The following is a 288,358-nucleotide window of genomic DNA, read 5'->3' on the forward strand; positions in this document are numbered from 1 at the left end:
TGGCCTTCATAGCGAGAGGATTTGAGTATAGGGGTAGGAAGGTCTTACTGCAGTGTACAAGGCCTTGGTGAGGCCACACCTTTAATATTGTGTACAGTTTTGGTCTCCTTATCTGAGGAAGGACATTCTTGCTATTGAGGGATTGCAGCGAAGGTTCACCAGACTGATTCCCGGGATGGCAAGACTGACATATGAAGAAAGACTGGATATACTAGGCTTATATTCACTGGAATTTAGAAGAATGAGAGGGGCTCTCATGGAAACATATAAAATTTTGATGGAATTGGACAGGTTAGATGCAGGAACAATGTTCCCGATGTTGAAGTCCAGAAACAGGGGTCACAGTCGAAGGGTAAGGGGTAAGCCATTTAGGACCGAGATGAGGAGAAACTTCTTCACTCAGAGAATTGTGATCCTGTGGCATTGTCTACCACAAAGTTGCTGAGGCCAGTTCGTTAGATATATTTAAAAGGTAGTTAGATATTTTCCTTGTGGCTAAAGGGATCAAGGGGTATGGAAAGAAAGCAGGAATGGGGTACTACAGTTGCAAAAATGATCAGCCATGGTCTTCTCGAATGGTGGTGCAGGCTCAAAGGGCCGAATGGCCTAACCCTGCACCTATTTTCTCTTTTCTATGTCAAACAAATGAAAGACTTTTAAGAGGCAGAGCATGGTGAGGGGAATGCAGGCACGAATGGAAATAGGAAAAGTTGGCAAAGTGGAACAGAATCCAACAGCCTGAAGATGAAAAGGCAGGCCAAACACCAAGGGTGCAGTTGCCCCTACCAGCACAGTATTCTGATGCATCTTCAGTGCCAGCTTGGTGTGTTGGCTTTTTTTTTAGCTGTTTACTTCATTTCTCTGGGGGTTCCTCTGATCCTCTGCTAAAGTGAAATCATGAGAACCACCATATCTGTTCTTTTTAAATGTGGTAAAGTATCATGAGACAATTGGTTGTGTTGCCAACGATATGCAAACAATTGATGTATCACATAAATGTCAAAATATTTAAGAGCCACAGGATATTTAGTTCACAACACTGTCATAAAACCATGTCCAATTCATTACCAGTTTGCTGTGGCTACATCCTGCCTTGGCTGTGACCCAAAGCTGATTGTGAGTTGGCACAACTATGTCAATAGTGCTGAATTACGTCAGTAATCGACCAATGGGTGATGTCATCACTTTACTTTGAATGTACTCGTAGTTTTTCCAGGGTGCAAATAAAATCTTTAACAAAACAAAATGTATATATAATTTTCTTTGTCTACACCATTCTTGTCACAATCCCACTTATGCACATCTTTATTTCTTTCATCAAACATAATTTATCTCAACTCATTCATTTCTATGGTGGGATGGTTCACATTGTAGATGCTTCCATATATGTCAGTTTGGTTGCAGTGTGTTGCCATTCTTTTCTCTGTGCAAAATGGACATTTATAATATTAAGCTACTTCACAATTATTGGCTTATGAAACAAATATCTAAAAGGTGAAGTGTTCCAAAATAGTAAAAATTCATATTTTTAAAAGGCATTGCTAAAATCAGGTTGCAATCAAACATGAGGACCCCAATTTTCATTTCTTCTTCCCCCCCCCCGTCCCCCCCCCCCCACACACACACACACTTTCACAGCTATTGGATAGGTACAGTGTGTACAAAATGTGCTTTGCCTGACCTGACCATTCCTAGATCTGGTGGACCAGGTCGTCAACATGGCCTGATTGCAGTCCCATTATAGGCTATTGCACGTGGAAACAAAGCCAGAACAACATAAGAACATAAGAAATAGGAGCAGGAGTAGGCCATTTGGCACCTCGAGCCTGCTCCACAATTCAATAAGATCATGGCTGATCTGATCCTGGTCTCATCTCCACTTACCTGCCTGTTCCCCATAACTCTTGACTCACTTATCATTTAAAAATCTGTCTCTTTCCATTTTAAGTATATTCAAAGACCCCGTCTCCACAGCTCTCTGGGATAGAGAATTCCAAAGATTCATGTGGCCTCAGAGAAGAAATTCCTCCTCATTTCTGTTTTAAATGGGTGACCCCTTATTCTGAAACTATGCCCCCTAGTTCTAGAAACCCCCATGAATGGAAACATCCTCTCTGCATCTATCTTGTGGAGCCTGCTCAATATCTTCAGTTTCAATAAGATCATCTTTCATTCTTCTGAACCCCAATGTGTATCAGCCTGACCTACTCCACCTATCTTCATATGACAAATCCTTCATCTCCGGAACTAACCTCATGAACCTTCTCTGAACTACCTCCAATGCAAGTATATCCCTCTTTTAAATAAGGAGACCAAAACTGTACGCAGTACTCCAGGTGTGGTCTTACCAACGCCCTGTAAAGTTGGAGCAGGACTTCCCTACTTTTGTACTCCATCCTCCTTGCAATTTAGGCCAGCATTCCATTTGCCTTCCTGATTAATGCTGCACCTGCATGCTAACTTTTTGCATTTCATGTACAAGAAGCCCCCAGATGCATTTTGTGATTGCACCCGATTAAAATAATAATTTGCTTTTTTATTTTTCCTGCCAAAGTGGATAACCTCACATATTCCCACATTATAGTCCATCTGCCAAATTTTTGCCCACTCACTGTGCCTGTTTATATCTCTTTGTTGATTCTTTGCGTCCTCCTTACGACTTGCTTTCCCACCTATCTTTGTATCATCAGCAAATTTGGTTACATTACACTTGGTCCTTTCATCCAAGTCATTAAAATAAATTGTAAATAGTTGAGGCCCTAGCACTGATCCTTATGGCACACCACGAGTTACAGTTTGCCAACCCGAAAATGACCCATTTATCCCGACTCTCGGTTTTCTGTTAGCCAATCCTCTATCCATGCTAATATATTACCCCTAACCCCATGAGCTCTTATCTTGTGCAGTAACCTTTTGTGTGGCACCTTACCGAATGCTTTCTGGAAATCTAAATATACGACATTAACTTGTTCTCCTTTATCCAGTCTGCTCGTTATATACTCAAACAACTCCAGCAAATTTGTCAAACGTGATTTCCCTTTCATAAAACCATGCTGACTCTGCTTGACTGCATTATGATTTTCTAAATGTCCTGCTATTACTTCCTTAATAACAGACTCGAGCATTTTCCCAATGACTGATGTTAGGCTAACTGGTCTATAGTTTCCTGCTTTCTGTCTCCCTCTTCTCTTAAATAGGGGTGATACATTTGTGGTTTTCCAGTCCGCTAGGACTTCTCCAGAATTCAGGGAGTTTTGATAGATTACAACCAATGCATCCACTTCTTTTAAGATCCTAGGATGCATGCCATAAGGTCCAGGTGACTTATCCACCTTTGGTCCCATTAGTTTGCTCATTACGTTATCTCTACTCATAGCGATTTGTTTTAAGTCTCCCTCCCCCCCCCCCCCCCCCTCCCCGCCACCCCCCACCCCTGGCAACAACTCCTTGATTGTCAATTATTGGGATGTTTTTACTGCCCTCTACCGTGAAGACCGATACAAAATATTTATTCAAAGTCTCTGCCATTTCCCTGTATCCCATTATTAATTCTTCAGTCTCCTCCTCTAAGGGACCAACATTTACATTAGCTATTCATTTCCTTTTTATATACCTGTAGAAGCTCTTACTGTCTGTTTTTATATTTCTTGCTAATTTACTCTCGCATGCTATCTTCTCTGTCTATCATTTTTTTTTTAGTCGTCCTTTGCTGGTTTCTAAAAATTTCCCAATCCTCTGCCTTCCACTGTCCTTTGTTTTCAATTTGATACCAGCTTTTGCTTCCTTAGTTAGCAAGGGATGGTTCATCCTTCTCTGAGCATCTTTATTTCTCACTGGAATAAATTTTTGCTCAGAGTTATAAAATAGCTCCTTAAATGTTTGCTACTGTGTTTCTACAGTCTTACACTTTAATATATTTTCCCAGTCCAATTTAATCAACTCCGCCTTCACACCTTTATAATTACCTTTATTTAAGTTCAGGATACTAGTTTGAGACCTAGCTTTCTCACCCGCAAACTGAGTTTGAAATTCTACCATGCTATGCTCACTCTTCCCAGGAGGATCCTTCTCTAAAAGATCATTAATTAATCTTGACTCGTTACACATTATCAGATCTAAAATAGTTTGCTCCCTGGTTGATTCTACAAAGTATTGTTCCAAGAAACTATCCTGCATACAAGTTATGAACTCTTCCTCAAGGTTACCATTGCCAATTTGATTTGTCAAATCAATTTGCAAATTAAAATCGCCCATGATTATTACTTGACCTTTCTTACAAGCCTCCATTATTTTGATTTATACTCTGTGTCACAGAGTGGACAGTGTTTGGGGGCCTGCAGACTACTCCCACCAAACACTTATTTCCCTTATTACTTCTTATCTCCACCCAAACTGATTCTACATTTTGATGTTCTGAGCCAATATCATTTCTTACTGCTGCACTGATCTCATCCTTTATTAACAGAGCTACCTCACTCCCTTTTCCTTTCTACCTATCCTTATGAAATGGCAAATAACCTGAATATTTAGTTCCCAGCCTTGGTCATTGTTTGTATGTAAACATTATAACTGTGTAAGACTTGCCATCAGAGGACGCACCTGTTGGAGGACCAAGGGTCACCTGCACACCTCATGCATGTGAGTATAAAAGGTTTCTGCCATGCTGCTTTGGCACACTCAAGTTTTATTAAAGAGACTAAGGTCACATCAGTTTAAACTTACAGTACTCAGTCTTGTGGAGTTATTCTAAACATAACAATTGGCGATGAGTAACAGATCACGAACTTTCACGTGGTTATGGCTGCCATTGATATTCTTGAGCGATTTGTAGAGGGTGATGATTGGGAAGTCTTCATTGACTGTCTCAATCCAGTACTTCGTGGCCAACAACTTGGATGCGGACGATAAAGCGATCAAACGCAGGGAGATTCTCCTCACCATTTATGAGTCTACAACATATGGCCTCATCAAGCATCTGCTAGCACCGACGAAACCTACGGAAAGGACATATGCAGATTTGTGTACGTTGGTTCGTGAAAACCTCAAGCCGAAGGAGAGCATCTTAATGGCCAGGTATTGCTTCTATATGCACCATCGCTCCAAAGGCCAGGTCGTGGCGTGTTATGTTGCCGACCGAAGATGCCTTGCGGGACCTTGCGATTTTGCTGGATATTTGGGGGAAATGCTGCGGGACTTTTTCGTGCTTGGCAAGCTGCTGTCTGCTGAATCCTCAGACCTGAACAAGGCCATCATGATAGCCCAGGCTTTCATGTCCATAAACAATAATACTAAACTGATATCTTCTCAGCATTGAGGCTCACAGGCAAGGACTGTTCATAAAATAATGCCATTAGCAGGCAGAACTGTACATGGCAGGGCCTACACATCTGCAGCTGCAAGACCTAGGATGACAGAGTCCACCGTGGGGCGTGAATGCGAATCCATTAACACCATGTTGTCGCTGCGGGGGTAATCATAGAGCCCATCAATGTCGATTCAAGCACTATGTGTGCAAAGGCTGCGAAACAATGGGGCACCTCCAGCAAATGTGCAAACGTGCTGCGAATCACCACGTGGCAGAGTCAGCAGAAGATGGTCGATCCAAAGCGGATCACGCAGAACGAGTAAGAGAGGCAACTCGACCCGAGGCTGAGGAAGAAGTGTGTGGGGTACACACCTTCACCACCAAGAGCCCTCCTATAATGCTGGAAGTCAAATTAACTGGCATTCCAGTTTCCATGGAGTTGGACACGGGGGCGAGTCAGTCAATTATGAGCCAGAAGGCTTTTGAGAAACTGTGGGGCAACAAGGCACAAAGGCCCAAACTGAGCCCGATTTATACAAAGCTGCGCACTTACACCAAAGAGCTCATACCAGTCATTGGCAGTGCGGAAGTGAAGGTATTGTACGATGGAGCCGTGCATGACTTATCACTGTGGATTGTACCAGGCGATGGCACAACGCTGTTCGGCAGAAGCTGGCTAGGAAAGATTCGATGGAACTGGGACGACATCAAAGCAATGTCTTCGGTGGATGGCGCCTCGTGCGCTCAAGTGCTGAGCAAATTTCCCTCGCTATTTGAACCAGGCATCGGCCACTTCACAGGCGCCAAGATGCAGATCCACCTCGTCCCTGATGCACGGCCTGTTCATCACAAGTATAAGGGGTGGTTTTTAGGGGGTCAGCTTTCCCTTCTGACCTTATATGAGTGGTTCCGAATCGCTCCCACACCCTTGGTTCTCGACCTTGGAATTATGAAGGGACTTGGACAGACAATCGGTTTCAAGGTCGGAAGCAGGTATGGCTTTATTGTGTTTTTAAAAAAAAGTAAAAAGGCACACTTTTAATAACACTCACAGAATAGTAATACCAATACACACTGAGGGGTACAACACATTGAATAAAATGTCAAGTTACAGCCTGTGGGGAAAAGAATACAGCTTAAACTCTAAATGGGGTAAAGAGGAGAATGCAGATACATTTACACAAGTTATCCCAGCCTCCCCCCTCCCAATTCCACTAACTAAGTTATACCCCTGGGGATTCAGGGGCTATGCTCACCAATCCCTTTAGACAGTTGCCGGTGAATCGCGGTTTCGGGGTTTGCTGCACTTGGCCTTCTAGGCGAGCTGCACCCCGGATAGAGGAGAGGACTTCGGACTGCGTAGTCTTCGGTTGGGGTGCGTCTTTTGATGCGGTAAGTTGCGTTTTGGATGTATAGGGTAAGTACCCATTTTCTTTGGTTCGGAATAGTTTTAGTTAGTCCCTTTTAGTAATTTATCACCCATTGGGTTGTTCAGAAGTAGATTGTAGAGTGGTTGTCAATTTGGTTGCTGACAACCTTCCGTTTCGTGGGCCACGTGCTCGGTCAGTTCTTGATGAGTTCTGGTAGTTTCCTTCACAACTCCATTTCGTCACTCCGGCTGCTTGTGTCTCTGTCTGTGTTCAAGTCTGTGTCCTGTAAGTTTCTGAATCTGTGTCTTTTCAAGTCTGTGTTCTGTTCGAGTCTGTGTTCTGTTAGTTGCTCCTTGTAAAACTAGGGGATAGATATATCCCCAAAAAAGGCTTCCTTATCGCCCATCAAATCTCGCTCCGCTCTTTGTTTCGATTGTGCAGCCCAGCTAACTGAAACTTGATTAAGTGGTTTTAATCTGCCGTTAATAGGCTTTTCGAAGTTGGTGAGTTCTTGTCCATTGTGCTTGTCTGGCCTGAGCCAGATATTTCTATTACTGTTGAAAAGGTGTAGGAATATGTATGAGACATTTGGGTCCTCTGGGTGGGGTGGATAAACAGTTCCCAGACAATTTGATGAGCTCCAATGTCCAAACTGGCCCTTTAGAGATTGATCCCACCCCTTTTTTTGCAGACCCAACATTCATCTTTTTAAAAATCCCAAATTTGATTAAAGTTCGTAGTTTCTTCCATGTGCACTTTAGGATTTCAAACTTTCTGGTAGATCGTTCCAAATTAAATTCCCTTTCTTATGAGTCCAAACACTGTGTGTTGGGGGGCGGGGAGTCTCCATGAATGCATCCCCTTTTATCCCCTGCAGGCTTGTCTCCCCCTTTAAAACTCATTTGTGTCCCGAAGGTTTTCCTTCCATTTTAAAAGTCCAGAAAAGGATTCTTCTCCTCCGCAAGGGAAAGGTACAAGGAATCTTTGCGAAATATTGGTAAATTCTACACAAGGCTTGAGCAGTTCCATATATGATGAGGGAGAAAGTTGAAATCGAACTGGACAGACTTCAACGAGAGGGAATCATATCACCAGTTGAGTTCAACGAGTGGGCCAGCCCAATTGTTCCGGTGTTGAAAAGCGGTGGCATGGTCAGAATCTGCGGAGACTACAAGGTAACGATCAACCACGTCTCGTTACAAGACCAGTATCCACTCCCCAAGACAGATGACCTGTTCGTAATGTTAACAAGGGGGAAGTCGTTCGCCAAATTCGATCTAACCTCCGCTTACATGACACAGGAACTGGCTGAATCTTCGAAAAGGTTGACGTGCATCAACACGCACAAAGGACTGTTTATATACCACAGGTGCCTTTTTGTGATTCGCTCGACTGCTGCCATTTTCCAGAGGAACATGGAGAGTCTGCTGAAATCGGTTCCACGCACCGTTGTGTTTCAAGACGACATCTTGATTACCGGTCGTGACGCCATCGAACACCTGCACAATCTGGAAGAGGTTCTAAGTCGACTAGATAGAGTGGGATTCAGGCTGAAATGTTCCAAGTGTGTTTTCCTGGCGCCGGAGGTCGAATTTTTGGGGAGAAAGATTGCGGCAGACGGCATCCGATCCACAGACTCAAAGACGAAGGCCATCAAGGACGCACCCAGACCACAGAATGTGACAGAGCTGCATTCGTTCCTGGGACTCCTCAACTATTTTGGTAACTTTCTACCCAGGTTAAGCACTTTGCTGGAACCATTGCACATGTTGCTACGTAGGCGTGACGACTGGGTTTGGGCTAAATCTCCAGACACAACCTTTGAGAAGGCCAGTAATCTGCTATGTTCTAACAAGTTATTTGTATTGTATGACCCATGTAAACACTTAGTGCTAGCTTGTGATGCATCTTTGTACAGGGTCGGGTGTGTGTTACAGCAAACCAATGTATCAGGCAAACTGCAACTGGTTGCATATGCGTCTAGAAGTCTATCTAAGGCTGAAAGAGCCTGTAGTATGGTCGAGAAAGAGGCATTAGCATTCGTATTGGAGGTTAAGAAAATGCACCAATACCTATTTGTAATCCGGTTCGAGCTTGAAACCGACCACAAACCGCTCATTTCACTGTTTTCAGAAAGCAACGGTATAAACACCAATGTTTCAACCCGCATCCAAAAATGGGTACTAACATTGTCCGCTTTTGACTGTTATCCGCCATAGACCAGGCACCTAAACTGTGCTATTGCCCTCAATCGGCTTCCATTGCCCACCACCGGGGTGGAAATGGCACAACCCGCAGACTTGCTTCTGGTCATGGATGTTTTTGACAGCGAGGGATCACCCGTCATGGCTTGCCAGTTCAGAACTTGGACGAGCCAAGACCCTGTGCTGCCACTAGTAAAAGTTGTGTCCTCAATGGGAGTTGGTCGGCTGTTCCAGGGGAAATGCAAGATGAAATTAAGCCGTTTCACCGACGTAAAGATGAAATGTAAATCCAGTCGGATTGTCTCTTATGGGGTAATCACGTGGTTTTGCCAAAAAAAGGCAGGGAAATGTTTATATGCGATCTACACAGGACCCACCCAGGCATAGTCATGATGAAGGCTATCGCCAGGTCGCACGTTTGGTGGCCCAGCATTGACTCGGATTTGGAGTCATGCGAACACCGATGTAACACTTGCTCACCATTGAGCAATGCCCCAAGGGAGGCTCCACTGAGTCTGTGGTCATGGCCTTCCAAAGCGTGGTCGGGATCCACGTAAATTTCGCTGACCCTCTTCTAGGAAAGATGTTCTTCGTAGTAATGGATGCTTACTCTAAATGAATTGAATGTGTAATCATGTCATCCTGTACGTCCACTGCCACCATTGAAAGCCTCCGGGCCATGTTCGCCACCCATGGCTTGCCCGACGTCCTTGACAGTAACAATGGACCGTGTTTCACCAGCTCGGAATTCAACGAGTTATGACCCACAATGGCATTAAGCATGTCAGGTCTGCCCCGTTTAAGCCCGCATCGAACGGTAAAGTGGAACGGGCAGTCCAAAATATTAAGCAGAGCTTCAAACGCATGACGAACGGCTCCCTGCAGACCCGGTTATCTCGGGTTCTGCTCAGCTACTGGACGCGACCCCATTTGCTTACCGGGGTTCCCCGGCGGAATTGTTATTGAAGTGAGCACTCAAAACCAGGCTCTCCTTAGTCCACCCGGATCTTAATGATCATGTGGAAACCCGGCATCACCGGTATAACGTGTACTACGATCGCGCGGCTTTATCGCGTGACTTTGATGTAAACGACCCTGTGTTTGTCCTTAATTACGGTCATGGTCCCAAATGAGTTGCTGGCACTGTTTTGGCCAAGGAGCGGAATAGAATGTTTATTGTCAAATGATGTAATGGACAAACGTGCAGAAAGCATTTGGATCAGACCAAACTGCGATTCACTGACAACCAAGACCAACCTGAAGAGGACATCACCATCATCGATCCACCAACACACACCCAACCAGCAATCGACCTCGCCGTCAATCAAGAGGATGAGCCCACCATGCCCAACAGTCCGGTCAGACCAACCGCGCTGCAGTGCAGCAATGGCCCGAGCAACTCGCCCATGCCAAGGTTCGAACTCAGGCGTTCAACCAGGGAGCGAGGGGCCCCGGACCGCCTCAACTTGTAAATAACTTGTAACAAAGACTTTGGGGGGGGATTGATGTTATGTATGTAAACATTATAACTGTGTAAGACTTGCCACCAGAGGGTGCACCTGTTGGAGGTCCAAGGGTCACCTGCACACCTCATGCAAGTGAGCATAAAAGGTTGTCTGCCATGCTGCTTTGGCATTCTGGAGTTTTATTAAAGAGCCTAAGGTCACATCAGTTTAAGCTTACAGTACTCAATCTTGTGCAGTTATTCTAAACATAACAGTCACCTTGCAACCACGTCTCTGTAATGGCAATCAGATCATACCCATTTATTTCTATTTGTGCCATCAACTCATCCATCTTGTTTTAAATGCTTTGTGCATTCAGATATAGAGCTTTTAATTTTGTCTTGTGTGTATACGCTCTGGTTATCATTATCTCTATCGTTACCCTGCACTTTTGCCTTCTCCTTTCTCTTTGACTTGTAAAATTTCCTCTCACCAGATCCCTTCCACCCCACCGCCCCTGCCCACACTAGTAGGTTTAAAGGCCTATTTACAGCCCTTTTTATTCGATTCACCAGGACACTGGTCCCAGCATGGTTCAATTGAAGACCATCCCAACAGAACAGCTCCCTCCTGCCCCAGTACTGGTGCCAGAGCCCCATGAATTGAAACCCATTCCTCCCAGACCAATCTTTGCGCCACACTTTCATCTCTCTGATTCTGTTTACCATCCGCATATTTGCTCGTGGCTCAGGTAGTAACCCAGAGATTATTAACCTTGGGGTTCTACTTTTTAATTTAGTCACTAGCTGCTCATACTCAGCAGAACCTCTTTCTTTCTTCTACCGATGTCGTTGGTACCTACGTGGACCACAACAACTGGATCTTACCCCTCCCACTCCAAGTTCCACTCCAGCCTAGAGGAGATGTCCTTAACCCGGGCACCAGGCAGGCAACACAACCTTCAGGACTCACGTTCTCAGCTGCAGAGAACAGTATCTATCCCCCTAACTATACTATCCCCTACCACTAACATATTTTGTTTTACTCCCCCAACTTGAATGACCCTCTGTTTCAGGGTGCTGTGGTCAGTTTGCTCATCCTTCCTGCAGTCCCTGCTCTCGTCCACACAGGCATAGCTATAGACCTGGGTGACTGCAATGGGGCCTTCTAGATTTTTGTTAGAAGGCAATAGCCAGAAGGCCAGACAAGATCCATGGGAAAGGGATACGAGTTTCCTTCTCGGACCTCTCTTACATTGCTGTCTATCTCCTTCAGATCCTCATCTGATAGGGGTCCATGCCCAACGTCTAACATCTGCTTCTTCCATTGCCCTTCTGGCAAACGAAAGGCAAAGCAAAGCAAACAGTCAGGACCTGTGGACAGCAGATTTGTGCTCCTCTTTTGTTACTCGGAAATATTCCTGCTCACTTGTGCTGTGTCTTACCTAGTGCACCCTCAAGCTAAGTAGCTGCAGTATGGGTAGATCAACGCTAAAGTAAATTTTATAAATTTAGACAGCTAGTTGTAATTATTTTTTGAATGTTTTAACTCGAAGTGAATGGATAGAGAAATCACTACCTATATATTGTGAAAATCTCTACAAATGTTCCATTGTCTATGGGCTAAAGAAGATGGGATTACACCTCACAGCTCAATGAAAACTGATGTCTCTTGTCATAAAGCTCCTAATCTCTGTCTGCATACAGACTGATTCTCCCTAATCACACTTTAATAGCATGAATTTCAGTTCAAGCTACAACATGAGGATTGTGTTTTGGGTTAAGCGCACGGATTGAAAATGCTGAGAAGCCAGCACGTCATTTGGATTAGAGAAACTTCAAATCAAGGTTAACATAGCAACAACTTCCCACGGAGCTGTAGATTTATCGTAACTGAATTTGAATTTGTTACTGCCTCAGTTTCAAGCTGCCTGTCAGTGGCACTATTTATTTACTCCATTTGCTGATGTAATATTTGTTGTGGTAGGTGAACCAGGACCAGAACCGGTTCTTTTTAATTTGTTATTCTGTGGGCGAGCTGAAAACGATAATCCTGTTGTATTTTGGGTTTGGTGTACTATTTTTGCCGCAGTCCTCAATTCTGTGAACATAGTGTTTAACCTATCAACATTTCACTTCGAGCTCAACATTTTTAAAATCATTCCATTTTTCCCATAGGAAATGAAGAGTCCAGTTCTGCCTATATTGCAAACACAATTTTTTTTAATTGTTCATTTGTCAATTTTCCCCATTAACTGAAGGCACTGATTCTTGCCTGGGACAGATTTGAGGTGCCTGCAGCTCTCTGGTACCTTGCCCAAGTGATCATTATTCTTGTGTGAGCCGAGACAGTTGACAGGTTAGTTGCCCATTGAGCACATCAATGTGCAGCCTGATCCTGTTCCCACCATAACTTTTTAGAGATGGTAGTCACATTATAGCAATTATGAGGAAGAATTTTGGCCATTTTCTTTTCTTTTTCTGGTCCGGAGACTCTAAAGACAATCGGAGCACCCAACTGTGGCACTGGCTGAGATCACAAGATCAATACAGATGAGAAAAGTGATTCAGCCCATCTTAGAATAACAGTTGTTCACCCCATCATAGTATCCAACCTGCTTTTGAACAACTCTTACGAACAATGATGGACAGCTAAAGACCATCTGGTCCATCGAGCCTGTCCCACACAATTGCGATACCTTGTGTATCACAACTTAAACACTCCACCCCACCCGCTACCCTGTGACCGTGTGATCTCCTGGGGGAGGCAAAAAAACAGATTAAAAAACCCAGACCAATTTGGGAAAAAATCTGGGAAATTCCTCTCCGACCCATCTCGGCGATCAAAGTTAGTCCAGGAGATCACTCTGGCCATTAAATTCGCTTCTGTAAGAGTTAATCTCTGGCGCAGCCAGAAACAAATCCAGCTTTTGCTTGAGGGAGTTCAGTGAATCTGCATCCATCACACAAGAGGGCAGCTTGTTCCCAAGGTCTACTATTCTCTGTGAAAAGAACTACCTCCTGACATCTAACCTAGACCTAGCTTGTTACAACTTCAATTTGTGTCCCCTGGTCCTGCCTAACCTATTTAGTTGAAATAAATGGTCAGCTGGAACACTGTCTATTCCCTTCATTATCTTATAAACCTCAATCATGTCCTCCCTAAGTCTACGCTGCTCTAAGGTAGAATCCCAACTCTTTTAACCTATCAATAGGCCCAAGTTTGAACTGGCCATTAGAACGGCGCACCTCCAAGCTTTGGGCCTATTTTTTAGAATGAAAAGTGCACCTAAAAATACCTCACTATTCTGAAGTGTCTGCAGGCCTCCATTCCAGTCGCGCAGTGCAGCTTGAGCTGCAGGGGGCGGAGCTATCAACATGCTGTGTCTACACAGCCAGCATGGGGGCGGGGTTAGGGCCCAGCGTGTCTGAGTGCCGGCAGCGTTGCGCATGCACGTTGGAGCGTGCGCGCATGCGCAATGGCACAGAAACATTGGCTGGGTGAGCACTTTCACACCCCTAGCCCCTGGCCAAAAGGCCAAAGATATGCTGCTGCGTGCTTTAGTGAGCTGCTCGGTGATCAATTTCCCGCCCCTAGCCCCTGGCCGAACAGCCGAAAATATGCCACTGTGATTTAGTGAGCTGCTGGGTGATCAATTTCCAGCCCCTGGCCGAACGGATAGGCGCTGCATCCTGCAGTAGGTGAAGTAGGGACTTTAATTTTTTTATTTATTGATTTGTTGATTTGATAATTTATTATTGATGGTTCTTTATTTTTAAAAGTGAAGGTGTTTAGTGCTCTCTCTTCCCCACACCCCCCCCCCTTCCCTCTGCCCCCCAGTCATGAGCCCAGTCTCCCAATGCATTAAGATCTGCCTGAATCAGATGAGCCTCTTCTACAGTTCTAGCACTCGCACAGATCTTGGTATCATCTGCAAATTTGCAAATTGTGCCACCAACCCCTGAATCCAGATCATTAATAAAAATAGTAAAAAGCAACAGTTCCAACACTAATCCCTGCGGGATACCACTGGTGACCGGTCTCCAAACAGATCTAAATCCATCTATAACTACTCTCTGCCTGCATCCTGCTAGCCACTTCTGTATCCAGCTCACTATTTCCACTAATACCAGAGGCTCCGATCTTATAGAGAAGCCTCTTGTATGGTACCTTGTCAAAAGCTTTTTGGAAATCTAAGTAGACTTTTAATGTTTGCATTACAATATACAATATATTTAGAATATACATCAATGATTTAGATGAAGGAATTGAATGTAATATCTCCAAGTTTGCAGATGACACTAAGCTGGGTGGCGGTATGAGCTGTGAGGAGAATGCGAAGAGGCTGCAGGGTGACTAGGACAGGTTAGGCGAGTGGGCAAATGCATGGCAGATGCAGTGTAATGTGGATAAATGTGAATTTATTCACTTTGGTGGCAAAAACAGGAAGACAGAATATTATCTGAATGATGACAGATTAGGAAAAGGGGAGGTGCAACAGGACCTGGGTGTCATGGTACATCAGTCATTGAAGTTTGGCATGCAGGTACAGCAGGCGGTGAAGAAGGCAAATGGCATGTTGGCCTTCATAGCTAGAGGATTTGAGTATAGGAGCAGGGAGGTCTTACTGCAGTTGTACAGAGCCTTGGTGAGGCCACACCTAGAATATTATGTTCAGTTTTCGTCTCCTAATCTGAGGAAGGATGTTCTTGCTATTGAGGGCATACAGCGAAGGTTCACCAGATTGATTCCCGGGATGGCAGGATTGACATATGAGGAGAGACTGGATCAACTGGGCTTGTATCCACTGGAGTTTAGAAGAATAAGAGGAGATCTCATAGAAAGATATAAAATTCTGATGGGATTGGACAGGTTAGAGGCAGGAAGAATGTTCCCGTTGCTGGGGAGTTCCAGAACCAGGGGTCACAGTCTAAATGTAAGAGGTAAGCCATTTAGGACCGAGATGAGGAGAAACTTCTTCACTCAGAGAGTGGTTAACCTGTGGAATTCTCGACCGCAGGAAGTTGTTGAGGCCAGTTCGTTAGATATATTCAAAAGGGAGTTAGATATGGCCCTTACGACCAAAGGGATCAAGGGGTATGGAGAGAAATCAGGAAAGGGCTACTGAGGTTGAATGATCAGCCATGATCTTATTGAATGGCAATGCAGGCTCGAGGGGCCGAATGGCCTGCTCCTGCAACTAATTTCTATGTTTCACTGTTTCTATCTCCCCTACACTACCAAAGAGGACTATTCCCAATGTTGATTGCTTTGTAGGTGAAGAGATTCTTCCTGACATCTGATGTAAAATTTGCCTTTTGCCCTCTTGTTCTATTATCACATTTTTATCATCATCAGTGTTCTGGGTTCTCTGATTTATATGGGGTCTCATCTCAAGGCTGAGAAGTTCAAGTTTATTAAAATGTATCTGAGATCAGGCTTTCTGTTGAGCTAAGCAGATATGTGTCTCGAGTGGAAAACTGGAGTCTTTGGTCTGTTTAGCTTTGCGCTGCACCGGGTGAGAACAGAAACCACAAGTCATACAACTGCAGCAGCAAAGTCGTTAAGCTAATAATTACAATCGTACATTGTGCATTCATATTTCACTCAATCTTATTATAAATCCTTTTTGCTATATGAAGATTACATTCTGTGGTAATTGCCTATAATTGTGGTGTTGTCAGTTTTACACTTAAATGATTCAACTTTGCCTAAAATCAGATTCAAGGATATGCTGAATAATTACTTCTGTTAAATAAATCTCCACTTTCCATGCTAGCAGGGGTACACACTGGTTTATATAGGTTAATCTGTTCTGATAGATTGGAAAATGGATCAGCTGCTTTCCTGTGGTGTAATCAGAATAACATTTATGGTATCTTATTCTATTTAATATACAGCATTAACCTCCATGTTTGTGCTGCAAATTGGTTCAATGAGGAATTACCATTAATTCCCAAAATGGATTGTTCAAATCCATTACCAGTATTTTATTGCCTTTTTATAATGTTCCTACACAGTACAATGCCCTGACATGGGTCTGCATTTGATTAACTTCATTCTAGCTTCATGCACAAAATGTGTTGATGGAGTAAGTGAGGATTTTTGCAGGATTACACATTTATATGATTAGCAGTTGCCAACGATAATACTTTGCTTATGTGTAAAATAGAACAATAAGATAAAGATCAATTGATACTAAAGTTTACTTGCACAATAATGATGGATAGGTTGAGAAGATTACTTAAATATTAAATTAAATTCCATCAAAAATTCCACTCCGCACCAGCCAACTGCTGCTTGCCACCTGTTTCAGACAGCAGATGATATGCAGATGAGGCCAGGATTTAAAATTGCCTGGGCCTTATGCTGCCAAGGTCGGGAGTGGGTTTGGTGCTCGCCTCGCCTGCCCTTGGCCATCTGATTGCCATGCCCGATTAAAATTGTGACTATGTGTTAAAGCCCTGGAGTGTTCAACCCCTAACTTCTGGCTCTGGGGCCAGAGAGCTACTAATTGAACCAAACTGAAAGTGAACACTTTAGGCTGATTCTACAAACCTTGCTCTTGTCCAGCAAGACTTTGTGATGGGAGCAAAGCTTCTCGTTTTTATCCTCTAATTTTTTTGAGTGATGGATTTTGGCAGAGCCTCCAGAGTTTAGTATTTGGGAGATTTACATAAAATAATACATAAATCAGATGCTGTATTTAGCAGTGATCTACAAGTTGCATTTCTCATCTCCAATATGATGGGGGACCTGTCTATTCAGAAGAAATTTTGTATTTTTACTCAATGGCTGAATTGGTTTTGATAATGAGAACTGTTTGAGATATTCAGCATATAATTCAACCCTGCTATAGGGGGTCTCACCTTTTAATAACTTGTCAAGGCCACTTGGGCAAATACTAGAGAGTGCTTAGTGTCCATGGAACTATATGTCAGTGAGGAGTTAATGAGGCCGAAATTGCACACCGCTGGAAATGGGGTGCTCCCACCCCGTTTCTAGTGTTTTCACCGTCGCGGTGAACGAGGTAGCCTCTTGAACGAAATTCCACTTTTTGGCTTTTTTTTTCAAGCGAACTGGTAGTCGCTCATAATAGGGGTGGCTATATGGTGGTGAGCACACGAGAGGGGCAGAAGGTGGGGCAGGGTGTAGTGTCCATTGCTGTCAGTCATCAGCATAGCACTGATGATGTCATCATGGTGCCGCGTCGCCATGGCTCTCCCCTTTTAATTAAAGAGAAGAGCCTGCGCGATTTTTAAAGTTCGGTCGACTGGGCCACCAGGGAGGGTTACAGCTGGGCCAGCAGCCTGGCACGCAAGCGGGGATGCCAGGCTAACTGTTGATGGCCCGGCCGAACCCGGGGGCATAATTGTCAGGCCGATGCAGCAGTCGGCCAACACAAAAAATGGCAACAGCAGCAGTGCGTCCTCCCCTTTAACGGGAGCTGCACCGCCATTTTAGAAGGCCACAGTCTCGCTGCACCATCTCAAAAAGCAGCTTTTGGCAACGCCTGGCTGGAGGAAGATTTTCTCGGTGGAATTTTGCCACCGGTGGGAACATCGGCGGTGCACATTCTGATGACGCACTTAGGACGGATCGGCAGCAGCCGAACAGTAAGGGGGAGCGGGATACCGCAGGAATGGAATTTTGATAGTGGTGGCCGTTACACGAAAAGTCAGGGACCATTGCACTCTGCAGCATGGCCGCCGATTTCCGGTGGTAACAGGCCTTAAAGAAAAGGGCAATTTCGGCCCCAATACCTTCACAGAGGAGAGAGAAACTGGTGGAATGTTGGAATAAATAAATTGACAAATGTTAGGGGAAATATTGTACAGGTTATTAATGTAAAGTCCTTACTCGACAGCATGAAACCACACGAGGCACATTCCAGGGACAAGGCCACTCTGTGACTTCAACTCTTTTTTTACAGGACTCCAGAAGTGATGACCCTGCGTGGGATCTCCCTTTTATGTACCTGAGTGATCAGGTAAGGAGTGTCTCCCACAAGTTCACCCCCTGTGGTCAAGGTGTGCATCTAAGTTGAGTGTATACAGTAATACAGTGGTGTTACATTGTAGTTACAAACATGACATCACCTTCCCCCCCCCCCCCCCTCCTCCCCAAGGTCTTATTGGGATCATAGGTTTAGTCTTTCAGGTGGTCTACACTCCCTCATGGAGCTCCGCAGTTGGGGCTCTGGTTGTTGGACACTGACGTGAGTGTCTGTCACCTGTGGTGATTCTGGCCTGTCCGGGCTGACCTCAGGGACTGTGCATTCCTCCGATTGCTCTTGTTCCTCGTTCACTGGCGTTAGTGTGAGCTCCATCTCATGGTCTTCTTCAGGTTCCTCCTGCATATCTGACCATTATTGACTTTTACCACGATGACCCTATTCCCCTCTTTGTCAATTACAGTACCCTCAAGCCATTTGGGCCCCATGGCGTGATTGAGGACGAATACAGGATCCTTTATTTCTATACATCTCCCCCTTGCATTACGGTCATGGTACTCGTTTTGTGCCTTACACTTGCCCTCAACTATGTCGGTCAGGACTGGGTGGATGAGGGACAACCGAGTTTTGAGTGTCCGTTTCATAAGTAGCTCTGCAGGGGGGACCCCCGTGAGTGAGTGCGGGCGGGATCTATAGGCCAGCTGGAGGCGCAATAGGTAGCATTGTAGGGAGGGTCCTTGAATCCTGAGCATGCCTTGCTTAATGATTTGGACTGGCCATTGGAGGCCGGCTTGAACGGCGCAGTCCTGACGTGGTTGATGCCATTGCCCGACATAAACTCCCGGAATTCATAGCTCGTGAAACACGGGCCATTATCACTAACCAGGATGTCCAGCAAGCCATGGGTTGCAAAGATTGCAAGTAGGCTTTCCATGGTGGTAGATGACGTGCAAGAATTCAGGATGATGCACTCGATCCATTTCGACTACGCTTCTACTACAATGAGGAACATCTTCCCCATGAACAGGCCCGTGTAGTCAACGTGAATGCGTGACCATGGCTTGGTGGGCCAGGGCCACGGGCTGAGCGGGGCCTCCCTGGGGGCATTACCCAGCTAGGCACAGGTCGTGCACCTGCGAACACAGTGTTCCAGGTCTGAATCAATTCCAGGCTACCAAACGTGTGACCGGGCAATGGCCTTCATCATCACAATGCCTGAGTGCTCGCTGTGGAGTTCCCTGATGAATGCTTCCCTGCCCTTCTGGGGCATGACTATCCGGCTGCTCCATAGTAGGCAGTCGGCTTAGATGGAGAGCTCATCCATCCGCCTGTGGAACGGTCTGACCTCCTAAGGCCTTGCTTTGTGTGCGGGCGCCCAATCCCCAGTCAGGACACATTTATTAATCAAGTATAGGAGGGGATCTCTGTTTGTCCAGATTTTGATCTGGCGGGCTGTGATGGGGGAGCCTGCGCTGTCAAAGGCATCGACAGACATGACCATCTCAGTGCTTTGCTCAGCTACCCCCTCGATGGTGGCCAGTGGGAGCCGGCTGAGCGCGTCAGCGCAGTTTTCAGTGCCGGGCCGGTGCCGGATGGAGTAGTCATAAGCAGCTCGCGTGAGGGCCCACCGCTGTATGCGAGCTGATGCGTTTGCATTGACAGCCTTGCTGTCTGACAACAGGGATGTGAGTGGCTTGTGATCCGTCTCTAATTCAAACTTCCTATCGAAGAAGTACTGATGCATTTTTTTTTACACCATAGACACATGCAAGCGCTTCCTTCTCGACCATCCCATAACCCCGTTCTGCTTGAGAGAGCGACCTGGAGGCATAAGCCACAGGTTGCAGCTGACCCTCAGCATTACCCTGCTGCAACATGCACCCAACCTCATAGGACGATGCATCACATGTCAGAACTAAATGTTTACAGGGGTCGTACAGAGTCAACAACTTGTTTGAACAAAGTAGGTTTCGCGCCCGATCAAAAGCCCGTTCCTGACAGTCCCCCCCAAAACCAATCGCAACCCTTACACAGGAGCACGTGTAGCGGCTCCAACAACGTGCTCAAGTTCGGCAGAAAGTTCCCGAAATAGTTCAACAGTCCCAGGAATGAACGCAACTCCGATGTGTTGCAGGGCCTGGGTGCTCGTCGAATCGCCTCTGTTTTGGATTTGGTGGGTTGAATCCCATCAGCAGCAACCCTCCTGCCCAGAAACTCAACCTCAGGAGCAAAGAACATGCATTTAGACTTCTTGAGTCGCAGGCCTACCCGGTCGAGTCGGCGTAGCATCTCCTCCAGGTTGTGGAGGTGTTCCTCGGTGTCGAGACCCGTGATGAGGATGTCGTCCTGGAATACGATCGTTCCCGGAATGGATTTAAGCAGGCTTTCCATGTTACGTTGAAAAATCGCGGCCGCTGATCGAATGCCAAATGGGCACCTGTTGTACGCAAACAGTCCCTTGTGCGTGGTGATGGTGGTCAGTAGTTTGGATTCGTCGGCCAGTTCCTGGGTCACATAGGCTGAAGTGAGGTCCAACTTGGTGAACAGCTTGCCGCCTGCCAGCGTGGCGAAGAGGTCCCCTCCGCTCTTGGGAACGGGTATTGGTCTTGTAGGGACACCCGATTGATGGTGGCCTTGTAGTCGCCACGGATCCTGATGGAGCCATTCGTTTTTAGAACGGGAACGATGGGGCTCGCCCAGTCGCTGAATTCAACAGGCGAGATGATGCCCTCTTGCAACAGCTGGTCCAATTCGCTCTCGATTTTTTTTCCCGCATCACATACGGCACCGTTCTGGCTTTGTGGTGCACTGGCCTGGCATCCGGGGTGATGTGTATCACTACTTTAGTGCCTTTGAAAGTCCCGATGCCCGGTTGGAATAGTGACTCGAATTGTTGTAGGACTTGTGGGCACGAACTTCGCTCCGCCAAGGACATTGAGTGAACATTCCCCCATTTCCAATTCATCTCGGCTAACCAGCTCCTCCCCAACAGTGCAGGACCATTGCCCAGGACAATCCAGAGTGGCAGCCGGTTCACTAACCCATTGTGTGTGACAGCCATCATTGCACTGCCTAGCACCGGAATGATTTATTTGGTGTAAATCCGTAATTGTGTCTCAATACATTCTAACTTGGGTCTACTGGCTTTGAGTGGCCATAGCTTCTCAAATTGCTGAACGCCCATGAGTGACTGGCTGGCCCCAGTGTCCAGCTCCATGCGTACTGGGATACCATTCAACAAAACCATCATCATCATTGGTAGCGTTTTGGTGTATGAACTGTGAATTTTCGTCGCATGGACCCACTGAACCTCTGTGTCCATCGATTTGCCCCAAAAGTCATCCTGCCCCACAGAACCCTCTTCTGGTCCACCTGCCTCATATATTAGACTGGTTGCAGGTTTTCTGCACATTTGAACGAAATGGCCACTGAGATTGCAGTTTCTGCAGACAAACTGTTGGAATCTGCAAGATCTGGCTGAGTGTTTTCCCCCACACCTCCAGCATGAGTTAAAGTTTCCATTGTTGGTGAAAAAGGGACTATGGCCAGGAATTCCGTGCTGACTGTCCCTTTGACTGCTCTTAAGTACCCTATTAGTGGGTGTCAATGGCCCATCCCGGGCCGCATTGTCCAGTGTGATGGCGTGAACGTCCATGCAGCCTGTCATTGTCTCTGTTGAGGTCCTGCTCTGGTGTCTATTGCTGCCTGGTAAATGTCGGACTGCCCCTGCCTGCCTGCGGGACTCTGAGTAGCATTGATGATGTTGACTCCCTGATCCATCGCCGCGTTAGAGGTAGAATTGCGCACGTAAATCATTTTCGTCTCTTCCTCCCGAGCCATGAAAGTTTGAGATAACAACGCTGCCGCTTCCAAGGTCAAGTCCTTGGTCTCAATTAACTTGCGAAAAATTCCCGCATGACTGATACCCTCGATAAAGAAGTCCCTTAGCATCTCCCCCCTGCAGGCATCTGTGAACGGCAGAGGTCCGCTACAAAGTCCGGTATGCTCTGTCCTTCACGACGTCGGCGGGTGTAGAATCTGTGTCGAGCCATGGGTATGCTGCTCGCTGGTTTGAGGTGCTCCCCGATTAATTTGCAAAGCTCTTCAAAGGTTTTGTCCGACGGCTTTTCGGGTGCCAGTAAGTCCTTCATGAGTGCATAAGTCTTTGACCCGCAGCTGGTCAGGAGATGAGTCCGTCGCTTGCCGGCCGCTGCATCCCCCAGCCATTCTTCCGTAACGAAGCTTTGCTGAAGCCTCTCGAGAAATCGTCCCAGTCTTCCCCAACACAGTCCCGTTCCTCTGTGCGACCGGTGGCCATTCTCGTGGGTCGTGAATTCCCGTTTCTCGTCGCTAATGTGAAGTCCTTACTCTGCAGCATGAAACCACACGAGGCACATTCTGGGGACAAGGTCACTCTGTGACCTTAACTCTTTATGACAGGACTGCAGAAATGATGACCCTGCGTGGGACCTCCCTTGAAATACCTATGTGATCAGGTCAGGAGTGTCTCCCACAAGTTCACCCCCTGTGGTCAAGGTGTGCATCGAAGTTGAGTGTATACAGTAATACAGTGGTGTTACATTGTAGTTACAAACATGACAGTTAACATTGCAGATTAGAACATTTACCACATACTTCATATGGCCACTGGATGCAAAAGTCGCAGGTAAAGTGCGATTAAGTAAAGCAACGGTTAGGTATTTGGTAAACTGCAATTATGGGGCCGAAATTGCCCCTTTCCTTAAGGCCTGTTACCATCGGAAATTGGCGGCCATGCTGCGGAGTGCAAAGGCCACCGACTTTTTTGTGTAACGGCCGCCGCTCGCCCAATTGACCTGCCACAGTTTCCCAGCGGTGACCATCACTACACCTCTTTCCCCCCCCCACTTCCACCGCGCTGCTGGCCAGCACTCCTAAGTGCACCACCAGCGCATGCACTGGCGAGGTCCTGGGCCGGAAGCCACATTTCGCTATAAAAATGGTCCGACCGCTCGGCGATGCCAGGAGTTGTTGTTTTTGGGTGGTGCATAGTTCCTGATGCACACCGCCAGTGTTCCTTAAAGGTGTTTTGCTTTTTGTTGGATTGTGTCGGCGAATTTTTCCCCGTGTTTGAGAAGCAGTGCGAGGCTATAGTGCGCGCTTGTTTGCGAGTGCTGGAGGCGCCTCCACCTGCAGAACAGGGAGGTGACTTTGAGGAGGCGGGGCTTGGGGAGGAGTTGGAAATGGGGGCAGTGCTTGCAGGCACATTGCCTCCTGCACATTGTGCGTGCTGCTGGGACACCCAGGAGAAGGCGGCATTGGGTTCAACGGCTGCAGAGGCAGCGGGAATGGGCCGCATCAATCATGGCGGCCCAGCATGGAGAGGGCCAGGGAGATGGCAACACACGGGAGGTCAGAGAACTGCCACAGGTAGGCCCTCAGCAAGGGCATCCTCTAAGGAGGAGAGTGAGGTACGCAGACCCCCCACACCAGACACTAGGCCAGCAGGACAGGAGGCAGCGTAGTCAGATGCTGGGCAGCAGTAGCCAGCAGAGCAACAGGGAGAAGCCAATGAGGCACAACACAGAGCAAGATGGCTGCACAGACGTGGGGGTCTTTCATCACCAATTCTCATACAGGGATTTGAATGATGATCAGTGCCTGCACAGACTACGATTCCGCAAGCTTGTAGCGACGGAGCTCTGCAATCTCCTGCAGGCAGACTTGGAGCTGCAACACAGGTGAGGACAGCCCCTGAGTGTGACATCCAAGGTTACTATCACCTTGAGCTTTTATGCAACTGGGTCCTTCCAAGCTGCCACTGCGGACATCTCCAACATCTCACAGTTTGCAGCCCACACATCGATATGGGAGGTTACGGATGCTCAGTATAGGAGGAGGATCGATTCCATCTCCTTCCCTATAACCAGGGATAAGCAGTTGGAGTGGCATACTAGATTCCTGCACTTTGCAGGCTTCCCCTGGGTCCAGGGGGTCATTGATTGCACCCACGTCATTCTCAGGCCACCCAAACACACCCCCGAGCAATTCCGAAACTGCAAGGGATTCCACTCGCTCAATGTTCAACTGGTTTGTGACCACAACCGCAAGATTATGCAAGTGGATGCCCGTTTCCCTGGCAGCAGCCACGATTCTTTTATGCTGCGGTAGGGCAGTGTGCCACGTCTCTTCACTGGTCCCAATCAAGATTACGGCTGGCTCCTCGGTGACCAGGGCTATGCACTGAGCACTTGGCTCATGACTCCTCTGTGCAACCCGAGAACTGCTGTGCAGCATGCGTATAATGACAATCTCTCAGCCACCAGGGCCAACATCGAGCACACAATTGGCATTCTCAAGCAGAGGTTCCATTGCCTGGACCGCTCAGGGTGTGCTGCAGTACTCGCCTGAGCGTGTCTCCATATTCGTGGTGGTGTGCTGCATGCTCCACAATCTGGCCATCATCGGGGCACGGCCATTGGAGGACGAGGCAGCAGTGCCAGCTGCGGAGGAGGAGGAGGAGGCCGCGCATGAGGAGGCACAAGAGGAAGTGCAGGATGCGGGTGGGCAGCCACGTAGGAGGTGGCATCACCAATGGCAGCAGTCGGATCTCGCGTAGTATCCAGCTGAGACTTCTTGAGAGCAGCCACATTCTGGAAGCCATCCGAGATGACAGCGGTCAGACGCTCCCTGGTCTGTTGCCCAAAGTGCATGAGCGCATTCGGAACTTCCATCGCAGCGGCCATCCTGTCCGAAGGAGCACAGTGACACTCGTTTCCTTGCACCTGTGCTGCGATGGCAGCTGTCATCTCGGCCAAGAGATGCATCATCACAGCTGGATCTGCACGTTCACTCTGGGAGTCCACCATCGTCTGCACACTGGCAGTGATGGGCTCCATGGTGTGCGCAGAGCTGTCCACAATGCGGGAGGCGGACTCCTCCATGCTCCTGACCACTTGTAACAGCCTCTCGGCCACCCTTTGCATTGCTGCCAAAAACTCGGATTGCATGGCTTCCTTGTTTATCAGCTGCGCACTCTTTTCCCCACCCCCCGCCCGGGAGAGATGGCACCTGAGGTTCCCTTTGCCCTTCACCCGCAGCCCGCTAGGCCCTGGTGCTTCACCCAGTGCAGATACATCTCCTAAATCTAAGGTACCCAACCGCGGACTCCCAATATCTGAGCAGGTGCATGTGACTGTAGAAAGCAGTGACGGTGTTGCTGGCACAGCTCTTCCCCTCTCCATCTCCCTCATTGGACATGCCGCCAAGATCATCCAGGGCGTCAAGTGAGTCCACCTGACTGTGGCTGCAGTCGCGTCAAGGGTATCCGTTTCTCTAATGCTGACACTCGGGGTTTCATCTGCAATCACAATTGGGACAAGGGGTGTCGTGAGGGTGAGGTGCTGCGAAGCACCATGCAGCTTGCACACCAGCATAAGCAATAGCCAGGTAGCCCATTGTACTGTCAGGGAGAGATGCCATTGCACAAAGGCCTTCACTTTGGTGCCCATGCTTCCCCCAGCACCATCGGAGAAACTAGCAGCCACAGGGATTCCAACCAGCCGCTGCACCCTCTCCTCCAGATCAGTGAGTTCCACATTTTATGACTTGCCTCCACCAGTGGCTTGTTGCTGGACATGGTAGCGTGCCACCTTGGCCTGCAAAGCAAAGAAGGGTTGATAAGTCGGAGTTCACAGAGGTCTCCGTAATTAGTGCAAGTGTGGATCCATTACATGCAGCTGTGAATCTCCCATGGTGAATGGAGGTCTCTGAAACCTCCACTGTAAATTCCCACCAGGCATTTAGGAAGACATTCCTAACTGGTCTCCCACCAGTATCAGGGAAGAGTACCACCTCCTTTCCTCCACAGTGTAGGGTGTTTGTTTTGTTCACTCTACTCTGATTCTTAGACCTCGGAACTTATAGTTAGAGGGAATGGACAACAGATGGCACAACATTTTAGGCTTAACCCAGTGTTCATTTTATGAAGCAACAAAAACCGACTAAAAACTACAGGGCTAGACTGCTAAGAGAAATTTGACTTTAGACATACAATCACCATTCCTGGCTGTAGCTATTATAGGTTCGTGGTCCTTGGTTCTGTGACCGGTTGATTCTCCTTCTGTCCATTCTATGCAGCGCCTGTTCCTTTCGTGTGCGTCTGTCTCTTCCTCCTGCTTCTGTGTTTCTTCCTGTGTTCTCTGCTTTCTGTTTCTTCTTCCTGTGTTCATATATTTATATCCATGATTTGAATTCAATTATCGATCCGTTTAACTGGTTGGTGATGAGGTTGAATGGCTCCTAATTTGCACACGGAGTTGACAATGCAAAAGATATTTCCTTATGCTGAATGCTGTTAGCCCAAAAATTTGCATTTCGTGGGGGTCCTCTGTTGTTACAGACTTGATGTCTCCAGTGGCAATTTACCCCACCCCGGTCAGTCAAGTTCAGGGCCTCATGTAACAACTCCATTGTTGTTATGCATGAAGTCAGTTTTGGTTCCTGACCACAGGATGTCCTTAATTGTCCAGTTTAATTCCAAAGCTTGTATCAATCAATTTTTAGTTCACTGTCTGCATTTTTCTGAAGATTAGTAACCTTACAATATCGCTACTTTTAATATCTCTTATAATAAACTCAGATATTATTCTAGGTGGCGTTTTCTTTTTCATTTTGGGTGATTGCAGCCTTCAGTCAAATCTCCCCATTACATTTCTTTTTACACACACAACCCAATGTCTTTACAATACAACAGTGTTTCTTGCAACAAAACCACGTTTGGCCTTATTCTGACTTCGGTTTACCATTTTTACAAACATTTCAGCCTGGGTTTACTTTTATAAACCTTCCAGATTCCCTTTTCTCATCCTTTTTTTTAATTTACAGGACAGGACAAGTAGATACACTATTATCAACTGTACAATTACTAATGTGTGTGATACGATTCGAACCCGCGGGGGGGGGGGGGGGGGGTTAGCAGATTTCAATATTAAATCTCAGATCCCATCGTAGAGGAGCCATCATTTCCTCGATTTCTCCCCTTATCATTCTCCTGGTGTAAAGTGTAATAATGTTTGTGGGACTGCTTGATGTTCTTTAACAGTTCAGGGGATATTGTATCCAAAACGTGATGTGTATTCCTGGAGGTTCGGTAAAGTACCGTTGACTTATGTGTTTGTGATCTGAAATACGAATTATCCTTTCTTGTGCTACTTGTGTCTTTACCTGGGGTTTGAAACAAAAGGTAGAATCCCTCACTGGACACCAAGTGTTCTGGTGTATTCATGGGTGACCTGCTTATATACTGTGCTCCCAAGGGATGCTGGGATCCCTTGGGACTCCAACAGGTGGGCCTTCTGGTGGTCAGGTGTCATGCAGATTACAAGGGGTTAAATACATAACATCACTCCCCCGTGAAGTCAACAGTACACTTATTTACAAGGTGAGATGATCTGGGGCTTTACGCTCCCTTGTCGATCGTCTCGGTACAAATACGGGTGTGGGTGGGTTGGTCAGTTCTTCACTGGGCTGTTGGGCAGCCGGCCTTGACGGGCTGCTGGGGATGGTGAGTTTGTTTTTGTGGTTAACTATGATGTCAGTTGCCACGTGTGTGTGTGTGTGTGTGTGTGTGTGTGTTGGAAGGTCAAAGGTGGTGGTGTCCTCTTCGGGTTGTTCGTAGCTGTTGGTGAACCGCAATTTGATTTGGTCCAAATGTTTTCTGTGCGTTTATCCATTGGCCAATTTGACCTGAAACACCCTACTCCTGTCTTTGGCTATGGCCGTGCCAGCGAGCCATTTGGGACCATGTCCATAATTGAGCACAAACACAGGATCATTGATCTCAATATCGTGTGACAAATTTGCGCGGTCATGGTACACACTTTATTGATGCCGCTTGCCCTCCACGTGATCATGGAGATCAGTGTGGACAAGAGAGAACCTTATTTCATGAGCAGCTCGGCTGGGGGAACTCCAGTGAGTGAGTGGGGTCTTGGTACTGTAGCTGAACAGCACGCGGGACAACCGAGCCTGCAGGGAGCCGCTTTGAGTACTGTTGAAGGGGGATGACTATCAGGGGAGGGCAGCAGCAGCCAAGTTCATGGCACCGTGGCTGGCTCTGCTGCACAGGAGGGCAGGAAAAAGAGTGGGAGAGCGATAGTGATAGGGGACTCAATTGTAAGGGGAATAGATAGGCATTTCTGTGGCCGCAAACAAGACTCCAGGATGGTATGTTGCCTCCCTGGTGCAAGGGTCAAGGATGTCTCGGAGCGGGTGCAGGACATTCTGAAAAGGGAGGGTGAACAGCCAGTTGTCGTGGTGCACATTGGTACCAAAGATATAGGTTAAAAAAAGGGATGAGGTCCTACGAGACGAATTTAAGGAGCTAAATTAAAAAGTAGGACCTCAAAAGTAGTAATCTCGGGATTGCTGCCAGTGCCACATGCTCTTCAAGTAGGAATCGCAGGATCGCTCTGATGAATACGTGGCTTGAGCGGTGGTGCAGCAGGGAGGGATTCAAATTCCTGGGGCATTGGAACCGGTCCTGGGGGAGGTCAGATCAGTACAAACCGGATGGTCTGCACCTGGGCAGGACCGGAACCAATGTCCTAGGGGTAGTGTTTGCCAGTGCTGTTGGGGAGGAGTTAAACTAATATGACAGGGGGATGGGAACCAATGCAGGGAGACAGAGGGAAACAAAATGGAGACAGAAGCAAAAGACAGAAAGGAGATGAGTAAAAGTGGAGGGCGGAGAAACCCAAGGCAACAAACAAAAAGGGCCACTGTACAGCAAAATTCTAAAGGGTCAAAGTGTAATAAAAAGGCAAGCCTGAAAGCTCGGTGCCTCAATGCGCGGAGTATTCAGAACCCAGGAGAGGGCTCTGAGCTAGTTAGTGTGGGTGAGAGCTCAGATGAACAGGACCCCAAGAAAGAATGCAAAATGCAGGAGGCAACAGAGCAGAGCAGCACTGGGGTAAGTGTAAACCACAAGGTGATAGGAAGGGACAATATGTATGAATATAAAGGGGCTGCAGAAGGGGTCAGAACTAAAAATCATGGTTTAAAAACTAGTATTAAAACACTCTCGCTAAACGCACGCAGCATTCGAAATAAAGTAAATGAGTTGACGGCACAAATCATTACAAATGGGTATGATTTGGTGGCCATGACAGAAACGTGGTTGCAGGGTGGCCAAGACTGGGAATTAAACATACAGGGGTATCTGACAATTTGGAAAGATAGACAAGAAGGGAAAGGAGGTGGGGTAGCTCTGTTAATAAAGGATGATATCAGGGCAGTTGTGAGAGACGATATTGGCTCCAATGAACAAAATGTTGAATCATTGTGGGTGGAGATTAGAGATAGTAAGGGGAAAAAGTCACTGGTGGGCACAGTTTATAGGCCCCCAAATAATAACTTCACGGTGGGGCGGACAATAAACAAGGGAATAATGGAGGCATGTGAAAAAGGAACGGCAGCAATCATGGGGGATTTTAACCGACATATCGATTGGTAAAATCAAATCGCACGGGGTAGCCTTGAGGAGGAATTCATAGAATGCATACGGGATTGTTTCTTTGAACAGTATGTTACAGAACCTACAAGGGAGCAAGCTATCTTCGATCTGGTCCTGTGTGATAAGACAGGAATAATAAACGATCTCCTAGTAAAAGATCCTCTCGGAATGAGTGATCACAGTATAGTTGAATTTGGAATACAGATTGAGAGTGAGGAAGTAGTGTCTCAAACGAGTGTACTATGCTTAAACAAAGGGGACTACAGTGGGATGAGGGCAGAGTTGGCTAAAGTAGACTCGGAACACAAACTAAACGGTGGCACATTGAGGAACAGTGGAGGACTTTTATGGAACTCTTTCATAGTGCTCAACAAAAATATATTCCAGTGAAAAAGAAGGGCGGTAAGAGAAGGGATAACCAGCCATGGATAACTAAGGAAATAAAGGAGAGTATCAAATTAAAAACCAATGCGTATAAGGTGGCCAAGGTTAGTGGGAAACTAGAAGATCGGGAAAATTTTAAACGACAGCAAAGAATGACTAAGAAAGCAATAAAGAAAGGAAAGATAGATTACGAAAGTAAACTTGCGCAAAACATAAAAACAGATAATAAAAGCTTTAACCGATATATAAAACGGAAAAGAATGACTGAAGTAAATGTTGGTCCCTTAGAAGATGAGAAGGGGGATTTAATAATGGGAAATGTGGAAATGGCTGAGACCTTAAACAATTATTTTGCTTCCGTCTTCACAGTGGAAGACACAAAAACCATGCCAAAAATTGCTGGCCACAGGAATGTGGGAAGGGAGGACCTTGAGATAATCACTATCACGAAGGGGGGTAGTGCTGGACAGGCTAATTGGACTCAAGGTAGACAAGTCCCCTGGTCCTGATGAAATGCATCCCAGGGTATTAAGAGATGGCGGAAGTTATAGCAGATGCATTCGTTATAATCTACCAAATTCTCTGGACTCTGGGGAGGTACCAGCAGATTGGAAAGCAGCTAATGTAACGCCTCTGTTTTAAAAAAAGGGGGCAGACAAAAGGCAGGTAACTATAGGCCGGTTAGTTTAACATCTGTAGTGGGGAAATACTTGAAGCTATCATTAAGGAAGAAATAGCGGGACATCTAGATAGGAATAGTGCCATCAAGCAGACGCAACATGGATTTATGAAGGGAAAATCATGTTTAACTAATTTACTGGAATTCTTTGAGGATATAACAAGCATGGTGGATAGAGGTGTACCGATGGATGTGGTGTATTTAGATTTCCAAAAGGCATTCGATAAGGTGCCACACAAAAGGTTACTGCAGAAGATAAAGGTACGTGGAGTCAGAGGAAATGTATTAGCCAGCCAATTCTCGATCCATGCTAACAGAAAGCAGAGAGTTGGGATAAATGGGTCCTTTTCGGGTTGGAAATCGGTGGTTAGTGGTGTGCCACAGGGATCGGTGCTGGGACCACAACTGTTTACAATATACATAGATGACCTGGAAGAGGGGATAGAGTGTAGTGTAACAAAATTTGAAGATGACACAAAGATTAGTGGGAAAGCGGGTTATGTAGAGGACACAGAGAGGCTGCAAAGAGATTTAGACAGGTTAAGCAAATGGGCTAAGGTTTGGCAGATGAATACAATGTCGGAAAATGTGAGGTCATCCACCTTGGGGGGAAAAAAACAGTAAAAGGGAATATTATTTGAATGGGGAGAAATTACAACATGCTGCGGTGCAGAGGGACCTGGGGGTCCTTGTGCATGAATCCCAAAAAGTTAGTTTGCAGGTAATCAGGAAGGCGAATGGAATGTTGGCCTTCATTGCGAGGGATGAAGTGCAAAGCAGTGAGGTCCTGCTGCAACTGTACAGGGTATTGGTGAGGCCGCACCTGGAGTATTGCATGCAGTTTTGGTCACCTTACTTAAGGAAGGATATACTAGCCTTGGACGGGGTACAGAGACGATTCACTCGGCCGATTCCGGAGATGAGGGGGTTACCTTATGATGATAGAGTGAGTAGACTGGGTCTTTACTCGTTGGAGTTCAGAAGGATGAGGGGTGATCTTATAAAAACATTTAAAATAATGAAAGGGATAGACAAGATAGAGGCAGAGAGGTTGTTTCCACTGGTCAGGGAGACTAGAACTAGGGGGCACAGCCTCAAAATACGGGGGAGCCAATTTAAAAACGAGTTGAGAAGGAATTTCTTCTCCCAGAGAGTTGTGAATCTGTGGAATTTTCTGCCCAGGGAAGCAGTTGAGGCTAGCTCATTGAATGTATTCAAATCACAGATAGATAGATTTTTAACCAATAAGGGAATTAAGGATTACGGGCAGCGGGTGGGTAAGTGGAGCTGAGTCCACGGCCAGATCAGCCATGATCTTATTGAATGGCGGAGCAGGCTCGAGGGGCTAGATGGCCTACTCCTGTTCCTAATTCTTATGTTCTTATATTATACTAATGCATGGTGCCACGCGTTACCAATAGTTTACACATTACAATGGTTCTCTTTTTCATGCATAATAGCAGTACACAGCCTTTTCTCCACTGGTTACACATTCTTGAATTGGTCGGGAAATTTTAATTTTAAAATACCAAATATATATGATTGCCTCATGTCTGGAACTAGAGGTTTTTCACACAATTTAAACCAACCAAAAATTCACCATGGTCAAAGGAAAAAATCTGGTTTTCACAAGTTAATTGACCTTTCTAACTCCAATTAATCCAAACCAATTTCAAACGAACCAGTGCCAGTTGAAAAAAAAAGACAGACTCACAGACAAATACACATCTACCTGTTTTTAACTTTACCATTCACACTGAAGCATCACACACACAATACATTTCATAACTTCAAACATCCATAGTAGAAAATGTTATGTTTTATTTTCTTAGATTCATTGAAATGCTTTTCTATTTTTTTTGTCTCTTAAACAAACGGTTTATTACCGTAAACCCAACACTTTCCTGCCATGCTTTGTGCTTCCTTTTGGATCCCGCAGGGTCCTTCTGCTCACCTTGTTTTACTTTTTCCTGCAGCACCTTACTGTCAGCTTTCAGATTTCGAAAACTGCTTTTGCAGCTATTGAGAAGGTACTGGTTCAAGTTCACATCCCCCAACTTCAGGTTACCTTTCCAAAAATACGCCTAGCTTCTATTAACATCCAGTGGACTATCCATGGAGTTAATGGAGCCTAAATCCCGGCTCAATGCTGCCAATTCATTCTCATCAGTTATTGATTGGTCCCGGTGCTTCGGGAGCAGGCCGACCCTCACTATTCTGGATCCCATCACTAGGCTCCTTTCTCTCCTCACCCCAATCTACCCCAACTTCCCCCGGTGTCATAAGACAAGCATACCCTTGGCCCCGGATAATACTCGGGTCAACTTATTGATTTTTTTCATTACAGGGTCCCTGATCGGCCTCTTCACATACCCAATTTTGATCTACCCTGTCTGCCACCGTTATATCATACACCTTTATACCTTCAGCCTTGTCAGCTCTCTCTGCTAGTCGGGAATTTTCTTCTCGAAGAACTTGCTCGTTGAACTTAGCCTCGGTAACCTGGCACTGTAAATACTCGGGTAAGTGATTCTGCGCCATTTCTTCCTTCCTACTCTGGTCCTGCCTTTCTTTCTTGGAACTGGCTAACTCGTCTTTTAACTTTTTATTCTCCTCCTCCAGCTTTTCTACCTGTTCTCTTCACAGTTGTGCCTGCTACATGAGCCAAACCGCTTTCTCTTTTGACCCTTTGTGGTTGCTACTGACTGTCCACTCTGCCGCATTTTCCTGTGGATCCCCAGAGTGCAGCATTTCCCGTGCTTTGAAATGTCCAATTTGTTGCACATATATGCAGCTACCTTAGCCTCCAAGGACTTTCTATGACTGCTCTTAGCCGCGGGCTCTACCGCGATTTGCTGCGGTGCGTCCATTTCCAGTGCCTCTGGCTGAGAAATTCTCCCTGACTACCTTAGTCTCCCCTGAGACCACCTCGCAGTGACCTGCGGTTCCTGTTACTCAGGCATCTCTTTGGCTACCCTATTTGACCCAAGACCACTCCGGTCAGCCAGAGACTGTTTCTCTCCTGGTCCCCTAGTCGCCTTTGAGATCACCCTGAGACCTCTGTTCGCAGACTACCCACGACACCTTTTTGGCTTTTCTCCATGACTACCCCAGTCAACCGGGATTCCTCCAGCCTATCCGAGACTGTTTCCTTCCTCTGGCTGCCCGTGAGATTAAAATGGTCTCCCCGAGACCCCTGCGCAGACTACCTTCGACTTCTTTTCTCCGTGTCTACCCTAGTCAGCCCGGGATTACTCCAGTCTGCCCAAGACTATTTCCGTCCTCTGCTGGCTGCCCTAGCTGCCCCTGAGCAGATAATTTGCACAGACTGCCTGCGATTTCTTTCCTCCGTGGCTAGCCTAGTCGACCTGAAACTACTCCGGTCTGTCAGAGACTGTTTCTCTCCTGGTCACCTAGCTCCCTTGAGAAGATAACTTGCACAGACGACCTGCGACTTCTTTTCTCCGTGGCGACCCAAGTCAACCCGGGATTACTCCAGCCTATCCAAGACTGTTTCCTTCCTCTGCTGACTGCCCTAGCTGCCCCTAAGAAGATAACTTTTTGACTACCTGAGCCAACCTTAGACTTAACCAAGCCTCCCTCAGGGTTCCTGCCCTGGTTTTGTGTCCATGATCCTTTTCCCAATGCCGAGGTCCTGCCACGGTCGGCAATTCTGTCGGGTGTTTGTTTTTCACTTTACACTGATTCTTGGACTTCGGAACTTATAGTGGGAAAGGACAACATGCGGCACAAAATTTTAGGCTTAACCCAGTGTTCGTTTTATTACGCAACAAAAACGAACTAAAAACTGCTGAGAGAAATTTGACTTTAGACATCCAATCACCACTCCTGGCTGTAGCTATTATAGGTTCGTGGTCATTGGTTCCGTGACCGGTTGGTTCTCCTTCTGTCCGTTCTCTGCAGCACCTGTTCCTTTCGTGTCCCTCTGTCTCTTCCTCCTGCTTCTGTGTTTCTTCCTGTGTTCTCGGCTTGCTGTTTCTTCTTCCTGTGTTCATATATTTATATCCAGGTTTTGAATAAGTTTCCCGCTGTGCCGAAATTCGATTATCGTTTTGTTTAACTGGTTTAGATGAGGCTGAATGGCTCCTAATTTGCACACGGAGTTGACAAAGCAAAAGATATTTCCTTATGCTGAATGCTGTTAGCCCAAAAATTTGTACTTCATGGGGGTCCTTTGTTACAGACTCGATGTCTCCAGTGGCAGTTTACCCCACCCTGGTCAATCAAGTTCAGGGCCTCATGTAACAACTCCATTGTTGTTATGCATGAAGTCAGTTTTTGTTCCTGACCACAGGATGTCCTTAATTGTCCACTTTAATTCCAAAGCTTGTATCAATCAATTTTTAGTTCATGGTCTGCATTTTTCTGAAGATTAATAACCTTACAACAGCTTCCATCAGACTTTCCAGCTTAGCATCACTGAAGTGGCTAGCCCTCCTCAAAGGACACCTGCAACCATTTATGCTTAAACAAAGGGGACTACAGTGGGATGAGGGTAGAGTTGGCTAAAGTAGACTAGAAACAAGGACTAAACGGTGGAGGAACAGTGGAGGACTTTTAAGGAGCTCTTTCATAGTGCGCAACAAAAATATATTCCAGTGAAAAAGAAGGGCGGCAAGAGAAGGGATAACCAGCCGTGGATAACCAAGGAAATAAAGGAAAGTATCAAATCAAAGACCAATGCATATAAGGTGGCCAAGGTTAGTGGGAAACTAGAGGATTGGGAAAATTTTAAGCACCAGCAAAGAATGACGAAAAAAGCAATAAAGAAAGGGAAGATAGATTACGAAGATAAACTTGCGCAAAACATAAAAACAGATAGTAAAAGCTTTTACCGATATATAAAACGGAAAAGAGTGACTAAAGTAAATGTTGGTCCCTTAGAAGATGAGAAGGGGGATTTAATAATGGGAAATGAGGAAATGGCTGAGACCTTAAACAATTATTTTGCTTCCATCTTCACAGTGGAAGACACAAACCATGCCAAAATTTGCAGGCCACAGGAATGTGGGAAGGGAGGACCTTGAGACAATCACTATCACTAGGGGGTAGTGCTGGACAGGCTAATTGGACTGAAGGTAGACAAGTCCCCTGGTCCTGATGAAATGCATTCCAGGGTATTAAAAGAGATGGCGGAAGTTATAGCAGATGCATTCGTTACAATCTACCAAAATTCTCTGGACTCTGGGGAGGTACCAACGGATTGGAAAGCAGCTAATGTAACGCCTCTGTTTAAAAAAGGGGGCAGGCAAAAGGCAGGTAACTATAGGCCGGTTAGTTTAACATCTGTAGTGGGGAAAATGCTTGAAACTATCATTAAGGAAGAAATAGCGGGACATCTAGATAGGAATAGTGCAATCAAGCAGACGCAGCATGGATTCATGAAAGGGAAATCATGTTTAACTAACTTACTGGAATTCTTTGAGGATATAACGAGCATGGTGGATAGAGGTGTACCGATGGATGTGGTGTATTTAGATTTCCAAAAGGCATTCGATAAAGTGCCACACAAAAGGTTACTGCAGAAGATAAAGGTAAGCGGAGTCAGAGGAAATGTATTAGCATGGATCGAGAATTGGCTGGCGAACAGAAAGCAGAGAGTCGGGATAAATGGGTCCTTTTCCGGTGGAAATCAGTGCTTAGTGGTGTGCCACAGGGATCAGTGCTGGGACCACAACTGTTTACAATATACATAGATGATCTGGAAGAGGGGACAGAGTGTAGTGCAACAAAATTTGTAGATGACACTAAGATTAGTGGGAAAGCGGGTTGTGGAGAGGACATAGAGAGGCTGCAAGGAGATTTAAATAGGTTAAGCGAATGGGCTAAGGTTTGGCAGATGGAATACAATGTCGGAAAGTGTGAGGTCATCCACCTTGGGGAAAAAAAACAGTAAAAGGGAATATTATTTGAATGGGGAGAAATTACAACATGCAGAGGGACCTGGGGGTCCTTGTGCATAAATCCCAAAAGGTTAGTTTGCAGGTGCAGCAGGTAATCAGGAAGGCGAATGGAATGTTGGCCTTCATTGCGAGAGGGATGGAGTACAAAAGCAGGGAGGTCTTGCTGCAACTGTATAAGGTATTGGTAAGGCCGCACCTGGAGTACTGCGTGCAGTTTTGGTCACCTTAATTAAGGAAGGATATACTAGCTTTGGAAGGGGTACAGAGATGATTCACTGGGCTGATTCCAGACATGAGGGGGTTACCTTATGATGATAGATTGAGTAGACTGGGTCTTTACTCGTTGGAGTTCAGAAGGATGAGGGTGATCTTATAGAAACATTTAAAATCATGAAAGGGATAGACAGGATAGAGGCAGAGAGGTTGTTTCCACTGGTAGGGGAGACTAGAACTAGGGGGCACAGCCTCAAAATACGGAGGAGCCAATTTAAAACCGAGTTGAGAAAGAATTTCTTCTCCCAGAGGGTTGTGAATCTGTGGAATTCTCTGCCCAAGGAAGCAGTGGAGGGGAGCTCATTGAATGTTTTCAAGTCAAAGGTAGATAGATTTTTAACCAATAAGGGAATTAAGGGTTACGGGGAGAGGGCGGGTAAGTGGAGCTGAGTCCACGACCAGATCAGCCATGATCTTATTGAATGGCGGAGCAGGCTCGAGAGGCTAGATGGCCTACTCCTGTTCCTAATTCTTATGTTCTTATGTTCTGATCTCCTCTGAAAAGTCAGACCGAAGTCAAGACATAGCTGTAAAACCTGTCCTTTAAGGCCAGGGAGCAGCTACAATGTTAGGATCAATTGGTTTGGAGCCAAATGCCACTCCGCTGCCACACTGCTGAAACCGGACCATAACCCCAGTCATTTGCACACCGCTCCGTTTAGACGCTGAAAAAGCAGAATGTCGATCTTTACACCACCCCCTCCATCTCTGCGGTAAAGGATGCTCAAATGCAGTGGGTGCACCCCGTTTTCAGAGGAGTGCAATTTCGGCCCCGATATCATTCCATCAATCTTCAGAAAATTCACCCTTCAAATGGCACCCCTTATTGCATAGTGTCATATTTCACTTGCTCATTTTACTCAAGTAGCCACCTTTACTAGATCTCAACATGCCAATTATGTTTTGGATTGTGGGCCACCTTTCCATTGTGGACTCTCATCTACTAGGAACTATACCTGAGAAAGGGCAAATTATATTTACTTAAAATCCTGGAGCCAAAAGAGGAAGAACATGTATTTCACCAGGTCCAAGAAAGAAAGAAGTTAGGATTTCCCTGGAAAAAACCCCACTATCACAGGAAATTACGGGCCAAAAATTTCAGTTGGAGACGTACCTCTGGCCCGCGAAAGAATTACACTCCTACCGGATGTCGACGAGGCTGAGAAAACTTGTGGTCTGAGGGTTGTGAGTGGGACGACAGCATAATGGCTCACGGATCTCAGGGACACAGGCGGTGCGAAAGCGTACCTGGGATCACGTGGGCCTGGTCTTCGAATCACAAAACAGAATTTGATTTTAATCATTTCCAAAGGGAATCCCATAATGAGATGTAATGGAATCTATAAATCTGATCGAATTACAATTTACAGAATTAAAATTTAAATCGTGATTAGCCTTGCTCCATCAACCTCGCTAACAATGTAATTTTTTGATAACATTCAACATCATCAAGACTCTAATCCAGGCCAATGTTTGCAGAAACTCATTTGATAGTGTATGTTTATAAATTCCAATATGACCATGTTTCAGTTATGCCTGAGGTATCCCCTTATGCTACTGCAAATAGGCCCTGCACCTATTGGCATCAACAGAGAGAGAGAGACAGACAGAGACATCTGTGCGAAATTGCTAGCCAGTTGGTGGGCAAATAGCCTAACTCTGCACCAGCAATTATTTTGTTGTGGCCTGCACGGATGGCCTGTTAATGCGTACTTTGACAGACTGCAAGTTCCGGCTTTCCCGCATTCGCAAGCGCATGTGGAAATCCCGAACTGGCGATGGATTTCAAAGGAAGTATGGCGGTGTAGTCTGAGAGTACGTCGCCGTGCTAACCACAAAATCTGAGCCCCAATTATCTCACTCTCTGTGTCTCTGTCCGTGTGTCTCTCTGTGTCTGTCTCTCTCTCCGTTTCTCTCTCTCTGGCTAAGTGTCTCTCTCTCTCTCTCTCTCTGTCTCTCGCTCTGTCTCTGTCTCCCCTTCTCCCACCCATCATCCCCCAACCACCCTACAACAGTTGCAACTGTCTGCATAGTCCTGGGTATAAATCTTGAAATAGAATCTGGCAAAAATATAAAAATCGTGCTACAAGCCTATCAAAGATGTGCAATTTATCTGAAAAGTTTGAATTGTGAAAATAATATCTGTTTATAGCCTCACTTGGGAAGTGAGTTGAGAGCACTTTGCTCAGTTGGACGGTAGCAGTTTATATATAATTATCTTTTGGATGAAGTTCTCCCTTAACAGTTCCTTATTTCCATGGTAACTCAAAAAAACAACAACTCCAGATGCTCAAATCACACTTTAATAAACTTGGCTTTATATCGGGCTTGATGCAAACTTATGTTATTGTTGTGGCTATATCCACTTGTACCTAGGCGTACATTGTTGCAAGTGCCTTAAAGGCATCTTAGACCACTGAAATTATTGAAGATGGAGGCAAAGGATGGTTGAATTGGGCTTGGATCCAATTCCTGCACAAACTGTGTGTGTGTGTGTGTGTGTCATCTCCTGTTTTACATTGTATCGCATCGCAGCTGTCCAGTTGTTCAAGACTGTGTAACTGAGCCGTACACACTAACAAGGCTCTAGGTTTGATCCCCAGTCTCTGCTGAGTTAGTTAATCTTCATTAGCATGGCTAGCGGTAGTATAACTAACTTCCATTCCCTTGGTTTATGGAGGGGGAAAATACATTGGGACTCTGACTTCGGATCGCCATCACCTAACCCAAGATGGAGTGAGGAAGCATATAGGGGATAATTTAACTTTTGGCAATAGTATATCAGATCAGTCGTCCGTTGTACACATCTCTCCTGAATTTTCAAATGGAAATAAAAATCAAGAGAGATGTATAACGTCCCGCTAATCATATCACCAAAAGTTAAAATTACACCGCTTGTCTGTTCCCTTAATTTGCTGTGGTTTATGGATTCACGATAAGGACAGAATGGGCTCGACTGTGGTTTTCAACCCCACCACCATGCGGTTGACCAGGCTGCTGACAATGCTCTGTTTGGGCTCACACATCAATAAGATACCAGAGGGCAATCGTGTCCATGGAATGATGCTGCAGTAAAAAGCAGCATCTTCAAGAGAAGAGACGAGGAGGGAGGAAATTATGGCATACAGGAAACAGAGAATAAGTAATTTGGACTTTCAAAATAATTTTCTGCAGTGCTACTTTTTGTCAATTTAAATTCTCACTTTATAGTTTTGTCATAGATTTAGAAATATGTGTTTTGATAACATAACAGGCTTAAAATGAGTCTCATTCTTAATATGTGAGACTTGACAGGTCTGTCATCATGGTAGATATCAGAATTCCAGTAATTTTAATCCTTTTTGTACAACAGCATATACTTCTGTGCGTGACAAAACAAAACAAAATGTGAGGTATTACATTTTGGAAGGAAGAATAGGGAGGTCATTTATTACTTGGGGGGTGAGAGCCTAGGTCGGAACGAAGGGATCTCAGAGTACAAATGCATCAATCACTAAAAGTTGCGACACAGGTTAGCAAGGCCATTTTTAAAAAAAGCAAACCAAGCACTAGGCTTTTTTTTTTAAAAAGTACAGAAGTGAAAAGTTGGTAAGTTATGCTGAACTTGTCTCGAATCTTGGTTAGACCACATTTAGAGTAACATAGAAACAAAGACATTTTCAGCGCAGAAGGAGGCATTTTGACCCATCGTGTCTGCGCCGGCCGACAAAGAGCCGCACGGCCCTCCGTCAGCAGCCCTAAAGGTTACATACAAACCCATGAACAATAACGGCAAGGCAAAGAGTACCCAGCCCAACTAGTTTGCCCCACACCACTGCAACACCCCTTATACTCAAAACATCTGCACTCCACCCCAACTGGAGCCATGTGATCTCCTGGGAGAGGCAAAAACCAGATAAAAACCCAGCCCAATTTAGGAAGAAAAAAATCTGGGAAAATTCTTCTCCGACCCATCCAGGCGCTCGAAACCAGTCCAGGAGATCACCCTGGCCGTATTCTATTCCCTGCGGTACTTACCATTATATATAGTACTGTGTATAGTTCTAGTCACCATATTATTATTTAGCAGCATGGGCCAGCCCACACTGCGATATGTGTGTACGCTAGGTCCATGCAGCAGAGCAGGTCTCCAGTCATCTTGGTTTAATCCTTGCAACTGGATCAAGACCTAGCTCTGTCAAGCCCATGTGGTGGCTGGTGTATAACGGTCACCACACGTTAAAAAACAAACTTCACACACAGGCATCTTCCACCCCCTCAATTGGAGTTCAGGACAAGAACATCGGGTCCTTCATCGAAACACCTGTGAACTCGTGGAAGCAAGTCATCCTCATTTGAGGGACCGCCTTTGATTATAAAAAGGATGTAGAGGCACTGGAGAGGGTGCAGAGAAGATTTACAAGGATGATACCAGAAATGTGAGGGTATTCATATCAGGAAAGGATGAACAAGGTGGGTCTCTTTTCTCTCGAAAAAAGAAGGCTGAGGGGTGACCGAAAAAAGTTCTTTAAAATTATGAAAGGTTTTGATAGAGTAGATAGATAGAGAGAGAGAGTGTTACTAAAAGCCATCAATATAAGATAGTCACCAAGAAATCCAACAGGGAATTCAGAAGAAACTTCTTTACACAAAGAGTGGTTAGAATGTGGAACTGGCTACCACATGGAGTGGTTGAAGCGAATAATATAGATGCATTTAAGGGAAGGCTAGTCAAGCATATGAGGGAGAAGGGAATAGAGGGTTAGGCTGATAGATTTAGATGAGGAAAGACTGCAGGAGGCTTGAGTGGCACATAAACGCCGGCGTAGACTGGTTGGGTCGAATGGCCTGTTTGTGGACCATATATCCTATGTAATCCTATGCAAAAATCTTGTATTCAGCGTGATGTTCGATAACCTTCATATTTTAATTTCTGGAATTAAATCTACTTATTCTACGTGGGACATGGCATTTCCCTATCAACCCAATATTCTTCGAAAAGCTTGGGTATTAATATCCCATGCTAGTTTTATTCCTTTTTGTGAATCTCATTCTGCATTATTCTCAGCTGTTCGTCAACAAAGTGTAAATGATATAAAAGTAGATGTAAATAAACTCTAGTGGATAAAGCCATTACATGGTACGCCACAAAGCGATATAAACCAGAAAATCCCAAGTTTAATTTCCAGTCTATGCTGTTGGATTGTGGAGGGTACGCAATGGTTCAGTATTGAAACCACTTCTATTTTTCATTTACAGAAATGACTTTGATTCAAAAGGCTGGATTTTCTGGGAAGATCAGTGGGCACGATCGGTCGTGGGTCGGGTGGGAAAGTGTTTTTTTTTCCCTCAGGAGGTCAGGACCCCGCTGTGAGCCCGCCACCATATGCCTTTCACTGATGTCATGGTCTGTCAGCACTGAGCATCCCAACACGCAGGGGAGAATTCACAGCAGGGGATCCCAATTCAGGACCCGCTGAGATTTCCAGCATTTTCTGGTTTTTTTCCAGATTTCAGCATCCGCAGTATTTTGCTTTTGTATCAGTTAATTTGGCAATTGTTTAGAGCCACTTAAGAATGAATTTCAGCTCACCTTCTTTATTTAACAGCTCGCCCATGGGGTCCTCGCTGGCCGTGGACTATGTCTGTCAAGCTGAGGCCATTGAATCAGCTGTTGAGTTGACAGGTTCAAATGTAAAGTCAAAGCTCCCACCTTACAGAGATATCTTCCTTCAGCCACAAACTTTTCCTCTCTGCATTTCCACAATAGATTCACCATGCTGCAAGTCTTTACACAAGACTCCATCCAGTCTGACCTCATTACTTCCCTCACCATTGACCGATCGCTTCTGTCATCTCAACTTCACCTGCCATCTATTCCATCAGCATGGGTACCCTTTATATTCTCTCACCTTGGTCCTCAGATTCCCACCACGATCAGCTCCAACACCAGGCAGACAAGCACCACTACCAACAACACCTATCTTTGCAATCAGCTGATGCTGCACATGGCATCAGTACCCGACCGCATTGCTGCCTGGGAGGCCAGGGATGGCTCACCATGGCCAGATTTACTTCAGTTGATGCTATGCACCCTGGATGCCACATGATGTGCCAGGTTGGCACCACCCCACACCAACACCATAAAGCATCCTTACAATGCCCAAGCCATTCCTTTCACAATCATTACCACTGTGGGGCGGTTACCGTTATGTCTCGCCATTCACTGAAACTCACTAAGCCACTTCCCAATGGTGCACACAAATCTGTCCAAGAACGCATACCTTGAAAATAAAGGTTTCAAGGTTTGACACCACATTAACAGAAGCTTTACATGAACAGTGCATACAACACCCAAGTGTCTACCCTTGTGTGCTATTAATTGGTGTGATTGCACTAGGATGAGTGTGAGGGGTGGCTAGTGGGATGTGGAAGTGATAATTTAGATAGAGAGGGTTGCGTAGAGGTGCAAGGTAAGTTGGTGTGAGTAATGATGTGCAGGAGGAGGGTAGGGAAGCCAGAGTGATGAACGGCACAGCAAGATGAGGTTGAGTGTGGCTTTGTCCTTACATTTTGTGATCTACTCAGATCATTGAAACTTTTACGGTACCGCAGACGGGTCCCCATGACTGCGTCCCTGCTTGTGGCCTCCTCTGCAATGTGCAACCAGGCTTTATTGGTGTCCCGGAGAGGTCGCTTCCACCCATTGGAAGGGAAGAGGACCTTCCTGCATGCTCTGACTCCCTCCATAAGCAAGGGAGTCATGGGAGAGCCTGGGTGCAGCCCTGCACCTTTGTGCAGTCATTCAGTGTTGCAGCACCTTAGTGCTGTAGAACACTGACAGCACAAATGTCCAAATAAAGTTGGCCATGGTCCCTTTAAGGAAACTGGCTGATAACACGTCATCAAATGATGTCACCAGACCCGTTTCCTCTAATTGGCTAAGAAGCCCAATCTCTGGAAATTCATATCAGAGGCCAAGATGGAGATAACAGTGGAGTCAGGATCGGCCACCAACGTCACCTGCCATGAACCTGCCGACGTCAGCAAACTCACAGCTAGTCTCAAGACAAATTGATTAAATTTGCAGGTGATGCCACGCTAAGAAGAGCAGTTGATTCTGGGGAAGAAGCTAGGGGAATGCAAAAGTGTCCAACAAAATATGAAAATGAGAAGACCTCCACTAAAAGGTGTCAAAATAGAATGAGCTGATCGTAAAAGAGATCAAGAGTTCGATTCCACATTCAATAGTGATGATTTTCAAATAGGGCACACAGCAGCCGGGCACTGGGTGTTTGCTACATCTGCCTGTTGATTCCAGTGAGGGGCCTGAACCATTTTTATGGTCGGCCTTCATCTAACTATTTTGTGTGAGCTTCCCGTATTCCGCTAGTGCGCACACAGCTGAGGGCTTGGAATTGGGGGAGGAGTACGGGGGAGGGCGGGGTGGAAGAAAAAGGCAGCCGACAGCAGACCTGAAGATTTGTATGGGGCCAGGAGGACATAAATGCTCCTCTTGGCCCACAAAATTTATTGTAAAAATATTTTTGGCCATTTGCTCATTGTGTTCCCACAGGCTTCATTCCTACATTCCATCTGCCCAAATGTCTCAGCCATTGATCAGCTTTTTCAAAATGTTATGGCTTAAAACAGCATTATTATGTTTATTAAATGAAAAGTTAAAATTTCACACTTACAATAATATAAATCCAAACCTAGCATTGACATTATTATAGAAACATAGAAACATAGAAAATAGGTGCAGGAGTAGGCCATTCGGTCCTTCGAGCCTGCACCACCATTCAATAAGATCATGGCTGATCATTCACCTCAGTACCCCATTCCTACTTTCTCTCCATACCTCTTGATTCCTTTAGACATAAGGGCCACATCTAACTTCCTCTTGAATATATCCAACGAACTGGCATCAACAACTCTCTGCGGTAGAGAATTCCACAAGTTAACAACTCTCTGAGTGAAGAAGTTTCTCTTCATCTCTGTCCTAAATGGCTTACCACTTATCCTTAGACTGTGTCCCCTGGTTCTGGACTTCCCCAACATTGGGAATATTCTTCCTGCATCTAACCTGTCCAGTCCCGTCAGAATTTTATATGTTTCTATGAGATCCCCTCTCATCCTTCGAAACTCCAGTGAATACAGGCCCAGTCGATCCAGTCTCTCCTCATATGTCAGTCCTGCCATCCCGGGAATCAGTCGCGTGAACCTTTGCTGCACTCCCTCAATAGCAAGAATGTCTTTTCTCAGATTAGGAGACCAAAACAAGTAGCAAACTCTATTAAATTCTGCTGTTATCCTAATTAACGCTTTTCGTTCTGGTGTATTACATTTACCCAAAGTTATTATCCAACATTCAAATGTATGGTAAGGGCAGAGAGGGAGGAAAAAAAAGCAAGTAAAAATTCCAGATATAAAATAAGTCAAAAAAAGGTTTAGTTATGATTTGTTAAAATTAAGATTAAAAAAAAGAGAAATAAAATTGAAATTGGAATGTCAAAATTGGAACATAGGGCAGGCACTGGTAAAGTGTTAATGGGCCTGAATTCACGCTCCCCTTGGGCGCGTACGAGGTGCGCATGTGCCCGTGGGGTCCCCACAAGTTCCGGGTTTACACATGCGAAGTGCGTGCGCCTGAACCTGGAACTTGCGATTTGTCAAGAATTCTCTTGATGGATCGCAGGCCTCCAAAACTAAAGGGCCTCCGCGGAAGGAGATTTGCACAATGCCTGCACAGCAAACGTCCTTCAAATTCTTACGCTGATTACGCCTGCTTTTATCAGTCATAAGACTTTTAAAGCACAGAATAATAAATTTTTTTCAATAATTTATAAGTAATCAAAATAGAATTTAATTAATTATTTGAAACAAAAAGGTAATTTTTTGAAAAATAAACGTACATATTTTAAAGGGTCTACATTTTTGTTTTAAATAATTAATTAAATTCCATTTTGATTAGTTATAAATATGTAATTAAAAAAATATATATCTTAAGTGCTTGTGTGTTTTGGGGGGTATTTCCATTCATACTTATGGATTGGAATCACCATAAGTATGAATGGGAATACCACTACTCTGATAGGTTGGGCCGGCACACGTGATCCCAGTGATGATTATGAAGTGCAGACGATGCTGGGATACGTGGGCCTCTACGCAGGCCTATGTTGAGGCCCAGGACCGAAAGTCTCCCTTAGAAATTTTTACGGTCGGAGGCATCATCGCCCGCGGGAAGCCTCCGACCGCAAATTCTGGGCCGATGCTTTCATAAGCAATTGCCCGGAATTTGTGGTCAAGGGTGAAGCAAAGGCGTTATCCGCTGGTCCCAAAGTAAGCTTTGCACAAAGATCTTGCAATCTCTGTCGAAGTTCAGATTTTCCAACACGTAATTCAAATCAACGAAGTATAGTGGGAATACTATAGTGCGAGCTGCTGGAACGTCAACAAGCTATCTAAGCAGCCAATCAAAATGCAGAATTCTCACAGACAGCGAACCAGGAAGTGAGGAAACTGTTACAATTTTAAAAAAATGTTCGAGATAAACAAAGCTTGGGCCTTTCACATGGAGCAAAGGCAATCCTGAAATAAAAATGAACAAACATGTGATTTTTTAAAACATTTTCTTAAATTTTAATTTTTATTCAAATTGGTAAATTTGACACTGTACAAAATTAAAATTTGTTTTTCAGGGCCTTAACCTTTGTTTAGCAGTTAGTACACTGTCAAAATCCCTGTTAAACATCATCATCGGCAGTCCCTCGGAATCGAGGAAGACTTGCTTCCACTCCCAAAGTGAGTTCTCTGGTGGCTGAACAGTCCAATACGAGAGCCACAGACCCTGTCACTGGTGGGACATTACATTCGTCGAGGGAAGGGGTGGGTGGGGCTGGTTTGTCGCGCACTCCTTCCTCTGTCTGCGCTGGACCTCTTCATGCTCTTTGCGTTGAGAGTAGAAGAACTCAACCCCCTCCCGGATGCACTTTCTCCACCTCGGGCGGTCTTCGGCCAGGAATCTCCCAGGTGCCAGTGGCGATGTCGCACTTTACCAGGGAGGCTTTGAGGGTGTCCTTGTAACGCTTCCGCTGGCTACCTTTGGCTCGTTTACCATGAAGGAGCTCGGCATAAAGCATTTGCTTAGGGAGTCTCGTATCTGGCGTGCGAACTATGTGGCCTGCCCAGCAAAGCTGATCGAGTGTGGTCAGTGCTTCAATACTGGAGATGTTAGCCTGGACGAGGATACTGATGTTGGTGCGCCTGTCCTCCCAGGGGATTTGCAGGCTCTTGCGGAGTCATCGTTGGTGATATATCTCCAGCGACTTGAGGTGCCTTCTGTACATCGTCCATGCCTCAGATCCATACACAAGGGCGGGTATTACTACAGCCCTGTAGACCATGAGCTTGGTGGTAGATTCTTCGGGTCTAACTTTTAATGGGGTATTTAACAGCCGAATGACTACAGCAGAGCCAAGCTTTACATCAGTTGCCGGGATTTGAGAGATTTCACTGATTGCCAGCCCTTTGTGGAGGCTGCCTCAGTGCAGCTTGTGGAGGAACAACAACAAACAGCTTTTATTTATGTAGCACCTTTAACGTAATAAAATGTCTCAAGGTGCTTTACAGCAGTGATATAAGAAAAAACAGATAAATTTGACACCGAGTCACACAAGAAAAAATTACCGCAGATGGTTAAAGAGATAGGTTTTAAGGAGGAAAGAGAGGGAGAGAGGTTTGGGGAGGGAGCTCCAGAGCTTAGGACTCAAGCAGTTGAAGGCACAGCCACCAATGGTTGAGCCATTATAATAAGGGATGCTCAAAAGGGCAGAATTTGAGGAGCGCAGATATCTCATGGGGTTGTGAGGCTGAAAGAGATTACAGAGATAGGCCATGGAGGGGATTGTAAACAAGGATGAGAATTTTGAAATTGATGCATTGCTTAACCAGGAGCCAATGTAGGTCAACGAGTGTAAGGGTGATGGGTGATCGTGACTTGTTGCGAGTCAGGACATGAGCTGCCGAGTTTTGGATGACCAAGTTTATGTAGTGTAGAATGTGGGAAGCCAGCTAGGAGTGCGTTGGAACAGTGAAGTCTGACCGCAACTTCAGGATTTCTGCATTAGGCTGCGCATGAGCAAAATCCCAAAGTTGCAGTCAGTTTCAAAGACGAAATGATGGCAAATGCTGCCAGTTCGCTGTCATCAAGACCGCCATTGTTTTAGACATGGACTCATACAGAGATCATTGAGCCTGTGCTGGCTCTTTGAAAGCGCTATTCAATACCGCTACTCTTTCCCCAAAGCCCCGCAAATTTTTCATATGCCTGTGTAACTTTACTACGACACATTGGGGTAGAATTTGCGGTCGGAGGCATCCTGCCGACAGATGTCTCTGACCTGCAAAAAAAAATCTACGAATTTACCTGGTGATCCCGGAGGTTCGGCAGCTTGCAATCTTGGGCCTCTATGCATTGGCCTGCGTAGAGGCCCATGTAACCCAGGAGCACATGTGGTTCGCAAGCACCCCGGGATCATGTGAGCCGGTGCAACCAATTAAAGCAGGCGGATCCCTATTCATACTTTCATGGAGAGTTCTGTTTTTACGGAGCTGGCATAAGTATGAATGGAAATATCCCCCAAAATACACAAACACATGAAATAAAACATTTTTTAAAACACATTACATATTTAAAATTAATTAAAATGACATTTAATGAAATATTTTTTCAAAAAAATAATTACGTTTTTTAATGTTTTATCAGGGCTAAAAATAAACTTACCTAAATGGACTTGGTTTTTAATATATAAATGAGTGAAGAAAGCATTTTTTTCTATATTTTTAAACTCTTATGCTGGTAAAAGCAGGCCTTACCAGGCATAAGAATTTCAAGAGCATTCGTTGGTCAGAGGTCTTGTCTGACTAAAACAGTGAAATGTACCCCAGTGAAATAGAACCCTGCCTTTCATATTTGGGAGCTGGGTTCAAATTCAGCCTCAGTTGAAACTCAAAGGATTCTTAACATCACTTAACTCGAGATTCGCCTTTTATCACTCCCTCCCAGTTACTCAATGTTACCCTGCCAGCATGTTCAGAGAAACTTCAGTCTCTCGGACCTTGTGGTTTATGATATCTTCTGAACCTCTTGATTAGATTATAGCTTTTTAATTTGCTCTCACTTAACCATGCATGAAAGAATGTTTATTTTTAATACAAGAGCAAAGTTTTCCTTTGAAACAACACTGGGACTGTTCTGAATGTAAATTCAATACAAACTATTTACATTTCCCAAGGAAGCAAATGTTTATTTTTGCACTCTGATATCCATCATAAGTGACTCACATGGTCGCTTATAACCTGAGTTTTGTTCTTTCTGGTGTGGACTTTGTTTTGTGAGGTTTGATAAGTTCTTGTCTGGCTAAAGCAGTGAAATGTACCTGAGTGAATTAAAACCCTGCCTTTCATATTTGGGAGCTGGGTTCAAATTCAGCCTCGACTGATGGGATGAAAGTTTCCTTGACTGGCTCGAATGTATGAAAGGGCTAAAATCCCGGCCTCACCAGGTCTGTATGAAGTGCGGACGGACTCAGCAAGGCCTCGCAAAAGCTGGTTTTCGGGGTGCAATGCGCGTGCACTGAAAACCGGCTTTTCCGATCTGTTAAGATTTGTCTTGACAGATCAAATGCATCCCGCAGGAAGAAATGCATTCGTGCGGGTGAGATTGGGCTATTTGCCCAACTCATGCCCAGCGAATGTTTTTCAAACTCTTATGCCTGGTGAAAGTAGCTTAAGACATATAAAAATTACATTTAAAAACACATTTTTATGTTTAAAAACCCTGTCCATTCAGGTAAGTTCATTTTAAGCCATATTAAAACACATTTAAAAAAAATTCCAAAAAGATATTTTTTTCGAAAACATTTGATTTCTTGGTGACTATCTTATGTTGATTGCCTCTAGTTTTGCTCTTCCCCACAAATGGATGCACTCTCTTTCTGTCTACTCTATCAAAACTTTAATAATTTTAATGACCTCTATTAGGTCACCCTCCAGACTTCCCTTTTTAAGAGAAAAGAGATGTAGCCTGTTCATCCTTTCCTGATTGGTATAACCTCGCATTTCTGGTATCATCCTTTATAAATCTTTTTTGCACCCTCTCCAGTGCCTCTATATCCTTTTATTTTGGCAACCAGAAGTGTACACAGTACTCCACGTGTGGGCTAACCAAGGTTCAATACAAGTCAAGCATAACGTTTCAACTTTTCACATCTATCCCTCTAGAAATAAACCCTCGTGCTTGTTTTGCTTTTGGTATGGCCTCCTTGACGTGAGTCACTACTTTTAGTGATTTATGTATTTATCCCTTTGCTTCTCTTCCCCATTTAGATTCTTATTTTCCAAGTAATATGTAACCACCTTATTTTTCTCACCAAAATACAATTCTTCACACGCGTGTTGAAATTAATATGCCCTTTCTGTAAGTTTATTAATGTCTTCTTGTAATTTGTTGCAGTCCTCCTCAGTATTGGCCATCCAACCCCCCAATTTGGTGTCATCCACAAATTTAAAAATTGTGTTTTTGATTTCAAAGTCTAAATCATTAATATAAATTGTGAACAATATTGGTCCCATCACTGATCCTTGTGGAACACCATTTCCCACCTTCTCCGACTCTGAATAGCTACCCTTTACCCCTGCTCTCTGCTTTCTGTCTTTCAGCCAGTCAGCTATCCATTCTGCTAATTGTCCCTGACTCCGCATGGCCTGATCTCATTCATTAGTCTATTGGGCGAGCTTTTCCCCAACAAGTTTTGTTGGCGCTACTGACCTCAAGCACGCCGATTTTGCACGCTGGAAACGGCGCCGGCAAAAACCCACCCCATCCTGGCCGCTGCGTGCAGCCCCGGAGTCCTGGCGTCGCATCGATGTTGAAGTGGGGGGGGCGGAGCCAAATGCCCGCGCCGAAAACACTGCCGGCACCCTCACGCATGCGCTGTGGTGCCGGCCCCGACGTGCGCGCATGCGCAATAGACAGAGAGAGAAAGAAAACTTGGCTCCAACAGCTGCAACTTCCCTCCCCTAGCCCAGGCCAAATGGCTTCACACACAGGCCGGCCCACTGCCTTTCCCGGGCAGACCTCCCCGCCCACATTCAACACAACTCCAGCAGCTTCTCGGGTGGCTCAGCGGGCTCTCCCACCCCACTGATTAAACACGCAGATCCAGCAGCTACAACTTCTCTGGTGCTTCTTCCCTCCCCTATCCCAGGCCGAATGGCCTCACACACAGGCCAGCCGGCTGCCTTTCCCGGGCAGACTTTAAAGATAAGGTAGTATTTACTTCTTTTTTTTAAATTGTATTTTATTAGTTTGAGCTTTTCCTTGATGTTTGCTGCTTGTATGTTGAGGTCCTCTCCAGTTCACCTCCCTCCCCTATCCCTGCCCTAATGCCTGTTGAATGTGCGCTGCTTTTTCTTAACTGCCCACAAGGTTTTTCAGATAAGCTGACCTCAGTGGATCTGGAGTACTTTTTTGCTGGCCAAAGTGACATAAATGTCCAAAATTGACGTAAGTGTCTGGGAACGCCCCCTTTTGAAAACAAAACGGACCTAAAAAAAATCATACCGAACTGACTTACTCTGGAGCAAATTTTTTCGGCAAAATGGCATTTTCTAACTTGCGCCAGAAAAAACAACTTACCCCCCCAAAAATTGATGCAAGTCATGGCCAAAATTGAGCCCATTATGTGGCATCTTATCGAATGCCTTTTGGAAATCTAGATAAATTACATCTACTGCATTATACTTGTCTACTCTATTACTGCTTCAACGAATTCAATAAGGTTGGTCAACATAAGAATTAGGAACAGGAGTAGGCCATCTAGCCCCTCGAGCCTGCTCCGCCATTCAACAAGATCATGGCTGATCTGGCCGTGGACTCAGCTCCACTTACCTGCCCGCTCCCCATAACCCTTAATTCCCTTATTGGTTAAAAATCTATCTATCTGTGATTTGAATACATTCAATGAGCTAGCCTCAACTGCTTCCTTGGGCAGAGAATTCCACAGATTCACAACCCTCTGGGAGAAGAAATTCCTTCTCAACTCGGTTTTAAATTGGTTCCCCCGTATTTTGAGGCTGTGCCCCCTAGTTCTAGTCTCCCCAACCAGTGGAGACAACCTCTGTGCCTCTATCTTGTCTATCCCTTTCATTATTTTAAATGTTTCTCTAAGATCACCCCTCATCCTTCTGAACTCCAACGAGTAAAGACCCAGTCTACTCAATCTATCATCATAAGGTAACCCCCTCATCTCCGGAATCAGCCTAGTGAATCGTCTCCAAAGCTAGTAAATCCTTCCTTAAGTAAGGTGACCAAAACTGCATGCAGTACTCCAGGTACGGCCTCACCAATACCCTGTACAGTTGCAGCAGGACCTCCTTGCTTTTGTACTCCATCCCTCTTGCAATGAAGGCCAACATTCCATTCGCCTTCCTGATTACCTGCTGCACCTGCAAACGAACTTTTTTTTGGGGATTCATGCACAAGGAGGTGTCCTTGGAGATGGAGCACGCGGTGTCCACTGGTACGCTCGCGGCCTTCCGCGAGAGGTGGGCACCGGAGGGACTGGAGTGCATCATCACGCCCGGCAACCAAATTTTAATTTGATTTTACGTTTTAAAGTTTAATTTGTTTTCATTGCCGGTGCTTTTAGTGTCCCCCTCCCCTTTTATAGGGGGCACTGGAAAAATTTGATTTTAGCGCCCCAAAAAAAAAAACCAAAAAAAGAAAAAAAAGGAAGAAAAAAAGGGGCCTTGAAAATGTCTGCTGTGTCACCCAGGCGGGTGGCATGGTTTTAATGTTTATGTTTATTTTCAGGTAAACTCAAAAAAGTTTAATGTACAAGGACCATCAGCCGGTCCAGGCAGCGGGCGGTTGAGGGGATCGTTCAACCTGACTGCCTGTCTCTCTTCCGCTCTTACATCCGGTCCAGGGTGTCCTTGGAGATGGAGCACGCGGTGTCCACCGGTACGCTCGCGGCCTTCCGCGAGAGGTGGGCACCGGAGGGACTGGAGTGCATCATCACGCCCGGCAACCAAATTTTAATTTGATTTTACGTTTTAAAGTTTAATTTGTTTTAATTGCCGGTGCTTTTAGTGTCCCCCTTCCCTTTTATAGGGGGCACTGGAAAAAATGTGATTTTAGCGCCCAAAAAAACCCCCAAAAAAAGAAAAACACAAAAAAAAAGAAAAAAAAAGGGCCTTGTAAATGTCTGCTGTGTCATCCAGGGTGGGTGGCACGGTTTAATGTTTTTTGTTTTGCAGATAAACTCCAAAAAGAGTTTCATGCACAAGGACCCCCAGGTCCCTCTGCACCGCAGCATGTTGTAATTTCTCCCCATTCAAATAATATTCCCTTTTACTGTTTTTTTTTCCCAAGGTGGATGACCTCACATTTTCCGACATTGTATTCCATCTGCCAAACCTTAGCCCATTCGCTTAACCAATCTAAATTTCTTTTCAGCCTCTCTGTGTCCTCTACACAACCCGCTTTCCCACTAATCTTTGTGTCATCTGCAAATTTTGTTACACTACACTCTGTCCCCTCTTCCAGGTCATCTATGTACATTGTAAACCGCTGTGGTCCCAGCACCGATCCACTAACCACTGATTTCCAACCCGAAAAGGACCCATTTATCCTGACTCTCTGCTTTCTGTTTGCCAGCTTATTCTCGATCCATGCTAATATATTTCCTCTGACTCCGCGTACCTTTATCTTCTGCAGTAACCTTTTGTGTGGCACCTTATTGAATGCCTTTTGGAAATCGAAATACACCACATCCATCGGTACACCTCTATCCACTATGCTTGTTATATCCTCAAAGAATTCCAGTAAATTAAACAAACATGATTTCCCCTTCATGAATCCATGTTGCGTCTGCTTGATTGCACTATTCCTATCTAGATGTCCCGCTATTTCTTCCTTAATGATAGCTTCAAGCATTTTCTCCACTACAGATGTTAAACTAACCGGCCTATAGTTACCTGCCTTTTGTCTGCCCCCTTTTTTTAAACAGAGGCGTTAAATTAGCTGCTTTCCAATCCGCTGGTACCTCCCCAGAGTCCAGAGAATTTTGGTAGACTATAACGAATGCATCTGCTATAACTTCCGCCATCTCTTTTAATACCCTGGGACGCATTTCATCAGGACCAGGGGACTTGTCTACCTTGAGTCCCATTCGCCTGTCCAGCACTACCCCCCCCTAGTGATAGTGATTATCTCAAGGTCTTCCCTTCCCACATTCCCGTGACCAGCAATTTTTGGCATGGTTTTTGTGTCTTCCACTGTGAAGACCGAAGCAAAATAATTGTTTAATGTCTCAGCCATTTCCACATTTCCCATTATTAAATCCCGTTCTCATCTTCTAAGGGACCAACATTTACTTTAGTCACTCTTTTCCGTTTTATATATCGGTAAAACCTTTTACTATCTGTTTTTATGTTTTGCGCAAGTTTACTTTCATAATCTATCTTTCCTTTCTTTATTACTATGTTAGTTATTCTTTGCCCTCGTTTAAAATTGTCCCAATCTTCCAGTTTCCCACTAACCTTGGCCACCTTATACGCATTGGTTTTTAATTTGATACTCTCCTTTTATTTCCTTGGTTATCCACAGCTGGTTATCCCTTCTCTTACTGCCCTTCTTTTTCACTGGAATATATTTTTGTTGAGCACTATGAAAGAGCTCCTTAAAAGTCCTCCACTGTTCCTCAATTGTGCCACCCTTTAGGCTGTGTTTCCAGTCTACTTTTGCCAACTCTGCCCTCATCCCACTGTAGCCCCCTTTGTTTAAGCATTGTACGCTTGTTTGAGACACTACTTCCTCACCCTCAATCTGTATTGTAAATTCAACCATACTGTGATTACTCATTCTGAGAGGATCTTTTACTAGGAGATCGTTTAGTATTCCTGTCTCATTACACAGGACCAGATCTAAGATAGCTTGTTACCTTGTAGGTTCTGTAACATACTGTTCTAAGAAACAATCCCGTATGCATTCTATGAATTTCTCCTCCAGGCTACCCCGTGCGATTTGATTTGACCAATCGATATGTAGGTTAAAATCCCCCATGATTACTGCCGTTCCTTTTTCACATGCCTCCATTATTCCCTTGATTATTGTCCGCCCCAACGAGAAGTTATTATTTGAGGGTCTATAAACTACGCCCGCCAGTGACTTTTTCCCCTTACTATCTTTAATCTCCCCCCACAATGATTCAACATTTTTTTCATTAGAGCCAATATCATCTCTCACAACTGCCCTGATATCATCCTTTATTAACAGAGCTACCCCACCTCCTTTCCCTTCTTGTCTATCTTTCCAAATTGTAAGATACCCCTTTATATTTAATTCCCAGTCTTGGCCACCCTGCAACCACGTTTCTGTAATGGCCACCAAATCATACCCATTTGTAATGATTTGTGCCGTCAACTCATTTACTTTATTTCGAATGCTGCATGCGTTTAGGTAGAGTGTTTTAATACACGTGTTTTTTAACCATGATTTTTAGTTTTGACCTCTCCTGCAGCCCCTTTATATTCATACATATTGTCCCTTCCTATCACCTTGTGGTTTACACTTACCCCAGTGCTACTCTGCTCTTTTGCCTCCTGCCTTTGGCATTCTTTCTTGGGGTCCTGTTCATCTGAGCTCTTATGGTCTTGTGTAATTTGGGCAAATGAGCAGTCAATTTTCACACAACAAGGTCCCATAAACAGCAATGAGATAAATGACTGGATAATTTGCTGGGATTGTTCGAGGGATAAATATTGGCCAGGGCACAGGGAGAAATCTTGTATTCTGTCAGAGAGTACCACAGGATATTTTATATCCATCGGAGAGGGAAGACAGAACCTTGATTTAATGTCTCTTCTGAAAGATGATGGTTCCAATAACACATCATTCCCAGAGTACTGCACTGAAGTAGAACTCTAGATTATGTGTTCAAATCTAAGGAGTAGCCGTTGAATTATTGATCTTCTGACTCCGAGGTGAGAATGCGACCACTGAGCCAAGACTAACACCTTGGTGCAGCCACAATGCTAGCTGCCAAATGTTGCAATGAAGAGTGATGGGAGGGGGAAGTAACTTTCCACCAAGTGCAGACTAATTCTGTTTATTGCACAATTTGGGTTATTGTGTTATATTTGTGCTGCTATTCGTGAACATTTTGACAGATTTGCAGACGAGTAGAATTTTTTTAATTGAAAAATCAAAGTGAAGAACCAAGCCAAGTACAGAGAAGAAGAATTATCCAATAGACATTTACACATTTTTTTATTGACAAAAGAGAAAGGGTTGATGGTGCAGGGCTCCATTATATAGAGTGTACAACACAGAAATGGCCCAACTGGTCGGTGTGGTTGTTTATGCTTTACACAAGCCTCATCTAACCTGATCAGCATAACCACCTACTATTGCTTTTGCCCTGATGCACTTATCTCGATTTCCATTAAATGCACCTATGCTATTACATTTAATTGAAAAGAATCAGAGAAATGACAAATCAAGCAGTAGTAGTTTGTGATGCCAAAGTTGGGTTGTGCAAACCTTGTGGATTCGAGACACAAGGAAAGACTGAGGGAGGCAAGGAGTTTCAATGTTTCAGTCCTGCAAAAGGATGAATTTTGAGTGTGATAGATTTTGATTTCAACACAGTGAAATTCAGAAAGACATACCAAGAGGGAGAGGAGGTATACAATGACCATCGTAGTATTGAAAAAAATGCAGAGTGAGAGGGGATGAAGGCTAGATGAGAGTTGGATCACCTAGCATTTGTTCAAAAATATAGTGCTGGCTAATGTCTCTATTACAATCTTGCTCATGTAATAAAATACTGCTGTAAGTTTTCTGCAAATCTACAAATCATTATTGGAAAAATGGAGCAAAACACACTTAAACAGAAGTTTTTGAATAATTGCCTACAGCTTTATTTTTTATTTTCTTCCCTAGTCTCCTGGAGGAACTGACTGTCGTTCCACTGGTCAAGGGCAGTTAGGGATGGGCAATAAATGTTGGCCTTGCCAGCGGCGCCCACATCCCAGAACAAATTTTAAAAAAATATATATAATCTAAGTGGCTATTCTTTGAGCAAAAATTTACAGACTTATGGTAAGCTTTGCAGCTGAACTCAATCGTGCTTTCATCTAAAATCCACAGACAAGTGTAATCAGGAACAGGGACCTTGGTGGCTTATTCTCATTCTGTCACCTAAAAATAACCAATGCTCGTGCCCCGGTTGTTGCCTGGGTCTTTTCATCAAAACAAGGCAGCACCTTTGCCATTGAGGGAATAGATGCCTACACGTGTTCCCGAGTTGGCCAGAACTCCTTTTTTGCCAATACGGTACTGTTAATCTTTTAAAATTAATACGGTAGGCAGTGTTAAAATTATCCTTTTGAAGTCTTAATAAAATGTTCTAGATCTTTAGCCTGAAGTGTCAGCTGTGATAAACCAGAGGACCCACAGCAATTTGCCTCCTGACTGGAGATGGCCACCCAAGCAGTGCTCTAAACAGCCCCGGTGCCTGCCCTATGTCTGTAAATTACCCTGCTACTGGGAAGTAGGATGGGCTCAAGGGCAATGGCAAGGGGTAAGCAGGAGTTTCTCCAGTCAACTGCCTGTCCTCGTTCCAACAGAAGAGAAAATGAAGATCTGCAGAAATCCTGAAAGCTCTGAGATCATTCAAAATAGTTTCACCTTCATGGTAGAAGTATAATTACAGAAGATGATCAAGAGCTTCAAGGTTGCTTTTCTAAGAGAGACATTTCACATCATAAATTGAACCTTCGTTAGTGAGTGGTGCTCTTGATGATTTGGAATTTGTTTTAGCCTTACAAGGCTGATGGGAGAGAAATAGGACCCCACTGTGCCCGTATTTCGGGTGCAGAACAGTGACCAAAAGCACCAATCTCAGGGGGCCTGAGATAGGTGTGACCACATGTCAAGTTGGGCGATTTTTCAGGCATCCCTGGCAGCTGCCCAAAATCTTAATGAGGGATCTAATGACTGTTTTAGGACCTCTTGGTGGAAATTGTATTGGCCTCAGTACAATAGGTGTTGGGCCTGTTCCACTCGAGTGTTCCTGCTGTGGATGTGCCTGACAAGTGGCTGCCACAAAAAGTAAGTAACAATTAAAAAATGTAAAAATAAATTAAATCTTGATAAGGACCAGGAATGCTCCTCTCAACTGCACAACACTTTGCTGCTGTTTGCTGCCTCCCTTTTTCCTTCACTTCAACCATGGGACTTGTCTTCAGCTAGTTGTGACAAGGCTGGTGGCCCAAATTGGAATGCTGGCAATAGGCAAATTGCCTCTGGCAGTTCAACAGGCACCAGCAGCTTGTCCAAATTATTCAAATGAGGCCTGAGGCACAGTTTTGGGCCTCCCGATTGGTACGTGCTCTACTACGCCCAAAAATGGGACCAAACAGATTCCGCACCCCCCTCTGTCAAGATATACTCACATAAACAAAAACGCGTTAGCCTCATACTACCAACAAATACTTAATGCAACTATTTATCAGGGCTATTAACTTAGGGTCAATATTGATTATTGGACAGAAGTTGCTTTCATATCGAGACTTTCATATCCTCAGGATGTCTTAAAGTGTTTCACAACTGATCAATTAATTTATGTGGGTAAACTCGGCAGCCAATCTGCGCATGGCAAGTTCACAAAAAATGAATGAAATAAAGGACCAGTTAATGACTGTGTTGGTTGAGGGATAAATATTGGGCTAACTGAGAGAACTCCTCTACTCTTCAAATAGTACCAGGAGAACTCTTGTGTCCATCTGAACAGACCTCAGTTTAAAATTATATCAAAAGGAGGGTACAAGCATGATTACTCAAGCAGTTACATAATGACTGTTCAGTTATTGTAAAGATGAAGAAGCTGGCCAGAATTATATTAGGTGGCCAAACTTTGATCAATTAATTGATGGCAAAACACCGTAATAGATGTATGCCAAAAACTGATCATCCATATCTTTTGCGTTGAAATGGAATTGGAGACAATTGATTTTCTATAAATGTTATTTGCTAGATGTGGGCTTCCTTGGTTACCAGTCAAAATAACATTCCCAATTTCCATGTATTTATGCAATAAATGGAAGCAGACACATTGGGGCTGAATTTGCGGTCGGAGGCTTCACGCAGGCGGACGCCTCAACCTGTAAAAATCTACGAACTTAGCTAATCGTCCCGGAGGTTCGGATACTTGTGCTCCTGGGCCTCTATGCGTAGGCCTGCGTGGAGTCCCATGTATCCCAGGAGCGCATGCGGTTCGCAAGTGCCCCTGGGATCATGTGGGCTTGCCCAGCCAATCAAAGAAGGGCATCTCCATTCATATTTATGGGAAATCGGAACTCCCATAAATATGAATGTGGATCACATTTTAAAAAAAATACCTCTACACATCAAATAAATTAAAAAAACATATTTAAAATTAATTAAGATGGCATTTAATTAAATATTTAAAACAAAAATTTAATTTTTGAAAAAATAAATATACATGTTTTAATGGAGCTAAAAATAAACTTACCTTATTATAGATGGTTTTTAATATATGAATGATAAAATTTTATTTTTCTGTTTTTTTTTAAAACTCTTGGGGGTAGAAATTCAATACAGCCTGGTTTGAGGCGGTTACACAGCCTGGTCGCTAACTTTAGTGCCGGGTGATGTTTACCATTTCCAACTGGGGCATTCAGTTTTAGCGCCCCAAGAGGGGAATGGAGCATGAAGGGAAGCATTCCACACTCCTCTTCGGGCATTAACCCTAACTCCTGGGGTGGTAGCACGGAATTACAATTGAAGTTTTGGCGCTAGTAAAATCAGCATCCGAGCGCCGAAAGGGGAGGTCTGATGGACTACCTGAAGACTGGGGGGAAAAAATGGACCGGAGCTCCTTTGCACACTGTTGCACACCAATCAAGGTGCAATAAGTGCACAATAACTAAATGGAAATTAAAAAATCGCAACTCATGGACACCCACCTGCTCAGCTGTCTCCTTATCGCCCCGGGAGGTTAGGGGAATGCCTGCTTTCCCTGTTGCGATTAGCGGCAGGAGCTAACCCAATGTAATTTGCGACCACGTCACTAATGGGGCTTTGCATGTGCATCGATGTCACCAAGTGGGTGCCGCTGGTGAACCTCAACTGAAGTTCCCGGGAGACATTGTCAGCACAGCACTCAGTCAATAGGCCTGCTTTTACCAGGCGTAAGAATTTCATGGGCATTTGCTGGGTAGAATTTGGGCAAATCGCCTAACTTGCCTCCCGTGGAGGCCCTTTTCCCGGGGATGCATGTGTTCTGTCAAGAGAATTCTTGACAGATCGTAAGTTCTGGGTTTTAGCGCATGCTTGCTATTGAGGGAGTGCAGCGAAGGGTCACCAGACTGATTCTCAGGATGGCAGGACTGACATATGAAGACTGGATCGACTAGGCTTATATTCACTAGAATTTAGAAGAATTAAAAGGGATCTCACAGAAACATATAAAATTCTGATGGGATTGGACAGTTTAGATGCAGGAAGAATGTTCCCAATGTTGGGGAAGTCCAGAACCAGGGGTCACAGTCCAAGGATAAGGGGTAAGCCATTTAGGACCAAGATGAGGAGAAATTTCTTCACTGAGAGTTGTGAGCATGTGGAATTCTCTACCACGGAAAGTTGTTGAGGCTAGTTTGTTCGATATATTCAAAAGGGAGTTAGATGTGGCCCTTACGGCTAAAGGGATCAAGGAGTATGGAGAGAAAGCAGGAATGGGATAATGAATCATGATTAGCCATGATCTTATTGAATGGCGGTGCAGGCTCGAAGGGCCGAATAGCCTACTCCTGCACCTATTTTCTATGTTACTATGCCTAAACCTGGAACTTGCACGCCCCCCTACAGGCGAGTGTGCAGCTCATATGTGCCCGTAGGAGCCGCAAATTACGACCCATCATGTTCGCTGAACACTTTTCTAAAGGCATGTTACCTTTTTATTACAAAGGGTTTAGAGTATAAGATCTTCTTACCGAAGGAAGGATATATTTGCCTTAGAGGAAGTGCAACGAAGGCTCATTAGATTGACTCATGGGATTAGGGGATTGTCCTATGAGAAGAGATTGAGTCGACTGGACCTATATTCCCTAGAGTTTAGAAGAATGAGCAGTGATCTCATTGAAATATATAAAATTCTTAAGGGGCTTGACAGGGGTCGCTCAAAGGGTTGTGAACCTTTGGGATTCTCTATCCCAGGGAGCTGTGGATGCTCAGTCGTTGAATAAATTTAAGACGGTGATCATTAGATCAGTGGATACGAAGGGATTAAAGAAATATGGGGATAGGGCAGGAAAGTGGAATTTGAGGTAAATCAGCGATAATCTTAAATGGCAGAGCAGGCTCGAATAGTATACTACTGCTGTTTCTAATGTTCTTGTGTTCGATTCCACATCCAGCAGATGAATGAAGGGATTTCCTCAAACATGCTTCTGGAACGGAAAGATGAAATGCTGCAAAAGGAGCAACAAAATGTCTTGCTAGTTTGTCAGATACCTTGGGCCCAATATTTACGGGGTTGATGGGAGAGGCCGAAAACGGACGAAGAACCCGGCAAGGCCAGGGATGCAGCAGGATGCTCGTTATCTGTTTTTGATCTGTTCCCCGCCTGGCAGCCAGCCAAATTGACAGCCTGGCCAGTGGCTCGGCGGGAAAACCAGGAGTAGGAGGCCATAGCCGAGACCCTTGGGAACAGACCCAGGCAATCGGGGTTGGGGAGGACTGTGGTTGGTGGAGGCTCGGCGATCAGGGCTGGGAGAGCCAAAGGTCAGTTATCGGGGTTGTTGGGTGGGCGGGGGGGAATGGGGAGGGATGTGAGGTCAGCAATTTGGTGAGGAAGAGAGAGAGGCTGCAGGGAGGCAGGGGGAAGAAGTCAGCGATCGGGAGACCGAAGGCTTTCTTGTGAGACCTGAGGAACACTCCTGCTGAGGACGCATTCCCTGTATTTAATCTTTAAGCCCCTTCCCCCGTCCATTATGGAGAGGCTACTTTTGATGCCCTTGTCTATCACAAGTTTCACTGCAGTTGTACATTTTGTGTTCTTGTATCAGTTTATTAAAATTGGGTGTCAAAAGAGCTTGTCTGATGGTTGAATTGGTAATTGAGCTGTGCAGAAGGAAGTTACAAACAATTCATGCAAATTAATGTGTGCCTCATTTCCAGAAATTACAGTACATTGCTGTAGGTGCAATCCAAAGTGAATCCCTGAGATTCAAAGTTTGATTTTTGAACATATTCACTATATATTTGTTCAAATGTCATTCATCCCACATTATACCTAACTGTTATATCTTATTAAAATGTGCCTGTGTCAAATATTAGGATATCCAAAGACCCAAAACTTCCAATAGATGAAAATGGAATTCACCTGTAATCTCATAACTTTTTCTCTCTGTAAGCTGTCCAGGTGTTAAGCATTGCCCTGCTGCAACACGCACCCAACCCCATAGGACGATGCATCACATGTCAGAACCAATTTTTTTTACAGGGGTCGTACAGGGTCAACAACTAGTTTGAACAAAGTAGGTTTCGCGCCCGATCAAAAGCCCGTTCCTGACAGTCCCCCCAAAACCAATCGCAACCCTTACGCAGGAGCACGTGTAGCGGCTCCAACAACGTGCTCAGATTCGGCAGAAAGTTCCCGAAATAGTTCAACAGTCCCAGGAATGAACGCAACTCCGATGTGTTGCAGGGCCTGGGTGCTCGTCGAATCGTCTCTGTTTTGGATTCGGTGGGCCGAATCCCATCTGCAGCAACCCTCCTGCCCAGAAACTCAACCTCAGGAGCTAAGAACACACATTTAGACTTCTTGAGTCGCAGGCCTACCCGGTCCAGTCGGCGTAGCACCTCCTCCAGGTTGTGGAGGTGTTCCTCGGTGTCTCGACCCGTGATGAGGATGTCGTTCTGCAATACGATCATTCCAGGAATGGATTTAAGCAGGCTTTCCATGTTTCTTTGAAAAATCGCGGCCGCTGATCGAATGCCAAACGGGCACCTGTTATAAACAAACAGTCCCTTGTGTGTGGTGATGGTGGTCAGTAGTTTAGATTCGTCGGCCAGTTCCTGGGTTAAAAAGGCTGAAGTGAGTTCCAACTTGGTGAACAGTTTGCCGCCTGCCAGCGTGGCGAAGAGGTCCTCCGCTCTCTGGAGCGGGTATTGATCTTGTAGGGACACCTGATTGATGGTGGCCTTGTAGTCGCCACAGATCCTAACAGAGCCATCCATTTTTAGGACGGGAACAATGGGGCTCGCCCAGTCGCTGAATTCAACAGGCGAGATGATGCCCTCTCTCAACAGCCGGTCCAATTCGTTCTCGATCTTTTCCCGCATCACATATGGCACCGCTCTGGCTTTGTCGTGCACTGGCCTGGCATCCGGGGTGATGTGCATCACTACTTTAGTGCCTTTGAAAGTCCCGACGCCAGGTTGGAATAGTGAATCGAATTGTTGTAGGACTTGTGAGCAAGGACTTGTGAGCATGAACTTCGCTCCACAGATGACATTGTGTGAACATCCCCCCCATTTCCAGTTCATCTCGGCTAACCAGCTCCTCCCCAACAATGCGGGACCATTGTCCGGGACAATCCAGAGCGGCAGCCGATTCACTAATCCATTGTGTGTGACAGCCAACATTGCACTGCCTAGCACCGGAATGATTTCTTTAGTTTAAGTCCGTAATTGTGTCTCAATACGTGCTAATTTGGGTCTACTGGCTTTAAGTGGCTATAGCTTCTCAAATTGCTGAACGCCCATGAGTGACTGGCTGGTCCCAGTGTCCAGCTCCATGCGTATGGGGATACCATTTAATAAAGCCCTCTGCATCATTGGTGGCGTTTTGGTGTTTGAACTGTGAATATTCGCCACATGGACCCGCTGAACCTCGGCGTCCATCGATTTGCCCCAAAAGTCATCCTGCCTCAAAGAACCGTCTTCTGGTCCATCTGCCTCATATATTAGTCTGGCTGCAGACTTCCTGCACATTCGAGCTAAGTGGCCACTGAGATTGCAGCTCCTGCAGACAAACTGTTGAAATCTGTAAGATCTAGCTGAGTGTTTTCCCCCACACCTCCAGCATGAGTTAAAGTTTCCATAGTTGGGAACAAAGGGACTATGGCCAGGCATTCCGCGCTGACTGTCCCTTTGACTGCTCTTAAGTACCCTATTGGTGGGTGTCAATGGCCCCATCCTAGGCCACATTGTCCACTGTGATGGTGTGAATGTCCGTTCAACCTGCCATTGTCTCTGTTGAAGTCCTACTCTGGGGTCTATTGCTGCCTGGGGAGTGTCGGACTGCCCCTGCCTGCCTGTGCGGCTCTGAGTCGCATTGATGATGTTGACTCCCTGATCCATCGCCGCGTTAGAGGCAGAATTGCGCGCGTATATTATTTTCGTCTCTTCCTCCCCCGCCATGAAAGTTTGAGCTATCAAAGCCATCGCTTCCAAGGTCAAATCCTTGTTCTCAATTAATTTGTGGAAAATTCCCAAATGACCGATGCCCTCGATAAAGAAGTCCCTTAGCATCTCCCCCCTGCAGGCGCCTGTGAACTTAGAGGCTGGCCAAACGCCGGAGGTCCGCTACGAAGTCTGTTATGCTCTGTCCTCCACGACATCTATGTCTGGGCATATGTATGCTACTTGCCGGTTTGAGGTGCTCCCCGATCAATTTGCTAAGTTCTTCAAAGCTTTAGTCCGCCGGCTGTTCGGGTGTTAGTAAGTCCTTCATGAGCGCGTAAGTCTTTGGTCCGCAGCTGGTCAAAAGATGAGCCCTTCGCTTGTTGGCCGCTGCATCCCCCAGCCATTCTTTCATAACGAAGCTTTGCTGAAGCCTCTCGACAAAATTGTCCCAGTCTTCCCAACACAGTACCGTTCCTCTGTGCTACCAGTGGCCATTCTCGTGGGTCGTGAATTCCCGTTTCTTATCGCCAATGTAAAGTCCTTACTCTGCAGTATGAAACCACATGAGGCACATTCTGGGGACAAGGTCACTTTGTGACCTTATCTCTTTATTCACAGGACTCCAAAGATGATGACCCTGGTGCGTGGGACCTCCCTTTTTATACCTATGTGATCAGGTAAGGAGTGTCTCCCACAAGTTCACCCCTTGTGGTCAACGTGTGCATCTAGGTTGAGTGCATACAGTAATACAGTGGTGTTACATTGTGGTTACACACATGACAGTGATGCTATTGCAGAAGAGTACCTCCCCCCTTGCCCTAATTTCATGCATTCGAGTCTTCAGTGTGTTATCAGAAAGGCTGGGGAAGACCTCGTCTCAGTAGCCACAATATCTTTCAGTGTTCTTCAATTAAAAATCTAAGCAGTGAATGAAACCTTCCTTAAAGAGGTGCCTCCCCGCTTTAAATAGGCCTCAGAATCATGCTGATAATTGACCATGGCAGGTGCAAGGGCTGGCCAATTCCTGTTGAAATTGGCAGGGCACCCCATCAGTCAACTGGAAATGAGGACGGGGAGTTAAAATTGCCCGGGCCTCACACCAACAATGTCATGGGGGGGTTTCTGCCTCCTCTGCCCACTCCTCTCCCTGGATTCACGCCATGAGTTCAAATCGGCCTTGTTACTTTGAGAACAGCTAAAACTTAAGAAAATTAGCAATTCCTCTTAAGAATTCACAAAAAAGCCATCTCATTATCGCGTGTATATGCTCTCTCTACATATTCTTTCAGCAGTATGTGTCTGAGTTAAACATCATATCCACTGTCTTCATATCTGTAGTGCACATCTCTCAGAACATATATAAAAGTACATTTAAAAATATGTTCTGAGTATTTTGAAGTGCATCTTTTGTTTGAGATCTAAGAGGTCGAAATTGGGTTTTGTACGATGCCCGTTACTGCCGGCAGTAGGCATCAAATGACCGACAAAGGCCTACCATCGTCAGTAAGCGGCGTTGATGCCTAGACCTAAATTGAGTTGGCATTTTGGCAGAGGCACCGAGAGGCAACATAGCGCTGACTAACGCCACCTGCATGGTGACTTCATCCAGCGTACAACGTCTCTTTGATACCTCTGTCGCGATATTTGCTTTGTACGGCTGCCGTACTAGCAGACTGCCATATAGCCGGGAAAAAGTTGTCATGAAAGAAAAGATCTCAGACAGAATTGCCCAGAAAGGAAGGTAAGTTTTTCTCTCTCTTTATTTCTGCATGTTTTCATTAGTTTTAAGAGTGGGGAAATGTGTGTGTGCATCAGAGAAGTTTTAGTTATTTTTTTTCTTCCCGTTCTTTTTCTAGCATGGTGGCAGCCTCCCGTCGGGTAATTCAGTCGGCCTCCTGAGCTCCTGCCCGAGGATGAATGTGCAACGCCACTTTTTAGCACTGCTCTCTCATCTTCGGGCGTAAAAACTGAATTTAGCACTTTGAGGCGTGCCTAAAATCAGCACTCAGGCAGTGACATCGCCTCAAAAACGGCAGTATCCAATTTTGAGCCCTAAAACCTTTCTGGCATATGAGCGTGACTTCTGAAGCAAGCCGAGTGATTTTTTGATTGTTTTGAAATTCAAACTAATGACGTTTAGAGAACAATTATATCATTTGAAGGTTCATGGTATAAAGGATGTTGTGCTTCTGTGTGAATTATTATTTCTGCCTTTTATTGGAATGATGCTTTCAGATGTTTGAAAGAACAATTGGAAAAACCTCATTTATTTTCAAAGAAGTTTTGCTCATTAACCTCTGTTTGAGACATTATATGCAGAGAACATTTCAAAAAGAAACGTGGTTGGTGTCCATCTTCAAAGATATTGAATATCTAAACACTGTTCTCCTTACTATTTTAAATCGGAGCTCTTATAAATCAAATCGGAAAATGAAAACTGGCAAATGTCAAAAAATCCTTGCAACGCAAATCATTTTTTTAACTGTGAAAGGCTCGGTGAAATCACCGGCTCTGCGTATCAAATTATTAAGGGACTAGTTGTATTTTTTGATATGGAGATGAGATGTGCATGCTTAAACTGGTATTGTGGCATTAATCTCATTCACAGCTCCGAAGTAATTAGAAATTAATAGACTGTAGTATAAGAATATTCAATTCAGTATTAGGTCACTTTGATGTAGAAGAATAAAATAATTAATTCAGTTGTCCAAGGCGTTGGATGTCACAAACTGCATGCATCGATATACAGGCAGGATTTAAAACATGATGGATTGTAGAACGGCTGCATCCTGACATCTTTTCTGTTCAAATACAAATTTCCGTTACTGCTTCAAATGTTGGGAAGAGTGTTCTGAAATGAAATATTGTAGTCAAGGCTTGAAGCTATTAAGCTATGAAAATGAAAATATAAATAATTACACACTGTAGATTGTCATAGTGATCCACGTATTGGGAGCATTGTGGAATTTGCTTAAACATTTCAATTTTATCGCAGCATATAATAGCATGGACACCAAATCTGTTATCCATTGGTTTGGAAATATACAAAAGGTAGCCACAGGTTTTGACATATTAGGATTAGAAGGTGCATTCTAATTGAATCATCATCTTTGACCATATAGAATAAGACTTCAAGTATAGTGTTGTCACTAGGATTTCAGTAAAGCATGAAGCAGTCCTATTGGTACTTTTTCCCAGTAAAGTGTAACAGTGCATGTGTAACATTTCATTTGTTCCAGCGGTGAAAAATATGTAGTGGTACACTTTGTTATTCCAAACTTGGGTTGTTTTCACAGAGAGCATTTTGAACTATAGCAAAGTGAATTGCTGATGTACTAATGTCAGTCACTGGTGGTGATGGGAGTAATTTCTGATATGAATTAAGAAAATCTCAAAAGCATTTTCATATAACATTAACATTATTGACTTAAATGCAATTTTTCCTTTAATGTGTTGATACTAATATACTGAGTAGGCCAAGTGACTGAAGTTGAAATATTTGCCCCAAGTATGGTTTTATATATTTTATATCAAAATATCTAATAGGATTTACAACTGTAAGACTGTGTGAGGAGTGCAATTTTGTTACTTTTGTGTTGCTGTGAAGTAATTCCAGAATTGGGCCTAATCTGACAGCAAAATACATCCGCTTAAGGACGTTTCATACCACTTGGGCTTGACATTCAGGGTTGATAACTCTGGTTGGCCCTATTCCTGGAGATGTCATCATGTGACCTCCCACTACAAATGACCTGCCCACACACTTCCGCCATCGATTGCCTAAAAAGTCCAGCCTCGTGCTTTCTCCCACCAACTGGAAAGCAAACAGACTCTTCATTACCCGATTGGATGATCCTTGACTATCTGTCAAACTGCTTTCCTTCTCACCTCCAATATCTCTTTAAACTAATAATAAGATATTCAAAGAAAATGAACATGGGAACATAAGAACTGGAGTAGGCCATTCAGTCCCATGGGCTTGTTCCACCCTTTAATTGAGATCATGGCTGATCTGTATCTTAACTTGATCTACATGCCTTGGCTCCATATCCTTGTATACCCTTGTCTAGTTGTCCAGCATCAATCTCTGATTTAAAATTATTAATTGATCTAGCATCTATTGCTTTTTGTGGGACAGAGTTCCTCACTTCTATCATGCTGTGTGGAAAAAGTGTTTTGCAACTTCTCTGCTGAATGACCTGCCACTAATTCTAAAGTTGTGTCCATTATTCTCGACACCCCCAACAGCAGCAAACGTTTCTGTCTATCTACCTTCTTAATTCCATGGAAAAATTCTAAAAACCTCAATCAACTTACCCCTTAACTTCTAACAAGCCTAGTTTATGTAATCTCTCCTCAAAATCTAACCATTGGAACCCTGGTAACAGTCTTGTGACTCGACTGCACCCCTTCCAAGGTCAATATATCCTTCCTAAGGTGCGGTGGCTAAAACAGTACAAAGTTTTCCAGAAGCTGTCTAACCAGGGCTTTGTTCAGCTGTCACAAAACTTCCTCCACTTTATATTCTAACCCTCTAGGCATAAAGGCTAACATTCCATTAGCCTTTTTGATTATTTTGTGTACTGACTGCTACATTTTAGTGATCCGTGAACATGGACCATTAAATCTCTTTGATCTCAACTTTTTTTCGCTTGTCATCCATGAAAATAATACTCTGATCTCTCCTTTTTTTTTGGTCCAAAATTCATACTCTCGTCTACACTACTTACGATACCTCCAATCTTTGCCATCGACAAACTTGGATATCTAAGTCATTCATAGATATAATCAATAGTTGTGGCCACAGTGTAGGACACTGCTTAGCACCGATCTTATGGCTAGCATCCGGCCGTAGGCAACTAGGGTCATACAGCAGTGCCTGGTCTCCAGTTGTCTTGGACCCCCTTACCACTGGATCAAAACCTTGCTTTGCTAAGCCCGTGTGGTAGCCAGTGTGCAACGGCCACCCAACGTTAAAAGAACTCATGCACAGGCACCTTCCATCCTTCAAAATGAAGTTCGGGACCTGGAACATCAAGATCCTCATGGACAATTCCAACAATGGCAGACCGGAAAGCCGCACCGCCATCATTGCCCGGGAACTTAAACGCTTCGATGTCAACATTGCCACCCTAAGTGAGAGCCAGCGGGCAGGAGAAGGCCAGCTAAAAGAACAAGGTAGAAGTTACACCACCTTCTGGAAAGGCAAACCAGAGGAAGAACGCCGCCTCCATGGAGTCGGTTTTGCCATCAAGAACGAGCTGGTCGACCGCCTCAGACTCCCCCTGCGGGATTCGCAAACGTCTCATGACTCTCCGACTCAGCCTATCCCGAAACCAGTGCGCCACAGTTACCAGTGCATACGCCCCAACACTCAACGCAACAGATGAGGATAAAGTGGGATTTTACTCCAGCCTCGAACAATCCCTGTCCCATGTCCCTCCGGACGACAAAATGTTACTCCTCGGTGACTTCAACGCCAGAGTCGGAAAGGACACAGACCTCTGGGGAGGCGTGATTGGGAGAAACGACTCCAGTGGTACCCTGCTCCTGACAAAAAGCCTAGAATACGACCTTGTCATCACCAACACCTTGTTCTGCCAGAGGGACAAGCACAAGGCATCGTGACAACAACCTCACTCCAAGCATTAGCACCTGCTCGACTACGTCATCATTCGAGCAAGGGATCGCAAGGACGTACGCATCACCCACGCCATGACCGTAGCCGACGACTGCTGGATGGACCACCACCTAATCCGTTCCGTCATCAAATTCAATATAGCCCCAAAACAACGATGCAACAGAAGCAGTGCAGCAGAAAAATCAACACCGGGGCACTCAAAGACCAAGCGAAGAGAGCCCTATATAGCCACCGCCTCACTGCTAACCTGCCGATCCTTGATGACCCCAAGACGCAGAGTACCCACAGCACTTGGTCTGCCTCCAGGCCACCATAACCAGTGCCTATGAAGGGACGCTTAGTCATTCAACCAGGAAACACCAGGACTGGTTTGATGAGAATGACCAGGCGATCCAAGAACTAATAAACTGCAAGCACAGGGCATTTCTGAACCTAAAACAGCAACCCAACTCTGGAGCAGCAAGGCAGTTTTACAGACGGCTTAAGGCCAAGGTCCAAGAAAAACCAGCGACCTGAAGAATAGATGGTGGGTGTAGAAAGCACAGGAGATTCAGCAGCTGGCTGACAGCTGTGATGTGCGAGGATTCTTCACCGCAGTCAAGTCCACCTCTGGCCCAAGCACCTAAGACCCCACCCCAGTGCTGGCCAAGAACGTGGAGACACTCATCAAGGACACCGAGGCAGTCAGGACCTGCTGGAAGGAGGAAATCGAAGATCTCCTTCATTGAGACTCTGCATTTGACACGAGTGTCCTCGACTCCATCCCGCAACATGCTACCCACCACCATCTCAGCAAAACCCCAGCCCTGCACGAGGTAGAAAAGGCCATCCATCAGCTCAAGAACAACAAGGCATCAGGAGGAGATGGAATCCCCGCTGAGGCACTAAAGTATAGCGGAGAGGCACTATTGGCATGAATGCATGACCTCATCTCTCTCATCTGGAAGGAGGAGAGCATGCAGGGAGATCTGAGATGCAGTAATCGTGACCATCTTTAAAAAAGGGGACAAGTCCGACTGCGGTAAATACAGAGGAATCTCCCTGTTGTCAGCCACTGGGAAAGTCATCACTAGAATCCTCCTCAACTGTTTTCTCCCTGTGGCTGAAGAGCTCCTCCCAGAGTCACTGTGCAGATTCCATCTACTGGACATGATCTTTATGATGTGACAACTGCAAGGAACAGCACCAACCCTTGTACATGGCCGCCTTTGACCTTACAAAGGCCTTTGACACTGTTAACTGCGACGGACTATGGAGCGTCCTCCCGTGTTTCGGCTGCCCGCAAAAGTTTGTCGCCATCCTACGCCTGCTCCACGACGATATGCAAGCCGTGAACCTGACCAATGGATCCACCACAGACCCAATCCACATCCGGACTGGGGTCAAGCAGGGCTGCGTCATCACGCCAACCCTCTTCTCGATCTTTCTCACTGCAATGCTCCACCTCACACTCAATAAGCTCCCCGCTAGAATGGAACTAAACTATAGAACCAGTGGGAACCTGTTCAACCATCATCGCCTCCAGGCCAGATCCAAGACCGTCCCATCCTCTGTCATCGAACTACAGTACGTGGATGACGCTTGTGTCTGCGTGCATTCAGAGGCTGAATTCCAAGCCACCGTCAACATCTTCACCGAGACCTACGAAAGCATGAGCCTTACACTAATCATTCATAAGACAAAGGTCTTCCACCAACCTGACCCCGCCACACAGCACTGCCCCCCCATTCGTCAAGATCCATGGTGCAGCCCTGGACAACGTGGACCACTTTTCATACCTCGGAAAGCTATTATCAGCAAGGGCAGACATCGACGGCGAGGTTTAACACCGCCTCTAATGCGCCAGCTCAGCCTTCGACCACCTGAGGTAGAGAGTGTTCAAAGATCAGGCCCACAAATCTGGCACTAAGCTTATGGTCTACAGGGCTGTAGTGATACCCGTCCTCTTGTATGGCTCAGTGACGTGGATCATATACAGCAGACACTTCAAATCACTGGAGAAATACCACCAATGATGTCTCTGCAAGATCCTGCACATCCCCTGGGAGGACAGATGCACCAACATCAGTGTCCTCGATCAGGCCAACATCCGCAGCATCGAAACACTGACCACACTCGACCAGCTCTGTTGGGCGGGCCACATTGTTCCCATGCTCGACACAAGACTCCCAAAGCAAGCACTCTACTTGGAACTCCTACATGGCAAGCGAGCCACAGGTAGGCAGAGGAAACATTTCAAGGACACCCTCAAAGCCTCCTTGATAAAATGCAACATCCCCACCGACACCTGGGAGTCTCTGGCCAAAGACCGACCTAAATGGAAGAAGAGCATCCGGGAGAGCGCTGAGCACCTTGAGTCTCATTGCGGAGAGCATGCAGAAAAGGAGCTCGCCACCCACCCTTTCTTCCAACGACTGTCTGTCCCACCTATGACAGAGACTGTAGTTCCCGTACTAGACTGTTCAATGATCTGAGAACTCATTTTTAGAGTGGAAGCAAGTCTTCCTCAATTTCGAGGGATTGCCTATGATGATGGTGGGACACAACTTGAGTACCTACTCATTATTCCTACTCTTACTCATCCACTGCCGAACCAGGCCAATAACTTGCGTTCAGTTCCATGAGCTTTAATTTTAATTAATAGTCTCTTTTGTGGAACCTTATCAAATGCCTTATAGAAGTCCATATAACCTACATCCATAGACATTCCCCTGCAGTTACTTCAAAAAATTCAATCAGGCTTGTTAGAAATAACCTACCATTTGCAAATCCATGTTGGCTCTCTCGAATCTGCTCAAATATTTCGAAGTACTCAGCCACTCAGTTTGTAATTATAGATTTCAAAAATTGCCCACAACAGATGTTCGACCAACCGATGTATAATTTCTTTGTTTCCCTCTCACCTTAAATAATGGAGTTACATTTGTAATTTTCCAATCTAAAGGGATAGTTCCTGCATCGAGAGAGCTTTGGATGATTATGGCTAAATTAAAAAAAAAAATTTTTTAATGCCCCTTTGATTTTTCACCTGGGTTGCTCGCAACAGTATCCTGGATATTGATCTTTAATTACTGCAGAATGCAAGAAAATCCTTGAAGATCCGAAAGGCAATTGTAGTGACATTGCATGAAGTATAACTTCAGTTTTGATTTAAGCTAAATTTAAGAAGCATTTAAGCGATTTATTGGACCTCAAAATGTTTAAAATTTACCAGCTGCAAGAGTACAATTCCAGACAGGCAGTATAAATCAAGAGTTTCTGGTAGCAAAACAATGCACAGTATCACTGCCGTCACATAAAAAACATTAAAAATCCAACTGTGTTTGTACACAGGGATTTATTCCCCAAAATTAAGGAAGATCCTATGCAATGTTTAATGTTTAACTCGAACAGTGTGCAGTATAATTTCATAAAGAGGAATTGTTAGACCTGGAATGAGTATTATATTCAATTGGATCCATCTGGACTAGGGCAATAACAAATACCTGGCTGATACTAGACAAAAACAAATTACTGAAGAAATAAAGAGAAAAATAGTTAATCTGAAACTGAAACCAAAACAGATGGGAATACACAGCAGAACTGATGGCATCTGAAATATTGAGCCAGAATTTACTGTAACCAGTGAGGGAACAGCCTTTGCTCATAACATTTCCATGTATCTCCTTAACCAATCGGATTAAAGTATTGTTAATGAACAGTGCAGTCTTTTTATATTCATTCCTGGGATATGGACATGCTGGCATTTTTTCTCCATCCCTAATTGCCTTTGGGAAAGTGATGGTGAGCCACCTTGAACCGTGTGGTGAAGGTACTCTCACAGTACTGTTAGCAAGGGAGTTACCAGGTTTTTGACCCAGCGACGATAAAGGAACATCATCAGAATGGTGTGTAACTTGAAGGGGAAATAGCAGGTGATAGTGTTCTCATGTGCCTGCTGACCTTGTCGTTCTAGGTGAGAGAGGTCGCGGGTTTTGGAGGTGCTGTCGAAGAAGCCTTGGCAATTTGCTGCAGTGCATCTTGTAGATGGTAAACACATTGCGCTGGTGGTGGAGGGAGTGAAGGTGGTGGAAGTGATACCATTCAAGTGGCTGTTTTGTCCTGGATGGTGTTGAGCCTCTTTAATGTTGTTAGAGCTGCACACATCTAGGCAAATGGAGAGTATCTTTTCACACTCCTGACTTGTGCCTTGTAGATGAACTAGGAAGTTAGAATAGAGATTCAATGTCCAGGAGAAGGATGAGCCGTCCTGTCATGTATTCAACTGTCATTGTAATCCATGTATAAACTGACCTAAGTTGTACACTGTGGGAACACTGACCACTCGGTGGTGAACTTGTGGGAGACACTCCTAACATGGACTTTGAGGTATAAAAGGGGAAGCTCCAACCACCTTCATCACTTCAGTGCTGGCAAATAAAGGTTACTGGTCACAGAGTGACCTTCTCTCGAGTATGGGCCTCGTATGTATTTACTGTATAGTAAGGATATATAATTGGCGACGAGAAACTGGGATTTAAACCATGCAAGCATGACCATGAGCAGCACAGATGAGAGGTACTGTGTTGGTGATGATTGGGACGATTTATTGAGAGACTACAGCAAAGTTTCGTCACTAAGGAATGGCTGGGACAGGATTCAGCCGACAAATGCAGGGCTCATCTCCTGACGATTTGTGGATCCAGGACATACTCCCTGATGAAGGACCTTCTAGCGCCAGTGAAGCCGGTGGACAAGACTTTTCAAGAGCTCAGTAAGTTGATCGGGGAATACTTTAAACCAGCGAGGAGTATGCACGTGGCGATACACCAGTTTTACATGCACCGGCGGCGAGAAGGGCAAAGCGTTCCAGACTTCGTGGCAGACCTCCGGCGACTGGCGAGTCTATGTAAGTTCCCACATGCATGCAGAGCGGAGATGCTGCGAGACTTTTTTATTGAGGGCATCGGGCACGCTGGGGTTTTCAGAAAACTGATTGAGACCAAAGACTTGACCCTGGAAACGGCGGCTTTGATGGCCCAGACATTTACATCCGGGGAGGAAGAGACCAGAATGATGTTTGACAAAAATCTTGGTTTAAATGCAGCAAATGGACAGGGAGTCAACATTGTTAACGCGGCACACAGTTCTCCAGGCAGACAGGGGTAATCGGACATGCCCGAGCATGTAGTCGAACCCAAAGGGGGAATTCAACAGAGACAATGGTTACCTGAACGGCGATTCATGCCATCGCAAGGGACAATGTGGTCAGTAATGGGGCCATCAACACCTGTCAATGGTGCGTTTAAGGACAGTTACAGAGACAGTCAGAGACGATTGACTGGTAATGGAACTTTTGTTTCCAACAACGGCTCATGTTGGAGGTGTGGAGGCAAACACACAGCCAGAGCTTGCAGGTATCAGCAATATACTACAGAAATTGAAACTTCAGCAGTCACTTGGCGCGTATGTGCAGGAAGCCCACAGCAGGTTGATGTACGAGGAGGACGGACCCGATGTAAGCCCTACGAGGCCAAATGGACACTGGGGAAATCACTGGAAGCTGAAGTTCAGCGAGTTCATGTGGAGCACATATGCATTTCATACACCAGGACGCCACCGATAATGATGAAAATGCTCCTCAGTGGCATCCCAGTATCAATGGAGCTAGACACGGGGGCCAGCCAGTCCCTGATGAGTATCAAACAGTTCAACAAGTTGTGGGCGTCCAAGGCCAGGAGACCAAAATTATTGCCGATTGACGCACATCTACGGACATATACAAAAGAGATCATTCCGGTGCAAGGCAGCGCCACGGTAGTCGTGATTCACAAAGATTCGGAGAACAGGTTGCCACTTTGGATTGTCCTGGGGGATGGTCCCACACTGCTGGGGAGGAGTTGGCTTGCTGTCATGAACTGGAAATGGGGCGATGTCAATGCAATTTCTTCTGTGGAGCGAGTATCATGCTCACATGTCCTGAACAAATTTGACTCTCTATTTCAACCCGGCATTGGAACTTTCATGGGGACCAAGGTAGTGATTCACATAAACCTGGACGCCAGGCCAGTACACCACAAGGCCAGAGTGGTGCCGTACATGATGCGGGAAAAGATAGAAGGCGAATTGGACTGCCTGCTGAGGGAAGGCATCATCTCACCAGTCGAATTCAGTGACTGGGCAAGCCAGATTGTGCCGGTGCTCAAGGCGGATGGGTCAGTCAGGATATGTGGCGATTACAAGGCCACCATCAATTGGGTGTCACTCCAAGACCAGTACCCGCTACCGAGAGCGGAGGACCTCTTTGCGACGCTATCCGGTGACAAACTTTTTTCAAAATTGGACCTGACCTCAGCTTACATGACCCAGGAGCTGGCGAATGAGTCGAAGAAGCTGACCACCATCACAACACACAAGGGGTTGTTTGAGTATAACAGATGTCCGTTCGGGATTCGTTCAGCCGCCACGATCTTTCAGCGAAATATAGAAAGCCTCCTCAAGTCGATTCCAAGGATGGTGGTTTTTCAAGACGACATCCTCATCATGGGTCGCGATACTGAAGAACACCTCCACAACCTGGAGGAGGTGCTATGCAGACTGGACCGGGTAGAGCTGCGACTGAAAAAGGCGAAGTGTGTCTTCCTAGCTCCAGAGGTAGAATTCCTGGGGATGAGGGTAGCAGCAGACGGGATCAGACCTACTGCGTCCAAAACTGAAGTGATCCAGAGAGTACCCAGACCCCGTAACACGACGGAGCTGCGTTCGTTCCTGGGGCTCCTGAACTATTTTGCTAAGTTTCTTCCCAAATTGAGCACGCTGTTAGAACTGCTGCACGTGCTCCTACGCAAAGGTCATGAATGGGTCTGGGGGGACAGCCAGGAAAGAGCTTTTGATAGAGCATGCAATTTGTTATGCTCCAACAATCTGTTAACGCTATATGACCCATGTAAGAAACTTGTTTCAACGTGTGATGCTTCGTCCTATGGCGTCGGGTGTGTGTTGCAGCATGTGAATGTCAAAGGTCAGTTACAGCTGGTAGCTTATGCCTCCAGAAGCCTGTCCCAGGCAGAAAGGGGCTACGGGATGGTAGAAAAGGAAGCGCCTGCATGTGTATATGCAGTAAAAAAAATGCACCAGTACCTGTTTGGCAGGAAATTTGAGTTGGAGACAGATCACAAACCCCTAACGTCCCTTTTGGCCGACAACAAGGCCATAAATGCAAATACATCGGCCCGCATACAGAGGTGGGCACTCACGTTAGCCGCCTATGACTACATGATTCAGCACAGACCAGGCACTGAAAACTGCGCCGATGCACTCAGCAGGCTCCCACTAGCCACCATCGAGGGGGCAACCGAGCATGCTGCTGAGATGGTCATGGCTGTTGAAGCTTTCGAAAGCGAAGGCTCACCCATGACAGTTCGTCAGATCAAAGTCTGGACAAATAGAGACCCGTTACTGTCTTTAGTCAAGAAATGTGTCCTGAATGGGGACTGGGCAGCCACGTACGGGACATGCCCTGAGCAATTTAAACCATTTCACAGGCGCAAGGATGAACTCTCGATTCAGGCCGATTGCCTACTATGGGGAAACCGCGTAGTCATGCCCCAGATGGGCCGTGAGGCGTTCATCCGAGAACTCCACAATGAGCACCCAGGCATTGTCATGATGAAGGCAATTGCCAGGTCACATGTTTGGTGGCCAGGGATAGATGCAGACCTGGAACTTTGTGTTCGCAGGTGCAACACGTGTGCCCAGCTGGGCAATGCGCCCAGGGAAGCCACCCTTAGCTCCTGGCCCACCAAGTCATGGTCACGCATGCATGTGGACTACGCAGGTCCTTTCATGGGAAAAATGTTTTTGGTTGTAGTAGATGCCTACTCCAAATGGATAGAGTGTGACATTTTAAATTCAAGCACATCCTCTGCCACGGTAGAAAGTCTACGGGCAATGTTCGCCGCCTATGATCTACCGGACGTCTTGGTCAGCGACAATGGTCCATGCTTTACAAGCATTGAGTTCCAGGACTTCATGGCAGGCAATGGAATTAACCATGTCAGAATGGCACCATTCAAGCCGGCCTCAAACGGCCAGGTGGAACAAGCAGTGCAGATAATCAAACAGGGGGTGCTCAGAATCCAAGGGAGTTCCCTACAAAGTCGTTTATCACGCCTCCTGTTGGCCTACAGATCCCGACCACACTCGCTCACGGGTTCCACCCGCAGAGCTGCTAATGAAAAGGACGCTCAAAACCAGGTTATCCCTCATACACCCCACCATGAAATAAATTGTTGAGAGCAGGCGCCGGTCACAACGTGACAACTATGACGGGAATGCGAGGGCGCAATGTATTGATGTCAATGACCCTGTCTTTGTCCTCAACTACGCTGCAGGGCCCAAATGGCTCCCAGGCACTGTGATTGCCAAAGAGGGGAATAGAATTCTGCTAGTTAAACTTACCAATGGACAAATCTGCCGCAAACACGTGGATCAAACAAAAAGGAGGTTCAGCAACCCCATAGAAGAAGCAGAGGAAGAACACGATGTAGAGTTCACTCCAACACAGGTGACCGAACACCAGAACCAAGTGGAGGAGCGCCCAGTCACTGTGGGCAGTCCGGACAGGCCTGAGGCACCGCAAACAGCAGATACTCAGGCCAGCGCCCAACAACCGGAGCCCCAACTCAGGCGCTCTGCGACGGAGCGTAAACCACCAGAGAGACTTAACCTGTGATTGCAATAAGACTTTTGGGGGGGAGGTGATGTCATGTATTCAACTGTCGTCGTAATCCATGTATAAACTGACCTAAGTTGTCCACCGTGAGAACACTGACCACTAGGTGGTGAACTTGTGGGAGACACTCCTAACCTGGACTTTCAGGTATAAAAGAAGAAGCTCCACCCACCTTCATCTCTTCGGTGCTGGCAAATAAAGGTTACTGGTCACAGAGTGACCTTCTCTCTCGTATGGGCCTCGTGTGCATTTGTACTGTATAGTAAGGACATATTACATCCGTGGCTAACAAAGGAAGTGAAGGATGGTATCAAATTGAAAACAAAGGCATACAATGTTGTGAAGAATAGTGGAAGGCCAGAGGATTGGAAATTTTTAGGAATCAGCAAAGGACGACTAAAAAAAATAATAGAGAAGATAGTTTATGAGAGTAAACTAGCAAGAAATATTAAAACAGACAGTAAGACTTCAGGTGCATAAAAAGGAAGTGAGTAGCCAAAGTAAACATTAGTCCTTTAGAAGATGAGACTGGGGAAATCGTGTTTGACAAATTTGCTGGAGTTCTTTGAGGATGTAATGAGTAGGGTGGATAAAGGGAAACCAGTAGATGTTTGCATTTGGATTTTGAGAAGGCATTTGATAAGGTGTCCCATAAAAGGTTACTGTACATGATAAGAGCTCACGGGGTTGGGGGTAATATATTAGCAGGGGTAGAGGATTGGCTAACAGAAAGCAGAGAGTCAGGATAAATGGTTCCTTTTCAGGTTGGCAAACTGTAAGTAGTGGGGTGTCACAGGGATCAGTGCTGGGGCCTCAACTATTTACAATCTAAATGACTTGGATGAACGGACCAAGTATAATGTAGCCAAATTTGCTGATACATTGATCGGTGGGAAAGCAAGCTGTGAGGAGGATGCAAAGAATCAACAAAGGGATATAGATAGGTTAAGCGAATGGGAAAAAATTTGACAGCTTGAGTATAATGTGGAAAAATGTGAGGTTACACTTTGGTAGGAATTTAAAAAGAAATTATTATTTAAATGGGAAGAGATTACAAAATGCGGTGGTATCAAGGGATCTTGGGGTCCTTGTACATGAAACGCAAAAAGTTAGCATGCATGTACAGCAAATAATTAGGAAGGTAAATGGAATGTTCACCTTGATTGCAAGGGAAATGGAGTATAAAAGTAGGGAAGTCCTAATACAACTGTACAGGACATTGGTAAGACCACACCTGTGTACAGTTTTGGTCTCCTTAATTAAGGAAGGATACACTTGCACTGGAGGCAGTTCAGAGAAGGTTCACTCATTTGATTCCTGAGATGAAGGGGTTGTCATATGAAGAAAGGTTCAGCAGGTTGGGCCTTTACTCATTGGAGTTTGGAAGACTGAGAAGTGATCGTATTGAAACATTTAAGAGTCTGAGGGGGCTTGACGGGGTCGATGCAGAGAGGATGTTTCCCCTCGTGGGGGAATCTAGAATTAGGGGGCATAGTTTCACAATAAGTGGTCGCCCATTTAAAATGGAAATGAGGAGGAATTTCTTCTCTTAGGGTTGTGAATCTTTGGCATTCTCTATCCTAGAGCGTGTGGAGGCTGGGTCATTGAATGTATTTAAGGTGGAGATGGACAGATTTTTTAATGATAAGGGAGTCTAGGATTATGGGGAACGGGCAGGGAAGTGGGGCTGAGCCCATGATTCGATCAGCCATGATCTTATTGAATGGCGGAGCAGGCTCAAGTGGCCAAATGTTCTGCTCCTGCTCCTATTTCTTATAAGGTACTGTTTTCCTACAGCTTATGGTGGAGTGGAACATCTCCGACAACAACTTGCCCGATGTCCTAGTCAGCGACAATGGGCCGTGCTTCACCAGCGCTGAATTCAAGAAATTCATGACCTGCAATGGGATCAAAGATGTCACATTTGCCCCGTTCAAGCCCGCATCCAACAGCCAGGCAGAACGGGCAGTTCAGACCATCAAGCAAAGTTTGAAATGTGTGTCGGAAGGCTCCCTACAGACCTGGTTGTCCTGAGTGCTGCTCAGCTACCACACCAGACCCCACTCACTCACCGGGGTTCCCCCAGCTGGGCTGCTCATGAAAAGGGCACTTAAAACAAGGCTTTCTCTTGTCCACCCTGATCTCCATGATCATGTGGAGGGCAAGCGGCATCAACAAAGTGTGTACCATGACCGCGCAAATTTGTCATGCGATATTAAGATTAATAATCCTGTGTTTGTGCTCAATTATGGACATGGTCCCAAATGGCTCGCTGGCACGGTCACAGCCAAAGAGGGGAGTAGGGCGTTTTAGGTCAAATTGGCCAATGGACAAACGCACAGAAAACATTTGGACCAAATCAAATTGCGGTTCACCCAACAGCTACGAACAACCCAAAGAGGACACCACCAACTTTAACCTTCCAACACACACACAAGTGGCAACTGACATCACAGTTGATCATGAAATCGACTCATCATCCCCAGCAGCCCAGTAAGGCCGGCTGCCCAGCAGCCCAGTGAAGAACTGACCAACCCACCCACACCAGCATTTGTAGCGAGACGATCGACAAGGGAGCGCAAAGCCCCAGATCGTCTCACCTCGTAAATAAGTGTACCGTTGACTTCACGGGGGAGTGATTTTATGTATTTAACCCTTTGTAACCTGCATTACACCTGACCACCAGAGGGCCCACCTTTTGGAGTCCCAAGGGATCCCAGCATCCCTTGGGAGCACAATATATAAGCAGGCTGCCCACGAGGTACCTGCACTCTGGAATCTTATTAAAGGAGCTAAGGCCACAATTGCTCATTACATACAGTACTCAGTCTCACCATTTATTATGTGTGTAAGAGACAGCACCTTCCATTTCCAGTGGCCCACTGCAACTTCCCCGGGGCGAAGCCTCAGCATCCGAGGCCATATGTGTGAGTACACATTGCTGGCCAGCTTCAGCACCGTCACTTCCCCATTGGACTGTGGGGCACTCAGAGAGGATGGCAGCAAGCAGTGTTTGCATGGCATCACTCTGCAACTGGCTCACTGAGCCTGAAACGCAGCAGTCTGAGAGATCATGCCAACAATCATTGACATCATGACATCACAAACTCCTTGCGTGGCTTGGACCTGTGATGCGATTGCTGCTACCACGTCAACCATGGCATGCACCATCTCCTATGGGACTCCACTGTTGCTGGTTGAGTTCATCTCCCTCTGTAAGCAGGCAAGGATGGGCTCGACGGATGGCTGAGATGCACGGGCAATTCTTGAGATGGCCTTCCCCCAACCCCAGAGCAAGTGCATCCATACTCTGCGGGACCTTCTCCAATGCGCACCCATGAGTTTGTGGTGCATTTGCATGGTTTCCTTGGACAAAGCCTCCAAGTCCAGGTCCACATCTAACTCTCTCTCAGCAGGTCTCCGGGCCCAACTCAACTCCAATGAGCTGCCATCTGAGCAACCCCTCATGCTGTGTGATGCTGTAGGCCACTAGGGCCAGGAGCCTCAGACTCTTCGAACCCCATGAATTCAGGGTCTTCGATTCATGTCCCCACTCAGTGGGACTGATGGAGTGTCCTGCTCAGTTAACAAACTGTCTTCCCTACCCTCATGATCTCCCCCATCGGCTGATGTCGACGGATCACAATCAGGCTGGTGAACTGAGCCTTAACTTTGCAGGTGGCTTTGTGTAATGCCTGATTTAGCACCCCCTTTCCCTCTTGGTGCGATTCAACCAAATTTCTTAGTTGGAGGCGCAAACTTTTGCAGGGCGCTATACTTACCGCCCCACCAGTAATAACACCTCAAAATGGGTGGCACCAAATTTCCAGCCCAGAATCTGCATTAACCTTTTCAAGTACATCACATCTTGCAACTCACATTCTGAAGTGCAAATACCCAGTACTCCAGTGTACACTGCTGCTAATTAATCATAAGAAGCTGTCTGTTTTATTCCTTATCCTTCATGATGTGATGGGTAGTACACTAATATATGCCTGTCAACATTGCATGCTGGCTTTTTCCACAAGGAACATATTGCAACTTTAAACAAAATTGATGTAAATTAATTTTGTCACTGAGCATTTTGCCTATTGGTCCCATAAGAAATTTTGAGGTTAATTTCTTTGTTGCTATGATGTTAAAGGGGCTTAATTCATCGGAAAATATAAGTTACCTGGGCTGTGAATTAGATCCATTAGCCAAGTAGGAAATATTTCAGAAAGGTTTCCACCGATAATGTTGGATTGGTTTCAATCATTGAGCACGGCAGGAGACCTAGCTAAATAGGTAATGCAATTAGTATAGTTATCACACTGGGGAAGGGGAGAGAAGTGGTTCTAATCCATGATGGTAGCCTTAATTGGTAGCTTGATGAGATAACCTTTGACAGAGAGCTGAAGAAGAGGTCAGAAGTTGAGGCTTTGGCGTCTTCTTCAATGTACAAACTAAGCAATCTGCAGCAGATTTTGACTCTGGAACAGTGAGAAGCAGAGAAGTCTACTTTTAGTGTGATTCAGTCAGTAATACTGAGTTAGGTCCATATGGAAGGGAAAGTTTCTAAGACTTGCATGAAAATCTTTAAAAACCTCTTCCACTTTAACAGCTTATCGCCATTAGATCTGTTACATTAGCTGTCCGATAATAACTGGAAAACATCCCTCATTCTAGTCTTCACCAAGTAAAAATTTAAATTTTGTTTTACAATAAACTGGTGCGATATTCACATGACACGCAGGTGACTGGAGGAGGCATACCCGTTAGCAGCAGGCCATAGTGCTGTTGAGGAGGCACTTTTGTTGTGGGAGCTGGCAAGACTGCTAGGTCAGTGTAGGATCGGATTCATGGGGCTCAATCTATACAGTCATTCTGGCATCGTAAAGCAGCAGATGGTCAGGAACATCCTCACCTTTAACTGTCTGCTCATTGTCTGTGCATGTCCTGTGTGAAATATTGTTGATGGTCCCTAGTTTCTAGGGTATAGATCCATAGGGGAAAACTGATCTTAATTTGGCAATCTCACTTGGAGAGGCCTCAGGATGGCTTATGTTAAAAATGTGAAAATTTCACTTGATACAGTAAGTTTGGAACTGAAGTACACTGTTGGAGCAGAGCAAATGGAACTTTACTTTGCATCTAAGCATATTATTCCTGATCTCGGACTGCTTGATGCTAATGTTGGGCACTCAAAATGGAGTTTTCCATTCCCCAGCATTAATCACCTCTCACCTGGTGAGCACAAAAATAAAGAACTAGTCTAAGATGGCTAAAGGTGTATCCCCAATTCAGCTGGGAAGTTGCAGATACAACTCAGAACATTCCAGCTTATAGCAATATCTGTGACCTATAACATAGAGGAAATTGGCGCTGGTCATCATAGTATCCTTTTTTTAAAGAAAGACTATGATGGAACCTGAACCTGTGCTGAAGGCTAGAGGTGAGAGAGCAGTCAAGAAACGTTTACTTGTATCCTGTCCAAGATTGGAAGAAAAGCATTGGAAGAGCTTTATTGTGGTAGAAGGCAAAATTTCAATGATACTTTTGTAAGAAATGCGAACAACCAATAGTTATATGAAGGATTCTATATTGTCAGATTGGATGCACTGTTTCTAGACACATTTCTGATGTCTTAAGGAAACAACACTCATTTAAATGTGGCATGACAGATAAGAGTCAAGTCAGAACTAGAAGAAGAGATGGTAAAGAATGAGGAATGAATGTGATTTAGATCTGTGCATGCAGATCTTGAAATGAATGGAAGGGTTAACTCCCAGTAACAAAATCATTACTTGCCTATCTTGGTACAGGCAAAGTATGACATAAAGTCGGTCTGGAGTAGATCTAAACTGGGAATGGTCTGTCAGCTTCAAATATTGCTAGAACAAACAGAATGGTGAAGGACGTGATCATGCAAAATTGCTCCATTCTTTATTCATCAGCTGTCCTGTCAAATTGCCACTTGGCTGAATTGAAAATTCAGTTTATTCAAACAAATAGACCTAAGGAAAAAGAACTTCTGAAATGAGATTAATGTCACCAGACAAAAAACATGGTATGGTGAAAATCCATTACAATATTTATGCCATCTTATTTGACCTGACTTTGGATGAATTTTAAAGCACGTTGTGCAGTTGCTTTTGATAGAAATCCAGACATAATCTTGGTCACAGCCTTCTCCGTAGCTGCCTGGCTTTCCACTGAAAAGCATTGCTTTTTATGGCAGCATCTAGGAACCCCTCCACTTAAGGGGCTGCATGGAATGGAGTGTAAAATATTAATTGTACTCCATCACTTGAAGCTGTGGTTCTCTTCTGTGTGTCTTTGTGCTTCCATGAAAAAGAAAAAAAAGAAAGACTTGCATTTATATAGCACCTTTCATGACCACCGGACGTCTCAAAGCGCTTTACAGCCAATGAACGACTTTTGAAATGTCATCACTGTTGTAATGTGGGAAATGCAGCAGCCAACTTGCGCACAGCAAACTCCCGCAAACAGCAATGTACTAATGACCAGCTAATCTGTTTTTGTTATGTTGCTTGAAGGATAAATATTGATAAGAACACTGGGGGAAAACTCCCCTGCTCTTCTCCGAAATAATGGCATGGGATCTTTTACGTCCACTTGAAAGAGCAGATGGGGCCTCTGTTTAATGTCTCATCTGAAAGACGGCGACTCCAACAGTGCAGCACTCCCTCAGCACTGCACTGGAGTATCAGGCGAGATTTATGTGCTCAAGTTCCATGCTTAGCTTGGTCTCTCAAAGCTGAACTCAGATTATATTACCGTGAAGCCAAAGTAAGGAAAAAAATTCAAATATTACTAAACCATTACTTTTTCCAGGAGGCCATTCTTGTGTCCAAAGGTGGAGTAACTCACTGCCAAACTATAAATCGGGTATTTCAAAAAGCGAAACAGTTAAAAGTTGTGTGTAAAGATGCAGTGAACATAGGCCACTGATGCATGGGTAGCATGTCCCCAGATATCCATTATGCACTGCCAGTGGACAAGGCAGCATGCTGGCTGTGCTTCCTCTTAAATTAGCCCCTCTGTTTTACAGCAACTAAACAAAAACTCAAACACCAATTCTATGTCTGGGGAGGCACTTCCAACACCTTTCTCATACTCCTGGACAGGATGAAAATAAAAGCTTCCGATTTGGTAGACTGTCACTCTCTTATTTCTAGGCTGTGACTCAGCCGTATCAGTCTTTCCTCTTTTTTAAAAAAAAATTGGTACTATGATGGTCAGTGCTGTTCTGAACTTTCTTCTCTTGTACTTTTCAAGCTGTGATTATATCATCCAATATACTTTTTCATCTTCCTTGCTTCCTCACTTCATTAAAATCAAGACTCATCACATAGGGCTCAATTTTCCCATTCTCTGCGCCGTTTTTTTGGCACGTGCCACTTTTTTTGGCCTAAATTAAAATATCCACGTTTCCCCAAAGATTGTGCACCAGCGTAACTCAGTTATTTAAGATTTTTTTTTTGTTTAGTTTTTTTTTTGCTTCATGTGGGGCATAACCGGATGTCTGCGTCAGGTTTTAACATTTATGCAAGTTTGGCCAACTTACATTTTTCCTAGGATGGCGTATGTGACCACTCCCAAAAAACTTTCTGGACACTTAAGAAAAACCAGCGCACATTAAAAAATCGGCGCAGAAAGACGCCATTGTTTACAGGTGAAGTTTTGGGGGGAGTCAAGAAAATATTAAATATGTATCATGAAACGTAATTTTTTCAAACTTAAAATACAGAAAATAAAAGTCGAATGCAATTATTTAATTTTTGATTTTTTTTAAAGTGCCACGTCACCACTGAACATCTCTAAACTAGGCTTGAGGGTTGGAGTGTCGGCCGGCAGAATTGATCTTTCGTCCGGGCACGGGCCCGGGACTCTGCTTCAAAAGAAGCCTGGGGGGGTTGGGTGGGGTGTGGAAGCCGAACTGAAGGGATGAGAACCCTTACACTATGTAGCAGCATCAAAAGAAGCCCCAGGGGGTTGGGGGGGGGGGGGCGGGGTGTGGGTGTTTGCCGATCCCCTGTGTCCGTGTGAGGGAGCGATTCTGCTGGTCGACCCTCGAGCCTGGTGAGGAGACGTTCGGTCGGTGGTGGGGTGGAACTTTGAAAAAAATCTAAAATTAAATAATTGCTTTAGACTTCATTGTCCCAAATGTCCTCATTTGAATGCCTAGCTTCCCGAGATCTGTGAGTTAGTAAAAGCAGACCTGCAACCTAGAAGCGTCTGGAGGACTGCTTTGTCAGTTGAAGTGAAGGTCACAGCTGCACTTTCATTCTACGTATCTGGATCGTTCCAGGCCACAACAAGGAATGTGTGCACCATTTCTCAACATGCAACACATGTCTCATTCGGCAGGTGACTGCTGCACTATATGCGAGGAATTACTATATAATGATCCCCATGACTGCCCAGGCAATGTGTGAAAAGGCTGTGGGCTTCTCAAAGATTGCTGGCTTCCCCAAGGTACAGGGCTGCATTGACTGTACGCAAATCGGCTTGCAAGCACATTTGGAGGATTCCGAGATGTGCAGGAACAGAAAAGGCTTCCATTCCGTTAATGTGCAGCCCGTCTGTGACGACATGCATCGCATCATGTCAATTGATGCAAGATAACCTGGGAGCATCCATGATGCGTTCTTCCTACGTGAGAATGCTCTATCTGCCATGTTTCAGCAGCAGCCAGAAGGACAGAGCTGGCTGCTGGGGCCTCGCCACCTGGCTCATGATGCCCCTATGTGTAACCCAGATGGAAGCTGACTGGAATACAATATGTCACACACTGCGACGCGCAGCATAATAGAGAGGACCATTGGCATCTTGAAACAGCGTTTCCGATGCCTGGACCATTCCGAAGGCTACTTGCAATACTCCCCTGAGATTATTGGTCAATTCAATTTTGTGTGCTGCATGCTGCATAAATTATCCATCATGTGACAGCAGCAGCTGGCAGTAGAAGACCCACTTGAGGTGAGAGTGGCTGATGATGAAGAGGAACATGCAAATGAGGAGAGGGAGGACAACGAGGAAGCCATGCAACTACTTGAACCCGGAGCATGATGGAGGGCCTTCGTGCCCCTTTTAACTGAATATGATCACGATCACAAATGAAGTAGTACTCGGTAAAATAATGGGACTAAAGGCAGACAAGTCCCCTGGACCTGATGGCTGACATCCTGGGGTCTTAAAAGAGGTGGCTGCAGAGATAGTGCATGCATTGGTTTTAATCTACCAAAATTCCCTGGATTCTGGGGCAGTCCCAGCAGATTGGAAAACTGCAAATGTAACGCCCCTGTATTAAAAAGAAAGCAGGCAAAAAGCAGTAAACTATAAACCAGTTCGCCATTGGGAAAATGCTAGAGTCCATTATTAAGAAAGCAGTAACGGGACATTTGGAAAAGCATAATACAGTCCGGCAGAGCCAGCATGGTTTTATGAAAGGGAAATCATGTTTGACAAATTTGCTGGACTTCTTTGAGGATGTAACAAGGGGGTACCAATGGATGCGGTATATTTGGATTTCCAGAAGGCATTCGATAAGATGCCACACAAAATATTACGGCACAAAATAAAAGTTCATGGGTAGGGGGTAATATATTAGCATCGGTAGAGGATTGGCTAACTAACAGAAAACAGTGAAAATGGATCATTTTCCGGTTGGCAAACAGTGACTAGTGGGGTGCTGCAGGGATCAATGCTGGGGCCTCAACTATTTACAATCTATATTAATGACTTGGGTGAAGGGACCGAGTGTAATGTAGCCAAGTTTGTTGATGATACAAAGATGGATGGGAAAGCAAACTATGAGGAGGACACAACAAATCTGCAGCGGGATATAGACAGGCTAAGTGAGTGGGCAAAAATCTGGCAGATGGAGTATAATGTGCGGAAATGTGAGGTTATCCACTTTGGCAGTAAAAATAGGAAAGCAAATTACAATTTAAATGGAGAAAAATTGCTAAGTGTTGCAGTACAAAGGAACCTGGGGGTGCTTGTGCATGAAACACAAAAAGTTAGCATGCAGGTACAGCAAGTAAGCAGGAAGGCAAATGGAATGTTGGCCTTTATTACTAGGGGGATAGAATATAAAAGCAGAGAAGTCTTGCTACAACTCGACAGGTTATTGGTAAGGCCAAACCTAGAGTACTGCATACAGTTTTGGTCTCCGTAATTAAAGAAAGATATAGCTGCTTTGGAGTCTGTTCAGAGAAGTTTCACTAGATTGATTCTGGAGATGAAGGGGTTCACTTATGAAGATAGGTTGAGTAGGTTGTGCCTATACACATTGGCGTTCAGAAGAATGAGAGGTGATCTTATTGAAACATATAAGATAATGAGGGGGTTTGACAAGTGTAGCAGAAAGTATATTTCTACTCCTAGGGGAAACTAAAACTAGGTGACATGGTCTCAGAAAAGGGGGCCGCCTATTTAAAACTATGAGGAGGAATTTCTTCTCTGAGGGTCATAAATCTATGGAATTCTCCACCCCAGAGAGCTGTGGTGGCTGGATCTTTAAATATATTTAAGGTGGAGTTAGACAGATTTTTGAGCGATAAGGGAGTAAAATGTTATGGGGAGCGGGCAGGGAAGTGGAACTGAGCCCATGATCAGATCAGCCATGAACTTATTGAATGACGGAGCAGGCTCGATGGGCCAAATGGCCTACTCCTGCTCCAATTCCAAGTTCTTAACGATTGCTCGAGCCTTGCGCCAGCAGCTCATCCGTGAACGCTTTGCTGCCTGAAGGCTCAGCGGCAACTATTCCAAATGGACCATGTTTACTGTTTGGACCTGTTCCATAATGTTGTTGTGTTAATGGAACAAATAATGGCAATGATTCCTCGTTACTTCAAAAAGTTGTGTTAATAATGGAACAAATAATGGAAATGATTCAGTTATAATTTAAAATATATTTTATTCAAAAGTTTAACAAACACTTGTTTGTACTTAACTTTAATAAAAATATTCTTGTATGAAACTCTAAAGGTTTCACTTAAGATCACTTACAAGCTTTAATATCATTTACAAACTTTTAATCTTGTTACATAAATTACAAAAAACTTTTAACTTCAGAACAGTTACAAAAGTAGTACAATAATAATAACAACAACAGCTGCAAAGAAAGGCTGCACCCATCTCTCCTCCAACTTATTCCAAAACCGCCCGTTGCGCTTAGTCTTGTTGACTCCACCTCTGCCCGCAGGCGGTGGCGCAGCGTTTCTCGAGTTGATACCAAGCTTTTTCTTTCGAACATCTCAGGTAATGCGCACTTCTTGATTGCGGGGCAGTGGCAGCGGGCAGGTGATAATGTGGAAGGCCCGGCAGAGGCTGGTCTGGGGATTGGAGTGGGAGTGACAGTTGATTCCGTCAATGGGCGCAGGGTCTGTGCATGTTCCTTTATTGCAGCAGCTAACTCCGAAATTACTTCCCTCATGTGCCCTGACAGTGTCTCAACTACCTCCAACATTCCCTCCCTCATGTTCGCCGACAGTGTATCAGCTACCTGTGATATTCCCTTTCTCATGTTCCCGGATAGTGTTCCCATTTATCTTGAGAGTGCTGTTACTTCTTCCAACAGTCCTGATATCTCATCAACCTACTGATGGTGTCCAGGAGTGATCATGTAAGGTCAATGCTTTCCGCATACATTGCCATCATCTGAACCACATCTGTTAGATCCTGCACCTCAGGAGAGCGCTGTCGAGCTCTCTTTCCCCTCCTCCCCTGGGTGTGGTTTGTTGCATCCCACTGGGACCCGCAACCTCAGACGTTGGGGCCCTGCTTGTGCCTCGCTACACCCCAGTGGAATCCCCAGCCTCGGACTGTGAGAAACCATGGAATATCCCAACACTCGTACCACTCAGGAAAGGGCCTGGCACCTCAATGGGCAGCACCCGCACCTCCGCTAGAGTGAGTACAACATTGTGGGCTTCATCCGTCACCTCCCCCTCCCCCTCTCCCCCAAGCTCTTGGTTTGGAAGATATTCTCCTCTTCAGGCTCGTTCGCGTTTGAATCTTCTGCATCCGCTTTGGCCTCAAGTTCTGCAAAATATAACAGAACAGACAAATGGTTAGCAGCAGAGGAGGGGGCAGGGTGGCATGAGAAGGCGCACACATTGCAAGCAGCAGGCTCATTTGAAGGACCATGATGAATGATAGCACATTGCAACAACCAAAGCATAGCTGATGGAGACATCCCCATGAACCAAAGCATGGCTAGTACTTAACATTTAGCAAAGCCAGACTTTGGAATTTGCAGGACTTTCCCTCTCCCAATCTGGGCCCAATTTGTACAGTGGTGATTGATTTCTCCAGGCAGGACCCATCAAAGCAGCGATCCTGTCTTCCAAGTGTGTCAGTGGGTGCAGATTTACTGGGCCTCCTCCTGTTTGAGTTCTTTCCCTTTTGTTATGTGCCACCTTCCTCTGCAAAGATGAAATGTAACTTTTTAGAGCGTGTGTCTTTCTGCTGGGTGGGACATATACAGATGGTCACATTTACAATTGCAATTCCAGTGAATAAATTAAAATATTACTTGCACTAACTACTTGACCAAGGTTCTGCCACTTCTTTATGTACTGGCCTCTAGACCTTGGGGTGGTCACCATTGCACAGTAATCTTCTGCAAGTTGGTTCCAGCATGTCTTCTTTTCTTTTGGTGAAACTTTTATGTGACTTCAGCTGGTGTCCAGTTCGTGCCATCTGGCTTCAATTGCAGTAATTAGTGCCTCCACTTCATCCTGAAAAAAATTCTTGGTCCTTGAGCCGCATTGCATACTGTATTGCAGCTCCAATTTTTCCAATGAGAATTAAAGTTCTCAATTACAACTGGCTCTTTAAAAATGTCTGAATGCAGACTGTGAGGTGTATTGGGCATGCGCGCCCATAGCAGTCACGTCAAAAACTTTTTTTTGGGGGCGCATGTGCAGAAGTGGGGGGCATCGTTTTCTCGATGCAGACATTAGGCTCCACTCCCTGAAGCTAAAGGACAGGCTGCGCAGTGCCAATTTCAAAAAATAGAATGAGGAAACTTGTTTTTTTTTGGTGTAGTCGGGGTAAAAAAAAACGGGCGTAATTCTTGCAGAACGCAAAAAAACAGCATTGGGGAAAATTGAGCCCATAGTCTCTTGCTCTAATACATTCATTTCCAAGATATTAAGACAATGTAACTCCTTGTGTCTTTTCATCCTTTTACATTCCTTAGGCTTTAAAAACTGTGATGCTGTTGCTTAATATTACAACAACTTGCATTTATACAGCACCTTTTAACATGGAAAAAAATACCACCGTGCTTCATAGAAGTGTTATCAGTAAATAAGTCACACTGATTAATCATGTCTTCTACTCTTTTCACCTCGAACTGTGAGCCTCGGTCCTTCATCTTTTTCTCAATTAAAAATGACACATAAAAAGGAAGTCTATGGTCATTAAGATCAAAGAAAGCAAGCCAAGATCAAATATTTCCCCTAAGGAAGAAATTAACTGGCAAGTTACCTCAGTCAGTTCTCTCAAATCTCCACGCGGGTGCTTAAAGTAGCATTACCTTCTCATTCTCTAAGATGGGCCATGATGGTGGGCTAATCAGAGACCTAAATGATGGGTGGGGGGCAGTGATGGGGGAAGAAGAGGGGGAAATAACTTCTAAATTTCAAACGCTAAAATGTATGTTCGCCTTTTCTTCTTGGATTTTCTGTACTCATTTCCTTGAGATGCTGGTTGTTGCTTGGAATACTGTTCCGCTCGTGTCCACTGCAGTCCAGCACCTTTCCCAAGGGACCATTCTTGTTCCTGAAGAGTGAGTATTACCAGGCTTTATTAAAGTGTAGGGCATCACAGTGAAGCCCAATTATGTTCTCATCCAATTTCCACATATGTGCACTTTCCAGCAGGGATCACTCAGGATATCAATCAGGGAACTGTAACTTTGACTGAATTTTCCTTTCCTTATTCCAAAGAATCTAAAGTCAAATGTAGGGCCCTAACTGCACTTTAGATTGAGATCAGCTAACTCAGAACTGTACTTGGGATCTTCTGATATTCGTGGCTCAGGACTACAGCAGTGAGTATCTTTACCCATTGTCGGGTTTTCTCTTTCAGTGGGCTTCAAAGGTCAAGAATCAACCGAGACTTTGGAATATATTTTATTGACATTAAGACATAACAGTTTTTCCAGTTAACAATGTCATACAATCTTATCTGGGGAGCACAACTTGGAGCAAGAGTGATCAAAGATCAAAGAAGACACAAAGATTAGTGGGAAAGCGGGTTGTGTAGAGGACACAGAGAGGCTGCAAAGAGATTTAGATAGGTTAAGCGAATGGGCTAAGGTTTGGCAGATGGAATACAATGTCGGAAAATGTGAGGTCAATCACCTTGGGGGAAAAAAAAACAGTAAAAGGGAATATTATTTGAATGGGGAGAAATTACAACATGCTGCAGTGCAGGGGGACCTGGGGGTCCTTGTGCATGAAACTCTTTTAGGGAATCTTTGAAATGCTGCTGTAATAATTGCTTGCAACCAGAGCCACAGAAATTCATTTCATCCTCAAGTATAAATTGACAAATGTGATGGCTGGGAATCGAACCCAGGTCAACTGCTTGGAAGGCAACCATGCTTACCACTGCACCACCATCACACAACTTCCTTGTGCATGAATCCCAAAAAGTTAGTTTGCAGGTGCAGCAGGTAATCAGGAAGGCGAATGGAATGTTGACTTTCATTGCGAGAGGGATGGAGTACAAAAGCAGGGAGGTCCTGCTGCAACTGTATAGGGTACTGGTGAGGCCGCACCTGGAGTACTGCGTGCAGTTTTGGTCACCTTACTTAAGGAAGGATATACTAGCTTTGGAGGGGGTACAGAGACGATTCACTAGGCTGATTCCGGAGCTGAGAGGGTTACCTTCTGATGATAGATTGAGCAGACTGGGTCTTTACTCATTGGAGTTCAGAAGGATGAGGGGTGATCTTATAGAAACATTTAAAATAATGAAAGGGATAGACAAGATAGAGGCACAGAGGTTATTTCCACTGGTCGGGGAGACTAAAACTAGGGGGCACAGCCTCAAAATACGGGGGGAGCCAATTTAAAACCGAGTTGAGAAGGAATTTCTTCTCCCAGAGGGTTGTGAATCTGTGGAATTCTCTGCCCAAGGAAGCAGTTGAGGCTAGCTCATTGAATGTATTCAAATCACAGATAGATAGATTTTTAACCAATAAGGAAATTAAGGGTTATGGGGAGAGGGCGGGTAAGTGGAGCTGAGTCCACGGCCAGATCAGCCATGATCTTGTTGAATGGCGGAGCAGGCTCGAGGGGCTAGATGGCCTTCTCCTGTTCCTAATTCTTATGTTCTTATGTTCTAAATTCTTGTTCTGGGAGACTGGACAGGGGACTAGTTCTTTGCCGACTGCCATCTCGAATGTTGCCTGTGGTCTTCCTGAAAATTCACTGCAAGACTACATGGTTTATATCTTTCCTTTCTAAGTCTATTGCTGGGCAGAACAAACTTCTTGTTTCTCTTTCATTTCTCACAGTCCAGCAGCACAGCTGACTTAGTTGTTCCCTTGTTCCCTGCTTATCTGTCACTGTCCTTGAAAGATACAGCATTACAGTGATTCTGCCATACATACTTTCTGAAGGGAGTTTGAGCAACAACAAGTCCAGAATGCTCTCTGATTTTTGGCCAAGCTGGCATTACCCAGAGGCCTTTCTTCAATTGGTATTTCAATACAATTCTCTGTTCCTCGGTCAGCTGACAATCTAAATGAGACTATCTGTAATTTTGTTTATAATTCTGTGGGCTACACATGAGTTATTGTTCCTCTGTAGTTGATACTTTTAACTCATTATGCACTTTTATCAAGTATTAATTTGGATAATCCAGGGTTTCAAGTCCATTACTTTGCCCAGCTTACAGTTCCTGGGCAAGCATTGCTTTGACTGTTCCCACTCCCCAAGCCTTACTTCGTCCTCCTTAAGATCAGGCACCAAAAAGTCCATTACAAAAAACTCAAAATCCTTCAGCACAGAACCATTACTGGAGCATGTGTGTGAATTTATTCCTCACATTTCCATAATTATATTCAGAAACATTTTACAAAGTAGGTTTAAAGTTCAATAAAAATTATGCCTTATCCAAAGCTCTAAATAGAAACAAAATGTGAAGGTTATTATCTGAAGTAATCATTTTACAATATGAGAAGCAGCAAAGGTAAATCAGGAGGTGATGTGACCACAACATACTAATTTAATTGTTGTTTCCAGGCTAAATGCTAACTAAATCTAATTAATTATATTCTGAGCAGCATGCAATTTCCCTTGTAGTATTGTTTAGAAATAACATCAGATATGAATAATAGCAAATTAGACAACATAAACTTTGTAGTAAAAATAGAAACAGTATTACATCCACGATCCATTTTAGTGCTGCTGCTGTTACACAGCTAACCCATTAGAGCATAAAATTGATCACCTTGCTGATGTCACAGCCTGGGTTGCAATTAACTGCAATGGAAAATTCTTCTTTCAAGCAGCTAATGATCTTAATTGTGAAGAGCTTCAAATGAATCCTGCTGAAGTCCTGAGTGGACTGATGCTGTGGTAATATGACTGGTCTGAGCCGAGTAGATGCAGAGTGTGAATGCAACCAGCAACACACCTGTTTTACTGCCTGGATGTGAATTATACTCTGTTCACCAGAAGAGAACTCTTCTCCCAGAGAGTAAGGACTGCATTTTCCTCTTAATTACCACTTGCAAGTGGCTCTCGGTGGGAGGGGGAATGAGGTGGAAAAACTGCATCCTGTTTTAAAAAAAAAAATTAGATACTGAATCTTGAAGGCTTAAAACTACACTAGAGTTATTCAATCCCAAAAATTGTCATGTCTCCTATGTGAGACCTGCCGGGAACCCAATCAACTGCATCTAAATAGGGTAAAGTGTGTGTGGCTAACCTTTAGACCATCCCAAATAAGTATGACCACTTGGAGTTACAATAAGATATCCATGAGGCAGATAATACGTTGACAAGGCTATTTTATCTGCTGCTACTGAAGGTTTGTGGTACTTTGCCTGGATATCAATCTTTGGAAGTTCAGTCAGGACTTTGCCTGTTAGTTTCACTCGGCTCTGGTTGAAGTATTGCTTTGCATTGGGGTCATTGATTTTCCAATAAGAATCCTTGTATGAAGATAAGGAGATGGAAAAGATTAAATTGGAGGCTCTTGGAATGATGCATCACAGAAGGCATCTCTTCCCTATAGATACATATTACTTACCAGGTTTACAGGCCAATGAGATCATGCTTATAATTTTCTGACAGATAGTGCCTCAAAAGGCTACATATTCCTTCTAGATGATATTGGGGAAATATGCCAATTGGATGAAGACCTGCAGCCCACTTTCATCTGGCGAACAGCTTTATCTTTATTCGGCAGGGTTACCACTGCCTTGAATTCTTTCTGATGAGATCCCTACAGGCAGTCTCACTTTTGCCACATTAGTCAGGCAGCTGCGCACCACTGCATCAAGAGAGTAACTATTCAGCAGGGCTGCATAATTTGTATCTTTCTCAAATGGAAGCAGACAGAGAGAAGAGCTCTACAGACTCGTAGGTTTAGCATAGGTGCAAGGAATGATTGAAGAAACATGTGCCATTCAAAGCTCCATATGATAACTTCCTCCATTTTATGAATAGGAAAAGTTTCATTCTACTAATGTCCAGCTGGTGTACAATGCTGGTCACCATCATTATGGTTCGGGTCTCTCACTGACAACATTGGGCAGCCATTGCATTTGCTCTGCCCACCATCCGCTTGATGTATGTCAAAGATTAATATCAGGACTATCAAGTCAAGGAACCACACTCTTTCTCCCCATCCCTCTTCATCTCTCCTTTTATCTTTCTTTCACCCCAGTCTCTTTGACTTGCACATATAAACGCAGTCTCTCTTGCAAACAACCTTTTTCTCTGACCTTCATTCCTCTCTTACCTTACCTTCAATAATTTTGAACAACTTGATTGGAAATAGCTAGAAGTTGAGGAATAAGTATTCCTTAGATCAGCTGATTGAACCTTACTACAAACACAAAAGCAAAATACTGCGGATGCTGGAATCTTAAATAAAAACAGAAAATGCTGGAAATCTCAGCGGGTCAGGTAGCATTAGTAGAGAGAAATAGAGTTAATGTTTTCGTCGATGATCCTTCATCAGAAGTGGTGAATGTTCGAAAGAACAGATTCTTGAACAGAGTACTGAAAGAGGGAGGGGTTAACACTCTATGCTTCCCATGGCAGCTGGTAATTATCCTGCCATTCACACCCCGTCTAAACTAATATTTTTCTAATTTCAGCCATTACATCTCAAGTCGACCATCATCTCTATTGTCACTCAAATCTCTCCTGTCTTCCACCCTTTCACAGACCTTCCCTTTTGTTCTTTTCCTCTTCCCCTATCAGTGCTCCTTAAGAATATGTTCTTTCAAACATTCGCCAGTTCCAATGAAGGATCATCGACCCGAAACGTTAACTCTGTTTCTCTCCACAGATGCTGCCTGAGCTGCTGAGATTGAACATTACTTTTGTGTCCTGAGAAATTAGGTGTACTGCACATACTCAGAGTGCAGAATCCAAATGCAACCCACAGCATCACAGATCTGGGCAGAACTATCAAGTCAAAGGTGAAACTTTTGGCAGAGGATGAGACCTTCAAGTAAAACTTTAATGAAGGCATTAAAAAACACTAGCAATCCAGGGGCTGGATTTAATCATGTTATTGTAAAATATGTATTTTTGGAGCTTATTTTGTACGTTAAGAATTTTAATTACTGAGGAAAAAATTGATGTCTTCAAAATGTAAAAATCAATGAGCATTTTGAGGGAATCATTAAGATCTAGTGCCCAAATGGTGCAAATATAGCGTGATAAAGTCTCACTGTAAAATAGTGCTATTGTGCATCATACACTGTCGCATTTAACATTGAAAATGTCTATCACAGAATAGGAGTAACTATTGGAGTAACCAGTACTTGTAAAGAGTTTCAATGAAGCATGCATTCCATGTACAAAATTTAATATGTATATGTAAACAAAGTAGATGGATTGGAGAGAAATTGATTAGCCCTTACCTATACATCGCATAAATGGATATTTTGATCAAGCTAGAGGGTGGGTTTTGTAGTCAGGACCAAAAACAAAAAAATTAACAAATATTTGCTGAACTTGTACCTTTCACCAAACGCATCTATTGTTGCCAAAGAGATCCGACTTCTGTACCACATCTGAATTCCATATTTTATCCAACCCTCACCTCCTTACTTGAATGGTGGTACAGTCGATCCAGGATTTCCTGCCTATAAGTTAACACTTTCTTTGTTATTCTTGTTTGTAAATTTTCTTTTACAATTTAATTAATAGGTTAAAATAAGTCTGAAATGGTAGAAGGCTACTCTGCCCATCAAGCTGTCTCCTTGCACAGTTCATTTCATTAGAGGGATAAATGAAATGAGCCGACGAGTCCTTTCTTGTCGCTGACTTTCTTGCATTATGCGTAATTTACCCAACTCATAGATTCTCCCCACCAATTTATATTCTCCTCAAGGGAGGGTCTGTGAAAATATTCTCTGATGCCCAAAACAAGCAAAGGCTATTCTGCAATTGGTTCACTGTCTTTTCTTACAGAACATTGGTCATCTTTGCAAGAATTGATGTTGGTTTCCTTGTTATCTTCGGCGAAAAAATATGTTGCAAAGTGGCTAGATGCAGTTAAAAGATTTGACAGTGAATATTAGGACACTGATTGGTTCTGTACATTCCTAACTTAAGTGTGTAAATGAAGCTAGAAGACATAATGACTAACATCTGATAGTGAAATCAGATTAGCACCAGTTCCCTGATTGTAATCAGTTCATAAATAAATTGAAAGATCAGTCTTTCGACAAATTTCTTAATATTACTCGTTAAATATTCCATCGCATGACTCAAAACTCATTAACACAGAAAACTATAGATTGATTGGTCAGCAGCAAATCAACTAATCAATGAACTGATATAAATATGATCAATTTACCATGGTGATGCCACTGCTTTTCCTTCATGCAGTGTGTGTTGTCAATCATAGACTCTCTCCACCCATTTATAATCCCCCCCAGGGGAGGGTCTGTGTAAGTATTCCCTGATCCTCAAATCAAGTAATGGGTATTCTGCTAATGGGTCTCTCTTGCAACTCACTAACCCTTATGTAATTGTAATTCTAGGGTATTTTAATGAGCTGCTCTCTCTTGCAGTGTCTTGCCACACTTCCTGTAAGTGGACCTCGCATTCACTAATGAGACAAGAACTGTAACCCTTACAGTTTTCTGGTCCTGCAGAGACTTTGTACCATTTAGGACTCTTGCAATCCGAGATCAGTACTGCCCACAGCACTCCCAGCCATTCTGGTAGCCGGTTTTATGGATGCACCAAACTTGAGCTGGGTTCGGACTTCAAATTAAACAAGAAGGTCAATACAAAAAGCAAATGTTGAAACGTATAGTGAAATGTGGTAAAGTGATTCACTACATTCACTGCTGGCCGGAGCCAAGTTAATTGTCTCCACCTAGTCTTTGATCAATTTTGGAGAAAGGTTCCTAAATAGGCATTAGGCCCCTCATTAGCATATGTAAAGGGCCTAATGTCTAAACTTTAAGACAACTGCCAGGGATTCTTGAATATCACCAGAGCTGACATAGGTTTTTAAGGCACCCTGTGAAGTGGGAAGTTGCCCCGCAAAATTGGACTTTGCTGTGCCGACAAAAAGGCGAAACACTGACCACTGTCTAACAGTGCTAAATGATATATACTTCAATGCAAGGAGTCTATGGAAAAATGCTGATGAGCTAAGAGCACAGATAATTACTTGGGAGTATAATATTATAGCTATTAGTGAGACATGGCTGAAAGAATACTTTGCATCTGTGTTCACAAATGAGAGGGGCGATGCAGACATTGCAATCAGGGAGGAGGAGTGTGAAATATTAAATGAAATAAATATAGTGAGAGAAGAATTAAAGGGTTTAGCAGCTTTAAAGATCAAGATGTTGAATCAATTTGGGTGGAGATAAGGAATAACAAGGGAAAAATAAGGGGTGGGTGTAGTCAAGAGGCCCCCTAACAATAGCTACACTGTTGGACGGAGTATAAATCAAGAAATAATGGAGGCTTATAAAAAATGAAGGGCAATAATCATGGGTGATTTTAACCTTCATGTTGATTGGGCAAAGCAAATTGGCCAGGGTAGCTTTGAGGAAGAGTTCATCAAGTATATCCAGGATAGTTTTCTTGAACAGTACGTTGCAGAACCAACCAGGGAGCAGGCTATCTTGGTTCTGGTACTGTGTAATGAGACAGGATTAATAAATGATGATCTAGTAAAAGATCCTCTCGGAATGAGTGACCATAACATGGTTGAATTTCAAATTCAGTCGGAGGGTGAGGAAGTTGGATCTCAAACCAGTGTCCTAAGCTTAAATAAAGGAGACTACAAAGGTATGAAGGCAGAGTTGGCTAAAGTGAACTGGGAAAATAGATTAAAGCGTGGGACGGTTAATAAGCGGTGGCAGACATTTAAGGAGATATTTTTATAACTCTCAACAAAAATATATCCCAATGAGAAGGAAAGACGATAAGAGAAGGGATAACCATCCATGGCTAACTAAGGAAATAAGGGATGGTATCAAATTGAAAACAAGGGCATACAATGTGGCCAAGACAAGTGGCAGGCCAGAGGATTGGGAAAGCTTATAAAAAATGATAGAGAGGGAAGATCGATTATGAAAGTAAGCTAGCATGAAATATAAAAACAGATAAGAGTTTCTAAGGTACATAACAAGGAAAAGAGTGGCTAAAGTAAATATTAGTCCCTTTGGAGGATGAGACTGGGGAATTAATAATGGAGAACAGTGAAATGGTAGAGACATTGACCAAATATTTTGTATCGATCTTCACGGTAGAAGTCACTAAAAACATCCCAATAGTGGATAATCAAGGGGCTATTGGGAGGGAGGAACTTAATACAATCACCATCATGAAAGAAGTAGTTCTCGGTAAAATAATCGGACTAAAGGGGGACAAGTCCCCTGGACTTGATGTCTTACATCCTAGGCTCTTAAAAGAAGTGGCTGCAGAGATAGTGGATGCATTGGTTGTAATCAACCAAAATTTCCTGGATTCTGGGGTGGTCCCAGCAGATTGGAAAACCGCAAATGTAATGCCCCTATTTTAAAAAAAAGGAGGCAGACAAAAAGCAGGAAACTATAGACCAGTTAGCCTAACATCTGTCATTGAGAAAATGCTGAAGTCCATTATTAAGGAAGCAGTAGCAGGACATTTGGAAAAGCATAATTCAATCAAGCAGAGTCAGCATGGTTTTATGAAAGGGAAACCATGTTTGACAAATTTGCTGGAGGTCTTTGAGTATGCAGTGAGTAGAGTGGATAAGGGGGAACCAGTGGAAGTGGTGTATTTGGATTTCCAGAAGGCATTCGATAAGGTGCCACATAAAGGTTACTGCACAAGATAAAAGTTCACAGGGTTGGGGGTAATATATTAGCATGGATAGAGGATTGGCTAACTAACAGAAAACAGAGAGTTGGGATAAATGGGTCATTTTCTGGTTGGCAAACAGTAACTAGTGGGATGCTGCAAGAATCAGTGCTGGGGCCTCAACTATTTACAATCTATATTAATGACTTGGACGAACAGATCCAGTGTAATGTAGCCAAGTTTGCCAATAATACAAAGATGGGTGGGAAAGCAAATTGTGAGGGGGACACAAAAAATCTGCAAAGGGATCTAGACAGGTTAAGTGAGTGGGCAAAAATTTGGCAGATGGAGTATAATGTGCGAAAATGTAAGGTTATCCACTTTGACAGAAAAGCAAATTATAATTTAAATGGAGAAAAATTGCAAAGTGCTCCAGTACAGAGAAACCTGGGGGTCCTTGTGCATGAAACACAAAAAGTTAGTATGCACTTAGTAGCAAGCAATCAGGAAGGCAAATGGAATGTTGGCCTTAATTGCAAAGGGGATGGAGTATAAAAGCAGAGAAGTCCTGCTACAACTGTACAGGGTATTGGTGAGGCTTCACCTAGAGTACTGCATTCAGTTTTGATATCCATATTTAAGGAATTGCATTGGAGGCTGCTCAGAGAAGGTTCACTAGATTGAATCCGGAGATGAGAGGGTTGACTTATGAAGAAAGGTTGAGTAGGTTGTTCCTGTACTCATTGGAGTTCAGAAGAATGAGAGGTGATCTTATCGAAATGTATAAAATTATGAGGGGGCTCGACAAGGTGGATGCAGAGAGGATATTTCCACTCGTAGAGGAAACTAAAACTAGGGAACATAGGGCTGGATTTTCCTTTTAAATTATTCCCACCCGATCCTTAGTGGTCCGCTGGTGCACACTCCCGCGGTTTTCGGGTGCTCCATTTTGGCAGCGGTAGAACGGTGCGGGAGCGAAGTGCAGCGGGTGGTGTGCGACAGAGGAGGTCTATCAACTCAGGAATCTTCGGTTTCCAAGTTGTGCGCACGCGCGGCTATCAAGCTCCGCCCCCATGAGAGGCACCGATGAGAGGCCAGAGACTGCCGGCCTGAGATCGCTGTCGGGGGGGGTGGGGGCGGGGGGGGATGCAAGAGAATGAGATCGCTGTGGAGGTGGGGGGGGAGAGAGATCGCTGTGGGGGGGGAGGGGTGAGATCACTCGAGGGGATGAGACAGACTGGGAGGTGAGATAGACTGGGGGCGGCGTGGTGAGAGAGGCTAGGGGGAGGAGAGACTGGGGTGGGGCTAAGAGAGACTAATGTGAGTGAGACTAGTGAGTGAGATAGACTAAAGGAGTAAATATGCTTTATTAAACTATTTATATTATTGCCTAACACTAGAAAATACTACAATCCATTTAAAAATACATCAAACTTTGAACAATTATAAAGATCTGTATAATATTAAACAAACCTGTCAGATCTGTGTCCATACTGCCCACTTAAGATCCACTTAAGATCCAGTAAAAGCTGCTTTTTCAGGACAGTATTAAGGTTCGGTGCTAAATGGATCTTAATGATGAAACTTCCTATTTTGGCGGTAATATATGGGCGGACAATATCGAATACCACTCGGCGGTAATGACTGAAATTTACCGCCGGGTGGTAAATGGGCGATTTGAGAGCAAACTTGTATTTCTGGGCAGTAACTTGGCAGTAAATGGGCCATTTGAGAGGAAACTCAAGCCCATAGTCTCAGAATAAGGGGCCACCCATTTAAAACTGAGATTTGGAGAAATTTCTTCTCTGAGGGTTGTAAATCTGTGGAATTCTCTGCCCCAGAGAGCTGGGTCATTGAATATATTTAAGGCAGAGATAGACAGATTTTTGAGTGATAAGGGAATAAAGGGTTATGAGGAGCGGGCAGGGAAGTGGAGCTGAGTCCATGATCAGATCAACCATGATCTTATTAAATGGCTGAGCATGCTCGAGGGGTCAAATGCCCTACTCCTGCTCCTCTTTCTTATGTTCTTATGAAAGTGGATAAATCCCCAGGCCCAGATGAAATGTATCCCAGGCTGTTGAGAGAAGCAAAAGAGGAAATAGCAGAGGCTCTGACCATCATTTTCCAATCCTCTCTTGCTACAGGTATGGTACTGGAGGACTGCTAATGCTGTACCTATGTTTTAAAAGGGAGCAAGGTATAGACCGAGTAATTACAGTCAGCTTAACCTCGGTGGTGGGAAAATTATTGGAAAAAATTTGAGGGACAGAATAAATCTTCATTTAGAAAGACATGAATTAATCAAGGACAGCCAGCATGAAAGGGAAAATTGTGTCTGACTAACGTGATTGAATTTTTTGAGGACATAACAAGGAGGGTCAATAAGGGATAGTGCATTTGATTAGTGTATATGGATTTTAGCAAGGCATTTGATTAGGTCCCACATGGCAGACTGGTCACAAAAGTAAAAACTCATGGGATCCAAGGCAAAGTAGCAAGTTGGATCCAAAATTGGCTCAGAGGCAGGAAACAAAGGGTAATGGTTTTGTGACTGGAAGGCCGTTTCCAGTGGGGTTCCACAGAGCTCAGTGCTGGGTCCCTTCTTTTTGTGAAATATATCTATGATTTAGATTTGAATGCAGGGGGTATGATTAAGAAGGTTGCAGAAAGCTGTGGACTACAGGAAGATATCAATGAACTGGTCAGGTGGGCAGAACTGTGGTCAATGGAATTCAATCCAGAGAAGTGTGAAGTAATGCATTTAGGGAGGGCTAAAAAGGCAAGGGAATACACTTTAAATGGTAGGACATTGAGAAATGTAGAGGAACAAAGGAACCTAGAAGTGCATGTCTACAGATCCCAAAAGGCAGTAAACCAGACAGATAAGGTGGTTAAGAAGGCCTATAGAATACTTGCCTTTATTAGTCGAGGCATAGAATACAGAGCAGGAAGGTTGTGCTTGAACTATGTAAAACATTAATTAGGCCACAGCTAGAGTACTGCGTGCAGTTCTGGCCACCACATTACAGGAAAGATGTGATTGCACTAGAGAGGGTACAAAGGAGATTTACAAGGATTCTGTCTAGACTGGAGAATATTAGCTATGAAGAAAGATTGGATAGGCTGGGATTGTTTTCTTTAGAACAGAGGAGGCTGAGGGGAGACCTTATTGAGGTGTATAAAATTATGAGGGGCCTAGATAGAATGCATAGGAAGATACTATTTCCCTTAAAAGAGGGAACAACAACCAGGGGCATAGATTTAAAGTAATTGGTAGGAGGTTTAGAGGGGATTTGAGGGGAGTTTTTTTTCACCCAGAGGGTGACCATAAGTCCAGGCCTCTCTGCTCATCATAAAATTCGATAACGAAGATCGGGCAAATGTTTAGTTAAGCGCCCTACCAAAAAAATGATTTAAATCCCAAACTTCCCATATGATGGATGTATACAATTACACAGCATGCTTTTAAAAATAGCTACCACACTAAAATTGGTCACGAGTTCCATCTGTAGCAACAGAATCAATTATATGCTTGCCGCCTAACTTCAAGTGTCCTTGCTTGTTCAAATTAAATAAAAATCCATCTAAAATGCTGATGCATCTGTCCATCATGTTACTATATTTGTTCTACTGCAGCTAGTGTTGGTTCCTGACCACTTTGGACACATCTGCTAATCCGAATAATGTGCACCGGTGAAAATTGGATTTGGTGTCCAGCTGAGTTCCTGGAAAAGCTAATTAATTTGATCATTCTACACATTTTAGTGTTTAATTAAAGCGCCAAATATCTTGCTAATTACTGCATCATGCTTTGATAGAAAATATAAGATTGTGGGGCTTCTATCGAATTTTCACAAATGCATCAACAAATTTTGTGGGGTTCATTTTGACTTTTGGATGACCAACCAGTCGGTCGTCCACACGCAAGTTGAAGAAGCAGCTGTGAGGATCAGACCTCCTTTATATCAGGCCGGCGAGCTGCGGGCGACAAACAGGCATCCCAATGCAGCTCACCAGATTGTGCCTATCAATAGCAGCCTGCCCCCAGCCAGGAGCAACAACAACTTGCATTTATAGAGCGCCTTTAAAGTCTCAAGTTGCTTTACAGGAGCGATTAGTGCGACAGCAAGCCACATAAGGAGATATTGGGATAGGTAACCAAATGCTTGGTCAGGAAGTAAGTTTTAAGGAGTGTCTTAAAGGAGGAGAGAGGGTAAAAGGTGGAGAGGTTTAGGGACGGGATTCCACAGCTGGAGCCTGAGTAGTTGAAGAAACTGCTGCCAATGGTGAAACAAGAAAAATTGGGGATGTGCAAGAGGCCAGAATTGGAGGAGCACAGAGATTTTGGAGGGTTGTAACAGGAGGTTACACAGATAGTGAGGGCTGAGATCATGGAGGGACTAGAAAACCAAGATTAACATTTTTAAATCGAGTTGTTGAGGAACCGGTAGCCAATGTCGGTTAGCGAGTTGTGGATTAACTTAAATTTATGGAGGGGGCAAGGTGAGAAGCCGTCCAAGAGAACATTGGAATAGCCGAGTCTAGAGGGTAATGAAGGCGTGGATGAGGGTTTCAGCAGCAAATGAGCTGAGGCATTGGCGGAGACGGATGATATTACACTGGTGGAAGTAGGCGGCCTTCGTGATGGAAAGGATATCTGGTCAGAAACATAGAAAATATGTGCAGGAGTCAGCCATTTGGCCCTTTGAGCCTGCACCGCCATTCAATAAGATCTTGGCTGATCATTCCTTCAGTACCCCTTTCCTGCTTTCTCTCCATACCCCTTGATCCCCTATCTAACTCCCTCTTGAATATATCCAATGAACTGGCATCAATAACTCTCTGTGGCAGCTCCGCTCAGGGTGAAAGAGGATGCCAATGTTGTGAACAGTCTGGTTCAGTCTCAGACAGATGCTAGAGAAAGGGATGAGGTCAGTGGCTAGGGGAAAGAGTTTGTGGAGGGGACCAAAAACAATGGCTTTGGTCTTCCCAAAATTTAATTGGAAGAAATTTCTGCTGATCCAATACTGGATGTCTGACAAACAGTGTGGCAGATCAGAGGCAGTAGAGGGATCGAGATGGCTCGTGGTGACGTAGAACTGGGTGTCGTCGGCATACATGTGGAATCTGATGATGTGATTTTGGATGATGTCGCTGAGTGACAGCATATAGCTGAAAAATAGGATGGGGCCAAGGATAGATCTTTGGGGTCTCCCAAGATAACAGTACGGGAGTGGGAAGAGAAGCTATTGCAAGTGATTCTCTGGCTATGATTGGATAGACAGGGATGGAACCAGGCAAAGGCAGTCCCACTCAGCTGGACAACAGAGGAGCGATGTCGGAGGAGGCTAGTGTGGTGAAACATGTCAAAGGCTGAAGACAGGTCAAGAAGGATGAGGGATATTTTACCATGGCCACAGTCACATAGAATGTTATTCATGACTTTGACAACAGCTATTTCAGTATTGTGGCAGGGTAGAAAGCTTATTGGAGAGGATCATTCATGGAGTTGCAGGAAGGACGGGCCTGGATTTGGGAGACACTAACATGTTCAAGGATTTTGGAGAGAAAAGAAAGGGTGGAGATGGGGTGATAGTTTGCAATGGGGTCAAGGGCACTGTTACCTTTAAGCTGCACAGCCAGGCAGCGGTCTGGAGCTCCCATGTAGCCAGATCATCAGCTTTTAAATGCAAAAACTGCACATGCGTCGATTTTTGAATGGGCTGTGCGGCCCCCCAAAAATGAGAGGGCACATTGGTCGAGTGGGTTTTTTGAGGTGGCAGATGGTTGCGATCGCCGGGAGGGCGGGTGTTCAGTGGTGGCAGCAGACCAGACTATTTTTGCTGGGTCTGGAGCAGCAGTTGTTAATTCCAAACTTATCTATGCTGGAGCACTTCAGCTCAATTGCCCATGGAAGTGATCATAGCCTGCACAGCGCACCCTCCAGCCAGTTCCAATCTAAATGCCAATCGGTTCCTGATTTGCATATTGAGAGATCTACTCCTGAAACAGGCAGTAGCTTTGGGCACCTGGGGGTTGGCCGTACGCATCATTTGAGTTAATGGGGTGCTAAGCCTACCAGCCCCATTTTGAGGCCATTACTGCCCTGTGGATTACAAACATAACAGAAAATTACACTGTTAGGAAATCTCCTGGGAATGAAAAGGATGATTTTATAACCTTTAAATGGAGATGAGCATATCAGTCTGAGTTTAGATATTTTCTTTGGTTTGTATTTATCAGAACAAAGAACATCCACAGTGCCAGGTCTGACTCAATCTTTCCTACTGATAAATATTGTACATCAGATCTAGAGGTGTCAGCCTTGGCTCAGTGCTACCATTCGAGTCACTAAATCGGAAGATTATGCGTTCCAACCCAACTCCAGGACTTGAGAACATAATCTAGGCTGACAATTCAGTGTAGTACTGAGGTGATTTTTGGGTGAGACTTTAAACCAAGGCCCTGTCTGGCTTTGGGTGGACTATTCAAAGAAGAGATGGGAAGTTCTCATGCTGGCCTGGCTACTATTTATCTCTCAACCAATATGACTATAACAGATAGGGGTAGAGTAGAATAGTGGCTAAATTACTGGACTAGTAATCATGAGGTTTGGACTAATAATCTAGAGAACGTGAATTTAAACCCCACCATAGCAGTTTGAGAATTTGATTTTAATGTAAAACATCGGTAAATAAAAAACTGGTATCAATAAAAGTGACTATGAAGCAGTTGGATTGTCATAAAAACACTGCACAACAGTGTCAGCCTTGGCTCAGTTGGTAGCACCCTTGCTTCTAAGTCAGAAGGTTGTGGGTTCAAGTCCCGCTCCAGAGGTTTAAGCAAAAAAAAATCTACAATGACACTCCAGTGCAGTACTGAGTGAGTGTTGCACTGTCAGAGGTGCCTTCTTTCAGATGAGATGTGAAACCAAGGTCTTGTCTGCTCTCTCAGGTGGATGTAAAAGATCCGATAGCACTATTTCAAAGAAGAGCAGGGGAGTCGTGTCCTGGCCAATATTTATACCTCAATCAACATAACAAATACACGTTATCTGGTCATTAGCACATTGCTGTTCGTGGGACCTTGCGGTGTGCAAATTGGCTGCCGCATTTCCTACATTCCTACAAGTGAGTACACTTCAAAAAGTACTTCATTGGCTGTAAGACGTGATGTATGAATGCAAGTCTTTCTTTCGTCTTTAATGTTGGTAGAGGTATATAAACTAATGCTTGTTTTTTCACATTGTGAGCCCCAAATTTCAATCCTGCCACTGTGGGCAGTAATGAAGATGAGATGAGGCCAGATATTTCACTCTTGTTGGAGAAACCAACAGTTGCATCAATAGTCCCTTTTTTAATCAGGCTTATTACTTGCTATGGAAAAGTCAGGATAATCCAGTCTCCTAATAGCATTCCCTGGTCTCCAGCACTAAATCCAATCCCAGCTTGTGATGAGTTCAACATCGCAGATTTCAGAAAATTTGCTGAAAACCACAGCAAGGCAGACTGCAAATTATTGATGGAGGAAGGGTACAGAATAATATTATCATTATAACATTTTCTGTTCAGTTGAGTGCTTGACATGCACAGAAACCTATCACTGTTTGAGATTTGAACGTAAAAACATTAGAACATAAGAAATAGGAATAGGCCACACAACCCCTCGAGCCTGCTCTGCCATTCAATAAAATCATGACTGATCTTCAAACACAATCCACTTTCCGGCTCGATCTCCATATCCCTTGATTCCCCGAGAGTCCAAAAATCTATCTATCTCAGCCTTGAATATAATTAACAACTCAGTATCCACAGCCCTCTGGAGCAGAGAATTCCAAAGATTCACAACCCTCCTGAGTGAAGAAATTCTTCTGCATCTCTGTCTTAAATGCCCTACTCCTTATCCTGAGACTGTGCCCCCTAGTTCTAGACACTTCAGCCAAGGGGAACAACCTCTCCGCATCTACCCTGTCAATCCCCTTCAGAATCTTGTATGTTTCAATGAGATCACTTCTCATTCTGCTAAAATCCAGCGAGTATAGGCCCATTCTACACAATCTCTTATCATAAGACAGCCCTCTCATCCCAGGAATCAATCTAATGAGCCTTTGTTGCACCACATCCAAGGAAAGTAGATCCTTCCTTAGATAAGGGGACCAAAACTATGTGTGGTCTCACCAAGGCCCTGTACAATTGTAGCAGGACTTCCTTACTCTTATTCTCCAAACCACTTGCAATAAAGGCCAACATGCCATTTGTCTTCCTTATTGCTGGCTGTACCTGCATGCTCGCTTTCTGTGTTTCTTGCATAAGGACACCCAAATCTCTCTGAACGCCAACATTGAAAAGTTTCTCAGCATTTAAAAAATATTCTGTTTTTCTATTCTTCCTCACAAAGTGAATAACCTTACATTTCCCTACATTATACTCCATCTGGCACCTTACTGCCCACTCACTTAGTCTATCTATATCCCTTTGCAGACTCTGTATCCGCCTCACAGCTTACTGTCCCACTGAGCTTTGTATCATCAGCAAATTGGAAACATTACACTTGGTCCCTTCATCTAGGTCATTAATATAGATTGTAAATAGCTAAGGCCCTAGCACTGATCCTTATGGCACCCCACAGCCTGCCAACCTGAAAATGACCCGTTTATTCCGACTCTCTATTTTCTGTTCGTTAACCAATCCTCTATCCATGCTAATACATTATCTCTAATCCCATGAGCCTTTCTCTTGTGTAATAACCTTTTATGAGGCACCTTATCTTTTGCAAATCCAAATATACCATATCCACAGGTCCGTCTTTATCTACCCTACCAGTTACATCCTCAAAAAGCTCTAATAAATTTGTCAAACACAATTTCTGTTTCATAAAACCATGTTTATCTGCCTAATCATGTTATGATTTTCTAAAGGTTCTGATACCACTTTCTTAACAATGGATTCCAGCATTTTCCTGATGAATTATGGCAGGCTAACTGGTCTGTAGTTCCCTGTTTTCTCTTTCCCTCCTTTCCTGATGGGAAATTCTGATGGGATTGGACAGGTTAGATGTAGGAAGAATGTTCCCGATGTTGGGGAAGTCCAGAATCAGGGGTCACAGTCTAAGGATAAGGGGTAAGCCATTTAGAACCGAGATGAGGAGAAACTTCTTCACTCAGAGAATTGTAAACCTGTGGAATTCCCTACTGCAGAGAGTTGTTGAGGCCAGTTCGTTAGATATATTCAAGAGAAAGCAGGAATGGGATACTGAAGTTGCATGATCATATTGAATGGTGGTGCAGGCTTGAAGGGCCAAATGGCCTACTCCTGCATCTATTTTCTATTTTTCTATGAATAGCAGTGTTACATTTGCTACCTTCTAATCCGCTGGGCCCATTCTAGAATCGAGGGAATTTTGAAAGATCAAAACCAATGCATCCATTAACTCTGCAGCCACCACTTTTAGAATCCTAGGGTGTAGGCCATCAGGTCCAGGAGATTTGTTGGCTTTTGGTCCCATTAGTTTTTCAAGTACTTTTTCTCTACTTATATTAATTACATTAAGTTCCTCACCCTCATTCGACCCTTGGTTCCCCCCGCTTTTTGTGTCTTCTACTGTGAAGACAGATATAAAATATTTGTTTAACATTTCTGCCATTTCCTTTTTCCCCATAATAATTTCTCCTGTCTCAGCCTCTAAGGCACCAACATTTCATTTTGCTACTCTCTACCTTTTTACATACTTATAGAAGTTTTTACAATCTGTTTTTATATTTCTTGCTAGTTTTCTCTCGTAGTCTATTTTTTCGCTTTATTTCAATTTTTTGGTCATCCTGTGCTGGTTTCTGAAACGTTTCCAATCCCCAGGCTTACTACTATTCTTCACAACATTATAAGCTTCTTCCTTCGATTTAGTGCTATGCTTAACTTCTTTAGTTAGCCATGGACGGATCACTTTTCCCATGCAATTTTTGTTTCTCAATGGAATGTATTTTTGTTGAGAATTAGGAAACATTCCTTTAAATGCTAGCCACTGCTTATCTACTGCCATACTTTAATCTATTTTTCCAATCTACCTTAGCCAACCTGCCCCTCATACCGATATAATTGACTTTATTGTAGCTTAAGTTTCTAGTTTCGAACTTAGGCAAGTCATTCTCAAACTTAAAATGACGTTCCATCATATTATGATCACACTCTGCCCCAGAGGATCCTTTACTATGAGATTGTTAATTAACTCTGTCTCATTACACAATACAAGATCTAAAATAGCCTATTACCTGGTTAGCTCCATGACATATTGTTCCAGGAAACTGTTCTGAATGCATTCCTTGAACATGTCCTCTAGATTACCTTTGCCAATTTGATTTGTCCAGTCTATATGAAGATTAAGGTCCCCATGGTTATTGCATTATCTTTGTTACAAGCTTATGCTTTTTATTGATTCATTTTCTGTCCAACAGTATAGCTACTGTTACAGGGCCTATATTCTACTGCCATCAGTGATCTCTGACCCTTGTTATTCCTTTTCTCTACCCATACCGATGCTACTTCCTAATCTTCCAAGTTAAGTTCCTCTCTCTCCACTGTCCTTATGTCATCCTCTATTATCAGGGCGACCATCCCTCCTTTTACATTCTGCTTGTCTTTTCAAAACATCAAGTACACTGGAACATTTAGTTTCCAACCTTGATCACCTTGCAACCACGTCTCTGTAATGGCTATTATTCTCCTGGCCAATATTTATCCCTCAATCAATATAACTAAAAAACAGAATATCTGATCATTATCACATTGCTGTTCATGGGAGATTGCTTGTGTACAAGTTGACTGCCACATTTCTTACATTACAACAGTGACGACACTCCAAAAGTTCCTAATTGGCTGTTAAGCGCTTTGAGACGTCCAGTGGTCGTGAAAGACGTAATATAAATCCAATTTTTTTCTCTTTCTCTCTCTCTCTCTCTTTCTCTATTTGTGCCATTAATTCATCTATCTTGTTATGAATGCTTCATGCATTCAGATAAAGAGCCTTCAGTTTAATTTTTCTTACTATTATTCCCTCCTTATTCTGTGCCGCACTGCGACTGTTAAATTCTCTGAGGGGCGCTAATGAAGCACAATATAGTTTTCGCCTGGGTTGCGGGGGGGCGCTACCGCCTCCCGGGAAATTGCCCCGGCGGTTGGGCGGGTGCTGTCCTGGCAGCGCCGCACCCCGGGTTAGCACCCTGGGCCTGCGCATAACCTGCGATGACGTCATCACCGTGCATGCTGAACTCTCACCACCCCACACCGCCCCGTGGGAGAAATCGCCCTGTGGGCCACAGGGCTGGCGCAGGTGGAAGTCAACGCCAGCTTCGCCGGTTGTGAAGCTGGTGGACGTCCATCCCCAGGACAGTATTTAAAGGGGAGGCCTTTAGTACTCCAGACAGCCATCTTTGTTGGTTGACCGACTCTTGGGTCGCCCCGACCATGGTGGCTCTAGCGTGGGCCGGGCTGCCATTGTGCAGCCTGGCACTCCGTTTTGGGTGCCGTGCTGCTGGCCCAGTCTCGCATGGCCCAGTGGGCCATGCAGAGTGCACAGCGGCCCTCCCCTGCAATCCTTGTAGCATTGGCCTGCTCTGTGTCGTGCTGGACTCAGCGTCACGCTGCCGCCCTGTGAGTGCCTCTCAAAGGAACAGGAACGCTTCCTTTGAGGGGTACATGGTGCAATTCTGCATCGGGGGCAGGATTTCCAGGTCGGGCTATGAAAGTCCCAGCCTCGGAAAGTTACCGCCCCCAATTGGGGTGAGTGGAAATTTCACCCCCTCTGTTCCTTCCTGTCACACTATGCTTATTTTTTACCCAAATTGCTCCACTGCTCTATTGCCTTCAAATTTCTCTTTAGAATTGTAAATTTCCCCTCACCTGACTCCTCCCCCCGCCTTTTGTAGTCTAAAGCACTATTTACAGTGCGAGTTATTCGATTCGATGTGATGCTGGACCCAGCCTGGTTTAAGCGGAGCCCATCCTAACGGAACAGCTCCCTCTTTCCCCAGTACTGGTGTCAGTGTCCCATGAATTGAAACCCTTCTTCCCACACCACGCTTTGAGCCACGCATTTAACTCTGATCTGTTTGACCTGATGTTAACTTGTGCATGGTTGAAGTAGTAATCCAGAGATTATTGCTGTTGTGTCTTGAATAAAGAGTCAGACTAGATACTGCAAGCTCAAAGTAAGGTGTGACCATAGTCCTTTATTACTTCAGATCAGTGCCTCTCCAGCCTGTGAGGCCTCCTTATATACAGGTGCTCCCAAGGGATTGTGGGATCCCTTGGGACTCCAGGGGATAAGCCCTCTGGTGGTTAGACAAGTTTGCAAATGACACTAAACTGGGTGGCGGTGTCAGCTGTGAGGAGGATGCTAAGAGGCTGCAGGATGATTTGGACAGGTTAGGCGAGTGGGCAAATACATGGCAGATGCAGTATAATGTGGATAAATGCAAGGTTATCCACTTTGAGGGCAAAAACACGAAAGCAGAATACGATCTGAATGGCGGCAGATTAGGAAAAGGGGAGGTTCAGAGAGACCTGGGTGTCATGATTCATCAGTCATTGAAGGTTGGCATGCAGGTACAGCAGGCGGTAAAGAAGGCAAATGGTATGTTAGCCTTCATAGCAAGGGGATTTGAGTATAGGAGCAGGGAAGTCTTACTGCAGTTGTACAGGGCCTTGGTGAGGCCTCACCTGAAATATTGTGTTCAGTTTTGGTCTCCTAATCTGAGGAAGGACGTTCTTGCTATTGAGGAAGGACGTTCTTGCTATTGAGGGAGTGCAGCGAAGGTTCACCAGACTGATTCCAGGGATGACTGGACTGTCATATGAGGAGAGACTGGGCCTGTATTCACTGGAGCTGAGAAGGATGAGATGGGATCTCATAGAAACATATAAAATTCTGGCGGGACTGGACAGGTTAGATGCAGGAAGAATGTTCCCGATGTTGGGGAAGTCTAGAACCAGGGGACATAATCTTAGGATAAGGGGTAAGCCATTTAGGACTGAGATGAGAATAAACTTCTTCACTCAGAGTTGTTAACCTATGGAATTCCCTACCAGAGAGAGTTGTTGATGCTAGTTCATTGGATATATTCAAGAGGGAGTTAGATATGGCCCTTACGGCTAAAGGGATCAAGGGGTATGGAGAGAAAGTAGGAACGGGGTACTGAGGGAATGATCAGCCATGATCTTATTGAATGGTGGTGCAGGCTCGAAGGGCCTGATAGCCTACTCCTGCACCTATTTTCTATGTTTCTATGTTTCTAGACATGGTATTTACAGGTTTACATACATAACAACATTGACCCCCCCCGCCCCCCTCCCCCAAAGTCAATAATGTGACTATTTACAATGTGAGTAGATCTGGGGCCTTCCTTTCCCTGGTTGATCGTCTCGGTGCAAATGCTGGTTTTGGTGAGTCGTTTGTTGGGCCCTCGCTGGGCTGCTATGCAGCTGGACTTGCTAGGCTGCTGCGGGTGATGCTTCGTGGTCAACCGTTGGGTCGGTTGCCACTTGTTTGTGTATTGGAGGGTCGAAAAAGATAGAGTCTATTGTGGGTTGTTCTGGATAGTCCGCAAATCTGAGTTTGGTTTGGTCCAAGTGTTTCCTGCAGGTGAGTACATTTGAGAGTTTAACCACAAACACCCTATTCCCCTCTTTGGCCAAAACAGTGCCAGGAAGCCACATGGGATCTTGTCCACAGTTCAACACAAATACAGGATCATTTACCTCAGTTTCGCATGACACATTTGCGCAATCATGATATATATTCTGTTGAAGCCTCCTGCTCTCTACCTGTTCGTGTAGATCAGGGTGGACTAATGAGAGCCTTGTCTTAAGTGCCCTTTTCATGAGCAGTTCAGTGGGAGGGACCCCAGTGAGCGAGTGGGGTCTTGTGCGGTAGCTAAACAGGACTCTGGATAAGCGAGTTTGCAGTGAGCCTTCAGTTACCCTTTTCAAGCTCTGCTTGATTATTTGAATTGCTCATTTTGCCTGACCATTGGACGCAGTTTTAAATGGGGCAGATATGACATGTTTGATCCCATTGTGGGTCATGAACTCCTTGAAGTCGGCACTGGTAAAGCACGGCCTATTGTCACTCACAAGGACATCAGGCAGGCCGTGCATCGCAAACATGGTCCGTAGGCTTTCAATAGTGGCAGTGGACGTGCTTGCCAACATTATCACACATTCAATCCATTTGGAGTACGCATTTACAACCACTAAGAACATTTTTCCCAAGAATGGGCCTGCATAGTCGACATGGACCCTGGACCACGGTTTGGAAAGCCAGGACCATAAACTTAGTGGCGCCTCCCTGGGTGCATTGCTTAACTGTGAACATGTATTACATTTGTGCATGCAGGACTCAAAGTCTGCATCGATACTGGGCCACCACACGTGGGATCTGGCTATCGCTTTCATCATTACGATGCCTGGGTGGGTGCTGTGGCGATCACTAATGAAGGTGTCCCTGCCCTTTTTTGGCACCACTACCCGATTTCCCCATAGTCTGCTTGTATAGACATTTCATCTCTGTGCCACTGGTACGGCTTTATTTCTTCCTGCATCTCTAACGGGACACGAGACCAACTCCCGTGGAGCACACAGTTTTTTGACAAAGGACAGTAAGGGGTCCTGGCTTGTCCAGGTTCTAATCTGTCAGCCAGAAACAGGTGATGGCTCACTCTCGAATGCTTCCATTGCCATAACTAAATCTGCTGGCTGTGCCATCTCCACCCTTATGGTGGGCAATGGCAGCCAACTGAGAACATCGGCACAGTTTTCTGTGCCTGGCCTGTGGCGAATGGTGTAGTTATATGCGGACAACATGAGCATCCACCTCTGGATGTGAGCCGATGCATTCATGCTTATCCCCTTGCTTTCAGAAAAAAGTTTTTAAGTGGCTTATGATCAGTTTCCAATTCAAATTTGAGCCCGAACAGATATTGATGCATTTTATTTACCCAGTAAACACATGCTAACGCTTCTTTTTCTATCATACTGTATTTCCTCTCAGCCTTAGACAGAATTCTGGATGCATAAGCAACCGGTTGCAATTTCCCAAATTCATTAGCTTGTTGCAATACACACACGACCCCGTACGATGATGCATCACATGCTAGTACCAACCGCTTACATGGATCATACAACACAAGCAATTTGTTTGAACATAACAGATTTCTAGCTTTCTCAAAGGCATGTTCTTGGCGTTTACCCCATACCCATTCATCTCCTTTTCGCAGTAAAGAGTGCAGGGGTTCTAACAACATGCTAAGACCCGATAAGAAGTTAAAAAAGTAGTTCAGGAGTCCCAGAAACGACCGCAACTCCATCACATTCTGTGGTCTCGGTGCGTTCTCGATTGCCTCCATCCTCGAATCGGTGGGCCTGATGCCGTCCGCCGCCATTCTTCTCCCCAGAAACTCCACTTCAGGCGCCAGGAAAACGCACTTAGAGTGTTTTAGCCTGAGCCCCACACAATTGAGCCGACTAAGAACCTCCTCCAGGTTCTGCAGGTGCTCGATGGTGTCCCGACCTGTAACCAAGATGTCGTCCTGGAAGATCACGGTGCGCAGGACTGACTTCAGCAAGCTTTCCATGTTCCTCTGGAATATCGCTGCGGCCAATCCAATCTCAAACGGGCATCTGTTGTAAATGAAGAGACCTTTGTACGTATTAATGCAGGTGAGGCCTTTCGATGGTTCCTCCAGCTCCTGCGTCATGTAGACCGAGGTCAAGTCCAGCTTCGTCAATGCTTTCCCGCCCGCCAGCGTAGCAAATAGGTCATCTGCCTTTGGTAGCGGGTATTGATCCGAAAGTGAGAAACGATTGATAGTTACTTTGTTGTAATCACCACAGGTTCTGACGGTGCAGTCTCCCTTGAGGACTGGAACAATCAGACTGGCCCACTCATTGAATTCGATCGGGGAAATGATGCCCTCTCGTTGCAGCCTGTCCAGCTCAATCTCCACTCTCTCTCTCATCATGTGAGGTACCGCTCTTGCCTTGTGATGGATGGGTCATGCCCCCGGAATCAAATGGATCTGCACTTTTGCTCCTTGGAACTTCCCGATGCCTGGTTCAAACAGTGAGGGGAACTTGTTCAGGACCTGGGCACATGAGGTGTCATCGACGGACGGAAGCCCTCGGACATCATCCCAGTTCCAGCGTATCTTTCCCAGCCAGTTCCTACTGAACAACGTGGGGCCATCGCCCAGTACCACCCAGAGTGGTAACTCATGCACCGCTCCATCGTAAGAGACCTTTACAGTAGCACTGCCGACTACGGGTATCAGTTCCTTTGTGTACGTCCTCAGTTTGGTATGAATGGGAGTCAGGACTGGCCTTGAGGCCTTGCTGCACCACAATTTATCGAAAGTCTTTTAGCTCATTATGGATTGGCTTGCGCCCGTGTCCAGCTCCATGGACACCGGGAGTCCATTTAATTCAACCTTCAGCATTATTGGGGGACACTTTGTGGTAAATGTGTGCACTCCATATACCTCTGCCTCCTCGGTCTGAGGCTCTGGTTCGTCATGATCCACTGTGGATCTGTCCTCCTCTGCAAAATCGTGGTTTGCAGGATTAGCGTGGTTTGCAAGATTAGCATGGTTTGCAGCTCACCTGCATGTGTATTGGAGGTGTCCCATTGTTCCGCAGCCCTTGCAAACGTATCCTTTGAAGGGGCATGAATGGAAATGATGATCATCCCCACAGCACCAACAAGGTGTTAATGGCCTTGTATTCACCACATTTGATGGTGGACTCTGAGTCATCTGCGGACATGCAGTTGCAGGTGTGTCCATTTAATTTAGAAAACAACGTTACTTTGTTCACAGTACTTGCAGCAGCATTAGTGTGCTGAGAAATTTATTTGGTATTGTCACTGGTGGCGATAAACGGCTGGGTTATCACTATGGCTTTACTCAAGGTTGGGGTGTCTACATTCAAAAGTTTGTGAAGTATTACTTCATGGCCAGTGCCAAGTACAAAGAAGTCCCTGAGCATAAGCTCCAAGTGTCCTTCAAATTCGCAATGTCCTGCAAAACGCCTTAGCTCGGCGATGTAGCTCGCCACTTCCTGGCCTTCAGACCTCCTGTACATGTAGAACCGATACCTCACCATTAGAACGCTTTCCTTCGGGTTTAGATGCTTCCGGACCTGTGTGCACAACTCATCGTATGACTTTTCTGTGGGTTTCGCAGGTATTTCATGGTGAAAAGGTGAGTAGGATCGCCTTTTGTTTGGCTGCGTTCGCTTTTCCTTCCAGCTCGTTGGCCACGAAGTATTGGTCAAGTTGCTCCATGAAGGTTTCCCAATCATCTTGCTCCGAAAATTTCTCCAGAATGCCCACGGTTCTCTGCATTGTTGCAGTGGGGTTCGTCATCTGTATCTCGTCGCCAGTTGTTATGTCTTGAATAAAGGGTCAATGTAGATACTGGAAGCTCAAAGTAAGGTGTGACCGTAGTCCTTTAATACAGATCTCAGAATGTCTCTCCAGCCTGTGAGGCCTCCTTATATACAGTTGCTCCCAAGGGATTGTCAGATCCCTTGGGACTCTTGAGGATAAGCCCTCTGGTGGTTCGACATGGTATTTACAGGTTTACATACATAACAATTACCTTGAGGTTCTGCTTATTAATTTAGACCCTAGCTCCTCAAGCTCCCTCAGCAGAACCTCATTCTTAATTCTACCTATGTCGTTGGTTCCTACATGGACCACAACAATTGGATCCTTCCCCTCCAACTCCAAGTTCTTCTCCAGCCGCAAGGAGATATCCTTAACCCAGGTAACATAGTCTTCAGGACTCTCTTTCCCAACTGCAAAGAACACTTTCTATTCTCCTGACTACACTGTCCCCTATCACTACTATATTCCTTCCTTCTTCCCCCACTTGAATGGCCCCCTGTGGTCAGTTTGCCCATCCTCCCTGCAATCCTTTTCCTCATCCATACAGGTAACAAGTACGTCGTACCTGTTGGGCAAGGTCAAGGGCTGAGGCTCCTCCATCACTACTCGCAGTCACAACCTCCTGTCGCTGACCACTGATGAACTCTAAAATACTGCCTAACCTAAAGGTTTTGACTGCCTTCTGAACAAAGTGTCCAGGTAACTCTGCTCCCGGAAGTACTCCAGCTCAACTACTCTGAGCCGAATTTCGTTGAGTTGCGGGCACTTACTGCAGCTGCGGTTACTCGGGAACACGATGTTCTTCACCAACTCCCACATGCTGCACTTATGACACACCACCTGCCCTGCCATCTCTAACCTTGTTTTATTTATTAATGAATTAGTTAAAGCTTTTATTCAATCGATATTTTAGTTTTATTTTTTGATTATTTTATCTAGTTTTATCCAAAACCATCCATGGTGGCCCAGTGGATCTAACTAAAATAAATACGGAGATCGCAGTGACTCTCCCCTTTAACTGAAGGGGAGAGATCGCAAGTTCTGGGTTTAAGCGCATGTGCAGCACATGCTTACACCCGGAATTTGCGCAGCCCCTATGGGTACGTACGCACCTCGTACGTAGCCAGAGGGGCCCCATTTTCAGGCCCATTATAGAAACATAGTGACATAGAAAATAGGTGCAGGAGTAGGCCATTTGGCCCTTCGAGCCTGCACCACCATTCAATAAGATCATGGCAGATCATTCACCTCAGTACCCCTTTCCTTCCTTCTCTCCATACCCCTTGATCTCTTTAGCCGTAAGGGCCATATCTAACTCCCTCTTGAATATATCAAATGAACTAGCCTCAACAACTCTCTGCGGAAGAGAATTCCACAGGTTAACAACTCTCTGAGTGAAGAAGTTTCTCCTCATCTCGATCCTAAATGGCTTACCCCTTATCCTTAGACTGTGTCCTCTGTTCTGGACTTTCCCAACATCAGGAACATTCTTCCTGCATCTAACCTGTCCAGTCCCATCAGAATTTTATATTTCTGTATGAGATCCCCTCTCATACTTCTAACCTCCAGTGAATACAGGCCCAGTCGATCCAGTCTCTCTTCATATGTCAGTCCTGCCATCGGGCATCAGTCTGGTGAACCTTCGCTGCACTCCCTCAATAGCAAGAATGTCTTTCCTCAGAATAAGAGACCAAAACTGAACACAATATTCAGGGTGAGGCCTCGCCAAAGCCCTGTACAACTGCAGTAAGACCTCCCAGCTCCTATACTCAAATCCCCTAGCTATGAAGGCCAACATGCCATTTGCCGCCTTCACCACCTGCTGCACCTGCATGCCAACCTTCACTGACTGATGTACCATGACACCCAGGTCTTGTTGCACCTCCCCTTTTCCTAATCTGCCACCATTCAGATAATCTGCCTTCATGTTTTTGCCACCAAAGTGGATAACCTCACATTTTTCCACATTATACTGCATCTGCCATGCGTTTGTCCACGCACCTAACCTGTCCAAGTCACCCTGCAGCCTCTTAGCAACCTCCTCACAGCTCACACCGCCACCCAGCTTAGTGTCATCTGCAAACTTCGAGATATTGCACGCAATTCCTTCATCTAAATCATTGATGTATATTGTAAATAGCTGGGGTCCCAGCACTGAGCCCTGCGGCACCCCACTAGTCACTGCCTGTCATTCTGTAAAGGACCCATTTATCCTGACCCTCTGCTTCCTGTCTGCCAACTAGTTTCTATCCACGTCAAAACATTACCCCCAATACCATGTGCTTTGATTTTGCACACAATCTCTTGTGTGGGATCTTGTCAAAAGCCTTTTGAAAGTCCAAATACATCACATCCACTGGGTCTCCCTTGTCCCACTCTACTAGTTACATCCTCAAAAAATTCCAGAAGATTTGTCAAGTATGATTTTCCTTTCATAAATCCATGCTGACTTGGACTGATCCTGTCACTGCTTCCCAAATGCGCTGCTATTTCATCTTTAATAATTGATTCCAGCATTTTCCCCACTAATGTCAGGCTAACCAGTTTATAATTTACCGTTTTCTCTCTCCCTCCTTTTTTAAAAAGTTATGTTACATTAGCTACGCTCCAGTCCAAAGGAACTGATCTAGAGTCGAACCTGTTGGAAAATGATCACCAATGCATCCACTATTTCTAGGGCCACTTCCTTAAGTACTCTGGGATGCAGACTATCAGGCCCTGGGGATTTATCGGCCTTCAATCCCATCAATTTCCCAAAAACAATTTCCTGGCTAATGAGGGTTTCCTTCTCGCTAAACCCTCGGTCCCCTTGTATTTCCAGAACGTTATTTGTGTCTTCCTTAGTGAAGGCAGAACCAAAGTATTTGTTCAGTTGGTCTGCCATTTCTTTGTTCCCCATTTATAAATTCACCTGATTCTGAAGACATTTGTCTTCACTTGTCTTTTCCTCTTCATATATCTATAGAAGCTTTTGCAGTCAGTTTTTATGTTCCCAGCAAGCTTTGTCTCATATTCTATTTTCCCCCTCCTAATTAAACCCTTTGTCCTCCTCTGCTGAATTCTAAATTTCTCTCAGTCCTCAGGTTTGCTGCTTTTTCTGACCAATTTATGTCTCTTCCTTGGATTTAACACTATCCCTAATTTATTTTGTTAGCCACGGTTGAGCCACCTTCCCCATTTTATTTTTACTCCAGGCAGGGATGTACAATTGTTGAAGTTCATCCATGTGATCTTTAAATGTTTGCCATTGCCTATCCACTGTCATCCCTTTAAGTACCTTTCGCCAGTCTATTCGAGCCAATTCACGTCTCATTCCATCGAAGTTACCTTTCCTTAAATTCTGGAGCATCCGCGATGCTGAGGATGTCGTGAATAGCACGTTTCGTGAGCTGGTCACACCGCAGGCAAAGGTTACTCAGGCAGATAAGGAATGGGTGACCATCAGGCAGAACAGTGGAAGGAAGGTAGTGCAGGGGTCCCCTGCAGTCATCCCCCTCCAAAACAGATGCACCGTTTTGGGTACAATTGGGGGGGATGACTCATCAGGGGAAGGCAGCAGCAGTCAAGTTCATGGTACCATGAGTGGCTCTGCCGCACAGGAGGGCAGGAAGAAGAGTGGTCGAGCTATAGTGGTAGGGGTTTCTCTTGTAACGGGAATCGAGACTCCAGGATGGTATGTTGCCTCCCTGGTGCAAAGGTCAAGGATGTCTCAGAGCGGCTGCAGGACATTTTGGAGGGGGAGGGTGAACAGCCAGTTGTTGTGGTGCATATAGGTACCAACGTTATAGGTAAAAAACGGGATGAGGTCCTACAAGCTGAATTTAGGGAGCTAGGAGTTAAATTAAAAAGCAGGACCTCAAAGGTAGTAATCTAAACCAGTTCTGGTACTGGGCATTGCTGATTTTACTTGTGATCAAATGAAGTTATTGAAGCCATTGCCAACCAGACTCCCCTACGGAAATTTGCCTTGTATTTACACTTCACATTCATTAAAATCTTAGTCTACTTAAAAGTGTATCTTAGTAGCATTTATTTTAATCAAAGAACTGTATTCAATTGTGAAGCAGCAGGAGCTGCATATGCTGCAGGTTAAATGGAGCACCAGGGATCTTTTATAAAGGTGCCTCAGTGTTATCTCATTTCAGCAAATGCTGGATCCAGTTTTGTTTCAGTGGGTGGCCATTCCACTTCTTATTAATGCTATGTCACCCCCTCAGAGTTTTCAGGAACTCATTGTACTTGTGATCCTTAAGAGACATCAATTGTCAGGTTATAGACAAACTGTATATGCTTAAACCTTTAAAGAAAAGATGACTATTCAAGGAGTCACAGCCTTCCAGACTCTGTGCCCTTTTCAAGTTCCCTGATGTACTGAACACTCCTGCAATATATTCCAGTGAAATGAATCTTTTATGCAGAGGATGATTTGTTTTGTCATGCAAAGTTCTTGAGGAGAAATATTTATTTTAAATCTGGGTTCCTGTATCAGAAAGTAGACATCTGTTCCGTAAAGGCATTACAGTTGAGTTAAGTTGGTGCTTTGAATTGTAAATGCCATACTGCATTTGTGTAGGTATAGCCTGCAGCAATTAGTTACACTACTGAAGACCTGCTAATCAATTATTCAAAAAAAATGTTTGCTTTCATGTCGTGCACATTTTATACTTGCATGGAATTTGTATAACTAAAAGATGTTGAATATTTTAGTACTGGAGAAACAGATGTTGACTTTGACAGGCAAATATAATTTCTTTATTTCAGATGGAAGAAAAATAATTGACTAATTAATTAATGCAGTCTGTTAATAGTTATTCGATATATCCCTATGAAAATAGCTGTATAATAAATAAGATGTTAAACATTCAAATGTTCTCGTCAATAGATCACCTTAAAAAGTCTATGTATCTCATCTCCAATTGTTTTGTCATTTATACCACAAGTGGTAATGATGCAGAGATCTCCTGTGTAGTGCATTCCTATTTTCAAGCAATGTTTGTAAACCTTCGGGGCTATTTTATCCATATCTGGATCTGCAGTGAATTGGGCTCAATTGAATTAAGTTATGAAGGGGAAAAGTCAGCTTGGATTCCCACTCCTGATCACCAGTGAATGCTTTTCACTGGAGAGTGATCATGTGTGGAGGTCAGGTGAGAACAGCATTCTGTTGTGATGCTCTCCATGCTCAATGATGCAGACAATATTCACTGGCCAGGCTCACAAATGAAGAATAGCCACTTTGTTAAAGTAATGGAGGGCTGCTCGCACCAACTCCCAGCAATATAAATCTATTTGATATAAGTGTAAATGACCTGGACTGGTATACAGTGTATAATTTCAAAGTTTGCAAGTGACACGAAGCTAGGATATGTAGTGAACAATTAAGAGGTGAGTAACGGATTTCAGGAGCACACTGGTGAAACGGTGTTACACCTGTGCAGGGTATTGGTGAGACCACACCTAAAGTACTGCGCACAGTTTTGGTCTCCTTATTTAAGGAGGGATATTCTTGCGTTGGAGGCAGTTCAGAGAAGGTTCACTTGGTTGATTCCTGAGATGAAGGCGTTGACTTAGAAAGAAAGGTTGAGCATGTTGGGTCGATACGCATTGCAGTTTAGAAGAATGAGAGATGATCTTATTGAAACATATAAAATAATGAGGGGGCTCGACAAGGTGGATGCAGAGAGGATGTTTCCACTCATTGGGGAATCTAGAACTAGGGGGCATAGTTTTAGTATAAGGGGTCGCCCATTTAAAACTGAGATGGGGAGGAACAAGAGCGGACCCGGGAGATTCAAACAGCGCGAGATCGGAGGAGGAGATAAAGGACTAAGAGCAGACCTGGGAAATTCAAACAAAGCGAGATCGGAAAGGGAGATAAAGGAACGAGAGTGGACCCGGGAGATTCAAACAGAACGAGATCGGAGGGGGAGATAAAGGAGCGAACTGGGAGCAGTGCAAACAGACATGTAAGGGGGAGGGAAGTAAAAAGAAATCAACCGTGACATCACAGGAAAGCATCTATTACAGAGATGTGGTTTCAAGGTGACCAAGTCAGAGGAGGCCAGCTGGTGCAGAGGTAGGGGCAGAAGGTAAACAGAGAAGTAAAAATAAATCGAAGTGTGACTCAGAGCCAAGAAGGTAAGTGATTGATGCTGGATTGGTGAGTATTTAATCTTTTTCTTTTTCTTTTTCTTTTTCTTTTCTGATCAGTAAGAAACCTTTGGCGTTAATTTAAGGGTTAAGTCATGGAAGGAGAGCCCAGACCCGTGTCATACTCCTCCTGTGCTATGTGGGAAATCAGAGATGCTTCCAATGTCCCTGAAGACTACATGTGCAGGAAGTGTATCCAGCTGCAGCTCCTGCCAGACCGCATTGTGGCACTGGAGCTGCGGATGGATTAACTGTGGAGCATCCGCGACGGTGAGGATGTCGTGAATAGCACATCAATGAGTTGGTCACACCACAGGTAAAGGTTACACGTTCACCCATTCCCAATCTTGCTATCAGGAAGAACAGTGGAAGGAAGGTAGTGCAGGGGTCCTCTGCATTCATCTCCCTCCAAAACAGAAACACCACCTTGGGTATTGTTGGGGGAGATGGCTCATCAGGGGAGGCAGCAGCAGGCAAGTCCATGGCACCAGACGTGGCTCTGCTGCACAGGAGGGCAGGAAAAAGAGTGGGAGAGCTATAGTGATAGGGGATTCTATTGTAAGGGGAATAGATAGACATTTCTGCGGCCACAAACGAGACTCCAGGATGGTATGTTGCCTCCCTGGTGCAAGGGTCAAGGATGCCTCAGAGCGGCTGCAGCACATTCTGGAGGGGGAGGATGAACAGCCAGTTGTCGTGGTGCATATAGGTACCAACGATATAGGTAAAACATGGGATGAGGTCTTACAAGCTGAATTTAGGGAGCTCGGAGTTAAATTAAAAAGTAGGACCTCAAAAGTAACAATCTCACGATTGCCAGCAGTGCCATGTGCTAGCCAGAGTAGGAATTGCAGGATAGCTCGGATGAATACATGGCTTGAGGAATGGTGCAAGAGAGAGGGATTCAAATTCCTGGGACATTGGAACCGGATTTGGGGAAGGTGGGACCAGGACAAACCAGATGGTCTGCACCAGGGCAGGACCGGAACCGATATTCGAGGGGAAGTGTTTGCTAGTGCTGTTGGGGAGGGTTTAAACAAAAAAGGCAAGGGGATGGGAATCTATGCAGGTAGGCAGAGGGAAATCAAAAGGGGGCAGAAGCAAAAGGTAGGAAGGAGAAAAGCAAGAGTGGAGGGCAGAGAAATTAAGGACAAAAATCAAAAAGGCCACATGACAACATAATTCCAAAAGGACAAAGTGTTTAAAAAAAAAACAAGCCTGAAGGCTCTGAGTCTCAATGCGAGGAGCATTCGTAATAAGGTGGACGAATTAACTGCGCAGATAGCTGTTAACGGATATGAGCTAATTGGGATTATGGAGACTTGGCTCCAGGATAACCAAGGCTGGGAACTCAACATCCAGGAGTATTCAATATTCATAAAGGATTGACAGGAAGGAAAAGAAGGTGGGGTAGCGTTAATGATTAAAGAGGAGGTTAACGCAATAGTAAGGAAGAACATTAGCTTGGATGATGTGGAATCTATATGGGTAGAGCTGCGAAACACCAAAGGGCAGAAAATGTTAGTGGGAGTTGTGTACAGACCACCAAACAATAGTAGGGAGGTTGTGGATGGCATCAAACAGGAAATTAGGGACGCGTGCAATAAGGGTACAGCAGTTATCATGGGTGACTTTAACCTACATATTGATCGGGCTAACCAAACTGGTAGCAATACTGTGGAGGAGGATTTCCTGGAGCGTATAAGGGATGGTTTTCTAGATCACTATGTCGAAGAACCAACCAGAGAGCAGGCCATCCTCGACTCGGTCTTCTGTAACGAGAGCAGATTAATTCGCAATCTGGTCGTGCATAGCCCCTTGTGGAAGAGTGACCATAATATGGTAAAATTCTTCATTAAGGTAGAGAACGACACAGTTAATTCAGAGACTAGGGTCCTGAACTTAAAGAAAGGAAACTTCGATGGTATGAGACGTGAATTGGTGAGGGTAGACTGGCGAATGATATGTAAAGGGTTGACATTTAAAGATGGATGAATTACAACTATTGCACATCCCTGTCTGGCATAAAAATAAAACAGGAAAGGTGTCTCAACCGTGGCAAACAAGGGAAATTAGGGATAGTGTTAAATCCAAGGAAGAGGCATATAAATTGGCCAGAAAAAGCAGTAAACCCGAAAACGGGGAGAAATTTAGAATTCAGCAGAGGAGGAATAAGGGTTTAATTAGGAGGGGGAAAATAGAACAATGAGAGTAAGCTTGCAGGGAACATAATAACTGACTGCAAAAGCTTCTATGGGTATGTGAAGAGAAAAAGATTAGTGAAGACTAATGTAGGCTCCTTGCAGTCAGAATCAGGTGAATTCATAATGGGGAACAAGGAAATGGCAGACCAATTGAACAAATACTTTGGTTCTGTCTTCATGAAGGAAGACACGAATAATCTCCCGAAAATACTAGGGAACCAAGGGTCTAGAGGGAAAGAGAAACTGAGGGAAATCCTTATTAGTCAGGAATTGATGTTGGGGAAACTGATGGGACTGAAGGCTGATAAATCCCCAGGGCCTGATAGTCTGCATCCCAGAGTACTTAAGGATGTGGCCCTAGAAATAGTAGATGCATTGATGGTCATTTTCCAAAATTCCATGGATTCTGGATCAGTACCTATGGATTGGAGGGAAGGTAATGTAACATCACTTTTTCAAAAAGGAGGGAGAGAGAGCAAATGGGAATTATGGATTGGTTAGCCTGACAGCAATGGTGGGGAAAATGCTGGAATCAATTATTAAAGATGTAATAGCAGCACATTTGGAAAGCAGTGACAGGATCGGTCCAAGTCAGCATGGATTTATGAAAGGGAAATCATGCTTGACAAATCTTCCAGAATTTTTTGAGGATGTAACTAGTAGAGTGGATAAGGGAGAACCAGCGGATGTGGTGTATTTGGATTTTCAAAAGGCATTTGACAAGGTCCCACACAAGAGATTAGCGTGCAAAATTAAGACACATGGTATTGGGGGTAATGCATTTGCGTGGATAGAAAAATGGTTGTCAGACAGGAAGCAAAGAGTGGAAATAAACGGGTCCATTTCAGAATGGCAGGCAGTGACTAGTGGGATGCTGCAAGGTTCAGTGCTGGGACCCCAGCTATTTACAATATACATTAATGATTTAGACGAAGGAATTGAATGTTTTATCTCCAAATTTGCAGATGACACTAAGCTGGGTGGCAGTGTGAGCTGTGAGGAGGATGCTAAAAGGCTGCAAGGTGACTTGGACAGATTAGGTGAATGGGCAAATACATGGCAGATGCAGTATAATGTGGATAAATGTGAGGTTATCCACTTTGGTGACAAAAACAGGAAGGTAGATTATTATCTGAATGGTGACAGATTAGTAAAAGGGGAGGTGCAATGAGACCTGGGTGCCATGTTACATCAGTCACTGAAGGTAGGCATGCAAGTACAGCAGGCAGTAAAGAAAGCTAATGGCATGCTGGCCTTCATAGCGAGAGGTTTTGAGTATAGGATCAGGGAGATCTTACTGCAGTTGTACCAGGCCTTGGTGAGACCACAACTTGAATATTGTGTGCAGTTTTGTTCTCCTAATCTGAGGAAGGACGTGCTTGCTATTGAGGGAGTGCAGCAAAGGTTCACCAGACTAATTCGCGGGATGGCAGGACTGACATATGAAGAAAGACTGGATCGGCTATGCTTATACTCACTGGACTTTAGAAGAATGAGAGGGGATCGCATAGAAACATATAAAATTATGACGGGACTGGACAGGTTAGATGCAGGATGAATGTTCCCGATGTTGGGTAAGTCCAGAACCAGGGGTCACAGTCTGAGGATAAAGGGTAAGCCAGAAAGGACTGAGATGAGGAGAAACTTTTTCACCGAGAGTTGTGAACCTGTGGAATTCTCTGCCCCAGAAAGTTGTGGAGTCCAGTTCGTTGGACATATTCAAAAGGGAGTTAGATGTGGCCCTTACGGCTAAAGGGATCAGGGGGTATGGAGAGAAGGCAGGGGTGGGGTACTGAAGTTGCATGATCAGCCATGATCATATTGAATGGCGGTGCAGGCTCAAAGGGCCGAATGTCCTGCTCCTGCACCTATTTTCTATGCTTCTATGTTTCTAATGAATTTCTTCTCGGAGTATTGTAAATCTGTGGAATTCTCTGCCTCAGAGAGCTGTGGAAGCTGGTTCACTGAATATATTTAAGCTGGAGATAGACATATTTTTGAATGATAAGGGAGTGAAGGGTTCTGGGGAGCGGGCAGGGAAGTGGAGCTGAGCCCAAGATCAGATCAGTCATGATCTTATTGAATGGTGGAGCAGGCTCAAGGGATCAAATGGCCTAATTCTGCTCCTATTTCTTATGTTCTTATGCTCATATGAAAAGATACATGACAGATGAAATTTAATGCAGGGAAAAGTCAAGTGATACATACATGAGAATCAATATAAATGGTACAATGTTAAAGGCAATGCAGGAACAAAGGGACATGGTGCTGTACATAAACAAATCTCAAAAGGTAGCAAGACAAGTTGAGAAGACTTTTTAAAAAAGTTTTATGTATGTAACTATGTAGTACGTGCCACCAGAGGGCGTGACTGTTGGATTCCTAATGGTCATCTGCACACACGTGCAGGGCCAGTATAAAAGGTTGGCTATCATGTTGTTTAGGCACTCTGGAGTTGTACTAAAGAAGTCTAAGATCACGCTAACTTTAGCTCACAGTACTCAGCCTTGTGGAGTTCTTCTATACACTACAATTGGCGACGAGTAACAGAATACGAACCTTCACGTAACCATGGCTGCCATTGATTAGAGAGATTCGTAGAGGGTGATGATTGGGAAGCCTTCGTCGAGCATCTCGACCAGTACTTTGTGGCCAACGAGCTGGAAGGTGTCACTAACTCAGTCAAGCGCAGGGCGGTTCTCCTCACCGTCCGTGGGTCTAAAATATATGGCTTCATCAAGAATCTGCTTGCACCGACAAAACCAATGGAGAAGGAATATACAGAGTTGTGCACGCTGGTTCGGGACCACCTCAAGCCGAATAAGAATAGCCTCATGGTCAGGTATCGGTTTTATACGCACCATCGCTCCGGGGGCCAGGACGTGGCAGATTATGTCGCCGACCTGAGGTGCCTCGTGGGACCATAGGATTTTGGAGCTGCACTAGGGGAAATGCTGCCGGACTTTTTCATGCTTGGCATCAGCTACGAAGTCATTCTTCGAAAGCTGCTGGCTGCTGAAACCAGAGCAGGGCCATTGCGATCCCCAGGCATGCATGGCAAAGATGATAACACCAAACAGATATCTTCTCAACATCAAAGCTCACTGGCAAGTACTGTGCATAAACTGACATCGCTAGCAGGCTGAACTGCATACGGCAGGGCCTATACGTCTGTGGCTGCAAGACCTGTGATGATTTGGAGTCCGCCATCGGGGGGTGAATGTGAATCCCTCAGCACCGTGTTGGCACTGCGGGGGTAATCATCGGGCCCATCAATGTCGATTCAAGCACTGTATGTGCAAAGGCCCACCCCTGCCTTCTCTCCATACCCTCTGATCCCTTTAGCCGTAAGGGCCACATCTAACTCCCTTTTGAATATGTCCAACGAACTGGACTCAACAAGTTTCTGTGTCAGAAAATTCCACAGGTTCACAACTCTCTGGGTGAAAAAGTTTCTCCTCATCTCGGTCCTATATGGCTTACCCCTGATCCTTAGACTGTGACCCTTGGTTTTGGACTTCCCCAACATCGGGAACATTCTTCCTGCATCTAACCTATCCAGTCCCGTCATAATTTTACATGTTTCTTTGAGATCCCCTCTCATTCTTCTAAATTCCAGTGAGTATAAGCCTAGCCGATCCAATCTTTCTTCATATGTCAGTCCTACCATCCCGGGAATTAGTCTGATGAACCTTCACTGCACTCCCTCAATAGCAAGCACATCCTTGGGTGACTTTAATCTACATATTGATTGGGCTTACCAAACTGGTAGCAATGCGGTGGAGTCGGATTTCCTGGAGAGTATTAGGGATGGTTTTCTGGACCAATATGTCGAGGAACCAACTAGAGAGCTGGCCATCCTAGACTGGGTGATGTGTAATGAGAAAGGCCTAATTAGCAATCTTGCTGTGCGAGGCTCCTTGGGGAAGAGTGACCATAATATGGTTGAATTCTTTGTCACTCTCCACCTTAATACAGTTAATTCAGAGACTAGGGTCCTGAACTTAAGGAAAGGTAACTTTGATGGTATGAGATGTGAATTGGCTAGAATAGACTGGCGAGTGATACTTAAAGGGTTGACGGTGGATAGGCAATGGCAAACATTGAAAGATCACAAAGATGAATGTCAACAACAGTACATCCCTGTCTGGAGTAAAAATAAAACGGGGAAGGTGGCTCAACCGTGGCTAACAAGGGAAATTAAGGCTAGTGTTAAATCCAAGGAAGAGGCATATAAATTGGCCAGCAAACCTGGGGGCTGGGAGAATAAAGGGGGAAAATAGAGTATGAGAGGGAGCTTGCAGGGAACATAAAAATTGACTGCAAAAGCTTCTATAGCTGTGTGAAGAGAAAAAGATTAGTGAAGACAAACGTAGGTCCCTTGTAGTCAGATTCAGATGAATTTATAATGGGGAACAAATAAATGGCGGACCAGTTAAACAAATACTTTGGTTCTGTCTTCATGAAGGAAGACACAAATAACCTTCCGGAAATACTAGGGGACCAAGGGTGAGAAGGAGGAACTGAAGGAAATCCTTATTAGGCGGGAAATTGTATTAGGGAAATTGATGGGATTGAAGGCCGATAAATCCCCGGAGCCTGATGGCCTGCATCCCAGAGTACTTAAGGAAGTGGCCCTAGAAATAGTGGATGCATTGGTGATCAATTTACAACATTCTATCGACTCTGGATCCGTTCCTATGGACTGGAGGGTAGCTAATGTAACATCACTTTTTAAGAAAGGAGGGAGAGAGAAAACGGGTAATTATAGACCGTTTAGCCTGACATCAGTGGTGGGGAAAATGTTGGAGTCAGTTATTAAAGATGAAATAGCAGCGCATTTGGAAAGCAGTGACAGCATTGGTCCAAGTCAGCATGGATTTACGAAAGGGAAATCATGCTTGACAAATGTTCTAGAATTTTTTGAGGTTGTAACTGGTAGAGTGGACAAGGGAGAAACAGTGGATGTGGTGTATTTGGACTTTCAAGAGATTGGTGTGCAAAATTAACGCACATGGTATTGGAGGTAATTTACTTAAGTGGATAGAGAACTGGTTGGCAGACAGGAAGCAGAGAGTCGGGATAAACGGGTCCTTTTAAGAATGGCAGGCAGTGACTACTGGGGTGCCGCAGGGCTCAGTGCTGGGACCACAGCTATTTGCAATGTACATTAATGATTTAGAAGAAGGGATTGAGTGTAATATCTCCAAGTTTGCAGATGACACTAAACTGGGTGGCGATGTGAGCTGTGAGTAGGATGCTAAGAGGCTGCAGGGTGACTTGGACAGGTTAGGCAAGTGGGCAAACGCATGGCAGATGCAGTATAATGTGGGTAAATGTGAGGTTATCCACTTCGGTGGCAAAAACACGAAGGCAGAATAGTATCTGAATGGCAGCAGATTAGGAAAAGGGGAGGTGCAACGAGACCTGGGTGTTATGGTACATCAGTCATTGAAAATTGGCATGCAGGTACAGCAGGCGGTGAAGAAGGCAAATGGTATGTTAGCCTTCATAGCTAGTGGATTTGAGTATCGGAGCAGGGAGGTCTTACTGCAGTTGTGCAGGCCCTTAGTGAGGCCTCACCTGGAATATTGTGTTCAGTTTTGGTCTCCTAATCTGAGGAAGGACATGCTTGCTATTGAGGGAGTGCAGTGAAGGTTCACCAGACTGATTCCCAGGATGGCAGGACTGACCTATGAGGAGAGACTGGATCGACAGGGCATGTATTCATTGGAGTTTAGAATGATGAGACGGGATCTCATAGAAACATATAAAATTCTGTCGGAACTGGACAAGTTCGATGCAGAAAGAATGTTCCCGATGTTGGGGAAGTCCAGAACCAGGGTCATAGTCTAAGGATAAGGGGTAGGCCATTTAGGACTGAGATGAGGAGAAACTTCTTCACGCAGAGAGTTGTTAACCTGTGGAATTCCCTACCGCAGAGAGTTGTTGATGCCAGTTCATTGGATATATTCAAGAGGGAGTTAGATATGGCCCTTGCAGCTGAAGGGATCAAGGGATATGGGGAGAAAGCAGGAAAGGGGTTCTGAGGTGAATGATCAGCCATGATCTTATTGAATGGTGGTGCAGGCTCGAAGGGCCGAATGGCCTACTCCTGCACCTATTTTCAATGTTTCTATGTTTCCTCAGATTAGGAGACCAAAACTACACACAATATTCAAGGTGTAGTCTCACTAAGGACCTGTAGAACTGCAGTAAGACCTCCTTGATCCTATACTCAAATCCTCTCGCTATGAAGGTCAGCATGACATTTGCCGCCTTCATCGTCTGCTGTACTTGCATGGCAACTTTCAATGACTGATGTACCATGACACCCAGGTCTCATTGCACCTCCCCTTTTACTAATCTGTCACCATTCAGATAATCTGCCTTCCTGTTTTTACCACCAAAGTGGATAACCTCACACTTATCCACGTTATACTGCATCTGCCATGTATTTGCCCACTCACCGAACCTGTCCAAGTCTGCCAACGGCCTCTCGGCATCCTCCTCGCAGCTCGCACTGCCACCCAGCTGAGTGTCATCTGCAAACTTGGAGATATTACATTCAATTCCTTCGTCTAAATCATTAATGTATATTGTAAATATGCATGGAACCCTGTGGCACGCCACTAATCACTGCCTGCCCTTCGGAAAAGGACCCGTTTATACACACTCTTTGTTTCCTGTCTGCCAACTAGTTTTCTATTCACGTCAATAATTACCCCCAATACCATGTGCCTTAATTTTGCGCACTAATCTCTTGTGTGGGACCTTGTCAAAAGACTTTTGAAAGTCCAAATACACCACATCCACTGGTTCTCCCTTGTCCACTCTACTCGTTACATCCTCAAAAAGCTCTAGAAGATTTGTCAAGCATGATTTCCCTTTCATAAATCCATGCTGACTTTGACCGATCCGGTCACTGCTTTCCAAATGCGCTGCTATTACGTCTTTAATAATTGATTCCAGCATTTTCCCCACTACCGATGTCAGGCTAACTGATCTATAATTCCCTGTTTTCTCTCTCCCTCCTTTTTTAAAAAGTGGGATTACATTAGTTACCCTCTAAACCATAGGAACTGAAACAGAGTCCATGGAATGTTGGAAAATGACCACCAATTCATCTACTATTTCTAGGGACACTTCCTTAACTACTCTGGGATGTAGACTATCAGGTGCTGGGGATTTATCGGCCTTCAGTCCCTTCAATTTCCCTAACACCATTACATGACTAATAAGGATTTCCCTCAGTTCCCCTTTCTCGCTAGACTCTCGGTCCCCTAGTATTTCCGGAACGTTATTTGTGTCTTCCTTAGTGAAGACAGAGCCAAAGTATTTGTTCAATTGGTCTGGCATTTCCTTGTTCCCTATTATTAATTCACCTGATTCTGACTGCAAGGGACCTACATTAGTCTTCACTAATCATTTTCTCTTCACATATCTATAGAAGCTTTTGCAGTCAGTTTTTATGTTCCCTGCTAGCTTACTCTCATACTCTATTTTCCCCCTCCGAATTAAACCCTTTGTCGTCCACTGCTGAATTCTAAATTTCTCCCAGTCCTCAGCTTTGCTGCTTTTTCTGGCCAATTTATATGCCTCTTCTTTGGATTTAACATTTGCCCTAATTTCCCCTGTTCACCACGGCTGAGCCACCTTCCCTTTTTTATTCTTATGCCACACAGAGATGTACAATTCTTGTAGTTCATCCATGTGATATTTAAATGTCTGCCCTTGCCTATCCACCGCCAACCCTTTAAGTATCATTCTCCAGTCTATCCTAGTCAAATCATGTCTCATATCATCGAAGTTTCCTTTCTTTAAGTTCAGGACCCGAGTCTCTTAATTAACTGTGTCACTCTCCATCTTTATGATGAATTGTACCATATTATTGTCACTCTTCCCCAAGGGACCCGCATGACCAGATTGCTAATTAATCCTCTCTCGTTACACAAAACCCAGTCTAGGATGGCTTGCTCTCGAGTTGGTTCCTTGACATTTTGGTGTCGAAAATCATCCCTTGTACACTCCAGGAAATCCTCCTCCACAATATTGCTACCAGTTTGGTTAGCCCAATCAATATTTAGGTTAAAGTCACCCATGATAACTGCTGTACCCTTATTTCATGCATCCCTAATTTCCTGTTTGATGCCATCCCCAACATCACTACTACTGTTTGGAGGTCTGTACATAATCCCACTAACATTTTCTGCCCTTTGGTGTTTTGCAGCTCTACCCATATCGATTCCACATCATCCACGCTAATGTCCTTCCTTACTATTGCGTAAATCTCCCCTTTACCAGTAACGCCACCCCACCTCCATTTCTTTCTTGTCTGTCCTTCCTGAATATTGAATACCCCTGGATGTTGAGTTCCCAGCTTGGTTACCTTGGAGCCATGTCTCCGTAATCCCAATTACATCATACCCATTAACAGCTATCTACGCAGTCAATTCATCCACTTTATTACGAATGCTCTTCGCATTGAGACTCTGAGCCTTCAGGCTTGTTTTTTTAACACTCTTTGTCCTTTTAGAATTAGGTTGTAATGTGGCCCTTTTTGATTTTTGCCCTTGATTTCTCTGCTCTCCACTCTTGCTTTTCTCCTTCCTACCTTTTGCTTCTGCCTCCTCTTTACTTCCCTCTGCCTCCATGCATAGATTCCCATCTCCCTGCCATTTTAATTTAAAACCTCCCCAACAGCACAAGCAAACACTCCGCCTCGGACATTGGTTCCGGTCCTGCCCAGGTGCAGACCGTCCAGTTTGTACTGGTCCCACCTCCCCCAGAACCAGTTCCAATGTCTCAGGAATTTGAATCCCTCCCCCTTGCACCTTTCCTCAAGCCACGTATTCATCTGAGCTATCCTGCAATTCCGACTCTGACGAGCACGTGGCACTGGTAGCAATCCTGCGATTACTACCTTTTGAGGTCCTACTTTTTAATTTAATTCCTAGCTCCCTAAATTCAGCTTGAAGGACCTCATCCCATTTTATACCTATATCGTTGATACCTATATGTACCACGACAACTGGCTGTTCACCCTCCCCCTCCAAAATGTGCTGCAGGGGGAGGGTGAAGAGCCTCCTCCAGGATGACCGATCCTGTGCGGATCACGCAGCACAGGCAACTCAACCCGAGAAAGAAGTGTATTGGGTACATATCTTCACCTTCAAGAGCCCTCCTATAATGCTGAAAGTCAAATTAATTGGAGTTCCAGTATCCATAGAGTTAGACACGGGTGCGAGTCAGTCAATAATGAGCCAGAAGGCTTTCGAGAAACTGAGGCAATAAGGCACAAAGGCCCAAACTGAGGCCGATTAATGCAAAGCTGTGTACTTACACCAAAGAGCTCATACCAGTCATTAGAAGTGCGGTAGTGAAGGTATCGTATGATGGAGTTGTGCATGCCTATCATTGTGGATTGTTCCAGGCAATGGCCCAACGCTGTTCAGCAGAAGCTGGCTAGAAAAGATTAGATGGAATTGGAATGACATCAAAGCACTATCTTCAGTGGATGACGCCTCATGTGCTCAAGTGCTGAGCAAGTTTCCCTCGCTATTCGAACCGGGCATCGGGAACTTCACAGGCACCAAGGTACAGATCTATCTAGGCCCCAATGAATGTTCCATCCATCACAAGGCTCGGGTGGTTCCGTACATGATGAGGGAGAAAGTCGAGATCGAACTGGACAGACTCCAACGCGAAGGAATCATATTGCCAGTCGAATTCAACGAGTGGGTCAGTCAAATTGTTCCAGTGTTGAAAAGCGATGGCACGGTCAGAATCTGCAGAGATTACAAGGTAACGATTAACCGAGTCTCACTACAAGACCAGTACCCACTGCCCAAGGCAGATGACCTGTTTGCAACGTTAGCAGTGGGGAAGTCGTTCACCAAGTTGGACCTAACCTCCGCCGACATGAGACAGGAGTTGGCTGAATCTTTGAAAAGACTGACGTGCATCAACATACACAAAGGGCTGTTTATATACCACAGGTGCCCTTTCTGGATTCGTTCGGCTGCAGCCATTTTCTAGAGAAGCATGGAGAGTTTGCTGAAATCTGTTCCGCGCACCGTTGTGTTTCAAGATGACATCCTGATCACCGGTAGTGACACCATTGAACACCTACACAACCTGGAAGAGGTTCTAAGTCGCCGAGACAGAGTGGGACTTCGGCTGAAATGCTCCAAGTGTGTTTTCCTGGCGCGCGAAGTCAAATTTTTGGAGAGAAAGATTGCACCAGGTGGCATCAGGCCCACGGACTCAAAGACAGAGGCCATCAAGAATGCACCCAGACCACAGAATGTGACAGAGCTGCATTCATTCCTGGGACTCCTCAACTATTTCGGTAACTTTCTACCCAGGTTGAGCACGTTGTTAAAGCCTTTGCACATGTTGCTACATAAGGGTGACGACTGGGTTTGGGATAAATTTCAAGACACAGCCTTTGAGAAGGCCAGGAACCTGCTATGCTCAAATAAGTTACTTGTACACGTTTAGTGCTAGCTTGTGACGCCCCATCGTATGGGGTCGGCTGTGTATTACAGCAAGCCAATGTATCAGGCAACCTCCAACCGGTTGCATACGCATCTAGAAGTCTGTCTAAGGTTGAGAGAACCTTTAGTATGGTCAAGAATTAGGCGTTAGCATGTGTATATGGGGTTAAGAAAATGCACCAATACCTATTTGGACTTCAGTTTGAGCTTGAAACTGACCACTAGCCGCTCATTTTGCTGTTTTCAGAGAGCAAAGGTATAAACACCAATGCTTCGTCCCGCATCCAAAGATGGGCACTAACATTATCCGCTTATGACTGTTATCCGCCACAGACCAGGCACTGAAAACTGTGCCGATGCTCTCAGCCAGCTACCATTACCCACCACCCGGGTTGAAATGGCGCAGTCCGCAGACTTGCTACTGGTCATGGATGCTTTTGAGAGCGAGGGGTCAGCTGTCACGGCTCACCAGATCAGGGCCTGGACCAGCCAGGATCCTGTGCTATCATTAATAAAGAGTTGTGTCCAAAATGGGAACTGGTTGGCAGTTCCCAGGGAAATGCAAGATGAAATTAAGCCGTTTCACCAACACAAAGATGAAATGTCCATCCAGTCAGATTGTCTCTTATGGGATAATCGCATGGTTTTGCCAAAAAAAGGCAGGGATATGTTTATATGCGAGCTACACAGTACCCATCCAGGCATTGTCATGATGAAGGCAATTGCCAGGTCGCATGTTTAGTGGCCCGGCATTGACTTGGACTTGGAGTCATGCATGCATCAGTGCAACACTTGCTCGCAACTGAGCAATGCACCAAGAGAGGCTCCACTGAGTCTGTGGTCATGGCCTTCCAAACCGTCGTCCAGGATCCACATTGATTTTGCCGGCCCCTTTCTTCGAAAGATATTTTTAGTAGTCGTGGACTCTTACTCCAAATGGATTGAATGCGTAATCATGTCATCAAGCATGTCCACAGCCACCATTGAAAGCCTCTGGGCCATGATCGCCACCCATGGCTTGCCCGACCCCTTATCAGTGACAATGGACCATGTTTCACCAGCTTGGAATTCAATGAGTTTATGACCTGCAATGGCATCAAGCATGTCAGGTCTGCTCCATTTAAGCCCGCGTCTAATGGTCAAGAGGAGCGGGCAGTCCAATCAATCAAGCAGAGCATCAAACGCGTGACGGACGGCTCCCTGCAGACCCGCATGTCTTGCAATCTGCTCAGTTACCGGACGCAACCCCACTCGCTAACTGGGGTTCCTCTGGCCGAATTATGAATGAAGAGAGCCCTCAAAACCAGGCTCTCCCTAATCCACCAGGATCTTAATGATCATGAGGAAACCCGGCGACACCGGCAGAACATGTACCACGATCGCGCGGCTGTTTCACGTGACATTGATAACGACCCTGTGTTTGTCCTGAATTACGGTCATGGTCCCAAGTGGGTTTTGGCCAAGGAAGGGAATAGGGTGTTTATAATCAAACTGTTAAGTGGCCAAACGTGCAGAAAGCATTTAGATCAGACCAAATTGCGATTTACTGACAACCAGGAACGACTTGAAGAGGACATCACCATCGACGATCCACCAATACACACCCAACCAGCAATTGACCTCGCTGTCAATCACGAGGATGAACCCACCATTCCTGACAGTCCGGTCAGACCAGCCGCGGTGCAGTGCAGCAATGGTCCGACCAACACACACACGTCAGGGTTTGAACTTAGACGATCAACCAGGGAGCGAAGGGCTCCAGATCGCTTCAACTTGTAAATAACTTGTACTGAAGACTTATGGGAGTGGGGGCGGGAGTGATGTTATGTATGTAACTATGTAATGTTCGCCACCAGAGGGCGTGACTGTTGGAGTCCTAATGGTCACCTGCACACATGTGCAGGGCCAGTATAAAAGTTGGCTGCCATATTGTTTAGACACTCTGGAGCTGTAATAAAGAAGACTAAAGTCACACTAAGTTTAGCTCACAGCACTCAGCCTCGTGGAGTTCTTCTATACATAACAACAACATGGCAGCCAACCTTTTATACTGGCCCTGCAAGTGTGTGCAGGTGACCATTAGGACTCCAACAGTCGGGCCTATACTCATTGGAGTTTAGAAGAATGAGAGATGATCTTATTGAAACATATAAGATAATGAGGGGGCTTGACAAGGTGGATGCAGAGAGGATGTTTCCACTCATTGGGGAATCTAGAACTAGAGGGCATTGTTTCAGAATAAGGGGTCGCCCATTTAAAACTGAGATGGGGAGGAATTTCTTCTCTGAGGATTGTAAATCTATGGAATACTCTGCCTCAGAGAGCTGTGGAAGCTGGGTCACTGAACATATTTAAGCTGGAGATAGACAGATTTTTGAACGATAAGGGAGTGAAGGGTTATGGGGAACGGGCAGGGAAGTGGAGCTGAGCCCAAGATCAGATAATTCATAATCTTATTGAATGGTGGAGCAGGATCAAGGGGTCAAATGGCCTAATCCTGCTCCTATTTCTTATGTTCTTATGCTCTTATGGGAAGACACATGGGAGATGAAATTTAATGCAGAGAAAAGTGAAGTGATAAATGGTACAATGTTAAAGGCAGTGCAGGAATAGGGGGACTTGGTGGTGTACATAAACAAATCTCTGAAGGTAGCAAGACAAGTTGAGAAGACTTTAAAAAAAAAAGCATGTGGAATCCGTGGCTTTATTAATAGAGCTGTAGAGTACAAAACCAAGGAAGTTATGCTCGACCTTTTATAAAGCACTGGGTAAGCCTCGGCTGAAGTATTGTGTACCATTCTGGAGACCACACTTTAGGAAAGATGTAAAAACAAAAAGGAGAGGGTGCAAAAATGATTTCCTCGAATGGTCCCAGGAATGAGGGACTTCAGTTTGGCGGAGAAGCTGGAGTTGTTCTCTGTTAGCGTTAGTGTTTTCTTAGAAGAATCACTCAACACTCAGAGTCGGTTCCAATGCTGATGCAGCTTTTATTACGCTCAGCGGGGAGGAAAAACTCAGGACCGTATCCAGGTTTCTCTCCACAGAACAAAGGGTTACATGCACCTTTATATGTTTCACAACAGTTACAAAACAGTTTACTACAGCTACACAGCCCATCACGGCTGGACACAAGCCAATCACAACGATTATAGATTACATATAGGTTCTTTTAACCCAATAGAATTCCCCTATTATCCCGGGAACCATATGTTCGGTTATTGTCAGCTTGGGCTGATCGATGACTTTATAGGTTCTCTATCAATGAGGTGATTGATGGTTCTGGCGTGAGCTTCCAGGACTGAGATGCCATCCAGCTGGATTTTTGGCACCCTCCTTTCCTAGGTTGGCTTGGTCTTCCTGGTTTTGCTCCACCCTCTCCAATAACCCCTTCATCACCCCTCTAAGCTGTTCCACCCTCTCATTTAATCCTTGTATGTCTATTGAGTTCACTACGGAGGTCCCTGTATTGAAAACGGTAGCAACATCATTAACTATTTCCCTCTTCATCCTGGGGGCTAACCCCTGTCCCCGGAACCTACTGGCACCCATTGCATCGGCAGCCTGCTGCATTACAACTTTACTTAATACATTGTACATCTTCCTTGACTGTTCTGTACAGTATTCCGGCATCTGGATGCCTGAAATATTGAACAATCCCATTCTCTGGTCCCTTCGTAGTTATGGGGCAAGGCAGTTCCTCGGGCAATGTAGTGATTCTTATGGGGCGCGGTGTCGGAGGGGGTGAGAAACATACATACAATGATATTGCAGCCGCCCCCGCCTCCTCGTAATACCCACACAGCCCCATTCCCTTCTTGCGGATGACTGATTGCTGGGATTGTCCCGGAGGCGCGCAAATTATGCCGAAAGTACATTCATCAGGCCCTTTGACATCCCTCCGTTTAATGCATCTGCTCCTTATACCCGTGGAGCACTGTACACATACTCTTATTCTTATTAGGATTCTTATTAGGATTCACTTGTAACCATGCATTAAAATAAGTCCTGTCCTTGCTCCAGTCCTTGGCTGCTGGGATGCACATTCCGTCCGTTAAATTAAACAAGACTCCATAGTTCAGGTAGTTGTTTATTTCCAGCGTGCTCTGCTGTCCGTCGGTGTTGCCCAGGGTACGTGCATGTCGCAGGGCTATCCATATTACGAGTAGCGCCTTTCGTATTCCCATTCCGGTAAGTATTATCTGTAATTTTAAACAGACGGCCTGGTCGTCACCAGGGGTTAAGTTTTTTGCTCTACGAGTGTCCCTGTCACCCTGCAAAATCAGAAGCACAAGGTTATAATCGAACCATTTCGAGCTGAATCTGTAGGGCGTGCGCCCGTGTCTTTACCCACTTAAATATTACCCAAACTCCTATGACCAAGGCCAAAGATATTCCTCCAAACATCGCTGTCTGCTTTACCGTTAGGTTGGGTTTGTGGACTACACCTACCCACCGTGGGGTACATTGGCTCTATTGCCAGAGGTGATGGTGCTATGGCTGCGCACTGCACTATCCGTCTAGTCCCATTATCTCTTCCAGCCTGTTTATCTTAGCTTTTAACTCTTCAATTTGTTTTATTGAATATCTATTTCTTTATTGTATCAGGCAAGTATTATTACATAAGCTAGTTCTGTTTTTATTTTTGTTTCCTCTGTTAGGTGAGTCTTTTTTTTCCTATTAAGAAATCCAAATTAATAATGTTCAGTATAAAACGGCTGTCAATGGAAAGGGTTAACTCCTTTCCAGGTTTGTAAGAAGACCTGATGTCATTACGTGACTTCACGTAATCATCTGAAAAAAAAGTCTTTGTGCCTTCAAAACTGGCTTCGAAATTAGGAATCCGTTAAAAACAGCATAAATCATTAGAGTAAACTCCAATGTTTTCTTAACTTCTAATTCAAGTACTTGCCAAATAATTTTTTTTTTAATTGTTTTAAAACAAGACCACACATACAATAGCAATTTTGTTTACTGAAATTCAATTCTGTTTTTTTTTTATTTCTCTCTTTCTCCTCGTTATCTTCAAAACCCTCCTGCTTGTTTAGACTGTTCGGGACATTTTTGATAAACACTGTCCATTTTGGAAATCTTTTCAAACTGCATTGAAACTTTTTCATAATTGAAAATTCGAATCCATGTAGAGTGTTTTTTACTTATTCCAATTTTTTTTTTCTTCTAATTAAACCAATATCTTTTTCACAGCAAACATCAACTAGTATTTAGTAAGTTATGTCTTTTTCCATTTAGTCCATTACATCTTTTTTTTCCTTTCTTCAAATTAGGTTTTATATTTTACACGGAGGGTTCGTAACTCCATAAAGTTGTTAATTTAAAATCATTTGTTTACTTTCAAAGTGGAGTCTTTATCTTTTTCTTTTTCTCCATAACTGGAATGGAGTCCAGCTTTGAGAGTTTGAGTGCTGCCTTTCGTTATCTCAAAATGCTCCAGTTTCAAAGTCGTTACTAAAGCTTGCTGTTTTTTAACATTTTCCAAAAGTTCCTTTTACACCTTCGCAGATAGCTCGCCACTTGCCCAGGAGTTTGACCTGATCAGATTTAATTTAATCTTTTTCTTTTTTTTTAAATCCACCTCAGTATTTCCTGTGCCTTCTCTGAATATCTCAAAATCCCAATTCAAACTTTGTAATTTCAATCTTTATTTAAAACTTTTTTTTTAGAAGCTCTTTTTTTTTTAAAGCATTCTTTATCTCATTCCGAGACTAAATTTATGTCTTTCAACCCAATCAATCATTGCATGTTTTCTTTCGGCAAGTAAGTGAGCATGTCAAATAAATATTTTGCTCAACAAACCTATTCTTTATTTGTTTATTTTCCTAGCTCCGTAACTTATCATCCGAATAAATCCACATCTGCGTTTCTAACTTAAATGTCTTAAAACTTCCCACATACAGGACAACATTACAAAGGGTTAAAAAAAGACTTTCACTCTGTTTCTAAAATAAACAGACACTTGCATTCCTCTTCCAACCAGGCTTTCGGAACATGAAAACATAAAAAAATTCATTCTGCAGTCAAAAATCACACAGACACTTCTCACTCAACGATCATACATTTACAACAGTCTCTCTTCTTGTTTTGGCCGGCTCTATTTTTGGATCCATGACCTTTCAGGGAATTCGTAGTTTTATCTAAATAATTCCTCACATAACTAGTTCCTGAGGATTCCACCCTGCTTTAATCATTTTTTCAATTAGCTTCTTTTGTTTTTCCGCCAGGTGGCGGGTAAGCGACCTTTCTGGTCCCCACTCGAGTTTACTTGTTTTCATGGCCATTCCTGGGTAGGACTAGTACCGTTAGGAATCTACTCTCAGAGGTCCGCTTTCTTTCTAGCGCGACTTGTAGTAAACTGTCTCTTGGCTACTGTCAGGTCACAAGTTCTGCTGTTACACAAACTTATACAATTCTTAAAAACGCGTTTAAGCAATTCCCGCAGTGCTCTACGTATCCTTAACGACTACCTACCACCGCTCAGCCCGTTGGTCCGACCCTGTTCACAGGTTTGGATTCCGTTAGCCGCTGTACACCGCTTGATTCTACCCCGGGGTATTTCAAATTACACTACTGGGTCCGGAAGATGTCTCTCGGTATCACGATCCCACGGTCTAAATGTGTTCCCTACGCCTACTTGGTTCCTGGCCGTCACGTGGGACAAAAGTCCTCTTAATTCAGGCTCAGGCTAGGTGTTTGAGATATTAGACCGTCTCCTCATGTCGATCAACCAGCTTCCACCTTCCGCACCCTTTATACTTAAAAATTGTTTTTTTTTTTACTCACCCGGGTTTTTTCCAAGGGCGTCCAGCGACTCCGGGAAATCCCGTCGACTACGCCATTGTTAGCGTTAGTGTTTTCTTAGAAGAATCACTCAACACTCAGAGTCGGTTCCAATGCTGATGCAGCTTTTATTACGCTCAGCGAGGAGGAAAAACTCAGGACCGTATCCAGGTTTCTCTCCCTAGTTCTTTCATCTGGGAGAAATAATTGGTTTATAACCTTGTTTTCAGGAGATGGTTTCCCTCTTATCTTTCTTCCTGGGGAATTAATTGGTTTATGACCTTGTTCACAGGAGATGGTTTCCTTCTTATCTCTGTCTTCCCGCATCCCAGGCATTCCTACAGTGGGCCTCACAGGGTTATTGCTTGGTCATTGAACGTTCAACAGTTCACAGCTTGACTACCTGATTTCCCATCATGCCTGGGCAGCCATTTTATGTGTGTGTCCACTTTAAACTTATATGCGTTTAGATATATCTAGCAGGTGCCTAATGCCTAGTATTCTGGTATGTTCTAAAGGTGCCTACCTCCTACAACATTCTCCTTAAAGCAGAGAAGGTTATGAGGAGATTTGATGAAGGTGTTCAAAGTCATGAAGGGTTTTGATGGAATAAGTCAGAGAAACTGTTTCCAGTGATATAAGGGTCGGTAGCTAAAGGACACAGATTTAAGGCAAAAGAACCAGAAGCGACGTGAATAAACGTTTTTTGTAAGCAGCGAGTTGTTGTGATCTGGAATGCACTGTCTGAAAGGGTAGTGGAAGAAGATTCAATAGTAAGTTTCAAAAGGGAATTGGATAAATACTTGAAGGGGAAAAAACTGCAGGGCTATGAGGAAAGAGACTAATTCGATAGCTCTACCAAAGCACTGGCCCACACACAATGGGTGGCCTCCTGGCTGTATCCTTCTGTGATTTCTTACCTTCAGGAAAGATGGAGGGAAATTGAAAAAGAAAGTAATTTTACAAATAATCATGTTAACATGCGTGTGTTGTATACAGTTCTCGGAAGATTACCATAGGGGGAAACATACTGACCTTGGAGGTAGCGTAAGGACAGGCAACTAAGTAGATAAATGGAATTGAGCAGCTGGGCTACGAATTTACACTGAAAATAAAGATGGCGTGAAGGTGATGCTACTGAGCTATTTAAGATTTTTAAGACAAAGATAAATTGGATCCCAGATTGATGTCTAATAATACAAGCAAGGGGATAAGGATTGAAAATTAGATGATAAAAGATGAATACAAAGCTGATAAAGTGATGTAGATGTTTCTATAATTTACTTCCCATTTGGGTGGATTGAAATGAGTTCTTGCATGCTATTGCCAGTTGAGATCATCACTGCCTTGAATCTCTGGATCAGCTAGTATGCAAAGCCCAGCCAATCACATTACCCAGGAAGTAGCAATGATTTTTCATCATATGAAAATTCACCATTCTAGCCCTTGTGACTGAGAACCATGTATCTGGATAGTTAATTGGATGATGAGGGCTATCCATTACAATCATGGCTTATAACACCAGTTCGACCTCTGCAGCCACACAGGGACAACAGTTATAATGGGGCCCATGTTATTAGAAATGTTGTGATAGAGCAGACTATACCTATTCTTATCTTAATTTAGGTGCTGAATAAATCTGGTGGAGACCAGCAAAAGTGTCAAGAATCATTGTAGCTTGCTGCATCATACATAACCTCATAATAGGGAGTTGGGATAAATGGGTCTTTTTCATGTTGGCAGGCTGTAACGAGTGGGGTGCCGCAAGGATCAGTGCTGGGGCCTCTGCTATTTACAATCTATATTAATGAGCTAGATGAAGGGACCGAGTGTAATGTATCCAAGTTTGCTGACGATTCAAAGATGGTGGGACAGTAACCTGTTAAGAGAACACAACGTGTCTGCAAAGGGATATAGATAGACTAAGTGAGTGGGCAGCAAGGCGGCAGATAGAGTATACTGTAGAGAAATGTGAGGTTATTCACTTTTGTAGGAAGAATAGAAAATCAGAATATTTTTTAAATGGTGAGAAACTTTTAAATGTTCGGTGTTCAGAGAGATTGACATGGTTGTCCTCGTGCAAGAAACACAGAAAACTAACATGCAGGTACGGCACGCAATAAGGAAGGCAAATGGCATGTTGTCCTTTTTGTTAAGGGGGTTGGAGTATAAGAGTAAGGAAGTCTTGCTATAATTGAACAGGGCCTTGGTGAGACCACACCTGGGTACTGTGCACAGTTTTGGTCTCCTTATCTAAGGAAGGATATACTTTCCTTGGATGCGGTGCAACAAAGATTCACTAGATTGATTCCTGGGATGAGAGGGCTGTCTTATGATGAGAGATTGTGTAGAATGGGCCTGTACTCTCTGGAGTTTAGAAGAATGAGAGATAATCTCATTGAAATATGCAAGATTCTGAAGGAGATTGATAGGGTAGATGCTTCGAGGTTGCTTCCCTTGGCTGGAGTGTCTAGAACTCGGTGACACTCCTCGGGATAAAGGTTAGGCCATTTAAGAAAGAGATGAGGAGGAATTTCTTCTCTGAGGGTTGTGAATCTTTGGAATGTTCTGCCCAGAGGGTAGAAGCTGAGTCTCTGAATATATTCAAGGCTGAGATGGATAGATTTTTGGAGTCTTGGCTAATCAAGGGATATGGAGATCAGGCGGGAAAGTGGATTGAGTTCGAAGCTCGGCCATGATCTTATTGAATGGTGCAGCACGCTCGGGGAGCCATAGGGCCTACACCTGCTCCTATTTCTTATATGAAAAGTTTCGTGCCTGCAGAAGCTCAGGGCACTAATATTGAAGAGATGGCAGAAGGACCTCATTTCCCCCCATCAGGTGGAGGTTTCACAACAAAGAGAATGTTGCACGCAACAGCCAGGGGCTGGAGAAACGAGGGCACACCTTTAGCCCAGTGCTTTCAATAAATCAAGGTTCACTCATAAAATTATGTCACTTCACACCTGCTTGTTCTCCCTCCATACCCTCATAAAGTCCCTCACTGTCAAAGACTTCTGTCATTTCTGCTGCTTTCATCCCAAACCACAGAAGCTGAAAGCATACACAGAAATTAAATCAAATTTACGTGCACAAACTTTGTTAACTTCACAGAACACCATTTTCAAAAAAAGTGCCAAAAATTTCGGTCGCCCTATCTAAAACTACTTCTTAATACCATGTCTACACTTTGTGCTAACAGACTTGCTTGTTCTCCGAATCCACTGCATGCACGAGGTGCTCCTTCATTGAGATGACATGAGGTGGAAAGATGGGTGGTTAGGATAGCTCCCCTGGACTCTTAGGAGCCTGATGGCTCAGAGAAACAGCTGACCCAGAGGAGCTCATTGGATTGGCTCAGATTCTTCTCTTGTGTGGGCCCTGTGTGTCTGTTGTCAAGAACCTTAAGGCAGCAAGCACAATGCAGCACTCTGGAGACACCGTGACATCTGTGCTCATTCCTTGCAGCCCAAGTCTTGGAAGTATTGTGAAAGTAGTTTGTCCACAACAGAAGATGCCATCACTAATGGCTAAGGAGAGTGGTGCATGAGCTGGCATCATTTAATGGATAGGGTTACATAAGAATATAAGAAATAATAGCAGGAGTAAGCCATACGGTCCTTCGAGCCTGCTCTGCCATTCAATAAGATCATGGCTGATCTGATCATGGACTCAGCTCCACTTCCCTGCCCATTCCTCATAACCCTTTATCCCCTTATCGTTTAAGAAACTGTCTATTTCTGTCTTAAATTTATTCAATGTCCCAGCTTCCGCAGCTCTCTGAGGCAGCAAATTCCACAGATTTACAATCCTCTGAGAGAAGAAATTTCTCCTCGTCTGTTTTTAATGGGCGGCCCCTTATTCTAAGTTCATGCCCTCTAGTTCTAGTCTCCCCTACCAGTGGAAATATCCTCTCTGCATCCACCTTGTCAAACCCCCTCGCAATCTTATACATTTCGATAAAATCACACCTCATTCTTCTAAATTCCAATGAGTAGAGGCCCAACCTACTCAACTTTTCCTCATAAGTCAACCCCCTCATCTCCGGAATCAACCGAGTGAACCTTCTCTGAACTACCTCCAAAGCAAGCATGTCCTTTCTTAAATATGGAAACCAAAACTGCATGCAATATTCCAAGTGTGGCCTCACCAATATCCTGTACAGCTGTAACAAGACTTCCCTGCTTTTATACTCCATCCCCTTTGCAATAAAGGCCAAGATTCCATTGGCCTTCCTGATCACTTGCTGTACCTGCATACTATCCTTTTGTGTTTCATGCACCAGGACCCCCAGGTCCCGTTGTACTGCAGCATTTTGCAATCTTTCTCCAGTTAAATAATAACTTGCTCTTTGATTTTTTTCTGCCAAAGTGCATGACCTCACACTTTCCAATATTATACTCTATCTGCCAAATTTTTGCCCACTCACTTAGCTGCCTATATCCTTTTGCAGCTTTTTTATGTCCTCCTCACACATTGCTTTTCCTCCCATCTTTGTATCATCAGCAAACTTGGCTACGTTACATTCAGTCCCTTCTTCCAAGTCGTTAATATAGATTGTAAATAGTTGGGGTCCCAGCACTGATCCCTGTGGCACCCCACTCGTTACTGATTGCCAACCAGAGAATGAACTATTTATCCTGACTCCCTGTTTTCTGTTTATTAGCCAATCTTCTATCCATGCTAATATATTACCCCCAAACCTGTGAACTTTTATCTTGTGTTGTAACCTTTCGTGTGGTACCTTGTCAAATGCCTTCTGGAAGTCCAAATACACCACATCCACCCTGTTCGTTATATCCTCAAAGAATTCCAGAAAGTTTTTCAAACATGGCTTCTCCTTCATAAATCCATGCTGACTCTGCCTGGCCAAATTTTGCTTTTCCAAATGTCCTGTTACTGATTCTTTAATAATGGACTCCAACATTTTCCCAACCACAGATGTTAGGCTAACTGGTCTATAGTTTCCTGCTTTTTGTCTGCCTCCTTTTTTGAATAGGGACGTTACATTTGCAGTTTTCCAATCTCCCCAGAATCCAGGGAATTTTGGTAAATTACAACTAATGCATCCACAATCCCTGCCGTTACTTCTCTTAAGACCCGATGATGCAAGCCATCAGGTCCGGGGGATTTATCTGCCTTTCGTCCCATTACCTGACTGAGCACCACCTCCTTAGTGATTGTGTTAAATTCCTCCCCGCCTATAGCCCCTTGACTATCCACTGTTGGAATATTGTTCGTGTCCTCTACCGTAAAAACTGATACAAAATACTTGTTTCGAGTTTATGCCATCTCCATGTTCCCCATTTACTAATTCCCTGGTCTCGTCCTCTTAGGGACCAACATTTACTTTAGCCACTCTTTTTCTTTTTATATACCTATCGAAACATGGGTTAATATGGATTGGCATGATTTTTCTTTTTCTCGGCTTTCTTTTTCTGTGTTCCTATCTGCATTGATTTGGGATTTCCAAGTGAAACCCTAGAACTGAAACATTATTTATAACTGTAAGCTGCAGTAGCTTTGCCTTAATAGTTTTAGTTTTGAGTAGTTCTTGCCAATCAAATCTCAAACTTTTCACACTGAGAACACCATTGGTACTGGATCTGAGCCATTCCAAAATTTTGCATTGTGTGAAAATGAGACTTCAGATTACTGATGACTACTTAGATTTTTAAAGCTGCTAAATAGTCTGAGTTTTCTTCTTTTTTTTTTGAGGTGTAGTTGGTCAGAAAATGAATGCTCTCATTGGGAAAGCAAAAGGAATACTAAACACTTTCAAGGTATTATATTGGAATCGTGTTCAGGGGTGTTTGGGGTGAGTTCCAAAGGTACCTCTGCATGACAGACAACCACATTCAGAAGAATGATTTTCTTCGCAGTCCTGATGACTCATCAATCTCTCTCTAATCGCTCCAAGTGCCACACTCTCGGAACTTGCCTCGATTGTCATGCTAAACCGAGTGAGAATAGCCAAGGGGTAATGGTTTAATACTTGGCAAATGAATCCAGATGAATTATGAAATTTTGCTAAAAACTATGGTATAAGTTTACGAAGCAATCGTATTCCCATATTATGTAGACCTGAATGTTGAAACATGAGAAAAGTTGACAAGCAAAGATACTAACAGCAGAAGTGAGTTAGTTGAGAGGAGTACAGAGCATATACAGGATTGAAAGAATCAAGAATGATACAAGAATACTGCTTGGACAAGAAACAACGCTTGCACAGAAGATTCAAGAAGGACGCCCATGATGGTTTCGACGTGTTTCAAGAAAGGAAACCGCTGGAATACCTTTTGAGACACTGCACACACAGGTACGTGGAACAAGGAGTTGAGGAAGACCAAGGAAGCACTGGATAGGCTTGACGCAGTAAACAGTAGAGATGACTGAAGCAGCGAGGCTAGTCCTGACCTGACAATGATAGTGAATTCATTCGCCCCCTTCATCGCTGCTGAGCTGACTGGCTAGAATTTAGTAGTAGTAGTTGTATTGGTATCATCTGCCTCCTAATTCCCCTGTGCCAAATGTCATCGGTAAATATGTTAATATTATACCATTCATTTTTGTTATTACGGCACATCCTGGCACTTCACGCAGGGTCACAATGCAAACATTCTGATTTGAGAATGCTGTCATGTAGTAAAGATGATAGACAATCCCACAACATTGACGTATTTAATGGGTAATGGGCTTAGGAAGAGAACTGATTGGAACATAAAGTTACAATACTTTGAGAATGTCAACAGTGATGGTGTTGGTGTAAATTAGTACAATGTGGTGATTGAGGACTGCCTCACACAAGACGTGATTGGAATGGGATGACACAACTTGCAGAAACCTTTGGAAAATCTGTAAAGAATAATGTTGATTTGATATTGTGAGGCTGAAGCTTTTAATATGCTACAGATTCAAGGTTGATGGTGTTTGCACTGATGCTTGTTAGCTATATGAGATGCTTAATTAGAATATTGCTTTTACTTAGAAGATGTGATGCCTGATTAGCTTTCCTTGGTCTTTGTTTTGTTGAAATTGCCACTACTGTTAGTCAAAGGTTTTGAATAACAACACATTTAAAAAGCTGTGTTACCAGGATATTTATCAAGAAAATGGCTCGTGTAGGTGCTTAGGAATATGTTTTAGTGACAGATGGGCACAGCAGCCTGTTTTAATACACTTTAGTTTTTCAAAGTTAACATTAGTTTCAGGGAGAAAGCAAGAGTAAGAATGAATGAATATTGACAATAAGGAGTAGTACAGGGGACAGGGCGGGGGAGTGGGACTAGCTGAAGTGCTCTTGCAGAGAGCCGGCACGGGCTCGACAGGCAGAATGGCCTCATTCTGTGCTGTAACCTTTCTGTGATTCTGTTTGGATCACTGAGTTTGGACATACGTGTTCTTCAAAAAACAATGCAGGCGGTGTAGATCGAGAAGAAATGGAACTAGAAATTTAAGGCACAGATCAAGAAAAAGAGAGAGAAAACATACGAGCAGAAGGGGAAGCATTCTACTGAGCGATTTAAAAACTAATACAAAGAAATGAAGCAGAAGCAGTTGGGATAAAGGAAAATTGTGATGATAGAGAGGCAACAGAGACACAATGATAGTGATCTGTAATGTCGAAAGGCATATGGTCGAAACCGATTGTGATGATTAAGGGTGGTATATTTTAGTACATAAGTACTACTCAGTGCAGCACTAAGCTTTATAGCTCAGAAGGCCTCTGCTCCAATTCCCATTCTGCGCCGAGTTGTTTGATTTCAGCTAACACTACAATTGACTTGAGCCTTTCAGGGCTAAAGAACTGAAAATCAGCCAAATGCCCTTTATTGATTGCTATTGGAAGATGTGATGTGAGGTCCGAACCAAGCTTGGTTGTGATGCCACCCATTGTGAATAGCTAGTTGACATTGGCTAGGCTCACATGTGATAAATGATTTGGGTGAGAAATGAATAAGCAGCAAACACCCATGGAACGATCCCTCATCAAGAGTTAATGTTGCCTCCCTGGTGCAAGGGTCAAGGATGTCTCGGAGCGGGTGCAGGAATTCTAAAAAGGGAGGGAAAACAGCCAGTTGTCGTGATGCACATTGGTACCAACGACATAGGTAAAAAAAGGGATGAGGTCCTACGAGACGAATTTAAGGAGTTAGGAGCTAAATTAAAAAGTAGGACCTCAAAAGTAGTAATCTCGGGATTGCTACCAGTGCCACGTACTAGTCAGAGTAGGAATCACAGGATAGCACAGATGAATAAGTGGCTTGAGCAGTGGTGCAGCAGGGAGGGATTCAAATTCCTGGGGCATTGGAACCGGTTCTGGGGGAGGTGGGACCAGTACAAACCGGACGGTCTGCACCTGTGCAGGACCGGAACCAATGTCCGAGGGGGAGTGTTTGCTAGTGCTGTTGGGGAGGAGTTAAACTAATATGGCAGGGGGATGGGAACCAATGCAGGGAGACAGAGGGAAACAAAATGGAGACAGAAGCAAAGGACAGAAAGGAGATGAGTAAAAGTGGAGGGCAGAGAAACCCATGGCAAAAAACAAAATGGGCCAATGTACAGCAAAATTCTAAAGGGTCAAAGTGTAATAAAAAGACAAGCCTGAAAGCTCGGTGCCTCAATGCGAGGAGTATTCGCAACCCAGGAGAGGGCTCTGAGCTCGTTAGAGTGGGTGAGAGCGCAGATGAACAGGACCCCAAGAAAGAATGCAGGAGGCAACAGAGCAGAGTAGCACTGGGGTAAGTGTAAACCACAAGGTGATAGGAAGGGACAATATGTATGAAGATAAAGGGGCTGCAGGAGGGGTCAAAACTAAAAATCATGGTTTAAAAGCTAGTATTAAAACACTCTACCTAAACACATGCAGCATTCGAAATAAAGTAAATGAGTTGACGGCACAAATCATTACAAATGGGTACGATTTGGTGGCCATTACAGAAACGTGGTTGCAGGGTGGCCAAGACTGGGAATTAAACATACAGGGGTATCTGACAATTCGGAAGGATAGACAAGAAGGGAAAGGAGGTGGGGTAGCTCTGTTAATAAAGGATGATATCGGGGCAGTTGTGCTCGAAAGAACACAATGTTGAATCATTGTGGGTGGAGATTAGAAATAGTAAGGGGAAAAAGTCACTGGTGGGCGTAGTTTATAGGCCCCCAAATAATAACTTCACGGTGGGGCGGACAATAATCAAGGGAATAATAGAGGCATGTGAAAAAGGAATGGCAGTAATCATGGGGGATTTTAACCGACATATCGATTGGTCAAATCAAATCACACGGGGTAGCCTGGAGGAGGAATTCAGAGAATGTATACGGGATTGTTTCTTAGAACAGTATGTTACAGAACCTACAAGGGAGCAAGCTATCTTAGATCTGGTCCTGTGGAATGAGACAAGAATAATAAACGATCTCCTAGTAAAAGATCCTCTCGGAATGAGTGATCACAGTATGGTTGAATTTGTAATACAGATTGAGAGTGAGGAAGTAGTGTCTCAAACGAGCATACTATGCTTAAACAACGGGGACTACAGTGGGATGAGGGCAGAGTTAGCTAAAGTAGACTGGGAACATAGACTAAACGGTGGCACAATTGAGGAACAGTGGAGGACTTTTAAGGAGCTCTTTCATAGTGCGCAACAAAAATATATTCCAGTGAAAAAGAAGGTTGGTAAGAGAAGGGATAACCAGCCGTGGATAACCAAGGAAATAAAGGAGAGTATCAAATTAAAAACCAATGCATATAAGGTGGCCAAGGTTAGTGGGAAACTAGAAGATTGGGAAAATTTTAAACGACAGCAAAGTATGACTAAGAAAGCAATAAAGAAAGGAAAGATAGATTATGAAAGTAAACTTGCGCAAAACATAAAAACAGATAGTAAAAGCTTTTACCGATATATAAAAAGGAAAAGAGTGACTAAAGTAAATGTTGGTCCCTTAGAAGATGAGAAGGGGGATTTAGTAATAGGAAATGTGGAAATGGCTGAGACATTAAACAATTATTTTGCTTCGGTCTTCACAGTGGAAGACACAAAAACCATGCCAAAAATTGCTGGTAACGGGAATGTGGGAAGGGAGGACCTTGCGACAATTACTATCACTAGGGAGGTAGTGCTGGACAGGCTAATGGGACTCAAGGTAGACAAGTCCCCTGGTCCTGATGAAATGCATCCCAGGGTATTAAGAGATGGCAGAAGTTATAGCAGATGCATTCGTTATAATCTACCAAAATTCTCTGGACTCTGGGGAGGTACCAGTGGATTGCAAAGCAGCTAATGTAACGCCTCTGTTTAAAAAAAGGGGGGCAGACAAAAGGCAGGTAACTATAGGCCGGTTAGTTTAACATCTGTAGTGGGGAAAATGCTTGAAGCTATCATTAAGGAAGAAATAGCGGGACATCTAGATAGGGATAGTGCAATCAAGCAGACGCAACATGGATTCATGAAGGGCAAATCATGTTTAATTAATTTACTGAAATTCTTTGAAGATATAATGAGCATGGTGGATAGAGGTGTACCGATGGATATGGTGTATTTAGATTTCCAAAAGGCATTTGATAAGGTGCCACACAAAAGGTTACTGCAGAAGATAAAGGTACGCGGAGTCAGCGGAAATATATTAGCATGGATAGAGAATTAGCTGGCTTACAGAAAGCAGAGAGTTGGGATAAATGGGTCCTTTTCAGGTTGGAAATCGATGGTTAGTGGTGTGCCACAGGGATCGGTGCTGGGACTACAACTGTTTACAATATACATAGATGACCTGGAGGAGGGGACAGAGTGTAGTGTAACAAAATTTGCTGATGACACAAAGATTAGTGGGGAAGCGGGTTGTGTGGAGGACACAGAGAGGCTGCAAAGAGATTGAGATAGGTTAAGAGAATGGGCTAAGGTTTGGCAGATGAATACAATGTAGGAAAATGTGAGGTCATCCACCTTGGAAAAAAAAACAGTAAAAGGGAATATTATTTGAATGGGGAGAAATTACAACATGCTGCGGTGCAGAGGGACCTGGGAGTCCTTGTGCATGAATCCCGAAAAGTTAGTTTTCAGGTACAGCAGGTAATCAGGAAGGCGAATGGAATGTTGGCCTTCATTGCAAGAGGGATGGAGTACAAAAGCAGGGAGGTCCTGCTGCAACTGTACAGGGTATTGGTGGGGCCACACCTGGAGTACTGCGTGCAGTTTTGGTCACCTTACTTAACGAAGGATATACTAGCTTTGGAGGGGGTACAGAGATGATTCACTAGGCTGATTCTGGAGATGAGGGGGTTACCTTATGATGATAGATTGAGTAGACTGGGTCTTTACTCGCTAGAGTTCAGAAGGATGAGGGGTGATCTTATAGAAACATTTAAAATAATGAAAGGGATAGACAAGATAGAGGCAGAGAGGTTGTTTCCATTAGTCGGGGAGACTAGAACTAGAGGGCACAGCCTCAAAATACGGGGGAGCCAATTTAAAACCGAGTTGAGAAGGAATTTCTTCTCCCAGAGGGTTGTGAATCTGTGGAATTCTCTGCCCAGGGAAGCAGTTGAGGCTAGCTCATTGAATGTATTCAAATCACAGATAGATACATTTTTAACCAATAAGGGAATTAAGGGTTATGGGGAGCGGGCCGGTAAGTGGAGCTGAGTCCACGGCCAGATCAGCCATGATCTTTTTGAATGGCGGAGCAGGCTCGAGGGGCTAGATAGCCTACTCCTGTTCCTAATTCTTATGTTCTTATGTTCTTATGTTAATGTGTTCAGTAATATCGGGGAGAAAATTGGTCAGAGCAGAATTTGATAACTGCTGGTTAATGACTGAAAAGGCAACTTAAGTTTATTTGGGGCCTTTAACATAAAAATATCCCAAGGTGCTTCACGGAAGCATTAAGAAGCAAAATGGATGCTGGGCCAAAGGAGGAGATATAAACACCAAAGCAGTTTGACAAAGTACCGCATAATAGACTTGTAAGCAAAATTAAAGCCCATGGGATTAAAAGGACAGAGGCAACATGGATATGAAATTGGCTAAGGGACAAAAAGCAGAGAGTAGTGGTGGATGGTTGTTTTTCAGTAGTATTAGGACCACTGCTCTTTTATATATGTATATTCATGACCTGGACTTGATAATTTCAAAGTCTGTAAATGACACAAAACTTGCAAAACTAGTAAACAATGAAGAGAATAGTGATAGACTCTAGGAGGACACAGACAGACTGGTGAAATGTGCAGACACATGGCAAATGAAATTTAATGCAGAGAAAAATGAAATGATATATTTTGGTAGGAGAGGCAATATGAACTAAATGGTACAATTTTAAAGAGGGTGCAGGAACAGAGAGATTTGGGGGTGTACAGTCACAAATCTTTGAAGGTAGCAAGACAAGTTGAGAAGGCTGTTAAAAAAATACATGGGATCCTTGGCTTTATAAATAGAGGCAGAGAGTATGAAAATAAGAAGATTATGCTAAACCTTTTATAAAACACTGGTTAGGCGTCAGCTGGAATACTGTGTTCAATTCTGGGCACCACACTTTAGGAAGGATGTCAAGGGATTGGAGAGGGGACAGAAAAGATTTATTAGAATGGTACCTGAGAGGAGGGACTTTAGATATGTTGAAAAGCTGGAGTTGTTCTCCTTGTAGCAGTAAAGTTAAGAGATTTGTAGAGGTGTTCAAAATCATGAAGGGTTTTGATAGGGTAAATAAGGAAAAACTGTTTCCAGTGGCAGAAGGGTCAGTAATCAGAGGACACAGATTTAAGGTCATAGGCTAAAGAACCAGAGACGACATGAGGAAATGGGAAATGTTTGTTTTAGTTTTTTTACACACCGAGTTATTATCATCTGGAATGCACTGCCTGAAAGGATGGTGGCAGCAGATTTAATAGTAACTTTCAAAAAGGAATTTGATAAATACTCAAAGGGAGAAAAATTACAGGGCTGTGTGGAAAGAGCAGGGGAGTGGCACGAATTCAATTGCTCTTTCAAACAGCCAGCAAAGGCGTGATGGGCCCACTGGTTTCCTCTGCTGTATCATTCCATGAATCTATAATTAGGAGGAATGATCAAAAGCTTGGACAAAGAGATGGATAATAAGGAGGGTTTACAGGAAGACCAAGAGGTGGAGAGACAGGTGCATTTTGAGAGGCAATTGCAGAGTGCAGGGGACAGCCAGTTGAAGGCATGGTTGCCAGTCTTGAGGCAGCTTTTGTTTGTTTATCTTTGGGGGTTTGGTAGAATTTTTCCAGACTTCTTGGGATGCAAAATACATTAAGCTTGTTTTTGGGCCTGAAATGGGTGCTGCCCACAGAGTGCACATTCTATCTGGAAAGCCTGCCCAAAATTGGGCCTCATTAACATGATTTGGGTGAACTGCCTCTAAAGGAGGCAATCCGGGGTGCTGTTGAATTAGGGGAGCAGTCGTCGTCCTCCCAGCTCCAGAACAATGATTATTACAACTTTTATTCAATAAAATTACTGGCCACTGAAGAGTCCTGAGCATGGCTTCTGCTATCCAGTTTCAGCAAGGGTCCCTAAAACCTTTTATATACATAACTGGCCTAATGCCATTTCTCGGCAGGCGCCAGGGGAGTTTTTCAGTCATACTTTGGGTCAGGAACATTGGGTCGCTGGAAATGGCCCTTGTTGTGCCTGTTTTCTACCTATACAATGAGTGCAACACATGTCAATCTGTACTCCCTTATCCCCTTGAAAGTAAAGGCTTAATGGCCAAAGTTCCATTTCTTCTTAACTAGGAATATATACAAGACTGGGGGGAAAAGGTGTTGTGATCCATCTCGCTGACCTCAAAATTCAAAAGAAATTCCATACGTTGTTCATATATTCATACAGTGTTGAAGTATACATGATAGAAATCTGGACTTTTGTAAGATCCAAATATATTTATTAGAATAACTTGAAAAGATTGCGGATTTTCGGTTGGAGGCTTCTTAGGGCGCTAATGGCGGCAGGGCGGTACATTTCGCAGTGGGAAATGGTTTGTGTCGGCAAACACAAAATTCAGCAGCTGGGCCCTGAGTGTGGAGCGATGCACACAGGGAGGTGTTCCACACTTCTCTCAGGGCGCTAGGACGGGTGAGCAACTGAAAATCCGTTGCTAAAGAGCCGGCTTCGGAGCGCCCGAAGAGAGGCCTCCCTGGAAAAAAAAAATCAGGACACAAAACACAGAAAACAGTCCCAATATATTACCGACCCCAAATAAAGATAAATGGCAAAAAGAAATTAAAAAAAAAACAATCACACTTACCTCATGCAGTCATTCCTTCCTCACTGCCGCAAGATCAGCTCTGACCGCTTGCTTTCCCAGGCCGTCCCACTACGGGGCGCTACGGGTACCACTCCAATCAAATTTCCCAACGCTGTCGAAACCGACATTGGCGCGACACTCCCAGGCGGTACTGCTCAGCACCGCCGCAAAACCGGTACCAAATGTCCCGGCGGGGCACTGGAAGCTGGCCGGCTGGGTGGTAACCATTTCCAGAACCATTACAACCCCTCTGGGGCGCTAACAGAGGCAGAATCAAAATGAAATCCAGCCCTGTATATTTACTTATAAATCAGACAAATATGCATTTTAAAATCATTTTCCATTCAGACCTGCACTGTCCAGTTGCGAGGTTGTAGCATGTTTGTTCTAGCAGTGCCGATGACCAACTCTGTCCTGGCCCATTTTTAGCCTTTACTGACAGTTACTAATATTTGTAAGAGGATGGCAAATGTTAAATAATTTAAGCCAATGTATGTTTAAAAATGTCATGAAACTTTTATTATAAATGGATGAATTTAGAAAAGTTAGTATTGCACTGTGTAATTTTATCATGTACACTGTGAACCACACTGGTGAAGCAAAACCGTGCAGGACTATAATTTCACCCAATAAAATCATCTCACTAAAATATAATATGGCTCAATTTGTGATAAGCTATAATTGTGGCTGACAGGTTACATACTGGCAAATGGAAGTTAATCTTAATTTGATTATATTCAACAATTCCAAGCACCAGAAGCAACACAGAACTTCCTTCTCAAAATTGTAACTTTGTCTCCCTTTTATTTCTCTTCACTCTAATTTTTTTTTCTCCCACTTCTGAAGATGCTAACTCATTCTGTGCTACAGTACCACAAGTTCCAGCAGCCATTCAGTACGTTGCCTAAGTATATACTTACCATTTGTGACCCTGGATAGTGAACATTGGCAGAGTATTTGGTCATAGAGGACAGGCATCACAACTCAGCTCAATTCTTTCCTTGTTCAACATCTGCATTAAAGACCATTTGAGTAGTGACCAGGAGCAGGAATGCTGCCCGCTTTTCCTCCTCCGTAGCTCAGGGGCACTGAGGTCAATCACAATGCCAACTGCTACCCTATCTGAGATCAATTCAGTCAGCAGAGTGTAACTTGGTGTATTCTGCTCTGTTTCGTTGAGTTACACATTGCTTTTGGGAGAAATGACTCACTCTTCAGATAATTATCTTTATGTCATTCCGATTTAGGTCTAAGTTCAGGCAAACATAGAAACACAGAAACATAGAAAATAGGTGCAGGAGCAGGCCATTCAGCCCTTCTAGCCTGCACCGCCATTCAATGAGTTCATGGCTGAACATGAAACTTTAGTACCCCCTTCCTGCTTTCTCGCCATACCCCTTGATCCCCCGAGTAGTAAGGACTTCATTTAACTCCCTTTTGAATATATTTAATGAATTGGCCTCAACTACTTTCTGTGGTAGAGAATTCCACAGGTTCACCACTCTCTGGGTGAAGAAGTTTCTCCTCATCTCGGTCCTAAATGGCTTACCCCTTATCCTTAGACTGTGACCCCTGGTTCTGGACTTCCCCAACATTGGGAACATTCTTCCTGCATCCAACCTGTCCAAATCCGTCAGAATTTTAAACGTTTCTATGAGGTCCCCTCTCACTCTTCTGAACTCCAGTGAATACAAGCCCAGTTGATCCAGTCTTTCTTGATAGGTCAGTCCCACCATCCCGGGAATCAATCTGGTGAATCTTCGCTGCACTCCCTCAATAGCAAGAATGTCCTTCCTCAAGTTAGGAGACCAAAACTGTTTACAATCCTCCTGGTGTGGCCTCACCAAGGCCCTGTACAACTGTAGCAACACCTCCCTGCCCCTGTACTCAAATCCCCTCGCTATGAAGGCCAACATGCCATTTGCTTTCTTAGCCGCCTGCTGTACCTGCATGCCAACCTTCAATGACTGATGTACCATGACACCCAGGTCTCGTTGCACCTTCCCTTTTCCTAATCTGTCACCATTCAGATAATAGTCTGTCTTTCTGTTTTTACCACCAAAGTGGATAACCTCACACTTATCCACATTATACTTCATCTGCCATGCATTTGCCCACTCACCTAACCTATCCAAGTCACTCTGCAGCCTCATAGCATCCTCCTCGCAGCTCACACTGCCACCCAACTTAGTGGCATCCGCAAATTTGGAGATACTACATTTAATCCCTTCGTCTAAATCATTAATGTACAATGTAAACAGCTGGGGCCCCAGCACAGAACCCTGCGGTACCCCACTAGTCACTGCCTGCCATTCTGAAAAGTACCCATTTACTCCTACTCTTTGCTTCCTGTCTGACAACCAGTTCTCAATCCACATCAGCACACTACCCCCAATCCCATGTGCTTTAACTTTGCACATTAATCTCTTGTGTGGCACCTTGTCGAAAGCCTTCTGAAAGTCCAAATACACCACATCAACTGGTTCTCCTTTGTCCACTTTACTGGAAACATCCTCAAAAAATTGCAGAAGATTTGTCAAGCATGATTTCCCTTTCACAAATCCATGCTGACTCGGACCTATCATGTCACCATTTTCCAAATGCGCTGCTATGACATCCTTAATAATTGATTCCATCATTTTACCCACTACTGAGGTCAGGCTGACCGGTCTATAATTCCCTGCTTTCTCTCTCCCTCCTTTTTTAAAAAGTGGGGTTACATTGGCTACCCTCCACTCGACAGGAACTGATCCAGAGTGAATGGAATGTTGGAAAATGACTGTCAATGCATCCGCTATTTCCAAGGCCACCTCCTTAAGTACTCTGGGATGCAGTCCATCAGGCCCTGGGGATTTATTGGCCTTCAATCCCATCAATTTCCCCAACACAATTTCCCGACTAATAAAGATTTCCCTCAGTTCCTCCTCCTTACTAGACCCTGTAACCCCTTTTATATCCTGAAGGTTGTTTGTGTCCTCCTTAGTGAATACTGAACCAAAGTACTTGTTCAATTGGTCTGCCATTTCTTTGTTCCCCGTTATGACTTCCCCTGATTCTGACTGCAGGGGACCTACATTTGTCTTTACTAACCTTTTTCCCTTTACATACCTAGAGAAACTTTTGCAATCCGTCTTAATGTTCCCTGCAAGCTTCTTCTCGTACTCCATTTTCCCTGCCCTAATCAAACCCTTTGTCCTCCTCTGCTGAGTTCTAAATTTCTCCCAGTCCCCAGGTTCGCTGCTATTTCTGGCCAATTTGTATGCCACTTCCTTGGCTTTAATACTATCCCTGATTTCCCTAGATAGCCACGGTTGAGCCACCTTCCCTTTTTTATTTTTACGCCAGACAGGAATGTACAATTGTTGTAATTCATCCATGCGGTCTCTAAATGTCTGCCATTGCCCATCCACAGTCAACCCCTTTAGTATCATTCACCAATCTATCCTAGCCAATTCACGCCTCATACCTTCAAAGTTACCCTTCTTTAAGTTCTGGACCATGGTCTCTGAATTTACTGTTTCATTCTCCATCCTAATGCAGAATTCCACCATATTATGGTCACTCTTCCCCAAGGGGCCTCGCACAATGAGATTGCTAATTAATCCTCTCATTACACAACACCCAGTCTAAGATGGCCTCCCCCCTAGTTGGTTCCTCGACATATTGGTCTAGAAAACCATTCCTTATGCACTCCAGGAAATCCTCCTCCACCGTATTGCTTCCAGTTTGGCTAGCCCAATCTATGTGCATATTAAAGTCACCCATTATAACTGCTGTACCTTTATTGCATGCACCCGTAATTTCCTGTTTGATGCCCTCCCCAACATCACTACTATTGTTTGGAGGTCTGTACAGAACTCCCACTAACGTTTTTTGCCCTTTGGTGTTCTGCAGCTCTACCCATATAGATTCCACATCATCCAAGCTAATGTCTTTCCTAACTGTTGCATTAATCTCCTCTTTAACCAGAAATGCTACCCCACCTCCTTTTCCTTTTATTCTATCCTTCCTGAATGTTGAATAACCCTGGATGTTGAGTTCCCAGCCCTGATCATCCTGGAGCCACGTCTCCGTAATCCCAATCACATCATATTTGTTAACAGCTATTTGCACAGTTAATTCATCCACCTTATTGCGGATACTCCTTGCATTAAGACACAAAGCCTTCAGGCTTGTTTTTTTAACACCCTTTGTCCTTTTAGAATTTTGCTGTACAGTGGCCCTTTTTGTTCTTTGCCTTGGATTTCTCTGCCCTCCACTTTTCCTCATCTCCTTTCTGTCTTTTGCTTTTACCTCCTTTTTGTCTCCCTCTGTCTCCCTGCATTGGTTCCCATCCTCCTGCCATATTAGTTTAACTCCTCCCCAACAGCACTAGCAAACACTCCCCCTCGGACATTGGTTCCGGTCCTGCCCAGGTGCAGACCGTCCGGTTTATACTGGTCCCACCTCCCCCAGAACCGGTTCCAATGCCCCAGGAATTTGAATCCCTCCCTGCTGCACCACTGCTCAAGCCACGTATTAATCTGCGCTATCCTGTGAAACAGAGCAGAACTTTCATTTTATGTCAATGAGTCTATGTATTTGGTGTTGTAGTTACTTAAACTAAATATTACAAACTAGAATTACAAAATTTAGGGTCTATGGGGCAGGCTCTTATCGATAATCAGTTATGTACTTCATCAGCCTTTAAAACCTCCCTTCATTTAACAAGCATTAATCCCTTGTTATTTATTCCTTACACCAATCTTGATGGTACAAGGCAACTGCTGAAAAACATTAATTGCTAAACTAATTATGTAATATATTAATAATATGATTAACCTATCCAATATCTGCTGCCTTAAGAGGATTTCATTTATTTTTAATATTTTCCATTAGAAATTAAATTTTTTATTGTGAATGAATTCATTTAACTTGATTAATTTTAAAAACGTAACCATTAGAATGGCCATTATTGAATGGATTCTCGCTGTAAAATCGCAGTTATAGTCCTCCACAATTAGTATTTTTTTCTTTATTCCGGCAATGTGCATTACAACGAGAAAAAAAGCCCAACTGATTCTCGCTGAACCAGACCAAATGCAAAAGGGATCATTAATGAAAAACAGATTAGAAAAGCATGAACCTTTAAGTCTAGAATGCAATTAGTTAAAGGGGAACCGCATAGTATGATATAACAAATTAGAATTTATAGAGCAACTCACTACATCTTTAACAAAAATCCCATTGTACTTGAATTACTTCAAAATGCAGTGACTTGGCAAAGGCAGCAACAATTTTTCGCACAGTATGATTCTGCATCAAGGAGATGAGACAAATAATCAGTTGATTTGCGCTTGCTGCTGTTAGTTGAGGGAGAAACATTGGACATCGTAATTTGTGAAGAAACGTTAGCAGGAAAAAATAAATGTACTCAAAAGCGATAAATCTTTTTGGAATAATCTACCAAGCAAGGTAATAGAGGAAAATATATTGAGGTTATTAAAAATGCAATTAGATGCCGTAATGGGAGAGTTAATGTACGGGAGAGATAAGCTTTGATGGCCTTAGTGACTTTTTCTTATTCCTGACTTTCCTTTTTTATATACAAGTGCAAACACCACTCGGGACAGAGCAAGAAAGTTCAGAGCAACATTTAGCACAAGCCAGCTTGTCATTTTTAATGTCATCAGCCTGCTCCCCAGCCACTTTTTCAGAGTCCCACTCCCTATGCTGATTGAGAGACCTGTCAGGATCCTTTCTGTTTCCAATGCTACTCCTTGCAGTCTGGCTACGTGCCAGCTCCAATACTGTCGGATGTGGAATGACCAGAAACATTTTGCAGTGGCAAAAAGAGGAGAAAAAGGTAAAATGAAAAGTGAGAAAATCATGTGAAAGACAGAGAAATACAAGTGAAGGAAGAGTGACACAAGTGGAGAAGGAAGCAAAACAATGATGGAGGGAAGAGAGAGAAAAACAATGAAATTCAGAAGGAGGAGAGACGGATTCTTTTGCAGACTTGTGCAGTATACTTTAACCCCCCTTGCCAACAAGCCTGCTGCCCAATTCATTCCCCTGGGGTTACCCTCGCTCCCTCTTTACTCTCCCACTGCTCCTTTCCTGCCGCCTTTGTAGGCTCCTGCAGTACCGTTTCATTCACTCTTGCAAAAAAGACTCTAGCTACGCACGGCCTCATTGTGGATGAGGTTTTTGACATCTACAGCATGACCGAAACCTGCCTTATGAGCAGTTATTCCTTTCCCCTCACCAAAGCAATCCAAACTTTCAGCAGCATGGGCCTTATTGATCAGTCCCATCTAAGCCTCTCTTCATGCTCATTGGGCATTTTTTTCTCTTTTGAGCATCTTATCCTCTTCCACCTCTGGTATTTTGGTAAAAGTTCTCACCTCTACCATACTTCCAAACTCCGCATGACCTCCTTGCTGAGAGCTCTCCCTTGTCTCTTGCCTCGTTCTTTATCATGAGTGCCTCTTCATCCTCTACAATTTCCATATTGATTCTCATGTTCTCTTTCCTCTAATTTAACTCCCTGCATTCCCTGAGTCTCACCCTTCATATTCACTCTCCAATCTATAGTAATCCTTTCAACTTTGCCATCTCGCCTAGCTTGACCTCCTCTTGGGGCAATTTTTTTTGTCCCCTCATCCAAATCTCCCTGTCCACTTCCAAACCCACTAGCCTTATCCTCTGCCCTGGAAAAAACGTTCACTCCGCTTCCTCACAATCACATTTTCTAACTCTCAGCCCTCCCTTCTGTGCCCGTTAATTACCACAACACTGCAAATACTGTTGACCTGGTCAACAGCTCCCTCAGTTCTGCCTTCAACACCCTTGTCCCCAGCAACTTCTCACAATATCCCACCCTTGCTATGCCCCGGTACCATTTCTCTTACCTGCCAAATCTCAGAGCTACAAATTCGAGTGGCTGCCTTCCATTGCTAGATCTGCCACATGAAGCAATATTGATCTTCCCTTTCTAAGTCTTGCTGCTATTCCAGAATTATTCTGGAGAATAAGAACAATCACAAATAGCTTGAAAGTAATTTTCACTGTGTGCAATCGTGTAAAATGGGTGTTAGGGAATAGGCAATGTTTTGAAATCCTGCCTAAACCCCTTCACCTTACTTCTTTGTTCTACCTTTAAATGTCTTTTCAAAATCTATCTATTTTCCCATTCTTTGGTCAAGTCTCCTAACTCTCTCACTTCTGTCTGTGTTTATTGTTCTTATTTTGTGAAGTGCCTTGGAATCTTTTTCTATGTTAACGATGCTAATAAAATGACTTTTCAAAAACTATACAGAACTATTTACTAGTTACATTGGCGTACAGAGGTCAATTTCTTAGTAAACTTTTTAAAACGTGCCTATTAGTGTCCTTACACCTTAAAAAAAATCTTGAAGGCCCATCAATGAGGGCAATTAGTGGAAACTTGCATTTGTGAATTTTGTGACATGATGTTTTTTAAACTAGTGCAAAAGATCATGAAAACTTAATTTGCGCTTCAAATTCCTCGATCATTTGTGCTGGTTTAGCCAATTTCGAACGAATTGCACTGATTAAAAAAAACGGCGCAGCCTGGCGGAAACTGCAGGCGATTATGATTACCAAATTTTTGGTCACACATTTTAGGTAAATAATAAGTCAAACCAAACCTTATAAGTCAACAACTTTCAAATTGTTTAACAGAATATTTTACTAAAAGAACATGCACGCAGGCTTATTGTACTGATCATTTGTTTCATATGAAGTTAATGAAAATTTAAAGGGCATGTAGGCGGGATTCCTGTGCTTCTTGAATAGTATCTTCAAGTTCATACCATTTCAGTCTGGAATGCTGCTGTTATTCTTCCATCTAAATCCTGACCTTTTGTTGGAGATTATCTATTTTCTGGATTTTTTTATAACCTTTTTTTTCACCAAAGGCATCTGGAAAGAAGTTGCATTGTGATCTTGCTGTGTTTTTAATGGTTCTTGTAGGAACTTTTGGGGGAAATTGCTCATGTGGCATACTGGGAACAGAGTGAGCAGGTCATTGGATGGGTCTGCCTTGTTAAGGTGTGGATTGTCAGCTGGAGGCAGTCATGGTCCAATCCAATTCCAACACCCAGCTTCTCTCCTGAGACACAGCTGGGGGTATCTGGGGCCACACAGGCAAACAGTGGTCTTCCAGATGGCACAGGTGTACCTTGCTGCACAATACTTGGAACTGTAGTTAGCGCAAGAGTTAGAGATGCTAAGCACAGGAGTTCCACATCTTCCAGACAGATGCCATAACATGCTTTGCAGTCAATGAAATACATTTGATGTGTAACGTTGGGCAATGCAGCAGCCAACTTGTGCACAGCAAGGTCCCAGAAACAGCAATGACATAAATCTTGTGTTAATGATGTTGGTTGAGGGATAAATATTGGCCAAAGCTCCTCTGCTTTTCTTCGTGCCATGTAATCTCTGAGAGGGCAGATGGAGCCTCAGTTTACAATCTAATCCAAAAGATGACTCAGTATTGCACGCAAATATCAGCTTGCATTTTATGTTTTAAGTCCTGGAGTGGGGCTTGATCCAGAAGCTTCTGAGTCAAGAGGCAAGAGTGCTATCACCAAGCCAAGGCTGTCACCTAAAGTTGGAACACATTAGGACAGATTTTGCGGTAGAAATTTGCCTCGGCCTTAAGCTCTGGAATTTTCTGCCTAAACCTCTCCGTCTCTCTACCTCTCTCTCCTCCTTTTAAGATGCTGCTTAAAACCTACCTCTTTGGCCAAGCATTGGGTCACTTGCCCTAATTTCTCCATATGTGGCTCAGTGTCAAATTCTTTTTGTCTTATAATGCTCCTTTGAAGCGCCTTGGGGAGGTTTACTATGTTAAAGGTGCTATATAAATGCAAGTTGTTGTTGTTGAAGGAATGGTGTGGCTTACAATGCTCACCATTATTTACATGGAAATTGGACAGCAACTTCCAGTGACCGCATTTGCAAAGTTAAACACAGAAATCAGGAAGTTGCTGTCTGAGATGTCGTGCTCCTCCAGAAGCTGCCCGTTAATGCCATCTTGCTGAGAGACTCACCATTCAAATACATAGAACAGCGTGAAGTTGTTGTACTTGCCTGATAGATACAAACTAAACTCACCAGAAAAAGTTAGGGCTTGTCCATTCCAGTGTCAGTACCCTTTTAACGGAGTGGTAAAATTTAATTTCTGCCAAATAACCTCTCTGGTACTGAAAATCAACTTTTTACAAGTGTGGAATCTAATTTCTTAAGCTTTTAATTATTGTTGCAGATTTAAAAAATGTTATATTTTATTAGTTTTTTTCTCTTAATCCAATCTTTCCTTCCCTCTTTATTTAGCTTTCTGTACCTGATTTGGACATTGAAATCAATATTCTCACTGACACATCCTGGTTCAGACTCGACACTGCTCATTAATGATGCTTCAATCTGATTGGTTAGGGATTGCCTGCCTTGTTCAGAGGTCCTAGATGTTCTGTAGAGGGCACTGCACTTTTTGGATAGTTGGCTGACAGAAGCCTTCAGTGCAAAAGCCCATTATCGTTTTCTGCTGACTGCAAAATCTGGCCCAGTGTAGCAGAGGTGACTGGTTTGTCTTGGGACTTGCATTTAAAATATTCCACTGATAGCTCTCTCAGTGGCTCAGTTGATTAATTTACTGCCCCGTGCAGAGCGATACAGACCAGGAATGCCTCTGGCTCAATGCTGAGCTCTATTGATCTCACACGAAGAGTAGCAGAGGGCTGCTGAACCCCATGAAATGGTAACTCAACAGAAGTCACTGCCTTCAGGACAAAGCTGTAAGAATAAAAAATGAGGGGAAGGAGAGAATTAGTTTCCCATAGACATGGATAAATTAGTCTCTTAATTTTGCAAACAAGTGCATTTTTAAAGACGACCAAGAAAATTCAGCATTGAAATAGTTAATGCTACTCCTCCATTCTCGTTCATTATTACTGCTAAACAGATGCTTATTTCAAATGCAAGAGGTTACCTCAATATATTTCCAGATAATTTAGTAACTGACTGAGATCAATTGCTGTTATTTTTTACATTTTGCAACATAAATCTTTTAGGCATAAGCACAGTTATATATTTTAAACAGGGCAGAAACATGACACAAACATTCCTCTCTCTCTTGTGCAGTATTAATAAGAGTACAAGTTATAATAGTCAGGGAGAACATGAGATAAATTTGTTTCCTCTGCTAGTATTGTGCATATATCAAATTAAATTGATTTTTTTTTAACTACATCTTTATACCTTTGCTGTACTGTTTAGAATTGGCTTGCTGTGTTTTGCAAGAGTTGTGTGATGAGAATATTACATTTAGAGTCCAATTTAAAATTTTCACCAATTTTGGCCAAATTTAGCACTTAGCAATTTATATGAGATTATATATTAAGAATGAATCAAAAATCAGCCTTGCTAACTGGATTTAAAATTGCAGAGTGAGGTTGCTGCAGCATACTTTTTGTCCAGAATGTTAAAGTAATACTGATATTGACTCTTATTTTGTAACTTTAAAACTGCTTTAGTGATCATTCTGAATTTTTATATTTTATACGTCTATTTGAACAAAGAAAATATTCAAACATACAGGAAGTTGATAGTCTCTCAAAGGAATTTGCTTTGAAAAAGCGTTATGCTTTGCAATTAGGAGACGTGAGATTTTCTTTTTTTTTCCCCTTGGATATTTTATTTAAATAAAAACTGCCAATTATTTTCTGTTTTTTTTTGGCATAAAGTGGAAATAAGAGTCTGAAATTATATTTTTTTGCTAATTAAATAATTTCTCACCTTTATTGTGTAAATACTTCCCAAATATATATATTTTTTGCATTAATGTAATATTCTGCACTGTTTCACTGAGCCATCAATCCTCCTGGTCTTCTGTTCTCAATTAGCGCATTTGATAATTTATTATGAAATCAAATGTAGCTTTAAACTACAGATTTTCAAACGGCGTCTTTAAGCCAAGATGAAATCTCAGAAGCCTAGATTTTCCGATTGCTATTATTTTAACATTGGCATTAACCTGGTTAAAAGTAATTCAAATAATGTCAATCAGAAAATTTAGGCCATAATCGCATTTCTGTTCATCTGGGCTGGGCTTATCTTCTAGCACAGTGTTTTGAGAATTCGTTATTTTTTCTAAATGATTAGCTTAGCACTGCATTTTTTCTGCTGCTGTTTACTAATTGTCATCCACTGTTTTCATTCACTTGGGAGCTGACATTTTTAACAGTCTGGATGGGGGGGTCCATGCGAATATGTCAATGTTTGCACTCCCCTCCTCCCCACAAAGAAAAGTTTGTAAAGTATTGCATCGTCTTTCAGTCATCAGGTTTGTGCTGTATCCATTGTGGAAAAACAGCAAAGCATGGAATATTTCTCATTTCACGTATGCAGGACACTGCATAAGAAGTCGCTGATTATGATATTTATTCCACTAATAAAGAAGACACGTAGGCCATGAATGACACAGTCAAAAAGGAATTGCACAGATCTCCTTTGCAAAAGGAATAATCATCATATTCAGCCGTTTGCTGTGTAACTTTTTTCTTCAATTCTCCACATTTAAAGGTACTAACTCTTGCGCAAGTACAGTTCCAAAGGCATTAGCAACCTCCTCGTATTTCACCTAAATGTGTGAACCTGGATAGTGGGTGTTGACAGGTTACTTGACTAATGGGCTGCACCCAGTATTGCCTTCATTTTCCTTGACCAGGAACACTTAAACCAATGCTAGCACCCGCTCACCATCCAGTTGAGATCAGCCATCTCTGCACAGATAACCGATTAATCCTGGGATCTTCCTTATCTATACGGATCAGTAGCACACTGTGAATGCATGAATTCACTGAGCTATCAGAGAAGCTGCAGTAATATATATACACAATGCATGTATTCCAGTTTTGCTTTAAAGTTAAAACAACTTAGCTCTTAGTTGTGGAGTATTATTCAGTCCAGTGCTCTTTTTTTTTACCTCTGTGGTGCACCGAGTACTTGTGAAATCCTACCATCGCTGCTACAGCTGACAGGAGATGCTGAGAATAAGTATGAGTGTCTGAGTGTGACATTGGTTAGCTGTGCAGCACAAGAGTGCTTAGTGTGTGGTACTGATGCCACAGAAAGCTCAGGGGCAGTTACTCGGTGTGAGTTGCTATGGTTACAACTCTGCATGCACTGTAGGTGAGTGCAAGCACACTGCTTTTTGATTTTTTTTTCCCCCCAGTTGCTTACGGGAACCTCGCGACAGTCAGGTTTCTATCTCACGTACAGCAAATAAATTCTGTAACCTTCTTCCATAAGATAACAACTTTTAAACCATTGTTTTGCAGGCCATTTCATTATCAGCTTTTAGCATCTTTAAAATATGCAACTGAAACAAAATATCATTCACTGATGAAATGTTAATAGGCTTTTGTCTTTTATTGACAGGGTTTAGCATTTCATGGTTTAGCTGCTTTGAGTTGCTGCTTCCCAGCGAGTACCTATCCTCTCACATCTGAACCTATGCTACCACCTGAAAAAGAAGGAATAAGAGACAGGTAAGGAAACACATAATGGAGCACAATGATGATTAATATCTCATTGCAAGCTTTGTTCTTTACTGTAAGCCCGAATGACTCAATAATAAGTTCTGCTGTAAATATGACTTTGCATCATATCTTAATTGCAAATGAATCCATTGCACACATTTAACCAGTTGTCTTGTATTTAATTTCTGTAAGCAGCTATTTCGATTGTAGTTTGCAGTTTATAACTAAATCCTTGTTGGCATTCTCTGGGGTGATAAAGCACAGTTTTATTTTTGCTTTATCTGCCATTAATTCAGCACTCTAAATGCCTTTGTACAACAGAGTACAACTTATTTTTGTTGCAGTTTTTGTGAAGTAATGAGCCCTTCGATTTTTCCTACCCTGCCCTCCATGCGTTATTCCCTGGCTACTTGCCAGCTGTGATTAATATGCCATGCATGTAATCTGATTGATGCTTAGCATCCACTGATGCTATACTGAGACAGTCAATAGAAAGCATCCAGCTGGGCTTTGTGGAAGATTTCCCCCTCTTCCCACATCACGATCCCAACTGCAGTATGACTTAAGTCTGAAAAATAAGCAGCATGTGTACATCAAAACTGCATCTCCCACTGGCTTAATACAGTGCCCTGCTGGCCTAATGTGCTGGGCTACCAATTCACTTCAATAAAGTTGCGGTGCACTGCATGTGGTAATGTAAGAGTAGAATGTCTTCAAGTGCATGGTTTTCGCATTGACTGGAAGTTAACTTTTCTTCTAATTTTTGAGATTTTTAAGCTGTGTCACAGGATGTGGTTGCTGTGTGAGAGTAGATGTTGCCATTTAATGATGCAATGTATTGAACAAATATCCTGGGAGAAGCCGGAGTTGAACTGCAGCCCAGGACTTGAACTTCAAGCTTGAGGCTGCCAGGTGCTTTGTTTACATTTATTACAGAGACAGTCTGACTCTGGAGTTGTATTTACACTTTTGCATCAGTGACACTATAATTGTTAGCCTGAGATTGTTCTTGCTTGAATACAAGCTGTAGAATAGCACTGTTTAAATACACTGGGCTGGAATTTGACTATGGAGAGAGCAGGTGGCAGATAGTGGCAGTGGGATTTTGTGGGCCGAGCCTCATTAACATAGCCCCAGCAGGCCTCTGATGGAAAACAGATGCCCAGGGCAGCCTACCAGACCAAGGCTGGCAGAGTATTCGCAGTTTAGAAGCTAGCCCAGCTCTTAAAAAAAAAATAGGTTGGAGAGAAGTCCATTCATGATGATGGGCGGGGTGGGGGTTGTGGGGGCTGGTGGGGGTGGGGGTTGGGGGGGGGGTGTTGCCGGGTGGCACCTGGTGTGGCTGGAACATCAATTGCACTTGGGCAGAACGAACGTGTGCAATACCTGCTTTGCTCAGGGATCTTGAATTACAAATTAATCTTTTGAAAAGATAAAGGAAGACTTACATTTATGTCGCATCTTTTTATAACCGCTGGACATCACAAAGTGTTTGACAACCAATTAAGTACTTTTGAAGTGTAATCACTATTGAAGTGTAGGAAACAAGGCAGCAAATCTGTTTAGGTTGAGGGATAAATATTGGCCAAGAAACTGGTAGACCCCCCTGCTCTTTGAATCGTGTGGGATCTTTTATGTCCACCTGAGAGGAAAGACGGGGTCTCGGTTTAATGCCCTCTCCAAAACATGGTACCTCCGACAGTGCAGCACTCTCTCAGTACTGCATTGGAGTCTCAGCCTGGGATTATGATCTCAATCTCTGGAGTGGGACTTGAATCCACAACGTTTGACTTGGAGGTGCGGTATTACCATAATTTGGAGGTCCCGTTTATGCTTGCAGCTGATTAGAGGACAAATTATAGATCTAAAAAGATCATTGGGGGCCATCTGGCTATTGCCAAAGTTCAAATTATACTATACACTATTCTAACTCTCATACTTGGTTACATTCACTGCCAAATATCTATCCAGCTCCTTTCCAATGTGTTTATTACTACTCTGTATGAAAACGAATTGCATTTCTTGGATTTAATGATTCCTTGCTTGGCCTTTGAAGTTTTCAATTGACTAATTTCAATGTCTTTAATGGTATCTGGTATGTTTTTCCTTGTGGGGATAGCAAGCTTGTCAGGGAATTCAACAGCAGTTCTCGAGATTATGGGGATGATTGTGGAGAGAGTTTTCCCATGTTCACCAAATAACAAACAGCCTAGAAGCCAATCTAGAATTGCCCAACCCAGAGAAACCACATTCCTGCCAGGTGCCATGCATGACTGTGCTGGACTGTTACTCAATATTACAGGAAATGAAGGCATATTACATTTTTATTAATAGTCACAGTGTTTTAAATGCTTTTTTGTAAGCACTGTATATGTCCTTTAAAGGGATTCCTGAGAAATACATTTCTCGTAAATAGCATATTTTTCGCCTAATGTCAATAGAAATTGTAAATGGATTTCAGAAAGAAATTCCATCTTTACAAATCCAAAGACAAGTGTCAAATCTATTGTAAAAACCTGGCAATGACAGGACAATATCACAGCAATGATTACATCTGAATCTCGGGAGTGAGTCTGTGATGCTGCTTCACAGAGTGTAAATAAGTTTTTTTCAAAATCCTAATAAAAAAAAAGCAACTTGAGAATTTTATTCAACACAATGTTGAGTGGTTCAATTAAAGAAGTTGGAAATTGCAATTTATTGTTGTTGTTGTGAGAATTGGCAATTCCTAGGCAAAAAGAGATAACTTTGCACATTCAATTTCAAACACAATAGATTCTGTTCAACAAAGAAATTACTGTTGAGATTATTATGATGGTCTGCTTTAACTAGGAATATATGCTAGTGAGAATTGCCCAGAACATGCTGAACTACAGCTCGGGACATCTTGTAATCTTTTTTTCAGTAATTTACATGACAATTCTTTGTAGTAGAATAGATTTCATTTTTAAACTGCAGAAAAAAATCCCAGAGCTCCCGTTGAAAATAAATGATTACTTGGTGGTTGTAGTGGTGGATGGGAGAGAGGTAGCATTTTGTTCTCTGGATCAGAAAGTTGACGATGCTATCCTTTGAGATGAGATATTACACGAAGGTCACATCCGCCTGTCCCAGTAGTCTACATGGATGTTAAAGATCCGATGGCACAATTTGAATGAAGGCAGATTTCTCTTCACCTGGCCTATATTTATTTCTCCCTCATCGAACAACACCAAAAACCAATGAATTTGTCATTCAACCCATTGCTGTTTATGGGACCTTGCTTTGGGATATGGCTGTTCTGTTTGTACACATAACAAGTAATTGCATTTCAGAATAACTCAGTGTGTGAAAAACATTGACACATTTTTAAGTGACAAATACTGAACAGCAAACAACTGACCTGTGGTCATTGTTTTTTTATTAGATCTTGTGTTGGGCAAATGATTGGAACATTTGTTAAAAGGATTTGATAGGGTAGATACGCAGAAATTATTTCCTCTATTGGGAGAATCTAGACCAGGGAGATAGAAATTTCTTTGTGCCCCGTTTGGGGGGGGGGGGGGGCGGGAAGAGGGCGTAACATCCTGGAGGCACAGAAATCCCGCTAAGCTAGCTAAAATAACGTGCTCCACTTCCTTTCTGGGATGGTAGTGGGTTGGGAGCAGGGCGCAGGGTTATGCACTGGGCTGCACTTTGCTGCCGCATAGGAGGGGCTCTTCCCTTCATTAAAAGGAAGGACCCAAGCTGAAAACTCTGCATGGTCTGTCGCCCGGTTCATGTCCCTTGATGTTGTTGCTGGCATCACCTGGCGCGCCTTCAGGGGGTGATAACCAATTTAGGGTACAGGATGATAAAGGGGCGCTGCACATGGTGATGATGTAATTGCTGGCGCAGCGGAGTGGGGTGCTATGGGTTACTGCCGCTGCTAAACTCCCACGGAATTTAACGGGAGTCGTTAGCGGTGCTGCACCCGGGTAAAAAGGGAGGCGCAAATGACCCGAATTTCTAGGTCATAATCTTAAAATTAGAGCTCAGCTATTCAGTAGCAAAATCAGGAAGTACTTTTTCCCCAATGAATAGTGGAAATATGGAACTCTCTTCCCCCAAAGGCTGTGGATGCGGGGACAATTGGGGCTTTCAAGACTGAGATTGAAGAATTTTATTAGGTATGAGTATTGAGGGATATGGAGCAAAAGTGGATAAATGGAGTTGAGGTACAGTTCAGCCATAATTAATTGAATGACAGCAAGCTTGAGGAGCTGAATGGCCTACTCCTTCTCCAATGTTCCTATGATGATATAGACACTGTGGGGCCATCGTGTTTTACATCATACATAGAATTATTCGGGAAACTAATTATTTATTTTGTTAATACTTATGCAACTTGGTAGAATGAATGTCTTATCAAGCACAGGGGGGTGTGCTTCACGATGGTGACTCAGTGACCTTTTTGTCAGGTGAGGCAGAGCTATACATGCCCAACCAAACCAATGTGTTACCACAGCAATGGACCCTTGGCACATGCACAATGCATTATATTTTCTTGTCCATGCTGTCTTTCATTATTAGAATAAAGCACGGTGACTAGGGGGCAGTGCTGTGCGGCGAGGACAGGTTGGTGGAGGACCTTTGTGTTATATATGTAAACCTGTAAATACCTTGGGTAACCAACAGAGGGCTCATCCCCTGGAGTCAAAAGGGATCCCACAATCCATTGGGAGCACCTGTACTTAAGGAGGCCTCACAGCTGGAGAGGCACTCTGGAGACCTGCAATAAAAGACTAAGGTCACACTTTACTTTGAGCTCACAGTATCTGGTCAGACTCTTCATTCATACACAACAACTGGCGATGGGATACAGATGATGAACCCAATGATGCAGAGAACAGTGGGCATCCTGGAGATGATTAGGAAACCTTTGTGCAGCGACTCGACCAATACTTCGTGGCCAACGAGCTGGAAGAAGAAGCGAACCATGGTCTTGCAGGATGATATCTTGGTTACAGGTTGGGACACAGTTGAGTATCTACAGAACCTGGAGGAGGTTCTTAGTTGGCTCAACCGCGTGGGGCTCAGGTTAAAACGATCAAAGTGCATTTTCCTGGCACCTGAAGTGGAGTTCCTGGGGAGAACATTCGCGGTGGACAGCATCAGGCCCACCGATTCGAAGACGGAGGCAATCGAAAACGCACCAAGGCCACAGAACGTGGTGGAGCTGCGGTCATTTCTGGACTCCTGAACTACTTTGGTAACTTCTTACCGGGTCTCAGCACACTGTTAGAACCACTGCACACCTTACTGCGTAAAGGAGATGAATGGGTATGGGGTAAAAGCCAAGAAAATGCCTTTGTAAAAGCTAGAAAACTGTTATGCTCAAACAAATTGCTTGTGTTGTATGATCAATGTAAGCATTTGGTACTAGCACGTGATACTTCGTCATCTGGTGTCGGGTGTGTATTGCAACAAGCTAATGAATCTGGAAAGTTGTAAACAGTTGCTTATGCATCCTGAAGTCTGTCTAAGGCTGAGAGGGCCTTCAGCATGATTGAAAAAGAAGCGTTAGTGTGTGTTTATGGGGTAAAGAAAATGCATCAATACCAGTTTGGATTCAAATTTGAATTTGAAACTGACCATAAGCCATTGATATCCCTCTTTTCTTAAAATAAAGGGATAAATACTAATGCATCGGCCCACATCCAGAGATGGGCGCTCGCGTTGTCCGCATACAACTACGCCATCCACCACAGGCCAGGCACAGAAAACTCTGCCGATGCTCTCAGTAGGCTGCCATTGCCCACCACGGAGGTGGAAATGGCACAGCCCGCAGATTTAGTCATGGTGATGGATGCATTCAAGAGTGAGCAATCACCTGTTACCGCCTGACAGATTAGAACCTGGATGAGCCAGGGCCCATTACTGCCCTTAGTAAAAAAACTGTGTGCTTCAAGGGAGCTGGTCCAGTGTCCCAGCGGAAATGCTGGAAGTGATAAAGCCGTACCAGCGACGCAAAGATGAAATGTCTATACAGGCAGACTGCTTTCTGTAGGGTAATCGGGTAGTGGTACCCAAAAAGGGAAGGGACACTTTTATTTGTGACCTCCACAGTACTCACCCAGGCATTGTAATGATGAAAGCGATAACCAGATCCCACGTGGGGTGGCCTGGTATCGATGCGGACTTAGAGTCCTGCGTGCACAAATGTAATACCTGTTCACAGTTAAGCAATGCACCCAGGGAGGCGCCATTAAGTTTATGGTCTTGGCCATCCAAACCGTGGTCTAGGGTCTATGTCGACTATATAGGCCCGTTCTTGGGTAAAATGTTCCTAGCAGTTGTAGATGCCTACTCCAAATGGATTGAATGTGAGATAATGTCGGCAAGCACATCCGCTGCCACCACTGAAAGCCTGCGGGCCATGTTTGCCACACATGGCCTGCCTGATGTCCTTGTGAGCGACAACAGGCCGTGTTTCACCAGTGCTGATGTTACATCTGCCCCGTTCAAACCAGCATCCAATGGTCAGGCAGAGAGAGCAGTACAAACAATCAAGCAGAGTTTGAAGCGGGTAACTGAAGGCTCACTGCAGACTTACCTATCTCGAGTCCTGCTTCGTTACCGCATGAGACCCCACTCGTTCACTGGGATGCCACCCACTGAACTGCTAATGGAAAGGGCACTGAAGACAAGGCTCTCGTTAGTCCACCCTGATCACACAAACAGGTAGAGAGCAGGCTGCTTCAACAAAGTACATATCATGATAGTGCAAATGTGTTATGTGAAATTGAAATTAATGATCTTGTATTTGTGTTGAACTATGGACAAGGTCCCAAGTGGCTTCCCAGCACTGTTGTGGCCAAAGAGGGGAGTAGGGTGTTTCGGGTCAAACTTTCAAATGGACTCATCTACAGGAAACACTTGGACCAAACCAAACTCAGATTCACGGACTATCCAGAGTAACCCACATTAGATCCTACCTTTTTTGACCCCCCAACACACACACCAGTGGTTGGCCACGAAGCAGAACCCATCACTTGCAGCAGCCCAACAGGTCTCACCACACCAGGGCAGCCCAGCAAGGCCAGCTGCACAGCAGCCCAGCGAGGGCCCAGCAAACAACTCACCAAAACCAGCAGTTGCACCGAGACGATCAACCAGGAAAGAAAGGCCCCAGATCGACTCACTTTGTAAATCGTTACACTATTGACTTTGGCGGTGAGTGTTGTTATATATGTAAATCTGTAAATACCTTGTTTAACCACCAGAGGGCTCATCCCCTGGAATCCTAAGGGATCCCACAATCCCTTGGGAGCACCTGTACTTTAGGAGGCCTCACAGGCTGGAGAGGCACTCTGGAGACCTCCAATAAAAGACTAAGGTCACACTTTACTTTGAGCTCACAGTATCTGGTCAGACTCTTCATTCATACACAACACTTTGTCTTACGGATATTTAGCGTAAGGCCCATGCTTTCGTACGCCTCAGTAAATATGTCGACTATGTCCTGGAGTTCAGTGTTTGTATGTGCGCAGACGCAGGCATCGTCTGCGTACTGTAGCTCGACGACAGAGGTTGGGGTGATCTTGGACCTGGCCTGGAGACGGTGAAGGTTGAACAGGTTCCCACTGGTTCTGTAGTTTAGTTCCACTCCAGTGGGGAGCTTGTTGACTGTGAGGTGCAGCATGGAAGCGAGGAAGATTTAGAAGAGGGTTGGGGCGATGACGCAGCCCTGTTTGACCCCGGTCCGGACGTGGATTGGGTCTGTAATGGATTCACTGGCCCTGGACAACGTGGACCATTTCCCATACCTCGGGAGCCTCTTATCAACAAGAGCAGACATTGACGACGAGATTCAACACCGCCTCCAGTGCGCCAGTGCAGCCTTCGGCCGCCTGAGGAAAAGAATGTTTGAAGACCAAGCCCTCAAAACTGCCACCAAGCTCATGGTCTACAGGGCTGTAGTAATACCCGCCCTCCTGTATGGCTCAGAGACCTGGACCATGTACAGTAGACACCTCAAGTCGCTGGAGAAATACCACCAACGATGTCTCCGCAAGATCCTACAAATCCCCTGAGAGGACAGATGCACCAACATTAGCATCCTCGACCAGGTCAGCATTGAAGCGCTGACCACACTTGATCAGGCCACATCGTTCACATGCCAGACACTAGACTCCCAAAGCAAGCGCTCTACTCGGAACTCCTTCACGGCAAACGAGCCAAAGGTGGACAGAGGAAACGTTACAGGGACACCTGAAGCTTCCCTGATAAAGTGCAACATCCCCATTGACACCTGGGAGTCCCTGGCCAAAGACTGTCCTAAGTGGAGGAAGTGCATTCGGGAGGGCGCTGAGCTCCTCGAATATCGTTGCCGAGAGCATGCAGAAATCAAGCTCAGGCAGCAGAAGGAGTGTGCGGCAAACCAGTCCCACCCACCTCTTCCCTCAATGACTATCTGTCCCACCTGTGACAGGGACTGTGGTTGTCATATTGGACTATTCAGCCACCTAAGGACTCATTTTTAAGAGTGGAAGCAGGTCCTCTTTGATTCCGAGGGACTGCTTATGATGATGAAAGCACGGTCAAAGAAAAGAGAGGGAAACCAGCAAAAAGATGAGCGGACAGGACACCAATAGTCACTTAGACAAAGCCAGCTATGTTTCTTGACCAAATACAAGAAGACATTAATAAACTTGCAGAATGGGTGTGTAATTGGTGAATTAATTTGTGTGTTAACCAAAAGTGTGAGGTGGTGCATTTTGGTAGGTGAAATAAGGAGGTCATATACTGCTTGGAAAATAAGTCCCCGATAATAACTGCAAGATGGGGAGGTGTGGGGGGAAGGTTCAGTGGCAGAGAAACCTGGAAGTACAGGTTTCCTGGAGGTCCTGCCAAATTTAAGGGTAGGACTGCTTTAATCGTTTCTGATTCTGTTTTTGGCCGGCAGCCAGCGAGATTGAGAGGCTGGCTGGCTGGCTGGTGGGTGGGAAGGCCTGCAGCTCCAGGCCTCAGCTGGGAAGTTACCATCGGAGGGAGGGACAGATGGCACTGGGTGACTTCTTGGAGGATCCCAGAAGAGATCGGGGGAACATCATGGAGGGCCACAAAAAAGATAGGAGGCTATGGAGAAGGCATTTGCGGGGCCGTGAGTAGATCGATAGTCTGATTACAGAGGAAGGAGGGCCTGATCACTGGGAGTAAATTTGGTGGGCTGGGGGAAGTACTCATGCTCCTCCTGGCCCACTCGCAGTGTTGTAAAGGTATATTCCTGATAGATCTGCCCTTCTCGCTTCAGCTGCCGGGTTTCCTGAGGCCTGCCTGCCTGGCCTGCACACGATAAAAGTAATACTCTGGTAAAATTGGAAACATGCAGCCTCATTAAAATATTTGTGACAGATCCGCCAATTGAGAGCAGGATAGTTGCCCACACCCAAACTCACTGCTATTAAAACTGGAACTGGCTGGGTTGGAGGCAAGTTGGGATCGGGTTGGCCATTAAAAAAAATTATAACCCCCACCGTCCAACCTTAAGAGTTAAAAATCCCTCCATAGAATTTAAATGGGGTAGAGAAGCAAAACGATCTAGGGGCACAGATTCACATATCATTAAATCTAGCAGCACAGGTTAATAATTCCATAAAAATTGCAAACACGCCCTGGGATTCATTTACAGTGAAATAGAATCATAGAATGATTACAGCAGGAAGAAGGCCATTCGGCCCATCAAGCCTGTGCCAACTCTTCACTCGTCCCATTCCCCCGCCCTTTCCCCGTAGCCCTGCAAATGTTTTTCCTTCAGCTAGTTATCCAACTCCCTTTTGAAAGACAAAATTGAGTCTGCTTCCACCACCCTTTCAGACAGTCCATTCCAGATCTTACCCACTCGCTGCGTTAAAAAAAAATTTCTTATGTCGCCTTTGGTTCTTTTGCCAATCACCTTCAATCTGTGTCCTCTTGTTCTCCACCCTTCTGACAATGGGAATAGTTTCTCTCTATTTACTCTGTCCAGACCCCTCATGATTTTGAACACCTCTATCAAATATCTGCTCCATCTTCTCAGCTCCAAGGAGAACAACCCCAGCTGCTCCAGTCTATCAACATAACTGAAGTCCCTCATTCCACAAATCATTCTCATAAATCTTTTCTGCACCTTATCTAAGGCCTTCACATCCTTTCTAAAGTGTGGTGCCCAGAATTGGACACAGTACTCCAGTTGGGGCCGAACCCATGTTTTTTACAGGTTCATCAGAATTTCCACACATTTGTACTCTATACCTCTATTTATGAAGCCCAGGATTTTTAACTGCTTTCTCAACCTGCCCTGCCACTTTCAATGATTCATGCACACATACCCCCAGGTCTCTCTGCTCATGCACCCACTTTTGGATTGTACCATTTAGTTTATATTTCCTCTCCTCATTTTTTCTATCAAAATGCATTACTTCATACTTTTCTGCGTTAAATTTCATCTGCCACGTGTCTACCCATTTCACCAGCCTGTCTGTCTTGCTGAAGTCTAACACTCTCCTCACTGTCACTATACTTCCAAGTTTTGGGAAACTCGCAGTAAAGTGGTTAGGAGAGATGCATAAAGTTTGTCAAAGCCTCTCTCTCTTATTCTTCAGCAAACTTTCTGAATATAACCATCATTGATAGTAATTATTAGATTAATTGCTTCAGTTATGATATATTTTATGGGTGGTAATTTAAAACAGAGTTTTTGGGTCAGAACAATAATTATGTGTGTGAAATAATATTACAAAGTGATCACTAATGTTTAATGAACCACAATTATGATCAGTTGGTAGTAAAATGTGAGCTACACAAGGTCAGTTTCACTCTGAGAAATGCAGTCTCTGGATAATCAATTTTCAAGGTGATTCTTTTCCATGATTTGTATTTTCCACAGTGCAGCAATATTTCTCCGTGTGATGAAGATCAAGGGCATTAACTGCCCATTTGCCATTTTATTCACTTTCAGTTTCTATCGGACATGGTTGTGCAATGCTGCTGGTGGTCGGAGACTGATGTGAAATAGATTTGGTTTAAGAGAAGGGATATAAGCATGCTGGACTCTTCAATAACGTTGAGCCACAATGAAGGAAGTATTTACGAGGGAATAGTCATTGACATTTCATCTCTGGATTAAATTCAACCGAGAACAATGTTTTTTTTCTGTCTAATCATGCGTGAAATGTGCTTGGGTAATTGCAATGCAACTCCTAGTGGACACGGGACCACAGCTGTAAACTGCCTCTAAAAACCTTTGGGCTGGATACGTGAAACTTACAGTTTTCGCTGCGCTACCGTTTTTAGGCCGAACTATCAGCCTTTATGTCTGCACCAGGGCGGTAAGGGAGGTGTTGCACATTAATTCGCGGCGCAAACTGCGAGTTTCAGCAACTTTAGTCCGGGGCCGGGAGCACTGCGAGAGAGGACTTGGGAGAGGGACGGAGGTGGTGGGGGGGAATCCAAAAAACATTCCAAAAACATTCACAAGACCCTTATCTATCGAATCGCTGAAAAAAAAATGTTAACTTAGTTCTTTTTGCAGGTTTTCATACTTAACGATGCTGGCAGGGCTGCACCGACAGGTGTGACCTATCGCTATTCTGGGTGCAGCGTACAGGTCGGGATAGTGCCAAAACTCGGACGCAAGCGCAATCTGAGTCATTGCACGTCGACGCACCTCTCCCCGGCAGTACTTGAAAGCACCGCCACAAAGAGGTACCCAAGGATCCGGCCAGGGCTTTGCAACTGGGTTTTTGCCGCGAGGGTCAAATCGCGGCGAAAACCCGGTCACAAACTTCTCGAAAATCTGGCCTTAAGCCTATAAGATCATATGAAGCTACCTAATCACTGTACTATACTGTCCCATGACTAGCTTTAAAACAGATGGATTAAAGACCAGTTTAAAAAATAAACCAGCATATAGGATCAGTGGAATTTATTAATTGTTGAGCCAAATGAAAACTGGATTTCTGAATCTTAAACTGATCAAGATCCTGTTGCAGACAGCTAATAGCTCCTCAACAGATTTTTAACCTACTCTTCAAGGCTCATCATACCTGCCCATCTGTGCAGGCTAGAAATTTGTGTTAAGTACATAAGAACATAAGAACTAGGAGCAGGGGTAGACCATCTGGCCCATCGAGCCTGCTTCACAATTCAATAAGATCATGGCTGATCTTCGACCTCAAATCCACTTTCTCGTCCTATCCCCATGTCCCTTGATTTCTATAGTGCCCAAAATTCTATCAATTTATGTCTTGAATATACTCATTGACTGAGCATTTACAACCCTCTGGGTGAAGACATTTGTCCTCACTTCAGTCCTAAATGGCCGACCACTTATCCTGAGACTATGCCCCCTAGTTCTCGTCTCTCCAGCCAGGGGAAACAGCTACTCATCACCTATCCTGTCAAGCCCTCTAAGAATTGTATATATCTCAATGAGATCACCTCTCATTCTTCTAAAATCCAGAGAATATAGGCCCATTCTGTTCAATCTTTTCTCATAGGACATCCCAGGAATCAATCCAGTGAAGCTTTATTGCCAGGTCAAGTACATCCTTCCTTAGGTAAGGAGAACAAAACTGTACACAGTACTCCAGGTGTGGTCTCACCAAAGCCCTATATAATTGCAGCAATACTTCCTTATGCTTATTGAAGGGGAAAATGGGAAGGCTTCTCTTCTCACGAGCGGGCCCTCTGATATAAAAGGTCGATGCTCATCCCAACCCATGTAGCAGCCCTCGAGGTTATTAGACGGAGACGGATGGCAAGGTATAACGATCTTTAATTACAGATGTCCGGGAACACTTCTCATCACAGCTGCCTGTGAGTGGAGATATTCCCCGAATAGCAAAATCGTTCATCATTTATACATTTCATCGACTCCTTCGCTCCACAGTACGACCTCCCTCGATTTCTAATTGGGTTACCTTATCAGTAATATTTTGGATTGACCGATTAGGATCTCAAGGCAACCACAGACCTTAACTGGGATGAACTTATTGGGTTAGAATTTGCTGATCGTACATGGCGCCTAAAAGTCTTCTTTAAAGTCTTTTCACAGAGTTTTATCAGTGTCTGTTTAGAGTCTTCCATGGTGTCTTATTTTGTCAGACTGGACGTACCTTAATGTTATCTAATGTTCTAGTACATCAATGTTGAATCAGAGGCCTCTGTGTCCTTGGTACTGAAATATGTTAGAATGTGTGAGGTCAGCTACAGAACTTCTGCCCCTTTTGCTGAGCTGATGTAGAAGCCGGCACTTTAAACCTTATTTCGCTTATACCCCTAATGCCAATTTTCTCTTGCACTTCTACTCCAACACCGTTGCAATAAATACTAACATAAAATTTGACTTCCTAATTGCTTGCTGCGTGTTAACTTTGTGATTTATCCGCCAGGGCACCCAAATCCCTCTGAATCCTAACAGTTTTCCATTCTTCCAACCAAAATGTATAATTTTACACTTCCCCATATTATACTCCATCTGCCACCTTCTTGCCCAAGAGCTTTTACAGGTCTGTAAAAAGGAAGAGAACAGCAAAAATAAACATTGGTCCCTTAGAGACTGAGGCAGGAGAAATGATTATGAGAAATAAGGAAATGGTAGAAACGTTACACAAATATTTTGTATCTGTCTTCACAATAGAAGATGCAAAAAACATACCTAAAATGGTGGGGAACCAAGGGTCTAATGAGGGTGAGGAACTTAATGTAATTCATATAAGTGGAGAAAAAGTACTCGAGAAACTAATGGGACTAAAAGCCAACAAATCCCCTGGACCTGAGGGTCTATGTCCTAGGGTTCTAAAAGAGGTGGCTGCAGAGATGGTGGATGCATTAGTTTTGATCTTTTAAAATTCTCTAGATTCTAGAACGGTCCCAGCAGATTGGAAGTTAGCAAATGTAACACCGCTATTCAATTACGGAGGGAAAGAAAAAACAGGGAACTACAGTACAGTTAGCCTGACAACAGCCGTCGGGAAATTGCTGGAAACAATTGTTAAGGAAGAGGAATCGGGCACTTAGAAAATCATTTCATGATTAGGAAGAGTCAACATGGTTTTATGAAAGGGAAATCATGTTTGACAAATTTATTAGAGTTTTTTGATGATGTAACTAGCAGGGTAGATAAAGGGAACCAGTGAATGTAGTATATTTGGATTTCCAACAGATATTTGATAAGGTGCCACATAAAAGGTTATTACACAAGATAAGGGCTCATGGCATTGGAAGTAATGTGTTCGCATGGATAGCATGGATTAACGGACAGACGACAGAGAGTAGGGACAAACGGGTCTTTTTAAGGTCGGAAGACTGATAACTAGTGGGGTGCCGCAAGCCCTCAGCTATTTACAATCTATATTAATGTATCCATCTAGATGAAGGGGCCAAGTGTAATGTATCCAAGTTTGCTGATGATACAAAGCTAGATGGGACAGTAAGCTTTGAGGAGAACACAAAGCGTCTGCAAAGGGATACAGATGGACTAAATGGGTGGGCAGTAAAGTGGCAGATGAAGTATAATGTAGGGAAATGTGAGGTTATTCACTTTGTTAGGAAGAATAGAAAAGCAGAATATTTTTTAAATGGTGAGAAACTTTTAAATGTTGGTGTTCAGAGAGATTTGGGAGTCCTTGTGCAAGAAACAGGTACGGCACGCAATAAGGAAGGCAAATGGTATATTGTCCTTTATGTTAAGGGGGTTGGAGTATAAGAGTAAGGAAGTCTTGCTATAATTGAACAGGGCCTTGATGAGACCACACCTGGAGTACTGTGCACAGTTTTAGTCTCCTTATCTAAGGAAGGATATACTTTCCTTGGATGCAGTGCAACAAAGATTCACTAGATTGATTCCTGGGATGAGAGGGCTGTCTTATGATGAGAGATTGTGTAGAATGGGCCTGTACACTCTCGAGTTTAGAAGGACAGGTGATCTCATTGAAACATGCAAGATTCTGAAGGGGATTGACATGGTAGATGCTGAGAAGTTGTTTCCCCTGGCTGGAGAGTCTAAAACTAGGATGCACAGTCTCAGGATAAAAAGTAGGCCATTTAAGACAGAGATGAGGAATTTCTTCACTCAAAGGGCTGTGAATCTTGGGAATTCTCTGCCCCAGAGGGCTGCGGATGCTGAGTCTCTGAGTATATTCAAGGCTGAGATAGATAGATTTTTGGAATCCAGGGGAATCAAGGGATATGGAGATCAGGCAGGAAAGTGGAGTTGAGATCGCTGATCAGCCATGATCTTATTGAATGGTGGAACAAACTTGAGAGTCATGTGTCCTGTTCCTGCTCCTAGTATGTTCTTATGTAATCACCTTAACTAGTCTATATTGCTTTGCAGCCTCTTTGCATCCTACTCACAGCTTACTTTCCCACCTAGCTTTGTGTCATCAGCATATATATTACACTTGGTCTCCTCATCTAAGTCATTTATATAGATTGTAAATAGCTGAGGCCTTGATCCTAGCAGCACTCCACCAGTTACAACCTGCCATTCCAAAAATGACCCATTTATTCCTACTCTCTATTTTCTGTCCACTAACCAATTCTCAATCCATGCTAATATATTACCCCCAATCCCATGAGCCCTAATTTTGGTTGGCACCTTATTGAATGCTTTCAGAAAATCCAAATAAAATATCTCCACAGGTTCCCCCTTATCTACCGTTCTAGTCAAAAAACTCTAATAGATTTGACAAACATGATTTCCTTTTCATAACACCGTGTTGATGCTGCCTGATCATATTATGATTTCCAAGTAGCCAGTTACCACATCCCTAATAATAGAGTCTATCATATTCCCTACTAATGATGTTAGACTAACTGGCCTACGGTTCCCTTTTTTCCCTCTCTCTTTCTTGAACAGTGTGGTTACATTTTCTGCTTTCCAATCTATGGTGACCATTCTAGAATCTAGGGAATCCTGAAAGGTCAACACCAATGCAACCACTATCTTTGCAGCCACCTTTTTAACAACCTAGGATGTAGGCCACTGGGTCCAGGGGATTTGTCGGCTTTTAGTCCCATTAATTTCTCCAGTACTTTTTCTTTACCAGTATTAATTACTTTAAGTTCCACACACTCATTAAACCCTGGTTCCCACAATTTCTGGTATGTTCTTTGTGTCTTCTACTGTATACTTTAACTGTATCTGTACTGTGAAGACAGATACTAAATATTCGTTTAATGTCTCTGCCCCTTATTCCCCATTATAATTTCTCCTGTCTCTGCCTCGAAGGGTCCCACATTTACTTACGCTAATCTATTCCTTTTTACATACTTCTAAAAGTTCTTACAATCTGTTTTTATATTCCTTGCTAGTTTACTCTTGTATTCTATTTTCTCCCCCTTAATCAATTACTTGGTCATCCTTTGCTGGTTTTTAAAACCCTCCCAATCCTCAGGTTTATTACACTTTTTGGCAACATTAAAAGCCCCATCTGATAATCTAATGCTAAAGTTAACTACTCTAGTAAGCTACGGTTGTACTATTTTTCAGTGGCGTTTTTATTCTTCAAGGGATTGTATAATTTTGAAAATTATGAATTATTTCTTTAAATGTTTTCCATTGCTTATCTACTGTCATATCTTTTGTCCAACTTGCCTGTTATATCTTCATAACTGGCTTTCTTTACATTTAAGATCCTAGTTTCTGACTTAACCAAATAATTCTCAAACTTAATATGCAGTTCTACCATATTATGATCACTCTTCCTAAGAGGATCCTTTATTATAAGATAATATGTCCCATTAATTCATCTGTCTTGTTACAAATGCCTCGTGCATTCAGATATAGCGCCTTTAATGTTAGCATTTTAAGCCTGTCTCATTACACAATACTTGGTCTAAAATAGCCTGTCCCCTAGTTGGTTCCTCGACATATTGCTCTAGAAAATTCTCTCAAATGCATTCCATTAACTTGTCCTTCAAGCTACTTTTGCCAATTTGGTTTGCCCAGTCTACATGAATATAAAAGTCCCCCTATATTATTACATTATTCTTGTTACATATTACTCTGATTTCCTGATTTATAATCTATCCAACACTCTGACTACTGTTCGGGGGGCCTACAAATTACTCCCACCAGTGTTTTCTGTTATTTGTTATTTCTTAGCTCCACTCATAGTGATTCTACATCCTGAATTTCTGGGCTAAGATCCTTTCTCACTATTCCCTTTGTTTCATGCTTTATTATGAGGGCTACCACACCTACTTTTAGATTTTTGCCTATCTTTTCTAAAAGTCAATTACCTGCAATATTTAGTTCCCAACTTTGGTCACCTTTCAGCCACATCTCAGACTCGATCAAACCCAGTATTTCTATTTGTGCCACAAATTTATCGATCTTGTTGTGAATGACTCATGCATTCAGATATAGCACCTTTAATTTTAGCTTTTTACTATTATTCCCCTGATGTGGCCTTAGTCGGTAATGTTATATTACCGTTGTTAAATTCTCTGGTCCTTCCTGACATAATCTGCCTGATTATACCCAAATCGCTACTCTGCCCTGCAGCCTTGACTTTTCTGTTTAGACTTATAAATTTAGCCTTATCTGAACCTTCTATTTTGTTCCGGTTAACTATCTTTTTATAATCCAGTTTATCAATGTTATATGACTTCATAAGATTGGATTTAGATTAACCAGCAGAACCATCGGCCCAAAATTCTTGTGTGGTTTTAATTAAGGGCTTACTAACAAAATTAGAAAATGTACGGCTTTGAAACGTGTGGTTTCTGAGATTGCAAATTAGTAAGTGGGCAATTAATGTTTTATTAAGAAGAATTTCACCACGAACTCTTAATTAACAGATGACTAAGGTTACCTTCTTTTCACCTTAGTTACCATTGAAGAGCCTGCTGGCAACTGTTTGCAGTATGTAAGGGTATGATCATACTGGTTGTTTCTTTTGAACATTTTTAATAAACAACATGGCCCGGAACTTGGTGGAAGCTAAGTTCTGCCCAAGTGCCGTCCAAAAGACCGCTGAGATCATGATGGTACTTTGGGCGGAACTTTCATGAAAAAGTCCTGGAAAGGCTCCCCGGCGGCAGAAAAAGGACTTGCTCCATGAATCTGGATGGCAGCGGGCAGGAGCTCCCAATCTCGGCGGCAAATGTAATCCTCTGCAAAGTACTACCGAGGATTGAGTCTGGCCCAGGGAGAGAGGAACAGATAAAATTACAAATTTCCCAAAAATAAAATACTGGAAAACCTTCAGGGGACTCCATCTACCTGAATCGCTCAGAAAAAAAAATAAAGAAAAGAAGTTTAATAACCTTCTTTTGCAAGTCTTCATACTTACCGTTGAGGTTTGACCTGTCTCCACTCAGCGGTCCTTTCCCCTGCTGCAGCGGACTCCCGCCTGGACCAAACTAGCAGCTCGGTAGGCGGGAGGACACTTGGGTGCGTTGTACACCAGCGGGCGGTCCCCAGCGGTCTTCCCTCCCCGCTGGCGAGAGGCCTCCACCAAACTTGCTCGGAGGGGAGACTGCCCAGAAAACTTGGCGGCAGCGGGTGCCAGTGGGCGATAAGTCCACCAAGTTCGGCCCCTATATATTTTTAATCCTTCAAAGTAGCAGAAGAATTTCAAGTTTCAATCTCTCACCAGGTTAAATACCAATAACAAGATAGTTTATTATTATCTTTTCTAGTCATAAATTGCTAACAACAATGACCTTTTAAAACATGTAACATGACACATTAGAGTAGCTGACAGATGCCTTGATGTCTAAAAACATAAGAAATAGAAACAGGAGTGGGCCATTAGGCTCTTTGAGCCTGCTCCTCCATTCAATAAGATCATGGCTGATCTTCAACCTCAACTCCACCTTCCCATGTCTACATATCTACACATTAATGCACAAATAGTGGCCCAGGGTCCAACTCTGAATATCCTACCCTTTCTCTCCGATATCTAGCAGGTGTAATATCCTTGTGCTTTGAAGTCAATGGGTTCATGATTGGATGAAAATAAAACAAAGTGTTCATTTTAAATTTTATCGATGGATGAAAAATGGGTGATATTTAAACAGCAGCTATTTTATACCTTGCCCAATTTTCTTTTCCATTGACATTCAGTGGAAAAGGAAATTGGGCGAGGTAAAGAATGGGTTGCCGATTCACTATAATCTCATTTTAGCTCGGTCATAAAAGTTAAAATTAGCCCAAAAGGAATTTTGCGCAAACGTGTTCTATATTGCAGTACATGGGGATATTAAACGCTAAGGTTTTATTGTTCTTTGGAGTATATATAAAGCTAGCATAACATTAATGTAATTTTCCCTTTGCATTCATACTCTTGACACAGATTCCAGCATTTTGGTTAAGGATCTGTAAGATTTTGTCTGTTCGCTATTTGTAGCAAACTTGCTCTTTTAGTGCATAGGGCAAATTGCTCCTTACTCTCGGCTAAGTTTCCAGAACAATATTGTTGTAATGCACAACGGCTGTGAACCTTGGTGGACCCTCTCTTAGACTCAGTACATAATGTAATTATGTGCTTTGTAAATCTCAGCTGTTGCACTTGAGTCCTCAAAGCTCATGTGTACCTTAAAGGTGATGGTTGTTAAATCTTTTATATTATATTCAATTACTGGTCAATTGACTTTGAACCATTCTTAAAAGCCTTACAACATAAGCGTGGAGGATCAATAATACAGTAGGGTTTTTTGCACTGTTAAGTTATTGACCACAATAGAGATTTATGATGAAGGTTGAACAAATGAATGAGTTAATAGTACTCGTATAGCTATAATTTTTTTACAAATAGGTAACAAACAACTTGGTGTCACTGAATTATCAGCCTAGATTATGTCCTCAAATCTCTGGAGCGGAGCTTGAACCCACAACAGTCTGATCCAGAAACAACTGAGCCATTTCTGAGTTTATTATAATGTTATGAAAAGATAATTTGTGCACAATGTGGGGTGATTAAAGCTTGTGGTGGCAACAGATTCTTTTCCACTGCTTCTTTGATATAAAGATGAGGCGCTTTCCCGCAATTCCATGTTTGAATGCGTCCAATCAGGTTTCCAGCCCAGCCACGATATTGAAACGGCCCTTGGCAAAGTCACAAATGACATTCTTGGACTGTTACTATGATAAACTATCGCTCCTCAACTTTCTCGACCTGTCTGCAGCCTTCGTCACAGTTGACCACACCATCCTCTTCCAACGCTTCTCTTCCGTCGTGCAGCCGAGCTTGCCCTAGCTTGGTTCCATTCTTATCTATCTAATCGTAGCCAGAAAATCACCTGCAATGGTTTCTCTTCCCTGTCCTGCACTGTTACCTGTGAAATCCCCAAAGGATCTATTCTTGGCCCCCTTCTATTTCTCATCTACATGCTATCCTCGATAATATCATCTGAAGACACAACATCAGGTTCTACGTGTGTGCCAATGACATTCAGCTCTATCCTCAACATTGCATCTTTGGACCCCTCCACTGTCTCTGATTTGTCACACTGCTTGTCTGACATCCAATGTTAGATGAATGGAAATTTCCTCCAACTAAATGTTGGGAAGACTGAAGCCAGTGTCTTTGGTCCCTGGCGCAAACTCCATTCCCTGATGACAGTTTGCATCCCTGGCAACTATCTGTGGCTGAACCAGAACATTCACAACATTGGTGTTGTGTTTGACCCCAAGATGAATTTCCGACCACACATCCGCACCATCACCAAGACTGCCAACTTCCACCTCTGTAACATCGCTCGACTCGGACCCTGCCTCAGCTCATCTGCTGCTGAAATCCTCATTCATGCCTTTGTTGCCTCTAGACTTGACTCTTCCAATGCTCTCCTGGCCTGCCTCCCATCTTCCATTCAAAACTCTGCTGCCCATCTTAACTCGCTCCAAATCTCATTCCCTCTCTCCCGTGTGCTTGCTGACCTTCACTGGCTCCAGGTCTGACAATGCCTCAGTTTTAACATCCTCATACTGGTGTTCAAATCCCTCCATGGTCTCGTCACTCCCAATCTCGGTAGCCATCTACCGAACAATGTGGAAAACTGCCCAGGTATGCCCTGTCCACAAAAAGCAGGACAAATCCAATCGGACAATTACCACCCCATCAGTCTACTCTCAATCATCATCAAAGTGATGGAAAGTGTCATTAACGGTGCTATCAAATACCACTTACTCACCAATAACCTGCTCACTGATGTTCAGTTTGGATTCTGCCAGGAGCACCTGGCTCCAAACAGACAAAATGGACAAAAGAGCTGAATTCCAAAGGTGAGGTGAGAGTGACTGCCCTTGACATCAGAGTAGCATTTGACCGACTGTGGCAACAAGGAGCCCTAGTAAAATTGAAGTCAATGGGAATCAGGGGAAAACTCTCCACTGGCTGGAGTCAAACCTAGCACAGAGGAAGATGGTTGTGGTTGTTGGAGGCCAAACATCACAGCCCCAGGATATCGATGCAGGGGTTCCTCAAGGCATTGCCTTAGGCTCAACCATCTTCAGCTGCATCATCAATCGCTTTCCCTCCATCATAAGGTCAGAAGTGGAGATATTCACTGATGATTGCAGTGTTCAGTTCCAATCGCAACACCTCAGATAAGGAAGCAGTTCATGCCCGCATGCAGCAAGACCTGGATGACATTCAGGTTTGGGCTGATAAGTGGCAAGTAACATTCATGCCACACAAGTGCCAGACAATCATTATCTCCAACAAGATAGAGTCTAACCACTGCCCCTTGACATTCAACGGCATTACCATTTCCGAATCCCCCGCCATCAACATCCTGGGGGGTCACCATTGACCAGAAATTTAACTGGAACAACCAGATAAATACTGTGGCTACAAGATCAGGTCAGCAGCTGGGTATTCTGTGGCGAGTGTCTCAACTCCTAACTCCCCAAAACCTTTCAACCATCTACAAGGCACAAGTCAGGTGTGTGATTGAATACTCTCCACTTGCCTGGATGAGTGCAGCTCCAACAACACTCAAGAAGCTTGACACCATCTAGGACAAAGCAACCCACTTGATTGGCACCCCATCCACCACATTAAACATTCACTCCCTCCACCACCAGTGGATGTGGCTGTAATGTGTACCATCTGCAAAATGCACTGCAGCAACTCACCAAGTCTTCTTCGAAAGAGTTGAAAAAGCACCTCCCCATCCCACAACCTCTACCATCTAGAAGGACAAGGGCAGCAGATGCATGGGAACACCATCACCTGCAAGTTCCCCTCCAAGTCACACATCATTCTGACTTAGAAACATAGAAACATTGAAAATAGGTGCAGGAGCAGGCCATTCAGCCCTTCTAGCCTGCACCGCCATTCAATGAGTTCATGGCTGAACATGAAACTTCAGTACCCCCTTCCTGCTTTCTCGCCATAACCCTTGATCCCCCGAGTAGTAAGGACTTCATCTAACTCCCTTTTGAATATATTTAGTGAATTGGCCTCAACTACTTTCTGTGGTAGAGAATTCCACAGGTTCACCACTCTCTGGGTGTACTTGGAAATATACCCCTATTCCTTCATAATTTCTGGGTCAAAATCCTGAAACTCCCTCCCTAACAGCACTATGGGAGTACCTTCACCACAGGGACTGCAGCAGTTCAAGATGGCCTTCTCGAGGGCAATTAGGGATGGGCAATAAAGGCTGGCTGTGCCAGCGATGCCTACAACCCAGTAATTTCCTCCTTAAATCTCTACCTCTCTTGCCTCTTTTAAAATGCTCATTAAAACCTACCCCTTTGATCAAGCTTTTAGTCATCTGCCCTGATATTGACTTCTGTGGCTTGTTGTGAAAAATGTTTTTATTGCTGTTGCTCTTGTTGAGCACCTTGGGACATTTGACTGCGCTAAATGTGCTATATAAATTCAAATTGTTGTTGCTGTCGTAGTACCAGTACCAGGAGGACTGGAAGGTCTTAGCTATCCTTCCGAAGGTGCTGAATATTTTTCAGAAGACCTAACTCAATCTATTGTCCTATTCTGGAATCCTCAGAAGGTGCTACCTACTACTGTTGCACTGTTTTTCATGATTTATTTGTTTTCCTTCAAGAATTCTAAAAGCATTGTTACTGAAGAATTTGTCATTTTTTTAAAAACTAATGAAGGACCAGATTCACAGTGATATCAAGGTTGAGACGGATGTAGTTATGTTGAATAACTTGAAATCTAGGGGTGTACTCAGCAGAGAAGATTTAGTAGGATGAAATTGAAATGTTCTCAATTTTGAAGGGATTTCAGAGGGCAAATAGGGCAAGATTATTTCCATTGAGCAGTGATCCGTAAGGAGGGCATCAATTTGGGATAAGCAAGGCACATAAAGGGGCAAGTTAAGCATTTTCTTATGGAAAGCATTTTTAGAATATGCTGTATGTTACTACAAATGATTCTGGAAACTAATTCAATCACAGTATTTAAGAGGGAATTAGCATAATATTAAAGGGCATGGTGAAAGATCAGGAAAGTACATTTCGAATTGTGACCTCCAACATGCAACTCACAGTGGCACAGACACGGGATGAAAAGCTGCCTTCTGTGTTGATATGTTAATATATAAGCCAATGATCTAGACAAGCTGATGGTTTCTAAAATAGTCAGACCAAAATCATGCAACCCAATACCAGCCACCGTTACATTATAATGTTATATTTATAATTATGTGCTGTATGGTACATAAAGCACCTTCTACTGCATTAGGTTTATTTTACTTGTGTACGGTAGAAATCTTCAAAACTGTTTATTTTATTAATGTAATTGTCTTTTTATGTGCCTCAAGGTGAATGCTGATTTTTATTTTTTACACATTGTACTGACTGCCAGTATTAAAGTTTTCTACATCAGATTCTGGGTAGATCTACATTGAGCTGTAGCCATTTAACATAGAAGAACACAGGGCTTTTCAAACCCTTTCAGATTTGACTTTTACTTAAAGGTGACACGGTGAGTTACCACAATGGGGTACATTTTCATCTGGGTCCCAGATTGATGGCATGAAAGTCTGCTCTCTCTGTCAGGGGTCTGACGTGAATGAACATGACCACCGCAACTAAGTTCCTGGTAGATTTGTTCTCACGAAACAAAACTATTCACAAAGTGACTTTAATTTGGCAGAGAGGATGTAAGAGTAACTGATGTGAGAAATAGATTGAAATGTAGGAGAACTTGTGTTTAATGTTGCTAGGCATAATAGCTCGATAATGTGATGAAAAGTGACCTGAAGCATCACAGCATTATCGTGTGAGGTCAGCTCACTGGGGCACAGGTTCGTGCAGTGCCTCCAGAACAGTGGTCCCAATGACACTTGTCGTCTTGTATGCCCCATATCCAAAGTGAAAAGTGTTCCATTTCCCACCACTGGTCTCATTCATTTTAATGAACAGAAAAAATTCATTAAAAATGCACATTTGATGGCGTGACTTTCAATTACGATCAGGAATGTTCCTTGTAGTTTTCTGTTTGATTTCTGTAAAACTGATAACTGAGGTGTTATTTCTATATCTTTTCCTTCACATACACTAACTTCCTGCCAAGTCTTCAGAATGACTCCACCACCGATCTCTTGTCTCCAAACTATTTTATACCTTATCTGTTTTGTCAAATAGATAAGTACAGAGGGTTTAGTATGCGGTGTCATGTTTGCTGTTTGTAAGTGTCCTGTCAGAATAGCTCAAGTCTATAAAGTAATGTGAATATTTCGGTTAACTGTCGAACTGTCTTGCACCAGTGATCAGCAAGACCATAAGTGGATTGTTTCACCTTTTGTAAACAATGCTGCATCATGCAATTAAGTGTCAATCTGTGATTTATTCATGATTTTATCACAATATTGTTATCCAGATCATGTCGTTTGTTATTTCTAATGCTCTTTCAAATACAAACAATTATTATGAGTGGAAAGATGACCATCAGGAATGAAAAGAGCCAAGATTAGACTATAAACTTATAGAGTTGAATTGTTATTTTTTTCTGTCATTCGTTCTCTATTATTAAGCACCACGAGCATACAAATGATATCGGAATACAAAAACAAACATAGTTCCTTTCAAAGATAACTCTGCTTTCATAGCAATATTCACCATACAGTAGTTTAATTTTTTTTTAATTGTCACAGTTCAATGAATTTGCAAACATGGATCTCATTCAAGTCATACTTTTGAGGCTGCAGAGATAGTGGATGCATTGATTGTAACCTACCAAAATTCCCTGGATTCTGGGGAGATCCCAGCGGATTGAAAAACCGCAAATGTAACACCACTATTTAAAAAAGGAGACAGACAGAAAGCAGGAAACTATAGACCAGTTAGCCTAACATCTGTCATTGGGAAAATGCTGGAGTCCATTATTAAGGAAGCAGTAGCAGGACATTTGGAAAAGCATAATTCAGTCAAGCAGAGTCAGCATGGTTTCATGAAAGGGAAATCATGTTTGACAAATTTGCTGGAAAAGAACTCCAGCAAATGTAATGAGCAGGATGGATAAGGGGAACCAGTGGATGTGGTGTATTTGGATTTCCAAAGGCATTCAATAAGGTGCCACATAATAGGTTGCTGCACAAGATAAAAGTTCACAGGGTTGGGGGTAATATATTAGCATGGATAGAGGATTGGCTAACTAACAGAAAAAGAGAGTCAAGATAAATAGGTCATTTTCTGGTTGGCGCAGGGATCAGTGCTGGGGCCTCAACTATTTACAATCTATATTAATGACTTGGATGAAGGGATCGAGCGTAATGTAGCCAAGTTTGCTGATGATACAAAGATGGGTGGGGAAGCAAATTGTGAGGACACAAACAATCTGCAATTGGATATAGACAGGCTAAGTGAGTGGGCAAAAATTTGGCAGATGGAATATAATTTGGGAAATTGTGAGGTTATTCACTTTGGCAGAAAACATGGAACAGCAAATTACTATTTAAATAGAGAAAAAAAATCAATGTGCTGCAGTACAGAGGGACCTGGGAGTCTTTGTGCATGAAACACAAAAAGTGAGTATGCAGTTACAGCAAGTAATCAAGAAGGCAAATGCAATCTTGGCCTTTATTACTAGGGGGATAGAATATTAAAAGCAGAGAAGTCCTGCTACAACTCTACAGGGTATTGGTGAGGCCATACCGAGAGAACTGCGTACAGTTTTAGTTTCCGTATTTAAGGAAGGATACACTTGCATTGGAGGCTGTTCAGAGAAGGTTCACTCAGTTGATTCCGGAGATGAGGGGGTTGACTTATGAAGATAGGTTGAATAGGTTGGACCTGTACTCATTGGAGTACAGAAGAATGAGAGGTGATCTTATCAAAACATACAAGATAATGAAGGGGCTCGACAAGGTGGATGCAGAGAGGATATTCCCACTCATAGGGGAAACTAAAACCAGATATAGTCTCAGAATAAGATGCTGCCCATTTAAAACTGAGATGAGGAGGATTTCTTCTGAGGGTTGTAAATCTGTGGAATTCTCTGCCACAGAAAGCTGTGGATGCTGGGTCATTGAATATATTTAAGGTGGAGACAGATTTTTGAGCGATGAGGGAGTAAAGGGTTATGGGGAGCGGGCAGGGAAGTGGAGCTGAATCCATGACCAGATCAGCCATGATCTTATTTAAATGCAGAGCAGGCTCGAGTGCCAAATGGCCTATTCCTGCTCATGTTTCTTGTGTTTATGAAGTAACTATTTTGTATGAAAACTCAATGGGACTTGGCAACTTCTCACTTAAGTGTGATATTTTTTTTGAGAAGGCTTTCTTTTAGGATTTGTTGAATACGTACAAAATTTGGTAAACACAAAAAAGTATTCAATTTTTCTTGCAACAGTGAATAATGAGCTGCAGCTATGGTAGGCTAATGCTTATGGTACTGGACCAGCTGACCAAATGTAGTGAGTTCAAATCCCACCATGGCAAGTTGTGAAATTGAATTAAATAAATCTCGTAATTTGAGGGCTAGCATGAGAAAACAGCTACAAAAGCTGTCGTATTGTCATAAAAATCAACCCACCACACTTGCAGTACTGCCTGTTGCTATCAAGGTGACTGCACCCCTTATTTTCTTTTTCTCTGGCTCCTTCCAGGTGGCAACAGCCGGTATTAGAATGTCTGCAGGCCATGATTCCTCTCAGAAACCCATGATCAGTGACTAATCTGCGCTACAATCAGATCCATGGGTCAACTCGAGCCCTCATCGAGCAGGCCATTGAAGTAATCAAGCAATGATTCTGATGCCCGAATAGGTTTAGCGTCCCATATGATGACAGTTTTGATATATGCTGCATAACTTTGCTCTGCAACAGACACAGCACATGCAGCCACCATTTAATGAGGATCTAAAGCATGAGGGAGAGCACACTGATGGGATCGAGGATGGTGAAATGAGAGGTCCAATAGTCTTAATCAGCAGCTAATTGATGAGCCCTTCAGTGGAACAATCCCTGCTCCCCTGCATTAAGAGTCATGTTCAATATTTTTCCTCGGCCTACCATTCATAAATTTGCAGGTCTATAGGGAAAGGGCGGGGAGTGGGACTAGCTGAAGTGCTCTTGCAGAGAGTCGGCACAGGCTCGACAGGCCAAATGGCCTCCTTCTGTGCTGTAACCTTTCTATGATTCTATGAAATAAATGATATCTGCCCATCGACCAATATTGATATTTATCTCAACTGATATTGCATGGTCAACGGCTACTACAGGATCGTTTGCTGCATGCCAAGATTTCAAAAAAGGTTTATAATTTTACTGGCTTATAGATACTATTCCTGGTGCCATGGAACCTTGCAGAAAGGGTTGAGTTGCAGAATCCACTGAGGTAACCATGTGCTCCATGTTTGACTGTAGAGTGTCGAAGTGATGCACCAGAACACCACCCAAGTTGGTAGTGGACTTCTCTGGCATGTTGCAGAAGCTTGCTGGCAGGCAGTCCAATACATTCAGCAATTGTACTTGGTGATTCACCGAGCATGAATGAGCAAGGTCAGATGCAACCCAGGAAACAACTCATTGGAGAATCATCTTGCATCCCAGCACTGCATTAACCTTTTCTTGCCGGTCTTTATACTTACCGTTCAGGTAAGACCTGCCTCCATGCAGTGGTCTCTTCTGCTGCTGAAGTGGAGGACTGCCCGGACCAAACTCGAGCGGTAGCGGGCAGGAGGACGTTTGTCGGCACATGCCAGCATACTCTCCCCGCCGGCGTGAGAACCTGACCAAACTCACACGGAGACCGGCAAGAAAACTCGGTGGCAGCCGGCGGTAATTCGACCAAACTCAGGCCCTAAGGATTATAGGCCCAATCTACTCAATCTCTCTTCATAGGACAACCCTCTCATGCCAGGGATCAAACTAGTGCATCTTTATTGCACCGCCTCTAAGGCATGTATGTCCTTTCCCAGATAAGGAAACCAAAACTGCACACAGTATTCCAGGTATGGCCTCACCAAAGCTGTAGTAAAACTTCTTTCACACTTGTACTCTAACCCCCTTGCAATAAAGGTCAACATGGCATTTGCCTTCCTTACTGCTTGCTGTGCTTGCATGCTAGCTTTCTGTGTTTCTCATACAAAGGCACCTAAATCTCTTTGAACACCAACATTTAGTAGTTTCTCACCATTAAAAAAACATTCTGTTTTTCTGTTCTTTCTACCCAAGTGAATAACCTCACATTATAATGCATCTTCCACCTTATTTCCCACTCACTTAACCTGTCTATATCCCTTTGGAGGCTCTTTGTGTTATCCTCACAGCTTACTTTCCCACCTAGCTTTGTATCATCAACAAACTTAGATACATTGCACTTGGTCCCTTCATTAAATCATTAATTTGATTATAAATAGCTGAGGTCCCAGCACTGATCCCTGCGGCATCCCACTAGTTCCTGTCTGCCAACTGGAAAGTGACCCGTTTATCCTGACTCTCTGTTTTCTGTGCATAAACCAATCCTCTATTCATGCTAATATATTAATATATTACCTTCAATCACATCAGCCCATATCTTGCCTAGCAATCTTTTATGTGACACCTTATCGAATGCCTTTTGGTATTCCAAATATACTACATACACTGGTCCCCCTTTATCTACCTTGCTAGTTACATCTACAAAAAACTCGAATAAATTTGGTAAATACAATTTACCTTTCATAAAGCCATGTTGACTCTGCCTAATCCTATTATGATTTTCTAAGTGCCCTGTGACCACTTCCTTAATAATGGATTCCAGCATCTTCCTGATGACTGATGTCAGGCTAGCTGGCCTGTAGTTCCCTGTTTTTTCTCTTCCTTTCTTGAATAGCGGTGTTAAATTTGCTACCTTCCAATCTGCTGGGACCGTTCTAGAACCTAGGGCATCTTCTGGATGGTTCTTTTCCTCAGTCGGATGTGACTGGAATGTCTGAGTTTGCAACTAGAAAAACGGGAGAAGGACAGTGGGTTAGCATGCAGTGGCAAGGACAAGCTGAGAGGATGAGTGAAAATGCAATGCACTACCAGGTTTCATGCTGAATGTGTGACTCGGAGTTAAGTAGATAAAGAAAAGCAAGGGAAGATGCCAAAACCCCAAGCTGCACCTGGCCACCAGCTTAACCATCTCCAGTGGTGCATGCAATCTCTCGGCCAATAATATCATGGTGGCCTCTTCCACTGGTGTCAGTATTTGAAGAGTGGTATGACTTCCTCCTCTTTGCCAGCTTCTCTGACAAGAAGCATGGAAGAGGGTTAATATATGCCCTGCTTTAGGGTTTTCAACATGTATAAAGTAGCACAGCATCTTTTGCATGATAATTGAAAGAAGCTGCAAATTTGGATAAGAGAAAGAAACAGTTTGGTTACAGCATGGAGGAAGGCTATTCAGCCCAGTGAGAGGGTGTCGGCTTTATGCAAGAGCACCTCAGCTCATCCCACTCCCCCGCCTTTTCCCCGTTGCCCTGCATTGTTTTTTCTTTCAAATACTTATCCAAATCCCTTTTGAAAGCTGTGATTAAGTCTGCCACCACCCTCCTTTCAGGCAGGGCATTCCAGATCCTAACCACTCGCTGCAATACACACTGTCCTATTCAATACTGGGATCAATGGAGCTAATGCAGAGCAAGTCAATCAGCATCTGAAGGAGGAACATAATGTTGTACCTGCACTGCTAAATCCACTTCCCTTTCAGATGCTGATCGATCTGCTGTGCATTTTCAGTATTCTTGCTTTTCCTTTTAACTTCTGTTCAGGAATGTGCCAGGGTTCTAGTCCACCATTGTATGTTCCTATGGGGCATTGTCATTCTGGTAGAGTACCTGACCAGCTCTCCAGTGCCAAGGATGCCCAGACTTTTTGCCTCTCTGAGCAAGGACCGTATATAAAGTTTAATCTCTGCCCCCATTTAAATTGCTTATGCTTCAAATTACTGAAACTAACATTCAAAAAGTTAGAAGGACAAAAGCAGATTTTAAGGGTGAGTGCAAGCACAGAAGAAGTGCTGATTTCTGAAGAGAAGTGACGAAGAGCAAGATTAATAGCGTTGATGATTAAATAGTGTCCTGCAGGGCGGTACAGAAAGTGTGAAGGGGAAGCTTAATCTTGCCAGTTCTGGTCAGATCATTAAGATTTATTTATACACTGAAGCTACGTCCTGGGGACAATGCATTGATATTTATGCCATTTATTTCCATGCCTGATGGTACTTGTCACCCATGTGTTGAGATAATGGTCACTTGATCAATCAGCACTTCCACTGCTGCATCGAGAACCTTGGAGGGCCTTACTGTAAGGCAATTTGCCTGGTCGTGCATAATCTAACTGGTCTCAGTCCCCCCACAGTAAAAAGTATGTGCCCTTTAAGGTGCTGCTGGAGGCCTTCAAGAAGCGGCTTCCCCACCAGATTCCCCAGCCTAAGCCTTCAGGAAGTGAGTTTTGCAGCTCACTGAACTAATTAAAATCCAAGCCACCAATCGGAATTGCATGGGGCCCACACCAAAACACTTCTGCTTGGCAGTTGTGTACACCCCACCTACCATCTACCTGACGTACACACCACGTGAAAACCCTCCCAGTATACACAGACATCAACAGTAAACTGCGGTCAAAAATGCTTCTTGGGAGCAATGCACAGGACAAAATGAATCTACCTCACAGCTAAACCAGACCCAATAGATGCATATTAATCAGACAAGTAATATACTGGTGGTTGGCATAGTTAGTCTGTAATGAATGAGCTGACCGCAGCCAGTGCAGCCATTAGAGCAGCAGATTTGACCTCTAAGTGACTAGAATTCCTGCTGTTAGATAATGTGTAAATGTTGGGAGAAGAAAGGTGTCCCTCATGGTAGAAGAATTTGCGAACATTCACTGTCCAGACATGTATACACATTTATTGAGCACTTGGGTGAGATACCAAGAGGCTTATTAGTGCTTGCAGAACCAGACCTCATCCAGAAGAAGAGATAAATTAGGAGAAAATTGGGGAAAAGCTGAGAAATCGTCACCTTCTACATGACAATGATTTACATAAACTTGTCATTTTTTTTTTAAAGCTGTCAAAATGAACAATGAAAGGGAAATCATGTTTGCCATATTTGCTGGAGTTCTTTGAGGATGTAACAAGTAGAGTGGATAAAGGGGAACCAGTGGATGTCGTGTATTTGGATTTCCAGAAGGCATTCGATAAGGTGCACAAGATAGGAGCTCACGTGGTTTGGGGTAATATATTATCATGGATAGAGGATTGGCTAACTGACAGTAAAGAGGGAATTGGGATAAATGTGTTATTTTCAGGTCGGCAAATAGTACCTATTGGGGTGCCACAGGGATCAGTGTTGGGGCCTCAACTATTTACAATCTATATTAATGACTTGAATGAAGGGACTGAGTGTAATGTAGCCAAATTTGCTGATGATACAAAGATAGGAAAGCAAGTTGTGTGGAGGATGCAAAGAATCTGCAAAGGGATATAAATAGGCTAAGTGACTGGGCAAAAAATTGGCAGATGGAATATAATGTGGGAAAATGTGAGGTTATCCACTTTGGTAGGAAAAATAAAAAAGCAAATTATTATTTAAAATGGGAGAGATTACAAAATACTGAGGTACAGAGGATTCTGGGGGTTGATGTACATGAAACAGAAAAAGTTAGCATGCAGGTTCAGCTAGCAGTTAGGAAGGCAAATGGAATGTTGCCTTCATTGCAAGGGGAATGGAGTACAAAAGTAGGGAAGTCCTGCTACAACTGTACAGGGTGTTGGTGAGACCACACCTGGAGTACTGCGTACAGTTTTGGTCTCCTCATTTAATGAGGGATATACTTGCATTGGAGACAGTTTGGAGAAGGTTTACGAGGTTGATTCCTGAGATGAAACAGTTGTCTTATGAAGAAAGGTTGAGCAGGCTGGGCCTATACTCAGTGGCGTTTAGAAGAATGAGAGGGGATCTTATTGAAATGTATAAGATTCTAAGGGGGCTTGACAAGGTAGATGCAGAGAGGATGTTTCCCCTCGTGGGGAATCTAGAACTAGGGGGCATAGTTTCAGAATAAGGGGTCACCCGTTTAAAACGGACATGTGGAGGAATTTCTTCTCTGAGGGTCGTGAATCTTTGGAATTCTCTACCCGAGAGAGCTGTGGAGGCTGGGTCATTGAATATATTTAATGTGGAGAGAGACAGATTTTTGAATGATAAGGGAGTGAAGGGTTATGGGGAGCGGACAGGGAAATGGAGTTGAGGCCAAGATCAGATCAGCGATGATATTGAATGGCGAAGCGGGCTCGAGAGGCCAAATCGCCTACTCCTGCTCCTATTTCTTATGTTCTTATGTTCAAACTTTTTATAAACATACAGATAGAATTTATGAAGGAGGACATAACTATGATTAAGAGAAAAGGAAGGACACCCAAGTAAACAATGTTGTATGAGCAGAACTCTCTCCCAAACTTATTGTAGAATAATATGTTTGATAAATCATTCTCTCATGATTAACTACTTCAAGAGGAAGTAGCAACCATTCACTTACTATTGTGTCAGTGTCTAAGGGTACCAGTTTTCACCAGTTTCTATAGAACAAAAATAGAGTTTCTTAATATTATTAGTAAAAATGTTCCAGTTAGAAGTGAGTCCAATGGAATTTAGACAACTCAATATCCATATAACTAGTTAACAAGATCCACAATACTGAGATTGCCATTGGTTAAGACAGGTGTCTTTACAGTAAGTTTGGCAAACTACCTTACATATTATGAACTTGGTTCACAAGATCACAACATACATACAAATGAGTGTGCTGCGATGGCATTTTAACTTGCACATTTGGTTGGCTTGCATAGGGTCTTCCTTGACACATCAACTACAGCAGGAAACATGGAGGTACGTCTGAATAGATAACTTTTTTGCAGAATCCTTGTGGGCCTTAAGGTCTATATTAATGTTGCAATTAAGTTAGCAATTGGATCCATATTGGAAAAGTGAGTCAGTCTGAAATATACAGTTTGTAAATTAGAAATGCAGCATTATTTTCAATCATAATATCTAATTTTTTTGTTCTGTTGTCAATTGTTGCTGCAATGTTATGAACAATATGATAAGAACAATACATTGTTAAAAATACCTCCCAAAAATGTTTGGAGTTCAATTTGAAGCAGTACATCATGCTTTCAGTCACTCTTATTACAGATGACTGATTTTGTTGCATTTTTTAAAGTGAAGCTGTTTGTTACAGTTTTAACAGGATTATTCCACATCAGAGCCCTATGAAACATACAGAAATTGGATTTAGCCATTCTTTCAATTTGTTCAAGTGCAGTATATGTGGTGAGTAATGTTTCTTTCATTGCAAACTGAGCCAAAATGCCTGATAGCGAGAAACTCCAGTGAGACAACAGTACAATCTCGCATTCTAATATGATTACAGGAAGAGCTTGTAGGCATGGATATAACCATTGAACCAACTGCATTCCTCTGAAGGCGAGATAATAAAGAAAGTTACTAACAAATTCTAAACCTCAATTATCCGTAGGCAATATCAAAGTAGGTTTCTTTCCTTTTTTAGTTTTTTCCCAGCCAAAAGTTATATAAAACCTTTATCAGTATAGTGCTATGGTACTAATATTGATTATATTTAAAATACAAGTAACATAATAGCCTTGTAATTGGAAACAACCTTTTAAAAGCCCTACTGCACCAGTGTGATTATCCAATCTACGAGATAACACTTGATATATTTTTTAAAAAGCACGGAAATAATGACTACATATTTAAATCCATTATCTGTCCAGATAAATGGTAAGTGTTTCTAGAGTATTAGAATGTTATAACACAGAAATAGGTCATTTAGCACATTACATCTGTGCATGTGTTTATTTCATGTGAGCCAGTTGGGCCAGGAATTTCTTCAGAGCTTCATTCACTCCACTGCCGTAACTTTGTTGGAATTGCGGCAGAACCCCATTGAAAAACAATGGTTTGTGGCAAAGAAATCCACATTTTAACTGCCTTCTTGATAAAAAAAATGTTTTCTTCCCTCTCCTTTAATTGTTTTTATGTTTGTTATTTTGTTGACACAGCTAGCTGACTAATGGAAAGAATCGGTCTTATTTATGATCAGAGTCCATAAAATGTGAAGACCTCTAACTCTAACATTCTTAGTGCCAGTGGGAAAAGCCCTAACTTCTTGCTACTGTCTTCATAAATGTATCCTCGCGTCACTGGTAACATCCTCGAGAATCTAGACTGCATCTTTACATTATTTATATAATGCCATGCCCATAACTCTACACAATACTCCAGCTGTGACCCATCTAAGTTTAACATTATCTCCTTGCTTTTGTTTTCCATGTCTCTAAATATGAAATGACGGGTTATGTTTGCCTTTTTGCCACCATTAATGTGTTGTGTATCTTTACTCCAAATTCCTTCTCCTTTATTCCATTTAAATATTATTTAAGGTGTGTTTTCTTTCCCTATTATTAGTTCCAAAATGTACTGTTTTACATTTTCTACAAATATATCTGCCATCTATCCACCCATCCTGCTAGGCTATCTAAATCTTCCTGCAATTTTTGCAGTCCTTGTCACAAGTCACCATACTCCCCAGTTTAGTAACATCAGAAAACTTCTACAGTATTAGCTATATTTTTTTTAAATAAGAGAAGCACTTATAAAGGACACCTATTTCATAAAATCATAGCATGATACACGCTGAAGGAGGCCATTTGGCCCATCATGTCTGTGCTGGCACTTTGAAAGAGCTATCAAATTAATCACACTCCTCTGCTCTTTCCCCATAGTCCTGTCATTTTTTTCCCCTTCAAATATTTATCTAATTCTCTTTTGAATGTTACTATTGAATCTGCTTCCAACACCCTTTCAGGCAGTGCATTTCAGATGACAACAATTCGCTGTGTAAAAAAAATGTTTCCTCATATCACAAAAGCAAAATACTGCGGATGCTGGAATCTGGAATAAAAACAAAAAATGCTGGAAATCTCAGCAGGTCAGTCAACATCTGTGGAGAGAAACAGAGTTAACGTTTCAGGTCGATGACCCTTTGTCAGAACTGGAGAGTGTTCGGAAAGAGCACAATCTTAACGAGCACTGAAAGGGGGAGGGGAAGAAAGAATAAAAGGGAAGGTCTGTGACAGGATGGAAGACAGGAGAGATTAGAGGGACAAAAGGGATGATGGCCCAAATTCAAATGGTAATGCCAGGAGTTAGAAAAGCATTAGGGTGTGAATGGCGCGATAATGACCAGTTACCATTAGAGACAAGGAGAAAAAAAGAAAGAACGAAACAGGCTCTGTGGGGAGGGGTGTGGTGAAAGGGAGTTAAAGATGGGCAGCGGCTACGCTCTGACATTGTTGAACTCGATGTTGAGTCCAGAAGGCCGTAAAGTGCCTAAACAAAAGATGAGGTGCTGTTCCTCGAGCTTTTGTTGAGCTTAGTTAGAACAGTATAGGAGACCGAGGACGGAGAGGTCAAAGTGGGAAGGGGAATCCTCTGGTGAGGAAAAAGGAAAACCTGTCAGAGGCACTAGTATGAAAGGTGGCGTCGTCAGAGCAGATGCGACGGAGATGGAGAAACTGGGAGAATGGAATGGAGTCCTTATAAGATGTGGGGTGGGAGGAAATGTAGTCCAGGTAGCTGTGGGAGTCAGTGGGCTTGTAGTGGATACTGGTCGAAAGCCTATCCCTAGAGATGGAGATGGAGAAGTCAAGGAAGGAAAGGGAAGAGTTGGAGATGAACCATGTGAAGGTGAGGGAAGGGTGGAAATTGGATGCAAAGTGAGTGAAATTTTCAAGTTCAGGGTGAGAGCAGGAAAGGGCAAAGATATAGTCATCAACGTACTGGAAAAAGAGGTGAGGGAGGGGATCCGAGTAGGACTGGAACAAAGAATGTTCCACATAACCCACGAAAAGGCAGGCATAGCTCGGACCCATGCGGGTTCCCATAGCAACACCTTTAATTTGGAAGAAGTGAGTGGAGTTCTATCCTCATATCACCTCTGGTTCTTTTAACAATCAGCTTGAATCTGTGTCTTCTGGTTACTGACCCTACTGCCACTCAACAATTTCTCCTTATTTACACTATCAAAACATTCATGATTTTAAACACCTCAATCAAATCTCCTCTTAACCTTCTCTGCTCTAAGGATGCTAAACCTAGCTTCTTCAGTCTCTCCACATAACTGAAGTCCCTGGTATCATTCAAATACATCTCTTTTGCACCCTCTCTAAGATCTTAACATCCTTCTTAAAATGTTGTGGCCAGAATTGAACAGAACAATCCAGCTGTGATCTAACCAGTTGTCTTTTGACAATGGTTTTGCATAAATTCCTTGTTTTTATACCCTATTCCTCTATTAATAAAGCCAAGGAACCCATATGCTTTTTAATAGCCTTCTCAACTTGTCTTGCCACCTTCAAAGATTTGTGTACATACACCCCCAGGTCTTTCTGTTATTGCAACCCCTGTAACACTGTACCATTTTGTTTATAATGCCGCTCCTCATTCTTCCTACCAAAATGCATGAGTTCACACTTCTTTGTGTTAAATTTCATCTGCCAAGTGTGTGCCCATTTCATCAGTCTGTCTATGTCCTCCTGAGGTCTGTTACTATCCTCCTTATTGCTTACTACATTTCAGAGTTTCGAATCATCTGCAAATTTTGAAATAATGCCTTTGTATACACAAGTCTAGGTCATTAATATATGTCAAAAAGAGCAGTGGTCCTAATACTGATCCCTGGGAAACTCCACTGTTTACTTCCCGGCAGTCTAAAAAAACAACCGTTACTCTCTGCTTTCTGTCCCCAGCCAATTTTATATCCACTGTCCCTTTAATCCCATAAGCTTTAATTTTGCTAACAAGTCTATTGTGTGGTAATAGTTCATTTGCATAGTTAAGTAACTTCCCACCAGAAACGCACAGATGTGCTGTTTGCCCATTTACAGGCCCGCCAGAATTTGCTTTATGCAGGCCTTGAACATCGATGAGGCAGCCAAGGTGCCTCGTTCCCATTTCTCAGGTGAGAAATGGATGGCTAGCAGTTGCACCCTCTGTTTTATGAAAAGTTTGCTGAGAAATTGAAAGGACTCTGGATTTTTTTTTAAACAGTCAACACCGTTGCCACGTAATGTAATTCCTGATTGATCTGTATAATATCTTTCCCAACTTTCCGTGAATCACTTTACTTTTCAATAAATCCAGAACAGTAGTTTAATTGGTATAAATTGGGGTAATATTTTCCATCGTCCAATTCAGTAGATATCGTTGGCAACCCAAGTACTTTCCATGGAGTAATCCCACAAACAAAGTTTATTGTTGGAGTGGGTCTGCATTAATTGAGCCAAAGTTACAGCAGGAGATCAGGAGAACTCTGAGGAAGTTCTCTTCCATATTTTCTCATTCAAAGCAGATTCACTCGGCTTACCAAACTGATGTTGAGCCTTTTGCACAAGGAAAGAGGCATGAGAGAGAGTCTGACCTGCAGCACTCTGACTTGGAGCTTGAGCTCCAGAGTGGGAAGGAAGAGAACTGTTTGGAGACTACAATTAGCCTCAGAATTTCTGTATAAGGCAAGGAAAATCAACCCAGGGTTCCTCCTCCTGACTATCGGCTGGTCTCTGCTGGAAAAGTGTTGGTATGAGAACGGTGGATAAGTGCACAATCAGGTTAGGCAATAATGACCCCATGATTGAATAACTTGCAGGCACTTTCAAAGTTCATTTGAGAATATCGATGCCTTGGGTAAGATGCTATAGGCTCTCAGTGCCTGTGAAATAAAACCTGAGCAAGACATACTTGTAATATAGAGATGCCCTAGTGACTACTGTGGTAATGCAACTGATGTAAGTATAATAAAAGGGTCATGGTCGCATGATGACGAGTTCCTGTAGAGCCATCTTGTAGTCTGTGTGTTTGTGATGTTGTAAAGAATATATCACATTGGCAATGTAGGATAGGGTTTCTGGATTTCCTCGCTGACATTTTTGTTGCTGGATGTTACTGCCAACCAACAGAGCAACTTTGAGAGGTTCTCTGCTTTGCAAGGTAAATTACAAGCACACTTGGATGAACTGAAAAGACCAGATGGCCGAGCCTTTTAGAATAATAGGGTGCTTGGGTGAGTTCCATTGCGACCGAGAGACATTTGGAGCATATGTGGAGCGGCTAGAAATGTTTTTAATCGCAAATAGTATCGTCGAAAAGCATAATTGGGTGGTATTGGAAAGAAAACAAGCTACATTCCTGACTGGAGCAGGCCCTGAGTTGTATGAAACCTTGAAGAAGGTGCTTGGTCCAGTCAAACGAAAGGTCATGCCACTGATGGAGATTCTACAGTCCTGTTGAAAGTTATCATTTTGGAATATGAAATATTTTAACTGACAAGGATATCAGTGAGTATATTGTAGCTTAAAAAAAGCTATGCATTCACTGTTACTTTGGAAACTTTCAGGACCGAGCATTGCATGAACAATTTGTTTATGAGATGAAAAATGAAGCAATCAGAAGAAGGTTGTTGACCACCCTTAACTTGACTTTTAGTTTAGCTTGTCAGACAGCTATGTTGATGGATATGACCGACCAATACTCCTGAGAATTTTGTGCCATTTCCCGTCGTCAGCCAACCGAGTTGAATCACCTGCAGGTTAAAAGTAAACGGCAGTTGGGCCTCAAGGCCAAGGTAACAGCACATTGAAGTCATACTATAAGTGTCTGGGACAACACATTGCTCAAAGTTGCCCTTCTTCAGGGTTTCATACACCTCAGAGCCTTCTCCAGTCAAGTTAGATGCAGGTTAGATGTTCCCGATGTTGAGGATGTCCAGAACGAGGCGTCACAGTCTAAGGATAAGGGGTAAGCCATTTAGGACTGAAATGAGGAGAAATTTCTTCACTCAGAAAATTGTGAACCTGTGGAATTCTCTACCACAGAAAGTTGTTGAGGCCAGTTCATTAGATATATTCAAAAGGGATTTAGATGTGGCCCTTATGGCTAAAAGGATCAAGGGGTATGGAAAGAAAGCAGGAATGGGGTACTGAAGTTGCATGATCAGCCATGACCATATTGAATGGTTGTGCAGGCTCTAAGGGCTGAATGGCCTTCTCTTGCACCTATTTTCTATGTGAAGGCACAGTGTTTCTTCTTCAAGAAAACAGGGCATCTTGCAAAGGATTGCCAATTGAAGAGTAAACTGAATTTTAATGCGAAAAGTAGAAATTGCCAGACACTATATAGCAATAAAGAGAAGCAACAGGACATGTCATGGAGAGCACAAAAGGGTATCCAAGTAGACATTGCAGGAACCATGGAAATTGACACTGGTGCATCCATGAACGTAGTACTGGAATCATTATATCTTGACAAGTTGATTGAGTTGCCATGGGAGAAGTTGAAGATAGAGCTCCGAGGCTACTCAGGAGAGCAAATCCCTGTGGTAGGATGTATCACCATCCGGTGAAATACAAGGATCAGTTTCAGAGCTTGTCTCTGTTAATAGTGGCAGGAAACAAGCATGCCTTGACAGGTAGAAATTGGTTGGGATCACTGAAGCGGCATTTGAATGAGGTTTTTCGTGTTGAAACGAGATTTGCATCAAAGGATGATATCATCAAGCAGTATCCGTAGGTGTTCTGTGAAACAGGCAGTCCGATACAAGGCTTCAAGATGAGTGTCAGGGTACAGAAGGATACTAGACTAGTTTACTGCATGCCACGTCCCGTACCATATGAGAGAAAGTTGAGCAAGAACTCAAAACTAGAAATTGAGAACATTAACTCTAAGATAGATCTAAGTAATTGGGCTACACCCATTGTTGTTGTACCTACGTCAGATGGTAAGACAATGTTGTATGGGGATTATAAAGTAACTGTAAACCAGGTTCTAGAGGGTAATCTACCCAATACATTGACAAATGTAGAAGATTTGTTCACAACGGTGACAGGTGGTCAGATATTAAAGTTAGATCTCACAATGCTTACTTACAACTTGAACTAGATGAGGAGTTTAAGTCATGCTTGACTATAAATATTCATCGAAGCCTATGTCAATTCAATAGGCTACCATTTGGAGTGACTTCTGCCCTGCCATATTCCAAGGGGTGATGAACCAGATTTTGTAAGGCCTTGAAGGGATAGTAAGTTACTTAGATGACATACTCATTTCAGCACCAAACAGGCAAATCCATAATAACATATTGAATCAAGTGCCTCAAATGGCTAGAGAAATACAGAGTATGATTGACTGCTCACAAATGTGAGTTATTTCAATTATCAGTGGAGTTCTTAGGGTACAGAGTAGACAAAGATGGTATACATCCAACCAAGAGAAAGCTGGATGCAATCAGAAATGCACCCACTCCCAAGAATGTCACTGAACTTCAATCATTTTTGGGTCAAGAACTATTATGGGAAATTCCTTACACATTTGGCGACAGTGTTATATCCACTGAATGAGCTGTTGAAAAAACAGGTCCATTGGAAAGGGTCAGCAGAATGCGGCACAGCATTCAGAGTGTAAAAGCCAGTTGGTAGAGAACACCATGTTCGTTCACCATGACATATCGAAGGAGATCAAGTTAGCATGTGACGCTTCTCTGTACGGAATTGGGGCAGTGATCTTGTTGATTTCTGGATTCTTTTCCCTCAATCTGGTTCAGTGAAATCACTGAGTCGAATACCGATTGTGCTTTAAACAAAGCAAGCTTTTATTTAAAAAGCAAATCCCGATCGGGGACCTTATCAGACAGAAGGAATGCAACTCTGATAGATCGCACTCACTTCCTACGGACAAAGTGAGTTTACATTGTAAAGGGACGACGGTTATACATTTTCGGTAAAAGATAACGAGATACAATTAGAGTGACATCCTATTTCAGCCTATCCTCTTTGATCCCTCTTTACCATTGTCCACTCATAAGCCAATCTAAGAATGGTATGATTTTACACACAGGCCCATTATGAGTTACTAAGACCTTGAGGTTTTTCTGCAAGCTGTGGGTTTTGTTTCTATATGTGTTAGTGTTGTAACATTTTGCAGTCTCGAGTCTGAGATGTCATGGCTATTCCTCCATGAATTCTTTGTTAGCTTATACTGTCCATATATAATTCCCACGTTCTCAACTTCTCGACTTTAATGTCTGTATACATTTAATATCCATGTTCAGTATGCATTCTCATTCTCTCATGTACTACATAGTGGGGAGGAGAGACCAATTGCTTTTGCTTCATGCACTCTCAGTGCCAGTGAGCATCAGTATGTGCAGATCGAAAGAGAAGCTTTGGCATTGATTTTTGGGGTCAAAAAGTCCCACACATACTTGAATGGTCATAAGTTTACCATCATTACTGACCATAAGCCCCTGACAGCAATCCTCCATCCAAAGTCCCCAATTTCAACATTAGCTGCAACCAGAATGCAGAGATGGGCTTTGATTTTGTCAGCATATATGTATGACATTGAATACAGATGATCAGCTGATCACAGTAATGCTGATGCTATGTCTCAGTTGCCATCCCCATCACAAGTTACACCCAATAAAGAAGAAGTGTTCCATTTTTCATACATTGATGAACTGCCAGTCACAGCTGAAGAGATTGGTAGAGCAACCAAATGTGATCCAGTTATGTCAAAGGTATATGATTACATTGCAAATGGCTGGCCAAACCAGGTATCCGAGGAAGATATTCATCCATATTTCATTTGTAGGAATGAATTATCAGTGGATAAAGATTGTATCATGTGGGGTGCAAGAGTAGTTATCCCGAATAAGTTCAGGTCCAAATTATTAGCAGATCTTCATGACCAACACCTGGGAAAGTGCTTGGCCAAAAGTTTTGCATGCAGTTACTTATGGTGGCCAGGTTGAGATAAAGATATAGAGTACATTGTTAGTCAGTGTACAACATGTCAATTGATGAGCAAGAAACCACCATCAGTACCATTACACCCATGGAAATGGCCTCCCAGGGTGTGGCAAAGTTTACATATAGATTTTGCTGAGCTAGAAGGGGAGCAATTGTTCATTATTATTGATAGCCATTCAAAGTGGGTTGAGGAATTTTTGATGCGGAAAATAACAACAATAAACCACTAGACAATGTGCGAAGATTGTTTTTTTCATATGGCATTCCAGAAGAAATTGTTTCTAATAATGGGCCACAATTTTGTTCAGAAGAATTTGCACAGTTCATGAGCAGAAATGGTGTGAAACATAGCAAGTTTCCACCATACCACCCTGCTTCAAATGGTGCAACAGAGTGCACAGTACAAATTGTATAATATGCCCTCATCAAACAAATGTTGGATCCAAATTTAAAGAAACAGCATTTGGCATTGGACCACAAACTGGCTAATTTTCTAATTACTTATTGTAATACTCTTCATACAATTACTGGTAGAAAACTAGCAGAGTTGGTTCTCAAACAACAGCCACGAACCATGTTCTGGTTGTTAAAGCCGAACTTGGCACAGTCAGTAGAAGAGAAACATTTAAGACAGAAAGATAATCATGTTACAGGTAGAGTAAGAGAGAGAAGTGTGAAATTAAATCAGAAGGTTAGAGTGAAGAACCATCACCATAATCATAGAAACATAGGAACATAGAAAATAGGTGCAGGATTAGGCCATTCGGCCCTTCGAGCCTGCACCACCATTCAATAAGATCATGGTTGTTCTTTCACCTCAGTACCCCTTTACTGCTTTCTCTCTATACCCCTTGATCCCTTTAGCCGTAAGGGCCATATCTAACTCCCTCTTGAATATATCCAATGAACTAGCATCAACAACTCTCTGCGGTAGGGAATGCCACAGGTTAACAACTCTCTGAGTGAAGAAGTTTCTCATCATCTCAGTCCTAAATAGCTTACCTCTTATCCTTAGACTATGTCCCCTGGTTCTGGACTTCCCCAACATCGGGATCATTCTTCCTGCATCTAACCTGTCCAGTCCCATCAGAATTTTATATGTTTCTATGAGATCCCCTCTTATCCTTCTGAACTCCAGTGAATACAGACCCAGTTGATCCAGTCTCTCTTCATATGTCAGTCCTGGGAATCAGTCTGGTGAACCTGCCTGCCATTCTGAAAAGGACCTGTTTATCCCGACTCTCTGTTTCCTGTCTGACAACTAGTTCTCTATCCACGTCAGTACATTACAGCTCATACCATGGGCCCAAGTTTCGGGTTGCGCCTAGAACGGCGCAGCCCCGACCTGGACGCCCATTTTTCGCGCCATAAAATGCGCCTAAAAAAAACTTACAGATTCTCCGGCTCCCTGCTGGTCCTCTTGAGTCGGGCGCGGCACAGCACGAGCTGTGGGGGGCGGAGTTAGGTCCCTGCGCTGAAATCGGTTCCGGGACCTCTGCACATGCGCACTACAGTGGGCGCGCATGTGCAGTAGCTCCAGGTGCCCAAAACTGTGTGGGAGGGGCCCGAAGCACGCAGCCCCTAGCCCTGGCCGAATGGCCTCACTTGGGCTGCGTGCATAAGGCTGCCTCCCACGCCCAGCTCCTGCTTCCTCCCGACCCGACTCGACTCCCACTCCGCCCCCCCCCCCCCCCCCCGCCGGACCTGACCCACGCCCCCCCCCCCCACCCCCGCAACTTACCTGACCTTCCTCTCCCTCCCTCCCTCCCTCCCTCCCCCCCCTCCCGCTGACCCGAACCGAACCGACCTCCCTCCGCCCCCCTGACCCGACCCGCGCTCCCGACCCCGACTCGCGCTGCCTCCGACCCGAGCCGCGTTCCCGACCCCGGACCCCGGACCCAACCCGACCCAACGCCACCTACCTGTAAATCTGGTGCTGGGGATAGGCCCTGCCCGAAGTCTTGGGTCCGGCCGGTCCCGGCCCGTTCAGCCTCCCCCCACCCTTCTCCTTTCCCCCCCACCCTTCTCCTTTCCCCCCCACCTTTCTCCGTCCCCCCCTTTCTCCTTCCCCCCCTTTCTCCTTCCCCCCCTTCCCCCCCTTTCTCCTTCCCCCCCTTTCTCCTTCCCCCCCTTTCTCCTTACCCCCCCTTCTCCTTACCCCCTTCTCCTTACCCCCCACCTTTCTCCTATCCCCCTTCTCCTTCCCCCCTTCTCCTTCCCCCTCCTTCTCCTTTGCCCCCTTCTCCTTTGCCCCCTTCTCCTTCCCCCCTTCTCCTCCCCCTTCTCCTTCCCCCCATTCTCCTTTCCCCCTTCTCCTTTCCTCTCCCCCTCTCCTTCCCCTTCTCCTCCCCCTTCTCCTTCCCCCCATTCTCCTTTCCCCCTTCTCCTTTCCTCTCCCCCTTCTCCCCCATCCCTCCCCCTTCTCCCCATCCCTCCCCCTTCTCCCCCATCCCTCCCCCTTCTCCCCCATCCCTCCCCCTTCACCCCCATCCCTCCCCTCCCCCTGCCCCCCCCTCTCGCTCTACCCCCCTCTTCCCCCTCCCCTCGCTGTCAGAAACACAGACACTGACAGACAAAGAGTGAGAGACACACACAGACAGACAGAGAGATAGAGACACTGACAGAGACACACTGGGGGGGGGGGGGGGGGGGGCATCCCAGCATGCTGTTGGAGGGCTCCCGGTGCTGCAGTCGGTAAGTAAAAAAATGTTTTATTGATTTAAAAAAAAATTATTTCTTATTAATTTTTTTGATTGATTTATTGATGTTTTTATCATTTATTATTGATGATGGCTCTTTATTTGTAAAACTGAAGTGTTTAATGTTTGTAAACTACCCTTTAAACACCCACTCCCCTCCATTCCCTACACCTGATTTGTAACCTACGCCTGATTTTCTAAAATGTAGACAAGGTTTTCTCGAGCGTACAAAAATCTTCACTTACTCCATTCTAAGTTAGTTTGGAGTAAGTTTTCGCTGCCGAAACTTTGAAAACAGGCGTAAGTGGCCGGACACGCCCCCTTTTGAAAAATAAATTCTGTTCCAAAGTGAAACTGTTCGAACTGACTAGAACTGGAGCAAACTAAATGCCGAGAATTTAAATTTCTAAGATACTCCGTTCTACACCAGTTGCTCCAAAAAATCAGGAGCAACTGAGGCCGAAACTTGGTCCCCATGTGCTTTAATTTTGCACACCAATGCTTAAAGTGGTTACCAGGAAGAGTAGTGAAGATATGTGGCCATCTCACATATTTGGTCAAGATGTTTGATCATGGGCAGGTTAGGTTTGTTCACATTGATCATATTTTACCTACAGATGTGGCATGAGTTGAAAGTTGGAATGATTCGATTATTTCTGATGAGTCAGATAGTCTTAAAAGTAGAGTACCAGTAGCCAGTCCTACATCAGATGATCGAGAAACAAGTCCAAGAGAAATTCAGAATTTAAGTCTGAGTCTGAGTTAGGCACAATCAGTCTGAAGTTGTAGAGTCTCCAAATATATATCAAGAATTGCTTATGGAGAAAAACTTTCCTTCGACTCAGCCGAGAATGAGTCTAATTTTGACACCATGTTTGGAAGGTTCTGTTCAAGAGAGAAAATATCCTCTTTGAAACAGTAAATAAGTGGTTATGTTTGATTCATAAATATGGCAAAATAAGTCCATGGGCTAGAATTTCCTATCAGCCCACCAGCACCTGGTTGCCACCCAAAAGACCACTGAGATTGGGAAGATTATCGCCGACAAAAACTTTCGCCCCAAAATTTTAAAATCCACTGAGCGAAAAACATGGGTGTTGCACCCCAATTCTGGGTGAAAAAGTGCAATTTAGCATTGATTGGGCGGTTCCTAAACAAAATGAGCGCTAAATTTAAAAAATCAATATAAAGTTACCCCGAGGCTGTGGGTTTTCAAGCAGCAGAAAAACAATAAAAATAATTTTTCAAAAAACATCACCTAAAAAATCAAAAAAATTCCCAAGACTTTTTTAAACTAAATAACCATTGCAAATTTTTAAAATAATTTGTAAAAAACCAATTACTAACCGTTTTCTTGCAGAGATACTCACTTACCACCCAGCTCCACTGATCCTCATAGGTGTTTTTTTTCATACTCACCTACGGGTCACCACTGACCCAAGTATCGCGCCAAGGCAATCTCAGGATGATATACGCCGGTGGTCCGTTCCCCAGTGGTACCTCGAAACCACCGGCCTAACTCAGGCAGGCAATTTTCCATTTGCCTGATTAGCGCCCACAATGGCCAATATTGCCCAGAAACCAGGCGGTAAGCCATAGGAAATTCTAGCCCCATATCTTTTGTGGTGTATCAGCCCATAAGTTATGTATGATGATTATTTTGTTTTGATTACGTCTTCATTAAGGAGAGAGAAGTGGAAAATAGAGCTCCCCGAGTCACATGATGACAAGTTCCTGTAGAACCATCTTGTAGTCTGTGTGTTTGTGATGTCGTAAAGAATATATCACAATTCTGTTCAGGAGAGAAAAAAGTAAGCGCAGGGAACACAGGAACAGGAGTAGGTGATTCAGCCCTTTGAGCCTGTGCCACGATTAAATTATAACATGATTGATCTGTACCTCAACACCATTTATCTGCCAGAGCTTCGTATCCCTCAAATCACTTACCTAACATAAATCTATCGATCTCAGTCTTGAAAGCTCCAATTGCTCACACATGTGCAGCCTTTTCGGGGCGATAATTCTAGATTTTTACTGCCCTTTGTGTGGAGAAAGTGTTTCTTGATTTCTCTCCTAAATGACTTGGCTCAAGTTTTAAAATTATGTCCTTTGTTCTTGACTCCCCCACTAGAGGACATAGTTTCTCTATATTTTCCCCGAGCAAAACATTTTAAACACTTCATTCAGATCACCCCTCAATCTTCTGTACTGTACCCAAGAGAATATTGACCCATCTTATGGGTTCCAATTTTTAATGTGCAGTATTAACATTTTGGACTGGATTTTCGCCGATTTTGCGACCGGGTTATGGCTGCGATTTGACCCTCTGCAGCAAAAACCCGGCGGCGGGATCTTTGGACACCTTTTTGCGGTGGTGCTTTCACGTACCGCCAGAGAGAGGAGCGCCGATGTGCACCGACGTGCAATGCCGCGGATTGCGTTACTGTCATACTTTCGGCTCTCTCCAGACCCATACTCTGCGCCTAGATTACCGACGGGGTCAAACCTGTCAGTGCTGCCCTGCCAGCAGCGGTAAGTATGAAGACTTACAAAAAAGGTATGTGAAAGTTTTTATTTTTAAAATCTTTTTCAGCGATTTAGTAGGTAGGGGTTTGTGAATGTTTTTTGAATGTTTGCAATTTTCACCACCCCACTCCCAAAGCCCCTCTTGCAGCGCTACCAGTCCTGTATTAAAGTTGCCGAAACTCTCTGTTTGCGCCGTGAATCCTCGTGAAATGCCAACTCTACCGATGCCGTATCGGCCGAAAGTTCGGCCTAAAAACGGTAGCACAGCGAAAACGGTAATTTTGTCGAAAAACTAGCGTTTTTGCCGAAATCTGAAAATCTAGCCTCTAATGTGTCAACACTTTTGGATGACATTCATCTTTCTGATATTTGAACAAAATCAAGAAAGACTTGCATTTATATAGCGCCTTTCACGACCACTGGACATCCAAAAGTGTTTTACAGCCAATTAAGTACTTTTGAAGTGTAGTCACTGTTGCAAAGATTCTAACCCCTTTGTTCAAAATCGCTGATATCTTTATCAAAGTAATAGTTGATACAAATGTATGATTGGATTTGTTACCAATATGGAGCTTAGTTTCAATCTTTTTTTCCTTTTTAACTAGCCGCCTTCTCTGGGTACATAAAGGGTCACTGTCTTCTTGGAAAAGTGTGTTTGCTAAACATGCATTTATCAACCTTGCGCATCTTTAAAAGCATTTGATGTCACCTTATAACGTTCCACAAATCTGGAACTGCAATATTCTTCTTTTTTTCTGTCTATTCCTTTTTCTTTATTTCCCACAGGGTCTTACACCAACACGCAACAATGCTCTATGAAATCTTGAATGTACTGATTAAACAATTACCTGCTATTCCATACAGTATAAGAACACTGCTACCTACACAGCAACCACATTGCAACTTTCATAACAGCACGTTATAGAAAAACACCACTTTATTGAAAGGTTTGCTTGCACAATATCGCACGATCTTCTGAAAAGCTTTATAACTAATTATATCACCAGTAAAATGCAACAGAAGGGAATGAAGTAGACTTAAAATGAGACTTCCATGACACAGCAATAACAGTAAGCCATGCCATGCTAGTTGATTGAACCCGAGATTAGAAAGAAAGACTTGGATCTATTTTCACCTTATTATGTCTCAGAAATATCATGAAGCATCCGACAATGAATTACGTTGAAATAACTTACTGTTCTTTTATGCAGGAAAATACAGCATCCATTTTGCACACAATATCCTGCAAACATGAGTGAAATGAATGACCAGTTCATTGTTTTTTCCTGGAGTTGATTGAAGGAGGAATATTGATCAGAACAACTCCTTGTGCTTGTTCCACGAGTGCCTTAGGATCTTTAACATTCATTTGAACCACCAGAGCAAGTAGACAGGCCAAAGATTTTGACAGCATCCCAACACATCTGTGATGGAATGGGAGTTCTACACACCCAATGGCCCAGCCCTGTCTCGGCTGATTTTCCAGATCATAATCACTTGCATTTTTTTAGTGGGCTCCTGACGAGGTTTCCATCTCCATTGAAGATTCCTGCCATTTGAAAACTGCCTCTGGCTGGGAGGAAAATAATTGTAGCAGGCAACTAAGGCCTGCTGCACTATATTTGGCTGGCTGCCGAAGATAAACTTTTACATTTTTATGAGAATATGGAGAATTGAATCGCTAACTGAGTGGGAAAGGAAACATGTTCAAGGCTATGGGGATAGACTGGCAGAGTGGGAATAATTGGATAGCTCTTTCAAAAGAGGCATTTTGGGCTGATTGTGGCCGCCTTCTGTGCTGTGATTCAATAAATTCTAAAAAAAAAACAATCAATCTCTCATGGTGCCGCACATGAGGATTCAAGGCCAAATAGCAAACCTGACAACAATTTGGGAAGCAGAGCAGTAAAGTTGGGGGAAGCAGAGGAGTTTCTCTGCACTACAGACCAATGAGCTGGGAGATGCAAAATTGAGGTACTGCAGCATTGGCCATTGGCGAGAGGATGCAATTACAGGGTGATAAGCTTACGATAGGCAGTTCTCATTATAAACATGAGCATCGGAAGTTATATTGGTAGACGGTGATACAAAAGTGTGACAACATGACAGCAGGACATAAAGTTTTGTAGACAGAAAGGCTGTAATCTTAACTGCCCTGTGAGTGCGGGCTTGGAGGCGGGCCCGATTTGTCAAAATGGTCATAATTGACAGCGGGGTGGGATCCTTCTCTGAACCCACCTCCTTGTCAGTTTGCAAAGTGCCAGGTCAGTCTGCGGTTCACAGATCCGACATCGAGTGGCAGGCCAGCCAATTAACATCATTAACAGATAGAAGAGAGGTATTTAAAAAAATTTTTTTACTAGGTACTTACGACCATTTTTCCAAGGTACTCAGCAGCTTCCTGTTGCTTGGGCTTCACATTGGGTAAGTGTGTCGGGTTTTCAATGACTCTCTATTGCTTTGACGAGTTGACAGCTGCAGAAGTGGTATAAAAGCTACCATTTCACAACTGTTCACTTTCCAATGTCAGAAGCTGGAGCCTTCAGGATTTGGAAGACATTTTTGAGCTGTATGCAGTTTGGAACTGTCAGAAGTGAACTTCTATCCACTGTCACTTTGTTGGAGCTAAATCTCTTACCATTGACAAATCGCTTCTGTCATATCAACTTCAGCTGCCATCTATTCCAGCAGCATCAGTGCCCTTGAGAAATTCTCACTTTGGTCCTTAGAATCCCACCATGATTAACCCCAACACAAACATCACTAAACACACCAGCATCACCACCAACAACACCAAACTTCTCTGCAATCACCTGATGCTGCACGCGACACAGGGCATCAGCATCCAACCACATTGGTACCTGGCATTTACTTCACTTGATGCTGTACACCCTGACTGCCACTTGAAGCACCAGGTTGCTAACACCCCACACCAGCACCATAAGGCATTCTTGAAATGACCAAGTCATTCTTTTCACATTCATCACCATTGTGCGGGAGTACCTTTCTATCTGACCATTCAATACAGCTCACTAAGCCACTTTGAAAGGTACACACAAATCTGTTTAAGAACGCAGTGTTCAAATGAAAGATTCCAATGTTTGACAACGCATTCACAGAAATCCTTCGTGAACATTGGCTAACATACCCAAGTGTGTGTTAATAGTTGGTATAAGAACATAATAGGAACAAGAGTAGACCATATGGCCCCTCGAGCCTGCTTCGCCATTCAATAACATCATGGTTGATCTGATCATGGACCTAGCTCCACTTCCCCGCCCGCTCACCATAACCCCTTATCCCCTTATCGTTTAGGAAACTGTCTATTTCTGTCTTAAATTTATTCAATGTCCCAGCTTCCACAGCTCTCTGAGGCAGCAAATTCCACAGATTTACAACCCTCTGAGAGAAGAAATTTCTCCTCGTCTGTTTTTAATGGGCGGCCCCTTATTCTAAGTTCATGCCCTCTAGTTCTAGTCTCCCCCATCAGTGGAAACATCCTCGCTGCATCCACCTTGTCAAGCCCCCTCATAATCTTATATGTTTCTCTGAGATCACCTCTCATTCTTCTGAATTCCAATGAGTAGAGGCCCTCAACCTTTCCTCATAAGTCAACCCCCTCATCCCCGGAATCAACCTAGTGAACCTTCTCTGAACTGCCTCCAAAGCAAGTATATCCTTTCGTAAATATTGAAAGCAAAACTGCATGCAGTATTCCAGGTGTGGCCGCACCAATACCTTGTATAGTTGTAGTAAGATTTCCCTGCTTTTATACTCATTCCCCCTGCAATAAAGGCCAAGAATACCATTGGCCTTCCTGATCAATTGCTGTACCTGCATACTATCCCTTTGCGTTTCATGCACAAGTACCCCCAGGTCCCGCTGTATTGCGGCACTTTGCAATCTTTCTCCATTTCAATAATAACTTCCTCCTGGATTTCTTTCTGCCAAAGTGCATGACCTCACACTTTGCAACATTGTACTCCATCTGCCAAATTTTTGCCCACTCACTTAGCCGTCTATGTCCTTTTGCAAATTTGTGTGTCCTCCTCATACATTGCTTTTCCTCCCATCTTTGTATCATCAGCAAACTTGGCTACGGTACACTCAGTCCCTTCTTCCAAGTCGTTTATATCGATTGTAAGGTTGGCATGCAGGTACAGCAGGCGGTTAAGAAAGCAAATGGCATGTTGGCCTTCATAGCGAGGGGATTTGAATACAGGGGCAGGGAGGTGTTGCTACAGTTGTACAGGGCCTTGGTGAGGCCACACCTGGAGTATTGTGTACAGTTTTGGTCTCCTAACTTGAGGAAGGACATTCTTGCTATTGAGGGAGTGCAGCGAAGGTTCACCAGACTGATTCCCGGGATGGCGGGACTGACCTATCAAGAAAGATTGGATCAATTGGGATTGTATTCACTGGAGTTCAGAAGAATGAGAGGGGACCTCATAGAAACGTTTAAAATTCTGACGGGTTTAGACAGGTTAGATGCAGAAAGAATGTTCCCAATGTTGGGGAAGTCCAGAACCAGGGGTCACAGTCTGAGGATAAGGGGTAAGCCATTTAGGACCGAGATGAGGAGAAACTTCTTCACCCAGAGAGTGGTGAACCTGTGGAATTCTCTACCACAGAAAGTAGTTGAGGCCAATTCACTAAATATATTCAAAAGGGAGTTAGATGAAGTCCTTACTACTCGGGGGATCAAGGGTTATGGCGAGAAAGCAGGAAGGGGGTACTGAAGTTTCATGTTCAGCCATGAACTCATTGAATGGCGGTGCAGGCTAGAAGGGCTGAATGGCCTGCTCCTGCACCTATTTTCTATGTTTCTATGTTTCTATGTAAATAGTTGGGGTCCCAGCACTGATCCCTGTGGCACCCCACTAGTTACTGGTTGCCAACCAGAGAATGAACCAATTATCCCAACTCTCTATTCTCTGTTGGTTAGCCAATCCTCTATCCATGCTAATATATTACCCCCAACCCCGTGAACTTTTATCTTGTACAGTAACCTTTTATGTGGCACCTTGTCAAATGCCTTCTGGAAGTCCAAATACACCACATCCACGGGTTCCTCTTATCCACCCTGTTTGTTACATACTCGAAGAACTCCAGCCAATTTTTCAAACATGACTTCCCCTTCATAAATCCATGCTGACTCTGTTTGACCGAATTTTGCTTTTCCAAATGTCTTGCTACTGTTTCTTTAATAATGGACTCCCACATTTTCCCAACCACAGATGTTAGGTTAACTGGTCTATAGTTTCCTGCTTTTTGTCTGCCTCCTTTTTTAAAGAGGGGCGTTAAATTTGTAGTTTTTCATTCTGATTGGAAAAGGATCAGGGTGAATGTGATATGTGGCTCATGAGATAGAGATATAATAATGCAGATAGAGAGAGAGAGAGGGATGGGTGGAGGTGCAAGATAAATTGGTGTGAGTAAGGATGTGCAGGATTAGAGTAGGGAAGGCAAAGTGATGGGGATGTGATGAGTGGCACAGCAGGATGAGATTGAGTGTGGCTTTGCAGTAACGTTTTGTGATCTACTGAGATCTTTGAAAGGTTTGTGCCACTACAGCCAGCTCCTCCTGATGATGTCCCTGCTTGTGCCCTCCTGTGCAATGTGCAACCAGGCTGCGTGTTGTGCCTCCCTCGCTCAGCATCTGGAGGGAGCCACGGGAGAGCCTGGGTGCAATGCTCGTCAATGTTTGCAGCACCTCAATGCTGCAGAACACTGACAGAACAACTGTCAAAATCAATGTGGCCATGGTCCCTTTAAGGAAACCGATTAATGATGCGTCATCAAATTACGTCATCAGACCCGCTTCCTTCAATTGGCCGGGATTCTCGCAGGGTGAGCTTAACAAACTCCATCAATGGGAGATTCTTCACACAGTGCGAGCGAAGCCAGGTGCGGCTTCACCACCCACAACCGACCCTAGCCGCCCCGGTCTCGCCACGGTTGACGCGATCACGGCCGAAATTTGCACAGATATACGATTTTTAATGTGTTATTGATTTGAATTGTGGGGCTGGTAGTTTAATTGGTCACCCTGTGAAAAATTAAACTTCCTATTGGTTTTTAAAATGCAATATCCCTCTCCACATGACATGGTCATGCTGGATGCCTTGAATCCTGGAGCATTCCGAGTGCCCAGTGCTGATAGGGTACAAATTATGGAAAAATATGGGTGATGTATTCTCATCACTTACATGCCTGTCTGTATTTGAGTGGACATATTCTATATTCTCCATCACTTCCAGCAGAAAATCCAGCAGGTGGTGGGGGACTGCAGAGAGTCATCAAAGCTGGTCGACCTCCGGTGGGAATCCTGACCAAGATCTTGGGTTTTTACTCCCAACCGTTTTCAATTATATAGCATTCTGAATGTTCAAGAAGAAGTCTCAGAACACTTTACAATAATGAGGAAAGGAATACATACATGAATCGCATATTATCGAGACTAGGATGGAGAACTGAAGGTACAGACAAAGAGAAAAATTTGAGGTAGGCATTTAAAAGAAAGGACGTGGCTAGAGGGTTGCAGAGAGCAGAAGCATAGTCGGTGAATGAGTGACACATAGTCCAGCATGAGGGGAAGTCCAGTTTTAGAGAAATAGGGGGTGTATGGGACCAAAAGGCAGGAGAAGATTGCTAAGATAGAGTGGGGTGAGGCTTTAAAACAAGAATGCAACCTCAAAATTGACATGGGGCATAGGGATCCAGTGGAGCTTGGAGAAGATGAAGATGCGTTAATGGAAATGTGGCTTAGTTTCAGTAAGGATGCAGACTGCACTGCTTTGAAATTAGTTGAAGCAGGGCGTCCTTGTCTCAACCACCATTCCTTACAATCCATCCAGTTATTGATCATCCTCTATGTAAAGAAATACTTTCTGAAGGCTGTCCTAAATTAGCCCGCCATAACTCCAAAACTATGCCCTCGAGTCCAGATGATTTGGCATATTTGAAGCCATTAATTTGAAATTCCTTCCTTTGTCTTGTCAAGCATCTTGTATATCTCTATAAAGTCCCTTTTTCGATATCTCTTTCTGGGACTTGTTAGAATAACCTATTTAAGGCTATCTCTGGTCACTTCAATAATCAGGATGACTGTAAACCAATATGGTGGATATATTGTGTTTAATCAACGTTTAAGACAGAATATAACACATTAGTAATACAGCAAAAACATATAGAAACATAGAAACATAGAAAATAGGTGCAGGAGTAGGCCATTCGGCCCTTCGAGCCTGCACCGCCATTCAATGAGTTCATGGCTGAGCATGCACCTTCAGTACCCCATTCCTGCTTTCTCACCATACCCCTTGATCCCCTTGATGACCATGACAAGTAGTTGGTAACAATCCAATTGGACAAACGGCTGCCGTACATGAGCAGTTTTCTTCCTTTCATCTGGAGCCTCCTTTGTTAGAGCATGGGACTACTCTCAAAAAGAGCATCCGACCAGATCAACTTCTGTATCACTCTCACCTCCACCATCTCTCAGGAGGTGTCTTTTATTCTCTTTTTCGGTGTGGGCTTGAAATGGGATATTGACAAGACCTTTTGGCCGATAGAGGTTCCCCTAAAAACTCAGTACCCAATGGGGCATCGAGTTCTTTGTCTTAGTTCTTGGAACAAAGTCCTCCCTAACGATGTCTTGTGATCTTGTTCACATGCCTTTCCTGCTTATACTTTCTGAATGTTCTTCCTTTGGAATTTGTCTTATCTCTCTCATCCCTATTCTCTTAGGCACAATCATGAGGCCTAAGCCAGAGCTGTTTCACTTTAACCTGGCCGTTATATCCTTATGTTTACCATAACCTCCCCAACTTCCTGCAATTCTAAGTCTTACTGTACTATTTAACTTTTAGTTATCTTTGCAAGTGGTTCTGTTAAGCTAACTTCAATTCCTACCCTAGCATTATACATAAGATACATAAACAAGGTTCAAGTCTTAACTTAAAAACAATAGATATTTGCTTGGCAACACAAAGATTGTATATAGTACAGAATGCTATACCATCCACAGGAAACCAAAACATATTAGTCTGAGGAGACTTCTTGTCTCCAGCTCTAACACAATCATGTAAACACAGCATTATTCGCATCACAGGTTTGTTCATATAACCATATACATTTTGAACACCTCTGAATTCAAACATACTCCCCACCTTGAGAGCGAGAAAACTCTATTTCAACTTCTCATTTTTGGTTTTGTATCCATTGTGCCAGCTCTACATTGTTTGTTCATTGGTATCAGCACCATTCAATTGAACCATTCATGCTCAGCGATGCTGGGTGGCATTTTAAGCTACTTCCCACCACTCATGGTCCCCTAATCTACTTACTGGTTTTTCAACTTGGGCATTCGTTCGTAGAGACACTCAGAAATGAAGATTTCCCCCTTTCTTACAGTCCATTCCTTTGAGGGGGAGGAGCAACCTCTGACTCCTTACTCAAATTCAATTCACTGTTCCGGTGTTTCAATTCTGCCCTGTCTGGGGTATCCTGTTTCTTTTATCTTTCCTGATCTTATGCCACCTGGGGGCAGTGGGGAGGCTGGGGGCTGGGGGGGTGGGGGGGGGGGCGGGATGGGGGGGAGGGGGCGGTCTCTATGTTGCTTCAGATCTTCTCTTTCGGTGTGTTCAATTAATTTGGTACTGCTGGTTAGGCATAGGCATGAGTACACAAATACACTATCATTACAAGTTGGAGAACTACCAGAGCGTGTGAAAGAATATGAACTTAAGGGTTTGCTGATATGTTAAGTCCACATTCCACCAGTGTAAATGTTGCACCAAATTGTGCCACATAATTGTGCATCTTATATTTAATTATCTCATTTACTTTTACTTTTGGTTTCACTTGAGCATAACTTTTGATATGGGACAGGTCTTGTTTGACTCGTAAAGCATGATATAGGAGGCTCCACCAAAACCACCTCATACTGGATTCGTACTGGCTTTTCCCACACTCTGTTACCTACAAAACACAATTATTCAGTCCTACAATCACGAGCAGATCGACGAAGTATTTCGCACGACAATGCTGCAGACAAAGAAAACAGACATTGTAAAGAAAGCTGAAGTTTAACATCTAATCAACAAGTCATGGATTTAAAAGCTTCTCCAGATCTCTTTTACTCGTATCCATCTTGTGGATAATTCTTGCTAAATGTATTTCGCCTTAGCCTTCAATTGTCCCAATCTAAATTCTATATCGTTTTTTTTACAGAAATTTTAATCCCTCTGACATGTACCAGTGTGTTTAACTCTCCTGATTGTTTCATTAATTAGATAGTTTCTCGATGGAGTATGTGTCAATGCTCTAAAAGTTGTCTCATTTTCCTGAGCCACATTAACTATTTCATCCTTTGCTGTTGTCAAATAACTGAGCATCTCTAAGACCCATTCTTCAATGCAAATTCATCATGCATTTCCAGATGCTAATTGCTTCATATAATACAAATCACATCTGCACCCTCACACCGGTATCTATATCATGCCACACAAGCCATCCAATACAAGCCTTTCTCGTTTTCAGGTGATCTTGTCAAAAGATTGTCTGGAGGTCTTTACTCAACTTCCACTGCATGTCTTGGGTAGTGGCTGGGCTATCAATGCAGTTTTCTTAAAAAGTTCAGAGACGAGGACGAAAATGTCTCCAAAAGAAAGCTATCACTTTGCTATCCATAACTACACTTTTCTGACTTTCACTAGATGTTAGGATAATTCCTATTTGGTGGTGTAATTTTCCTGTTTCTATCTTGCAACTTAAGTGGGGCATCCTATTAATTACTATTCATATATCATTTATGAGCTCTGTAGGAACTTTATTGTCCAGTACAATATTAAAGATAGAAAACATAGATCAAACATTCCCACTTGGTCCAAATTACCACATACAAAACAAATATTTATAACCAGCTATAGTGTGCCCGGGTCCATTTTATCATTTCAAACTTATCACAAATTCAAACAGCAGTATTTTATTTCCTCACAAACTTTCTTCCAGAAACCACCTAGACCTTTCTCAACCAGTTTCTTTTAATGAAAATTTGACAATCCGCTTAAAATTCAGTTAGATTTTCCCTTCTCGAGTGCTTGAAATAGCAATCTCATACCAATTTATCTTTATCAAATGAACTTATTCATTCCAGTTTCAGAAGCAAGACATTGCCAAGCTTGGTAGTTTACATGGTGTCTTAACCTGAGAGACACAAGTACTCGCAATTCATTTAAAGGGTAACTTCCATAATCTTCTCTCAACTCCCCACCTCAAGCAACCTGTCCCTCATCAGAGAAAACAACATTTGAGATTATTTCCTTAAAAAAAAGATTCCAAACCCAAGATTTTCCAGTACAACCAAAAGAGAATCACCTCAAATGTCTCAAAATTCCAATTCAAATACTGCCAATCTTATTAACTAATCACAATACAGAGCAGATAACTTACTATGCAATTTTGTTTTATTTTATGTCATTTTTCATATTCTTCAGATGCCTTTCCAAATGACTGTAAAAATACTGAGTACATCTGGAGAAAAATTAGATGTCGCATTTAATAAACATTATGTACATTCTACACAGAAGGAAAAAAGGGGCAGAGCTTCCCTTAGCTTTTAGCTTTGAAACATTCATACAGGTTTTTTTTGAAAGGCATTGCACTGAAAGTAGAAAAGGATCTTTCCCTGTCTCCTGTCTTTATTTTATCATAGACTATTTTTTTTCTCTTTCAACCTAATTCATAATCATTAATTAAATTTTTGACAAGTAAAAAGTAGAGAGTAGGCGTCTCTGACTTGCAATGTCCAAATTGATTTAAAATGAGACCACACATTTTTAATTTAAACTATACAAGACAATGTTTTCACTGTAATCCAATTAAAACAAAGTGCTTTGTAAACAGTCAAATTCATTATTTTTAGCAGACACCATGGCAATTGTAACGTCAAGGCTGCAGCTTATCTTTTGTAAAACACACCATCTTTTGCGCAATTTATAGGTCTGTAAATCAGTCAAAATAAATCCACACTTCCTTAAAACTTCCAGCATCCAGACAAGACTACAAAGGGTTAACCGGCTTTTAGTTCTATGCACAGAAAAATGGGTGGAGCTAAAACAAAACACAACAGACACTTTCCTTTAAAGACAGACTTTCATACTTTAACACACACTTTCGCGCAAACTGAAATTCCAGCATTTTTTTTAAGGTTCATTTCACTCAGCAAATCTTATGTTTTATTTTTCTCGGCACAAAAGTTGAAGCTACTGTGTCGGTTTCATTTTCTTTTTTTTTAATTGTCATCTCAGCAACTTATTTGCTAATTCCCTGTTTTTTTTTCCCTTCCTTTGCTGAGTTCTCAGGTTAGCATGCAGCTTAGATCTTTTTCCCTCTCTATCTCCCACTCTCTCTCTCTCCTGCTCTTTATGCTTCTCCGGTTAGTTCCTCAAGTCTCCATGCTTCGCACAGAGGTGGGTTGTGTAAGCCAGTTTCTATCCGGCTTCTGTAAGCTTAGTCGTCTTCTCATTCACTTGGGATACGATCTTGTCCAAATGTTTGGAGTAACTACATCTATCCTCTTGGACGACTCTGATAACCTCTTTGGCCTCATGGACCCCTAATGAGAGGCTGCTCACGATTTTATCTCTACAATGAGCACCTGTCATTCTGTTTTTGGCTGCAGTTCTGAAACACCCCCTGATGAGATTTTCCTACCCGGTCATCTCGCCTGGCACCTTGTGGTGACGTTATAGACCGAGTCTGTCTCCAACTTGTTTCTCTTCAATAAACCTTTTTACAGGCCTCGATTGCCATTTTGTTCGAAATAACCTATTTAAGGCTATCGCCGGTCACTTCAATAATCAGGATACTTGTAAACCAATATAGTGGGTATATTGTGTTTAATTAAAGTTTGACAAAATATAACACATTAATTATACAGCAAAAACATATGACCATGACAAGTAGCTGGTACCGATCCAATCAAAATGGACAAATGGTTGACAGATATGAGCAGCTCTCTGGCTTGCGGCTTCTCTTCCTTTCATCTAGAGCCTCCTTCAGTAGAGCATCGGACCACTCTCAATAAGGGCGTTTGACCAGCCCACCTTCTGTATCGCTCTCACCTCTACCGTCTGTGAGGACAAGCCCTCAGGAAATTACTTTTATTCTCTTCTTAGGGGTGGGCCTGAAGTGAGATATTGACAAGACCTTTTGGCCCATAGAAGTTCCCCTAAAAACTCAATACCGAATGGGGCGTTGAGTACAATCATAAGGCCTAAGCCAGAGCTATTTCACTTCAACCTGGTCGTTATCTCCTTGTGTTTACCTTAACCTCCGCAACTTCCTTCGATTCTAAAGGGTCGAAATTGATCAAAGGCAAGTTCTGCCCATTTACCGTCGAAAAGACCGCCAAGATCCTGACAGTACTTTGGGCGGAACTTTGGTCAAAAAAGGAGGAAAAAAGCACCTGGCGGCAAAAATGGGAGTTAAACATCAATTTTGGGTGGTAGGTGAGAATGGGTGGCAAATGGAATGCAGGAGAAAGTTACGCTGAGGCTGGAGTTGGGCCCAGGGAGGGGGGGAACGCGCACAAAAAAAAAATTCAAAAAATAAAAAACAAAAAAGCCACAAAACCTTCAGAGGACCCTTTAACATAAAATTGCTGCAAAAGAAGTAAAAAAAAAAATCTCACCTTTTCTTGCAGGTCTTCATACCTACCGTCCAGGTAAGACCTGCTTCTACGCAGCCGTCTTTTCTCCTGCATGAGCGGAGGACCGCTCGGATGAATCTCGGGTGGGAGCTGGCGGGAGGATGTTTTTGAGCATTACACGCCAGCGGACACTCCAAACTGCCGGCGTGAGGACCTCACCAATCTCCCATTGAGGGGAGAGCACCGAAAAAATGGGGAGTGGTAGGACCATCAATTTCGACCCCTATGTCTTTCCATATTAAATAACTTTTACTTATCTTCGCAAGCAGTTCTGTTGAGGTAGCTTCAATTCCTACCTTATCATTATATATAAGATACATAAACAAGGTTCAAGTCTTAACTTAAAAACAACAGATAATCACTTGGCAACACAGAGATTGTATATAGTACAGAATGCTATACCATCTGCAGGAAAGCAAAACGTACTACCTGAGGGGACAGCTTGTCTCCAGCTCTCACAGAATAATATAAAAGCAGCATTACTTGCATCACAGTTTTGTTTGACCATATACATTTTGGACACCCCTGATTTGTAACAGCCACATCTCATGGTTCTTTCCTCTGATTATTCTCCTCTATCCAGGTGCAGGCAGACAGGATACAGAACCCTTTCTATATTTTCTTGGGACATTGCATCAAACTGAATATAATAAGATTGCAATCTGTCCCCCCACCTCACTACCCCACTCTCTCCCCACATACATGTTCACAATCTTAGTTGCAAACATATGATATTTCCTTCAACAGCTTTGATTTATTTTTCTGTCCTTGCTTTTGTGCTGGTCGCATATGTTCACTGTCAACTGGATTATAATAGTATAAGCTCATTTCATTGGTGAGCTTAACAGTTATCAGATAGAAGCGGTCTGCGTTTGATCTTTTAATAGTTTATTTCAACCCAGTTGAAAGTATGGTATTGTAAGTCATCAAATTTATGCTAATCCTTTTAGCATCTTTTCACTAAATATATACATATTAGAAGTTGTAACATACTGGGTAAAGTAGACCTATTTAAAACAACTTGGTCCATTAAGGGATAACATAAGTTGTTTGATTTCCTTGCATGTCATCTCCTTTTTAGTTAACAATAGCACAGACTTATTTTGAGGCATTAAACTGAATCCCATCTGCCTATTCAAGTGGAGGTTAAAGATCCCCCACCATTACTTGAAGAAGAATGGAAGTTCTCCTGGCACCATGACCAAACTTGATATTTGATACTTGAACAAATAAAAAGAAAAGGAAGAACTTACATTTACATAGCTTTTGTGATCTCTGGAGACCCCAAAGCGCTTTACAGCCAATGAGGTACTTTTAAAGTGTAGTCACTGTTGTAATACCATGAAAAAAAGACAAACTGGTCATTGATCTCATTGCTATTTATGAGAACATCTACATGACCTCATCTCTCTCATAGAAACATAGAAAATAGGTGCAGGAGTAGGCCATTCGGCCCTTCTAGCCTGCACCACCATTCAATGAGTTCATGGCTGAACATGCAACTTCAGTACCCCATTCCTGCTTTCTCACCATACCCCTTGATTCCCCTAGTAGTAAGGACTCCATCTAACTCCTTTTTGAATATATTTAGTGAACTAGCCTCAATTGGAGGAAGCAGAGCATGCCGGGAGATCTCAGAGATGCAGTGATTGTGACCATCTTTAAAAAAGGGGACAAGTCCGACTGCAGCAACTACAGGGGAATCTCCCTGTTATCAGCCACTGGGAAAGTCGTCGCTAGAGTCCTTCTCAACCGTCTTCTCTCTGTGGCTGAGGAGCTCCTCCTGGAGTCACAACACGGATTTTGTCCCCTACGGGGCATAACAGACGTGATTTTTGCAGTGCGACAGCTGCAGGAAAAATGCAGGGAACAGCACTAGCCCTTACACATGGCTGTCTCCGACCTTACAAAGGCCTTTGACACTGTCAAACGCAAGGGCTTATGGAGCGTCTTCCTCCGTTTCGGATGCCCCCAAAAGTTCGTCACCATCCTCCGCCTGCTCCTTGACGACATGCAGGTCGTGATCCTTACCAACGGATCCATTACAGACCCAATCCACGACCAGACCGGGGTCAAACAGGGCTGCGTCATCGCCCCAACCCTCTTCTCAATCTTCCTCGCTGCCATGCTCCATCTCACAGTCAACAAGCTCCCCGCTGGAGTGGAACTAAACTACAGAACCAGTGGGAACCTGTTAACCTATGCCGTTTCCAGGCCAGGTCCAAGACCACCCCAACCTCTGTCGTCGAGCTACAGTACGCGGACGATGCCTGCGTCTGCGCACGTACAGAGGCTGAACTCCAGAACATAGTCGACGTATTTACTGAGGCATACGAAAGCATGGGCCTTATGCTAAACATCAGCAAAACAAAGTTCCTCCATCAGCCTATCCTTACCGCACAGCACTGACCCCCAGTCATCAAGATCCACGGCGCGGCCCTGGACAATGTGGACCACTTCCCATATCTCGGGAGCCTCCTATCAACAAGAGCAGGCATTGACGACGAGATCTAACACCGCCTCCAGTGCAGCCTTCAGCCGCCTGAGGAAAAGAGTGTTTGTAGCCCTCAAAACTGCTGCCAAGCTCATGGTCTACAGGGCTGTAGTAATACCCGCCCTCCTGTATGGATCAGAAACATAGACCATGTACAGTAGACACCTCAAGTCGCTGGAGAAATACCAACGATGTCTCCGCAAGATCCGACAAATCCCCTGGGAGGACAGACGCACCAACATTATCGTCCTCGACCAGGCCAACATCCCCATCATTGAAGCACTGACCACACTTGATCAGCTCCGCTGGGCAGGCCACATAGTTCGCATGCCAGACACGAGACTCCCAAAGCAAGCGCTCTACTCGGAACTCCTTCACGGCAAACGAGCCAAAGGTGGGCAGTGGAAACATTACAAGGACACCCTCAAAGCCTCCCTGATAAAGTGCAACGTCCCCACTGACACCTGGGAGACCCTGGCCAAAGACCGCCCTAAGTGGAGGAAGCGCATCCGGGAGGGCGCTGAGCACCTCGAGTCTCATCGCCGAGAGTGTGCAGAAATCAAGCACAGGCAGCAGAAAGAGCGTGCAGCAAACCAGTCCCACCCACCTCTTTCCTCAACGACTATCTGCCCTACCTGTGACAGAGACTGTGCAACTCGTATTGGACTGTTCAGCCACCTAACAACTCATGTTAAGAGCAGAAGCAAATCTTCCTCGAGTCCGAGGGACTGCCTATGATGATTTATATTAACTTGCTGATGGAGAAATACTGCTTCATTCTCTTGCATATAACTACTGACACTGCATATCTAAAGTATATGTGAGTCACTTTGAGACATTTAGATGATGTGATCAGGTGCTATATAAATGCAAGTATTTCTTTCTTAGTACAATATAAGTTAGTGATGGTAGATATTTTGAGAAATGTACACCTGTAACAGTATTATGCACAGCATCACAGCCCTTATGTGAGAATATTCAGAATGCTACTGATGGGATTAGTGGATGATGTGGTATTAGAATCTGTTCTATTATTTCTAGAAGTCTGGTTTGCAATTCAACCCATACTTTGAATTGATAGCCAACTGTCTCTGACAATTGTCCAGGATTTGAAGTGAAATGTTTTTGGGCAGTTTTTCAAATTGGTTCCAAACATTTACAGCCCTTAGCATGAAAATACAAATCATTTAAGGAACAAATAAAAACGTGCATTATATAACACCTTTCATGACATCAGGATGTCTCAAAGCACTTCACAGCTACTTTGAAAGTGTAGTCACTGCTTTATTGTAGGAAAATGCAACGGGCAGTTTGTGCACAGCAGGATCAAAATTATTACTGACCCAGCTATCTTATTCAGGGAAAATAATGACTTGCATTTCTATAGTGCCATTAACATAGCGAAAATGCACTCCATACTTAAGCAAAGGATGCCAAGGAGTTAGGAGAGATAACTAACAGCATTGTAGAAGAGTTAGGCTTTCAAGGTAGGAAAGTCGTCATTATGCAAGAGGGGTTTAAGAAGAGAGTTTCTCAGACTACTGCCAAGATAGCTGAAATATCTGCTTCCAGTTGCAGAGCAGAGGTAGGGAAAGATGCTTGGGAAGCCAGAATCAGAATGCTGGAGGGCTTAGCCTGGGATTTAGGGCTAGGAAAGTTTTTAACGGTTGGGTGGGATGAGGCTGGAGAGGGATTTGTAAGTCATTACAAGGATATTAAATTCAACCTGAGGATGAGTGTATCTTTGCATATTACAAGTAAATGTAGTATTCATGTATACTATAGCTGTGTAATATAATTGAATATCACGTCCATATAAAGCAAGATAAGATAATTGTCCTTGAGACCTATTTATTGTCTGGTCAGGCAACTGTGACTCAGATCCCTATATAATTTAATGTTTTATGTTGTATTGGACTTGTCCTACTTTATATTTTCCCAGTGCTGTGCCTACTGGATTCCTCACTTCTTTGCTGGATGCCCTTCAGTTGTGCCTGTAAAGGACAATTTTTCCCCCATACTGTCAAAGATAATGTGCACAGCATCATTCACCATTCACACGCCTGGCCTTTCTGTGCCTTGCTTTCTCAACCATGCTTCAAATTTGTTAATTCCAACAACAATTTCCATTTATATAGCACCTATAACAGAGAAAAACATTACAAGTCACTTCACACTTGGAACCATATATAATTTACCGTTGTCTTTGTTAATTGCTTTAGCACTTCACCTTAAATCGGACTCTTCATATATTTTACCAATGTTGTCTCCTGTGCCTGTTGGATCCCTTGCTTATTTGCTGGACACCATTCAGACCATGGCTGCTTTTTTCATGGTGTGGTGTTTACAACCCTTGCGTATAAATTGTGCTTGTTAAAGAGTGATTAAACAGATTTCCAGCTTTACCGGAGGGTGGTTAGTACCTTTTTAAACTGTAATCAAGTAAGTACCTTCAGGAGAGGAGGGGGAATGTTGCAATTATAGCATCGTAAAGAACAAGCTGCAGTGTGACCTATTCTAAAGGCATCAATCTTAAATGGCCAACACAGACAAATTATTTAATATCTCCACTTTTCCGCAAATCCAGTAATATACAAAAGGACTTCCTTCTTCACCATTAAACATTACTTAATCATTTCAAATGCTGTACTACCAGGCAGAATTTAGGATGACTTTGAAGTTTAAAAGAACGTTGAGGTGACCTCGTAGTTCAAAGGAGATTTTAAATGATCTGGAACTCAATTAGCTTACAGAATTCTTTTAGGTCTGAATTAATACAGTAATGTATAGGTGTGTCTCATTAGAGCTCTCATTTATATATTATATATTATTATTACATTATTACATTATAAAGATTGCTGGACCATGACTCCTGACTTTGTCTTTAAGCAAAGTTATTGGACAGACATAATAACATACAACAAGTTGTAATGTGTAAAGTGCTTGGTTCCGATTACTTCTAAGAAGAAAAACAGGATGCTGGAAATCTGAAATAAAAGTAGAATATTCTGAAAACACGCAGTCAGCATGAAAAGACAGTCAGCATCTGAAAACACAGCTTAACATTGTGAGTGGAGACTCTTCATAAAACTGCTTTGATAATGGTCTTGGCATAAGAACAAAAGATAAATGTAACTATAGTACCTTTGTCTTGTGTATCTTTTTTACTGGCAGAATATTCCTCAGAACAAAATAAATGCAGTTGGAGGCTTCCCACGGATGTCTCCAACTGAAAAGAAATTTACGAATGTACCTGGTGGTCCCGAAGGAAGGAACACTTCCGGTCCGAGGCTACGCGTTCCAAGAGTGTAAGCGCTTCCTGGGATCACGTGGGCCTGGACTACCAATCACAATATAGAATTCTCAGTCAGAGAAATGGGAGCTCCGAGCTCCCATTACGATCAATGAGAATACCCATAAAAACAAAAAAAAAAACGCACACATAAATAAAAAATACATTTCACTTTTTAAAATGTAATAGAAAGAAAATGTTTTATAAAAACATTTTTTTTTTTTGAAATTTAGAAAATATATACTTTAATAGTATTAAACATAAACTTACCTTCATGGGCAGGGTTTTTAAAATAAAAATAAGCAATAACATTTATTTTTATCTATCTTTTAAAACTCTTACATGGGTAAAAGCAAGCCTTATGCCTGCTTTTACCAGGCGTAAGAGTTTGAAGAACATTCGCTGGGCAGGAGTTGGGCAAATAGCCCAAATCTCTGCCCGCAAAGGCCCTTCTCCCGGGGAGATGTGCAATCTGTCAAAAGAAATTTTGACTGATCGCAAGTGCCGGGTTTAGGCGCGTGCGCTTCGTGTGCCTAAATGCGGAACTTGCGGGGCCTCTTTGGGTGTGTGTACACTGTACGCACCTGGAGAGGCCACAATTTATGGCCCATAGTGACAGAGGATTTCCCAGGTTTGCTATGTGTAAGTGAATCTGGAACTATGGGGGCATAGTTTCAGAATAAGGGGTCGCCCATTTAAAACAGAAATGAGGAGGAATTTCTGAGGGTTGTGAATCTTTGGAATTCTCTACCCCAGAGAACTGTGGAGGCTGGGTCTTTGAATATATTTAAGGTGGAGATAGACAGAATTTTCAATGAAAAGGGAGTCAAGGGTTATAGGGAGCGGGCAGGGAAGTGGAGCTGAGGCCAGGATCAGATCAGCCATGATCTTATTGAATGGCGGAGCAGGCTCGAAGGACCGTATGGCCTACTCCTGCTCCTATTTCTTATGTTCTTATATTCTTATAAATGTACTAAGAAGATTTACTGCTTTTAATTTCTAGCTAAATCACAATTGTTCCAAAATAAATAGCACCGAGAGGAAATCCTCTCTCAGGCCTTGATAATGGACTTTAGTGTACATCAGGCGGACAGGTGATCACACCGCCTGCCCAGTGCAGTTGGCAAGAGGCCTGAACCATTTTGATGGTCAGGCCTTGTATAAATGTAATTGCCAAGCTGCCCACGTGATTTTGAACACTGATAAACAGCTCGCTGCTTTGGAGGTGCAGAAAATGTGACACAAAGCACTGTATTAAAGAGTAGGGCTGGACAGATTGTGGGGTTGTGGAGGGGGGGAGTGGTGAGGGCTGGTGGTGGGCGAAGCAATGAAGAGAATTATTGAAGGGGGAAGGATCTTTCCCGAGGAGGAGGGAGAACAATTATGTTAATCTCTCAAATGCAGAGAGTACCATGTAGATTGCTTTTTTTTTCGTCAATCTTGCTTCCAGTGGGCCTCTTGAAGGACATTGCTTCTGGTCAATTGCCGCTCTGTACACTGGGTGGGACTCAGCAGATGCCTTGCTGTCCTTTACTAAAATGGCTCCCGGGGGTCGCGGGAATGGGACGGTAACAAGACCAAAATTGCAAGAATTGACTTACTGCTGGCTTCTTGCCCACTGTGGGTCTCAATTTACACAGATCCTGTTGGAAACAGAGGGGAGCATTATTACATTATGCAAATTGGGGGGTGTCCAATGCTGTTAGGACCCCAGGAAATCTGACCGGCTAGTCACAAAGCACTGTATTAAAGATGAGGACTGGACAGAATGGTGGGGTCGGGGGTTGGGATGATGGGTGAGGCAATAAAATAGTTTTTAAAAATCGTGCTAGAAGTTGGCCCAGCCCACAAAATTGGTCATGCCCCCAGATCGAATTAATTGCTAATTGTACCTGTTTGCAGGCCTTCGAGGAGGCTCTTAGAATTAATTTTTTTTTTTGATGCTCCTTTTGAAAGCTTTTAAGCTTTCTTTTTAAATTTGCTGAGAAACTGACTACTGCACACCAATGCAATCAGTAAATGGTTCTGGATGGTTTTTTAAAGTCATTTTTAGTCTTTTATTCACAGATGGTGAACTAGACGCTCTGATTAACATACCATTTCAGGCAGTATTTAAAAAAAACTGCACCAGGTTACCATTTGTAACAAGGAATATCTTTTAATGGAAAAATTGTTTAAAAAAAATTAAGTTCACGGCAGATTTTACCTTTGCCGATATGCAAATGAGTTTGAGCTAAAACTTGAGCAAAAAAATCCACTTCTGAAAGCGAGCACAATTTTGAGGGCAATTTATGCCTGGATTGCTGATTGCGGCCAAAGCGGAAACTCTTGGCCACTATGTTTAGTGATACAAATACTTATGGGCCGAATTTGCCCTCTGCTCCAAACGGGCCGCACCTACCATTTTCGAAGGGTTCCGTCTGCCAGTGCATGGGGCAGACAATCTGGAGAAATTCAGGTCTGGTGATATTTTTGGGAGCAGAGTGGAAGTGTCTCATCATCGGGGTGGAAGTGAGGTTGGGTCGGAGTGGCCGCCACTAGCAGGGTGGAACTGGGAGCGGTCCGGAGTGGGTGACGGTCCAAGTCACCAGCGCCGTGCTGATGACGCTGGCGCATCACAGCGTCCCTCCCCTTCAGTTAAAGGGAGGGCCGTTATGAACTCTGCAGCCACTTTAGTGGCAAACACTGGGCCACCAGGGAGGGTTTCGGCCGGGCCCGCAGCCTGGCACCCAAGAAGGGGTGCCAGGCTGCCTGTTGGCGGCCCAGCCAAACCCGCAGGCATAGTTGTTGGCCTGACCTGGCAGTCGACCAACAATAAAAAATAAAATGGAGTTGCTGGCAGTGCCACCTTCCCTTTAAGGGCGGCCATGCCGCCCAGCCACAGAAAGGGTACCAACAGCAAAAGCTGTCAGTGGCTCCAATCGCTGGTGGCACCGCTTCCACGGGACAATTTACGAAAGGGGCAATTTCCTGTGGGGCCAATTTCGGAAAGGATTCGGCGCGTACACGACGCGGCAGGAAAACGGGTGGAGCGGTCCCCTACACCGCTCCAAAACTGAAGGAAGGCAATATCTAAAATGCCAGCCCCTCCGCAGAGACTCAGCGGCCAGTCCGCACTGACCCATGGCCACCGCTTTCTGGTGGCCACAGGTCTTGCAGAAAGGGGCCCCAAGTAACCAGCTCCTCAAAATTGACCCCAATTATTACTACGCTACATGAAAGGAACTTGAGTAATGAGAATCTGATTTTTAAATTCACTGAGTGATTCAGTTACTGCCCTTGACCTGATACATACTTCACATTTTCAATTTTCAATATTAGGACTTCATGTACCAACCTGCATCCTGAAAAGATGAAAATAACTCATGAAACAAAAATGTGTTGGCCAGTTTCTGAATAATTTTATTTCTTGTCTGGATTATTGAGCAGAAAGATACATTTCAGAATAATTTTCTACCTCACCACAGTAAAGACAGGCAACTTTGAGATACAGAACTGGTTTAGTTTGATATTTTTTTGGTGTATCTATCTCCATGTACATCTACAAGAGTACATTTATTAATTTGAAATAAAAACAGAAAATGCTGGAAATACTCAGCAGGTCTGGCAGCATCTGTAGAGAGAGAAATGGAGCTAACGTTTCAGGTTTGTGACCCTTCATCAGAAATGGAAAAAGTTAGAGATGTAACAGATTTTAACCAGGTGCAGAGGCAGGGAAAGGGGAGGAGGCAGGGGGGGAAATAACAAAAGGGACGGCCTGTGATAGGGTGGAAGGCAGGAGTGATTAAATACTGCAACTGGGAATGGCAGAATCGTCAACAGCTGCAGTCTGAAATAATAGGGACACAGGTTATGGTCTGAAATTGTTGAATTCGATGTTGAGTCCAGAAGGCTGTAAAGTGCATCTGCAGTATTCTGCTATTTTATTAATCGGAACTTATATATAAATTGTAACTTCTTTTATGCTTTGTCCAATTGAAGAAGACTTTTGTGATTTCAGAAGTTTAAAAATTTCCAGTTTTATGAATCCATCAAATACATGGGGGAAATTTTGACTTTAGGCAATGGAAATTAAAACCTGGGGATGTGTATAATGGGCGGCTGATCAGATAACGCCTGTTTTACACCATCAGCCAAAGTTAAAGTGGCCCTCTATCTGTGGTCCATTTGGTAAATGGAGAATGTAATTGAACTATGCAAACAAGAAGGTCCCAGGTTTCATTTCTGGTCTTTGAAGAATTGGACAACCTTAGCTGGGGTGGCAGAAACTGACCACAGTGCCACAGAGGGGCACTCAGTGAGGATTCCTGCTTTTGACAGCTATCCATTGATCTGGTTAGAAATTCAGAGAAGGCACTGAAACAAACAAGAAAAGGAATTAAGAGACAAGGGACTGTTTTTTCCATCGAGAAATGGGAGTGAGGGTTATGGTGAGAAAGCATTGGTTGGGGTAGAGATTCATCAAAATGGGACGCACATATAAAAAGAAAGACTTGCATTTAAATGCCGCCTTTGTAACCTCAGCATGTCCCAAAATGCTTTATAACCACTGAAGTACTTTGAAGTGTAATTATTGCTGTAATGTAGAAAATGCCGCATCCAATTTACACACAGCAAGATCCCACCAACAGCAACGTGATAATGACCAGATAATCTGTTTTAGTGATGTTGCTTGAGGGATAAATATTGGCCAGGACACCAGGGAGAACTCTCCTGCTCTTTGAAATAGTTCCATGGAATATTTTACATCTCATCTGAAAGACAATACTTCCAACAGAGCAACACTCCCTCAGTATTGCACTGGGGTGTCAGCCTAGATTTGTGTGCTTAAGTTTCTGGAGTGGAACTTGAACCCACAACCTTCTGACACGGATGCGAGAGGGCTCCCCATTGTGCCGCTGCCCAAGTCTTTCAAATAAATTCCTGGGCTCTTAAACTGAATTGTTCTCAGTAAGTTAAATCGTGATGGCTCTTGGCTGGGCTGCTGGAAAGAGCACTTCACATTATGAAAATCCTTCATCTCCATCAGAAGAAGCAAAGCTATCGGGTGCAGACCCACATTGCACAAACATTTATCCTACAGGAACACTTATGCTGTTAGAATGTCACACCACAGTCCAGCCTGCAATCTTACTTGAAAAACTATAGTGAGGCAACAATTGAAAAGTAATGAATCAAAGTGGAATAAAATAAACAAATTGACATGTGGTGACAAACTTCTTCTAGTACAAACTATGAGTGTAATGTAAAAATTATTGGTGGGAGATCCAGCTATTTTGCAGTATATTTTGCGGTGGTTGCATTTTCTTTATTTGTTAGTCTTTAAAATATATTGGTGAGGCAGTTTTATTTTGGTGTAGACTGTGGATCATTGGTGTTTATTTACTGACTTGGTGTCATTCCAGTTAAATTTTGTAAATGCGATGTGTTCAGCATGTTAAAAGAATGATATGCATCAACAAGCAATGGAAGAGGAGGGCTGACAGGAAAGTAAGAGATTCAAAAAATATGAGAGCTGATAAATGACAAAAAATAGCTAATTAAAATCATAGGTTCTAAAGAGGTGGCATCGTTACTCAAGTGCCTGACAGCTTTATTTGTTTGCCAAACAATGTCGTAAATTGTGTTATTGTCACATTCCTTTGCATACTGTCATCAAGGAAAAAATGGCAGCCTTTTTGGCTCATGCCTCCCTGCTGACGAGGACAGTGGCCCCTTTAAGGACCTTTAATTACATGCATCATTCACCATGTGCAATGTTCGAGATTCTGCACAAGTGAACAGCATTTCATTGCTGTTGGTATTTGAATTGAATCCTTTGTCTGAATTTTAACGTAATTAATAATGGCAAATATTAAAATAAAAATATTATGTGAAAATTCAGACAAAGGATTCAGTTCAAATACCAAAAGCAATGAAATGCTGTTAAGCTAATTTAGTGAATACCATCACATAAAATAAGGAATAGGATTTTGCTTGAGATAAGAAGATATGTTTTTACAACACAAACATGCATGTGAAACCAGTTGCTGTCAACATGTTAAATAATAATAACCTATGTCATGTTCCATTACGTATATTGCAGTGACATACTATAAAGACCAACATAAAGTGTGTTAAAACATTGAAATAGATTGATTTTTGTTTATAATATCAAGTTATGGAGTTAAGGCTCCTGTGAGATGTGATTTAAAAAAAATCACTACAGTGCCTTGTGTTGTAGAAAGCAAGAATCCAGTGAATTAATCCTTGTTTAGTACATCGAGTACACAGGATTATCAAGATTGCATAAATACTAGCCTTAAAGGCTAGGAATGAAAAATAGGTACAACTTTTTCCATGCAGAGTTATTTTTTTAATCAACCAAAACAAAATCCATGTTTTTGTATTTGGTGTACATATGTAAACCGAACATCATGTTTAAGTGTCTCCTAACCAATTACCGAAAAATCCAAACAAGTCGCATCTCCATAAACCCGATATGGAGTGCACTATCTCTCCCCATGGGGATAAAGTCCAATTTCCAAATTCAGAGAGTATACCTGCAGGTTTGCATCCCTCAAGGTATAGGGATCCCCAAGTGCATGGAGGCATGCTGGTGGAGTTCAACCAGCTAAAATGTAACTTACATAGGATAGATATATGGCATAGAAACAGGCCATTCGGCCCAACTAGTCCATGCCTGCGTTTATGCTCCAGTCGAGCCTCCTCCCATCCTTCCTCATCTAACTCTATCAGCATAACCCTTTATTCCCTTCTCCCTCATATTCTTATCGAGCCACCCTTTAAATTCATCTACACTATTTGCCTCAACTACTCCCTGTGGTAGCGAGTTCTACATTCTCACTTTTCTCTGGGTAAAACATTTTCTTCTGAATTCTCGATATAATTTCATGGTGACTATTTTATACCTGCTAGAGCATTGGTAAGCTTCTTGCTGCTTGTCCAACTAAGACTTCAAACTTAGCAAAAGCTTGCTATTTCCTTAACTACATCATCTTTTCATTTCTTATTTTCAACAGCGTCCCTTGGTCATTAACTTGATGCTTCAATAAATTAAATATTATTGTTCCAGTTCTTTTTTATTATTATTCGTTCCTGGCATGTGGGCCGCCTTCTTGAACTGCTGCAGTCCCTGTGGTGAAGGTACTCCCACAGTACTGTTAAGAAGGCTGTTCCAGGATTTTAACCCAGAGACGATGAAGGAATGCCGATCTACGTCCAGTCAGGATGTCATGTGATTTAGAGGGGAATGTGGAGGTGGTGGTGTTCCCATGTGCCTGCTGCCCTTCTCCTTCTAGGTGGCAGAGGTCACGGGTTTGGGAGGTGTGCCGAAGAAGCCTTGGTGAGTTGCTGCAGTGCACCTTGTAGATGGTACACACTGCGATCACAGTATGTCGGTGATGGAGAGCGTTATGCTCAGATTAACTCCACAAGACTGTGTTGTAAGCTCAAACCACTGTGATCTTGGTCTCTTTAATGTAAGTCCAAAATGAAGAAGCAGCATGGTGGATTGCCTTTTATACCTGCTTGCCCAGGGTGCACAGGTGACCCTTAGGTTTCCCACAGGTGTGCCCCTTGGTGGCAAGTCTTACACATTGGTGAGGTTTGCATACATAACATCAGTTCTCCCCTACCCTGCCCCCCCAAAGTCTTATGTACAAGTTATTTACAGGTTGAGGCGATCTGGCATTCTGCGTTCCCGGGTCGATTACCTGAGTTGAAGTCCTGGCATGGGTGAGTTGGTCAGATATTTGCTGCACAGCAGCGCAGTTGGTCTGATCGGACTGTCGGGCATGGTGGGTTCATCCTCGTGGTTGACAGCGAGGTCGATTGCTGGTTGGGTGTGTGTTGGTGGATCATGGATGGTAAAGTCTTCTTCAAACTGTTCTTGGTTGTCAGTGAATCACAGTTTGGTCTGATCCAGTTCCCCTCCTTGGTTAAAACAGTGCCAGCAATCCATTTGAGAACAAACACAGTATCATTAACATCAATGTAACACAATACAGCCGCGCGATCGTGGTACGCGTTATGCCAGTGCCGCCGGGTTTCTACGTGATCATTGAGATCCGGGTGGACTAAGGAGAGCCTGATTTTGAGTGCTCTCTTCATTAACATTTCTGCCGGGGAAACCCCGGTGAGCGAGTGGGAACGCGTCCGGTAGCTGAGCAAGGAGCAGTCCGTTACGCGTTTCAAGCTCTGCTTGATGGTTTGGACTGCCCATTCCGCTTGACCATTGGATGCAGGCTTAAATGGGGCAGACCTGACATGCTTAATGCTATTGTGGGTCATGAACTCGTTGAATTCCGAGCTGGTGAAACATGGTCCATTGTCACTAACAAGGACGTCGGGCAAACCATGGGTGACGAACATGGCCCTGAGGCTTTCAATGGTGGCAGTGGACGAACATGATGATATTATTATACATTCAATCCATTTAGAGTAAGCATCCAGTGCTACTAGAAACATCTTTCCTCGAAAAGGGCCAACAAAATCTACGTGGACCCTGGACCACGGTTTGGAGGGCCATGACCACAGGCTCAGTGGGGCCTCCCTGGGTGCATTGCTCAACTGTGAGCAAGTGTCGCATTGGTGTACACATGACTCCAATTCGAAGTCAATGCCGGGCCACCAAACGTGTGACCTGGCGATAGCCTTCATCATGACTGTGCCTGGGTGGGTACTGTGTAGGTCGCATATAAAGGGTTCCCTGCCTTTTTTTGGACAAAACCACACGATTCCTCCAGAGGAGACAATCTGATTGGATAGACAATTCATCCTCATGTCGGTGGAATGGCTTAATTTCATCGTGCATTTCCCCGGGAACCGTCGACCAGCTCCCATTAAGGATGCAGCTTTTTATTAGTGATAGCATAGGGTCTTGGCTCGTCCTGATCTGGCGAGCCATGACTGGTGACCCCTTGCTCTCAAAAGCATCCATTACCAGAAGCAAGTCTGCGGGTTGCGCCATTTCCACCCCGGTGGTGGGCAATGGTAGCCGACTGAGGGCGTCAGCGCAGTTTTCAGTGCCTCGTCTGTGGCAGATTACATAGTCATACGCAGACAATGTTAGTGCCCATCATTGGATGTGGGAAGAAGCATTGGTGTTGATATCTTTGCTTTCTGAGAACAGTGAAGTAAGCGGTTTGTGGTCGGTTTCGAGCTCGAACCGGAGACCAAATAGGTATTGATGCATTTTCTTAACCCCATATACGCAGTCTAACGCTTCTTTCTCATCCATTACTATAGGCTCTTTCAACCTTGGATAAACTTCTGGATGCAAATGCAACCGGTTGCAGTTTGCCTGACGCATTTGCTTGCTGTAACATACAACCGACCTCATATGACAACGCATCACAAGCTAGTACTAAACGTTTACATGGGTCATACAATACAAGTAACTTGTTAGAGCATAGCAGATTTCTGGCCTTATTAAAGGCTATCTCTTGAGATTTACCTCAAACCCAGTCATCACCCTTGTGCAGCAATAAATGCAAAGGTTCCAGCAAAGTGCTCAACCCTGGTAAATATAGAAACATAGAAAATAGGTGCAGGAGTAGGCTATTCGGCCCTTCGAGCCTGCACCGCCATTCAATGAGTTCATGGCTGAACATGCAACTTCAGTACCCCATTCCTGCTTTCTCGCCATACCCCTTGATCCCCCTAGTAGTAAGGACTACATCTAACTCCTTTTTGAATATATTTAGTGAATTGGCCTCAACAACTTTCTGTGGTAGAGAATTCCACAGGTTCACCACTCTCTGGGTGAAGAAGTTTCTCCTCATTTCGGTCCTAAATGGCTTACCCCTTATCCTTAGACTGTGACCCCTGGTTCTGGACTTCCCCAACATTGGGAACATTCTTCCTGCATCTAACCTGTCTAAACCCATCAGAATTTTAAACGTTTCTATGAGGTCCCCTCTCATTCTTCTGAACTCCAGTGAATACAAGCCCAGTTGATCCAGTCTTTCTTGATAGGTCAGTCCCGCCATCCCGGGAATCAGTCTGGTGAACCGTCGCTGCACTCCCTCAATAGCAAGAATGTCCTTCCTCAGGTTAGGAGACCAAAACTGCACACAATACTCCAGGTGTGGCCTCACCAAGGCCCTGCACACCTGTAGCAACACCTCCCTGCCCTTGTACTCAAATCCCCTCGCTATGAAGGCCAACATGCCATTTGATTTCTTAACCGCCTGCTGTACCTGCATGCCAACCTTCAATGACTGATGTACCATGACACCCAGGTCTCGTTGCACCTCCCCTTTTCCTAATCTGTCACCATTCAGATAATAGTCTGTCTCTTTGTTTTTACCACCAAAGTGGATAACCTCACATTTATCCACATTATACTTCATCTGCCATGCGTTTGCCCACTCACCTAACCTATCCAAGTCGCTCTGCAGCCTCATAGCATCCTCCTCGCAGCTCACACTGCCACCCAACTTAGTGTCATCCGCAAATTTGGAGATACTACATTTAATCCCCTCGTCTAAATCATTAATGTACAGTGTAAACAGCTGGGGCCCCAGCACAGAACTTGTGGTACCCCACTAGTCACCGCCTGCCATTCTGAAAAGTCCCCATTTACTCCTACTCTTTGCTTCCTGTCTGACAACCAGTTCTCAATCCATGTCAGCACACTACCCCCAATCAGACACATTCTGTAGTCTGGGTGCATTCTTGATGGCCTCCGTCTTGGAGTCCATGGGTCTGATGCCGTCTGCCCCAATCTTTCTCCCCAGAAATTCGACCTCTGGCGCCAGGAAAACACACTTGAAGCGTTTCAGCCTGAGTCCCACTCTGTCCAGTCGCTTTAGAATCTCTTCCAGGTTGTGAAAATGTTCGGTGGTGTTGCGACCAGTGATCAAGATGTCGTCTTGGAACACCACGGTGCATGGAACAGATTTCAGCAGACTCCATGTTCCTCTGGAAGATGGCCACATCCGAGCGAATCCCAAAGGGGCATCTGTGGTACAAGAACAGTTCTTTGTGCGTGTTGATGCAGTTCTTTGACGGTTCAGCCAGCTCCTGTGTCATGTAAGCAGAGGTTAGATCTAGCTTGGTGAACGACTTACCCCTGCTAGCGTTGCGAATCGGTCCTCCACTTTAGGTAATGGATACTGGTCCTGTAGCAAGATTGGGTGATCGTTACCTTGTAGTCTCCGCAGATTCTGACCGTCCCATCGCGCTTCAGCACTGGCACGATTGGACTGGCCCACTCATTATTGAACTTGACTGGTGATATGATTCCCTCTTGTTGAAGTCTGTCCAGCTCAATCTCGACTTTCTCTCACATCATTTATGGGACTGCTCAGGCCTTGTGATGAAAGGGTCGTGCCCCAGGAACAAGATGGATCTGCACCTTGGCGCCTGTGAAGTTACCGATGCCTGGCTCAAATAACGCTGGAATTTGTTTTGCACCTGGGCGCACGAGGCGTCATCCACCAAAGACAGTGCTTTGATGTCATCCCAGTTCAATCGGATCTTTCCTAGCCAGCTTCTGCCGAACAGACTTGGGTCATCGCCGAGTACAATCCATAGTGGTAAATCATGCATCATTCCGTCATACGATACTTTCACTGCCGCACTGCCGATAACAGGTATAAGTTCTTTGGTGTAAGTGCGCAGCGTTGTGTGAATTGGGCTCAGTTTTGGCTTCTGTGCTTGTTCTCCCATAGTTTCTCAAAAGCCTTCTGGCTCATGATTGATTGACTCACCCCCGTGTCCAATTCTATGGAGACTGGAATGCCGTGAAGTTTAACTTTTAACATTATCGGAGGGCTTTTGGTGGTGAAGGTGTGTACCCCATACATTTCCTCTTCATCCTCAGGTTGAGTAGCCTGTCCTGCTCGATCAGCGTGATCCTCACTGAATCGGCCGTCCTCTGCTGACTCTGCCATGTGCTGAGTCAGAGAAACATAGAAACATAGAAAATAGGTGCAGGTGTAGGCCATTTGGCCCTTCGAGCCTGCACCACCATTCAATAAGATCATGGCTGATCATTCACCTCAGTACCACTTTCCTGCTTTCTCTCCATACCCCTTGATCCCTTTAGCTGTAAGGGCCATATCTAACTCCCTCTTGAATATATCCAGCAAACTGGCATCAACAACTCTGCGGTAGAGAATTCCACAGGTTAACAACTCTTTGAGTGAAGAAGTTCCTCCTCATCTCGGTCCTAAATGGCTTATCTCTTATTCTTAAACTGTGTCCCCTGGTTCTGGACTTCCCCAACATTGGGAACATTCATCCTGCTTCTAACCTGTCCAGTCCCGTTAGAATTTTATATGTTTCTATGAGACAACGTCTCATCCTTCTAAACTCCAGTGAATACAGGCCCAGTCAATCCAGTCTCTCCTCATATGTCAGTCCAGCCATCCCTGGAATTAGTCTGGTGAACCTTTGCTGCACTCCCTCAATAGCAAGAATGTCCTTCCTCAGACCATGACACCCAGGTCTCGTTGCACCTCCCCTTTTCCTAATCTGCTGCCATTCAGATAATATTCTGCCTTTTTGTTTTTGCCACCAAAGTGGATAACCTCACATTTATCCACATTATACTGCATCTGCCATGCATTTTCCCACTCACCTAACCTGTCCAAGTCACCCTACAGCCTCTTAGCATGCTCCTCACAGCTCACACCGCCACCCAGCTTAGTGTCATCTGCAAACTTGGAGATATTATACTCAATTCCTTCATCTAAATCATTGATGTATATTGTAAATAGCTGGGGTCCCAGCACTGAGCCCTGCGACACCCCATTCGTCACTGCCTGCCATTCTGAAAAGGACCCGTTTATCTCTGCTTCCTGACTGCCAACCAGTTCTCTATCCACATCAGTACATTACCCCCAATACCATGTGCTTTAATTTTGCACACCAATCTTTTGTGTGGGACCTTGTCAAAAGCCTTTTGAAAGTCCAAATACACCACATCCACTGGATCTCCCTTTTCCACTCTACTAGGTCGTTTGCACATTCGCTGGAGGTGCTCCATTCTTCCACAACCTTGCACACATAGTACTTGAATCAACATTCTTGGGCTCTACGACCGCCCCTGCAGCGCCAACATGGTGTTAATGGATGCACATTCACGCCCCACGGCGGACTCTGAATCACCTTAGGCCTGGCCTCTGTGGTCGTGTAGGCCTGCCATGTACAGTTCTGCCTGCTGAAGGCATTATTTTATGCACAGTACTTGCCGGTGAGCTTCGATGCTGTGAAGATATCTGTTTCGTGTTGTCGCCCATGGATATGAAAGGCTGGGCTATTGTGATTGCCTTGCTCAGATCTAGGGATTCGGCAGACAGCCGTTTGTGAAGAATGACCTCGTGGCCGATTCCAAGCACGAAAAAGTCCCGCAACATTTTCCCCAAAGATCCGGCAAATTCGTACTGTCCCGCAAGGCGTCTTAGGTCAGTGACAAAGCTTGCCACGTTCTGGCCCTCAGAGTGATGGTGCGTGTAAAAGCGATACGTGGCCATTAGGATGCTCTCCTTCGGCTTGAGGTGTTCCCAAACCAGCGTGCACAGCTCTGTATAAGTCTTGTTCGTTGGTTTGACCGGTGCCAGCAGATTTTTGAGGAGGCCATATACCGAAGACCCACATACATTGAGGAGAATCGCCCTGCACTTGACCGTCGTCTCAGCCCTGTCCAGCTCGTTGGCCACAAAGTACTGGTCGAGACGCTCAACGAAGGCTTCCCGATCATTAACCTCAACAAATCTCTCAAGAATACCAATGGCAGCCATTACCGCGTGAAAGTTTGTGCTCTGTAACTCATCGCCAATTGTTATGTTCAGAATAACTCCACAAGACTGTGTTGTAAGCTCAAACCATTGTGACCTTGGTCTCTTTAGGAAGCAGCATGGTGGATTGCCTTTTATACCTGCTTGCCCACGGTGCACAGGTGACCCTTAGGTCTCCTACAGGTGTGCCCCCTGGTGGCAAGTCTTGCACATTGATGAGGTTTGCATACATAACAGAGGGAGTGAATATTTAAGGTGGGTAGATGGGTTGCCAATCAAACGGTCTACTGTCATCCTGGATGGTGTCGAGCTTCTTGAGTGTTGTTGGAGCTGCACACATCCAGGCAAGTGGAGAGTATTCCATCACACTCCTAACTTGTGCCTTGTAGATGGTGGAAAAGCTTTGGGGAGTCAGGAGGTGAGACATCCACCGCAGAATACCCAGCCTCTGACCTGCTCTTGTCGCCACAGCATTTATGTTGTTGGTCCAGTTAAGTTTCTGGCCAATGGTGACCGCCAGGATGTTGATGGTGAGGCATTTGGCGATGGTAATGTCATTGAATATCAAGGAGTGGTGGTTAGACTCTCGCTTGTTGGAGATAGTCATTGCCTGGCACTTGTGCTTGTGCAGCTACAGGGAGAAGGCAAAAAAGAAATAGAAAGAAAGAGAAAGATGATTTCACAGCCAAGTGGGTAAATGATTGGCTGGTGATTGGTAGATAGTTTTTCTTTTTTCTTTTCTATATCAGTGAGTAACATTTAGCATTGTTGCCAATTTAAGTGTATCTAAGGGTTAAGTCATGACAGGAGAGCTCAGACATGTGTTATGCTCCTCCTGTACTATGTGGGAAATCAGGGACACCTCCGGTGTTCCTGACGACTACGTGTGCGGGAAGTGTATCTGCCTCCAGCTCCTGACGGACCGTGTTGCGGAACTGGAGCTGCGAGTGGATTCACTCTGGAACATGCATGATGCTGAGAATGATGTGAATAGCACGTTTAATGAGTTGGTCTTACTGCAGGTAAAGGGTTCACAGCCAGATAGGGAATGGAAGACCAACAGGAAGAGCAGTGCAAGGAAGGTAGTGCAGGGATCCCCTGCAGTCATCCCTCTGCAAAACAGATACACCGCTTTGAGTACTGTTGAGGGGGATGACTCATCAGGGGGAAGCGGCAGCAGCCATGGCACCATGGCTAACTCTGCTTCACAAGAGGGCAGGAAAAAGAGTGGGAGAGCGATAGTGATAGGGGATTCAATTGTAAGCGGAATAGATAGGCGTTTCTGCGGCCGCAACCGAGACTCCAGGATGGCATGTTGCCTCCTTGGTGCAAGGTTCAAGGATGTCTCTGAGCGGGTGCAGGACATTCTGAAATGGGAGGGTGAACAGTTGTCGTGTTGCATATAGGTACCAATGACATAGGTAAAAAACGGAATGAGGTCCTACGAGGCGAATTTAGGGAGCTAGGAGCTGAATTTAAAAAGTAGGACCTCAAAAGTAGTAATCTCAGGATTGCTACCAGTGCCACATGCTAGTCAGAGTCGGAATCGCAGTATAACACGTGGCTTGAGGAGTGGTGCAGAAGGGAGGGATTCAAATTCCTGGGACATTGGAACCGGTTCTGGGGGAGGTGGGACCAGTACAAACTGGACGGTCTGCACCTGGGCAGGACTGGAACCAATATCCTAGGGGGAGTGTTTGCTAGTGCTGTTGGGGAGGAGTTATACTAATATGGCAGGGGGATGGGGATCTATGCAGGGAGACAGAGGGAAATAAAAAGGAGGCAGAAGCAAAATATAGAAAGGAGAATAGTAAAACTGGAGGGCAGAGAAACCTAAGGCACAAAACTAAAAGGGCCACATTACAGCAAAAATCTAAAGGGGCAAAATGTGTGAAAAAAACAAGCCTGAAGGCTCTGTGCCTCAATACGAGGAGTATTCGGAATAAAGTGGATGAATTAACTGCGCAGATAGCAGTTAACGGATACGATGTGATTTGCATCACGGAGACATGGCTCCAGGGGGACCAAGGCTGGGAACTCAACATCCAGGGGTATTCAGCATTTAGGAAGGATAGACAGAAAGGAAAAGGAGGTGGGGTGGCATTGCTGGTTAAAGATGAAATCAATGCAATTGTAAGAAAGGACATTAGCCTGGATGATGTGGAATTGGTATGGGTGGAGCTGCTTAATTCCAAAGGGCAGAAAACGCAAGTCGGTGTTGTGTATAGACCACCAAATAGTAGTAGTGAGGTTGGGGACAGCATCAAATAAGAAATAAGGGATGTGTGCAATAAAGGTACAGCAGTTATCATGGGCAACTTTAATCTACACATTAATTGGGCTAACCAAACTGGTCGCAATGCGGTGGTGGAGGATTTCCTGGAGTGTATTAGGGATGGTTTTCTAGACCAATGTGTCAAGGAACAAACAGGGAGCTGGCCATCCTAGACTGGGTATTGTGTAATGAGAAGGGACTAATTAACAATCTTGCTGTGCGAGGCCCCTTGGGGAAAAGTGACCATAATATGGTAGAATTCCTTCTTAAGATGGAGAGTGACAAAGTTAATTCAGAAACTAGGGTCCTGAACTTAAGGAAAGGTAACTTCGACGGTATGAGGTGTGAATTGGCTCGAATAGACTGGCAAACGATACTAAAAGGGTTGACGGTGGATAAGCAATGGCAAACATTTAAAGATCACATGGATAAACTTCAGCAAATGTACATCCCTGTCTGGAATAAACATAAAAGTGGGAAGGTGGCTCAACCATAGCTAACAAAGGAAATTAAGGATAGTGTTAAAGCCAAGGAAGAGGCATATAAATTGGCTAGAAAAAGCAACAAACCTGAGGACTGGGAGAAATTTAGAATTCAACAGAGGAGGACGAAGGGTTTAATTAAGAGGGGGAAAGTAGAGTACGAGAGGAAGCTTGCAGGGAATATAAAAACTGACTGCAAAAGCTTCTCTAAATATGTGAAGAGAAAAAGATTTGTAAAGACAAACGTAAGTCCCTTGCAGTCGGATTCAGCTGAAATTATAATGGGGAACAAAGAAATGGCAGACCAATTGAACCAATACTTCGGTTCTGTCTTCACGAAGGAAGATACAAATAACCTTCCGAAGGTACTAGGGACAGTGGGTCTAGAGAGAAGGAGGAACTGAAGGATATCCTTATTAGGCAGGAAATTGTGTTCGGAAAATTGATGGGATTGAAGGCCGATAAATCCCCGGGGCCTGATAGTCTGCATCCCAGAGTGCTCAAGGAAGTGTCCCTAGAAATATTGGATGCATTGGTTCTCATTTTCCACCAGTCTATCGATTCTGGATCAGTTTCGATGGACTGGAGGATAGCTAATGTAACACCGCTTTTTAAAAAAGGAGGGAGAGAGAAAACGGGTCATGATAGACTGGTTAGCTTGACATCAGTAGTGAGGAAAATGTTGGAATCGATCATGAAGGACGAAATAGCAGCGCATTTGGAAAGCGGTGACAGGATCGGATCAAGTCAGCATGGATTTGTGAAAGGGAAATCATGCTTGACAAACCTTTTGGAATTTTTTGAGGATGTAACTAGCAGAGTGGATAAGGGAGAACCAGTGGATGTGGTGTATTTGGACTTTCAGAAGGCTTTTGACAAGGTCCCGCACAAGAGATTGTTGTGCAAAATCAAAGCACATGGTATTGGGGGTAATATACTGACCCGGATAGGGAACTGGTTGGCAGACAGGAAGCGGAGAGTCAGGATAAACGGGTCCTTTTCAGAATGGCAGGCAGTGACGAGTGGCGTGCCGCAGGGCTCAGTGCTGGGACCCCAGCTCTTTACAATATACACTAACGATTTGGATGAAGGAATAGAGTGTAATATCTCTAAGTTTGCAGATGACACTAAACTGGGTGGCGGTGTGAGCTGTGAGGAGGACGCTAAGAGGCTGCAGGGTGACTTGGACAGGTTAGGTGAGTGGGCAAATGCATGGCAGATGCAGTATAATGTGGATAAATGTGAGGTTATCCATTTTGGGGGCAAAAACTCAGAGGCAGAATATTATCTGAATGGTGGCAGACTAGGAAAAGGGAAGGTGCAACAAGACCTGGGTGTCATGGTACATCAGTCACTGAAAATGGGCACGCAGGTACAGTAGGCGGTAAAGAAGGCAAATGGTATGTTGGCCTTCATAGCGAGGGGATTTGAATATAGAAGCAGGGAGGTCTTACTGCAGTTGTACAGGGCCTTAGTGAGGCTTCACCTGGAATATTGTGTTCAGTTCTGGTCTCCTAGTCTGAGGAAGGACGTATTTGCTATTGAGGGAGTGCAGCGAAGGTTCACCAGACTGATTCCAGGGATGGCTGGGCTGTCATATGAGGAGAGACTGGATCAACTGGGCCTTTATTCACTGGAGTTTAGAAGGATGAGAGGGGATCTCATAGAAACATCGAAGATTCTGACGGGACTGGACAGGTTAGATGCGGGAAGAATGTTCCCGATGTTGGGGAAGTCCAGAACCAGGCGACATAGTCTTAGGATAAGGGGTAGGCCATTTAGGACTGAGATGAGGAGAAACTTCTTCACTCAGAGAGTTGTTAATCTGTGGAATTCCCTGCCGCAGAGAGTTGTTGATGCCAGTTCACTGGATCTATTCAAGAGGGAGTTAGATATGGCCCTTACGGTTAAGGGGATCAAGGGGTATGGAGAAAAAGCAGGAAAGGGGTACTGAAGGAATGATCAGCCATGATCTTATTGAATGGTGATGCAGGCTCGAAGGGCCGAATGGCCTACACCTGCACCTATTTTTCTATGTTTCTATGTTTCCATGAATGTTACTAGCCACTTATCAGCCCAAGCATGAATGTCGTCCAGGTTTTGCTGCATGGCCTGCTCCATTATCTGAGGAGTTGTGAATGGCAAGGAACACTGTACAGTCATCAGCGAATACCCCCACTTCTGACCTTATGATGGTAGGAAGGTCACTTATGAAGCAGCTGAAGATGGTTGGGCCAAGGACACTGCCCTGAGGAACTCATGAGGCGATGTCCTGGGGCTATGGTGATTGACCACCAATACCATCTTCCTTTGTGTGGGCATGAATCCCACCAGTGAAGAGTTTTCCCCCGATTTCCATTGACTTCAGTTTTACTCGGGCTCCTTAGTGCTACACTCGGTAAAATGCTGCCTGATGTCAAGGGCAGTCACTCTCACCTCACCTCTGGAATTCAGCTCTTTTGTCAATGTTTGGATAAAGGCTGCAATGAGGCCTGGAGCCGAATGGTCCTAGCGGAACCCAAACTGGGCATCAGTGAGCAGGCTATTGGTGAGTAAGTGACACTTGATAGCACTGTTGACGACACCTTCCATCACTTGACTGATGATTGAGAGCAGGCTGATGGGGCGGTAATTTGCTGGATTGGATTTGTCTTGCTTTTTGTGGACAGAACATACCTGGGCAGTTTTGCACATTGTCGGATAGATGCCAGTGTTGTAGCTGTACTGGAACAGCTTGGCTAGTGTCACAGCTAGTTCTGGAACACAAGTCTTCACAACAGCCAGGATATTGTCAGGGCCTGTAGCCTTTGCTGTATCCAGAACGCTCAGCCTTTTCTTAATATCACGTGGAGTGAATTGAATTTGTTGAAGACTGGCTTATGTGATGGTGGGAACCTCAGGAGGAGGCCAATATGGATCATCTACTTGGCACTTCTGGCTGAAGATGGTTATAAACACGTCAGCCTTGTCTTTTGCACTCACATGCTGGGCTCCGCTATCGTTGAGGATGAGGATATTCATGGAGCTTCCCTATTATCCCTAATATACAGTTCAAATAAATTCTTATGAGCTGGTTTTGGGCAACATGCAGGAATTAACCACTCAGAACCTCTGCATCAGTAATTTAGTGTTGTCAAGTTTCCCACCAGCCCTTGTGGGAAATAATAAAGAATATGTCTTCAGATTTCTGATCACTGACATTTAGAAGAATAGTAGGTGAACGAGATTAGTTTGTGGTTCAATTACCAAATGAATAATTGCAAAATAAATAACTAATTGTCAGTCAAACAAACAATGCTGAAAACTACATTGGAACTTTAAATTGTTGATAATGAATTGTGTTTTATTTTTAGATTTTCTAGTGGTCTTTGTGTATTCAAGTGAGGAGACCAATGCGTAAACAGAAGATAAGCAAAAGTACAATAATGTTGGATACAGAAAGACAGTAGTTTCATTGTCCAAGACTTTGTACCACAGGCAGATGTGTTTAAAGGAGTCAAAGCTATTTTTATTGGAAGAAAGAATGAAACATGACCATGCAAATTGTACATGGCCCATTGGAAGGAATGGTATTTTTACTGTTTTAAATTGTCTTCTGCTCCCGAAAAATAATAGATCAGGAATTTGAAATAAATAACCATCAGTTTGCCAGTTACCTGTTTCACAGTGAGTAAATGGGAAAATCACCTTCAAATTATTTTTTTCTGACCTTTTTTCTATCAATTGCTGATAATTATTTGGAGATACTTCCTTCTGTCCTTTTCCCCAATCCATAGCCATTTTCCCCCCCAAAGATGATGCTTATTTACATGTTTTTAAAGATGATGATCCACACAGATAGTAAAGTAACTTCACCCTTTTGGGCAGAAGGTTGACTAACAATTTCTTCCTCTTATGGTTGCTTTTGCAAACATAAAAACATAAGAAATAGGAGCAGAAATATGCCATTTGACCCTTTGAGTTCGCTCTGCCATTTAAAAAGATCATGGCTGATCTGATCTTGGGCTCAGTTCCACTTCTCTGCCTGCTCCTCATAACCCTTCACTCCCTTGTCATTCAAAAATCTGTCTATCTCCACCTTAAATATATTCAATGTCCCAGCTTCCACAGCTCTCTGGGGGAGAGAATTCCACAGATATACGACCCTCTGAGAGAAGAAATTCCTCCTCATCTCAGTTTTAAATGGGAGACTCCTTATTCTTTAACTATCCTCGTAGTTCCAGATTCCTCCACGAGTGGAATCATCCTCTCTGAATCCATCTTGTCGAGCCCCCTCAGTATCTTATATGTTTCAATGAGCTCATTCTTCTAAACACCAATGAGTATAGGCCAACCTGCTCAACCTTTCTTCATGTGACAACTCCTTCATCTCAGGAATCAACCTAGTGAACCTTCTCTGAACTGCATCCAATACAAGTATATCCCTCCTTAAAAAAGGAGACCAAAACTGCACTCAGTACTCCAGGTGTGGCCTCACCAATACCCTACACATTTGCAGCAGGACTTCCCTGCTTTTTTTTTTACTCTATCCCCCTTGCAATAAAGGCCAACATTCAATTTGCCTTCCTAATTACTTGCTGTACCGACATACTAACTTTTTGTGTTTCATGCACAAGGATGCCAGGTCCTTTGTACTGCAGCCTTTTGTAATTTATCTCCATTTAAATAATAATTTTGTTTTTTTATTTTTCCTGCCAAAGTGGATAACCTCACACTTTCCCACATTATACTCCATCTGTCAAATGTTGGCCACTCACTTAGCCTGTCTCTATCCCTTTGCAGATTCTTTGTGTCCTCTTCACAACTTCCTTTCCCACCCAACTTTGTAACATCAGCAAACTGGGCTACATTACACTTGATTCCTTCATCCAAGTCATTAATATAGTTTGTAAATAGTTGAGGCCCCAGCACCGATCCTTATGGCACCCCACTAGTTACCGTTTGCCAACCAGAAAATTACCCATTTATCCTGGCTCTTTGCTTTCTGTTAGTTAGCCAATCCTCTATCCATGCTAATATATTACCGCAAACCACGTGAACTTGTATCTTGTGCAGTAACCTTTTATGTTGCAGCAGGGAGGTCCTGCTGCAACTGTACAGGGTATTGGTGAGGCCGCACCTGGAGTACTGTGTGCAGTTTTGGTCACCTTATTTAAGGAAGGATATACTAGCTGTGGAGGGGGTACAGAGACGATTCACTCGGCTGATTCCGGAGATGAGGGGGTTACTTTATGATGATAGATTGAGTAGACTGGGTCTTTACTCGTTGGAATTCAGAAGGATGAGGGGTGATCTTATAGAAACATTTAAAATAATGAAAGGGATAGACGAGATAGAGGCAGAGAGGTTTTTTCCACTGGTCAGGGAGACTAGAACTAGGGGGCACAGCCTCAAAATACGGAGGAGCCAATTTAAAACCGATTTGAGAAGGAATTTCTTCTCCCAGAGGGTTGTCAATCTGTGGAATTCTCTGCCCAGGGAAGCAGTTGAGGCGAGAGGGGATCTCATAGAAACATATAAAATTCTGACGGGACTGGACAGGTGAGATGCAGGAAGAATGTTCCCAATGTTGGGGAAGTCCAGAACCAGGGGACACAGTCTTAGGATAAGGGGTAGGCCATTTAGGACTGAGATGAGGAGAAACGTCTTCACTCAGAGAGTTGTTAACCTGTGGAATTCCCTGCCGCAGAGAGTTGTTGATGCCAGTTCATTGGATATATTCAAGAGGGAGTGAGATATGGCCCTTACGGCTAAAGGGATTGAGGGGTATGGAGGGAAAGCGGCAAAGGGGTACTGAGGTGAATGATCAGCCATGATCTTATTGAATGGTAGTGCAGGCTCGAAGGGCCGAATGGCCTACTCCTGCACCTATTTTCTATGTTTCGATGTTTCTATGTGGCACCTTATCGAATGCTTTCTGGAAATCCAAATACACCACATCCACTGGTTCCCCCTTATCCACCCTGCTCATTAAATCCTCAAAGAACTCCAGCAAATTTGATCAAACAATGAGTTCCCTTTCATAAAATCATGCTGACTCTGCTTGACTGCATTATGATTTTCCAAATGTCCTGCTATCGCTTCCTTAATAATGGATTCCAGCATTTTTCAAATTACCGATTTTAGGCTAACTGGTCGATAGTTTCCTGCTTTCTGTCTCCCTCCTTTTTTAAATAGAGGACTTGAATTTGCATTTTTCCAATCTGCTGTAACCTCCCAGACTCCAGGGAATTTTGGTAGATTGCAATCTATGCATCCACTATCTCTGCAGCTAATTCTTTTAAGGCCCAAGAATGCAGGCCATCAGGTCCAGGGGACTTGTCCACCTTTAGTCCCATTATTTTACTGCGTACTTTTTCTTTAGTATTGTGATTGTTTTAAGTTCCTCCCCCCCTCCCTATAGCCCCTTGATTATCTATTATTGGGATGTTTTTAGTGTCTTCTACCGTGAAGACCCATACAAAATATTTGTTCAAAGTCTCTGCCATTTCCCTATTCCCCATTATAAATTTCCCAGCCTGATCCTCTAGGGGACCAACGTTTACATTAGCTATCCTCTTTATATATACCTGTAGAAGCTCTTACTATCTGTTTTTATATTTCCTGCTAATTTACTCTCATAATCCACCTTCTCTCTCTTTATTATTATTTTTTGTTTCCTTTGCTGGTTGAAAAAAAATTCTCAATCCTCTGGCCTCCCACTAATCTTCACTTCATAGTATGACATTGTTTTCAATTTGATACCATCCTTTTTTTCCTTAGTTAGCCACGGATGCTATCCCTTCTCTTAAAGTCGTTCCTTCTCACAGGAATATATATTTTTTGAGAGTTATGAAATATCTCCTTAAATGCCTGCCACTGCTCATCAACTGTCTTACACTTTAATCTAATTTCGCAGTCCACTTTAGCCAACTCTGCCTTCATACCTTTGTAATAGCCTTTATTTAAGATCAGGACACTGGTTTGAGACCCAACTTTCTCACCCTCCAACTGAATTTGAAATGTAACCATGCTATGATCACTCTTTCCTGGAGGATCCTTTACTATAAGATCATTTATTTATCCTGTCTCATGAAACAGTACCAGATCTAAGATAGCTTGCTCCCTGGTTGGTTCAAGGAAACTGTCATGTGTGTAACCACAATGTAACAGGGGAATAGGGTCCTCGTGGTAAAACTCAACAATGGTCAGATATGCCGTAAGCATCTGGACCAAGCAAAAAAAAGGTTCAGCATCGACACGGAGGAACCTGAAGAAGACCATGAGATGGAGCTCACAACACCGCCAGTGAACGAGGAATAAGAGCAATCAGAAGAATGCACAGTCCCTGCGGTCAGCCCGGACAGGCCAGAATCACCACAGGTGACAGACACTCACGTCAGTGTTCAACAACCAGAGCCCCAACTGCGGCGCTCCACGAGGGAGCGTAGACCACCTGAAAGACTAAACCTATGATCCTAACAAGACTTTGGTGGTGGGGGGGAAGGTGATGTCATGTATGTAACACCACTGTATTACTGTATACACACAACCTAGCTGCACACCTTGACCACAAGGGGTGAACTTGTGGGAGACACTCCTTACCTGATCACTCAGGTATATAAAGGGAGGTCCCACGCAGGGTCATCACTTGTGGAGTGCTGGAATAAAGAGTTGAGGTCACAGAGTGACCTTGTCCCCAGAATGTGCCTCGTGTGGTTTCATGCGGTAGAGTAAGGACTTTACATTGACAACGAGAAACGGGAATTCACGATCCACGAGAATGGCCACTGGTAATGCAGAGGAACCGTACTGTGTTGGGGAAGACTGGGATGATTTTGACGAGAGGCTTCAGCAAAGCTTCGTTACGAAAGAATGGCTGGGGGATGCAGCGACCGACAAGTGAAGGGCTCATCTTTTGACCAGCTGCGGATCATGCGCTCATGAAGGACTTACTAGCACCCGAAAAGCCGTCGGACAAAACCTTTGAAGAGCTGAGCAAACTGATCGGGGAGCACCTCAAACTGGTGAGTAGCATACATATGGCCCGACACAGATTCTACACCCACCAACGTCGTGAAGGACAGAGCATACCGGACTTCATAGTGGACCTCCGGCGTTTGGCCAGCCTCTGTAAGTTCATAGATGCCTGCAGGGGGGAGATGCTGAGGAACTTCTTTATCGAGGGCATCGGTCATGCGGGAATTTTCCGCAAATTAATTGAGACCAAGGATTTGACCTTGGAAGCGACGGCGTTGTTAGCTCAAACTTTCATGGCGGGGGAGGAAGAGACAAAAATAATATACATGCGCAATTCTGCCTCTAACATGGCGATGGATCAGGGAGTCAACATCATCAATGCGACTCAGAGCCCCGCAGGCTGGCAGGGGCAGTCCGACATTCCCCAGGCAGCAATAGTCACCAGAGTCGGACTCCAACAGAAACAATGGCAGGCTGAGCGGACGTTCATGCCATCACAGCGGACAATGCGGCCTGGGATGGGGCCATTGACACCCACTAATAGGGTACTTAAGAGCAGTCAAAGGGACAGTCAGCGCGGAATGCCTGGCCATAGTCCCTTTGTCCCCAACAATGGAAACTTTAACTCATGCTGGAGGTGTGGGGGAAAACACTCAGCCAGATCCCATAGATTTCAACAGTTTGTCTGCAGAATCTGCAATTTCAATGTCCATTTAGCTCGAATGTGCAGGAAGCCTACAACCAGACTAATGTATGAGGCAGAGGGACCAGAAGAGAGTCCTTTGAGGCAGGATGAATTTTGGAGCAAATCGATGGACGCCGAGGTTCAGGTCCATGCGGCGAAGAGTTCATACACCAAAACGCCACCAATGATGATGAGGGTTTTATTAAATGGCATCCCAGTACGCATGGGGCTGGACACTGGGGCCAGCCAGTCACTCATGGGTGTTCTGCAATTTGAGAAGCTATGGCCACTTAAAGCCAGTCGACCCAAATTAGCACGTATTGAGACTCAATTATGGACTTACACTAAAGAAATCATTCCGGTGCGAGGCAGTGCAATGTTGGCGGTCACACACAATGGGTTAGTGAATCGGCTGCCACTCTGGATTGTCCCGGGTAATGGTTCCGCACTGTTGGGGAGGAGCTGGTTAGCCGAGATGAACTGGAAATGGGGGGATGTTGATGCAATGTCATTTGTGGAGCGAAGTTCGTGCTCACAAATCCTACAACAATTCAATTCACTATTCCAACCTAGCGTCGGGTCTTTCAAAGGCACCAAAGTAGTAATACACATCACCCCGAATGCCAGGCCAGTGCACCACAAAGCCAGAGCGGTGCCGTATGTGATGCGGGAAAAAATCGAGAACGAATTGGACCGGCTGATGAGAGAGGGCATCATCTTGCTGGTTGAATTCAGCGACTGGGCGAGCCCCATCGTTCCCGTTCTAAAAGCGGATGGCTCTGTCAGGATCTGTGACGACGACAATCGGGTGTCCCTACAAGATCAATACCTGCTCCCGAGAGCGGAAGACCTTTTCGCCACGCTGGCAGGCAGCAAGCTGTTCACCAGATTGGACCTCACCTCAGCCTATATGACCCAGGAACTGGCCGATGAATCCAAACTACTGACCACCATCACCACGTACAAGGGACTGTTCGTTTATAACAGGTGCCCGTTTGACATTTGATCAGCGGCCAGGATTTTTCAATGAAACATGGAAAGCCTGCTTAAATCCATTCCTGGAACGATCGTATTCCAGGACGACATCCTCATCACGGGTCGAGACATCGAGGTATACCTCCACAACCTGGAGGAGGTGCTACGCCGACTGGACCGAGTAGGCCTGCAACTCAAGAAGTCTAAATGTGTGTTTTTGGCTCCTGAGGTTGAGTTTCTGGGCAGGAGGGTGCTGCAGATGGGATTCGGCCCACCGAATCCAAAACAGGCGATTCGACGAGCACCCAGGCCCTGCAACACATCAGAGTTGTGTTCATTTTTGGGACTGTTGAACTACTTTGGGAACTTTCTGCCGAACTTGAGCACGTTGTTGGAGCCGCTACACGTGCTCCTGCGTAAGGGTTGCGATTGGTTTTGGGGGGACTGTCAGGAACGGGCTTTTGATCGGGTGCGAAACCTACTTTGTTCAAACAAGTTGTTAACCCTGTGCAAACCCTGTTTAAAAAAAAACTGGTTCTGACATGTGATGCATCGTCCTATGGGGTTGGGTGCGTGTTGCAGCAGGGCAATGCTGAGGGTCAACTACAACCTGTGGCTTATGCCTCCAGGTCGCTCTCAAACAGAATGGAAATATGGGATGGTCGAGAAAAAAGCGCTCGCATGTGCCTATGGTGTAAAAAAAAATGCATCAGTACCTCTTTGGCACGAAGTTTGAATTAGAGACGGACCACAAGCCATTAACATCCCTGTTATCAGACAGCAAGGCTGTCAATGCCAAAGCATCAAACCGCATACAGCGATGGGCTCTCATGCTGGCTGCTTATGACTACCCCATCCGGCACCGGCCCGGCACTGAAAATTGCGCTCACGCGCTCAGCAGGTTTCCACTGGCCACCACTGAAGGGGCAGCGGAGCAAAGCGCCGAGATGGTCATGGCTGTCGATGCCTTTGACAGCGCAGGCTCCCCCATCACAGCCCGCCAGATCAAAATCTGGACAAACAGGGATCCCCTCTTATCCCTGATTAAGAAATGTGTCCTGACTGGGGATTGGGCGCCCGCACACGGGACATGCCCTGAGGAGGTCAGACCGTTCCACAGACAGATGGATGAGATCTCCATCCAAGCCGACTGCCGACTATGGGGCAGCCGGGTAGTTATGCCCCAAAAGGGCAGCCGGGTAGTTATGCCCCAGAAGGGCAGGGAGGCATTCATCAGGGAACTCCACAGCGAGCAACCAGGCATTGTGCTGATGAAGGCCACATGTTTGGTGGCCTGGAATTGACTCAGACCCGGAACATTGTGTTCACAGGTGCACGACGTGTGCCCAGTTGGGTATTGCCCCTAAGGACGCCACGCTCAGCCCGTGGCCCTGGCCCACCAGGCCATGGTCACGCATTCATGTTGACCAAGCGGGCCCTGTCATGGGCAAGATGTTCCTTATTGTGGTAGATGCGTACTCGAAATGGATCAAGTGCATCATTCTGAATTCATGCACGTCATCCAGCACCGTGGAAAGCCCACGTGCGATCTTTGCAACCCACTTCTTGTCGGACATCCTGGTTGTGACCATTAGTGATAATGACCCATGCATCACAAGCTACGAATTCCGGGAGTTTATGTCGGGCAATGGCATCAACCACGTCAGGACTGCGCCGTTCAAGCCGGCCTCCAATGGCCAGGCGGAACGTGCGGTCCAAATCATGAAGCAAAGTATGCTCAGGATTCAAGGACCCTTCCTACAATGCCGCCTATCGCGCCTCTTGCTGGCCTATAGATCCCCACCGCACTCGCTCACGGGGGTCCCGCCCACAGAGCTACTAATGAAACGGACACTCATAACCCGGTTGTCCCTCATTCACCCAATCCTGACCGACATAGTTGAGGGCAAGTGCAAGTCACAAAATGAGTACCATGACCGTAATTCGAGGGGAGATGTATAGAAATAAATGATCCTGTATTCGTCCTCAATCACGCCATGGGGCCCAAATTGCTTGAGGGTACTGTAATTGACAAAGAGGGTAATAGGATCCTCGTGGTAAAACTCACCAATGGCCAGATATGCCGTAAGCATCTGGACCAAGTAAAAAAAAAAGGTTCAGCCTCGACACGGAGGAATCTGAAGAAGACCATGAGATTGAGCTCACACCACCACCAGTGAATGAGGAACAAGAGCAATCAGAAGAATGCACAGTCCCTGCGGTCAGCCCAGACAGGCCGGAATCACCACAGGTGAAAGACAATCAAGTCAATGTCCAACAACCAGAGCCCCAACTGCGGCGCTCAACGAGGGAGCGCAAACCACCTGAAAGACTAAATCTATGATCCCAATAAGACTTTGGGGGGGGTGGGGGGAAGGTGATATCATGTATGTAACCACAATGTAACACCACTGTATTACTGTATAAACACAACCTCGATGCACACCTTGACCACAAGGGGTGAACTTGTGGGAGATACTCCTTACCTGTTCACCCAGGTATATAAAGGGAGGTCCCACGCAGGGTCATCACTTGTGAAGTGCTGGAATAAAGAGTTGAGGTCACAGAGTGACCCTGTTCCCAGAATGTGCCTTGTGTGGTTTCCTGCTGTAGAGTAAGGACTTTACAGAAACTATCCTGGATAGAAACATAGAAAATAGGTGCAGGAGCAGGCCATTTGACCCTTCGAGCCTGCACCGCCATTCAATAAGATCATGGCTGATCATTCCCTCAGTACCACTTTCCTGCTTTCTCTCCATACCCCTTGATCCATTTAGCCGTAAGGACCATATCTAACTCCCTTTTGAATATATCCAATGAACTGGCATCAACAACTCTCTGCGGCAGGGAATTTCACAGGTTAATAACTCTCTCAGTGAAGAAGTTTCTCCTCATCTCAGTCCAAAATGGCCTACCCCTTATCCTAAGAATATGTCCCCTGGTTCTGGACTTCCCCAACATCGGGAACATTCTTCCCGCATCTAACTGTCCAGTGCCATCAGAATCTTATACGTTTCTATGAGATCCCCTCTCATCCTTCTAAACTCCAGTGAATAAAGGCCCAGTTGATCCAGTCTCTCCTCATATGTCAGTCCAGCCATCCCTGGAATTAGTCTGGTGAACCTTTGCTGCACTCCCTCAATAGCGAGAACGTCCTTCCTCAGATTAGGTGACCAAAACTGAACACCATATTCCAGGCGAGGCCTCACTAAGGCCCTGTACAACTGCAGTAAGACCTCCCTTCTCCTTTCGTCAAATCCTCTCGCAATGAAGGCCAACATACCATTTGCCACCTTCACCGCCTGTTGTACCTGCATGCCAACCTTCAATGACTGATGAACCATGACACCCAGGTCTCGCTGCACCTTCCCTTTTCCTAATCTGCCGCCATTCAGATAATATTCTGCCTTTGTGCTTTTGCCCCCAAAATGGATAACCTCACATTTATCCACATTATACTGCATCTGCCATGCATTTGCCCACTCACCTCACCTGTCCAAGTCACCCTGCAGCCTCTTGGCGTCCTCGACACAGCTCACACCACCAGCCAGTTTAGTGTCATCTGCAAACTTGGAGATATTACACTCAATTCCTTCATCCAAATTGTTAATGTATATTGTAAAGAGCTGGGGTCCCAGCACTGAGCCCTGCGGTACTCCACTAGTCACTGCCTGCCATTTTGAAAAGGACCCGTTTATCCTGACTCTCTGCTTCTTGTCTGCCAACCAGTTCTCTATCCACGTCAATACATTACCCCCAATACCATGTGCTTTGACTTTGCACACCAATCTCTTGTGAGGGACCTTGTCAAAAGCCTTTTGAAAATCCAAATACACCACATCCACTGGTTCTCCCTTGTCCACTCTGCTAGTTACACCCTCAACAAATTCCAGAAGATTTGTCAAGCATGATTTCCCTTTCATAAATCCATGCTGACTTGGACCGATCCTGTCACTGCTTTCCAAATGCACTGCTGTTTCATCCTTAATGATTGATTCCAACATTTTCCCCACCACTGATGTCAGGCTAACCGGTCTATATTTACCTGTTATATCTCTCCCTCCCTTTTTAGAAAGTGGTGTTACAGTAGCTACCCTCCAGTCCATAAGAACTGATCCAGGGTTGATAGACTGGTGGAAAATGATCACCAATGCATCCACTATTTCTAGGGCCACTTCCTTAAGTACTCTGGGATGCAGACTATCAGGCCTCGGGGATTTATCAGCCTTCAATCCCATCAATTTCCCTAACGCAATTTCCTGCCTAATAAGGATATCCTTCAGTTTCTCCTTCTCACTAGACCCACTGTCCCCTAGTACATTCGGAAGGTTATTCGTGTCTTCCTTCGTGAAGACAGAACCAAAGTATTTGTTCAATTGGTCTGCCATTTCTTTGTTCCCCATTATAAATTCACCTGAATCCGACTGCAAGGGACCTACATTTGTCTTCACTAGTCTTTTGTTATATTCACTAACTCTTCCTCAAGGCTACCTTGGCCAATTTGATTTGTCCAATCAATATGAAGATTAAAATCGCTCTTGATTATTGCCATAGCTTTCTTGCAAGCCTCCATTATTTCTTGATTTATACTTTCTCCAACAGCATAGCTATTGTTAGGGGGCCTATAGACTATGCCCACCAGTGTCTTATTTCTCTTGTTATTTCTGTCTCCACCCAAACTGATTCAACATCTTGATCTTCTGAGCCAATATCATTTCTCACTACTGCACTGATCTCATCCTTTATTAACAGAGCTACCCCACCTCCTTTTTCTTTCTGTCTATCCTTCCGAATTGTCAAATACCCCTGAATATTCTTGGTCATCTTGAAACCACATCTGTGTAATGGCTATCAGATCATACCCATTCATATCTATTTGTGCTGTCAACTCATCTATCCTGTTACAACTGCTGCGTGCATTCAGATAAAGAGCTTTTAATTTTGTCTTTTTACCATTTTCCCTGCTTTAGCCCCACTTTCTGATACACTCTTATTTTTATACATTCTGTCCCTTCCTGTCACACTCTGCATATCCTTTCCCCCACTGCTACCCTGCTCTATTGTCTTCTCCTTGCTCTTTGACTTTTTAAATTTCCACTCACCAGAACCCTCCCCCTACTACATAACATAAGAACATAAGAAATAGGAGTAGGAGTAGACCATACGGCCCCTCGAGTCTGCTCCGCCATTTAATATGATCATGGCTGATCCGATCATGGACTCAGGTCCACTTCACTGCCAGCTCTCCATAACCCCTTATACCTTATCATTTAAGAAACGGTCTATTTCTGTCTTAAATTTATTCAATGTCCCAGCTTCCACAGCTCTCTGAGGCAGCGAATTTCACAGATCCACAATCCTTAGGGAAGAAATTTCTCCTCATCTCAGTTTAAATGGGCGGCCCCATATTCTAAGATTATACATAGAAACATACATAGAAAATAGGTGCAGGAGCAGGCCATTCGGCCCTCGAGCCTGCACTGCCATTCAATATGATCATGGCTGATCATGTAATCTCAGTACCCCACCCCTGCCTTCTCTCCATACCGTCTGGTCCCTTTAGCCGTAAGGGCCAACTCTAACTCCCTTTTGAATATGTCCAACAAACTGGACACCACAACTTTCTGTGGCAGAGAATTCCACAGGTTCACAACTCTCTGGGTGAAAAAGTTTCTCCTCATCTCGGTCCTATATGCCTCATCCCTTATCCTTAGACTGTGTCCCCTGGTTCTGGACTTTCCCAACATCGGGAACATTCTTCCTGCATCGAACCTGTCCAGTCCCGTCAGAATTTTATATGTTTCTATGAGATCCCCTCTCATTCTTCTAAATTCCAGTGAGTATAAGTCTAGCCGATCCAGTCTTTCCTCGTATGTCAGTCCTGCCATCCTGGGAATCAGTCTGGTGAATCTTCGCTGCACTCCCTCAATAGCAAGCACGTCCTTCCTCAGATTAGGAGACCAAAACTGAACACAATACTCAAGGTGTGGTCCTGTACAACTGCAGTAAGACCTCCCTGCTCCTATACTCAAATCCCCTCACTATGAAGGCCAGCATGCCATTTGCTTTCTTTACTGCCTGCTGTACCTGCATGCCGACCTTCAATGACTGATGCACCATGACACCCAGGTCTCATTGCACCTCCCCTTTTATGAATCTGTAACCATTCAGATAATAATCTGCCTTCCTGTTTTTGCCAGCAAAGTGGATAACCTCATATTTATCTATATTATACTGCATCTGCCATGCATTTGCTCATTCACCTAACCTGTCCAAGTCCCCCTGCAGCCTCTTAGCATCCTCCTCGCAGCTTGCCCTGCCACCCAGCTTAGTGTCATCTGCAAACTTGGAGATATTACATTTAATTCCTTCGTCTAAATTATTAATGTATATTGTAAATAGCTGGGGTCCCAGCACTGAACTCTGCGGCACTGCACTAGTCACTGCCTGCCATTCTGAAAAGGACACATTTATTCCCACTCTTGGCTTCCTGTCTGCCAATCGTTTCTCTGTCCACATCAGTACATTTCCATCAATACAATGCCCTCTAGTTCCAGTTTCCCCTATCAGTGAAAACATCCTCTCTGCATCCACCTTGTCATGCCCCCTCATAATCTTATACGTTTCGATAAGATCACCTCTCATTCTTCTGAATTCCACTGAGTAGAGGCCCAACCTACTCAACCTTTCCTCATAAGTCAACCCCCTCATCTGTGGAATCAACCTTGTGAATCTTCTCTGAACTGCCTGCAAAGCAAGTCTTTCTTAAATATGGAACCAACATTGCACGCAGTATTCGAGGTGTGGCCTCATCAACACCCTGTACAACTGTAGCAAGACTGCCCTGCTTTTATACTCCCTCCCTTTTGCAATAAAGACCAAGATTCCATTGGCCTTCCTGATCACTTGCTGTACCTGCATACTAACCTATTGTGTTTCATGCACAAGTACCCCCAGGTCCCGCTGTACTACAGCACTTTGCAATCTTTCTCCATTTAAATAATAACTTGCCAAAGTGCATGACCTCACACTTTCCACTATTGAGGTTGAAGCCCTGTCGACAGCCCTGGTTATTCGATTCGCCAGTACACTAGTGCCTAGTGAAGCCTGTCCTAATGGAACAGCTCCCTCTCACCCCAGTACTGGTGCCAGTGCCCCATGAATCAAAACCCTTTTCTCCCATACCAGTCTTCAAGCCACATGTTCATCTCTCTGATCTTATTTACCCTATGCCAGCTTAACATTCCATGTTGATGGTCACCTTTTTAATTGAATTCTACCAGTGGCGATAAACTCAATTAAGATTCAGCCACTGTGTCTTGTGACTGAGTTTTCCCCTTGTTGCTGACGTTTATTAATTTTGCATCTTTTAATGAGTAGCAATGTTATTAATTTTCTATAATGCCAGATTGCCGAGGGTTACTCGGTGAGCATTTGGAGAGCACATCTAATGGCATCTTCACCACAGGAAATGGCTTGTTTCATATCATTACTTTTCTATTGAAAGGTTTATGGATGCCCCAAACAGGCAGGACATTACATTTAATTATATGTACTAAGATACTGTGAGTGGTGATGGATTTCACTGCACTCTCAACTTTGAGAAAATGAGCAGAAGAACAGACAAAGTTTGCAAGTGACAAGAGCAATGACATAGATATAGGCATTGTATCCATATGCATTGTCCTTCAGATGAGTATAGTAATCATTTCTGTTCTTTATCCAGTTTCTTCCAAGTGTAATAAGTACAATCGTGGCCTACCGATCTTGTGGGGGAGGGGGTTGGGGGCAAAGTGGAGGGTCGGGGAGGTTGGGCGGGGTGCGTGGAGAGAAAGATTGGTGTGACTGCACCTACAGAGTGCATTGCATCAACACTTTCAATTTCCTTCAGTACTTTTATTCCAATTGGTCCTTGTTGGACATTCATGTTGCTTGGAGTAACGTTTCCCTAGTTGCACTGTCATTAACTAGAGGGACGCCTTTCCAAAATTAACCATCATTATAAATGCCTCCACTGTCTTTCCTGTGCTCCCAATTGCTCAGCATAAATGTTTGACTACAGTCCGCCTACATGTACAAAAGTATTCACGTGTACCAGCTACTGGATTACTTGTTGATGAAAGAAAGCCAGGAAATTTCATAGATCGTAGATTACAGATCTTTAACAGATTACAAAATTTCATAGAAAACCTGATGAAATCTCAAACAATGTTCCCTCTAAACTGCACATGTGCATGAGCACAAAGCAAATTTAAGGTACCGCACATTGAAATAAACAGGCAGCGCACAACGAAGAAAATCTCGAGCGAACATTGCTCTCAAATGGAACATTCTCAGGGAAACAGTTTTTTAAGAGCTAGGATCTAAACTGACCTGGCAATTTGGTAATTTTGCACAAGAACACTTAATGGACTTCCAGATATACATAGCAGACTTTGCTAAGGCTGATAACAGCAATCGCTGTTTTGATCTGATATATATGTTAAACTTCATTTTCCACAAACATATGCATTCCTTCATTGGGTCTTTTGGACTGTCATGTATGTAACCTTCATGTAACAACACTGCAATACTGTATATACATAAGAAATGCATACCTTGGCCACAGGGGGTGAACTTGCGGGAGACACTCCTCACCTGGTCATCCAGGTATATAAAGGGAGGTCCCACGCAGGGTCATCACTTCTTGGTCCTGTGAATAAAGGTTCAGGTCATGGAGTGACCTTGTCCATAGAATGTGCCTCATGTGGATTTGTGGTATTGTGTAAGGACTTTACATTGGCGACGAGAAACGGGAATCAACGACCCACGAGAATGGCCACCGGCAGCACAGATGAACGGTACTGTGTTGGTGAGGACTGGGACGATTTCATTGAGAGGCTCCAGCAGAGTTTTGTCACGAAGGACTGGCTGGGAGACACAGCGGCCGACAAGCGAAGGGCTCATCTGCTGACCAGCTGTGGACCTAAGACTTGGGCACGCATGAAAGGCCTGCGAGCACCCGAGAAGCCGGCGGACAAAACCTTTGAAGAGCTCAGCAAACTAATTGGTGAGCACCTCAAACCGGCGAGCAGCGTACACATGGCCCGACACAGATTCTATACCCACCGACATCGGGAAGGACAGAGCATACCGGATTTCGTTGCGGACCTCCGGCGCTTGGCCAGCCTCTAAGTTCACACACACCTGCAGGGGGGAGATGCTAAGAGATTTCTTTATTGAGGGCATCGGTCATGCTGGGATTTGCAGAAAGCTAATTGAGACCAAGGACTTGACCTTGGAAGCGGCGGCATTGATAGCTCAGACTTTTAAGGCGGGGGAGGAGGAAACCAAGATAATATATGCGCGCAATTCTGCCTCCAACGTGATGATGGATCAGGGAGTCAATATCATAAACGCGACTCAGAGCCCCGCAGGCAGGCAAGGACAGTTCGACACACCCCAGGCAGCAATAGACCTAAGAGTAAGTCTCCAACAGAGACAATGGCAGGCTGAACAGGCATTTATGCCACCCCAGTGGACAATGCGGCCTGGGCTGGGGCCATTGACATCCATTAACAGGGTGCTCAAGAGCAGTCAAAGGGACACTCAGCGAGGAATGCCTTGTAACAGCTCTTTTGTTCACAACAATGGGAATCTCAGTTCATGCTGGAGGTGTAGGGGCAGATGTGCTGCCAGGACTTGCAGGTTTCAACAGTTCGTCTGCAGAAATTGTAACCTCAGTAGCCATTTTGCCAGAATATGCAGAAAGCCTGTAACCAGGCTAATATATGAGACGGATGAACCAGTTGAGGGGACTGCGAGGCAGGATGGTGCTTGGGGCAAATCAATGGACGCTGAAGTTCAGCGGGTTCATGTGGCAAACATTCATAGCTCATATACCAAAACGCCACCTATGATGATGAAAGTCCTATTAAACGGCATCCCTGTATGCATGGAGCTGGACATGGGGGCCAGCCAGTCACTCATGAGTGTTCAACAATTCGAAAAGCTGTGGCCACTCAAAGCCAGCAGACCCAAACTAGAACGCATTGAGACACAATTACGGAGGTACACCAAAGAAATCATTCCAGTGCTCGGCAATGCAATGTTGGTGGTCATACACAATGGATCGGTGAACTGGCTGCTGCTCTGGATTGTCCCGGGCAATAGTCCCGCACTGTTGGGGAGGAGCTGATTAGTTGAGATGAACAGGAAATGGGGGGATGTGCACGCCATGTCATCTGTGAAATGACATTCATGCTCACAGGTCCTACAGCAATTTGAGTTACTATTTCAACCTGGCGTCGGGACGTTCAAAGGTACCAAAGTAGTGATACGCATCACCCCAGATTCCAGACCAGTGCACCACAAAGCCAGAGCAGTGCCGTATGTGATGCGGGAGAAAATTGAGAGCGAGTTGGACCGGTTGCTGAGAGAGGGCATCATCTCGCCCGTTGAATTCAGCGACTGGGCGAGCCCCATCGTTCCCATTTTAAAAGCGGATGGCTCGGTCAGGATCTGTGGCAACTACAAGGCCACTATCAACCGGGTGTCCCTACAAGACCAATACCCGCTCCCGAGAGCAGAGGACATTTTTGCCACGCTGGCAGGCGCAAGCTGTTCACAAAGTTGGACCTCATTTCAGCCTACATGACCCAGGAACTGGCCGACGAATCTAAAATACTGACCACCATCACCACGCACAAGGGACTGTTTGTTTACAACAGGTGTTCCGTTTGGCATTCGATCAGCGGCCGCGATTTTTCACAGAAACATGGAAAGCGTGCTCAAATCCATTCCTGGAACAATTGTATTTCAGGACGACATCCTCATCACCGGTCGTGACACCGAAGAACACCTCCTCAACCTGGAGGAGGTGCCACGCCGACTGGGCCGGGTAGGCCTGCGACTCAGGAAGTCTAAATGTGTGTTTTTGGCTCCCGAGGTCGAGTTTCTGGGCAGAAGGGTTGCTGCAGACGGGATTCGGCCCACCGGGATGGTTGAGAAGGCAGCACTCGCATGTGTCTATGGGGTGAAAAAGATCCATCAGTACCTTTTTGGAAGGAGGTTCGAATTAGAAACGGACCACAAGCCGGTAACATCCCTGTTGTCAGACAGCAAGGCTGTCAATCCCAATGCGTCAGCTCGCATACAGCGATGGGCTCTCACGCTCACTGCTCATCCGGCACCGGCCCGGCACTGAAAATTGCGCTAACGCGCTCAGCAGGCTTCCACTGGCCACCACTGAGGGAGCAACGGAGCAAAGCGCTGAGATGGTCATGACTGTTGATGCCTTTGACAGCGCAGGCTCCCCCATCACAGCCCACCAGATCAAAATCTGGACCAACAGAGATCCCCTCCTATCCTTGATTAAGAAATGTGTTCTGACTGGGGATTGGGCGCCTGCACACGGAGCATGCCCTGAGGAGGTCAGACCGTTTCACAGAAGGATGGATGAGTTCTCCATCCAAGCCGACTGCCTACTATGGGGCAGCCGGGTAGTCATGCCCCAGAGGGGCAGGGAAGCATTCATCAGGGAACTCCACAGCGAGCACCCAAGCATCGTGTTGAAGAAGGCTATTGCCCGGTCACGTGTGGTGGCCGGGAATTGATTCAGACCTGGAACACTGTGTTCGCAGGTGCTCAACGTGTGCCCAGCCAGGTAATGCCCCCAGGGAGGCCCTGCTCAGCCCGTGGCCCTGGCCCACCAGGTCATGGTCACATTTTCACGTCGACCGTTCATGGGAAAAATGTTTCTCATTGTCGTTGATGCATACTCGAAATGGATCGAGTGCATCATTTTGAATTTGTGCACGACATCCATCACCGTGGAGAGTCTGCGTGTGGTCTTTGCGACCCATGGTTTGCCGGACATCCTTGTTAGCGATAATGGCCCATGTTTCACAAGCTACGAATTCCGGGAGTTCATGTTGGGTAATGGCATTAACCATGTCAGGACAGCACCGTTCAAGCCGGCCTCCAATGGCCAGGCGGAACGTGCGGTCCAAATCATAAAACAAGCCATGCTCCGGATTCAAGGACCCTCCCTTCAAAGCCTCCTGCTGGCCTCTCGGTCCCATCCGCACTCGCTCATGGGGGTCCCGCCCGCGGAGCTACTCATGAAACGAACACTCAAAACTCGGTTGTCCCTCATTCATCCAGTCCTGTTCGACATTGTTGAGGGTAAGCATCAGTCCCAAAACGAGTACCACAACAAAAATTCAAGTGGGAGATGTACAGAAATTGATGACCCCGTATTTGTTCTCAATCACGCTTTGGGGCTCAAATGGCTTGAGGGTACTGTCATTGACAAAGAGGGGAATAGGGTCATAGTGGTTAAACTTAACAATGGGCAGATATGCCGCAAGCATCTGGACCAAGTTTAAAAAAAAGGTTTAGCATCGACACTGAGGAACCTGAGGAAGATCATGAGATGTTGCCCACACCACCGCCAGTGAATGAGCAACAAGAACATTCAGCAGCATGCACAGTCCCTGCGGCCAGCCCGGACAAGCCGGAATCACCACAGGTGACAGAGACGCATACCAAGGCTCAATAACCAGAGCCCCAACTGTGGCGTTCCACGAGAGAGCGTCGACCGCCTGAAAGGGGTTAATCTTTGACCCCATAAGACGTTGGGGGGGGGGGGGGGGAGGTGATGTCATGTATGTAACCTTCATGTAACTATACTGCAATACTGTATATGTAAGAAATACACACCTTGACCACAGGGGGTGAACTTGTGGGAGACACTCCTCACCTGGTCATCCAGGTATCTTAAGGGAGGTCCCACGCAGGGTCATCACTTCTTGGTCCTGTGAATAAAGGTTCAGTCATGGAGTGACCTTGTCCATAGAATGTGCCTCGTGTGGATTTGTGGTATTGTGTAAGGACTTTACATGGGCTATTGTGAATTGAGTTTAATTAGTTAGGAAACAGCTGGACTTTAGCTGCAAGGGTCAGTGATTGTACCCTTCTATCTGACTGTAGCTTTCCTGGCAATAGGATAGAGCAACGTATGTATCGTATCCTGAGTTTGTGCCAAAAGTTGCAGCTAGATTCCATTTAGCCTGAGGAGATAAATATTTTATCATTCTGTTCCAGCTTACAGTTCTGAAGTAGAGAGTGAAATTGGGGGAGTATGGATTTGTGAAGGGCACTCGTGCTGTATGGACAGAAATAGTACTGAAAGAAAATCCAGTTGACTGTTAGTCTCCTGTGGGGATATGATATTGGGCCATTCTGTTATGAAGCTAGCATGACGAAGTGCCTGGTGTAATGCATTTACTGTTGCCTTCTGGCATAGAAAGATCCCCATATAAATTCAAGGCACATTCATCAAGAGGGCTAACAATGTTTGTTAACAGTTTAGCAGCACAGTAAAATGTGTGTATTTTATTTATGATTTGTGACAGCAGGGTTGACCACTCGAGCTGAGAAACTTGACCTCGTATATATCAAAATAAAGTGTTGTGAGGCATGGCAAGTGCTGTCAAATTTATTTGAATAAAATATTTATGTTGCAAGTGAAGGAGCCCAAAGACATTTTCAGAGCCACCATTTCAGTGGCTTAGCAGTGGAAATTGATCTGGGTCAGTAATCAGGCTCAGAATCAACACTACACAGGCAGCCTGCAGCTCATTCGGAGGCTAGCTCAAAATTGGGCCTTGGGCCTCTGGTCTCATTTCAATAATTTGGGTGGCAGCTGTCACATGGAGGAGCTGCTGACACCTGTTGTATCTCCTCTCGAAAAATGATTTCGGACCGCTTGCCTCACTCGTGGCAGTACTCAGGTAAGTGCCAAGTGCGGGGAAGAGGACAGTGGGTGGGGGGGGGGCAGGGCAATAGTGGCCGGCAGCGGCCACCAGGAGTGCTGTGGAGCCAGCATGAACATTCCTGCTCCTCTTGCCTCCACATGAATTAAAAAAAAATGAAAACTACCTTTATGGTGGCAGCCTCTGGTTAGGCCACGTCCATGTCTGAAAAACCCAAGGGAAGCCCAGTTTACCTGAAGTGTCCTAAAACACACGCTAGGCCCTCTTGTAGATGCCAATGAGGGGACATGTGAAAAATTATGACCTAATATTGCATTGGATGTATTTCAGGCATCCTTAGTGCACAGGGCACAGCCCTGCAAAATTGGTAATTTCTAACCCCCGTTACATATATGAAAAAGGGCGCAATGATGACCAATTTCTACCCCTTAGTATCTGAACAAAAAACCCCAGATTATCTGGTCATTATCACATTGCTGTTTGTGGAAACTTGCTTGTGCACAAATTGGTTGCTGCGTTTCCTACATTACAACAGTGACTACACTCCAAAGGTACTTCATTGGCTGTGAAGCGCTTTGAGACGTCCTGTGGTCGTGAAAGGTGCTATATAAATGCAAATCTTTATTTTCTTTCTTCGCTATGTTATTGACTATCATAAGAACATAAGAAATAGGAGCAGGAGTAGGCCATTTGCTCACTCAAGCCTGTTCCGCCATTCAATAAGAACATGGCTGATCTGATCATGGTCTCAGCTCCATTTCCCTGCCCGCTCCCCATAACCCTTTACACCCTTATTGCTGAAAAATCTGTCTAACTCCGCCCTAAGTATATCCAATGACCTAGCCTCCACAGCTCTCTGGGGGAGAGAATTCCACAGATTTGCAACCCTCTGAGAGAAGAAATTCCTCTTCATCTCAGTTTTAAATGGGCAACCCCTTATTCTGAAACAATGCCCCCAGTTCTTGATTCCCCCATGAGTGGATCCTCTCTGCATCTACCTTGTCGAGTCCCCTCATTATCTTATATGTTTCAATAAGATTACCTCTCATTCTTCTGAACTCCAATGAGTATAGTCCCAACCTGCTCAAACTTTCTTCATAAGACAATCCCTTCATCTCAGGAATCAACCTGAACTGCCTCCAGTGCAAGTATATCCCTTCTTAAATAAGGAGACCAAAACTGTACGCAGTACTTTTGATGTGGCCTCACCAAGACCCTGTACAGTTGTAGCAGGACTTCTCTGCTTTTATTCTCCATCCCCCTTGCAATAAAGGCCAATATTCCATTTGCCTTCCTGATCATTTGCTGTACCTGCATAATAACTTTTTGTGTTTCATGCACAAGGACCCCCAGGTCCCTCTGTACTGCAGCATTTTGTGATTTTTCTCCACTTAAAAAATAATTTATTTTTTAATTTTTTCTGCCAAAGTGGATAACTTCACACTTTCACACATTATACTCCATCTGCCAAATGTTTGCCCATTCACTTCGCCTGTTTATATCCCTGTACAGATTTTTTGTGACCTCTTCACAATTTGCTCTCCCATCCATCTTTGTATCATCACCAAACTTGGCTACATTACACTCGGTCCATTCATCCATGTCATTAATATAGATTGTAAATACTTGAGGCCCCAGCACTGATACCTGTGGCACCCCACTAGTTACTGTTTGCCAACCGGAAATGACCCATTTATCCCAACTCTCTGTTTTCTGTTAGTTAGCCAATCCATCATCCAGTGCGCCAGTGCAGCCTTCCGGCCGCCTGAGGAAAAGTGTGTTTGAAGATCAGTCCCTCAAAACTGTTACCAAGCTCATGGTCTACAAGGCCATAGTAATACCCGCCCTCCTGTATGGCTCACAGACGTGGACCATGTACAGTAGACACCTCAAATCACTGGAGAAATACCACCAGCGATGTCTCCGCAAGATCCTGTAAATCCCGTGGGAGGACAGACGCACAAACATCAGCGTCCTCATCCAGCCAGCATCCCCAGCATTGAAGTACTGACCACACTTGATCAGCTCCGTTGGGCAGGCCACATAGTCCGCATGCCAGACACGAGACTCCCAAAGCAAGAGCTCTACTTAGAACTCGTCCACGGCAAACAAGCCAAAGGTGGGCAGATGAAACGTTACAAGGACACTCTCAAGCCTCCCTGATAAAGTGCGACATCCCCACTGATATCTGGGAGTCCTTGGCCATAGACCACCCTAAGTGGAGGAAGTGCATTCGGGAAGGCGCTGAGCTCCTCGAGTATTGTCGCCGAGAGCTTGCAGAAATCAAGCGCAGGCAGCGGAAGGAGCGTGCGGCAAACCAGGCTCCCTGCCCACCCTTTCCCTCAATAACTATCTGTCCGACCTGTGACAGAGAATGTGGTTCTCGTATTGGACTGTACAGCCACCTAAGAACTCGTGCTAAGAGTGGAAGCAAATCTTCCTCGATTCCGAGGGACTGTCTATGATGATGATATCCATGCTAATATATTACCCCCAACCCCGTGAACTTTTATCTTGTACAGTAACCTTTAATGTGGCACCTTATTGAATGCCTTCTGGAAATCCAAATACACCACATCCACTGGTTCCCCCTTATCCATCCTGCTTGTTACATCCTCAATGATCTCCAGCAAATTTGTCAAACATGATTTCCCTTTCATAAAACCATGCTGACTCTGCTTGACTGAATTATGCTTTTCCAAATCTCCTGCTACAGCTTCCTTAATAATGCACTCCAGCTTTTTCCCAATGACAGATGTTAGGCTAACTGGTCCTGCTTGACGGATAGACTGATAGACCACAGTTTCCTGTTTTCTGTCTGCCTCCTTTTTTAAATTGGGACGTTACATTTGCGTTTTTCCAATCTGCTGGGAACTCCCCAGAATCCAGGGAATTTTGGTTGATTACAACCAATGCATCCACTATCTCTGCAGCCACTCCTTTTAAAAGACCCAAGGATGCAAGCCAGCAGGTCCAGGGGACTTGTCCTCCTTTAGTCCCATGATCTTACTGAGTACTATTCTTTAGTGACAGTGATTATTTTAAGTTCCTCCCTCCCTATAGCCCCTTGATTATCCATTATTGGGATGTTTTTAGTGTCTTCTACTATGAAGACTGACACACAATATTTGTGTTGATTGTTTAAAATAATAAGTAACATTATCACATCACTGCCTTGGCCTATTCTTCCTTCTATTTTTCATGTCATATCACAATATTGAAAAATCAAAGCAAATTATTTGAGACTTGTCTATCTTTCGGGTGGCCATTGATCTGTGATGCTGTGGTCCAAATTAGCTGTAAGGCAGTATGTTATTAAAATTATACCACTGACTACTAAGATGCATTACTGAGAAAATTAGAAAGTTGGCACTTCAGTTATCAATAATACTATAAATAAAAACAGAAAATGCTGGAACTCAGCAGACCAGTCTGCCTCTGTGGAGAGTGAAACAGAGTTAACATTTGAAAGGTCATGGACCTGAAACATTAACTCTTTGGGCTGAATTTTCATTTGGATTGCGACTCTGTTCGCACCCCGGATGTGCAGTAATGGGTTGTGAAATGTTTAACGCCTGGGCGGTCAGCTTGCAGTGTCCCGCTGGGAAATCTGGTGCCAGTTTTGTGGCAGGGCTGAGCAGTACAGCCTGGGAGAGTCGCACCGGTGTACAATGCTTCTGGTTTCGACAGCGATGCGATATTTACTTGGAGTGGCATCCGTAGCGCCCTGTGGTGAGACCGTCAGAGAACGCTCGCAGCGAGAGCTGTCCTGAGGCGCTAAGGGAAGGAATGATTGAAAAAGGTAAGCAAAATTTATATTTCTTGGGGGTTTTTTTTGCAGTTCACCTTTATTTGGGTGGAGTACTATATCGGGAATGTTTTTTGTCCCGATTCTTTTTTTTGCAGGGAGGCCTCTCTGAGGGCGCTCCAAAGCCGGCTCCTTAGCCACGGATTTTCAGTTGCTCACCCAGCCTAGCTCCCGAAGAGAAGGCCTCCCTTAGCGCTTCACTCCACTCTCTGGGTGCAGCAACCAGATTTTTTGGCTGCCGTCGCAAACCAATTTCCATCGCAAAATTTACCAACCCACTGCCATTAGCACTCTAGAAGCCTCCAACCGAAAATCCAGCCCGGTATTTCTATCACCATAGCGACTTCCTGACCTGCTAAGCATTTCAAGCTTTTGCTGTTTTTATTTCAGATTTCCAGCTTCCGCTCAGTATTATTGGTAAACAAAAGCAAAATATTGAGTCCGTGTCCAAGGTGCCCAGCACAACCCAATAAGCCGAGCCAACAGAATGGGGGCTAGGAGCCTGCGCACAAGATTTGTGTAAAGTTCATTAGAATGTAGACCCTCAATTAAATGATACAAAGAAACTGCACTGCACAGTCCCTACATTGAAAACTTCATTGACTTCACAGAAAACTTAAGGGACACACATGCCCAATATGACTGATGCTCTTCCTACCCAAAATGGACTACATTAAGTGAGAGAGAGAATGGTGTCCTTCAATGAAGTGCATACCTCCATATGCTTCAATACATTTGTCGAAGTATGAAGTTTGTGTGTACTGAAGACATTTTCATATTACTATTGCATTCTGCTGTAAATAATGAAATGGAATCTTATGATTGAATTTTTACCATCAATATTCGCCTGTTCTAATTAGCAGCAATATATTATCAAAGATTACTGTAACTTGTCAAGAAAGTTAATTAGGTGCAGTTTATGACTCCATATGTAACTCATATGGGGAATCTTGCGCATTCTACTTTATCTCATGATGGAAGCTAAACTCATCATTTACATCAAAATCACATTGCAGTCTGTCCTTGATCTGATGCACACATCACTAACATTGACAAATGAGAGCATTACCCAGGAAGAACACTATTTTACTGGAGGATTATGCCTGTCATGATATGAGAGATTTAATGTCACTCAGAAATAGCACACAAAAGGATTGGGGTTTATTCCAATGTGAGGAAGAAAATGGGTTGGTAAAATCAGACACGTTGTCTCTGTAGTTGGCTCAAGAGCTTTCGATACAAGTTTCTGCCAATTTAAAGACATAGGGCTAGAATTTGCAGTGGTTCACCACCCGGTTTCTCGGCGGTATCATAGAAACATATAAAATTCTAACGGGATTGGACAGGCTAGATGCAGGAAAAATGCTCCAGTTGTTGGGGCAGTCCAGAACCAGGGGTCACAGTCTAAGGATAAGGGATAAGCCATTTAGGACCGAGATGAGGAGAAACTTCTTCACTCAGAGAATTGTGAGCATGTGGAATTCTCTACCACATAAAGTTGTTGAGGCCAATTCGTTGGATATATTCAAAAGAGAGTTTGATGTGGCCCTTATGGCTATAGGGATCAAGGGGTCTGAAGAGAAAGCAGGAATGGGGTACTGAAGTGCAAGATCAGCCATGATCATATTGAATGGTGGTGCAGGCTCGAAGGGCCAAATGGCCTACCCCTGTACATATTTTTTATGTTTCTATGTTTTGGGCGAGAACCTGGTAGGGGAGAAATTCCCTAACTGAGTTCCGCCAGCGGTTTCGAAGTACCGCTGGGGAACGGACCGCTCCACCGTCCACAGATCGCCATGGCGCAATTTTTGGCTCAGCAGTGACCCAAAGGTTAGTATTAAAAAAAACACCCATGAGAATCAGTAGAGCTGGGTGGTAGGTGAGTAGCCCTGCAAGAAAAAGGTAAGTAATTGGTTTTTTACTAATTATTTTTAAATTCTCTTGTGGTGATTTAAGTGAAAAGGGTCCTGAGAATGCTTTTATGATTTTTTTTATTTTATGTTTTTTGAAAGGCCACCGCAGCCACGGTGCAAATTTTTAGTAAATTTATAACTTATCACCCAAGAACTGCCCAATTGGTCCAAGATTCCACTTTTTCACGAGAATCTGGGTGCAACACCCAATTTTTTCGCAGGGCGGATTTTTTTCTTTTCTGGGGGAATTTTTTGCCGGTGATAATATTGGGAATGTTAGCAGTCTTTTGGATGGCAATCGAGTGCTGGCGCATTGTTTGCATATTCTAGCCCATAGAGAATCCTTTTATTTTTAAAGTATCTAATTCCACCCCACAATTTTAGTTCCTCGTCTCCTAAGAGTGATGACTCTTGCTTAAGATACAGTTCTGGGTATTCTCTTATATATTGTCCAAGTGGTTATTCTTCATATGTGAACCTACACATTGAGTTGAATGTCAGTAGGCTTTTTGATCAGGATGGCCAAGCAAGCCCCAGGTGGGCAGAGGAAACGTTTCAAGGACACCCTCAAAGCCTCCTTGATAAAGTACAGCAACCCCACCGACACCTGGGAATCCCTGGCCTAAGACCGCCCCAAGGGGAGGAAGAGTATCCGGGAGGGCGCTGAGCACCTCGAGTCTCGTCGCCGAGAGCATGCAGAAACCAAAAGCAGGCAGCGGAAGGAGCATGTGGCAAACCAGACTCCCCACCTACCCTTTCCTTCAACCACTGTCTGTTCCACCTGTGACAGAGACTGTAATTCCCGTATTGGACTGTACAGTTACCTGAGAAATCACTTTTAGAGTGGAAGCAAGTCTTCCTCGATTTCAAGGGATTGCCTATGACGATGATGGTCAGAATGGTGGTCGGGGGAGGGGGGCTGTGTGGGGAAGAATCATAGCCAAGCCCAAGTCTATTTTCACCTAACATTCACAAACGCACACTTTCCACCAGGATGAAATTTAATAGCAGCCTCATAGGAACCATGGCTGACTTTTTCCTCCCGAGCTCAGGGGTCAATTTTTGTGTCACATCTACTGCCCCAGCTGAGATCAGCTGACTCAACACAAATCAGGGATCCAACCCTGGACTATGTGAATTTTTTGGTTGCTCCTTGAATCAGTAGGCAAAACTAATAAAAGCAAAGCTTTACAAGAGGCCGGAATTTGCAGTGGGTAGTTACTACCTCTTTGAAACTGACCGCAACTTCAGGATTTAGCGCATATGCATCCTAATGCGGAAATCCTGAAGTTGTGGTCAGTCATTCACTGCCCCAAATACTGGTTGTGCTGTGCCGCCCCCCCCCCCCCACCAACCCCCATTGCCTCCATAACTGGAAATCAGTGAAATTGACACACACGTGGGCTTTTCCGCAGTAATATCGCTGTTAAATACCCCATTAAATGTTAGGTCTTGTTGGATTAGGTGTTGAGTCAGCTAATCTCAGCTGGGGGAGTTAAACAAACGTTATGGCCGTGAGAAACTAATTTTAATTTTGTGAAGTGTCAAATTTCTCCACAATGATAAAAATTACAATATTGAAGCAACTTTTAAAAAAATTCTATATTTTTTAACGTTTGTTCCTGATACTTCTCTCTGTAACATTTCTAAAAAGTTGGTGTGAAAGCAGATTCCCACTTCCTGCTTCCCCGTCTAAGAATTCTGCAATGTGATTGGCTGCTTAGACAGCTTGTTGATGTCACAGCAGATCACGCTCGGGGATATCAACTATACAACACTGAAATCACTTGCGCGTCGAGAAAGGCTAACTTCTCACCACCGTGATCGTGAGATCTCTGTGGGCAGCTTTCTTTTGGGGCTAGCAGCGAACGCTACTGCTTCACCGCTATCCGGAAATTCCAGGCCAATATCTTTGCATGTATATGAACTGTCCTTATTAAGAATGCCCCATTAACACGCACTCCTTCCTGTTCTATTGATTGAACTCTTACTTTATGAGAGGAATGAGAATATTACAAAATTCACTGCACAGAGTTTTTAACAAAACTCATAATTTAACTTGTTTTATTTAAAAGTTGTTATTTTCTGGTGCTATCCTGTTTAAAGGAAGGCAGAGATTATATGCAGTAGCTTTGATCCTCACTGTGTTGAATTCCCTTTTACAGCTTACAAAATATAGATATGGTTCTTGGTTTTGCTTTTTGAAAACCTGATTGGATAGTTATCAGCAATAGTAACTCAGTGACCTCCCCTGATGGTATTACAGCTGTCAAATTTACCATTTCCCATCTCTCCTGGTATATACTAAATTGGGTAGAGGTGAATTCCATGGCAAGTTGGTGATTATTGTGATCTGCTCTGAGATCTTCCTCTGTTGCTGGTGCTGTCAGTCATGGCTGCAAAATAGCCCACGACACACTGGGCTTGTCTTCCTAGCAATGTGTGAGTCCCAGTCTCGGTTAAAAGAGGAAAAATAAAGTCAAGGACAGCACTCCAACCATGAACTAGTTTGGAGATATATTACAGGGTTATCAAATTCAAACCTTTCTCAATCGGGGGAAGCTTTTTCGCCATGTATTCCTATGAAGACAAACGTAGCCACAACACCTTGTGTTGACATTGAAAATTTATGACAGTAATTGCAGTTCCCGTGTCTGAGAGGAATCTGGCTAGGTGAGCATGGATGCAATGAACTTCTCCCGTGTCACATGTGTCACTCTCGTCCTCTATGGGACTCCCTCCCAAAACCACGTTGCTGCTTTTCTGTTTGCCTGCAAAGACTTTAAAAACTGAGAGGATTTTGAAGTCTCTTTAATTTATCCACTTCCTGCTTAGAATCCTCTTTTACTTGTAAACCTCTTCTGCAAAAAGGACATCATAAACAAGTAAGTTGGTGTAAATTGGCAAACAGCAAAAAAGAAATCTGGGCCATATTTCATGTCCAGGGACAGCTGTCACAACCCGTTCTCTGTACATTCTGGTTTTTAGTATTATAAGGGAGATTTCTAGTGGTGTACAGATGTACAAAATTCTTCCCAATCCATTGCATTCAGAAAAATAGCTGAAAAGGTAGTAACTGTGTATTATTTGTTACTCTGGAGGAACACAGTTAACAGGAAACCTTAGGGATTTTGTTTTGAAAATCAAATGCCTATGAAATGTTGTTCACAGGTTGGTACATGCATTTATATAGACCCATAAAACAAAATGTAATCTTTGAACCTTTTGGTGTAATTATAAATGTCATTGGGGAGCCACAGAATTGTTTTGGCAATTAAAGCCATCTGTTGTTGGTTAGACCTATAGTCTGTGAATATTGCTATTTATTGTGCGCTGTTTCTATCACATTTGAGCAAAGATTGAAAATAAACAATTTTACTCCTTTGTTTCATAATTTTCTCTCTCATGCTCTTTCTCCAGAAAGCATCAACTTCTTTGTGTTATGGTTCCACGGGTTCTGGCAGGCCACCGCTAGCTTGCCCAAGAGACCATTCTTCATGCAGGAGCCGAAACAATTCAAATACTGGAGGCATTGCATCCGAGTGTGATGCTGTTCAAACTTGATTTCCATACACTTGTCAGCATGAGTGCATGGGATAGTGATCAGGCATGCCAACTCTGGATAATGTTCCCCTTCCTAACCTGGAGCACTGAGCCCAGTTGTAGCTTGCCTGATACTAACCCTGGTTCAGATGACCGAATTCAGCACAGACAAAAGATCAAATTTGGAATCTCCCTTGGGTGTATGGCTCAGCTATGCACTGCCTTAACCAGCTGAGTCAACAAGTGACCTGAGAGATAAAAATATTTTAGGATGTCAGCTCATGGAAAAATAACTCTCCCACGTGGCAGCTTTACAAATGCCATTAAAAATGAATGTTTTGTTTGAATGTGATCTTTGGATTACTCAGTATAATTTATAAAGGTCACTGGGGAGCTGCAGTAAATTTTTGGCAGTCAAAGGCATCTGCTGTGGATTCGACCTTTATCTTTTGCATACAGGCTATATACATCCAAAGGCCTCAGAGGTCCCGTGGATTCTTTTTATTCTGTCTAAATTATATTTTTTATGCTTTATAGTTACGGTTATGTTACATTGTATAATCTCCATATATATTGCTCATAAATTTCTACCGATATTGCATCAACTTCCAAAGATCTTGGGGAATAGGTTTCACAATGTATTATTACATTCTTTCCTTTTACATGTGAGACCAGGATTCGAATCCAGACCAGAATGTTGGGATGGAAGTTTTCTCGATTGACTGTAAGGGTAGTAGTGGTGTGAGTTAGATGTAGTCCTTACTACTAGGGGGATCAAGGGGTATGGCGAGAATGCAGGAATAGGGTATTGAAGTTGCATGTTCAGCCATGAACTCATTGAATGGCGGTGCAGGCTCGAAGGGCCGAATGGCCTACTCCTGCACCTATTTTCTATGTTTCTATGTTTCTATGAGTCCGTGGCATAATTGGGGCATAAATTGACAAGTGCGATGGAGAACAGTTCATACCAGTGCTTACCTAGCCATCATATGGGGGATTGTCAGCTAATAACCTCCAGACGGATAAGAAGCAGATCACATATGACCATATCGACAATGGTGGACAGGGAAAGACCCTCTGGTCCATCCAGCCTGTGCCATACAATTGTGCGACCTTGTGTTTCACAATATATAGGGGCCGAAATTGCCCTCCGCCCGAAATGGGGCGCACCTACCGATTTTTAAGTGTTCTGTCCGCCCCGATGCATGGGGCAGAAAATCCGGCGATTTTCAGCACTTTGGTCCGGATTTTTGCCAGGTTTGCGACTGAGTTTTCGCCGCGATTTGACCCTCCATGACAAAAACCTGGTCGGCGGTATCCTCGGGGGGTACTTTGCACTGGTCCTTCCAAGTACCGCTGGGGAGAGGTGCGCCGACTTGCAGCAACGCAGTTTGTGTTGGCTTCGTACTTTCGGCACCCTCCCAACCTGTAAGCCGTGCCCAGAATACCGACAGGTCAAACCTTTCGGTGCAGCCCTGCCAGCAGCAGTAAGTAGGAAAACCTGTATTAAAAAAAAAATACCGTTAATTGTTTTTGTTTTTAATTATTTTTCAGTGATTTAATAGCTAAGGTTTTGCGAATGTTTATTTTAATGTTTTTTGGAATTTTATTTTTTATTTTTTATTTTTTCCCCCCCACTCTCTTGCTGCGCTCCCAGCCACGGACTAAAATTGCCGAAACTCTCATTTTGCGCTGTGAATCATTGTGCAATGTCTCCTTTACCATGTAAAGGCCGAAAGTTCGGCCTAAAAGCGGTAGCGCAACGAAAACGGTAATTCTGACGTAAAACTACCGTTTTCGTCGAAAACCGAAATTCTAGCCCTTTGTTTCTTGGTTCTGGTTGGAACGGTGCTGGTATTGGGAGAGGGGCAGAAGTGATGGAAGGTCGGAGTGGCCTGCTGATGATGTCTG

The 288,358-nt window shown here is 44.0% G+C and overlaps 1 non-coding gene across 1 annotated transcript; it reads right to left on the reverse strand.

The window, feature by feature from the left end:
• Positions 1–93,446: 93,446 nt before the first annotated feature.
• On the reverse strand, positions 93,447–93,518 carry trnag-ucc (transfer RNA glycine (anticodon UCC)). Its single transcript has one exon. It is a non-coding gene; the product is annotated as a tRNA-Gly (tRNA).
• Between the last annotated feature and the right edge of the window lie 194,840 nt (positions 93,519–288,358).

Source organism: Pristiophorus japonicus, chromosome 6, assembly GCF_044704955.1.
Source record: "Pristiophorus japonicus isolate sPriJap1 chromosome 6, sPriJap1.hap1, whole genome shotgun sequence".
Classification (NCBI taxonomy): Eukaryota; Metazoa; Chordata; class Chondrichthyes; family Pristiophoridae; genus Pristiophorus; species Pristiophorus japonicus.